This window comes from Macaca fascicularis, chromosome 2 (assembly GCF_037993035.2).
Source record: "Macaca fascicularis isolate 582-1 chromosome 2, T2T-MFA8v1.1".
Taxonomy (NCBI): domain Eukaryota; kingdom Metazoa; phylum Chordata; class Mammalia; order Primates; family Cercopithecidae; genus Macaca; species Macaca fascicularis.
In genome coordinates this window covers 147604231-147887115 of record NC_088376.1, presented here as the reverse complement: position 1 = coordinate 147887115, position 282885 = coordinate 147604231, and the positions used below count along the sequence as shown (strand labels likewise).

At 42.5% G+C, this 282885-nt stretch overlaps 4 protein-coding genes, 2 long non-coding RNA genes and 1 pseudogene across 63 annotated transcripts; 2 read left to right on the top strand and 5 right to left on the bottom strand.

The window, feature by feature from the left end:
- The first annotated feature begins 64930 nt into the window (after positions 1-64930).
- Positions 64931-120656, top strand: LHFPL4 (LHFPL tetraspan subfamily member 4). Of its 4 annotated transcripts, none has more exons than XM_045385850.3 (5): positions 64931-65068; positions 65991-66479; positions 113140-113376; positions 115177-115269; positions 116734-120656. In XM_045385850.3, the coding sequence occupies exons 2-5, from the start codon at positions 66074-66076 to the stop codon at positions 116832-116834; spliced, it is 837 nt and encodes a 278-aa protein (XP_045241785.1). In that variant the 5' UTR covers positions 64931-65068; positions 65991-66073; the 3' UTR covers positions 116835-120656. The 4 variants fall into 4 exon arrangements, with proteins under 4 accessions (XP_045241785.1, XP_065394988.1, XP_005547774.1 ...); XM_065538916.2 differs by having other exon boundaries at positions 65909-66479; XM_005547717.5 differs by lacking the exon at positions 115177-115269.
- LOC102143352 (small ribosomal subunit protein uS13-like) lies at positions 78428-78978 on the bottom strand (annotated as a pseudogene).
- A 21897-nt stretch (positions 120657-142553) lies between the features above and the next one.
- On the bottom strand, positions 142554-225860 carry SETD5 (SET domain containing 5). 50 transcript variants are annotated; one of them, XM_074032788.1, is made up of 29 exons: positions 225518-225860; positions 196645-196704; positions 191846-192032; positions 190801-191025; positions 187315-187507; positions 186936-187041; positions 186705-186841; positions 186401-186609; positions 186256-186296; positions 186004-186062; positions 184990-185168; positions 184016-184054; positions 180259-180501; positions 179193-179341; positions 178690-178807; positions 177541-177650; positions 175702-175954; positions 175266-175349; positions 174006-174263; positions 172983-173303; positions 172363-172605; positions 166852-166981; positions 156404-156666; positions 152535-152591; positions 150192-150662; positions 147278-147579; positions 146140-146273; positions 145565-145653; positions 142554-145222 (listed from the first exon to the last, which is right to left on the bottom strand). In XM_074032788.1, exons 10-29 carry the CDS (start codon positions 186056-186058, stop codon positions 144614-144616), a joined length of 4107 nt encoding a protein of 1368 aa, XP_073888889.1. In that variant the 5' UTR covers positions 186059-186062; positions 186256-186296; positions 186401-186609; positions 186705-186841; positions 186936-187041; positions 187315-187507; positions 190801-191025; positions 191846-192032; positions 196645-196704; positions 225518-225860; the 3' UTR covers positions 142554-144613. The 50 variants fall into 50 exon arrangements, 43 of the variants coding, with proteins under 43 accessions (XP_073888889.1, XP_073888882.1, XP_073888890.1 ...); XM_074032781.1 differs by lacking the exons at positions 186256-186296; positions 187315-187507 and adding an exon at positions 200175-200330; XM_074032789.1 differs by lacking the exon at positions 186705-186841 and having other exon boundaries at positions 186401-186552; positions 196632-196704.
- LOC135969372 (uncharacterized) lies at positions 160683-163197 on the bottom strand. Its single transcript, XR_010584578.2, has 2 exons — positions 162510-163197; positions 160683-162208 (listed from the first exon to the last, which is right to left on the bottom strand). It is a non-coding gene; the product is annotated as an uncharacterized lncRNA (long non-coding RNA).
- Positions 225861-237957: 12097 nt separating the features above from the next.
- Positions 237958-261576, bottom strand: THUMPD3 (THUMP domain 3 tRNA guanosine methyltransferase). Of its 6 annotated transcripts, none has more exons than XM_065538915.1 (11): positions 261050-261576; positions 260901-260951; positions 259303-259607; positions 257657-257734; positions 252995-253471; positions 249908-250038; positions 246671-246740; positions 243899-244014; positions 241260-241370; positions 240176-240299; positions 237958-239985 (listed from the first exon to the last, which is right to left on the bottom strand). In XM_065538915.1, exons 3-11 carry the CDS (start codon positions 259552-259554, stop codon positions 239833-239835), a joined length of 1512 nt encoding a protein of 503 aa, XP_065394987.1. In that variant the 5' UTR covers positions 259555-259607; positions 260901-260951; positions 261050-261576; the 3' UTR covers positions 237958-239832. The 6 variants fall into 6 exon arrangements, with proteins under 6 accessions (XP_065394987.1, XP_005547770.1, XP_005547773.1 ...); XM_005547713.4 differs by having other exon boundaries at positions 261491-261576; XM_005547716.4 differs by lacking the exon at positions 260901-260951.
- Positions 244879-261632, top strand: LOC141409706 (uncharacterized). Its single transcript, XR_012431387.1, has 4 exons — positions 244879-245080; positions 247660-247794; positions 251200-251292; positions 261314-261632. It is a non-coding gene; the product is annotated as an uncharacterized lncRNA (long non-coding RNA).
- A 12969-nt stretch (positions 261633-274601) lies between these two features.
- On the bottom strand, positions 274602-276973 carry LOC141409705 (phosphoglycerate mutase 1-like). Its single transcript, XM_074032811.1, has one exon. It carries the CDS (start codon positions 275561-275563, stop codon positions 275135-275137), a length of 429 nt encoding a protein of 142 aa, XP_073888912.1. The 5' UTR covers positions 275564-276973; the 3' UTR covers positions 274602-275134.
- Positions 276974-282885: the final 5912 nt, after the last annotated feature.

Here is a 282885-nt window from a genome sequence, read left to right as displayed (position 1 = left end):
GCGGGTGCCTGTAGTCCCAGCTACTCGGGAGGCTGAGGCAGGAGAATGGCGTGAACCCAGGAGGCGGAGCTTGCAGTGAGCTGAGATCTGGCCACTGCACTCCAGCCTGGGCGACAGAGCAAGACTCCGTCTCAAAAAAAAAAAAAAAAAAAAAAAAAAATTGTTTTATTGGGTCTGGGCTCAGTGACTCACGCCTGTGATCCCAGCACTTCGGGAGGCCAAGGCGGGCGGCTCACGAGGTCAGGAGATGGAGACCTTCCTGGCTAACACGGTGAAACCCGGTCTCTACTGAAAAAATACAAAAAAAATTAGCCGGGCATGGTGGCGTGCACCGGTAGTCCCAGCTACTCAGGAGGCTGAGGCAGGAGAATGGTGTGAACCCAGGAGGCGGAGCTTGCAGTGAGCGGAGATCGTGCTGGGCAACAGAGCGAGACTCCATCTCAAAAAAAAAAAAAAAAAAAAAGTTTTACTGGCCAGGTGCGATGGCTCACGCCTGTAATCCCAACACTTTGGGATGCTGAGGTGGGTGGATCACGAGGTCAGGAGATTGAGACCATCCTGGCTAACATGGTGAAACCCCATCCCTACTGAAAATACAAAAAATAAGCCCGGCGTGGTGGCGGGCGCCTGTAGTCTCAGCTACTCAGGAGGCTGAGGCAGGAGAATGGCGTGAACCCAGGAGGCGGAGCTTGCAGTGAGCCGAGATGGTGCCACTGCACTCCAGCCTGGGCAACAGAGCAAGACTCCATCTCAAAAAACAAAAAGTTTTATCTGGGATTCCTATGGAACAGAGTTCCATCAAAACCAATTTTGAAAACCTATGTGAAAAATAACTGTTCTTGCTGCAGTTTATGCAAATAATCAGGCCAAGTTCAGTAAGACTAAAGTTTATTTTGCAAACAAATCAGTTCTATCATTTGTTTTTAATAAAAATGGGAACTGGAGAGTGAAACATTATGCTTCAAAAGAAAAATTATAGTGCACCTGTTGTTAGTTGTTCTTGAGTTTTTTTTCTGAAGTTTAGACTAAATCCTGAATTATTTGTGGCCTGCATGTCCCCAGTCTAATGCTTTCAAATCTTTACTTCTTTTTTTTTTTTTGAGACAGAGTCTCGCTCTGTTGCCCGGGCTGGAGTGCAGTGGCCGGATCTCAGCTCACTGCAAGCTCCGCCTCCTGGGTTTAGGCCATTCCCCTGCCTTAGCCTCCCAAGTAGCTGGGACTATAGGCGCCCGCCACCTCGCACAGCTAGTTTTTTGTATTTTTTAGTAGAGACAGGGTTTCACCGTGTTAGCCAGGATGGTCTCGATCTCATGACCTCCTGATCTGCCTGTCTCGGCCTCCCAAAGTGCTGGGATTACATGCTTGAGCCACCGTGCCTGGCCCAAATCTTTACTTTTAAATCTGGGAATTGCACTCCTTACCCTAGTACTCATTATTTACCATTATAGTACATTGTTCCCTTAAATATGGTACTAAAGGTATAGATGACAGTACTAACCCCTTTGCCATGCAAGCCTTGGAACCCCAGCCAGGCCTGCATGAGTACATTCAGTTACAAAGTGGTTCCACTCCTCTCACCTTGGGGTCAACACCTACCCCACTATGCCCTGACCAACAGGAAGAAGTTAGAGCAAGCTTCATCCTTTTTCCATCTTCATTAGCCAACACCTTAAGATTAACGTGTTATAAAACCCAAAGGGATGGATCGAAACCACCATTGCAAAATTGTAATTGAGATAAGTGAAAGAGATCTGACCTTCAACCAACTCCATCTTGCTTCTAACCACCAAGCTGTCCTTGTTCACTCCTGGGTGTAGGCCAGACTACCTTTGGGAGGAACTTAGTTTATAGTTTAGTTTTCATACAAAGACGATAAAACAGCCCTTTCCAAAAACAAACTCCCTTCCTGTCTGGGGACTAGACTGCCTTTGCAGGACTAACAAATTAGCCGCAAGATCGCAAGATCAGAAATTACGGTTTAGGAGTTATGTGACTGAAGGCTGCAAGATTCTAAACCTCCCCAGATTGCTCCTGGGGATGACATCACTATTGTAAAAACTAGGATCAGTGCTTAAGATATTTTGCAGACCCTGCACACAGTGGCTTAGCTGGCACCACCCAGATCAATAAACTGGCTCATCTGATCTTGTGGCCCCCACCCAGGAACTTACTCAGAACAAGAAGACAGCTTCGACTCCCTATGATTTCATCTCTGACCTGATCAATCAGCACTCCCGGCTCACTGGCTTCCCCCCACCCACCAAGCTGTCCTTAAAAACTCTGATCCCTGAATGCTCGGGGAGACTGATTTGAGTGATACTAAAGTTCTGGTCTTCCACATAGCCAGTTCTGTGTGAATTACTCTTTATTGCAATTTCCCTGTCTTGATAAATGGGCTCTGTCTAGGCAGTGGGCAAGGCGAGCCCATTGGATGGGTACATGGTGGTGAAATATATATATGGTAAATATCTCCTCTCATTCTGGCTTGTCTTTTCACTCTCCTAATGTGCCCTTTGAGAAACACAGTACTTAGTTTTAATGTAGTTCAATTTATCCATTATTTTTTCTTTTATTTTGGTTTTGTTTTTTCTTTTTGTCTTTTTACCTGTAATGACATTTTTCTTTTACAGTCAGTACTTTATGTGTCAAGATTAAGAAATCTTTGCCAACCCCAAGGTTTTCTATTTTCCTAAACTTTTCTCTTTTTTTTTTTTTTTGAGACGGAGTCTCGCTCTGTCGCCCAGGCTGGAGTGCAGTGGCCGGATCTCAGCTCACTGCAAGCTCCGCCTCCCGGGTTCACGCCATTCTCCTGCCTCAGCCTCCCGAGTAGCTGGGACTACAGGCGCCCACAACCGCGCCCGGCTAATTTTTTTTTTTTTTTTGTATTTTTAGTAGAGACGGGGTTTCACCGTGGTCTCGATCCCCTGACCTTGTGATCCGCCCGCCTCGCCCTCCCAAAGTGCTGGGATTACAGGCGTGAGCCACCGCGCCCGGCCCCTAAACTTTTCTCTTAGAAAAAGTGAGTGTCATTTGATTTATATTTAGGTCTATGATGATCTATATGGAATTCTTTTCTTTCTTGTGTGTGTGTCTTTTGCTTTTTCCTTTTTGTGAATAATGATGTGGAACTGTTTTTCTCTTAGCCAAAGTTTATGTATTTATTTAGTTACTTATTTTGTAGAGACAGGGACCTATTATGTTGCTCATGCTGGTCTCAAACTCATGCTCAAGCAGTCCTCCCATCTTGGCTTCACAGCCCACAGTCAGCTTTGGTTTATGCTACACCAGTAATTGTCAAACTTGAATGTGCAGGAATCACCTGTAAGAATCTTATTAAAATATATATTTTGATTTAGAAAGTCTAGGGTAGGACCTGAACTGCATTTTGTGTGTGTGTGTGTTTTTGAGACAGGGTCCCTCTGTGTCACCGAGGCTGGAGCGCAGTAGCACGATCACAGCTCCACTGTAGCCATGACTTTCTGGGCTCAAGTGATCCTCCCACCTCAGCCACCCAAGTAGCTGGGACTACAAGCACATGCCACCATGACCGGCTAACTTTTTGTGTTTTTTTGTAGAGATAGGGTCTCCCTATGTTGCCCAGGCTGGTCTCCAACTCCTGGACTCAAGCAATCTGCCCGCCCTGGGTTCCCAGAATGCTGGGATTATAGGCATGAGCCACGGTGCCGGCCTGAGCTTCATTTCTTATAAATTCACAGATGATGTCATGGCTCCTGGTTCACAGATCACATTTTGAGTAGCATAGGGTTGGAAACAGCTGTTAAAAATCACAGCATTTGTTGGGCATGGTGAGTCACGCTTGTAATCCCAGCATTTTGGGAGGCCAAGGCGAGCAGATCACCTGAGGTCGGGAGTTCAAGACTAGCCTGACAAACATGGAGAAACCCCGTCTCTACTAAAAATGCAAAATTAACTGGGCGTGGTGGCACATGCCTAAAGTCCCAGCCACTCAGGAGGCTGAGGCAGGAGAATCGCTTGAACCCAGGAGGTGGAGGTTGCGGTGAGCCAACATCCTGCCATTGGACTCCAGCCTGGGCAGCAAGAGCAAGTCTCCATCTCAAAAAAACCAACCAACCAAACAAAAAAAAACAGCATTTGGCCTAGCATGGTGGCTCACGCCTGTGATCTTAGCAGTTTGGGAGGCTGAGGTGGGTGGATCACTTGAGGTCAGGAGTTTGAGACGAGCCTGGCCAACAGTACGAAACCCCGCCTGTACTAAAAATACAAAACCTAACCGGGTTTGGTGGTTCACGCCTGTAATCCCAGCTACTCAGGAGGCTGAGGCAGGAGACTTGCCTGAACCTGGGAGGTGGAGGTTGCAGTGAATTGAGATTGCGCTGCTGCACTCCAGTGTGGGTGACAGAGTGAGACTCCCTCTAAAAAACAAAAAACAAAAAAACACTGCATTGAGTTTTTATTCCTTCTCAGCAGGTTCTGCTATAAGTAAATGGTTCTTATTTTGCAATGTATCAAGATCTTCATTCTCAAAGAAATCAGTAAATAAAATTTCTACTAAAAGCCCCTGTTCGATGATGCAGATGAAATGAAACCTCTTTCAACTCAGGACCTCCCCTCTCCATTGTCTTTTACCTAGGATTGTGTCAGAGTTCCAGGGTGCTCACATGCTTGTGTAGTGCACTCCCATATTGCATCAGGATTGGCCTGTGTAACTAATAGAATACAGGGGACTTGACCATGTTGTGAATGTTTTGGGCGAGGATAATGAAAATGTTATAAAATTGTGGCAATGGCTGCACAGCTCTGTGAATATACTAAAAACTTTTTTTTTTTTTTTTTTGAGACGGAGTCTTGCTCTGTCGCCGGGCTGGAGTGCAGTGGCCGGACCTCAGTTCACTGCAAGCTCCGCCTCCCGGGTTCCCGCCATTCTCCTGCCTCAGCCTCCCGAGTAGCTGGGACCACAGGCGCCCGCCACCTCGCCCGGCTAGTTTTTTGTATTTTTAGTAGAGACGGGGTTTCACCGTATTAGCCAGGATGGTCTCGATCTCCTGACCTCGTGATCCGCCCGTCTCGGCCTCCCAAAGTGCTGGGATTACAGGCTTGAGCCACCGTGCCCGGCCAAAACTTTTGAATTATGCACTTTAGATAGGTGAATTATAGCATGTGAGTATATACAAAATATATACATTATAGCACATTATTTGAATTTAATAAAGATGTTATTAAAAAACAAATTCATTTACGGTGTTAAAAATGAGAATAGGGGCTGGGCATGGTGGCTGAATCCTGTAATCCCAGCACTTTGGGAGGGCGAGCCTGGTGGACCATCTAAGGTCAGGAGTTTGAGACCAGGCTGCCCAACACGGTGAAACACCGTCTCTGCTAAAAATACAAAAATTAACCCGGGTGTGGTGGCAGGCACCTGTAATCTCAGCTACTCAGGAGGCCCAGATATGAGAATCGCTGGCACCCAGGAGGCGGAGGTTGCAGTGAGCTGAGATCCCGCCACGCCACTGTACTCCAGCCTGTGTAGTACGAGTGAGACTCTGACCCCCACCAAAAAAAAAAAAAAAAAAAATCAAAATAGGGATTTTTACTGGAGTAAGGGGTTATTGGTTCAGAAAGGATAGAAGAGAAACTTTGGGGTGCTGGAAATGTTTTATAACTTGATTTTGGTGGCAATTACATAGTTATATAACTATGAGAAAATAATCAGATGTACACTTAAGATTTGTTCACTTTTAGGCCAGGCGCGGTGGCTCACGCCTGTAATCCCAGCACTTTGGGAGGCCGAGGCGGGGGGATCATGAGGTCAGGAGATCGAGACCATCCTGGCTAACATGGTCAAACCCCGTCTCTACTAAAAATGCAAAAAATTAGCCGGGTGTGGCAGCGGGCACCTGTGGTCCCAGATACTTGGGAGGCTGAGGCAGGAGAATGGTGCAAACCTAGGAGACGGAGCTTGCAGTGAGCCGAGATTGCGCCACTGCACTCCAGCCTGGGCAACTGAGCAAGACTCCGTCTCAAAAAAAAAAAAAAAAGATTTGTTCACTTTTATGTAGGAATACTATGCCTCAATATATATATTTTTTTGAGACAGGGTTTCACTCCTGTCTCCCAGGCTGGAGTGCAATGATGCTATCTCGGCTTACTGTAACTTCTGTCTTCCAGGATCAAGCGATTCTCTTGCCTCAGCCTCCCAAGTAGCTGGGATGAAAGGTGCACACCACAGTGCCCGGCTAATTTTTTTTTTTTTTTTTCTTCATGAAGACAGGTTTTTGTCATGTTGTCATGGCTGGTCTCAAACTTCTAGGCTCAAGTGATCTGCCCACCTTGGCCTCCCAAAGTGTTTAGATTACAGCCTGGGTGATAGAGTGAGACTCTATCTCAAAAAAAAAAAAAAAAAAAAAAGAAGACAAAAATGTTTTCTGGCCAAAACAAACCTGAGAGAATTAGTTGCCAGCAGTCTTGAACCATAAGAAATATTTACAGGAGTTGTCCGGGCTAAAGGACACTGATAGGAAGCATGGAACTACAGAAAGGAATGAAGAGTGTAAGAATGGGTAAGTAATGTGGAGGAAAAGCAACAAATATTAGACTGGGCGTGGTGGCTCACACCTGTAATCCCAGCACTTTGGGAGGCTGAGGCGGGCAGATCACTTGAGGCGAGGAGTTCGAGACCAGCCTGGCCAACATGGTGAAACCCTGTATCCACTAAAAATACAACAATTAGCTGGGCGTGGTGGTGCGCACCTGTAATCCCAGCTACTGGGGAGGCTGAGGCCAGACAATTGCTCGAACCCAGGAGGCAGAGGTTGCAGTGAGCCAAGACTGGGCCACTGCACTCCAGCCTGGGTGGCAGAGTGAGACGCCATCTCAAAAAAAAAAAGTGTATATATATATAAAAAAAAGCTGGGCTCGCGGTGGCTCATGCCTGTATTCCCCAGCACTTTGGGAGGTTAAGGTGGGAAAATTGCTTGAGTCCAGGAGTTTGAGACCAGCCTGGGCAGCAAAATGAGACTCCATCTCTACAGAAAATTTAAAAATTAGCTGGGTGTGGTGGTGCATGCCTGTGGTCCAAGCTATTCCAGAGGCTGAGGCAGGAGTGAGGCAGGAGGCAGGACTCCACTCCAAAGGTGGGGCTCGGACACTGGACCAATTTGAGGACAGTTAAAACAGGGACAGGATGGAAGCGGCTTTCCAACAGACATGCCCACCAGTGTGCCATGTCAGTTTACTATTGCTGTGGCAACACCTGGACGTTACTGCCCCTTTCCATAGCAATGACCTGATTACCCAAAAGTTACTACCCCTTCCCAAGAAATTTCTGCATAAACCTCCCCTTAATTTCTATGTAATTGAAAATGGTATGAATGTGACCACAGAACTCCCCTGAGCTTCTACTCTCAGTACACTGCCTATGGGGTGTTTGCCCTGCTCCGCAGGAGCAGTCATGGAGCTACAACGCTGCCCAAGTTGCAACACTGCTGCTTCAATAAAGCTGTTTTTTTCTACCCTAGCACTGGCTCGCCCCAGAGAAGCCAAGAGCCCTGTGGGCTAAGCCCCACTTTAGGACTTGCTTTTCCTGCATCAGCAGGATTGCTTGAGCCCAGGAGTTTGAGACCAGCCTAGGCAACAGAGTGAGATCTTCCATCTCTACAAAAAAACTTTTTGTTAATTGGCTGGGATTACTTGGCAAAATAAAACCACAATGAGATAACACTTCACAATTACTAGAATGGTTAAAATAAAAAAGGCAATACTAAATGTTGCCAAGGAAGTACAGCTGGAACCCTCATACACTGCTGAAGGATGTTAACAATACCTTTGGAGAACTGTTTCTAAAATTAATTGAACATCTACCCTGTGACTCAGCAATTTTGCTCCTAGATATTTATACAAGAGAAATGAAGGCTGGGCGCGGTGGCTCACACCTGTAATCCCAGCACTTTAGGAGGCCGAGGCAGGTGGATCACCTGAGGTCACGAGTTCCAGACCAGCCTGGCCAACATGGTGAAAACCCAACTCTTAAAAATACAAAAATTAGCCAGACATGGTGGTGCGCACCTGTAATCTCAGCTACTCAGGAGGCTGAGGCAGGAGAATCGCTTGAACCTGGGAGGTTGCAGTGAGCCAAGATTGCACCACTGCACTTTTGCCTGGGCAATAGAGCAAGACTCTGTCTCAAAACAACAACAACAAAAAAGGCCAGGTGCAGTGGCTCACATCTGTAATCCCAGCACTTTGGGAGGCTGAGACGGGCAGATCACGAGGTCAGGAGATCGAGACCATCCTGGCTAACACGGTGAAACCTCGTCTCTACTAAAAATACAAAAAAACTAGCCAGGTGTAGTGGCGGGCGCCTGTGGTCCCAGCTACTCGGGAGGCTGAGGCAGGAGAATGACTGGAACCCGGGGGGCGGAGCTTGCAGTGAGCCGAGATCGCCACTGCGTTTACTCCAGCCTGGGCGACAGAGCGAGACTCCATCTCAAAAAAAAAAAAAAGAGAGAAAGTATATGTCCACATCCACACAATGACTTATACAAAAATGTTTATGGCAACTTTATTTAAAAAGCCCCAAATGGGAAAAGAAAAAGAAAAAGAAAAAAGAAAATAAAATTCAAAACAAGCCCCAAATGGGAAATAACCCAAATGTTCATCAAAAGGAGAATGGGTAAACAAACAAACCATGGTATATGCATACAATGTAATATCATCTAACAATCAAAAAGAATGAGCTATTGATACACTCATCCACATTTTAAAAAGAACCCATTGTGTTAATGAAAGAAGGAGGCCTAATGGATACTTACTGTGTGGCTCCATTTATATGAAACTCAAGGACAGACAAAACTGTTCTATGGTGATGGAAATCAGAAAGTGGAGATAGAAGAGGGAAATTAACCCAGAAAATAAATGATACACTGTTTATATGAGCACATTCTAAATATATACACTGAGAAGTTGAAAATAAAAGTTTAAGAAAAGATACACCATGTAGATACTAACCAAAAGGAAGCCAATGTGGTTATATTAACACAAGCAGCATTGCAAGAGATAAAAGAGGGATGTTTCCTTTAGGAGTGGTGGCTCAAGCCTGTAATCCCAGTACTTTAGGAGGCCGAAGTGGGCAGACCACTTGAGCTCAGGAGTTTGAGACCAGTCAAATGCAGACCTTTTCCAGGCATTTTGCTTCCCAAAATAAAATTGTAGTTCTATTCCTGAAAAGTAGATATTGTAGGAGAATGGTTGTTGTGCAGGCAATTATCATTCACTGTCAGAAAGTTCAGAATGCAAAGAAATAGACACCAGATACTGTAGGCTTCCTGACACAATGCAATAGAAGGCATAGTACCACCTATTAAATAGTCTTTAAAAAATTAAATCACAACTTAATTAAGACTTCAGATATTTCTTTCATACCACGGAAATATCGGGATAGAGGGACAAGTTAAATGACACCAACAGGAAACAGCCAGCCAAATCCTCTAGAGAGTAGGACATTTTACCAGACAACTGATCTCATTTCTTCAACAAGTCAATGACAGGATAAAAAAAGAGGAGGCAGGGCTGGGTGTGGTGGTTCATGCCTATAATCCCAGCACTTTGGGATGTCAAGGCAGGCAGATCACTTGAGGTCAGGAGATCAAGACCAGCCTGGCCAACACGGCAAAACCCTTTCTCTACTGATAATACAAAAATTAGCTGGGCAGAGTGGAGGCTGAGAGAGAAGAATTGCTTGAAGCCAGGAGGTGGAGGCTGTAGTGAGCTGAGATTGTGCCACTGCACTCTGGCCTGAGTGACAGAGTGAGACTATGTCTCAAAAAAAGAAAAAAAAAAAGGAGAAGGCTACACTTTAAATTGAAAGACATTTAAAATATGCTTCAATGGTAGAACAACCTAATATAATAAGACCTATTTAAATCCTGATTTGAACAAACTAACTATAGAAATATACTTTACAATATCTCAGGGACATTAGAATATGGACTAGGTTTTAGGAACGACATTAAGGAATTTAATTTTGCTTGACTGCTAAATAATAGTTATTTATCAAATGTTCTTATTTTAAAGATGCAGCCTTAGGTTTTGTGAGGAGGAGTGAAAAGATACACTGTTTGGGATTTATTTTAAAATACTGTAGCCAAGAAAAAGTGGGGGAGAGGCACAGGGAGTGTTAGATGAAACAAGTATAGTGAAATATTGATGGTTGTTTAAGCTGGATGACAGATATTGTTTTCCTAATAAGTTTAAAGAAAAAGAATAAGAGGAGGGTTTGTAACTAAACGTTCTTGTTTTGTTTTTTAGAAACAAGATCTCACTATGTTGCCCAGGCTATTCTTGAACTCCTGGGCTCAAGTGATACTCCTGCCTTAGCTTACTGAGTATTGGGACTACAGGCATGTGCCACCATGCCCAGCTAATTTAAAAAAAAGACTTTTTTTTTTTTTTTTTTGTGGAAACAGGGTCTCACTATGTTATTCAGACTGATCTCAAACTCCTGGCCTCAAGTGATCCTCCTGCCTCAGCCTCCCAAAATGCTGGGATTACAGGCATGAGCCACTGTGCCCAGCCAGTATACAGTCTTTATCTTCTACTCAGGATCACCATTATGTAATAATCAGATGTCACCCCTACTGGAGTCTCAGCTGTCGATTGGTGAGGTCTGCTCTGTGAGTCATCTTACAGACTGAGCTGAGCCTGACACTGTCGCATCTTTTCAGGAGATGTATTCATTTGTGAGGGCTGCCATAACAAAGTCTCACAAACTGAGAGTCTCAGAACAACAGAAATTTATTTGTCTCAAAATTCTGGAGTCTCAAAATTCAAAATCAAGGTGTTAGCAGGGCCATGCTCCCTCTGAAACTGTAGGGAGAGGATCCTTTCTTGCCCCTCCCTGGCTTCAGGTGATTTGCTGGCAATCTTGGATATTCCTTAGCTTGTGAGTGCTTTGCTCCAATCCCTTCTTCACATTATGGCTGTCTTCCTTCTATGTGTGTCTGCCCCATATCCAAATTTCCATTTCTTTTTTTCTGTTTTGCTTCTGGCACCATGCATTCTGAATTCAGTCGAATTCAGACTGCATTCATAAGGACCTACATAATAATCTCATTTTAACTTGATTATCTCTGTAAAGACCCTATTACCAAAAAAGGTCACACTGCAGGTTCGGACTCTTTAAGGTATCTTTTTTTGGGAAGTTGGGGGAGGACACTATTCAACTGAGAAAAGAAAAACAGCTCAGGCCAGTTTGAGCTATGTGAGGTTTGCAACATTTATCAGGCCCAGAGAGACCTGAATATTGTACTTCAGCCAGGCTCCTCCCCTCCTCCCTTCCTCTCACTAATGCCCGGGGGCAATTGTTTAAAGGCATTTTGTTCTTGAGCAGCTGCCTCACGCATTATCTTCATGTTCCTGAGATTCGAGATACAAAGAACAAGGAATAGCTAAAGGATAATTTATGTTGGCTGGCCCCTGTGGCTCACACCTCTAATCTCAGCACTTTGGAGGCTGAGGCAGGAGGATTGCTTGAGGCCAAGAGTTTGAGACCAGACCAGGCAACATGGTGAAACCATGTCTCTACAAAAAATACAAAAAATTAACTGGGTGTGGTGGAACGCACCTGTAGTCCTAGCTACTGAGAAGACTGAGATGGGAGGACTGCTTGAGCCCAGGAAATCAAGGCTGCAGTGAGCCATGATTGCATCACTGCACTCCGACCTTGACAACAGAGCAAGACCCTACCTTAAAAAAAAAAAAGTTTGTCATTTTAATGTAAATTATTGGTAAACAACTTAGGAACTGCCCCTCTTCTTTTCCTTTAGATGCCTACTTGTAGGCCCAGCATGGTGGCTGACGCCTGTAACCCCAGCACTTTGGGAGGCCAAGGTGGGCGGATCACTTGAGGTCAGGAGTTTGAGACCAGCCTGGCCAACATGGTGAAACCCCATCTCTACCTGAAAATACAAAAATTAGCTAGGCGTGATGGCAGTTTCTGTAATCCCAGGTACTAGTTGGGATTACAGGAGGCTGAGGCAGGAGAATCACTTGAACCTGGGAGGCGAAGATTGCAGTGAGCCGAGATGGCACCACTGCACTCCAGCCTAGGCAACAGAGTTGAGACTCCATCTCAAAACTCAAAAAAAAAAACAAAAAAAAAAAACAGAAAAAAAAAGTGCCTACTTGTAACAGCTGCTAATCAGAGTGAATGTTCAGGGCAGCGTGAATCTATGCTTCCAGGTTGCAGCCCTCAAACTGGACCTAAATAACCTTTCTACTTATACTGATTTTTCTTTTTTTCCTTTAGGTTGACAGCACAAAGGTTTATCCTCATTGCACTCTGTGGACTGCATCAGATCCCTGCTTTTCCCATTTGACATGTTCACTTTCTCTTATATCCCAAGAGGACTGACAAGGATGGCGTTTAGTTCTCACTTTCCTTTCTCCTTTGGGGCACTGAGCTGTAAGCTCCTTCTATTCTCTGAATGAAATATTATGAAGATGCAACCAAACAAATTTTTCTTTTTTTTGAGACAGAGTCTTGCTCTGTTGCCCAGGCTGGAGAGCAGTGGCATGATCTTGGCTTACTGCAACCTCCACCTCCTGGGTTCATGCAATTCTCATACTGAAGCCTCCAAAGTAGCTAGGACTACAGGCACATACCACCATGTCCGGATAATTTTTTGTATTTTTTGGTAGAGATGGTGTTTCACCATGCTGCCCAGGCTGGTCTCAAACTCCTGGCCTCAAGCGATCTGCCCCCCTTGGCCTCCCAAACTACTGGGATTACAGGCATAAGCCACTGTGCCCAGCCACAAACAAAAATTCTAATAACACAGAGAAAAAAGGAGACAGAAGGGTACATCATTCTTTTGCACCTGCCCTTTATAACTTAGGTTATTTAATGGGGATGGAACACCTTGAGCCAGCAGTGCTGTGCTCTTCTGGTGGCAGCTTGTGGAGTCTGTCTGCCCCCACGATAAGGAAGCAAATGGCCAAGGAGTCCCCTCTCCTGCTCTGCAAGTTGTTTAAGACTCCCCTGGCTCCACATGCCTTGGTCACATGTATCAGCCAAAGTCCCTGTAGGAAGTGGACAACATGTTTAAATTTGGATGAATGGGCTGGGTGCAGTGGCTCATGTCTATAATTCCAGCACTTTGAGAGGCCGAGGTGGGTGGATTACGAGGTCAAGAGATCGATACCGTCCTGGCTAACGTGGTAAAACCCCATCTCTATCAAAAATACAAAAATTAGCTGGGGGTGGTGGCGCATGCCTATAGTCCCAGCTACTCTCGAGGCTGAGGCAGGAGAATCACTTGAACCTGGAAGGCAGAGGTTGCAGTGAGCCGAGATTGCACCACTGCACTCCAGTCTAGTGACAGAGGGAGACTCTGTCTCAAAATAATCATAGTAATAATAATTTGAATGAATGGAAGAAAACCTGATAAAGGTACTAGCTACAAAGGTGTGAGTCAGGTGTAGGGAAAACAGAAGTGTGGTGCCTGTGACTAGTGATGGCAGCAGTTGATGCAGCATTTTTTTGGTGCTGCTTTGCCAGCCAGAGATCTCCACAGCCAGCGACAACCCTACCTGGGTGGGAGGCACACTGCCCACTCAGCTTTGCAGCTTGCACTTGGCTTGCACCCCAGCCTGGATCCCGCACTCACTGTGGGATCCATGCTTAGCCTGCAGCTGGGCTAGGCATCCCATGACCTGCTTCTGCCTTGGGCATCAGTGTTTGGACAAAGGGAACACAGTGGCACCCAAAAGCTTTGGTGATGCCAGCAACTGCAGAACCCCAAAGAGGCGGTTACAGCAGGTTACAGCTCTGGCTTGGGGAAACCCCAAGGTCTGGCTCCCCAGAAGGGTCATGGCTCTTCTCTCCTTCCTACCACCTGCAGCCCAGCACATAAGAGTGGGGACAGACCATGTCTGAGCCCATTTGTGTTACAGCTCGGTCAGTCCCACTGACCCACTCTGGCCTGCAACTCCTGGGTTGACCCAGCACTGCTTCTGCTTCCCATTATGTGAGGTGGCCCCCTGGCATCAGCAGAGGGCAGAGAGCTACAGTGTTATGGCCCTTTCTGTACTTACATTTGATGGGTCCCGGGTTCTTGTCCTGCACCCAAGAAGAATGAGGTTATGCTGACAACTGGAGGGTGAGTAAGATGGAGAAGAATTTTATTGAGCAATGACACAGCTTTCAGCAGAGAGGGGACCCAAAGTGGGCAGCCCCTACCCAAAAGTGGGTAGTCCCCCACCCAAACGCAAGTAGTCCTAAAGTGTGGCTGAGTCTGGGGTTTTTATGGGCTCAGAATTGGGGGATGTGTGCTGATTGGTTTGTGAGTATGCAAAAAAGGCTAAAAAAAGGCACCACTCAAAGATGGGCATGACAGTGTAAAAAACCAATTAGGGAAGAGTAAGTATATATAAAATGGGTGAAGGGTGGGGATCAATGAAGGGAAAGTGCACCAAATGGTTCTCAATCCAGTTCATGGATTTATCAGAGACTTGTAAGTTGGTTTTCAGGCTTTAAACTCTCTTTGGCTTGAAGGCTGGGTTTCACCAGGGACTTGCCCCTATCTCCCTAAGAATTTGTCACTCTCCTGCCACTATCACTGTTACCATCCCCATAGCTAAGGGCATGCAGTGAACAGTTATGTGAGCCATATAGAGAGGCAGCCTTGATGGGTCAAGACCCAGCCAGCTCAAGGTGACCTGGGGAGGAAACTGGGGAGATAGATACCCCCACCTTAATCTCATTCCTCCCTCCACTCCCCTCTCAGTTCTTCCCTTTGACTGAACAGCACTGGAAGGCAGAGGGCATGGAAGTCTTTAATCAGGCCCATGGAGGTCAGTGTCCAAGAACTGCAGAGAGTAGCAGGGGAGGTGGAGAGTGGATTTTCAGGGGAAGATAGAAGACATTAGGCCCATTTTCTCTCTCCTGGAAAACTGCAGTCCCCTCCCCTGTGCTCTTTCAACTCCAAAGCTGACTCCCTCTTCCCAAACCATCTTTTACTCAGGCACCAGAGTGATCTTTCTGAAAAACAGATCAGATCAAATCACAGTCTCTTTAAAAACAGCATTCCACCACCTGTTTTTGGATGAAGACTCCTTAGCCTATTATAAGGCTCTTTCCCACACGGGCCCTGCTAACCTTTGGAAAGGCATGTGCTTCCTAGAGGCAGGCGCTGGGCCCAGCAGCAAGGGGTGGATAAAGATCATCCCAAACTAGTCATGGTGGTTCGATTCCCTCAATTATGACTCAGGTATGGGCAGATAACACACTCCTGGCCAACGAAACACAAGGGGAAGTCTGCTGGGGGCTTCTGAGAAAGGTTTCCTTGTTGGTAGAAAAAGATGCTATTTCTTCTTCATTTGGAAGTTATCATGCATGGAATTGAAGGAGGTATCTTACAACCATGAGGACAGCTAAGACATGTGGTGGTGGACAGAGCAAAGACATGAAGAGAATCTGGGTCCTTAATGGTATCTCAGAGTTGCTGACTTAACCAATCTGGACACCATCTACCTCTCCTCATCTTATGAGATCTACTAAACTGTCTTTACTGTTTAATCTAGTTCAGTTGAAAATATCCTAATTTAATCAATATGTCAGGCACTGTCAATTTTTGTGCCTTTGGATAGACTGGTGTCCTTTGACTAGAATGCCTTTATTGCGCTTAATGCATGAACTATGCATCCAACAGAATCCCCCTCCATTGTCATCTTTCCTGTAGAACCCTCTTTTCTGCCTTTGGGGGTTGAGTTACTGCCTCCTTTGTAACTCCTATGTGTGCCTATGACATAGAAATTGGATTTGTCTAGTTTTCTTTTTTTCCCTTGTTCCTCCTTCCAGGGAGTAACCAAGTCATTGCATTCTGAAGGCTTGGGTTTATCTTGTCCCAAGGACAATCAACTGGCTTAAAAAAAGTTTTTATGAAGGAACTTTTTGAACGTCATATTTTTTTTTTTTTTTTTTTGAGATGGAGTCTCGCCCTGTCACCCAGGCTGGAGTGCAGTGGCCGGATCTCCGCTCACTGCAAGCTCCGCCTCCCGGGTCCACGCCATTCTCCTGCCTCAGCCTCCCGAGTAGCTGGGAGTACAGGCGCCCGCCACCTCGCCCGGCTAGTTTTTTTTTTTTTTTTTTTTTTTTGTATTTTTTAGTAGAGACGGGGTTTCACCAGGTTAGCCAGGATGGTCTCGATCTCCTGACCTCGTGATCCGCCCGTCTCGGCCTCCCAAAGTGCTGGGATTACAGGCTTGAGCCACCGCGCCCGGCCGAACGTCATATTTAAAAGTAAAGAGAATAAAAAAATGTGCCTGGAATTGGTTCCTTCGGGTGGGTTCTTGGTCTCCCTGACTTCAGCAATGAAGTCGCGGATCCTCACGGTGAGTGTTACAGTTCTTAAAGATGGTATGTCTGCAGTTTTTTTCTTTCAGATGTTCAAATGTGTCCAGAGTTTCTTCCTCCCAGTGAGTTCATGGTCTCCCTGACTTCAGGAGTGAAGCCGCAGACCTTCACGATGAGTGTTACAGCTCTTAAAGTTGGTGCATCCGGAGTTGTTCGTTCCTCCTGGTGGGTTTTTGGTCTCGCTGGCTTCAGGAGTAAAGCTGCAGACCTTTGTGGTGAGTGTTACAGCTCATAAAGGTAGCGCAGACCCAAAGCAAGCAGTAGCAAGATTTATTGTGAACAGCAAAACATCAAGGCCTCGGAACAGCAAAACAACATAGCCTCCACAGGGTGTAAGGGGATCTGAGCAGGTTGCCTGCTGGCTCCGGTGGCCAGCTTTTATTCCCTTATTTGGCCCCGCCCATGTCCTGCTTATTGGTCCACTTTACAGAGCGTTGATTGGTCCATTTTACAGAGTGCCGATTGGTCCGTTTTTACAGAGTGCTGACTGGTGTGTTTACAAACCTTTAGCTACACACAGAGCGCTCATTAGTGTGTTTACAATCCTTTAGCTAGACAGAAAAGTTTTCCAAGTCCTCACCCCACCCAGAAGCCCAGCCGGTTTCACCTCTCAAGATGACTCATATGGATCCATCACTCATCCTTAATAATAATCAATATTTTGTCAGTCTTATTTCCTTTATCCCCACACTTAAAAAAAAAAAAAAAAAACTAAGGCGCGGTGGCTCAAGCCTGTAATCCCAGCACTTTGGGAGGCCGAGACGGGTGGATCACGAGGTCAGGAGATCGAGACCATCCTGGCTAACATGGTGAAACCCCATCTCTACTAAAAAATACAAAAAACTAGCCGGGCGAGATGGCGGGCGCCTGTAGTCCCAGCTACTTGGGAGGCTGAGGCAGGAGAATGGCGTAAACCTGGGAGGCAGAGCTTGCAGTGAGCTGAGATCCGGCCACTGCACTCCAGCCTGGGCGACAGAGGGAGACTCCGTCTCAAAAAAAAAAAAAAAAAAAAAAAAAAAACTAGAGTATTTTAAGGCATGTCTTTGGCATCATATAATTTCACCCATTAATATTTCAGAATACATTTTTAAATAGTAAGTTGAAGTTAAAAACAAACCTTGATGATTGGAGCTTTTGCTTTTTAAAGCTTAATGTAATGGTTTATTAACTTATTTAACAAACATTTACAAGCTCCCACTGGGCGCCAGGCCCTTTCTTGGCTCTGCTGGTGTTGTGACAAACAAGGAAGAGAAAACCCCCATTTTCACGGAGCTAGACAAGGAAACACACTATGAACAAGATAATTTAAGAGAGTGATCAACAAAATGAGGAAATAAGACAGGGTCATGTGTCCATGACTGGGACAGGGAGGATATTTGTCTTTCTGTACCTGGCTTATTTCACTTAGCATAATGTCCTCCGGTTACTTGCTGCTTCTGTGCCAAAAAGTACCTGCCTCCAAGGGCCGTGGGAAGGAAGAAACGGTTAAACAGATCTGGAGCACTGGTTACAGACCCGGGCACCTAGTTAGAGCACAACACATGTGGGAAGGAAAAAGCAAAACCTTTCTGAGGAGGCAACTTTTGAGCTGAAACCTGAACGAGGAGAAGGAATAGCTCCTTGAAGATCTGCACAGAGCCTTGGAATGTTGAAAAAGCAGGAGAAAAGGCCCTGAGGCAGAGCTGAAGAGACCAGAATGAGAAGAACCAAGCCATGGTTTTTGTTTTTTTTTTTTTTTCCTTTTTTCCACATGTTCTAACAAGTCACAGTTTTTTGTTTTTTGTTTTGTTTTGTTTTTGAGGAAGGGTCTCATTCAGTTGCCTAAGCTGGAGTACAGTGGCACGATCTCGGCTCAATGCAACCTCTGCCTTCCAGGCTCAAGCGATTCTCCTGCCTTAGTCTCCTGGGTAGCTGGGATTACAGGCACACGCCACCACACCCAGCTAATTTTTTGTAGTTTTAGTAGAGATGGGGTTTCACTATGTTGGCCAGGCTGGTCTTGAACTCCTGGTCTCAAGTGATCTGCTGGCCTCAGTCTCCCAAAGTGCTGGGATTGCAAGAATGAGCCACCACGCCCGGCCCTAGCCACAGTTTTATATGACTGAACGTCAACACAGTCTTAAAGGTGACTGAAGTTAATTATTGTGAATTGTCTGTCTCAGTGTTTTGTTCAGAGTTGTGATTTTCAAATATTAAAATGATACATAATTTATAAATAATTGAGTATTCTATTAAATTTATTTTCTTGCTATCCTGTCAGAAACATTATTATGTTAAGTCAAGTTATTCACCTAATTTGTGTCCTATTGACAGTAATGATTACAAAGTCAAAAATTACTTTTAAATTACATAAAATGTGAATCTATTTTCATTAAGTGTAATTAAAGTAAATGTGAAATATTACAATTTAAAAGCTGTTTATTTGTTTTCCCAAAAGTTATTTCTCTTCTAAAATATGCAAAATTGTCTGGGCTACAAAAATAACTTAAAATATGCAAAATTATTAAAATTAAAAGGCAAGTAGAATTATAATAAATGAATGTTAAATTTCAAAATTAAAGTTTTTAAAAATCTGAATTTATTTTTTGAAAGTTTAGTTAAATATGATTAGTGCTTTTTCTTTTTTCTTTTGAGACAGGGTCTTGCTCTGTCACCCAGGCTGGAGTGCGGTGGTACGAACACAGCTCACTGCAGCCTCAAACTCCTGGGCTCAAGAGATCCTCCTGCCTCAGCCTCCCAAGTAGCTGAGACCACAGGTGCATGCCACCACATTCAGATGATTTTTAAATTTTTTGTAGAGATAGGGTCTCTCTGTGTTGCCCAGGCTGGTCTCAAACTCCTGGTCTCAAGCAATCCTCCTGCCTTGGCCTCTCAAGGAGCTGGGATTACAGGCATGAGTTACTGCACCTGGCTTTCCTTTATCTTTTTTTAGAGAAGGGAATCTCACTATATTGCTCAGGCTGGAGTGCAGTGGCTATTCATAGGCATAATCATAGCACACTGTTGCCTCTAATTCCTGGCTTCAGGGGATCCTCTTGCCTCAGCCTCCTGTGAGTAGCTGGGACTATAGGCACGCACCACTGTACCCAGCTAAATATTTTTAGAAACCTAAAACCATTTGCAGTTCTGCTTGCAATGCCAGTGCCCATCTAGCTGCCAATGTAAATAACTGGTATCACGTTTCACTCACATTATATCTAGACAAACTGGTATGCAAAGTTAAGAGTAATAACATTCTCAATATTGCAAAATATTCCTCAGTTACCATGTGTAATGCTTGTGAATATAGAACTAATTTGTGAGTACTTCTAGAACCACAAATTGGAATATAGAGAGTAGTGAGAATTGTACATCTGACACAATGGGGGACAATGCTTCATTGTGCAAGAGTCTACTGGAAGAACAGAAAACCAAATACCACATGTTCTCACTTATAAGTGGGAGCTAACATTGAGCACACATGGTCACAAAGAAGAGAACAATAGGTTGGGTGTGGTGGCTCACACCTGTAATCCCAGCACTCTGGGAGACGGAGGCGGGTGGATCACCTGAGGTCAGGAGTTCAGGACCAGCCTGGCCAACATGGTGAAAACCCTGTCTCTACTAAAAATTCAAAAAAATTAGCCAGATGTGGTGGCCTGCGCCTGTAGTCCCAGCTATTCTCAGGAGGCTGAGGCGGGAGAATTGCTGAAAGCCGGGATGTGGAGGTTGCACTCCAGCCTGGGTGACAGAGTGAGACTCTGTCTCAAAAAAAAAAAAAAGAAAAGAAAAGAAAAGAAAAAAGAAAAGAAAAAATAAGAGAACAATAGATATTGGGGCCTATTTAAGGGTGGAGGGTGGGAGGAGGGTGGGGATTGAAAAATTACCTATAGATATTATCATGCTGATTACCTGGGTGACAAAATTACCTGTGACATGCAGTTTACTTGTGTAACAAATGTGCACCTGTACCCCTTGAATCTAAAAATAAAAGTTGGAAAGAAAAAAATCTATTGCAGGTATTCTTTCTGAAGGGATGGATTTGGTAAATTTTTAATTCATATGTCTTTTCTCTTATCCAAGTGATTCCACCACTCAAATCCTCCCCATACCCTAAAACAGTGTCTGTCTTGAATGTAAGCAGTGGCACAACCAACTGAAAGGCATTTGAATGCAGTCATCTTTTCTTTTTCTTTTTTTCTTTTCTTTTTTTTTGTTGTTTTTTAGAGACAGGGTCTCACTCTGTGGCCCAGTCTGGAGTGCAGTGGCACAATCATGGCTTGCTGGAGCATCAACCTCCTGGACTCAAGCAAGCCCCCCGTCTTGGCCCCCCTCGTAGCTGGGACTCCATGCGTGCACCAGCACACTTGGCTAGTTTTTGTATTTTCATAGAGATGGGGTTTTGCCATGTTGCCCAGGCTGGTCTCAAACTCCTGGGCTCAAGTCATCTGCCTGCCTCGGCCTCCCAAAGTACCGGGATTACAGGTGTGAGCCACCATGCCCAACCTTGTCTTTAGAAATGTAGATAAGCATTTCCCTGGGGCCTGAATAGGATTGGTCCTGAGAGTGGATATTTAGGGTTATAGGTTGAATGGTGCCAGTGCTGAGCACCAGATCACAAATGACAGAAGTGGCTTTACATAAATTTCACATATGCGTTTGTGAGATATGGAGCCCTCTAGAGCAGGAGCCAAGAGCAAGGGTCCCTCTCTCCTTGTTCTAAGGAGATACTGCCATCTAGGAGTACCAGGCAAAGGCTGGAAGGAAGGAAGGCAGCCCAGAGTCTAGTGTAGGGAGCAGTGACTAGTCCACAACCTCAGATCTGGGGTACAGGAGGGCCATATGTAGCAGAAGTCGCTGCTCCCGGGAAACCCTCAAAGACCAGCAGGCGCCACTGAGACATGTTTTCCTCATGAGTTCTAATTCTACCATTGGGAGATTTCAACACACTAAACACACACATTTCAACATGATTTGGGAGCAACTGAATGCTGGCGTTGTCAATGGTTTGTTAATCAGTCGACTAGTTAAGCAAGCACATATGCAGTGCCACTATGAGCCTGGCATAGTGCTCATAATGCACTATGTGCACTATGCTGGGCCTGGAAGGGAGCATTGCACAAGGTTAGGGAGTTCCTTGTTCACAGTCTTGCAGGCAAGGCAGACAACAAATTCAGTGGGTAGACTTCCCAGGAAGAGCAGTTTGAGTCATATAGGAATGGATGGTTCTTCTGAAATCTCATCCACAGCAAATGTGGAATAGGAGGCTGAGTCCCCAGTGGATATCTCTCTCAGGACAGCTTCCTGAATCAGGGAGGGAATTAGCTCTCCAGCCAGACTGATTTATGTTCTCAAGTTAATATTGCTAAATGGCATCCCCAGAGACAGTCTGCCGGAATTTCATTTGTATTGCTAATCAAGGGACTGTCTGGTGTACTACTTAATAACAAGCTCCACTCTGATAATTTCTGATCTCAAGATGGATGTTTTAGGCCCAGTTGATGCCCAGAAAATTACTTTCCTGATCCTCAAGTCTGATCCTTACAAATAACTGGGATGAGGAGAATGGAGGCAGAATGGCTCAAAGAAAAGAGCAGGGACTTTAGAGTCAGGCAGACCTGGAAGTGCTGGGCTTCTAGGCTGTGTGACCTTGAGCAAGCCATTTCTATTCTCTGAGCTTCAGTTTCCTCATCTGTAAAATGGGGACATTGGTATCTGTATCAGGTCATTCTTGCATTGCTATAAATACCTGAGACTGGGTAATCTATAAAGAAAAGAGGTTTACTTGACTCACAGTTCTGCAGGCTTTATAGGAAGCAAGGTGCTGGTACCTGCTTAGCTTTTAGGGAAGCCTTAGGAAGTTTACAGTCATGGAGAAGGCAAAGGGGGAGCAGGCATGTCACATAGTAAAAGCAGGAGAGAGAGAGAGAGAGTGAGTGAGTGTTGGTGGGAGGGGGGTGGCGGTGGGTGCCACACATTTTTAAATGACCAGATCTTTATCTGGTCACTATCATGAAGATAGCATCAACCCATGACACATGTGCCTCCATGATCCAAACACCTCCCACCAGGCCCCCACCTCTAGGATTGAGGATTACAATTCAACATGAGATTTGGGTAGGGACAAATATCCAAACTAAATCAGCATCTATTTCACTGGGTCTAAAGGCAACAATGCATTGTAAAGACCCAACATGAGGCAGGCAAAAACAAATGTTTCGGCCCAGTGCAGTGGTTCGTGCTTGTAATCCCAGCACTTTGAGAGGCCGAGGCAGGCAGATCATCTGAGGTTAGGAGTTTGAGACCAGCCTGGCCATTATGGTGAAACCCTATTTCTACTAAAAACACAAAAATTAGCCGGGCGTAGTGGCAGGTGCCTGTAATTCCAGCTAGTCAGGAGGCTGAGGCAGGAGAATCGCTTGAACCCAGGAGGCGGAGGTTGCAGTGAGCTGAGATCATGCCACTGCACTCCAGCCTGGCGACAGAGCTAGACTCTGTCTAAAAAAAAAACAAAAAAGAAAAGAAAGTCTAACATCATTCATGATAAAAACCTGTCAGTAGATTAGGAACAGAAGGGAATATCCTCAACCTGATAATTGACATCAACAAAATACCTACATCTAACATCATATTTAATGGTAAGAGACAGTGCTTTTCCACTGAGAAAGAGAACAAGGTAAGGATATCTGTTCTTGTCACTCCTATTCAACATTGTAATGGAACATTACAATAAGATTATAAAAAAGCATACAGATTGAAAAGGAAGAAATAAAACTGTACTCACAGACTACATAATCGTCTATACAGAAAATCTCAAAGCATCTGCAAAAATGTCCTGCTATAAGTAATAAGCAACTTAGCAAGATCACAAGATATGTGGTCAATATAAACATCAATATTAGTTCTGTACACTAACAATGAAAATTGGGGTAGGGAGTGATGGCTCACGCCTATAATCCCAGCACTTTGGGAGGCCAAGACTTTGGGATCACGAGGTCAGGAGATGGAGACCATCCTGGCTAACACGGTGAAACCCCGTCTCTACTAAAAATTAACTTAGCCAGGCGTGGTGGTGGGCGCCTGTAATCCCAGCTACTAGGGAGGCAGAGGCAGGAGAATGGTGTGAACCCAGGAGGCAGAGCTTGCAGTGAGCCGAGATGGCGCCACTGCACTCCAGCCTGGACGACAGAGCGAGACTCTGTCTCAAAAAAAAAAAAAAAAAAGGAAAATTGGAACTTGAAATGTTAAAAGCCAGCTGGGTGTGGTGGCTCATGCCTGTAGTCCTAGCACTTTGGGAGGCTGAGGCGGGTGGATCACAATGTTGGGAGTTCAAGACCAGCCTGGCCAACATGGTGAAACCTCATCTCTACTAAACATACAAAAAAATTAGCTGGATATGGTGGCATGAGCCTATAGTCCCAGCTACTCGGGAGGCTGAGGCAGGAGAATCACTTGAACCTGGGAGGTGGAGGTCACAGTGAGCAGAGGTCTTAGTGAGCCGAGATCACACCACTGCACTCCAGCCTGGGCAACAGAGCAATACTCTGTCTCGAAAAAAAAAAAAAAAAAAAAAAGAAGAAGAAGAAATGTAAAAACCATTGTGGCCAGGCACAGTGGCTCACACCTGTAATTCCAGCACTTTGGGAGGCTGAGACAGGTGGATCATGAGGTCAGGAGTTTGAGACCATCCTGGCTAACACGGTGAAACCCCATCTCTACTAAAAATACAAAAAATTAGCCAGGCATGGTGGCAGGTGCTGGTAGTCCCAGCTATTCAGGAGGCTGAGGCAGGAGAATGGCATGAACCCCGGAGGTGGAGCTTGCAGTGAGCCAAGATGGTGCCACTGCACTGTAATCTGGGCAACAGAGTGAGACTGTCTCAAAACAAAAACAAAAACAAAAACATTGTAATGTGAAGTACCATTGAAATGTAAAGTACCATTGCCAGTTGCAGTGGCTTATGCCTGTAATCCTGGCACTTTGGGAGACTGAGGTGGGTGGACTGCTTGACCTAGGAGTTCAAGACCAGCCTGGGCAACATGGGAAAACTCAGTCTCTACAGAAAAAAATACAAAAAATATCTGGGTATGATGGTGCATGCCTGTAGTCCTAGCTACTTGGAGGCTTAGCTGAGAGGACCACTTGAGCCCTGGGAGGTTGAGACTGCAGTGAGCTGTGGTGGTGCTGTTGCTGGGGTTTTCCTTAGTTCAGCTAAAGATGGGGTCCTTGTCACATGGCCATGAAAATCTAGACTTGCAGACAACTTGAAGAATGAGAAAAATGGGATTTATTGGGCCAAATGGGAAACAGGGACTCTCAGCAGAGTAAAAGTACTGTTAGTACATGCTTCCTGCCTCACAGATTGAATTGCAGGTTCCACCCAGGAAGAGGAGGGGCCAGGCTCCTCCCCACTGCAAACAGCGGGAACTTCTGTGGCTCCGTCCCAATGTGCACTCCTCCCAGTGCGCAGGCTGGTTGAAGTTTCTCTGGGGACCCTTTCCCATCTGGCTGTCTCAGTGCCATTGCACTCCAGCCTGGGTGACAGAATGAAATTTTGTTTAAAAAAAAAAAAAAGTATCCTTTATGATAACACCAAAAGACATGAAATAGGTATAAATCTAACAAAATGTGTGCAACATATTTACACAGAAAACTACAAAACCCTGATGAAAGAAATCAAAGGAGACTAAAACAAATGACAAGATATACCATGTTCATGGATAAGAAGACTCAATATTATTAAGGTGTCAGTTTTCCTTAAATTGATCTGTACATTCAGTGCAATCCATTTTAAAGTTCTAGCAATATCTCGGTAGAAATCCACAAGCTGTTTGGGAGGCCGAGACAGGCGGATCACGAGGTCAGGAGATCGAGACTATCCTGGCTAATACGGTGAAGCCCCGTCTCTACTAAAAAATACAAAAAAACTAGCCGGGCGAGGTGGCAGGCGCCTGTAGTCCCAGCTACTCGGGAGGCTGAGGCAGGAGAATGGCGTAAACCCGGGAGGCGGAGCTTGCAGTGAGCTGAGATCCGGCCACTGCACTCCAGCCTGGGTGACAGAGTGAGACTCCGTCTCAAAAAAAAAAAAAAAAAAAAAAAAAAAGAAATCCACAAGCTGATTCTAAGAATTACGTGGAAAAGAAAAGGAACTAGAATGGTCAAAACAATTTTGAAAAAGAAGAACAAGTCTACGTGCTGTGGCTCATGCCTGTAATCTGAGCACTTTGGGAGCCAAGATGCATCACTTGTGGCCAGGAGTTCAAGATCAGCCTGGGTAACATAGAGACACCCTATCTTCACAAAAATATTTTTCAAATTAGCTGGGGGCTGGGTGTGGTGGCTCATGCCTATAATCCCAGCACTTTGGGAGGCCAAGGCAGGCGGATCACAAGGTCGGGAGATCGAGACCATCCTGGTCAACACAGAGAAACTCTGTCTCTACTAAAAATACAAAAAATTACACGGACGTGGTGGTATGCACCTGTAGTCCCAGCTACTCAGGAGGCTGAGGCAGGAGAATCGCTTGAACCTGGGAGGTGGGGGTTGCAGTGAGCAAGAAAAAAAAAATTAACTGGGTGTGGTAGTGCACACCTGTGGCCCTAGCTACTAGAGAGGCTGAGGTGAGAGAATTGCTTGAGCCCAAGAGTTAGTGAGCTAAAAACAAACAAACAACAACAAAAACAAACAAACAAAAAAAGTTGGAGGACTCATAGTACCTGATTTCAAGTCTTACTACAAAGATAGATAATCAGAGTAAAGTAATATTAGCAAAAGGATGGACACATACATCAATGGAACAAAACAGAGTCCAGAGAATGATCCACACATAAATACCAATTAATTTTTTTTTCTTTTGAGACAGAGTCTTGCTCTGTTGCCCAGGCTGGAGTGCAGTGGTGCGATCTCAGCTCACTGCAACCTCTGCCTCCTGGGTTCAAGTGATTCTCCTGCCTCAGCCTCCCGAGTAGCTGGGATTACAGGTGTGCACCATCACACCTGGCTCATTTTTTGTATTTTTAATAGAGACGGGGTTTCACCATGTTGGTCAGGCTGGTCTGGAACTCCTGACCTCAGTTGATCCACCTGCCTCGACCTCCCAAAGTACTGGGATTACAGGCATGAGCCACCATGCCTGCCCACCAATTTATTTTTGAAAACATTTTTATTGAGATATAATTCACATATTATAAAAATTCATCCATTTAAAGTGTACTTTAATAATAAATGCTTTTATTATGTTCACAGAGTTGTACAACCATTATCAAAATGTAAGTTTAGAACATTTCAATTCCTCAAAAAGAAACCTCATATTCATTAGCAGTCTACTCCTTATTCTCCTATTCCTTCAACCCTAGGAAATCACTAATCTACTTTCTATATATATTTGCCCAATCTTGACATTTCGTATGAATGGAAATATGCAATATGTGGTCTTTTGTGCCTGGCTTCTTCTGCTTAGCATAATGTTTTCAAGGTTTATCCACTCTGTAGCATGTATCAATATGTAATTCCTTTTTATTATGAAATAATATTTCATTGTATGGCTATACTACATTTTAGGCATCTAGTCAGCAGTTGAGGTGTTAGGGCTCAGGATACCCCACCTCAAAATATGACTGTAGGAGACCAGAATATGCTGCCCCAAAATATACTTCCTTGGCATATTTCAAGCTGGTTATTCTGAGAAGCTGCAGACAGGAGCAGCTCTAAAATACTGTCCTTTTGTACAAGAAATTTGCATCTATAAAGGAAACCTATACTAGTAAAAGTGTCTGTATCAGGAAGAGGGCTGCTCAGAGACAATTTTTATTACCTGAGAGCAGGAAATGCTATCGCGAAACATGACGTTTTGGGATGCTGATTACTTTGAACCGAGGGTACTTGTGGAACAGCAGATTCAGGCAGAGCCTTTCTCTGAATTCCCCCTTATTTGCCTAAAGACAGATCCTCCAAAAGGAACTCAAAAGTCAGGAAGATTAACTCCCTATCAGGAGGAGAGACTAGAGCTCTGTCTTCTCTCTGTCCCACCCAGATTATCACCTGTTCTTCTGAGGGCCCATTCATTTTCCCAAAATTCATTTACTACTCCCTAAATTGCCTACATTCTCTTTCACCTCTCCTCTAGGAAGAGGGTATATTAGCTTCTAGATCACCCTTGGTTATCGAGTATTCACTTTTCTTTCATGGAATGCCCTTTTGCATGTAATACATTTGTATACCTTTTCTTTTATTAACCTGTTGTATGTCAACTTAATTTGTAGCCCAGCCAAAGAACAGAGCAGGGTAAAGGGAAGCCATTTTCCCGTCTTGTAACCACCCAATGGGTTCACCTTGCCTGCTGCTTAGACAGAGCTGATTTATCAAGACAAGGCAATTGCAATAGAGGAAGAGTAATTCACATAGGGCTGGCTGTACGGGAGACTGGAGTTTTATATTACTCAAATCAGTCTCCCTGAAAATTTGGAGATCAGAGTTTTAACATCTTTTTAAATTTTTTAATTGTTTCTTTTTTTTTCCTTTTTTTTTTTTTTTTTTTTTTTTGAGACAAGGTCTTGTTTTATCGTCCATGCTGGAGTGCAGTGGCACAGTCTTGGCTCACTGTAACCTCTGCCTTCTGGGCTTAAACCATCCTCCCACCCTATCACCCTGAGTAGCTGGAACTATGGGCATGCACCACCAGCTAATTTTTGTATTTTTGGTAGAGACAGGGTTTCTCCTTGTTGCCCAGGCTGGTTTCAAACTTGTGAGCTCAAGCGATCTACCCGCCTCAGCCTCCTGAAGTGCTAGGATTACAGGCGTGAGCCACTGCACCCAGCCAGGATCAGAGTTTTTAAGAATAATTTTGTGAATTGGGGGGCAGTAAGCTGGGAGTTCTGATTGGCTAGGTCAGAGATGAAATCATAGGGAGTCAAAACTGTTCTCTTGTGCAGAGTCTGTTCCTGGGTGGGGGCCACAAGACCACATGAGCCAGTTTATCAATCTGGGTGGTGCCAGCTGATCCATCAGTGCAGGGTCTGCACAATCTCTCAAGCACTGATCTTAGGTTTTACAATAGTGATGTCATCCCCAGGAGCCATTTGGGGAGGGTCAGAATCTTGCAGCCTCCAGCCGCATGACTCCTAAACCATAATTTCTAATCTTATGGCTAATTTGTTAATCAGCTGGAAGCATCGGCAAACTAACATCTTAAAATCTGAATTTGTCAGGTGCCCAACTTCTGTCCCTTTTAAGGGCTCACAACTCTAAGGGGGTCCTCGTGAGAGGGTCGTGATCAATTGAGCAAGCCGGGGGTATGTGACAGGGGCTGCAAGCACCTGTGGTCAGAGTGAAACAGAACAGAAAAGGAGGTTTCACAATGTTCTTCCATACAATGTCTGGAATCTATAGATAACATCAGTTGCTAGGTCAGGGTGGAATTTTAACTACCAGGCTTAGGTCAGGCAGGCCCAGGCCTGGTGTTGGGTCTGGTTCCTTCGTTTTGGGCCTGGTTCCCAGGCACTGGGCTACCTGCCTTTAGTTTCGCTTTTCTTTCCTTTTCTGAGTATAAAACAATAAAAAACAATATGAGAGGGTCTGTCTCTCTTCTGTCAATGTGGTAACATTATGTTTAACATTTTTAGAAACTTCCAAACTTCCAAATTTTCCAAATTGTTTTTCTTTCTTTTTTTTTCTTTTCTTTTCTTTCTTTCTTTCTTTTTTTTTTTTTTTTTTTTTTTTTGACACAGCATCACATTCTGTCACCCAGGCTAGAGTACAGTGGTGTGATCTTGACTCACTGCAACCTCCACCCCCTCAAGCTGAAGCAATCCTTCTACCTCAACCTCTCAAGTAGCTGGGACTACAGGCATGTGCCACCATGGATGGATAATTTTTTGTATTTTTTGTAGAGAAGGAGTTTTGCCATGTTGCCCAGGTTGTATTTTTTAGAGAAGGAGTTTTGCCATGTTGTCCAGGCTGGTCTCGAACTCCTGGACTCAAGGAATCTGCTTGCCTCAGCCTTCCAAAGTGCTGGGATTACAGGTGTAAGACATCATGCCTAGCCCAAAATGTTTTTCAGGGCAGCATCTTCATTTCACATTCTCACCAGCAATACACGAAGGTTCTGATTTCTCCACATCCTTACTAAGAGTTGGTATTTTCTGTCTTTTTAATGTTATCCACTAGTAATTGTGAAGAGGTATTTCAATGTGATTTTTAACAAAGATGCAAAGACTGTTTCATGGAAAATGGATCATTTTTCAACAAACAGTGCCAGAATAATCAGATAACTATACACATTAGTTGACCCTTGATCTTAACCTTTCATCACAAACAAAAGTTAACTCAAAATAGATAATAGATTTACATGTAAAGGATAAACCTATAAAACTTCGGGAATAAAACATAAAGAAAAAGCTTTGTCATCCAGGTCAAGCAAAAAATTATTGGCTATTATATAAAAAATATAACAAAAGAAAAAATGGACTGGGTGCAGTGGCTCACAACTGTAATCCCAACACTTTAGGTGACTGAGGCAGGCAGATTGCTTGAGCTGAGGAGTTTGACACCAGCCTGGCAAAACCTTGTCTCTAAAAAAAATACAAAAAATACAAAAAATTAACTGGGCATGGTGGCACACACCAGTCCCAGCTACTTGGGAAGCTGAAGTGGGAGAATCACCTGAGCCCAGGAAGTCAAAGCTGCAGGGAGCTATGATTGAGCCACTGCACTCTAGCCTGGGTGACAGAGTGAGATCCTATCTCAAAAAAAAAAAAAAAAAAAAAGAGAGAAAGAAAGAAAAAATGATAAATTGGACTTTATCAAAATTAAGAACTTTCACTCTTCAAAATAGAGTGAAAAGGGCTGGATGCAGTGACTCATACCTGTAATCCCAGCACTTTGGGAGGCTGAGGTGGGCAGATCATGAGGTCAGGAGATCGAGACCATCCTGGCGAACACAGTGAAACTCCGTCTCTACTAAAGATACAAAACACTCGCCGGGCGTGGTGCAGGCACCTGTAGTCCCAGCTACTCAGGAGGCTGAGGCAGGAGAATGGCGTGAACTTGGGAGGCGGAGCTTGCAGTGAGCCGAGATTGCACCTCTGCACTCCAGCCTGAGTGAAAGAGCGAGATTCTGTCTCAAAAAAAAAAAAAAAAAAATTAGAGTGAAAAGATGAGCCACAAATTTGGACAAAATATTTTCAAAACACATATGAGGCAAAGGGAAAACTTCCCCTTTGCTTTCTGAATGTTCACTGAAATCAGCTGACAAAAGACAGATTAATAGGAGAAAAGGTATACAACTTTATTAACGTGCATGGGGTGTTAGCAGTGGCAAATCCATATGAGTCAACAGCAACTTGATTCTTGCCTCCCAGAAGGAAAAAATTCATCTGAGGGACATAGGCAGAGTAAGATATCAAGGCAAGTTTTAGAACAGGAGTAAAAGTTTATTAAAAAGTTTTAGAGCAGTAACGAAAGGAAGTAAAGTACAAGAGGGCCAAACAGGCAACAATCTAAGTGCCCTGTTGACCTTTGACTGAGGGTTTTTTTTTTTAGATGGAGTGTTGCTCTGTCACCCAGGCTGGAGTACAGTGGCGCCATCTTGGTTCACTGCAACCTCCACCTCCCAGGTTCAAGCAGTTCTCCTGTCTCAGCCTCCCTAGTAGCTAGGATTACAGGCACCCACCATACCTGGTTAATTTTTGTATTTTTAGTAGAGATGGGATTTCGTTATGTTGGCCAGTCTGGTCTCGAACTCCTGAGCTCAGGTAATCTGCCTGCCTTGGCTGACTTAGCGTTTTAAACGTTGGTGCTTCCAGGGTTTTGCATCTCTCCTCGCTTGATTTTTCAAGTGAGGAGAGGTGGGCTGTCTGCTTGCACAGTGGGCACAGAGGGGTGGGCTTGGCCGGGCGCGGTGGCTCAAGCCTGTAATCCCAGCACTTTGGGAGGCTGAGGCGGGTGGATCACGAGGTCAGGAGATCGAGACCATCCTGGCTAACATGGTGAAACCCTGTCTCTACTAAAAATACAAAAAACTAGCCGGGCGCGGTGGCGGGCGCCTGTAGTCCCAGCTACTCGGAGGCTGAGGCGGGAGAATGGCGTGAACCCGGGAGGCGGAGCTTGCAGTGAGCCGAGATCGCGCCGCTGCACTCCAGCCTGGGTGACAGAGTGAGACTCCGTCTCAAAAAAAAAAAAAAAAAAAAAAAAAAAAGAGGGGTGGGCTTTCTGCTTGCACAGTGGCCTGCTAGCACTTGGGAGGGGCCACATGTGCAGTGTGCTTACTGAAGTTGTGCACATGCTCATTTGAGGCATTTCTCCCTTACCAGTTGAGTGTTCCTAGAGGAAGATCATATGCCAGTTAAACTTCGCCATTTTTCCTCTTAGTGCATATGCTTGAGCCCACTTTCTCAACTCCTGGAATCTTAATGGGAAACTGCTGATTACAAGCTTCAGGTGTTTTCCTTCTTTCTTTTTTTCTTCTTTCCTTCCTTCCTTCCTTCCTTCCTTCCTTCCTTCCTTCCTTCCTTCCTTCCTTCCTTCCTTCCTTCCTTCCTTCCTTCCTTTCCTTCCTTCCTTTCCTTCCTTTCCTTCCTTTCCTTCCTTTCCTTCCTTTCCTTCCTTTCCTTCCTTCCTCTCTTTCACAGAGTTGCGCTCTTGATGCCCAGGCTGGAGTGCAATGGTGCAGTCTTGGCTCACTGCACCCTCTGCCTCCTGGGTTCAAGCGATTCTCCTGCCTCAGCCTTCCAAGTAGCCGGGATTACAGGTATGCACACAGTGCCCAGCTAATTTTGTATTTTTGTAGAGATGGGGTTTCACCATGTTGGTCAGGCTGGTCTCAAACTCCTGACCTCAGGTGATCTGCCTGCCTCAGCCTCTCAAAGTGCTGGGATTACAGGCATGAGCCACTGTGCCTGGCCCCAGGTGTTTTTTATCTATTGGGAGACTGCCTTTCCTTGGCACTGGTTGCAACCAATTATTATTTTAGAGAGAGAGTTTAACAATCACCTGACCATCACCTGATGGTCACTTGACATGCCTGTAATCCCTGCACTTCAGGAGTCCGTGATGGGAGGATTGCTTAAGGACAGGAGTTTGAGACCAGCCTGGTCAACATAGCAAGACCCCATCTTTAAAAAAAAGGATTGGAAAATAAAATTAAATTAAATTAAATTAAAAAAAATAAAAAGAAATACATCTCATGATCATGGATTGGGAGAATCAGTATCATGAAAATGATCATATGGCCCAAAGCAACCTATATGTTCAATGCAATTCCTGTCAAAATACCAACATCACTTTTCACAAAATTGGAAAAAAAAATCCTAAATTTTATATGGAACTGAAAAAGAGCCCAAATAACCAAAGCAATCCTAAGCAAAAAAAAAAAAAAAAAAAGATCTGGAGGCATCACATTACCCGACTTCAACTTATACTACAAGGCTATAGCAACCAAAACAGCATGATATTGATATAAAAGTAGATACATAGAACAATAGAACAGAACAGGAACCCAGAAATAAAGCCAAATACTTATAACCAACTGATCTTTGACAAAGCATACAAAAACATAAATTGGGGAAAGGATACATTGCTTAATAAATGGTGCTGAAAAATCTAGATAGATACCTGTAGAAGAATGAAACTAGATCCCTAGCTCTCATTATGTACAAAAATCAAGTCGAGATGGATTAAAGACTTAAATCTAAAATGTGAAACCAGAAAAGTTCTAAAAGAAAATGTAGGAAAAATTCTTCTGGACTTTGGCCTAGGCAAAGAACTTATAAATAAGACCCTGAAAGCAAATGCAACAAAAACAAATGTAAATAAATGGGGGCCGGGCACAGTGGCTCATGCCTGTAATCCCAGCACTTTGAGAGGCCAAGGCAGACTGATCAGTTGAGGACAGGAGTTCAAGACCAACCTGGCAAACATGGTGAAACCCTGTCTTTACTAAAAATACAAAAATTAGCTGGGCATGGTGGCACGTACCTGTAGTCCCAGCTACTTGGGAGACTGAGCCAGTATAATCGCTTGAACCCAGGAGGTGGAGGTTACAGTGAGCTGAGATTGCACCATTGCACTCAAACCTGGGCAATAGAGTAAGTGAGACTCCATCTCAAATAAATCAATAAATATATAAACAAATGGGACCTAATTAAACCAGAAACTTCTGCACAGCAAAAGAAATAATCATTAGAGTAAACAGACAACCCATAGAATGGGAGAAAATATTTTCAAACTATACATCCAGCAAAGGACTAATATCCAGAATCTATAAGGAACTCAAGCAAATCAGCAAGAAAAGGACAAATAATCCCATCAAATGTAGTAAATGACTTGAATAAACATTTCTCTAAAGAAAATATACAAATGGCCAACAAATATGAAAAAATGCTCAACACCACTAATCATCAGGGAAATGTAAATTAAAACCATCATGAGATACCACTTTACCCCAGCCAGAATGGCCATTACTAAAAAGTCAGAAGACAATAGATATTGGCATGGATGTGGTGAAAAGGAAACATTTATACACTATTGGTGGGAATGTAAATTAGTACAACCTCTGTGGAAAATAGTATGGAGACTTCCCAGTAATTCTCTCTCTCTTTTTTTTTTTTTTTTTTTTTTGAGACAGAGTCTTGCTCTGTCTCCCAGGCTGGAGGGCAGTGGCATGATCTCAGCTAACTGCAACCTCTGCCTCCCGGGTTCAAGCAATTCTCCTGCCTCAGCCTCCCAAGTAGCTGGGACTACACGTGCCCACCCCCATGCCCAGCTGATTTTTGTATTTTTTTAGTAGAGATGGGATTGCACCATATTGGCCAGGCGGGTCTCAAACTCCTGACCTCAAGTGATCTGCCTGCCTCAGCCTCCCAAAGTGCACAAGCCACCGCACCTGTGGTGCTTAATTCTCCAGAATTAAAAGTAGGTTTGCCATTCAATCTAGCAATCCCAATACTAGGTATCTCCCAAAGGAAAAAAAGTCATTATGTCAAAAAGACACCTGCACATTGGCCAGGCATTGTGGCTCATGCCTGTAATCCCAGCACTTTGGGAGGCCAAAGCAGGTGAATGACATGAGGCCAGGAGTTCAAGACCAGCCTGGCCAACATGGTGAAACCCTGTCTCTACTAAAAATGCAAAAATTAGCCAGGTGTGGTGGCACATGCCTGTAATCCCAGCTACTAGAGAGGCTGAGGCAGGAGAATTACTTGAACCTCGAGAGACGGAGGTTGCAATGAGCCAAGATCGCACCACAGCCTGGGTGACACAGTGAGACTCTGTCTCAAAAAAATAATAAAAATAAAAAGGAAATAATTTATTTTGCAGAAACCTGGATGGAGCTGGAGCCTATTATTCTAAGTGAATTAACTGAAGAATGGAAAACCAAATACCGTATGTTCTCACTTATAAGTGAGAGCTAAACTATGGGTACACAAAAGCATCCAGAGTGGTATAATGGACACTGCATACTCAAAAGGGGGAAGCTGAGAGGGGGATGTGTGATTAAAAATTTGGGTACAATGTACATTACTTAGGTGGCAGGTGTGCTAAAATCTCAGACTTCATCACTATATAATTCATTGATGTAACCAAAAACCACTTGTACTCCTAAAGCTATTGAAATTTTTTAAAAGTCATGTTCTCTCACAGTACAAAGTAATCCCTGGTACCCCCTGAGAAAAGAAAAATAGCTCAGAGTACTTTGAGCTATGTGAGGTATGCAAAATTTATTAGTCCCAGAGAGACATGAGTATGGGACTTCAGCCATGCCCTCTGCACCCATGTAATTATTTACAGTCATTTTGTTCCTGACTAGATGTCTTACCTATTATCATGTTCCTGGAATTTTTAGTACAATGAACAATGTATAGTAAATCAATAGCTTCAGTTATTTTTATGTAAATCCTTTTTTTTTTTTTTTTTTTTTTTTTGGAGACAGAGTCTTGCTCTGTCTCCCAGACTGGAGTGCAGTGGTAGGATCTCAGCTCACTGCAACCTCCGCCTCCTGGGTGCCAGCAATTCTGCCTCAGCCTCCCAAGTAGCTAGGATTACAGGCACATGCCACCATGCCCAGCTAATTTTTTGTATTTTTAGTAGAGATGGGTTTCACCATGTTGGCCAGGCTGATCTTGAACTCCTGACCTCAAGTGATCCACCCGCATTGGCCTCCCAAAGTGCTGGGATTACAGGTGTGAGCCACCTGTCCTGGCCTTCATGTAAATTCCTGATAAATGACTTAGGAAATGCCTCTCCTTTTTCCCTTTAACATCCACTTGTAGGCTGGGCGTGGTGGCTCAAGCCTGTAATCCCAGCCCTTTGGGAGGCCGAGAAGGGCGGATCACGAGGTCAGGAGATCGAGACCATCTTGGCTAACACGGTGAAACCCTATCTCTACTAAAAAAATACAAAAAACTAGCCGGGCGAGGTGGCGGGCGCCTGTAGTCCCAGCTACTCGGGAGGCTGAGGCAGGAGAATGGCCTGAACCTGGGAGGCGGAGCTTGCAGTGAGCTGAGATCCGGCCACTGCACTCCAGCCTGGGCGACAGAGCAAGACTCTGTCTCAAAAAAAAAAAAAAAAAAAAAAAATCCACTTGTAACTGCTGCTGATTGGAGCATAGATTCAGGGTACTTGGAGTTGCAATCCTCAAACTTGCTCCAAATAAACTCTGTACTTATATTAATATTGTATCTGTTTTTTTTTTTTTTTTTTCTGTAGGTCAACACCCAGAAAGCCAAATAAATGAGAGTGAAACCATCCCTATAAACCTTATAAAATTAGCCAGGGAAGAAAGGAGAGGGAGAAAGGAAAATAAGCCAAGCTTGTAGCACACTCAGCATTAATCATTAGGTCACTTTGCTCTCTGACCTGCTTCCTGATAGTTGTGTAGTTGAGCTAGAATCATGTCAACCCTAATAGTTCCTCTCAAGTGTTCTACAGATAACAACTTGAACATTATGAAACATTAAGTTTTACCTTTGAGACATTCCTTAAGATCATGCTTATTGATGAAACTACTGACTCAGCTGGTCTGAAAGACCCTACCAACTCAAGCTGATCTGAAGGACCCCATGGATGCCAGCTGGTCTAAAAGACCCCACAAGGACCTCACTTATGAAAGAATGCAGTTTCCACATCCTGGTGATTTCCTCTCCCTTGCCCCGATCAACCAACAACCCCAATTTTCCAACCCTTCACCTTCCATGATCCCCTTAAAAGCCCCAGCCCAGAACTCCTTGGGGAGATGGATTTGAGGTCTCCTCTTTTTTTTTTTTTGAGACAGAGTCTTGCTCTGTCGCCCAGGCTGGAGTGCGGTGGCCGGATCTCGGCTCACTGCAAGCTCCGCCTCCCGGGTTTACGCCATTCTCCTGTGAGGTCTCCTCTTACATCCTCACTTGGTGTGCTGTGATTATGAAACTTTCTCTGCTGCAAATCATGCTGTCTCACAGTAATTGGTATGTTATTGCACAGTGGGGATACAAACATGTTGGTCCTATAACAAATTTTGGCAATCCAGCCAGGAGCCCCTTGTGGGCCTGCACCTTGGTGACCCCTCATTATTGGCATGGAACCAGAGACAAGCCCAAGTGGCTGTTCAGTTTCACTGAACTAAGGGCTGTCTCCGGTGCCTTGCAAGTTCAAAGGGCAGTGTCAACCTGTGGTGCACAAATTTCTTGCAGCAAATAAACGGTTTTTGGTTTTGAAAGATGTCTTTGGTAACTTTTCTCTGTGCAGCTGGCACACTTCTCCCGTCTCCTGATTTGCTGTCCTCCTTGGAGGTCTTGTGACCGCTTAGGAAGTCATGTTGAACCTCCCTAGTAATAGGAAAGGCCTTGTTTGAGGGGATTTCTCCTAAATTGGAAATTGAATAAAAGGCATGGCCAGGGAAAAATACTCTTGATTTCTAAAATTTGAACTTTTATTTTGGAAGGCCTCCTTGTTTGTCTTCGTCCTGTTATATATGTTTATGTTTGTGGAAGGGATCCCCTGAAGGAATTACTAGTGGAAGCTCAGCAGCCCTAACTCAGGAAACTCTCTTTGTTTGTCTGGCTAGTCACAATCAGTGAACCCTAAAGGAACTGCTAATGAAATCTCAGCAGGCCTAACTCAGTGTGACTGGCCACTTCTCCACCTTTCCCAGAGATCGTCTGCTGCAGTCCTGGTTGAAAATTATTCCTCTCCACCTTGAGTAAATCAAAGGCACCAAGGGCCAACAGGGGCAAGTTTGAGCTTTTCCAGGTCAAACTTGGGCATGGAGCAGAGCGATTAGTGTCTGTATTTTGGTGTATGTGCATCATCTCAGCTGGAGTTGGAAATGTTAATTTGGTTTCCTCAAGCACCCCGGTGGGCTGTATCCTGTAAAATTAAGATGCTTTGTCTATGATTCCATGAGACAAAAAAGAATAATTTTCGTTTATACTTCTGCCTGGCCCCAACACTTGCTGGATTCAGGAAAATAGTGACCACCAAATGACTCCCTTAATTATAATACTCTCCTACAGCTAGAGTTGTTCTGAAACAGGAAGTGAAATGAGATGAGATCCCTTATGTGTAATGTTGTATGCAGCTTTGGCAAAACACACCAATGCAAAAGAAATGCAAAATCATGGTTCAACAAGGGAAAAGGCCTGTTTTGACTGACCCCCAACAAAAAGATGTTGATGTTTTGGTGGTTCGACTAAGTGAGCCTATGGCTCCCCTACTGGAGTTCTCACCCTGAGAAGTAAGGAGTCAGGGGCAACAGGAATGGTCTCTCCTTCTCATACCTGACAGGGAACTCAATTCGTTATGGTGCCATTTGGCTCTGGGAGGGCAATTGCTCTTATGCCAACTACCCAGAGGAAGTGTTAATGCTGCCACAGGCCAACCTATGGGATTTGCTGGGTCCACTCCCCATTTTCCATCTCTGACTTGTTTTACTGGAAGAATAAGCCCACCTATTAGGAAGATCCAAAGTGGATGGAAAATCTGTTCTCCTCTATGTTAGCCACCTACAACCCCATCTGGGCAGATGTTCAAAATTTGCTCAGTACTGTATGAATTTCAGAGGAGTGGAGAATGATTTTAAATAAAGGCAAGGAGAAAGCTGATCAAATGCATGCAGACTCTTCTGGCAACCCATAAGAGCAGTGCCCCAAGTTGCAGTGCCCACCATTGACCCAGGATGAAATGTAAACACTAGAGATAGACATAAGCTTGAACACTACCAGGACTGCACTTTGACTGGTCTCTGCAGGGGAGTGTCCAAGCAAAGAAGCCTCAATAAGGTCTAGGAAGTTAGACAGAAACCTAATGAGATCCCCTCAGAGTTCTTAGAATGGATTTTCTAGGCCTTCAGACAGTACATGAACAATAATTCAGAAGCCTCACACAATTTAATGCCTTTGTCTCAATTTGTAGAGACTTTCTTTCTTTCTCTCTTTCTCTCTTTCTTTCTTTCTTTCTCTTTCTTTCTTTCTTTTCTTTCTTTTCTTTCTTTGTTTCTTTCCTTCCTTCCTCCTTCCTTCCTTCCTTCCTTCTCTCTTTCTTTTTTTTTTTTATACAGAGTCTCGCTCTGTCACCCAGGCTGAAGACATTCCTAAAGGCCCATCTACCTTTTGCAGCTTTTTCCAAATATTTGGAGCACTTTTACTAGTAAACATCATGTTTACTATTTTGAATGGGAAGACCTGGATACCAAAGTCCAACTACAGTACTGTTGGATAGTGCTCCCTCAAGGTTTCAAATACTCTCCAGCTATCTTTAGGGAAATACTTGCCAAAGACCACCAGGACCTCCAACTAAAAGGCAAGACTTTGTTATAATATGTCAGTGGCGGCCGGGCGCGGTGGCTCAAGCCTGTAATCCCAGCACTTTGGGAGGCCGAGACGGGTGGATCACGAGGTCAGGAGATCGAGACCATCCTGGCTAACACCGTGAAACCCCGTCTCTACTAAAAAAAATACAAAAAAACTAGCCCGGTGAGGTGGCGGGCGCCTGTAGTCCCAGCTACTCCGGAGGCTGAGGCAGGAGAATGGCATAAACCCGGGAGGCGGAGCTTGCAGTGAGCTGAGATCCGGCCACTGTACTCCAGCCTGGGCTACAGAGCAAGACTCCGTCTCAAAAAAAAAAAAAAAAAAAAAAAAAAAAAAATATATATATATATATATATATATATATATATATATATGTCAGTGGCATATTAGTAACCAGTACCACTATGACAGACTCTGACTGGAACGCTATACTGACTTCAAATTTCCTGGCAGAATAGGGATACAGTGTATCCAGGAAAGAGGCATAGATTTCACAGCCCTCAGTCAAATAAATATGCTCCTGAACCAGAGGGAAGCTCTTGCCAGGGTGTCCAGACCCACCACACAGCAGAAGCTGCAAGGGTTTTTGGGTTTGGCCGGGTTTTGCTGCGTTTGGATTCCTAATTTTGGACTTACAGCCAAACTTCTGTATAAAGCTTTAAAATGAATAGACATCAAGCCCCTAAAATGGATGGGGGATTGTCAAAAAGCCTTTCTGACCATTAAAGAAAGATTATTAACAGCTCCAACCTTGGGACTCCCAGATATAAGAAAGCTATTCAGTTTGTTACTGCATGGGAGACAAGGGATGGCTCAAGAAGTGCTAACCCAGCACCTGGCAAACATGAGACCTGCAGCCTACTTTTTAAAACAGCCAGACATTGTCACAAGGGGTTGGCCCTTTTGCCTCCAAGCAGTTGCTGCCACCTGCAGCCTTCTCCAGGAGGCAGAAAAGTTCACTTTGGGACAACCTACCACAGTGCACACCCCTCACTGTGTGCTCTCTCTATTAGAACAGAAAGAGGGGTACTGATTGACCTCTGGAAGGTTGGGTAGACATCAGGACATCCTCCCAGATTATGCAAATGTAGCTTTGAGAGCAGTCTCCACTCTAAAACCTGCCACCTTGCTTCCTCAAAGCACAGCTGACCCTGTACACGAATGCTTACAAGTTATTGAACAAGTTTACTCTAGCTGACCAGGCTTGGCTAATACCCCCATGGCAGATCCAGACTTAAAAGTGTTCACTGAGGGGAGCAGCTTTATAGATCAAGGACAATGGAAGGCTGGGCCTGCCGTGGTAACACTCCGACAGATTCTGGAAGCAGAGGCACTCCCTTCTGGTACATTGGCACAAAAGGCAGAACTCATAGCCCTATCTGGGGCATTCCAACTAGGTAAAGACTCCTGGATGACCATTTATACAGATTCCAGATTTTCCTTTTCTTTTGTTCACACCTACAGGGCCATCTGGAGAGAAAGGGGGGCTCTTAACCTCTGGTAATGAACAAATTAAATATTCTAGAGAAATCCTAGCCTTACTATTAATAACATTGGTCTTAGAGCCCAAAGAAATAGTTATAATACATTGCCCTGGACACCAGTGGACAGATAACTTGGAGGCAAAAGGTAATTTTTTTTTTCTGAGACAGAATCTCACTCTCTTGTCCAGGCTGGAGTGCAGTGGCGCAGTCATAGCTCACTGCATCCTCAACTTCCTGGCCCCAAGTGATCCTCCTCTCTCAGCCTCCTGAGTAGCTGGGACCACAGGCATGTGCCACCATGCCCAACTAATTAAAATTTTTTTGTAGAGATAAGGTCTTGTTGTGTTGCCCAGGCTGGTCTCAAACTCCTGAGCTCAAGCGTTCCTCCCATCTTGGCCTCCCACAGTGCTGCGATTATAGACATGAGCCACCACACTTGGTAAAAGGTAATATTTGAGCAGACCAGGCTGCTAGGGAAAAGGCATTAAAAAAAGACCCCAAAAGTTCGGCTAATGCCATTAGTATCTGAAACAGACCTCATCATAGAACCCTTAAAATAGTCAGAAGATTTAAAAATAACACTTAATTGGGGTTTTGACCTCAATCAAAAAACCCAGGACAGATGAATCTGTAATAAATAAGAAAAAAAATCCTGGCACTTAAACATCTTATGATAGATGTTATCAAACATGTACATGACACCACACACTATGGCAAAGATGTCACTCTCCAGTGAATCCAAAATTACATCTTTGGGCCTTAAAGAGGACTATCCAAAAGGTAATAGATTGCTACTTGGTGATAACGAACACTTTTTTTTTTTTTAGATGGAGTCTTGCTCTGTCACCTGTGCCGGAGTGCAATGGCGCAATCTCTGCTCACTGCAACCTCTGCCTCTGGGGTTCAAGCGATTCTCATGCCTCAGCCTCCTGAGTAGCTGGATTACAGGCATGTGCCACCAGGCCTGGCTAATTTTTTGTATTTTTAGTAGAGATGGGGTTTCACCATGTTGGCCAGGCTGGTCTCAAACTCTTGACCTCGTGATCTGCTCGTCTTGGCCTCCCAAAGTGCTGGGATTACAGGCTTGAGCCACCGCACCCGGCCCACAAATTTTTTAAAAAAAGAAAAATGTAATAGAAAAATGCCTTCTCTGCACCAAAAACGATCCTAAGACTGGTCCTTCACCCTGCACTATTAGGGGTTCAAGCAAGAGGTGAAGGGCCAATGGAAGACTAGCAAACTGACTTCATCATGATGCTGAGGGCAGCAAGACATTTTAAATATTTGCTTGTTTTCATAAGTACTTTTTCAGGATGGGTTGTAGCATATTACGGCAAGACCAAATGGGCATCTAAAGTTGTTAAGGCTCTGTTAAAGGAAATCATCCTTCGGTTCAGATTGCCTGTCTGCGTTCAGAGTGACAATGGTGCAGCCAAGTTACAGAGGATGTGTCCCAGGCCCTTGACATAACCTGGAATCTCCATATGGCCTGTAGAACACAGTCTATTGGAAAAAACTGAAAAGATAAATACTATAAAAGGAACCATACTTGGCCCAGCAGGGTGGCTCACACCTGTAATCCCAGCACTTTGGGAGACCGAGGCAGGTGGATCACGAGGTCAGGAGTTCGAGACCAACCTGACAAACATGGTGAAACTCTGTCTCTACTAAAAATACAAAAACTAGCCAGGCATGGTGCACACCTGTAATCCCAGATACTCAGAAGGTTGAGGCAGGAGAATTGCTTGAACCCAGTAGGCGGAGGTTACAGTGAGCTGAGATCGTGCCATTGCACTCCAGCTTGGGCGACAGAGCGAGACTCCGTCTCAAAACAAAACAAAACAAAACAAAACAAAAACAACAACAAAAAACCATACTATAAAAAGAACATTAGCTAAAATTTGTCAGGAAACTAACCTGACGTGGGATAAAGCTTTGCCTATTGCCTTATGCACAGTAAAAGTAGCCTGTAGAAGTGGGCTTAAGTCAAGGACTTTTGAAATCTTATATAGGAGATCAATTCTCTGCCTGCCTTTTAAACTAAAAGATCCCCATTATATTCATATAAAAAAAAGAAAAAGGCTGGGCATGGTGGCTCATGCCTGTAATCCCAGCACTTTGGGAGGCCGAGGTGGGTGGATCACAAGGTCAGGAGATTGAGACCATCCTGGCTAACATGGTGAAACTCTGTCTCTACTAAAAGTACAGAAAATTAGCCAGGCGTGGTGGTGGGCGCCTGTAGTCCCAGCTACTCGGGAGGCTGAGGCAGGAGAATGGTGTGAACCCGGGAGGTGGAGCTTGCAGTGAGCCGAGATCACGCCACTGCACTCCAGCCTGGGCGACAGAGTGAGACTCCATTTCAAAAAAAAAAATTAGATATTCTATTTATTTATTTATCTGAGACAGGGTCTCACTCTGTCACCCAGGCTGGAGTGCAGTGGCACGATCATGGCTCACTGTAGCCTTGACCTCCCAGGCTCAAGTGATCCTTCCACTTCAGTCACCCTAGTAGCTGGGACTACAGGCGTGTGCCAGCACTCCCAGCCAACTTTTTGTATTTTCTGTAGAGATAGGGGGTCATCCTATGCTGCTCAGGCTGGTCCTGAACTCTTGGACTCAAGCAATCTACCCACCTTGTCCTCCCAAAGTGCTGGCATTACAGGAGTCAGCCACCATGCCTGGCCAAGAATTAGATATTATTAAATATGTACAATCTTTAGATCTGGCTTTAACTACTATTCATGAGTTTACTTCCAGCAGGTTGTGGTTTCCAACAGACATTCCTTTACATTGCATTTGACTTGGAGATTGTTCCAAACCCAAAAGAATCAGCATCCAAACCCAAAATAATCAGCATCCTAATGACCAGCTGAAACCCCAATGGAAGGGGCCATATAAAGTACCCTTCTTCTATGACCCTTCTTCTATTAGACTTTCAGGAACAAGGTCTTGGTTTCTCCATAGTCATGTAAAACCAGCCCTACCAGACTCTTAGCCTAGCAAAAAACATCAGGAAGCCATTTCAACTCCAGAGCCTGTCTTGATCCCGCCTGAATGGATGAGTGAGTCTTTTAGCAACCTTAAATACCTCTTTAAGAAAAAACTAGATAAGTAACCTGTTTTAACAGAATTAAATAAAAATTCGTGTCCTTTTGACCATAATTCATTATTGCTGTTGCTTTATGTAAAAAGGTGGGATATCCTCCTACTGTTTTCTTTTCTTTTCTTTTCTTTTGAGACAGAGTCTTGCTCTGTCACCCAGGCTGGAATGCAGTGGTGTGATCTCTACTCACTGCAAACTCTGCCTGCCGGGTTCAATAGATTCTCATGCCTCAGCCTCTTGAGTAGCTGGGATTACAGGCATGGGCTACGACATCCGGCTAAGTTTTGTATTTTTAGTAGAGATGGAGTTTCTCCATGTTGGCCAGGCTGGTCTCGAATTCCTGACCTCAGGTGTTCTACCTGCCTCAGCCTCCTAAAGTGCTGGGATTACAGGGATGAGCCACAGTGCCCGGTCCCTCCTACTCTTTTCTACCTTATTAAATGCTTAATTCATGTTAAGGAGGAGGAAGAATTACTTGAGTCCATGGGGTTCATAGTTGCTTTGGTCACTGCTATTGCTGGAATTATATGTATTTTCTTTTTTCTTTCTTTTTTCTTTTTTTGGAGACAGAGTCTTGTTCTGTCGCCAGGCTGGAGTGCAGTGGCATGATCTTGGCTCACTGCAACCTCTGCCTCCCGAGTTCAAGCGATTCTCCTGCTTCAGCCTCCCAACTAGCTGGGATTACAGGTGCTCGCCACCACACCAAGCTACATTTTGTATTTTTAGTAGAGATGGGGTTTTGCCATATTGGTCAGGCTGGTCCCGAACTCCTGACCTCAGGTGATCCACCCACCTTGGCCTCCCAAAGTGCTGGGATTACAGGCATGAGCCACTGTGCCTGGCCAGAATTACATGTATTTTCAAAATCCGGTGCCACATTAAAGTAGCTCCTTGTGACCCTTTTATTTAGACAGCCCTGAATTTGCAAAATGCCCTCCCTTACTTTTTAAACTCCAATCATCCTTTTGTTCCTATTTTCGTTATTGCAATTTTTAGGATGACACAATACTGTAGTTAAACTGTCTCGGGGTGTTGCTAATGGAGGAAACCTATCAGATTGTTGGACCCCAAGACCGGTCAAGGTAAACATTTTTCATTAGTGATACCTGTCACTGACTTTTCAGATGTCCCAAATGCTACTACATATCTGGACCAACCACTGTCCATGTTCACCTTCTGGGTCCAGTTGATTGTACACCAGGAAATTCCTACCCCTTTTTACAACTTGTCTCAGCCTATCATAATTAAAAAATCATTTTACAGCACAGGTCCTCCCAGGTCCATGACTTACTGAGTAGATAAATGTAGCCAATACATGAGAAATAAAGTTAAAAACCTGTCTCTGCTAGGCCAGCAAAATCTATAGCTGGGTATTACATAAATGGATTCTGGGGAGCTTGTAAAAAAAAAAGACCCATGGCTCAATTCCATCTAGTCAATGGTCCCCATAAATAAGTCCATCAATGAATGCATCCTTGGGGGGGTCACTTATGTGCACCCAGGGTATATATTTGTTTGTGGCATAGGATTAGACCCTCCACTGTTGGGATGGGCCCACAGATATCTTGATAGCTTACATATCAAAGGCTCCTATTTGCTAGGACATTTGGTGACTCCCTTTTCAATCCATCCTACCTATGAAAGATTCTGTCCTTTATCCCATAAGTTAAAGAGAGGCTGGGTGTGGTCACTAACACCTGTAATCCCAGCACTTTGGGAGGCTGAGGAAGAAAGATCACTTGAACCCAGGGGGTTGAGACCAGCCTGGGCAACATAGGAAGACCCCATCTCTAAAAAAAATTTAAAAATTAGCTGGGCATGGTGCCATGAACCTGTAGCCCCAGCTACTTGGGAGGCTGAGATGGAAGGATTGCTTGGCCCCAGGAAGTCGAAGTTGCAGTGAGCTATGATCATGCCACTGCTCTCCAGCCTGGGCAATGGAGTGAGACTCTGGCTCAAAAAAACAAAAAACAAAACAAAACAAAAAATTTGCTGGGTAGATATCAGGGCTCCTGATGGCAGTCTTTTGGGTGTCATCATTTCTAATTATGGAGTCTATGCTAACAGGGATATGATTAAAAACTTATCTGCTACCATACAGACCATTACAAAAGAGACCACTAAAAACCTTAAAACACAACACAAATCTCAAAGTTCCCTTGCTCAGGTAGTTCTTGATAGTTGGGCTGTGCTTTATTTCCTTTTGGCTAAACAGGGAGGGGTCTGTGCTTACAGCTACTTGTTGCAGCTATATGGATACTTTTGGTGAAACAGAGACTTGAATAGAAAAGATCATCCAACAAGCTATCTGGCTACAACGTGCTCCTACTACAGACGCTACGTCTGACTGGTTCTCTGAGCTTTTCACATGGACACTTCAAGGTTTTCAGTCTATTTTATAAGGACTTTTGAAATTTGGGCTTGCATTTCTGACAATAAGACTTATAATTTATCTTATGTCTGGTGTGCCATTACATGTTATGCCAAGATGGTAGACAGGTGCACTAATGTGTACACGCTGCTCCCTTGAAATTCCTGACCTGGAACTTGTAAATACTTAGGGGTTACTGTCAGGCAGTTTCATTCCTCTAATTCTGACTCTTACCCCAGCTACACCTTTTGCCAACAGGAAGAAGCTGGAGTGATCTTTGACTGATATCGCCATATTAGCTGTCACCTCAGGATTCAGAGTTGATCAAGCCCAGGAGGACTGAAACTGTCCCTATAAGCTTTATAAAATTAATCGGGGAAGAAGAGCGGGGAGGGAAATGAAACTAAACCAGGCTCACAGCACTCTCAGCATTAATCGTGAGGTCAGCTTGCTCTCTGACCTGCTTCCTCATAGGTGTTTGGTGCCTATTGTCCCAGCATCACATAGACCCTAGATTATGGTTCCCCCTAACTCTTCTATAGATAACAACTTGAACATCATGAAACATTAAGTTTTCCCTTTGAGATATTCCTTCAGGTCCTGCATGCTGATGAAACTACTGACTCAGCTGGTCTGAAGGACCCCACTAATGCCAGCACATCTGAAGGACCCTATGAGGAGCTGACTCACCAAAGAATTCAGTTTCCACATCCTCATGATTTCATCCTCCTTGTTCTGACCAATCAATGATTCCAATTTTCTAGCCCCTCATCCTCCACAATCTCCTTAAAAATTTCAGCCCAGACCACCTTGGGGAGATGGATTTGAGGATTTCTTTCTATCTCCTTGTTCAATGCCTTATGATCATTAAACTCTTTCTCTGCTGCGGACCCTGCTGTCTCTATGTAATTGGTCTGTTACTGCGCAGTGGGCTTAGGAACCTGTTGCCTATAATAAGGGTACTCAATGCAAAAGACAGCAGAGCTTTAGACCTGGGAGGAATCTGCCCATGACTCTTGGGGCTCCGTGAGGAAACAGGGCACCCGAAAAGAGGTCAGTGACACCTTGATTGTATTCCTCAAGGGGTCTTAGAGTTGCTAGAAGTCGCCTCTAGATATCTTTCTGTGGAATCTAAGGTGGTAAAAAGGAAGGTGGAGTAGAAGTGAATAGGAATGGAAGAATAAGTCTTAAAGGATCCAGTTTGGAGATATGTTTAGCTTTCCAAAAGGCCGATGAAATTTTACAATTTTCTCAGCAAAAATCATGCCAAGAAGAAAGGAAGCAAACAGAGAGAAAAAACCTGTAATTAAAAAGAGGTTTCAGTCAACTGGAAAAAAGTCCCACAAACAAGATCCACAGGAGAAAAAGCAGAAAGGTCTTTCCCCACACAAAATTGTGGGCTGAATATCAGCTTTTTTTTTTTTTTGAGATGGAATCTTGCTCCATCACCCAGGCTGGAGTTCAGCGGCACCATGTCGGCTCACTGAAACCTCTGCCTCCCGGGTTCAAGCAATTCTCTGCCTCAGCCTTTCAAGAAACTGGGATTACAGGTGCCTGCCACCATGCCTGGGTAATTTTTTTTTGTATTTTTAGTAGAGAAGGGGTTTCACCATCTTGGCCAGGCTGGTCTTGAACTCCTGACCTCATGATCCACCCACCTCATCCTCCCAAAGTGCTGGGATTACAGGTGTGAGCCACCATGCCCGGCCAAGAATATCAGCTTTTAATTCAGCTGACTTCTGACTGTAGAGCTCTTTAAAAACCCTTTCAAATCTCATATTATCAGATTTCAGCCAGGACAAACAGTCAATATTCCTGGCTTCTGAACTTTTTTCTCAATCCAAAGGTATTTTCCATATGACTCACCAAAACCAATAAGCTTTAACCAAGGTTATGACTTAATCAAGGACACATAAGGCATCTCCTAAGAGGTGCAAAGCAGTCCTCACAAATTCCAGAATCACCTCAAAAAACAGCTCAAGGAAAAGAAAGTTTCACTACCTGCAAATGGGGTACCACCATATTTTTATTTTTTATTTTTCTTTATTATTATTTTTTTTTATTTTGAGACAGAGTCTCGCTCTGTTGCCCAGGCTGGAGTGCAGTGCAGTCTCGGCTCACTGCAGGCTCCACCTCCTGGGTTCAGGCCATTCTCCTGCCTCAGCCTCCCGAGTAGCTGGGACTACAGGGGCCCGCCACCATGCCAGGCTAATTTTTTGTATTTTTAGTAGAGACGGGGTTTCACTGTGTTAGCCAGATGGTCTCAATCTCCTGACCTTGTGATCCATCTGCCTCAGCCTCCCAAAGTGCTGGGATTACAGGCGTGAGCCACCGGGTATCACCCATATTTTTATCCAGCCATATTTCCAAGGGTCTCAGCTTCTCATCTGACCACGTACACATAAGGACCCAAAAGCCCCATGTGCGGACAGAGAGAAGAAGACGGGAAATCCAAAGCCGTCTATGGAAAGGAAAAGTATCAATAACAAATGAATATCCCCCAAAGTCAAAAGTCACACACATATCAAACCAATTTTTTAATAAATGTTGCTTCTCCTGAGTTAAATAACTTACATTTCCAAAGAATTGTTTTCCTAACCAGGAACTGATTACAGATTGCAGTGGTGAAAGCGTAGAATCCTAATCACTAGACTACAGGATGAAGCACTAAAAAAAAAAAAAAAAAAAGTCCTGTAGGGGAATCCAAAAGAGTTATTTGAGCATTTAAAAGATTTTAACTTTAATTTTGTCAAGAGAATTTCTAAGGCTAGCTATGACACTATTATGTCTTTTTTTTTTAAATAGACCTTTCCATAAGTAAAAATTGGGCAATTGTTTAGAATGAGAGACCCTAAAATCCTTTTCAAATATAAGAGCCTTTTTAAGTTAAATGACGTATCTTTTAGATACTGACAATTAAAACTTCCAATACTACACTTGGTCCAATAGCAGCTTGATCCAATAAGCCTCTTCATGGAAAGCCCAGGAGATAACTTTCCAGGTTTAGAATAAGTTTTTACCATTAAGCAAGAGATGTTCCCGGAGAGGGGAGAGAAGCAGCATTCTCCATGACCCCCAAGAAATTTACTCCCGGGAATAGGCTAAGATACCAGAACACTGTTGTTGCCACTGACAGTTAAGAATGGCATTTGAGGCCAGGAGCGGTGGCTCACGCCTGTAATCCCTTCCCACTTTAGGAGACCGAGGCAGGTGTATCATTTGAGGTCAGGAGTTCAAGACCAACCTGGACAACATGGTGAAACCCCATCTCTACTAAAAATACAAAAATTAGCTGGGCGTGGTGGCACATGCCTGGAATCCCAGCTACTTGGGAGGCTGAGGCACAAGAATTGCGTAAAGGCCGGGCGCGGTGGCTCAAGCCTGTAATCCCAGCACTTTGGGAGGCCGAGAAGGGCGGATCACGAGGTCAGGAGATCGAGACCATCCTGGCTAACACGGTGAAACCCCGTCTCTACTAAAAAAAATACAAAAAACTAGCCGGGCGAGGTGGCGGGTGCCTGTAGAACCAGCTACTCGGGAGGCTGAGGCAGGAGAATGGCATGAACCCGGGAGGCGGAGCTTGCAGTGAGCTGAGATCGGGCCACTGCACTCCAGCCTGGGCGACAGAGCCAGACTCTGTCTCAAAAAAAAAAAAAAAAAAAAAAGAATTGCGTGAACCCAGGAGGCAGAGGCTGCAGGGAGCCGAGGTCATGCTGCTGCACTCCAGCCTGGGTAACAGAGCAAGATTCTGTCTCAAAAAAAAAAAAAAAAAAAAAAAAGAAAAGAAAAAAGAATTTCTTACCCTTCTGCTGGCTTGTTAGGTCCTAGGTTCCCTTGACTATGACTCCCAGAAGAGCAGAGTGGCTTTGGTAACCTGCTCACAGCGCCAAAACTGGGATTCTCCTTAACTCCCTGCACGTTAATAAATGTGTATGTCTTTCCTCCTATTAATCTGTCTTTTGTCAGCTGATCTTCAATGAACCTTCGGAGAATGAAGAGTTTGCCCTTTGCTCCTATGCACATATCTGATAAAGGATGTGTGTCTCTAATATACAAAGAACTCTTAAAACTTCACAATAAGATAACCAAGAAACCAATATGAAATGGGCAAAAAATTTGAACAGACACTTCACCAACGAAGCAAACAAACACATGAAAAGAGGCTCAGCATCATTAGTCATCAGGGAAATGCAAATTAAAACCTCAGGGAGAGACCCATTCAAATGACTCTAGTTTATTTTATTTTTTTTTAAAGACAATACTGAGTCCCAGTGAGGATGTGGAGCAACGGGAACGCTTACGCATTGCTGGTGGGAATGCAAAATGGCACAGCCGCTCTGGAAAACTATTTGGCAGTTTCTCCTGAAGTTAAATATATGCTTACCACAGGACTCAGCAATCTCACGCCTAGGTATTTACCCCAGAGAAATGACAACTTACGTTTTTACAAAAACCTATAGGGGAAGGTTTACAGTAGCTTTATTTATACTTGTCAAAAGCTGGAAACAACCCAAATACCCCCAAGTGTCCCTCAGATGGTGAATGGACAAGAAAACTGTGGTTCATCCATACAATGAATTACTAATCAGCAATTAAAAAAGACCAACTACTGACACCAACAACATGGTAGAATTACAAACATGTTATGCCAAGTGAAAGAAGCCAGATTCACTAGGGTACATGTTTTATGATTCTATTTATGTGTCATTGTTGAAAAGACAAAACCCACGGGGATAGAAAAGAAGCAAATAGTTGCCCAGGCCTTTAGGTAGGCTGAGTAGCCAACATCAAAGGGACAGCAGGAAATTTGGGAGATGATGGATCTCTTCTCTATCTTAATTTTGGTAGTGGTTAATACTGGTGGTAATACTGAGCCATTTGGTGCCGGTTTAGCTTGTCAATACTGAAAAGGGTGAATTTTTCTGTGCATAAATTATACCTCAATAAACCTGATTTTAAAAAGTTACACTTTGGGGGGCTTTAAATAGAAGATGGAACTAAAAACGCGTAGGTAACAATAGCAATGAAAATAGAAGAGTACGATTCTAAGTTAAAATATTCTAAGATCCATTTCTGTGTAGGAGGCGTATAGAGACCTTGATTTACTTTAAGGGTAAAGTAAATAAGGGTAAGGGTAAAGGCCAGGCACAGTGGCTCACACTGTAATCCCAATGCTTTGGGAGGCTGAGGTGGGAGGATCTCTTGAGGAATTTAAGATTAGCCTGGGCAACAAAGGCAAGACTTGTCTCTATAAAGAATTTTTTAAAAAGTAAAATAAGTAAAATGTAAGGCTAACTAATAAGGTGTAGAAATAAAATACAGATATCTCTTGCTTAACATCAGTAATCTGTGTTAGAAATCAAAAGTTTTGTGTGAAAACATACAATGGGCAGAAGCCTAGTTCCCATTATTTTAAATTAGCTGGGTGTGGTGGCAGCACCTGTGGTCCCAGCTACTTGCGAGGCCAAGGCACGAGAATTGCTTGAACCTGGGAGGCGGAGGTTGCAGTGAGCCGAGATTGCACCACCGCACTCCAGCCTGGGTAACAGAGTGAGATTCCATCCAAAAAAAAAAAAAGGTAGATTCCAGAAATAAACCCTCACAGATATGGTCAGTTGATTTTTGACAAGAAAACCAAGGCCATTCAATAAGGAAATGACAGTCTTTTCATTCATGGTGCTGGGAAACCTGGATATCCATTTGGAAAAGAATGAAGTTGGACACTTACTTTATACTATGTACAAAAATTAACTTATATGGATCTCAGATTTAAGTGTAAGAGCTAAACGTATAAAACTCTTACAAGAAAAGATAAGGGGAAAAGCATTATAACAACTGGATTTGGCAATGATTTCTTGGATACAACACCAAAAGCACAGACAACAAAAGAAAAAGCAGATAAATTATACTTCATTGAAAATTAAAAATATTTGTGTATCAAAGGACACTATTGAGAGAGTGAAGGGAAAAGAATGAGAATAGACATTTCTTAGACTTTTTTTTTTGAAATGGAGTCTCCTTCTGTCACCCAGGCTGGGTACAACCTCAGCTCACCGCAACCTCTGTCTCCCAGGTTCTCCCGCCTCAGCCTCCCAATTAGCTGGGATTACAGGCACCTGTCACCATGCCTGGCTAATTTTTGTATTTTTAGTAGAGATAGGGTTTCACCATGTTGGCCATGCTGGCCTCAAACTCCTGACCTCAAGTGATCCACCCACCTTGGCCTCCCAAAATGTTGGGATTACGGGCGTGAGCCACCAAGTCTGGCTGACAACAGACATTTCTCCAAAGAAGGCATACAAATGGTCAAAAAACACATGAAAAGATGTACATCTCTAGTCATTAGGAAAATCAAAACCACAATGAAATACCACTTCATACCAAATTGATGCTTATTATAAAAACAAACAAGTAAAAAACTGAAAAATAACAAGTGTTGACAAAGACACAGAGAAACTTGTACATTGCTGGTAGGAATGTAAAATGCTGCAGACACTGTGGAAAATAATTTTGCAGTTCTGCAAAAAGTTAAACATAAAATTACCATATAATCCAGCATTTAATTTCTAGGTATATACCTAAAATAATTGAAACCAGGAACTCAAACAAATATTTGTACACCAGTGTTCATATTAGTGTTATTCACAATAGCTAAAAGGTGGAAACAACACAGATGTCCATCAATGGATGAGGATATGCAAAATGTGGTATATACATACAATAGAATATCATCCCGCCTTAACAAGAATGAAATTCTAATACTTGCTACAATGGATGAACCCTGAAGAAATTACGCTAAGTGAATAAACCAGATACAAAAGGACAAATACTCTATGATTCCACTTACATGAGGTGCTTGGAATAGGCAAATTAATAAAGAGAAAGTAGAATAGAAGTTATCTGGGGCTTAGGGAGAGGGAAATAGGAAGTTATTTTTTAATGAGTACACAGTCTCTGCTTAGGATAAAAACATTTTGGAAATGAAAAGTGGTGATGGTCACAAAACATTGTGAATGTACTTAATGCCAATGAATTGTTATTTAATAATGGTTAAAAGGGTAAATTTTATGTTATGTATCTTTTACCATACACACGCAAATCAAAATAAAAAATCATTGTTTCCCAATCCCAAATGAATAATACAGCTCTTCGTGAACAATTGCTTTATATGCAATAACATGATATTGAGGTGACTCTCTTAGTATCAACAATGACTGAGGTTCATACCCTCTTTGTTGACTTGGGAGAATGCTTTTTAAAAAATTTTTTTGTAGACAGACAGTCTCCCTCTGTCACTCAGGCTGGAGTGCAGTGGCTCAATCATAGCTCATTGCAATCTTGAACTCCTGGACTCAAGTGACTCTCCTGCCTTGGCCTCCCAAAATGCTGGGATTACAGGTATGAGTCACGTTGCCTGGCCAGGGAACCCTTTTCAAAGAATACTTGATTCTGATATTCTACCAATAGTAGTTGGAATGTACCTTAAGATATTTTGGCATGAGTGGTGGCTCACGCCTGTAATCCCAGCACTTTGGGAGGCCGAGGCGGGCAGATCATGAGGTCAGGAGATTGAGACCATCTTGGCTAACACGGTGAAACCCCGTCTCTACTAAAAATACAAAAAAAAAATTAGCCAGGTGTGGTGGCGGGCGCCTGTAGTCCCAGCTACTCAGGAGGCTGAGGCAGGAGAATGGCGTGAACCAGACAGGCGGAGCTTGCAGTGAGCCATGATCGTGCCACTGCACCCCAGCCCAGGCGACAGAGCAAGACTCCATCTCAAAAAAAAAAAAAAAAAAGATATTTCATGCACTGAATTTTGTTTTGTTTAAAATGTTTTACTGAGTTTTTTGGGGACAAAATTATAAAATTTTGTCACACAAATATTGGTCAAAAAACGTTAAGTTGAAAGATAGGCAGTTTGTGTAAAGCTCTAGTCTTGAAAACCAGGAGAAAAAAGCTAAATGGGGAAAGTCTCACAAGGTATAAATTATAGATTCCCAAACAAGCAGATGGAAAACCAAGAATAAAGAAAATTTGAACAATGAAATGAAGGCTGAATAGGTGGGGGAAATGCATAGAAAAAAACATAGTAAATGTAAAACACAAAATTAGATGGTAGAAACAAATTTGAATTGATCAATAATCACAATAAATGTAAACAGATTAATTTCACCTATTATAAGACAGAGACTTTTATATTGGATTTCTCTATTTCATTTTTACAAAAGGCATGTCAAAAACATATGACACGAAAAGGTTAAAGGTAAAGGAATATACACCAGAAAAATACTAGCCAAAAGAATCCTATTTTGAAGCTAACAACCTAGTCTAAATATATGTAGCAAAACTTGACAGACTCACTGGAGAAACTGGAAAATCAGCAATCACAATGGGAGATTTCTTTCCCCAACATTTTAAAATGAAAGATTTCAAACATATCAGAAGTTGAAATAATTTTATAGTGTAAAAGAAAAAGTGAAAAAAATAAAAAGAAAAAATAAGTTAAATAAGAAAGAATCTTACAGTGTACAGCCATATACTCATTGCCTAAATTCTACCAATAACATTTTGCCATGTCTTTATCACATATCTCTTCATCTCTCCATCTTTCTATCTATTTATTAGTTTATTTTATTTTTCATGCATTTCAAAGTAAATTGAAGAATCAGAACTCTTCTCCTTTAGGCTTCACTAACAAAGTTGAATATCTGATTGCAATTTTTTCTTTTGAAATGAATTTTGTAGAAAGTGAAATGCACAAATATTATATACATACTTGCTAAGGTTTGACAAATGTATATACCCACACAACCTAAATCCTTGTTAAGATATAGGACATTACCGGCCGGGTGCGGTGGCTCAAGCCTGTAATCCCAGCACTTTGGGAGGCCGAGATGGGCAGATCACGAGGTCAGGAGTTCGAGATCATCCTGGCTAACATGGTGAAACCCCGTCTCTACTAAAAAATACAACAAACTAGCTGGGCAAGGTGGCGGGCGCCTGTAGTCCCGGCTACTCGGGAGGCTGAGGCAGGAGAATGGCGTAAAAACCCGGGAGGCAGAGCTTGCAGTGAGCTGAGATCCGGCCACTGCACTCCAGCCTGGGCGACACAGCGAGACTCCGTCTCAAAAAAAAAAAAAAAAAAAAAAAAAGATATAGGACATTACCATAACCCCATAAAATTCCTTCATATCAATTTTCTATTGTCCAGTCAATCATAATGGGAGATCTTAATATATCTTTCTTAGAAATTGATGGATCAAACAGACAAATAAATTAGTAATGATCTACAAAATGTGAACAACAAATTAACAGGCTTGAGCTAATAGACATGTAAAAAACTTTCTTCCATTAACAGAGAATGCACATTATTTTGTTTTATTTTACTTTTATGTATTTATTTATATATTTATTTATTTAGATAGGGTCTCACTCTGTCACCTGGGTTAGAGTGTAATTGGCTCGATCGCAGCTCATTACAGCCTCGAACTTCTGGGCTCAAGTATCCTCATGTCTCAGCCTCCCAAGTAGCTGGGACTGCAGGTGGGAGCCACTGTGCCCAAATCATTTTTTTTTTCTTTGGTAGAGATGAGGTCTTGCTATGTTGCTCAGGCTGGTCTCAAACTCCTGGCCTCAAGTGATGCTCCAGCCTTGGCCTCCCAAAATGTTAAGATTATAGATGTGAGCCACTGGGCCTGGCTCACATTATTTTGCAGCACACAAATAACATTTATGAGGATAGACCATATACTAGGCCTCAAAGGGATACTCACAAATTCTGAAATATTAATATCACACAGCCCACATTCTCTGACCACGATGCTGGCAAAGCCCTATTGCCATGGCTTGGGAAGATGTTGCCTGAGCACGCAGAGAACCATGGACAGGAAAGCAGGATCCATGGGAAGGGAATAATTTCACAACCCTGTCACATGAGCAGCTGGATCCTTCAGGAACCTATTCCTGCTGATGTCAGTTTTCATCGGGTCTGTGTCACCTGCACCCCAAGAGTCCTAAATGAGGCAGATGCTTACAAGTAAAGACATGGTACAGTTGTGCAGGCATCTCGCTAGTGTATGACTAATTCCTGACATTTTCCTTTTTCTTAAAGTATAAAACACTTAACTCGGCATGGTGGTGTGCACCTATGGTCCCAGCTACTCAGGAGGCTGATGTGAGAGGATCACTTGAGCCAAGGAGGCAGAGACTGCAGTGAGCCAAGATTGCACCACTGCACTCCAGCCTGGGCAACAGAACGAGACCTTGTCTCAAAAGGAAAGAAAGAAAAAATAAAGCACCCTGTCTTTACAAAAAATTTTTTTAATTAAAAAAGGTATAAAGCACATTATTTTATTTAATCATCCATAAAATAGTATTTTTTGCAATAGACTCTTTGCAGATGAAGCAATTGAGATTCAGAAAGTAAGTTTAGGTGATTCATTCAAGATCTCAGCTCCAGTTGGCCCATTCAAATGGTTCTCAAAATCTCGGAGTGACCCTCTGACATTCTAACTATGCTCCATCTGTTCCCTTGTTCTTCTATTATACAGTGTGCTCCTCAAAGGCATGGAATAGGTCTTATTCATCTTTGTGTCCCCAGTGCCTGGCAAAGGGCCTGTTATAGCACTGACATTTGTTGACATAGGCATAAAATTGTGCCTACCTGTATTAGTTTGCTAGGGCTGCCATAACTACAGACCATGTGGCTTTACACAGCAGAACTAATTTTCTTTTCTTTTTTCTTTTCTTTTTTTGAGATGGAGTCTGGCTCTGTCACCCAGGCTGGAGTGCAGTGGTGAGATCTCGGTTCACTGCAAGCTCTGCCTCCTGGGTTCATGCCATTCTCCTGCCTCAGCCTCCCGAGTAGCTGGGACTACAGGCACCTGCCACCACGCCTGGCTAATTTTTGTATTTTTAGTAGAGGCAGGGTTTCACCGTGTTGGCCAGGCTGGTCTCGAACTCCTGATCTCAAGTGATCTGCCTGCCTCAGCCTCCCAAAGTGCTGGAATTACAGGCATAAGCCACTGCACCTGGCCAGAAATTAATTTTCTCACCGTTACGGAGGCTAGAAGTTCAAGTGTTGGCAAATTGTGTTTCTTCTGAGGCTTCTCTCCTTGGCTTGTGATTGAAGGAATAAATGACTCGCTCCCTAAGTCAAAGAGCAAGAGATAATGTGTGGGATTGAGAGAGGAAAGAGCAAAATACAGCACTAGCTAGGACTGCCAGGAACATGACCCAGAAAACTAATTCAAACCATTATTTGAAATGGCGATTTCAAATTAAAAAGAGAGATCTAAGCAAATCATTGAAAGCCAGGTATAATTTTGGAAAGCCAGATACAGTTTTGATCATAGTATCTCAAACAGCATTAAGAATCTCTCCATCAGCTGGGCACAGTGGCTTGCACCTATAGTTCCAACTGTTCAGGAGGCTGAGGTGGGAGGATTGCTTGAGCCCGGGAGTCCAAGACCAGCCTGGGCAACACAGCAATACCCCTTCTCAAAAATTAAAAAAAAATCTTCCATCTGTCAATCCACCTTCTGAGAATATGTTGACCTTATTTTCTCAGGCTCTGCCACGGAATTGTGGACATGACCATCTGCAACCTAAAGTCAGCATCTTTACAATTTATGATTCAAGGAATGAAAAACTGAGCCCATCTCTCTCTCTCTCTCTCTGTCTCTGTCTCTCTCTCTCTGTCTGTTCTCTCTCTCTGTCTTTCCCCTTCCCCCAGGGAAGATGCTGATTGATTAGGATGGGCTCAGTTGTCCATCCTGAGGCCAAAGCATTAAAGCCAGGTGGGCAGGGCAGTATGATTAGCTGAACTGGAACACACATCTACTGCTATGACCCCAAGAGGGCAGGAGGGGCTATTATCAGAAATAAAGGAGAGAGTACTGGATAGAAGAAATCCAGCCAGGTGTGGTGACTCATGCCTGTAATCCCAACTCTTTGGGAAGCTGAGGCAGGAAGCCTCTTAGCGAGGCCCAGTCTCTATTTAAAATAATAATAACAATAGACAAATCCTACAGGTTTTCCGTTTCAGCATATACTGATGGCTTCATACACACATTTAATTTAAAGACTAATAACCTTAAGATATGACTATCCTGTTTATCTTCACAAGCACAAATTTATCTATTTTATATATTAATGCTTTGTAGACTTCATAAAGAACCTATAAAGAGCAAATTCTATAGGTAAATATGAATTGTTTAGAATTTTCCATCTCTCCCACATTTTCAGAGGAATAATGATTTTTTAAAGGCAGAATGGTTGAATGTTTTCACATCTGCAAACAGACTTTCTTGTTTCTTTCTTTAGTCTCTCTCAGTTTTCTTCAACTTTAGTACCTATGAAGTACGGGATGGGATAATATACATGAAACCTTAGTTATTGTATTTTATGGGCAATTAAGGAATTTTTCAAGGATAATTTATACCGTACACCTCCCCAACTATATTTGTCTTTAGGACCTAACCTCACACAGAAGATAAAATCCTCTGTGCTAATGTTAACTAGACCATCTACTGTGTGGCCAGATCCTTATGTATTTTACCATGTGAGGTTAAGCAGTTGTAGGTTCAATTTTGTAAGTAAGAAAAATGAGGTTCAGATAATTTACGTAAACTCATACAAGAGGAATGATAGACAATGAAGGGTCAGAAAGGTGAGGGGTTGGGAGGAGGAGGATGATGAGAAATTACTTAATGGGTACAATGTACATTATTTGGGTAAGGAGTACCCTAAAAATTCTGACTTTACCACAACACAATCTATGCATGAAACAAAATTGCACTTGTACTCCATACATTTAATTTTTTTTTTTTTTTGAGGCAGAGTCTCGCTGCCTTGCCCAGGCTGGACTACAGTGGTGTGATCTCAGCTTACCACAACCTCTGCCTCCCAGGTTCAAGCGATTCTTGTGCCTCAGCCTCCCGAGTAGCTAGGACTACAGGTGCACACCACCATGCCTGGGTAATTTTTTTTTTGAATTTTTTAGTACAGACGGAATTTCACCATGTCAGTCAGGCTGGTCTTGAACTCGTGACCTCAATTGATCCACCTACCTTGGCAACCCAAAGTTCTGGGATTACAGGTGTGAGCTACCATACCTGGCCTGTACTCCATAAATTTATACTTTTAGTTTTTTAAAAAACAACAACAACAACAACAAGTCAAACTCACACAAACTCTTAGGTATCAGGGTTAGAATACAAATATCTATTTATTTGACTTTACAACTCTGATTCCTATCCTTGGGGGCTCAGGAACTTTGGAAAGTTTGATGTAAGGGATGCATGCATGAGGTGTAGTTGAAAACACACATACAGGTTTCATTCCTGGAACTCCCACTTTCTAGCTGTACAATATTAATGGCAAATAGCTTTTGAATGTTTTCCAAGTGCTCAGCACTTTGTGTGCACAATATCTCATTCAATCTTCTTGAAAACTTTTGGAATAAGACACTACTATTGTTATTCCCACTTTAAAGATGAGGAAACTGACACAGTTGATAAGGTACAGAAATGACGCTTGAACTCAGATGGTCTGATGCCAGTGCTTGTGTTTGTAACCAAACGATATGGATATAAAAAGGAAACGAGCAGTTGTAAAGAACTGAATCATAGGCCGGGCGGGCATGGTGGTTCACGCCTGTAATCCCAACACTTTGGGAGGCTGAGGCAAGTGGATCACTTGGGGCCAGGAATTCGAGACCAGCTTGGCCAACACGGTGAAAACCCCATCTCCACTACAAATACAAAAATTAGTGGTGGTAGCATGCACCTGTAGTCCCAGCTACTTGGGAGGCTGAGGCAGGAGAAATGCTTGAACCTGGGAGGCAGAGGTTGCAGTGAGCCAAGATCGCGCCATTGCACTCCAGCCTGGGTGACAGAGCAAGACACTGTTTAAAAAAAAAAAAAAAAAAAAAAATTAAATCCACTCTTGAAAATGGTTTATTTGACACTTCAATTAAGAATGTGGGTTTTGGAGCAGATTGCTTGGGGACAAACCCCAGCTCTTCTACTTGCTAGAGGTGTGAATTTGGGTAAATCAAAGAACCTCACTGTCCTCATCTGTAAAATGGGCATACAGTAGTACCTACCTGCATTAGTTTGCTAGGGCTGCCATAACAAAATATTACAGACTGTGTGGTTTGAACAACATGAATTAATTTTCTCACAGTTTTGGAGGCTAGAAGTCTAAACGTTGGTAAATGTTTCTTCTGAGGCTTCTTTCCTTGGCTTATAAATGACTGCCTTCTTGCCATGTCCTTGCACAGTTATCCCTTGGTCTCTGTGTTGTCTGTGTCTTAATCTCTTTTTATAAAGATTCCAGGCATTTTGGATTAGGGCCACCAGTATGTCCTCTTCTTATCTTCATTATCTCTTTAAAGGCCCTGTCTCAAAATACAGTCACAATCTAAGGTACTAGGCAATTGGACTTTAACATATGAATTTTGTAGGGGATACAATTCAGCCATAACACTACCTCATAGAGTTATTGTGAAGATTAAATGAGACGATACATGTAAGGCAATGAACAGGGGACCTAGAATGCAGTAAGAGCTACCAGCAAGTTGCAAATCATTCCTCAGCAGGATATTGGCTGGAAGTACCCAGGGCTTCTCTTCTCATCCAAATGCAATCCGGCATCATACTTGCTTAAGATTTACAGTCCCCATTTGAATCACACAAGTCTTCCATTCTGGTCTGGCCCCTCCCTGGGGTCGATAAGATGTTCTTCTCGTAGAGAGCTCTCAGATTTTCTTTCTGTAACTGCTCCAAGTTTAGTCTTTAAAATGAGAACACGTCCTGTCCCAACTCCTTACGGCTCAGCAAGTGCATTTCTAATACTACTGCTATTTAAACTCTTTGGACAAGTCACTTATTATTAAACTTTAATGATAATCACTTACATTTATAGCCTCTTTCAGTTTACAAAGCTCTTTTCCTATCCATTACCTCCTTTAATCCTTACAACATCTGTGGGAAGGAATTACGTTCTTCTCTATTTGACAGATGAAGAAAACAAGGCTCTGAAGAGTAGCATTGTCATCCCAGGTTACACAATTAACATGTGGCAGAGATGGGCTTCAAATTCTGGTCTTTTACTTTCAATCTATCAGGAGTAGCTCACCCATCCAGGCATTTTTCTTTTTTTTTTCTTTCCTTCTTTCCTTCTTCTTTCCTTCTTTCCTTCTTTCTTTCTCTCTCTCTCTTTCTCTCTTTCTTTCTTTCTCAGAGTTTCACTGTTTTTGCCCAGGCTGGAGTGCAATGGTGCAATCTCGGCTCACCGAAACCTCCACCCCCAGGTTCAACCAATTCTCCTGCCTCAGCCTCCTGAGTACCTGGGAATACAGGCACATGCCACCACGCCCAGCTGATTTTTGTATTTTTAGTAGAGATGGGGTTTTGCCGTGTTGGCCAGGCTGGTCTTGAACTCCTGACCTCAGGTGATCCACCCGCCTCGGCTTCCCAAAGTGCTAGGATTACAGGTGTGAGCCACCATGCTTGGCCCAGGTACTTTTCTATAAAAGTAGTACACTGGATAAATAATGCCCCTGCTCTCTCTCTTTTGGAGGAATGTAGGTAAGTTGTTGAGGTTAGTTATTTTGATTGGAAGTGATTAAAAACTAACTCAAACTGGCTTAAGCAAAACTTGTATTGGGTAACTTTAAAAAAAAATTTTGGAAGTATATTTTCAGACACAGATGGATCCAGATGCTCAAACTATGTCACCAGAATGTATGTTCTTTCTTTCTTTCTCCCTTCCTTCCTTCCTTCCTTCCTTCCTTCCTTCCTTCCTTCCTTCCTTCCTTCCTTCCTTTATTTCTCTCTGTCTCTCTCTCTCTCTCTGTCTTTCTCTCTCTTTCTCCCTTTCTCTCTTTCTTTCTCTTTTTGTGAGAAGTCTCCTCACTCTGTTGCCCAGGCTGGAGTGCAGAGGCGGGATCTCGGCTCATTGCAACCTCTGCCTCCTGGGTTGAAGTGATTCTCCAGCCTCAGCCTCCCGAGTAGCTGGGATTACAGGTGCCTGCTACCATGCCCGGCTAATTTTTGTATTTTTAGTAGAGGTGGGGTTATGCCATGTTGTCCAGGCTGGTCTCAAACTCCTGACCTCAAGTGATCTGCCCGCCTCGGCCTCTCGAAATGCTGGGATTACAGGTGTGAGCCACTGTGCCTGGCCTCCCTCTCCATTTCATAGCTTCCATTTGTGTCGTAGCTTCCCTTTGTGTCGATCTTATTCTTAGACAAGCTCTCTGCTGAAGCTCTGTCTCCACTAGCTTCAGCTCACAATTCCCTCAGCTCAACACACTCAACAGAAAGAGAACACTTCTTTTCTATAAACTGCAACGCATGAGCTGGATATCATTCTCAACTCTTTGACCTGGGTTATGGGCCCACTTATGAACCACTCACTGTGTCCAGGACAATGGAGTATTCTCATTGTCCAGGCCTGATCATTTGACCCCTCTGGAGTGGAGTATGGGGTGTGTGTGTGTGTGTGTGTGTGTGTGTGTGTGTGTGGTGGTGTGTGTGTGTGAGAGAGAGAAAGAGAGAGAGAAAAAGAGAGAGAGAGAGAGACCCACTAAGGGATCAAGTGAGGAGAAAGAAGATTCTTCAAATAAAAAGCACTGTTGTCAGGAGTGAGTGGGTGGTAGGCGGATCTCTACAGGGTGTCTTTGCTCTGCAGAGCAACCACAGAGGAACTGGGGGTCCATCTTAGCAAGAACTCTCACTTCTTGCCTTGAGGAAGAGTGATAAGTGGACTTTTATGATTTTTTCCCAGGACTGCTTAACCTGGCTCAGTAGGCTAGACAATAAGGCAATAATTCAAGCAAAGTAAGGAGTAGAGTAATGAATAACCTGGTATGTTCCGGACAGGACCCAAACCAGGAGCAGCCCCAGAGGGGACTCTGAGATGCTCTTTGATGGTGGCCACCTCCCTGCTCCCTGCCCCCAGCACCTTCCATCTCCCTGTGAAGCTGTGAGCTCTGGCAGGGACCATGTCTGTTTTACTGACCACCTTCTCCCCAGTGCTTAGCCTGAGGGTAACTGTGCCTGGCACATCACAGGGGCCTCACACATTTATTGGATGATTGAATAAATTAATGAACCAGGTTGATCAGTCTGACTGGCAGGATCTACCTACCTCTCTGGATAAGTCAACCCCCTTCTTTGACCTCTGTTCCCCATCTGTAAAGTGGGAGAAGATATAGAAAGAAACGCTCTCCACAGACCCTGCAGCTCATGATTCCAGGATCGCAGGGTTCTCAGGAAACAGCCAGGATGCCTCTCAAGAAGCCAAATGGAAGGGGAAGTCAAATTTATTGGGCACTTCATGTTCAGGTGCTTAATGAGACTAATTCACATGGTTCCCAGGTCTCCAAATTGTGGGATTTTATGGATCCATAACTTTAATAAAATTTGGGATTGAAATAGGCTACCTATTTTTTATTTTGGCAAATAAAGACATTTTAAAAACCTCCCATTAACTATCACCACTATTTCTTAAAAGAAGAGGGTTTTTTTTTTTTTTTTACACTAAGCAAGTAGGAAATACACAATCTCAAAATAAAAGAGCAGTCCCACTTCCCCACTGGAAAAAAGACAATTGGCAATCTTACATGATTTTTTTTTTTTTTTTTGGCAGATAAAAATGCATTTCTTGTCTCTGTAGCCCAGGCTGGAGTACAGTGGCACAATCATAGCCCACAGCAGCCTTGAACTCCTGGCCTCAAATGGTTCCCCCACCTTACCCTCCCTGGGATGTAAGGGAGGGTATGTAGCTGGGATGACAGGCACAAGACACTGTGCCCAGCTCCAGATATACATTTTGAGATTGACCCATGTATGGGGTCCAGTATTTGAGACCTACTAGCATGGATTACTTTTTGCCACCCCACCCCACTTACATACCTGTGAAGTGAGACTTAATCCACCCACTTTACAGATGAGGAAACAGATTTAGGGAGACTGGTATTGCAAGGTCACAGAGACAGTTTTAGACTCAGTTTGTCTGGGTTCAAACCCACATCATCTTGATAAATCCTAAGCCAAGGCTCTTTTCCAACAGGGAAAGAAATGACCCACACGGGCTCCCTTGAGGTGCCCCTGGGGTGTTCTGTGACCTAACCCTGTGCCTGGTCTTTGATGCTTTTTCCTTAACACATCTTTATGGTGTGCCTACTTCACACCAGGCACTGGGCTGGGGGCAGGGGAGAGTGTAGGGAGGGAAACCAAAAATGTCCCAGCCCCTTTCTCTCCTGTCCCCTAGTACTCACTCTGGGTCCCGTTCCCCAGGCCTCCCTCCTTGCCCTAGCAGCCAACGAATCCCCATCGCAGGCGTGGGCTGCTACCAGTTTAGGGGCTTCCCTCTCCCAGGGGTGTTGGCAGTTTCCTAGGAGACTCTGGGAACCTTCAACGCCTCCAAGACCTAAAGGACTGAAAGCGTAATGGTGCAACTTCAGGCACTGTGATAGGTTCTAGGGGAGGTAATTGGGAGTAAGAGATCCAGTTCAAATCCTATCAAATAATACCCCCTCCAGCCCCTCCCCCCACTCCCATAGGCTTTGTGGGGCCTCACAGCCCCTCAGCTCAAGCTGGAAGAAGGGAGTCCCCTACACCAGGGGGCCCTACTGTGGAGGGGTGCTTGCTGCCCCGGCTGGGGGACCCCAGGGATCGTGGCCACCCTTCCCCCCAACTGCCAGAACCAGGAGCACCCTTTCCTGGTTCCGCCCCGCCCCGTCCCGCACGCCCGCGCGGGAGCGCGCCTCCGCCGGGCCGCGCCGGTGCACGAGAGCGCGCGCCTCGGCGCGGGAGCGCGCCCCGGGGAGAACCCGAGCAAGATGGAGGCCGCGCAGAGGCCGCCGCCTGGGCCGAGGCAGCCGCTGCTGGGAGCGCCGAGCCGCGGCGCCTAGGCCGTGCCAGTCCCGGATCCGCTACCCTCGACCGTGCCCAGGTTGGTCTCCCCGCACCCTTTCCCTGCGGCCGCAGCCTCGCGCGCGTCCGGCCTGGGCGCGGGGCAGCCGCCCCCCCAACCCCGGCCCTACTCGGGCCCGGCCGCTCCCCAGCCCCCCGGGGACAGCCCCTGCCCACCGCCTGCTCCTCGCGGGCCCCGCTGCCCACCAGCCCCGGTCTTTCGGTCCTTTGGCCTGGAAACCCCCTCTCCCCAAACCTGGCCCGCCAATCCTAGGCTCCCTCCAGCCTACCTCCAGCCCTGGCTTCTGAGGACAGCCCCCCCTCCTCGCCCAGTGTCCAGCAGTCCCAGCCCCCGACCCCCCTCTAGTTGTATCCTAATTCTGCCACTTTGCCCTCTTAGACCCTCATACCAGCCCCCATTCCCCGTCCCAGCCCCCATATCACCTTCCCAACCACCCAGTCCCAGCCTCTTAAATTGCTTCTTCCCCCATCCTAGAAGCGCCCACCACCGCCTCATAGTCCCTTCCTAGACACCCAATACCAGACCTCCTTCTACCCCTTAATACCAGTCCCCAAATTCCCTTCCGAGCTCCCTAAATTCAGCCCCTCTGCTAGTCCTCCAATACCAGTCTCCAGCCTCCATTCCACCTCCCCCTGTCCCCTCCTACTCTCCTAATACCAGCTCCCAAACCCCCTCCTCAACTCCCCCATGGCCACTTTCAAGCACCTTCCCCTACCCCTTCCAGGTCTCATATCCCCATCCCAGGCTCCCCCCAACTTTCTCATGGCCCCTTCCTAGGCCCCCAATAGGAGACCTTTGCCAGTCCCCCTAGACACCGCCTCAACACTCTCATGACCCCTTCCTCTCTCCCCTTATCAGCTCCCAGACGCCCCCAGCTCTGCCCCAGGCCCCGCCCTCGCGGGTTCCTTGACTCAGGGCCGCTTCTCGCGTGCGTCCCCAGCTCCCGCCCGACAGCCCGGCGCTCCGTCCCGGGCCGGCGGCCCCCGCCAGGCGCCGCCGCCGCCGGCCCCGCCTCCGGGCACCATGCTGCCCTCGCAGGAGGCCTCCAAGCTCTACCACGAGCACTACATGCGGAACTCGCGGGCCATCGGCGTGCTGTGGGCCATCTTCACCATCTGCTTCGCCATCATCAACGTGGTGGTCTTCATCCAGCCCTACTGGGTGGGCGACAGCGTGAGCACCCCCAAGCCTGGCTACTTCGGCCTCTTCCACTACTGCGTGGGCAGCGGGCTGGCGGGCCGCGAGCTCACCTGCCGGGGCTCCTTCACCGACTTCAGCACCATCCCGTCCAGCGCCTTCAAGGCGGCCGCCTTCTTCGTGCTGCTCTCCATGGTGCTGATCCTCGGCTGCATCACCTGCTTTGCGCTTTTCTTCTTCTGCAACACAGCTACGGTCTACAAGATCTGCGCCTGGATGCAGCTCTTGGCAGGTAGGGGAGGGGGTGGGCGGAACCCCCAGAACAAGCGCCGGGGACGGGTCTCCTTCCTGCCAGGTCCCCTTCCTGAAGGAGTCAGGTAGATTTTGCTTCTCTGTGTTAAGACACTCACCTCCTTGGCTGACGGACCCTCAGTGGGTACTGGGGAGGGGGTGCGCTGGATAAAGACACCTTAGGGCAGGGGACAGAGCCTTGGGACTAGATAGGTGGGTCTGTGTGCTTGGATATGGGTAGACTGCATTTATTGCTGGGCTAGCATTAAGTTAGTGTCTCCAAGGGTCTCTGTTGGCTGTCTTGGGGGAAATATTTATCTGAATGAGGGGTTACTGTAGGTTTGATCGATTTCTATTATGTTGAAAAAAAGCATAAAAGGTGAATCAAGAGATCTGGCTTGGACTTTTAACTTGCTGACACTATCAACTTGGGTGTTTCACTTTACTTCTCTGAGGCTCAGTTTCCTCATCTGTAAAACAGTGGAGAAGGTGCCAAAAGGACAAATGAAAGAGTGTTTTGTAACCTTTAAAATGCTGTGATAAGGGCGAGAGGCTGTCTATTGTGCTTATCCAATGTTTTGAGATGTGAGTGGTCAAAAGCATTGGGTGACATGGGTCTCTGGAGGGCAGGTCTCCATCCCCACCTCCCGCCCCTGCACCATGCAGGAAAGTTCTGGTGCCATGCCCAATGGGAGTGAGTCCCTGGGACCCTCCAAAATGTTTGACCAAGGCAGTCATCTTACCCTAAGAACCAGAGAAGGGCCTTTTGGGAATGAGAAATGCTGAGACAATTTTTCAGGACCCATTAGAGTCCCCCACTTCCACCCACCTTTCGATCAGAGATAGATTTTGAAGACTCAGCAACTTAGGCTTTTGCCTAATTGCTGGCAGGGAAGAGAGTTGGGCTGAGGAAAGTGGGGCCAGGGGATGGGAGGGGTGGGGGAGGAGAGCTGGTGAAGGGAAAAGTTTGGAGTCTTCCAGGGATGAGAAAGAGAAGGGGGAAATGTGATTGTCATGCTTCAGAGATGGTTTTTTAAAATAAGCACCTCAGGACATTCAACAAGTGACTGCCATTCCAAAAGAGACCCCCTGGAGGAGGCATTATATCACTTTCTGATGATTCCATTGCTCAGAGCATTGCAGGGAATTAACTTTGGAACATGGAGTGTAATCACTTGAATATCATCATTGAGGAGAGACCTCTATCTTTTAAATGAGGACTGTAACTTTTGGAAATGGCTGGAAGTCACTCCAGGTCAAGTATAGAGAATACAATGGGTCATCAAATTGATAATTGTCACTTGAAATGACAGCCACGGTGTGAGGACAAAGTCATGAGGCTGGTCTGTTTCCACAAGAGGACTTTTACAAATGCAGGGAGGAATTACTGCCTCATTGGAAGAATTGCCCAAACTCCTAAAAGGACTACTTTGAAGAAGGCAGATGTGGACATCCTAATGGGCTTGTTTCAAATTCATCTCACTCAACTCAATTTAGATGTGGATCTTTGAAGAGGATGAGAAAGGTGAACTATAGGATGTGAGGGGTATGGCTCCATACTTCTCTGTGGTACCCATGGAGGTGATATTATGTATTTCCGTTCTATTTCTCCTGCAAAGGCAAGCTGGAACCCTCAATTCATCAACCTTAATCTGGAGTCTGCAGATGAGTTGCTGACCTCTTGGCATTCAAATTCTCTGTAATCTGTGTGGGTTTAATCTTGGGGATTTGATGAATTGTCCAATAACCCCCATATAATAATAGAATTTCAGGCACCTTAGAGATCAGCTCCTTCAAATCCCACCTTCCCCTCCCCCTGTTTTAGAGAGAGGAAACTGAGTATAGAGATGAGAAGGGCTTACTTGAGATCACATAGCTGGTAAGGGAGGAAGCTAGTTCTACAGCCAGGGGTTCTTGACTTCTGGCCCAGGGCACTTTTCCTTGCATTACTGCCCTACCCATGTGGGCTGAGGGGGCAGTTGGCAGAGTTGGGCAGTTTATTCCACTTTGTTCAGAGATTTCTGAGTTCTTTGGGTGAGTGACTGATTCACTTTGCTTAATAAAGTGACACCAGGCCAGAGGCCAGAGCACTGGACTACAAGTCTTGGGGGTGGGGGTTCTTGGCTGACTTGGGTCTGTGACTCACCATGCATTGTTAAGTAAGCCTTTTAGTTTAAATCTCAATTTCCCATTTGTACAATAGGGGACTGGGAGCAGGTAGATAAGGTGATTTAAAGTATCTCTTGGCCAGGCATGGTGGCTCACACCTATAATCCCAGCACTTTGGGAGGTTGAGGTGGGAAGACTGCTTGAGGCTAGGAGTTGGAGACTAGCCTGGCCAACATAGCGAGACCCTGTCTCTGCAAAAAATAACATAAAATAAATAAAAAATTAAGTATCTCTTTCAGCCCTGTGGGGATCCTGGGACAACTCTTTCATCAAGATCATTCCATTCAGAAAGTGATAAATCAGTCATCCTCAGAGGAACTGTGGAGAATCAAAGGGCTCTGTTTGTGTCACATAAGAATTAAAGTGCTTATCATATGATTTTGTACCTGTTAACTTTTTTTTTTTTTTTTTTTTTTTTTTTTTTAATTTTGAGACGGAGTTTCACTCTTGTTGCCCAGGCTGGAGTGCAATGGCACCATCTCGGCTCACTGCAACCTCCACCTCCCGGGTTCAAGTGATTCTCCTAACTCAGCCTCCCGAGTAGCTGGAATTACAGGCACCTGCCACAATGCCTGGCTAATTTTTTGTATTTTTAGTAGAGATAGGGTTTCACCATGTTGGCCAGGCTGGTCTCAAACTCCTGATCTCAGGTGATTCACCCGCCTTGGCCTCCCAAAGTGCTGGGATTACAGGTGTGAGCCACCGCACCTGGCCTGTTCCTGTTAACTTTTATTCAAGTATTTTGGGGTCCTCTGAGTGCAGAGCATGGGGGCATTGGGAAAATACAAAAAGATATGTATTCTTTTGTTTGTTCTTCACCTGCTCTGAAACCATCCCTATGCTTAGTCCTGTAATACTGATATGCGTAAGATGTCATCCCTGTCTCCAAGGATCTTAGGTCTATAAAATGCAATTCCTGCTCTCAGGGAGCATACTGTCTGGTTAAGTCACTATATTAGTCAGCAGTCTTTCAGTGGCGAACGACAGAAACCCAACTCGAGCTGGCTTAAATAAATTAGAAAAAAATAAACAAGCTAGAGTTTATCGGCTCACTTAATTTGAAAGTCAGGAGTATTTGGCTTTGGGCATGGACAGATCCAGATGCTCACATCATGCCATGAAGAATCTGTCTCTCTCCATTTCTTGGTTCCTCTGTGCTCACTCATTTTAAATCCATTTCTGTCTTCAAGGTGACAAATAAGGCTACTAGTAGATCTAATTTACATTGTTTCAGCTTAGCGGTGCCTGTGGAAAAAGAATAATTCGAGCAAACGTTCCAGGGCTGAGCCAGATTGGCCCCGCTTGGTCAAGTGTCCACCTCTTAATTAATCATGGTGACTTTGTCTAAGGCCTGAGCGCATACTTATCCTCGGAACCGCACATGGACTGATAGTGGAGAAAGATCAGTTCCCTCAAAGATAAATCAAGTGTGAGCACCGGAAGAGGGGTAGCATGGGCAAGACAAGTGCCAACAGAAGTTTTCCTCTGGGCAGTCTGAGCACTAATATGTGCGGGCTGGAAATGCTGTGGAAACCCAGAGCAGCAGAGGGGGCTGCCAGCTTAGTTGGGAAGTGAGGCTTGAGCTGGGTGGGGTGTTACCAGGTGGGAGGTATGAGCGAGCATCCTGAATGGAGAGGAAGATCGTGGGCAAAGACATAGCAGTGAGAAAGACACATCTAGGGCCGGGCGCGGTGGCTCAAGCCTGTAATCCCAGCACTTTGGGAGGCCGAGACGGGCGGATCACGAGGTCAGGAGATCGAGACCATCCTGGCTAACACAGTGAAACCCCGTCTCTACTAAAAATACAAAAACTTAGCCGGGCGAGGTGGTGGGCGCCTGTAGTCCCAGCTACTCGGGAGGCTGAGGCAGGAGAATGGCGTGAACCTGGGAGGCGGAGCTTGCAGTGAGCTGAGATCCGGCCACTGCACTCCAGCCTGGGTGACAGAGCGAGACTCCGTCTCAAAAAAAAAAAAAAAAGAGAAAGACACATCTGGCTTGAGTGTGGCATCCACATAGGGGAGCAGCATGAGGAGAGGCGAGGAAGGAATTATGGGGGCCACAGTATGCTGGGTCAAAGAATTTCAACTTTAATCAGCAGCAGTTGGATGCTACTATGACTTATTATTATTAAAGAAAAATAGCTAACATTTTACATGCATTATATAATTTGATCCTCACAACAATCTTGTGGAGTAGGTACCATTATTCATATTTTATAGGTGAGAAAGCTGAGCCTCAAAGAGGAAAAAGGCATTTGTCCAAGGTCATACAGTTGGTAAGTGGTGGAGCCTGAATTGTAACTTCATATGTCTGACTCTAAAACCTGAGATCAGCCAGGCTTGGTGGCTCATGTCTGTAATCCCAGAATTTTGAGAGGCTGAGGCAGGCAGATCACTTGAGCCCAGGAGTTCAAGACAAGCCTGGGCAACATGGTGAAACCCTGTCTCTACAAAAAATACAAAAATTAGCCAGGCGTGATGGCATGTGCCTGTAGTCCCAGCTACTCAGGAGGCTGAGGCGGGAGGATTGCTTGAGCCTGGGAGGTGGAGGTTGCAGTGAGCCATGATCATACCACTGCACTCCAGCCTGCACAACAGAGTGAGACCCTGTCTCAAAAAAACGAAACAAAACAAAACAAAGAACAAAAATTCCTGAGATCTTGGTTAAAGGAGGATTAATGGTGGGGATAGTGACATGTTTTTGCCAGAAGAGTCAACTGCTAACTAAGTACAGAGGCAGGATATCTCTGCTACTTTTTTACCTGGTTGTTCCCATTTACTAAGAATATCCAATGTGCCAGCTTCTATGCTAGACATTTTCACACTCATTGTCGTTTAATCCTCATCTGTTAAAATAACTTGCTCCAAGGTCACACATTTAATAAAAGGTGGAACTAAAACTCAACACAAGTCTAATACAGATCTAGAACCTGTTTGTATCACTGAACTGGAACCTAAGAAGTGAATACACAAATCACAGAACTATAAGCTCCATAGACTAAATGTTACCTGTGGGCCCGGTATAGTTATCCAGGGAACACTCTCAACTGGGTTAGAGATTCAAGCTGAAGTATGGTTAAGGGTCGGGGTGCCAGGATAAGTATGTGCTAGTCGCATAAGATCACAGGATTATGGCCAGGCACAGTGGCTCTGGCTTATAATCCCAGCATTTTCAAAGGCTGAGGCAGAAGGGTTGCTTGAGGCTAGGAGTTCGAGACCAGCCTGGGCAACATAGTGAGACCCCATCTCTACAAATAATTTAAAAATTAGCCAGATGTGGTGGCACTCACCTGTGGTCCCAGCTACTCAGGAGGCTGAGGTGGGAGGATTGCTTGAGCTCGAGAGGTTGAGGCTGCAGTGAGCCATGATCACGCCACGGCACTCTAGCCTGGGCAACAGAGCCAGACTGTGTCTCAAAAATAAAACAAAACGAACAAAGAATAAAGGACTTAGAATCCCTGCTCTGCCCCTTTCCAACTGTGGGCCTTGGAGAAATGGGTTTGCCTCTCTGAATCTCAGTTTCTTCATCTGTAAAAACAGAGATTATCATTGCACTTGCTTTGGAAATGAAGGGGGTAAAAATGCTGAGTGTGGTCCTGGTGTATGAGAAGCATTCGATAAATAGTCGCTGTTACTCTTGTGACATAGTCTGAGGGAAGAGCAGTTTATGAGGGATCCTTGATACTTAGCGTTTGGACTTGCCAGGATGACCAAAGGGCTTAAGAAGGCATAAACTGTCAGCTGGAAAGAGTCTTATCAACCCACTTCCCCAGCTCTCTCATTTTAAAGATGTAAGGACTGGGTCTGAGTCTCAGAGAGAAGGGACAAGTTCGTGGTGACACAGTGAGACTTGTACCCAGACCTCTCCTCATTCCATGGAAGGGAGGTGATTCTGACCACATTCATTCAATACTAAGTGCTCTGGTGCCTGGACCACAACAGAGAATAAAATGTGTAGAATGGAATGGAAGCTGGTGGACCCTGGAGGTGGGAGGTGGCAGGAAGTGGGGTTTGGGGGACCTACAAGTGAGTACCTTTCAGCCTTCCAGATGTGTGTTCTTTTTTTTCTTTTTCTTTTCTTTTTTTTTTTTTTTGAGACCGAGTCTCCCTCTGTCACCCAGGCTGGAGTGCAGTGGTGCGATCTCAGCTCACTGCAATCTCTGTCTCCCAGGTTCAAGTGATTCTCCTGCCTCAGCCTACTGAGTAGCTGGGATTACAGGCACATGCCACCACACCTGGCTAATTTTTTATATTTTCAGTAGAGACGGGTTTTCACCACGTTGGCCACAACATGTTAGGTCTCAAACTCCTGACATCAAGTGATCCACTGGCCTCGGCCTCCCAAAGTGCTGGGATTACAGGCATGAGCCACTGCACCTGGCCCAGATGTGTGTTCTTAATTATCAGGGTCTCCGGACTAGGAACCTCAACCAGGAACTCCGATCACTGTGGCATCGAATATTCATCTACATTTCTTTCAATTTCTTTCTTTCTTTTCTTTTATTTGAAACTGTGCCTGGCTCTGTCACCCAGGCTGGGATGCAGTAGTGCAATCATGGCTCACTGTAACCTTGGGCTCCTGGGCTTAAGCAATCCTCCCACCTCAGCCCCCTCAGTAGCTAGAACTACAGGCACACACCACCATGCCTTGTTAATTATTTTATTTTATTATTTTTGAGACAGAGTCTCGCTCTGTTGTCCAGGCTGGAGTGCAGTGGCATGATCTTGGCTCACTGCAACCTCCACCTCCTGGGTTCAAGCAATTTTTAGCTAATTTTTATATTTTTTAGTAGAGATGGGGTTTCACCATGTTGGCCAGGCTGGTCTTGAACTCCTGTGATCTTGAACTCCAGAGCACTCAAGTGATCTGCTCGCCTCAGCCTTTATTCTATTTTTTTTTTTTTTTAGATGGAGTCTCGCTCTGTCACCCAGGCTGGAGTGCAGTGGCCGGATCTCAGCTCACTGCAAGCTCCGCCTCCCGGATTTACTCCATTCTCTTGCCTCAGCCTCCCGAATAGCTGGGACTACAGGCGCCCTTCACCTCGCCTGGCTAGTTTTTTGTATTTTTTAGTAGAGACAGGGTTTCACCGTGTTAGCCAGGATGGTCTCGATCTCCTGACCTTGTGATACTCCCATCTCGGCCTCCCAAAGTGCTGGGATTACAGGCTTGAGCCACCGCGCCCGGCCTATTCTATTTTTTGTAGAGACAGGGTCTCACTATGTTTCCCAGACTATTCAATTCTTGGTCTCAAGTGATCCTCCCACCTCAGCCTCCCAAAGTGCTGGAATTACAGCCTGAGCCACCACTCCCAGCACATTGCCCTGGGCCTTGTTTCAGATTTGATTTGGGATTTTATTCTTCCACTGTCTTTGTTGTATGTGCATGATACTGATAAACACATTGAGAGAATTTCTTTCCTCTTTCCCTCCTCCTCTCCCTCTTTCCTCTGTTCCTCTCTCATTTCTTTCTTCCTCCCCCAACCCTCCCTTCCTTCCTTCCTCTCTCTTTTTTTTTTTTTTTTGAGACAGAGTCTTGCTCTGTCTCCCAGGCTGGAGTGCAGTGGCCCGATCTCGGCTCACTACAACCTCCACCTCCCAGGTTCAAGTGATTCTCCTGCCTCAGCCTCCCGAGTAGCTGGGACTACAGGCATCCGTCACCACTCCCGGCTAATTTTTGTATTTTTAGTAGAGACGGGGTTTCACCATATTGGCCAGGCTGATCTCGAACTCCTGACTTTGTGATCTGCCCGCTTCGGCCTCCCAAAGTGCTGGGATTACAGGCTTGAGCCACCGTGCCCGACCTCTCTCTCTCTTTTTAGTACTTTTGAGTTGCTGTTTTACCTTCTTTCCTCTCTTCTGTTCTCCTTTCCTTTCCTCCCTTTACTTTTGCCTCACTTCCCTCTCCCCGCCCCTCTTCTTTTCTTTCTCACATCAACCTTTACTGACGGTGTTGTGTGTGTGTCAGACACTGTGCTAGCCTCTAGAAATCCTGAGTAAGAATCCTTGCTCCCAGGGAGCTCATAGTCTGATGGGAGAGGCAGGAACAAAAACAGATCGTCACAATATGGTACAATACATGAAACGGGAGATTCATGCACAGGATATTCTGAGGGCAGGGAGGGGACTTCGAACACAGTTAAAGAGAGCCAGGGAAGTCTTCCCAAAAGGGTAACATTTGAACTGAGTCTTAAAGGATGAGTAGGAAAGAGGAACAGGATGATCAAAGGCATGGAGGTGGGAATAGCTGCTGTGTCTGGGGACTCTAAGCAACTAGGCCAGGAAAGGTAAGAGTTGAGACTGGGGAAGTGGGCCAGAGCTGGACTGTAGAGACCTTCTAAGTCATGGTAATGAGTTTAAACTTTATTTGGGTGTGGTTTTTTTTTTTTTTTTTTTTTTGCTTGTTTTGAGACACAGTCTCACTCTATGGCCCGGTCTGGAGTGCAGTGGTGTGATCTCGTCTCACTGCAACCTCTACCTCCCGGGTTCAACCTCTATCTCCTGCTTCAGCCTCCCAAGTAGCTGGGACTATAGATGCCCACCACCATGCCTAGCTAATTTTTGTATTTTTAGTAGAGACAGGGTTTCACCGTGTTGGCCAGGCTGGTCTTGAACTCCTGACCTTGGGTAATCCACCTACCTCGGTCTCCCAAAGTACTGGGATCACAGGCATGAGCCACCATGCCTGAACCTAGACTTTTATTTGTAGACAGCAGTTCATTGTTGAAGGGTTTTAAAAAAAATTTTATTTTAATTATTTCCAGACTTTTGACTTTTTGGAAAAGTAATACAAGTACACAAGACAAAATCTGGAAAGTAAAAAGGGTACACAGGCAGACATAAATCTCCTTTCCATCCTCACTCCCACTTGTTTCTCTCAGAGACAACCCCCATTACCAGTTTCTTGAGTACCCTTTCCAAGAAATTTCTTAAATATACAAGCAAATGCAAATAGTGTTTTTACATAATTAGTGTATTATTTATCTATAGCTGTATAACAAATTACCCCAAGCTGGGCACACGGGCGCTCATCTGTAATCCTGGCACTTTGGGAGGCTAAGGTGGGCTGATCACTTGAGACCAGGAGTTTGAGACCAGCCTGGGCAACATGGTGAAACTCCATCTCTACAAAAACTAGCTAGGCATGGTGGCACACGCCTGTGATCCCAGCTACTCAGTAGGCTGAGATGGGAGCATCATCTGAGCCCAGAAAGGTCAAGGCTGAATTGAGCTGTGATTGTGCCACTGCACTCCAGCCTGGGTGATAGAGTGAGATATTCCCTAAAACAAAAAACAAAAAAACCCAAAAACAAAAACAAACAAATCACCTCAAAATGTAGTCGCCTGAATCAACAAGCATTTATGATCTTTGTTTCTATAAAGTCACAGTACTTTGGGAGCAGCTTAGATGGGCAGGTAGCTGTGACTCAGGGTCTCTGATGATGTTGCAACCAAGACCTCAGCTGGGGCTACAGTTATCCTAAGGATAACTGGGTTAGAGGACCCACTTTTAAGTTCACTCATGTGGGTGCTGGCAGGAGACCTGAGAATGAGTGCTCCGAGAGAGAAAAAGGAAGAAGCCACACTGCCCACCCCCTTTTTGTGGTATCAATTGTATTGAGATATAATTCGTATGTCATATAATTCACCCATATCAAGTGAACTGTTACATGGTTTTTAGTACATTCACGGAGTTATGCAACCATGACCACAACCAGTTTTAGGATATTTTTCATTACCTCAAGAAGAAACCTTATATACTTTAGCTATCACCCCTTAACCCCTGACCCCCCATTCTCCTCAGCCCTAAGCAACCAGTAATTTACTTTCTGTCTCTATGTATTAGCCTATTCTAGACACTTCATATAAATGGGGTCATATAACATGTGACTTTTTTTTTTTTTTTTTTGAGATAGGGCCTTGCTCTGTTACCCAGGCTAGAGTATAGTGTTGCACTCATAGCTCACTGCAGCCTCAATCTCTTGGGCTCAAGCAATCCTTCCACCTCAGCCTCTCAAGTAACTGGGACTACTGGCACGTGTCACCATGCCCGGCTAATTTTTTAAATTTTTAGTAGAAACAAGGTCTCTCTGTGTTGCCCAGGCTGGTCTTGAACTCTTGAACTCAAGCAATTCTTCTGCCTCGATCTCCCAAAGCCACCACACCGGGGTACTATATAGTCTTTTGTGACTGACCTTTTTCACTTAGTATAGCACTTTCAAGGTTCATTCATGTTAGAGCACATATCAATATTTTATTTCTTTTTATGGCTGAATAATATCCCCTTGAATGGACATACTATGTTTTGTTTATCCGTTCATCAGCTGATGGACATTTGGGTTGTTCCACCTTTTGGCTATTATGAAGAATGCTATAAACATTTGTATACAAGTTTTTTTTTTTTTTTCTTTTTGAGACAGAGTATCGCTCTGTTGCCCAGGCTGAAGTGCAGTGGTGCGATCTTAGCTCACTGCAACCTGTACCACCTGAGTTCAAGTGATTCTTGTGCCTTAGCCTCCCAAGTAGCTGGGATTACAGGCACACGCCACCACGCTTGGCTAATTTTTGCAGTTTTAGTAGAGATGGGGTTTCACCATGTTGGCCAGGCTGGTCTCGATCTCTCAACCTCAGGTGATCCTCCCACCTTGGCCTCCCAAAGTGCTGGAATTACCGGCATGAGCCACCATGCCTGGCCTTGTGTATAAGTTTCTAGGTAGATACATGCCTTCATTTCTCTTGGGTACATACCTAGAAGTAGAATTGCCTGGACAAATGGGAACTCTGTATTTAAAATTTTGAGAAACTGACAGATTTTCCCAAAGTGGCTTGCCAAATCCAAGATCACAAAGATTTACCCCTATGTTTTCTTCTAAAGGTTTTGTAGTTTTGGCTCGTACATTTAGGTCTTTGATCTACCTTTTTTTTTTTTCTTTGAGGCGAAGTTTTGCTCTGTCACCCAGGTTGGAGTGCAGTGGTGCAATCTCAACTCACTGCAACCTCTGCCCTCCAGGTTCAAGCGATTCTCTTGCCTCAGCCTCCCTATTAGCTGGGATTACAGGCACATGCCACCACACCTGGCTAATTTCTGTATTATTAGTAGAGACAGGTTTTCACCATGTTGGCTAGGCTGGTCTCAAACTCCTGACCTCAGGTGATCCACCTGCCTTGGCCTCCCAAATTGCTGGGATTACAGGCGTGAGCCACACTGCCTGGCCTTTGATCCACTTTGAGTTAATTTTTGTATATGGTGTGAGATACGGGGTCCAACATCATTCTTTTGCATGTGGCTATTCAGTTTCCTAGCACCAAGATTGTTCTTTTTCTGTTGAATTGTTCTGGTATCCTTGTCAAATGTTAATTGACCATAGATACATAGATTGCTTTCTAGACTCTCAATTCTATTCAATTGATCTGTATATCTATATATCTATCCTTATGCCAGAACAGACTGTCTTTTAAAAAATTTTATTTTACCAGGCACAGTCTTGATTACTGTCACTTTCTAGTCAGTTTGAAATCAGAAAGTGTGAGTCCTCCAACTTCGTTCTTCATTTTCAAGGTTATTCTGGTTATCACACTGCCTTTTATGTCCTGATAGCAGACATCACACACCATCACTTCTGCCACACTCTATTACAAGAAATAAGTTCCTAAATCCAGCCCACATTCTAGAGGAGGAGAATTAGGATCCTTCTCTTGAAGGGAGGAATGTCAAAGAATTTGTGGACATATTTTCAAGCCACTGCTAATGGTAATATACTAAACACTTGGTTCTGTGGCTTGCTTTTTTTTTTTTTTGTATATAAACTATTTATTAACAGACAAGGCCTACAGACTTATTTCTTCTTGGACACACCACGGTGCGGCCACGGCGGCCAGTGGTCTTGGTGTGCTGGCCTCGGACACGAAGGCCCCAGAAGTGGCGCAGCCCTCTATGGGCCCGAATCTTCTTCAGTCGCTCCGGGTCTTCACGGAGCTTGTTGTCCAGACCATTGGCTAGGACCTGGCTATATTTTCCATCCTTTACATCCTTCTGTCTGTTCAAGAACCAGTCTGGGATCTTGTACTGGCGTGGATTCTGCATAATGGTGATCACACATTCCACCTCATCCTCAGTGAGTTCTCCCGCCCTCTTGGTGAGGTCAATGTCTGCTTTCCTCAACACCACATGAGCATATCTTCGGCCCACACCCTTAATGGCAGTGATGGCAAAGGCTATTTTCCGCCGCCCATCGATGTTGGTGTCGAGTACTCGCAAAATATGCTGAACTTTTCAGGGATCACTAGAGACATGGCGGCAGTACAAGCGGCCGCGTGTAGGCCTCCTGTGGAAGCGTGGCTTGCTTTTTTACTCAACAATACATCTTGGAGATAGTTCTATATCAGTGTATAAAGAGCCACCTTTTTCTTAACAACTGCATAATAAACTTTTCTATAGATGCATCATAATTTAATTAATATTTATTTACAATATTTTGCTATAATGCTTCAGTGAATAATGTTATATGTAAATTATAATATCTAATACATATGTAAGTATAAGGATAAAGCCCTAGAAGGGGAATTGCTGGATTAAGTGGTATATACATTTACAATTTCACAGACCTATCAACAGTGTCCTTCACAGAGGTTGCACAAAGTCACACTCCCATAAGCAATGTATGATCGTACCTGTTTCTCCATGTCTTTGCCAACTGAGTGTGTTATCAAATATTTCATTTTTTCCACCCTGATAGAAAACACTCTCTTATTGTTGTAATTTGCCTTTCTGTTATTATCAATGAGATTGAATACCTCTTTTATATATGTAATTGTTATATATATGTATATTTTTTTAACTGTCATTTCTTAAATTTTGAAAATCAATGTAATGGCATTTTTCCACTTTGATTTGTAAGAGCTCTTTATATACTAAGAAAGGTAGCCTTCTGTGTGTGAGATGAGTTACAAATATTGCTTCTCAGTTTATCTTTTGACTTTGTCTATGGATTTTTCCCCCATGGGGAAATTGTTTTCTTTTTACTATAAGCAAATCATCAATTCCCTCTTTTATGGTTGCTGGGTTTAGTGTTATACCTAGAAAGGCTCTGAAGTGTTTCAAGTCTGAGGGGAACATGATTGGATCTGGTTGCTGGTGAAGAGGATGGATTGGAGGTATCAGGAGGATAAGGGTTGAACTATTCTTTTTTTATTTTTTTCGAGACGAAGTCTCACTCTATTGCCCAGGCTAGAGTGCAGTGGCGCAATCTCGGCTCCCTGCAACCTCCACCTCCTGGGTTCAAACAATTCTTCTGCTTTAGCCTCCCAAGTAGCTGGGACTACAGGTGCCCACCACCACACCCAGCTAATTTTCATATTTTTTAGTTGAGATGGGGTTTTGCCATGTTGGCCAGGCTGGTCTGGAATTCCTGACCTCAAGTGATCCACCCGCCTCAGCCTCCTAAAGTGCTAGATTACAGGTGTGAGCCACCACGCCCGGCCCCAGAGGAGTTTAATGCATTATGAGTGCCCTGGATCAGTAATCTGTACCTGGCACATAGGTGCTTAATTAATGTCTGTTGAATGAATGAATGAATGATGATACCTGATTTAAGTCTCAGCTCTGCCACCCATTCCTTTGGAGGCAGCACAGTTTAGTGGTCAGAAAACCTGAATTTGGGCTGGGTGTGGTGGCTCACATCTATAATCCCAGCACTTTAAGAGGCCGAGGTGGGCAGGTCACCTGAGGTCAGGAGTTCGAGACCAGCCTGGCCAACATGGTGAAATCCTATGTCTACTAAAAATACAAAAATTAGTTGGGCATGGTGGCATATGCCTGTAATCCCAGCTACTCAGGAGGCTGAGGCAGGAGAATCGCTTGAACTGGGAAGGAGGAGGTTGCAGTGAGCCAAGATTGTGCCATTGCACTCCAGCCTGAGTGACAGAGCAAGACTCCATTAAAAAAAAAAAAAAAGAAAGAAAGAAAACCTGAATTTAAATTCTGACTGTGGTGTTACCAACTAAGTGTTCTCAGGAATATTACCTGATTTCTGAGTCTCAGTTTACTCACCTGTAAAATGGGGACAATAATAATAACTGCCTCATGGCGCTGTTGAAGGATTGATTGTGAATTTGTGTGCACACCACGGCAGAAACAAAACATTTATTAATTTTAGCGATTATTATTTGTTGTTGTGTGACCAGAATCAAATCACTTTGGCTTCAACTTTCCAATATTCCATGGCCTGTGCTAGAACAAGGGAGAAAGGGTTGAAAAGTGGGAACAGTTGGGAGAGGAGCCTGGAGAAGTAGTTAGAGCTGGCTTATGGAGGGCCTTGACCGTGGCTTTGGAGTTCAGGTCTTATTCCTAGATGATGAACAATCACTTTCAGGCATGGGAATGACCAGGGTCAGATGTGGGTTTAAAAGGATGACTTGGGAGGCTGCTATGGAGAATGGACCAGTTGGAGGCTCGATGGAAGCAGGGAGCCCGGGAAGAAGGCGGTCCAGGTGAGAGATGCCAAGGATGGTGGAGGGAGAGGAGGAGAAAGATTGGAGACCTATTTAGAAGACCAATGGGTGTGTTGGGTTCGAGGACAAGGCAGTTCTTACGATGACTCCAAGTTTCTTACTGATAATTGGGTCTGTGGAGTGACATTCACAAAGGACATAGGATGAAGAACAGACCTGGGGTGGAGGAAGAGAAGGTCTGTTTGGGAAACACTGATTTTGAGGTTCTTATGGGATATGCAAGAGGAAAGGTCCAATGAGTGTTACTGCGGTCTGGGGATGAGGAGAAGGTCTCAGCTGTGGATGGAGATTTGAGGCATCATCGTATGAATCTGAGCATAGACGAAATTGCCCAAGGAGAATGTATGGAGGGAGAAGAGACAGCCTAGGGAACAGCAACCTTAAGGAGCAGGTGGAGGAGGAGGAGTGAGAAAAACCAACTGCGAGACAGGAGTCAGAGCAGGAGGAGGCAAATTAGCAACTGAGGGCCTGAGGAAGATAGGCTCGAGGAAGGCCACATGTCTGCAGGAGAAGGTGGACTTGGAAGGGATGGGGAGAGCAGCGGGAGGGTTTTCACCAAATCCTAGAGGTGTATGTGGCAGAGCCAGCCTAGGACAATAGGGTAACCCCGAGGAGGGACAGATGCCAAGGTTATTAACAGGCTGTGGACTCCGTGCAGGCCGGGCCTAGGGTGGCAGATGAGAGTAAATGCTGTTACCAAATAATTACCGCACAAAGTGATGGGGGTTCCATCTCTCCACAAGTCATCTGTGATGCCAGATGCCAGTATTTGTGTTCCCAACAGTGCCCCCCTCCAAAACTGTGAGCCCCTCAAGGTCTGGAACCATGAGTTGAGACTGAATGACTTAGAGGAAGAGTGTCCCAGGGAGAAGGGGTGAATTTGACACGTTTTCAGGGACAGAAAGGATGGCAGTGCAGCCAGAGTGCAAGCGAGAGGCTGAATGGCACCAGAGGAAATGGAGGGAGGCTGGGGCCTGGAAGCCACTGTCAGCTGTTGTCAGGAATTTACCCTGAATGCCATGGAGAGAGAGAGTTAAGTAGGGGAGCTAGTTTCTTTCTTCTCTTTGAGACAGGGTCTTGCTCTGTTGCCCAGGCTGCAGTACAGTGGCACGATCATAGCTCACTGTAACCTCAAATTCCTGGGCTCAAGTGATCCTCGCATCTCAGCCTTCTGAGTAGCTGGGATTACAGGCTCACACTACCACACCTGGCTAACTTTTTTTTTTTTTTTGAGGCGGAGTCTGGCTCTGCCGCCCAGGTTGGAATGCAGGGGCATGATCTCGGTTCACTGCAAGCTCCGCCTCCCAGGTTCACGCCATTCTCCTGCCTCAGCCTCCTGCTAAATTTTATTTTACAGATGGGGTCTCATTATGTTGCCCAGGCTGATCTCAAATTCCTGGCCTCAAGCAATCCTCTCATTTCACTCTTCCAAAGTGCTGGGATTACAGGCATGAGCCACTGTGCTTGGCCATGATACCATTTGTTTTTGAATGTTCATTCTGGATGCTGAATGGGGAACAGGTGACGGTGGGGCAAGGGTAGAAGCAGAGAAACTAGTGTGAAGGTGACTGTGGTGATCAGGGAGGAAGGTCATGGATCTTGGAGCCAGGTGGTAGCTGGCAGTGGAAATGGAGAGAAGGGGTCTGGTGCTGGACGTTTTTTGGAGGTTGAGCCAGTCAGCCTTGCAAATGGATTGGGTGTGGGAGGTGAGGGAAAGGGAGGATCTAGGATACCTCCCAGGCTGGCCTCAGCATCTAGGTTGTTGGATGGGACAGGAGTCACCTCATAGGAGCTGATAGGGGCATTAAGATTGGTCCTGGATGGCTCAGATTTTAAAAGGAGAAGCTCGGTCTCCCTTGTAAGATAAGCCCCTGGCCCTGGATGGGCAGGAACAGAGCCGGGTGCTCAGACCTGGTAGGGAGGGCCTGTGGACAGGCATCTCCAACCCACCTCCTGAACTTCCTTCTCCTAGGGGATCTCCCTGTGAGACAATTGTTACCACGGCCCCCTTGTGTCCTGGGGAAGCCATTCCCTTTGAAAGCTGTGGCCCCCCTGGCCAGACCTGGTGGCTCACGCCTGTAATCCCAGCACTTTGGGTGAGGTGGGCGGATCACCTGAAGTCAGGAGTTCAAGACCAGCCTGGGCAACATGGTGAAACACCCTCTCTAAAAAAATACAAAAATTAGCTGAGTGTGGTGGCGTGTGGCTGTAGTCCCAGCTACTCAGGAAGCTGAGGCAGGAGAATCGCTTGAACCTGGTAGGCAGAGGTTGCAGTGAGCCAAGATCACGCCACTGCACTCTAGCCTGGGCGATAAGAGTGAGACTCTATCTCAAAAAAATAGTAATAATAAAAATAAAAATAAATGAAAGCAAGCAAGCAAGCAAGTTGTGGCCCTAGTGTGGACAGAAATCATTCACTGGACTCCCCTCAGTTCCAAAACCAGCCAGGTCCTTCTGGAAAAACCTTCCTAAATTGAAGGAGAGACTGTCAGAGGACACAAGCAGCTGGCTGTGTATTCTGTGCTACACTGATTCTTTGTATATCTCACCTTTTCTAAGAGTTTTATTGCTTTTAAAAAATTATCATTGTTCTTTGTGGAAAAATTGGAGAATATATTTTGAGCAGAATTACACCCATAGTCTTACTCTCTCAGCAATAGTCATTCTTAACTGCATGGTCTATGCTCGTAACAGTATAGAGTGCTGGTTAGAAGCAGGCTGTCTGGGTCCAAATCCTGCAACTTACCAGTTGTGTGACCCTGGATAACTTGGATAACCTCAAACCTCTTGCACCTCAGTGTCCTCATCTGTAAAAAGAAGATAATAACAGTATCTATGCCATAGAGTTGTAGGGATTAAATGAACTAGCATGTGTAAAGTACTTATAGTGCCTGGCATGGTAAATTCTATATAATTATTTGCTGTCAGTGTGTGAACATTTTTCCCAAAAAGAAATTACGTTATGTGTTATTTTAAAAAGTCTTTTGAGACCTAACACATCATGAGTATTTCTTATATATGATTAAACCTTCCTCAATATACTTTTAGTAGCTGAGTAACACTCCGTGATATGAAAGAGCTGTATTCCCGTATCGATATAGTAGGGGTTTTTGTCTTTCCTCCCTTCCTTCATTATTTCTCCTCCCCTTGCTCTTATACCCTTCCTCCTCCTCTTTTTCTTTTTCCCCTCCCTCTTCCTCTTTTATAAACAGCAATGTGATGAACATCCTCATAGTTAAATCTTAGAGGACATCTGTGAACATTTTCTTATGATAAATTCCTGGAAATTGCCAAGCTCAGTCAAAAGGGGTTTAAAGGTTTCATTTTTCTGTTTTTGAGATTAATCCATGATTTCTATAAGTTACATTTGACCTCTGCATTGCCTGTCTTTGCTGCTTTAATGATTTCATTCCAAGTGAACGAAAATCTCTGGCAATAGTCATTTACTAGCAGTCAACCCCCACCCACTTTATGGTTTCTGTCAGTAATTTATTTACCTGGCTTCAAATTCAAAAGGTGCAACAGGTTGTCAGAGAAACATCTCCTCCAGCTACCCAATGCCCCTCTTTAGAAGGAGCCAGGGTTGTCAGTGTCTTATAAATACGTCTGAAAATATTTTATGTACCTGCAAGAAAATACACCCCCACATACATATGATTTCCCACCTCTATTGCAATGGGAACGTTGTGCAGTATTTGTTACTGTGAGCCTTGCCTTTCACTCAGCAGGGTATCCGGACATCATTCCACATCAGCACATAAGGAGCTTCCTCATTCTCTTTAATGACTGATTATATTATTGAATGCTACTACAAAGGGGCACTATACCTAATCAGTTACCTATTGGTGGGCATTTAAGTTATTTCAATGTTTATTTCTTACACATCATGGTTTGCATCCTTTTTTTTTTTTTTTTTTTTTTAAGAAAAGTCTTGCTCTGTCACCCAGGCTGGAGTGCAATGGGACAATTTCAGCTCACTGTAACCTCTGCATCTCAGGTTCAAACGATTCTCCTGCCTCTCAAGTAGCTGAGACTACTGCATGGTGGCATGCACCGCCATGCCCAGCTAATTTTTTGGTATTTTTTGTAGAGACAGGGTTTGCCATGTTGCCCAGGTTGGTCTCAAACCCCTGGGCTCAAGCGATCCATCTGCCTCAGCCTCCCAGAGTGCTGGAATTACAGGTGTGAGCCTCTGTGCCTGACCCTATGCAACCTTTTTTTTTTTTTTTTTAAAGTCATACATCTACAGCCCAAAGAAAATCACAAAGTGAACATGACTATGAAAAAAGCACCCAGGTCATAAACCTCATTCCTCCTTCCAGTCACTCCTCCAAAGGTAATCCTGACCTTTTTTTTTTTTTTTTTTTTTTTTTTGAGACGGAGTCTCGCTCTGTTGCCCAGGCTGGAGTGCAGTGGCGTGATCTCAGCTCGCTATAAGCTCCGCCTCCCGGGTTCATGCCATTCTCCTGCCTCAGCCTCCTGAGTAGCTGGGACTACAGGCGTCCACCACCATATCCAGCTAATTTTTTGTATTTTTAGTAGAGACGGGGTTTCACCGTGTTAGCCAGGATGGTCTGAATGACCTGGTGATCTGCCCACCTTGGCCTCCCAAAGTGCTGGGATTACAGGCGTGAGCCACTGCACCTGGCCTGACTTTTAATCCTATAGACTGGTTTTGCCTGTTTTTGAAATGTATATAAACAGAATCACACTTTTGCTTCACATTATGATTGTAAAATTCATCCAGGTTGTTGCAGGTAGCCACAGTTTGTCTATCTTCACTGCTGTATACTATTTCATTGGATTAAACTGCACAATTTATTTATCCATTACATTGTTAATAGACATTCGTGTTTTTTCCAATTTGGGACTGTGAGTAAAGCTCCTACGAACCTTCTAGCACATACGTTTTGGTGAACTCATCTACACAGTTCAGCTGGGGACAGCCTGAAAAGAGGGGTCTGGGTCTAGGGGATGGTTCAGTGGGTTCAGCCCCAGCTGATGCTACGGCAAGCAGCTTTTGGAGACTGTAATACCTGGGGTGCTGGAATATCTTCCAGTGCCTGCCCCCTTTGAACTTGTAGACTTTTTCGTTCTCTTGCTGAGGAGGGTCCTAGCACACAGGGGACACGTGGCGTGGGGTGGGCGAGCGAAGGCTCCTTTGGTAGCTTCTGCAGCTCCGCACTGTCCTCCGGTGCCCCTGCAGCAGCAGAATCTTCTGCCCCCACTGAGGCCTGTTTCTTCTCTCTTGCTGAGTTTCCATCTGCAGGGCCTGGGGGACAGGGACCCAGGTGAAAAAGCGGGAGGTGGCAGATCAGAGAGGCCACATCAGGGGAGAAGGGACTGGGGCCTCCAGAGAGTCTGTTCAAAGACAGAAGACCCTGAGCACACCCAGCCTGATCCCCTGTAACAGGTGGCAGTTGTGTTGAGTCATGCACAGTGGGGCAACCGAACACAAAAAAGGCCTCCCTCTAGGAGTGCCCAGCTCAGCAGGGGCCTCTTGAGGATGGTGTAACAGTGTTTTAACGAAACTATTAAAAAGCTAAGCATAGGCCAGGCACGGTGCCTCATGCATGTAACCCCAGCACTTTGGGAGGCCAAGGAGGGAGGCTTGAGGCCAAGAGTTTGAGACAAGCCCAGAAAGAGAGTGAGACTCCATTTCTACAAAAAATTTAAAAATTAGCTGGGTGTGGTGGCTTGTGCCTCTAGTCCCAGCTACTGGGGAGGCTGAGGCAGGAGGATCACTTGAGCCCAGTTGTTTGAGGCTGCAGTGAGCTATGATCACACCACTGTACTCCAGCCTGGGTGAGAGATCAGGACCTTGTCTCTGAAGTATAATAATAATAACAATAACTCAAGGCTGGGCATGACGGCTCATGCCTGTAATCCCAGCACTTTGTGAGGCCGAGGCGGGCGGATCACCTGAGGTCAGGAGTTCAAGACCAGCCTGGCCAACATGGTGAAACCTCGTCTCTACTAAAAATACTTTTAAAATTAGCTGGGCATAGTGGTGCACGCCTGTAATGCCAGCTACTCAGGAGGCTGAGGCACAAGAATTGCTTGAACCTAGGAGGCAGAGGTTGCAGTGAGCCGAGATTGCGCCACTGCACTCCAGCCTGGGTGACAGAGTGAGACTCCATCTCAAAACAACAACTAAAAAAACAATAGCTCAGCGTAAAATGCATTATGAAAAGGTTTTACACAAAGGTACATTGGTAGTACAAGCTTTAATGAAAACAAGCACCTGGGTGTAAAGTATATGTTCTCTTATTCTTTACCCCTTCTTAGACTCATCCTAGTTTTTTTTTTTTTTTTTTTTTGAGACAGAGTCTCACTCTGTCGCCCAGGCTGGAGTGCAGTGGCTGGATCTCAGCTCACTGCAAGCTTCGCCTCCCGGGTTTACGCCATTCTCCTGCCTCAGCCTCCCGAGTAGCTGGGACTACAGGCGCCCGCCACCTCACCCGGCTAGTTTTTTTTTGTATTTTTTAGTAGAGACGGGGTTTCACCGTGTTAGCCAGGATGGTCTCGATCTCCTGACCTCGTGATCTGCCCGTCTCGGCCTCCCAAAGTGCTGGGATTACAGGCTTGAGCCACCGCGCCCGGCCTGACTCATCCTAGTTTTATTCCCTAAACTCAAGTAATCTTCTTCCTTTGAACTCTAGTTTTTTGGTTTTTTTGGTTTTTTTTTTTGTCTTTCTTTTCTCTTCTCTTCTCTTCTTTTCTTTTTTCTTTTCTTTTCTTTTTTCTTTTCTTTCTTTCTTTTCTTTCTCGCTCTGTTATCCAGGCTGGAGTGCAGTGGCCCATCTTGGCTCACTGCAACCTCCCCTTCCCAGGTTCAAACAATTCTCCCGCCTCAGCCTCCCAAGTAGCTGTGATTACAGGTGCACATCACCATGCCTGCCTAATGTTTGTATTTTTAGTAGAGACGGGGTTTCACCATGTTGGCCAGGCTGGTCTCGAATTGTTATTTCAGATGATCCACCTGCCTCGGTCTCCCAAAATCCTGGGATTACAGGCATGAGCCGCCATGCCCAGCAGAGTTTCTTAGTTCTTAAAAGCTCTCCTTCCCCGCCTCCTTCCCTGTCTCCCCCATGCCACTTTTCAGAGGTAACCGTCATTAAGCTGCTTCTGTATTCTTCCAGAAATGCTTAGAGATACGCAAGCTTATATGCAGGCATAGCTCGTTTTATTGTGCTTTGCTTTATTACGCTTTACAGATACTGCATTTTTAATAAATTGAAGGTTTGTGGCAACCCTGAGTCGATTAAGTCTGTCGGTGCCCACTTCGTGGCTCTGTGTCACATTTTTGGAATTTTCACACTATCTCAAACTTTTCTATTATGATTATACCTTTTATGGTGATCTGTGATTAGTGATCTTTGATGTTACTATTGTAATTGTTTTGGGGCACCATGAACTGCACCCATATAACACAGCAAACTTCATAAATAAATGTATGTATTTTGATTGCTCCACCTGCTGGCTATTCCCCTGTCTCTCTCCCTCCTTTGGCTTCCCTATTCCCTGAGACACAGCAGTTTTGAAATTAGGCCAATTAGTAACCCTGCAATGGCCTCTAAGTGTTCAAGTGAAAGGAAGAATCATACATCTCTCACGTTAAGTCAAAAGATTAAAATGTGGGCTGGGCACGGTGGCTCACGCCTGTTATCCCAGCACTTTGCAGGAGGCTGAGGCAGGAGGATTTCTTGAGATCAGAAGTTCAAGACCATCCTGGGCAAATAGTAAGACTGTCTCTAAAAAATAAGTAAATAAATAAATATTAAAAAAACAAAAGCTGTTAATGATGAAGTAGTGAGGAAGGCATGTCAAAACTGAGATAAGCCAAAAGTGAGGGCTCTTGTGCCAGTTGGCCAAGTTGTGAATGCAAAGGAAAAGTTCTTGAATGAAATAAAGTGCTACTCCAGTGAACACATGAATGATGAGAAAGAAAACAGCGCTATTTCAGATACAGAGAAAGCCTTAGTAGTCTGGAGAGAAGATCAAACAAGTCATAGCATTCCTTTAAGCCAAAGCCTAATCCAGAGCAAGGCCCTAACTCTGTTCCATTCTGTGAAGATTGAGAGAGGTGAAGAAGCTGCAGAAGAAATGTTGGAAGCTAGCAGAGGTTGGTTCATGTGGTTTAATAAAATGAGCCATTTCCATAGCATAAAAGTGCAAGGTGAAGCAGCAGGTGCTGATGTAGAAGCTACAGCAAGTCACTAGAAGATCTGGCTAAGATCACTGATGAAGATGGCTAGACTAAACAACAGATTTTCAGTGTAGATGAAACAGTCTTCTGTTGGAAGAAGATGCCATCTAGGTCTTTCATAGCTAGAGAGGAGAAGTCAGTGCCTGGCTTTAAAGCTTCAAAGGACAGGCTGACTCTCATGTTAGGGACCCATGCAGCTGGTGACTTTAAGTTGAAGCCAGTGCTCGTTTACCATTTGAAAATTCTAGGGCCCTTAAGAATTATGCTAAATCTATTCTGCCTGTGTTCTATAAATGGAACAACAAAGCCTGAATGATAGCACATGTGTTTACAGCATGGTTTACTAACTATTTTAAGTCCACTGTTGAGACCTATTGCTCAGGATAGAAAAAAAATATTCCTTTCAAAATATTAGTGCTCATTTACAATGCACCTGGTCACACAAGTGCTCTCAGGAAGACGTACAAGGAGATTAATGCTGTTTTCATGCCTGCTAACACAATATCCATTCTGTAGTCCATGGGTCAAGGAGTAATTTTGACTTTCAAGTCTTATTATTTAAGAAATACATTTTGAAAGGCGATAGCTGCCATAGATAAGTAGTTCCTCTGTTGGATCTGGGCAAAGCAAATTGAAAGCCTTCTGGAAAGAATTTACCACTCTAGATGTGCCATTAAGAACATTGGTGATTCATGGCCGGGCGCGGTGGCTCACATCTGTAATCCAAGCACTTTGGGAGGCCAAGGTGGGCGGATCACAAGATCACGAGTTCAAGACCAGCCTGGCCAACATGGTGAAACCCCGTCTCTACTAAAAATACAAAAATTAACTGGGTGTAGTGGTGCGCACCTGTAGTCCCAGCTACTCGGGAGACTGAGGCAGAAGAATCGCTTGAACCTGGGAGGTGGAGGTTGCAGTGAGCTGAGATTGTGCCACTGCACTCCAGCCTGGGTGAGAGAGTGAGACTCCATCTAAAAAAAAAAAAAAATTGGTGATTTTCCTGAACCCGGGAGGTGGAGGTTGCAGTGAGCCAAGATCATGCCACTGCACTCCAGCCTGGGCCACAGAGTGCAACTCCATTTCAAAAAAAAAAAAAAAAAGTAAAAAGGTTGAGGGGCCGGGTGCAGTGGCTCATGCCTGTAGTCCCAGCACTTTGGGAGGTCAAGGTGGGCAGATCACCTGAGGTCAGGAGTTCAAGACCAGCCTGGCTAACATGGTGAAACCCCATCTCTACCAAAAATACAAAAATTAGCCAGTGTGGTGGCACACACCTGTAATCCCAGCTACTCGGGAGGTGGAGGCAGGAGAATTGTTTGAACCCGGGAGACGGAGGTTGCAGTGAGCTGAGATTGTGCCACTGCAGTGCAGCCTGGGCAACAGAGCAAGACTCCATCTCAAAAAATATATAATAATAATAATAATAATAAATGGAACATTGGTGCTTCATGAGAGGAGGTCAAAATATCAACACGAACAGGAGTTTGAAAGAGGTTAATTCCAACCCTTATGGATGACTTTGAGGGGCTTAAGACTTCAGTGGAGGAAGTAACTGAAGATGTGGTGAAAATAGCAAGAGAACTAGCATTAGAAGTGGAGCCTGCTGATGGGTCTGAATTGCTGCAATCTCATCATCAGACTTGAATGGATGAGGAGTTGCTTCTTATGGATGAGCAGAGAGTGGTTTCTTGAGATGGAATCTACTCCTGGTGAAGATGCTGTGAGCACTGTTGAAATGCCCACAAAAGATTTAAAATATTACATAAACTTAGTTGATAAAGCAGGAGTAGGGTTTAAGAGGATTGATTCCATTGTTGAAAGAAGTTCTGTAGATAAAATGCTATCAAACAGTATCATATGCTACTGAGTAAAGTTTTGTGAAAGAGTCAATCGATGTGGCAAACTTCATTGTTATCTTATTTTCAGAAATTGCTACAGCTATTCAAACCTTCATTACAACTTGCTGAAGGCTGGCTCAGATGATAATTTAGCAATAAAGTATTTTAAAAATAAGGTATATACATTGGGTTTTTAAAAGACATATGTTATTGCACACTATTAGAGTATAGTGTAAACATGACTTTATATGCACTGGGAAACCAGATAATTTGTGTGACTTGCTTTATTGCAATATTTGCTTTATTATGGTGGTCTGGAACCAAACTTGCAATATCCCCAGGGTATGCCCATGCATGTGGTGTGTGTGTGTGTGTGTTATTTGAAAAATTAATTTTTACAATTATTGGTTTTCTGGGTTTTTAAAAAAATTATTCCATCACACTAGTCTACCGTATATGGGTTTTGTTTCTGAGACAGCATCTGGCTCTGTTGCCCAGGCTAGAGTGCAGTGGCATGATATTGGCTCACTGCAACTTCTGCCTTCTGACCTCAAGCAATCCTCCCACTTCAGCCTCCCGAGTAGCTGAGACTACAGGCGCTTGGACCATGCCTGACTAATTTTTTGTAGAGATGGGGTTTCACCATGTTGCCCAGGCTGATCTTGACTCCTGGGCTCAAGCAGTCGTCCCACCTCACCACTCCCAATAACTGAGACTACAGGCATGCACCATGACGCTCACTAACTTTTTGTATTATTTTTTTAGTAGAGACAGAGTTTTGCCATGTTGCCCAGGCTAGTCTCAAACTCCTGAGCTCAAGTGATCCACCTGCTTTGGTCTCCCAAAGTGTTAGGATTACAGGCATGAGCCACGATGCCTGGTCAAAATTATGTTTTTAAATTTCACAAGTAGCATATGAATATACACACTCTGCAAAAAGCTGAAATATTACAAAAAGACTAAAGTCCCCATCCGAGCCCCACCCAGAGGCCACCACTCTTATAAACTTCATTTCTATCTTCCCTGATCTTTTTCTGCACATTTACATACATATCCATAAGGAAGCTATATCATGTCATCTTCCGTGTGCCCCTGCTTACTTCTTTCTCCCTTCCCTTCCCTTTCCTTCTGTCTCCTTCCCTCCCTCCTTCTCTTCCTTCCTTCCTTTCAGTGAAATACGTGTACATGAAATTTACCATTTTAACCTTTTTTTTCTTTTTTTCTTAAAACAACAAAAATTTATTCTTGTTCTGAGGCTAGAAGTCCAATATCAAGGTGTAGGCAGGGCCTGACGTCCCCTGCAGACTCTGGGAGGGAAACTTCCCTGATCTCGTCTCCCTTCTGTTGGCTGTCAGCTCCCCTTGGCATTGCTGACTTAAAGCAACATCACTCCAATCTCTGGTCTTCACGTGTGTGTGTGTGTTTGTGTGTGTGTGTGGGGGGGGTGTGTTTCTCTTCTCTTCCTATAAGGACACCAGTGATTGGACTTAGAGCCCACCCTAATGACCTTATTTTGTCTTACATCTTAATTATATCTACAGGCACCCTGTTTCCAAATGAGAGCACATTCACAGGTACCAGGGATTAGGACTTGAACATATCTTTTTGGGGGAATGCAATTAGACTCATTATATTCACCATCATTTTAAGAGATGCTTGAAGGAGGGAGATGATATGAGGGATGTTAGACCACAGCCAACTATAATTGTGAGCAAAATAAAGACAGTTATTCAAACTATTGTCAGATTCTTCTGGGGACATTCTTTTTTTCCCCATTTTCTTATTGTGGTAAAGTACACATGACATAACATTTATCATTTTTACTGTCTTTTGGTGCACAATTCTGTAGCATCAAGTACATTCACATTATTGCTCAGTCATTACCACCATCCATCTCCAGAACTCTTTTAATCTTGCAAAACTGAAACTTTGTGCCCATTAAACACTAGCTCCACATTCCTCCCTCCCCCAAGCCCTGGCAACCACCATTTCACCTTCTGTCTCTATGAATTTGGTTACTCTAGGTAGCTCATATAAATGGAATCATACAGTATTTGTCCTTTCATGACTGGCTTATTTATATACCTTGCGAAGTGTCTTCAGGATTCCTCCATGTTGTATCATGTGTCAGAATTTCCTCCCTTTTTAAGGTTCAATATATTTCATTGTATGTACATACCATCCCCTACTTTTTATTTTATTTTTTTTTTAAATTTTTTAAATTTTTTTTTTTTTTTGAGATGGAGTCTCGCTCTGTCACCCAGGCTGGAGTGAGTGGCCGGATCTCAGCTCACTGCAAGCTCCGCCTCCCGGGTTTACGCCATTCTCCTGCCTCAGCCTCCCGAGTGGCTGGGACTACAGACGCCCGCCACCTCACCTGGCTAGTTTTTTTGTATTTTTTAGTAGAGACGGGGTTTCACCGTGTTAGCCAGGATGGTCTTGATCTCCTGACCTCGTGATCTGCCCGTTTCGGCCTCCCAAAGTGCTGGGATTACAGGCTTGAGCCACCGCGCCTGGCCCATCCCCTACTTTTTAAAAACTAGAAGGATCATGCCTATGTATGGTGTTTCTACCTGCTCAATATGTCAGAGAAGAGAAGTAGTTAACAGCATGGACTCAGGCCCCAGGAAGCCTAGGTCAGACTTATCATTTAACCTTTCTGTGCCTGTTTCATAACATATAAAAATGAGGTAACAATGAATTAATACACATAAAGCAGTTAAAACAGTGTCTGGCACATTTTCCATTTTTTCAAACGTGGAAACACATTTGATTTTTTTTTTAAATTATGATTGCTTTTTTTTCAGATGATGATGTGTCAAAGAAATTTTGCTCTTTCAATCCTTAAAGTGCTACCCATTCTTTCTCATTGTTGCAATGCATTTCATAGTATGCATATCCAATTTTATAAAAAACATAGATGAGTGGACTTCTGGTTTCTGGTCAGGGATGTAAGAAGCTTGGAAGTTGCTACTCTATCCTAACAGCAAGTAAAAAGCCAAACAAACTGAAAAATCAACACTCTTGCTAGATCCATGAGAGACATAAGGTCACAGGGCAAACTGCTGCCCCCAAAATTGGAGAGACAGACAGGTGGGTGCAGAGAACCACAACTTCCAGGAGCAGAAGGAACCCATGAGCAGAAACTTTTACGGGAACCAATGCCCAGGCAAGGGAAAACTGAATTGTAATTGACAAATTGCTAGAGGCTCAGTGTGGACAAGTGTGAGACATTAAAAACTCCCAGGGGACCCAGTCATTGGGGGGCTCCCACATTTTGTAAGTTTTACTTCCTGAAGCTCTACCAAGTTCTCACAGTGAATATTGGAGGAAAATCCCCTATGGTTCTGGGAAGAGGAGGGAAAAGGGAACAATTCTGATGTATGCCAGGCTTGTCCTCAGGAGAAACTAGGTAACCAGAGCCTAACCTACTAGGATTATCAGAGAGAGGCTAACTGATCTGGGGGGAAGGAAACTCCATCTGCCTCTAGCCAGGCTGTCCCCACTAAGGAGGGCAAGAAAAAGCAGCACCAACTGAGAAGCATTTGTGAAATTAACAGTCGAAGGCAAAGGCTCACTAAAAGACGGAGACCTCTTTGTAGGACTATAGAATGCTTCCCCTCTCCCCACATCTTACCACCACATCACTAAAAGCCTACTTATAGCAGTTTCTTTTACTCAGTACATTATTTCCAGCTATCAAGAAAAAAATTACAAGGGATACTAAAAGGCAAAAACACAGTTTGAAGAGACAGAGCAAATATGTGAACCTGGCTCAATTATGGCAGGCATGTTGGAATTATCAGACCAGGGATTTACACATATAACTAGAATTAATATACAAGGGCTCTAACAAATAAATTAGCATGCAAGAACAGATGGGCAGTGTAAGCAGAGAGATGGAAATACTAAGAGAGGACCAAAAATAAATGCTAGAGATCAAAAACACTGTAACAGAAAGGAAGAATGCTTTTGACGGTCTTTTAGTAGACTGGACATGGCTGAGGAAAGAATCTCTGAATTCAAAGATATGTCAATAGAAACCTCTAAAAACAAAAAGCAAAGAGAAAAAGACTAAAACAAACTAACAAACAAACTTGAATATCCAAGAACTATATGATGGCTACAAAAGTTGTAACATTTACATATTTAGAACAACAGAGAAAAAAGAAAGGAACAGAAGAAATATCTGAATAATAACTGAAAATTTCCCCAAATTATTGTTAGACACCAAACCATACATCCAGGAAGCTCAGAGAACACCATGCAGATATGCAAAAAAAAAAAAAAAAAAAGAAAAAGAAAAAGAAAACAAACAAAAAACCCTACACCTAGACATATACTCAAACTAGAGAAAATCAAAATAATGAAAAAATTCTGAAACAAGCCAGAAGGAAAACAAGAAACATACCAACTAAAAACAACAAAAAACAAACATCTTACCTATAGAAAAGCAAAGGTAAGAATTACATCTGACTCAAAAACTGTACAAGCAAGAAGAGAGTGGAGTGGAATATTTAAAGTGTTGAGAGGGGGAAAAAACACTAGCCTAGAATTGTGTACTCTCTGAAATTATCTTTCAAAAGTGAAGGAGATATAAAGACTTTTTCAGACAAACAACAGTTGAGGGAATTTGTTACCAGTAGACTTGCTTTGCAAGAAGTGTTCAAAGAAGTTCTTTAGAGAAAAAATGGGAAACAGTATAGATCAGAAGCTCAGATGTATGTAAGTAAGGGAAGAGTATTGAAGAAGGAATAAGTTAAGGTAAAATAAAACCTTTCTCACTTTGGGAGGCTGAGGTGGGCAGATTACCTGAGGTCAGGAGTTCGAGACCAGCCTGGCCAACATGTTGAAAGCCCGTCTACACTAAAAATACAAAAATTAGCTGGGTGTGGTGGCACACGCCTGTAATCCCAGCTACTAGGGAAGCTGAGGCAGGAGAATTGCTTGAGCCAGGGAGGCAGAGGTTGCAGTGAGCCGACATCACGCCACTGCACTCTGGCCTGGCCCACAGAGTGAGACTCTGTCTCAAAAAAAAATAAATAAATAAATATAAAAACTTTTCATTTTCATTTTCTTTTTTATTTTTTTTCAAGACGGGTCTTGCTCTGTCGCCCAGGCTAGAGTGCAGTCCCACAATCTTGGCTCACTGCAACCTCCGCCTCCTGGGTTCAAGAGATTCTCCTCCTGCCTTAGCCCCCCGAGTAGCTGGGACTATAGGCACCTGCCACCATGCCAGGCTAATTTTTTGTATTTTTAGTAGAGGTGGTGTTTCACCATGTTAGCCAGGATGGTCTTGATCTCCTGACCTTGTGATCCGCCCGCCTCGGCCTCCCAAAGTGAGCCACTGTGCTCGGCCCTCTTTCTTTCTTTTTTTTCTTTTTTTATTTTTGAGACGAAGTCTTGCTCTGTCGCCCAAGCTAGAGTCCAGTGGCACGATCTCTGCTCACTGTAACCTCCGCCTCTCCGGTTCAAGCAATTCTCCTGCCTCAGCCTCCCAAGTAGCTGGGACTACTGCCATGCACCACCATGCCCAGCTAATTTTTGTATTTTTAGTAGAGACTCCTGACCTTGTGATCCACCTGCCTTGGCCTCCCAAGGTGCTGGGATTACAGGCATGAGCCACCATGCCCGGCTCTTTTTCTTTTCTTTTTTTTTTTTTGAGACAGTCTTGCTTTGTCGCCCAGGGTGGAGTGCAGTGGCGGGATCTTGGCTCACTGCAAGCTCTGCCTCCTGGGTTCACGCCATTCTCCTGCCTCAGACTCCCGAGTAGCTGGGACTACAGGTGCCCACTACCACACCGGCTAATTTTTTGTATTTTTAGTAGAGACGGGGTTTCACTGTGTTGGCCAGGATGGTCTCAATCTCCTGACCTCATGATCCGCCCGCCTCGGCCTCCCACAATGCTGGGATTACAGGCGTGAGCCACCACGCCTGGCCTTTTTCTTTTTTCTTTTTTTTTTTGAGACAGAGTTCCTCTCTTGTTGCCCAGGTTGGAGTGCAATGGCACTATCTCAGCTCACTGCAGTCTCCACCTCCTGGGTTCAAACTATTGTCCTGCCTCAGTCTCCCGAGCAGCTGGGATTACAGGCACCTGTAAAAATCACCATACCTGGTTGATTTTTGTGTTTTTTGATAGAAACAAGGTTTCATCATGTTGGCCAGGCTGGTCTTGGTGATCTGCCCACCTTGGCCTCCCAAAGTGCTGGGATTACAGGCATGAGCCACCACGCCCAGTCAAAAACTTTCGTTTTTGTTATGCATAATTGATCTAACAGATAACAGTTTAATTAGAGCAACAATGTTTTCACTTATACACACACACACACACACACACATGCTTATTTATGCTTAAAGTGAGTGAATGATAATAGTCATACATAGGATTATTCTCTTATTATAAGGTACGTGTTGGTCGGGTGTGGTGGCTCAAGCCACTGTCTGTAATCCCAGCACTTTGCGGGGCCGAGGCGAGCAGATCACAAGGTCAAGAGATTGAGACCATCCTGGCCAACATGGTGAAACCCTGTCTCTACTAAAATAATAATAATAATAATAATAATAATAAGGTACTTGTACTGCCTGTGAAGTGGTATAGTGTATTTGAAAATTGACTTACATTAGTTGGAAATGTATATTGCAAACTTTAGGACAATTACTTAAAAAAAATTTTAAGTGGCCGGGCGCGGTGGCTCACGCCTGTAATCCCAGCACTTTGGGAGGCCGAGGCGGGCGGATCACAAGGTCAGGAGATCGAGACCACGGTGAAACCCCATCTCTACTAAAAATACAGAAAATTAGCCGGGCGCGGTTGTGGGCGCCTGTAGTCCCAGCTACTCGGGAGGCTGAGGCAGGAGAATGGTGAACCCGGGAGGCGGAGCTTGCAGTGAGCCGAGATCACGCCACTGCACTCCAGCCTGGGCGACAGAGCAAGGCTCCGACTCAAAAAAAAAAAAAAAAAAAAAAAAAAATTTTAAGTATAACTGATGTTCTAAGAAAAGAGAGAAAAATGGAATCATTTAAAATGTTCAATTGAAACCACAAAAGACAGGAAAATAGTAGAAAATAAAAAAGAGATAGGGCAACAAATAGAAAATAGTAACAAATACGGTAGATGTTAATCCACCTATATCAATAATCATTTTGAATATAATGGTCTAAATGCACCAATTAAGACAGAGATTATCAGGATGGATTTTTTAAAAGACTCAGTTATATGTTGTCTCTTAAGAAACCCATTTAAATATAAAGATACATATTGATTAAAAGTAAATAAATGGAGAAAGATATACCATATTAATACTAATTAAAAAAAAAAGTGGAGGCTGGGCGCGGTGGCTCATGCCTGTAATCCCAGCACTTTGGGAGACCAAGGCGGGTCCTGAGCACACGAGGTCAGGACATCGAGACCATCCTGGCTAACACGGTGAAACCCTGTCTCTACTCAAAAAATACAAAAAAATTAGCTAGGCATGGTGGCGGGTGCCTGTGGTCCCACCTACTTGGGAGGTTGAGGCCGGAGAATGGCGTGAACCTGGGAGGCGGAGCTTGCAGTGAGCCGAGATCATGCCACTGCACTTTAGCCTGGGTGACAGAGCGAGACTCCGTCTTAAAAAAAAAAAAAAAAAAAGAAGTGGAAAAAAAATTAGCCAAGCATGGTGGTGTACACCTGTAGTCCCAGCTACTCAGGAGGCTGAAGTGGGAGGATCACTTGACCCCAGGAAGTCAAGGCTGCAGTGAGCTATGATCATGCCACTGCACTCCAGCCTGGGCAACAGAGCAAGACTGTCAAAAAAAAAAAAAAAGAAGAAGAAGAAGAGGAGGAGGAGGAGGAGGAGGAGGAAGAGGAAGAGGAAGAGGAAGAGGAAAGTGAGAATGACTATATTAATTTAAGACAAAGCAAACTTAATGGCAAAGAAAGTTATCAAGGGTAAAGAGAGTCACTACCAAATGATAAGACACAATGATCCTTAACATGCATGTGCCTAACAACAGAGCACCAAAATACTTGAGGCAAACTGATAGAAATGCAAAGAGAAATAGATGCATCCACTCTTGTAGTTGGGGACTTCAAGACCTCTTTATCAGAAATGGAAAAATCCAGGCAGAAAAATCAGTAAGGACATAGATGAACTTAACAACACCATTAATTAAATGCATATAATGGATATCTGTAAACTACTTCATTTGACAACAGAAGGATACACATTCTTCTCGAGTTCACATGGGACATTCACCAAGACAGATCACATTCTGGACCAAAAAACACACCTTAACAAATGTAAGAACCAGAAATTTTACAATATCTGCTTTCAGAACACATTGGAGTTAAAATATAAATCAATAACAGAAAGATAGCTGGAAAATACCAGAATAATTGGAGATTAAACAACACACTTCTCAATAACACATGGATCAAATAAGAAGTCTCAAGATAGAGGCCGGGCATGGTGGTGCACCCCTGTAATTTCAGCACTTTGAGAGGCCGAGGCAGGCGGATCAGGAGTTCAAGACAAGTCTGGCAAACATGGTGAAACCCCGCCTCTACTAAAAATACGAATATTAGCTGGGTGTGGTGGCACATTCCTGTAATCCCAGCTACTCGGGAGGCTGAGACAGGAGAATTGCTTGAACTTGGGAAGCAGAGGTTGTAGCGAACCAAGATTGCACCACTGCACTCCAGCCTGGGTGATAGAGCAAGACTTCATCTCAAAACAAACAAACAAACCAAAAACAAAACAACAACAACAACAACAACAACAAAAACTCAAGATAAAGTTTAAAATATTTTATTTATTTATTTATTTATTTATTTATTTATTTAAATTAGTGACGGAGTCACACTATGTTGCCCAGGCTTGTGTCAAACTCAAGTGATCTTTCTGCCTCAGCCTCTCAAAGTGCAGGGGTTACAAGTGTGAGCCAGCTTATACTTAGGCTGAGGCAGAAGGATTCCTTGAGCTGAGGAATTGAGGCTAACCCGGGCACCATAGGGAGACCTCATCTTTAAAAAAAAAAATTAGCCAGGCATGGTGGCCCATGCCTGTGGTCCCAACTGCTCAGAAGGATGAGGTGGAAGGATTGCTTGAGCCCAGGAGTCTGAAGCTGCAGTAAGCCATAATTGTGCCACTGCACTACAACCTGCTGATGAAGCAAGATTCTATCTCAAGAAAAGAGAGGAAGAACTAGAGAGAAAGAAGAGAAACAAAAGTTAGAGCATCAGTTGAATTGAAAACAAGAAATCAATAAAGAAAATCAACAAAACCAAAAGTTACTTTTTTGAAAAGATCAACAAAAGCAATAGTCCTCTACCCAGGTTAACTATGAGAGAGAGAGAGAGAAACTCAAATTTGTAATATCAGAAATGAACAAAGAGGCCAGGTACGGTGGCTCATGCCTGTAATTCCAGTACTTTGGGAGGCTGAGGCGAGTGGATCACCTAAGGTCAGGAGTTGGAGATCAGCCTGGCCAATATGGTGAAACCTCATCTCTACTAAAAATATAAAAATTAGGTTGGGCACAGTGGCTCACGCCTGTAATCCCAGCACTTTGGGAGGCTGAGGCGGGTGGATTGCCTGAGGTCAGGAGTTCAAGACCAGCCTGTGCAACATGGAGAAGCCCCATCTCCACTAAAAATACAAAAATTTAGATGGGCAAGGTGGCATGCACCTGTGATCCCAACTACTCAGGAGGCTAAGGCACAATAATTGCTTGAACCCAAGAGGCAGGGGTTGTAGTGAGCTGACATTGTGCCACTGAACTCCAGCTTGGGCAACAGAGAAAGAGACTCTGTCTATAAATAAATAAACAAACAAACAAAAATTAACCAATGTGGTGGCGCATGCCTGTAATCCCAGCTACTTGGGAGGCTGAGATACAAGAATCACTTGAACCCAAGAGGTGGAGGTTGCAGTGAGCCATTGCACTCCTGCCTAGGTGACAGAGTGAGACTCTGTTTCAAAGAAAAAAAAAAAGGGAAATGAACAAAGAAACATCACACAGATCTTGTGGGCATAAAAAGGATAATAAAGAAATGTTTTTTTTTTTTTTTTTTTTTTTTTTTTTTTTTTTTTTTTGAGACGGAGTCTCGCTCTGTCACCCAGGCTGGAGTGCAGTGGCGCTATCTCGGCTCACTGCAAGCTCCGCCTCCCGGGTTTACGCCATTCTCCTGCCTCAGCCTCCCGAGTAGCTGGGACTACAGGCGCCCGCCACCTCGCCCGGCTAATTTTTTTGTATTTTTAGTAGAGACGGGGTTTCATTGTGTTAGCCAGGATGGTCTCGATCTCCTGACCTCGTGATCCGCCCGTCTCGGCCTCCCAAAGTGCTGGGATTACAGGCTTGAGCCACTGCGCCCGGCCAGAAATGTTTTTTTAAACAACTCTATGAACACAAATTTGATAACGTAGATGAAATGGACCAACTCCTAGAAAGACAATCTTCTAAAACTCACACAAGAAGAAATAGGCAATATAAATAAACCTATATCTATTGAAGAAATTGAATTAGTAATCAATAACCTTCCAAAAGAGAAAGCACCAGGCCCTAATGGGTTCACTGGTGAATTCTACCAAACATTAAAGGAAGAAATTACAAGAATTCTCTACATTCTCTTTCAGAAAATAGGTACAGAGAGAAAACTTCCTAACTCATTTTATGAGGCCAGCATTACACTAATACTATAACCAGAGAAAGACATTACAAGGAAAAAAACCTGTAGACCAATATCTCTCATGAACATAAATACAAAATCATCAACAAAATATTAGCAAGTCAAATCAATAATCTATAAAAAGAATGGTACACCTAGACCAATTGGTATTTATTCCAAGTATGCCAACCTGGTTTAGCATTAAAAAACAATTAATGTAATCCATCACATAAACAGGCTAAGGAAGCAAAATCACATGATTTTATCAGTAGTCACAGAAAAAAAGCATTTGTTGAAATTTAACACCTATTCACAATAAAAACTCTCAATGAACTAGGAATGGGGGAAACTTTCTCCAGTTGACAAAAAAACCTACAACAGACATTATATTTAATGGTAAGAAACTAGATGTTTTCCCACTAAGATCAGCAGGAAGGCAAGGGTGTCCCCTCACCACTGCTTTTTGAAATCATGCTGGAAGTCCTTAACGCAATAAGACAAGAAAAGGAAATAAAAGGAATACAGATTGGGAAGGAAGACGTAAAACTATCTTTGTTTGTAGATGATATAATCATCTATGTAGAAAATCCCAGAGAATCAACCAAAAGAAAAAAACAGAACAAAACAAAACAAAAACCCAACCTCTTATAGCAAGATTGCAGAATACAAGGTCAATATAGAAAAGTTAATCATATTCCTGTGTACCAGAAACGAACAAGTGGATTTTTTTTTTCTTTTTTGAGACAGAGTCTAGCTCTGTCGCCCAGTCTGGAGTTCAGTGGCTCAGTCATAGCTTACTGTGGCCTGGGCTCAACCAATCTTCCCACCTTAGCCTCCTGAGTAGCTGGGAACATGCCACCACACCTGGCTAAATTGTTTCATTTTTTGTACAGTCAGGGTCTCTCTCTGTTTCTCAGACTGGACAAAGTGGATATGAAATGAAAAACACAATATCATTCTAATTACCACCCCAAAAATGAAATCTTTAGGTATAAATCTAATAAAATATGTACAAGATTTATATGAGAAAAATTACCAAACTCTAATGAAAGAAATAGAAGAAGAGCTAAAATAAAGGGAAATACATACCATGTTCATGGGTAGGAAGACTCATTATTTTCAAGATGTTTGTTTTTCCCAACATGATTTTAGATTCAATGCAATCTCAATCACAATCCTGGCAAGTTATCCTGTCCATATTAGCAAACTGATTTTAAAGTTTGTATGGAGAGGCAAAAGACCCAGAATAGCCATACAATATTCAAGGAGAACAAAATCAGAGGACTGATATTACCCCCACTTCAAGACTTACTATAAAGCTACAGTAATTAAGACAGTATGTGGCTGGGTGCAATGGCTCACGCCTGTAATCCCAGCACTTTGAGAGGCCGAGGTGGGTGGATCGCCTGAGGTCAGGAGTTCGAGACCAGCCTAGCCAACATGGTGAAACCTCTTCTCTACTAAAATTACAAAAATTAGCCAGGCTTGGTGGTGTGTGCCTGTAGTCTCAACTGCTCAGGAGACTGAGGCAGGAGAATTGCTTGAACCTGGGAGGCAGGGGTTGCAGTGAGCCTAGATCGCGCCACTGTACTCTAGTCTGGGCACCACTGTACTCTAGCTTGGGCAACAGAGCGAAACTCCACCATCTCAAGGGGAAAAAAAAAAAAGTGTGGTACTGGTGAAAGAACGGACAAATTGATTGATAGGACAGAATGGAGAGCCCAGAAACAGACCCACGTAAATATAGTTAGTTGATCTTTGACAAAGGTTCAAAGGCAACACAATGGAGAAGAGATAGTCTCTTCAACAAATGGTGCTGGAACAACTGAATATCTACATGCAAAATGATAATAATAATAATAATATGGACATAGACATTACATTCTTCAAAATGTTTCACAGACATAAATGTGAAATCTATGAAACTCATAGAAAATAATATAGGGGGAAAAAAGCTAGATTACCTTGGGTTTGGCAATGACTTTTTAGATACAACCCTGAAGGCCCAATTCATGAAAGAAAATGTTGGTAAGCTGGACTTCATTAAAGTTAAAAAGTTCTGTTGTCAGAGACACAGTCTAGAGAATGAAAAGACAAGTCACATACTGGGAGAAAATCTTTGCAAAAGACATGTCGGCCGGGTGCCGTGGCTCACGCCTATAGTCCTTGCACTTTGGGAGGATGAGGTGGGTGGATCACTTGAGGCCAGGAGTTTGAAACTAGCCTGGCCAACATGGCAAAACCCTATCTTTACTAAAAATACAAAACTTAGCCAGGCGTGGTGGCATGTGCCTGTAGTCCCAGTTACATGGGAGGCTGAGGCAGAGAACTGCTTGAACCCAGGAGGTAGAGGTTGCAGTGAGCCGAGATCTCCCCACTGCACTCCAGCCTGGGTGACAGAGGGAGACTCCCTCTAAAAAAAAAAAAAAAAAAAAGACGTATCTGATAAAGGACTGTTATCTAAAATATACAAAGAACTCTTGAGGCTGGGTGCGGTGACTCATGCCTGTAATCCCAGCACTTTGGGAGGCCAAAGCGGTCAGATCACCTGTGGTCAAGTTTGAGACCAGCCTGGCCAACATGGTGAGACCCCATCTCTACTAAAAATACAGAAATTAGCCAGGTGTGGTGGAGCATGTCTGTAGTCCCAGTTACTTGGGAGGCTTAGGCAGGAGAATTGCTTGAACCCGGAAGGCAGAGGTTGCAGTTAGCTGAGGTCATACCCATGAACTCCAGCCTGGGCAACAGAGCAAGACTCCATCTCAAAAAAATTAAAAAAGAACTCTTAAAACTCAAAAATGAGAAAAGAAACAACCTGATTAAAAATTGGGCAAAAGACCTTAACAGACACCCCAAGGAAGATATACAGATGGCATGTTAGCATATGAAAGGATGTTCCACATCATATGCATCTGGGAAATACAATTTCAAACAACAATGAGATAATACTACATACTTATTAGAATGGCCAACATCCATAACACTGACACCAAATGCTGGTAGGATGTGGAGCAACAGAAACTCTCATTCCTTGCTGGTGGGAATGCAAAATGGTATAGTCATTTGGAAGGCAGGTTGGCAGTTTCTTCTAAAAATAAACTTACTCTTACCATATGACCCAGCAATCATACACCTTGGTATTTACCCAAAGGCGTAAAAAACTCATGTCTACACAAAAACCTCCACATAGATATGTACATTAGCTTTATTCATAATTGCCAAAATTTGGAAGCAACCAAGATATTCTTCAGTAGGTGAATGTATAAATAAACTATGGTACATCCAGAATATAGAATATTATTGAGCACTAAAAAGAAATGAACTATGAAGCCATGAGGAGATACGGAGGAACCTTAAATGCATATTACTAAGTGAAAGAGTCCCAGTCTGAAAAGCCTACATACTGTATGATTACAATTACATGACATTCTGGAAAAAGGCAAAAGTATGGAGGTAGTGAAACAATCAGTGTGGTTGTCCAGGGTTGGGAGGAGGAAGGGATGAATAGGCAGAGCACAGAGGATTTTTTAGGGCAGTGAAAATACCCTGTATGATATACTATAATGGTACGTAAATGTCATTACACATTTGTCAAAACCCATAGAACGTACAACACCAGGAGTAATCTTTAATGTGAACTATGATCTTTGGGTAATAATGTGTCAATGTTGGCTCATCTGTTGTAACAAATATGCCACCCTGGTGGGGGATGTCGATAGTGAGGAAGGCTGTGCATGTGTAGGGTCAGGGACTGGATGGGAAATCTTTGAATATTCTACTCAATTTTGCTGTGAACCTAAAAATACTCTTAAAAAAAGGCTATTTAAAAATTGATGGGATTATACTATATACAGTATTCTGTACCTTGACTGCCTTTATTTTTTAATCTTTTGTGGAGACAAGAGTCTTGCTATGCTGGTCTTGAACTTCTGGGCTCAAGTGCTCCTTCCACCTCAGCCTCCCAAAGTACTGGGATTACAGGCATGAGCCACCACTACTGACCTTCTTTTTATTTATTAATATATCTTAGAAGATTTTCCATGACAACATATACAATTGTACCCCATTCAATCAAAGGGATTAATACTATGCCATGGCATAGATACCACCATAAGTTATATAGCCAGATGCCTCTTAGTAGACATGTTTTTGGTCCCTTGTTATAGATGGTGGTGCGGTGAACACCCTTGTGTTCATCCTTTGTATACAATCAAGGGTATAGCCATAGGATAAAGTTGAGTCAAGGGGTAAGTACATTTACAAGAGTGCACGTGTCACCCTCACACCCCAAAACCAATGGAGATGTCCTCCCATTACAGTCGATGATGGTGACCACTCAGTCTACCTTGTGGCCTTGAGAAGCAGGTATCACCAAGAGGTGACGGGACTTGCCCAATGGCACACAGTTAAATGATTTTTCCCAATAAATACACTTGATACAAAATTCAAAAAGAACACAACATTATGCCAGTTAGGACTAAGTTTGACTGCATGTGAAATGAAAAACCAAAATAATTGCAATTTAATAACCCAAGGCTGAGTGCAGTGATTCACATCTGTAATCCTGGCATTTTGGGAGTCCAAGGTGGAAGGATCATTTGAAGCTGGGAGTTCGAGACCAGCCTGGGCAACATAGCAAGACCCTGTCTCTACCAAAAAGATTTTTAATTAGTTGGGCATGGTGGGAAATGCCTGTGGTCCCAGCTACTTGTGGGGCTGAGGTGGGAGGATCACCTGAGCTCAGGAGTTCAAGGGTGCAGTGAGCCATGATCCCACCACTGCACTCCAGCCTTGGTGACAGAGCAAGACCCTGTCCCTAAAATAAAATAAAATAAAATAAAATAAAATAAAATAAAATAAAAAATACCCAAGGTTATATCTTACATAAAACAAATGCCCTCGAGTGAGGCATTCCAGAGCTGGTATGGTAGCCCCTGAAGTCATTAGCAACTTTCTGCTTTCTGCTCACCACTCCTGGGGTATGGCCCCTATCTTTATTGTCAGAATGCCTGCTAGATTCCTGATCATCACATCTGCATTCCAGGCAGCTGAATGGAGAGATGGATCAAGAAAAATGGGACAAAGAGTATCCGATAGCATCCTCATAAATCTGTTTATATAAAGTTGTTTCCTTAATGCCACAAAACACATCTACATGTATTTTACTTAGTTATATGGTCACATTTAGCTGAAAAGGAGGTTGGAAATTGCAGTGTTTGTTCTCCACAGTCAAGGTCTTAGCTGAAAATTGAGGGTTCTAAATACTAAGGAAGAAGGGATGAATAGAAATTGTAGCAAGCTATTTGTTTCTGTCATGGTTAAATTGCAAAAAAAATAAACTTACCTCCTTCCCGAGGCAGCCATTGTTAACATTTTTTGAATATCTAGAAAAAGCCCTTTGTTCAGGACTTTTTTCCCATTCTGCCAAGAGTCACCACGACCTGCTCACACTCCACCCTTACCAAAGTGCCGCGCCACTTCTCACCTCTCATTTGATTTCACAGAAGCTCTGAAATGGGTTGGGCAAATGCCATGATCCTCATTCCATAGGGGAAGAAACTGAGGCCCAGAGGGGGAAACTGACTGCCTAAAATCGCCAAGTAAAGGATGGAGCCGAGCCTCCTGTGGAGGCAGGACAAAGCGGGTGTGTTTCCCAAACACAGGACACATGCAAGATGCACCGGGCAGTCAGTGGCAAGCACATGGTTCCATTTCCAATTTCTTCCATAACTTTAAGGAGAAAGTTTCAGTTTGGAGCTAATGTGTCTTTAACTCCTCTCACACTTACTAATAGGTCTTTTAAACAAAGAGAAATCAGCCCTCAGGCTCAGAGCGCTCAGCAGGCAAAAGTATCTAGCTAGATTCTAAGAACATTGTTTTGATTTCATTACACCTATATTTACAGTGTTTTTCTATTTATGGCAAATGATCCTGGTTTCCTTTTCTTTGAAAGTAATTTAAATTTACTTTTTAAGTAAATGTATCTAAGTTAAAAAGTGAGTTTATTCAAAGAAAAACATGCAGTAAGGAACTATCTGTGCTTGAATACAGATTCCCCCATTCACCAGCTATGTGACACTTGGTGTCACTTACCAGCTATGTGACACTTGGAGAAGACAGTTGGTGCCTCTGAGCCTCAGTTTCCTCATACGTATAATGAGGGTGGTATTTTTTCCTACCTCATGTTTTTTTTTTTTTTTTTTGAGACAGAGTCTTGCTCTGTCGCCCAGGCTGGAGTGCAGTGGTGCGATCTCGGCTCACTGCAAGCTCCACCTCCCGGGTTCACAGCATTCTCCTTCCTCAGCCTCCCGAGTACCTGGGACTACAGGCGTCCACCACCATGCCTGGCTAATTTTTTTGTATTTTTAGTAGAGATGGGGTTTCACTGTGTTAGCCAGGATGGTCTCGATCTCCTGACCTCGTGATCCGCCCACCTTGGCCTCCCAAAGTGCTGGAATTACAGGCATGAGCCACCACGCCTGGCCGAATTTTTAAAATTAATAATAGGATTAAATGAGATAATGAATGTCAGGAGCTTAGCACCCTGGCACGTAGTTAAGCACTCAACACTTTATTTATTTATTTATTTATTTATTTATTTATTTATTTATTTATTTTTGAGAGGGAGTCTTGCTCTGTCACCCAGGCTGGAGTGCAGTGGTGCAATCTTGGCTCACTGCAACCTCCGCCTCCTGGATTCAAGCAATTCTCCTGTCTCAGCCTCCTGAGTAGCTGGGATTACAGGCATGCGCCACCACATCCAGCTAATTTTTGTATTTTTGGTAGAGATGGGGTTTCACCATGTTGACCAGGCTGGTCTCGAACTCCTGACCTCAGGTGATCTACCTGCCTTGGCCTCCCAGAGTGCTGGGATTACAGGCATGAGCCATCACGCCCGGTCACTCAACACTATTTTTAACAATATTATTACAATATTACAAATATTAATATTGTTCATCTTAATTTTGTCATAACACCTCCTGGCTGCTCAGAGCAGAGAAAGTCAGTAGGACTGTGGGGTAGCTGGATAGAGATACCCCATCCTAGAGCCTCTGCCCCTACACCAGTGGTTTTGAGTCAGGGATAATCCCCTACACTGGGGACTTTTTTTTTTTAAGACCGTGTCTCACTCTGTTACCTAGGCTGTAGTGCAGTGGTGCAATCTTGGCTCACTGCAGCCTTGATCTTCCGGCTCCCACCTCAGCCTCCTGAGGAGTTGGGACTACAAGTGCATGCCACCATGCCCAGCTAATTTTTGTATTTTTTTGTAGATAAAGATTTTCACCATGTTGCCCCAAAGTGCTGGACTACAGGCATGAGCCACCCATGCCCAACTGACATATTTTAATCAGTATGACTGGGGTTGGTGGTACCCCTGGCATCTGGTGGGTAGAGGCCAGGGACGAAGCTAAGCATCCCACAATGCGTTGGTTGGCCCCTACCGTGAAGAATCATCTAGCTTGAATGTCAAAAGTATTGAGGCTGAGAAACCTTGTGCCATCCTACACCTGTGTATGTGCCTAGCAGCAGCTGGCTCTTCAGCCAGCTCATTATTCCAAAAGAGACTTAAGCTTGGAATCCAAAAGCCTCGGTCTCAGTTTCCTCATCCAGCAAATGGGAAGGCTGAACCCTGCCTTATCTGCAGTCATTCTATCTCCTGATGATTGGCCTTCTTGGGCACTTTCCTGGTCTAGGCTATCTCTACTGGTCCCTTTCTATCTTTCCCCCAGGTGCAAGGAAACCCATCTAATTGGCTTTTCATTTGTTTGACTTCTGATATTCGCATTCCCAGAGTGGCCTCTGGGGCCCCACAGTCACCATCTGAAACCCTGCAGTGTGAGTGCCCCAGCCATCTCTGAGTACCCCTGTTATTGTGGGTGGCAGCTGCTAGTCTTTTTCCTTTGAAGCACACCTTGACATGTGTAACTTTTCTTTTTGTGTGTTGACTTGTTGGCTGTATTCCTCCCCACATGCCTCCACCCTGAAGACAGACACCAAGCCTGCTGTCCCCGGCACACTGCACAGTGCTTGGCACATAGTGGGCATGCAGGAATGTGTTTGTGGGATCTATGAGGCGAGAGGCAAAAAGAGAGGATAAGGTGAGGGGATAGATATAGAGAACGGAGAAAAGGGAGAAAAGAAATAGAGAGGAGGAGGGAGTTCAATGAATGTTAAATGCTGAGAGATCTAAATAAAGGGGAAAGCGGGCGGGGCGGGGGTCCAGACTGAGACTTGAGCTCAAAGTAGACAAGCCAGAGAGAGAGAGAGAGGAATGCGAAGAAAGATGAAAAGGGCGGAGAAGAGAAAGGAATGGAGACACAGAACGAAAGAGAGAGACAGGCAGAAAGAAGGTGCAGGCGCAAAGCAAAAGGAAGAAAACCTCCCCGAGGCCTCAGTGCTCAGGTTGCGGAGGGGAGGAAGACCGCCCGCAGGAGCCTGCGCGGCGCGGCTGGAAGCGCCAGGATGCAGACGCGGTTTCCATGGAGACGAGGATGCTCCCGGCGGGAGCCACCGACTGCTGCGGGACCCGCGCCTCTGGCACCTTGGGAGTGGACGGTCAGAGAGGAGGCGAAGGGACGGTGTGGGTTTGCCACCTCTTCTGACTCTTTCCCACTCCTGCCTCTTGCTGGAGATTTAGAGCCCGGGAATAGGGAGGCAGGAGCGCACCAGCCTGGGAAAGGGCCCTGGGGACTCCGAGGGCGGGGGAAGGACTGGGGCTGAGACCACTCCTCGCCCTGCCCCATTCCCTTCCTTGGTGTTTGACCCTCCTTTCCTTTCAGATAGGGTCCCGGAGGGTCTGGCAAAGTGCAGCGCTATGTGGAGAGATGATGGCCAGGCCTTCTCCACAGGCCCCTCTTCCTCCTCCTGCCCTGTTAATGCTGGAGCACCAGGGCTCAGTCCTAAGCCTTCTGTTCGGTTTCCACCATGTCCAGTCCTCGGGATTTAAGTACCTACAAGTGCCCACAGTTCCCAAATTTGCATGTCCAGCCCTGGCTTTCTCCTGAACTCTGGCCTGTTCAAAGTTGCTAGTTGGTTAACTCATCCAACTTGTTCCCATCACAGGGCTTTGCTTTTGCCATTCCCCTTGGCTGGAACTCTTTTCCCAGCCCTTAGGTGATGAGTTCCACTGGACTGGATAATTGATTTGGAGGAGGAGCACTGGTGTGGGGAGGAGCCCTGCTGCAGTGCCTGTTCGACCACAGTATTGTGGGGGGAGCCTGCATCTGGAAGAGGAGCACGTGTTGGGGAGAGGGGGAGGATTGGCTGGAATCTGGCAGTGCCACGATGGGGACGAGGGCCCACTCCGTTGGAAGCCAGAAGAGGCTGGAGCCTGGGAGCATTCCCTCCACAGTCGATGTGGGAGGGAGCTGGCACAGCCAAGGGCCCCTTCCCACCCTGGGGACTATATGGGCCAGGTGGACAGTGGGCAGAGCTGACCATTACCCCCACTTTGCATCGCTGTCATCTAAAACCCAGGCTAAGCATTCCGTGGGCCTGGTGCAGGCTCAGGGTCCCCACGGTTCCAAACAGAGCTCTATGGAACCTTTGGGTCTCAGACACAGTAACCCAAATGCTGGCAGGACTGGCAGTACGAGGGCCACAAAGCTGGTGGAGGGGAAGACCCCATCTTCACAGTGGCCTGCTGAATCTGGGGGTTCTGACTGCCCTGTGACGCAGCAGCTGCCACTCTCCAAGCCAGTCAGTGTTACCAGAGGAACTCAATGTGCTCATTAGCTCAGGCGTGGGTCTCATCCACTAGGCTAAGTGCTGGCCAAGGGCCCACCTGGGCTGGGACTGGGACAGGTGGGTTGCTAAATCCAAAGCAGGTGGATGCTAGCTAGGGAACCATTGCCAAGGCCCTTCTGAGCCTGCCCCTTCTCTTCCTCTTTGCCTTTGTCCCCCTCACCTGAAACCAACTCTCCACATTACTTTCTTATTTGTGTAATTATTACTTTGGGCGTCATAGCTGGTTTTGATAACAGCCAAGATTTACCCAGAACTTACTGTGCCAGATACTTTACATTTTGCTGCCTTTCATAATCTTTACAACCATTTGAGGATGCCATCATTATTCCCATTGTACATATGAGGAAACTGAGGCTTAAAGGTGAAGGAACTTGCTCAGTGTGGCACATCTAGAAAATAGATGAGCCAGGATTTGAGACCCAGCCTTCTTAATCGCTTTGCTATTACGTACCTCTCCCCACAGTACGTTGCAAGCTCCATGAAGCTAAAATCCAAGTCTCCCTACCCCCTAGGCCTGGTCTAGTGCCTGGCATATGGCAGGCCCTGGATAAATGCTACCTGAGTGCCTGGCACTGTGCTAAGTGTCTTACACGCATTACTTCATTTAATCCTCCTAATCACCCTGTGAGGTAAGTACAGTGGTATTGACTGACACAGGCCTGTTCTAGGTTCAGTGGCATCCCCCAAGGTCATACAGCCAAGCTAGGGGAAGAACTAGGCTAAGTCCTATCATTGGCACTTCATAGTCTGTGCTCTTAGCAAAGTGCTCAACTGCGTGAATGAAAGTGTATTCCAGCATCGTGAATAAAAGGAAAACGGTGCCCAATAAACATTTGATGAGTGAAGGACAAGAATTTTAAAAATAACAATGAGGGCAGGCATGGTGGCTCACTCCTATAACCCCAACACGCTGGGAGGCTGAGGTGGCAGATCACTTGAGGTCAGGAGTTCGAGACCAGACTGGCCAACATGGTGAAACCTCATCTCTACTAAAAATATAAAAATGAGCCGGGCATGGTGGGAGGCACCTGTAGTCTCAGCTACTTAGGAGGCTGAGGCAGAATTGCTTGAGCTGGGAGGTGGAGGTTACAGTAAGCAGAGATCGCGCCATTGCACTCTAGCCTGGGCAACAGAGCGAGACTCTGCCTCAAAAAATAAATAAATAAATAAATAAATAAATAAATATATAATAATGAGGATGGGAGAGATGGGAGAGGGAGTTGGTCCCGATGCTAGGGGAAGTTGAAGGAGGTGGCTGTGGGTGGTTATGTTCTCATATTCCCAGAAGGCTTCCTGGAGTTGATCTGATGGGGAAGGGAGAGGGCATTGCAGGTTCCAGAAAGTTTCTGCTACCCGTCCTAGACCTCTTTCTCTCTCTCTCTTTTCCCTGCCCCTGCCCTCTCTCCCTCTCTGGAAGTGGGTAACAAGCATGTGGTTGGATTGACTTGCCCGCAATAGGGTGGGGCCCGGACTGCAGACACTAGGGAGTAATGATCTTTTCTCTTCCTTCCTGACCGTGGTGGTGGGCCCGGTGCTCTGCCCCTCAGCTCTGTGCCTCGTCCTGGGCTGCATGATCTTTCCTGATGGCTGGGACGCCGAAACCATCCGGGACATGTGCGGGGCCAAGACAGGGAAGTACTCCCTGGGGGACTGTTCAGTGCGCTGGGCATACATCCTGGCCATCATCGGCATCCTCAACGCCCTCATCCTCTCCTTCCTCGCCTTTGTGCTGGGCAACCGGCAAACAGACCTGCTGCAGGAGGAGCTCAAGCCAGAGAACAAAGGCGAGTGTGCTGTGGGCTGGGGGGCAGTGGCAGGAGCCAGGCCTGCTCCTGGGAGGCAGGATAATTTCAAATAAAAGGAGTAAAAGGGTTGCATGAATTGGAAACCCTGGCTGGGCGTGGTGGCTCACACGTGTAATCCCAGCACTTCGGGAAGCCAAGGCAGGTAGATCGCTTGAGCCCAGGAGTTCAAGAGCAGCCTGGCCAACATGGTGAAATCCCCTCCCTAAAAAAATACAAAACACTAGCTGGGTGTGGTGGCGAGCACCTGTGGTCCCAGCTACTCAGGAGGCTGAGATGGGAGGATGACCTGAGCCTGAGAAGGTTGAGGCTGCAGTGAGCTGTGATTGTGCCACTGCACTCCAGCCTGGATGACAGAGAGAGAGGCTATCTCGGAAAAAAAAAAAGAAAGAAAAGAAAGAAATAAAAGAAAAAAAGAAACCCGACTGACAGTACAACCACCTTTAAAATGATTTGATGTTCTCCCTCAGATCTGATCATTTGCCTATGACCCAGCAAACCCACCTCGGGTACAAACCCATGAGAAGCATGCAAAGGCGCTGGTGGCTGCAGCTTCACTGTAGCAAACAACTATATACAGTCGAATGGCCATGGACAGGAGGCCGGATAAATACATGTGGCATGCTCACATCACAGAGCAGCTCACAGCTGTGAAAATGTCACACTTCAGTTATATGTACCACAGTGGACGTATCTCAGCAATATAATATTGAGAGAGGGGAAATAAAAACAAGTTCCAGAAGATGACAGAGTGATATATTTATTGAGCTCGAAACTAAGCAAAACTAAGCAATGTATTGTTTAAACACACATGTACTTGTGGCAGTATTTTTTTTTTTTTTTTTGAGACGAAGTCTCACTCTGTCACCCAGGCTGGAGTGCAGTGGCACGATCTCAGCTCACTGCAAGCTCTGCCTCCCAGGTTCACGCCATTCTCCTGCCTCAGCCTCCCGAGTAGCTGGGACTACAGGCGCCCACCACCATGCCCGGCTAATTTTCTGTATTTTTAGTAGAGATGGGGTTTCATTGTGTTAGCCAGGGTGGTCTCCATCTTCTGACCTCATGATCTGCCCACTTCAGCCTCGCAAAATGCTGGGATTACAGGAGTGAGCCACCGCGCCCGGCTGTGGCAGTATTTTTCTTAAAAAAGCAAAGAAATAATAAATATGAAAGGTAGGATGACGGTCATCTGTGGTTATGATGGAAGGGGAGGAAGTGAAGTATATGAGATGGAGCATGGAGGTATATGCAAATTACTGGTAGAGTTAGAGTCCTTTTTTTTTCTTTTTTTTTTGTCTTGAGACAGAGTCTTGGGCTCGCTACAACCTCCAGCTCCCGGGTTCAAGTGATCCTCGTGCCTCAGCCTCTTGCTCTTGAGTACCTGGGATTACAGGCACCTGCCACCATACCTGGCTAACTGTTGTATTTTTAGTAGAGATGGGGTTTCACCATGTTGGCCAGGCTGGTCTCGAACTCCTGGCCTCAAGTGATCTGCCTGCCTCAGCCTCCCAAAGTGTTGAGATTATAGGCATGAGCCACCACACCTGGCTGAGTTATAGTTATTGAATGGTGAGCTCATCAGTGCTTACTATTGTATTTTTTTTAAGAGATTGGGGGAGGGGGGTCTCACTCTGTTGCTCAGGCTGGAGTGCAGTGGTGTAATCATAGTTCACTGCAGCCTCAAACTCCTGGGCTTAAGCAATTCTCCTGCCTCAGCCTCCTGAGTGGCTGGGACTACAGGCATGCGCCATCACGCCTGACTAATTTTTGTATTTTTTGTAGAGACGAGGTTTCCCCATGTTGCCCAGGCTGGTCTTGAACTCCTGGCTTCAAGCAATCCTTCCGCCTTGGCCTCCCAAAGTGCTGAGATTACAGGTGTGAGCCACCTTACCTGGCACATTGTATGCTTTATAATTAGTGTATTGCATATAAACTTTCATATACATCAAGTGGCATTAAAATACAATAAAGAAAAAAGGCCACGTTTAGAGAATTCCAGAGCTCCAGTAACTTGCCCAAAGTCACTTAAGTGGTGAAGGCAGAATCTGAACCCAAGTCCAAGTGCAAAGCCCAAGCTTCTCCCCCTTGTCACGCTGTCTGTCTCAACCTGCTGAGGCCAGAGATTTCCTGCATGGCTTTGGGAGCTCTCATGGGAAGCTGACCTGCTAACCTGTATTCAGAGGCAGGTTCTAAATAACTGACGCGGTCCCTCAGACCCCGGGATTTCTGTGGTCTTGGTGTGAAGTCAAGGCCTGCCCTCTGGCGGCAGCTTCTAGAAGTGCAAGACTAAGACTGAGATCTGGCCTTTATCAAGAAGGGGTGTGAGGATGTGACTGACGTGAAGTGGGCCCCCTCAGTGTCCCTCTCCTCCCTTCCCAAAGCCCCTTAACAACTTAGTGTTAAAAATCGATGTAAAGGAGCCCCACTTTTCCTCCCTTCAGTGTCCAGGGAACCTCCATCCCTCACTGGGAGTTCAAGATGAGTGAGCCTCCCACTTCAGTTTTAACCCAAAGACCTCCGAGCCAAGAGCCATGGCGCGCACCTGTGGTCCCAGCTACAGGCCGAGGCAGGAGGATCGCTTGAGCCCACAAGTTCAAGCCCAGCCTGGGCGATGTAACAAAACCCAGTTGCTATTAAAAGGAAATATATATTTTTTTTTAAAAAGAAGACCTCTGGAACCAAAGAAAAAATAAATAAATAAATAGCTTCCATTTCCAGCATATTCTATGACCAAACACTGCCAAGTCCTTGGCTGTCATTATTTGTCTCTTTTTGACCCTTCGGAATTACCCTGTGAGGTAGGCTATGATCCTCATTTTGCAGATGAGAAAATCGGGGCTCAGAGACATTAAATGGCTTGCTCATGGCCATCCTGCTGGTCAGGTGAGGCTGGGATTTCAGCCCTTGTACAGTTGGCCCCTCTGATATTTTTTAGTTTGTTTGTTTATTTGTTTTTGAGATGGAGTTTCACACTTTTTGCCCAAGCTGGAGTGCAGTGGTGCAATTTTGGCTCACTGCAATCTCTGCCTCCTGGGTTCAAGCGATTCTCCTGCCTCAGCCTCCCTAGTAGCTGGAATTACAGGCATGCACCACTATGCCCGGCTAATTTTTTCTATTTTTGGTAGAGACAGGGTTTTGCCGTGTTGATCAGGCTGGTCTTGAACTCCTGACCTCAAGTGATCCACCCGCCTCAGCCTCCCAAAGTGCTGGGATTACAGGCGTGAACCACTGCGCCCGGCCCCTCTGCTCACTTTTGCCCTAGGGAATGTGTAAGGAAAGCCCGAATGCCCAGGCAGCCTCTGATTTCTCTAATTCTCTCTCCCTCTCTCTCTCTCTTAGATTTTGTGGGCTCTACAGTAAGCTCCGTGTTGCGGCCCGGGGGTGATGTCTCTGGATGGGGAGTCCTTCCCTGCCCCGTGGCTCACTCACAGGGACCCTGAAAGGCCAGGATCACAGTCCAGGAATTGGCCTGACCTCAGCTTGTCCTGCCTCCTGCCCTCTCGTCACTCCATTCAAGCTCTGAGGGAAGACCCTGATCTCAGACTCACTTCTCACTGACTACCCTGCGAGCTCCAGGCTTTGAGGAGAGGAAAGCCTGGATGTGGCCTGGGGGAGAGGAGAGGCCCTCCAGACCTTCGGAGGGTCTAATTCTTGCTCCTCCCTAAATTTGACCTAAGGGAGCCTGCATCCACCCAGGCCCTTGGGCTTCTCCTCTCCTCTCTAGACTGGCCTGGAGGTCCCTGCAGATCCCCAGGGAGAGCAGAGCTATAGTTCCAGCTCCCCAGGCCCCCTCAGTCTGGAGGGCTGCCGCCTGGCTGTATCCACACCTCTTCTGGTCCCTGCCTCCTCAAGAAATTTATTCTAGATACTGCCCCAGGGTGGGCTGGACTCTTTCCTACTTTTTTTTTTTTTTTTTGGCTGATGTTGGTTCCACCACATCTGCCACAAAGCTCCAGGTGCCACCAGTCTCCCCTGGGACCTCCTCTGCCCCATTCCAGCCTGCTTCCAGCTCACGAAGAGGGAGAGCTGCACCGAGGGACCACACAGGGCCTTGCTGTCAGCTGCAGACCGGTTCCCTGATCAGCCCAGAGTCAGAAAAGACCTTCAGGCTCTGGAGGCAGCTGGAGGGGGCAAGTGGCCTCGGCAGTTGGAACTTAGAAGCTGCTCAGCCCGGGCTGGCCTGGCCTCCTCTTCCTTTCTGCTGGAACATCTCACCGACGACTGAGCCCTTGACCTTGGCCTGTTTTGCCCAGGCCTCCTCTCTGCTGGGATGTCTCACCAATGACTGGACCCTTGACCCTGGCCTGTTTTGTACAGCACAGACTTCTTGGCCCTGTTGTCAGGGTTGGGGGGTATGGAGGGAACCCCAGAGGTGGGGAGTTGGGGGATGCATTACCCCTTCTGCCCCTTCTCATGCCCTCCACACCCCAGGCATCTACCAAGGGCAGAGACTGTCTTGTCTCTTTGATACTTTTCTGCATAACTTGAACTTGCAGGTCATCTCTGAACAGGGTACCCCTGTCCCCTCTCCTAGGCCTTGTTATCCTGTCCCAGCCTCTTTGTCCTCCTGGCCCACCTCTCGCCTTGCGATATGCCCAGGGTCTGCACCTGTGGGCAGTGCTTGGAGCCGAGGCATGAGTGTATGTGTATGAGTGAAATGTGTGTGCGTGTGTGCGCGTGTGAGAGTGTGTGTGTGTTAGGGGGGCAGGTGAGAAGTTTCTCCCCCCTCCTCCCACTGTGGGAGCGACTCCCTTCCCCTTGGCAGGGAGCAGGTGAGGGAGACTCCTGGTATGTTTTGAACACCCCTCATTCCCCTATGGGTCTGGCAGCAGAGCCATCTCGCCCGGGGAGCCTCCCTGCCCTGGGGCCTGGACAGCTCCCCTCAGCACTAGTTGCTGGTGCAGACCAGCTTCGTCCAGCGCCCCCTCCTCGTGGCCTGGACCCACAGGGAAGGGGCAGTGCCCTGCAGGATGCTGGGGTAAGCTGCCTTGGACCTTGGAGGAGGGGAGAAGGTCACTTGAGCGCCATGTGTTTGCCAACTTTGTGTTCATTTCCACAAGACTTGGACCTGAGAGGGTTTCCAAGAAAGACCCTAGAAGTCCCCTGCCTCCCCACTCTGGACCCAGCTGGAATCAGATGCTGGGGCCTGGGGGGTTCCTGCCACGTGTAACTTACCAAGTCCCAACCCCACTCCTCCACTTACTCCTCCTGGGCAAACGCCTCCCCGCAGTGCTCTGGTCCCAGCGCTGGGCTTCCCTTCCCCCGCAGAGCCTTCCTGGGCAGTCCAGTCGGCCTGGGGTAGGGGTGCTGCGGGACAGAGGGTCCGGGTTAAATGCGGGAGGGTGTGGGAGCCCCGTGGGAGGGAGTGGGGGTAGGAGGGAGTTCCTCAAATATGCAAACCAAAGCCCGGCATTGGAGGGGAAGAGCAGAGCTAGGAGAGAGTGAGGGGAGGGGCCGAGCAAGCGACTGGGAATGGGGGAAGACACTGGGGTGCGGAGAGGAGGGGTGCAGAGACAGGGAGATGAGAGACGATTGGAGAAGGAGCGAGGGGGACGGAGAGGCACAGAGAGAGAGAGCTCGAGGAGAAGAGATCGAGAGAGACAGGGGCAGAGGCAGAGAGATGAGAGACCAGCTGAGGCTGCGGGAGAGCTTGGGGTCGGGGAGGGGAAATGGACGGAAAGGCGGAAAAAGGACTCAGGAGAGGGGAAGAGGTAAATGGAGATGTGGGTTAGGGGGCAAGAATGGGATGCAGAGGAGGGAGAGGAGGATGAAGGAGTCAGGATGTGGGGCAGTGAGGAGGGTGTTTCTGTCTGGGCACTGGGTGAGGGGAGAGCTTATTCCCTCAAGGATGCCTGCTACCAGGTGTCCTTGCTACACCTTGTTCCCCAAGGACACCCAGCAAACCTGTGCCCTGGTGAGGGGGTTAGAACTGACCCCTCAGAGGCTGGAGGCCCGGGGCACAGGCAGCCAAGGCCACATCCTTTTGGGGAGGCGTGGAGTGAGGGAAGCCACTTCAGAGGGCAGAGGGGGTCTAGCTGACTTAGGAGGGGGTCAGCGCTGGATGGAGAAGAGGGAGGCCAGTTCCCTGGTGGGGTAGCCTGGCAACATTCCCATGCCACCGCACCTGGCCAGCTGCCATCTTGGCAGAGCCAGGGGGAGATGCACCAGGGAGTCTGGGGTCAGGAAGGCAGAGTTGTGTGGGCTGAAGTCTGCGGGAACCCCAGGGTGACACAGGCAAGGGGTAGAAGTCAGAGTGGGGACCAAACCATAGACCGGGGCCCTGGGTTCTGCAGAGGTGTGGATGGGGTGGGTGGCAGGTGCTCCAGTGGGGGGTCCCAGGTGAGGCCCTGATGGCTCTCCTGGGGCAATAAAGACATCATGGGAAGGGGGCTTTGTGGTTTGCCTCTGCTATCGTCAGGCAATCTGGCTTTAGCCTTCAGGAGGAGATAAGCAGAAGAGATCAGTGCCTGTTTCTGACCCCAGGAGGGCCTTTTTGGGCTCCAACCTAGAGCCTTCTGGCTTCAGCTCCCAAGAGAAGTACCCCCACTAACTGTGACCGGATCAGGGGTCTACCACTGCCCGATTTTCTCTGCCTGATCTGGGGACTCAGGAGAGGCCATGGCAGCCACAGCCTAGGGGTGGTTCAGTCCCTGGCCCACAGCGCTGGTCAGTTGAGTCCTTCTGGGAACTGGGGCTATGAAAATTTTCGGCTTTGAGGACAGGTACCCATGGAGGAAAACTTTCCTGAGGGGGTGAGGACCAAAGAATCAAGATCCTTTTCAAGGCCTGCGATAGCCAAGATGATGAGAACTTTTAGATAAGGCTGTGGGGAGAGTCCCTGGCCTTTTGAGCGTCCTGCTTGGGCATGCAGGGAATAACCCTTCTCCAGCTTCCAGTGTGAACTGAGAAAGGGAAATCCTGCCTTTGGAGAAGCTGGGATCTTCCCAGCACCAGAAACTTCTGCAGGCCCCTGCCTGGCTCACGGCTAACCTTTGGGTGGGACTGGAGTTTCCTGAACAGGGAACAAGGGAGCCTTCCGCAGAGCTCTGACAGGCAGGCCTCCGAGGGCCTGTGCTGTGTGCTGTTAGGATAGCTTGGTGTTGTCTACACCCCATTAGTAAGTTCTGTCTGAGTGTGTCCTCGCTGTTCATTGTCTAATTTGGTAACATTTATTTTGGTCCTGACCCCTTCTGCTGCTGCTGGGTTTGAGCTTCAGTGCAGGTGGAATGACATTCAAATAAAGAAACACTTTCTATCACCCATGCTGGCTGCCACTTCTCTGAGTCACTGGGATCAAGAGGGGTAAGATTCCTACCCCATGGATCAGGTTTGGCTGGTATTAACAGGGCCCTACTACTGTGGCTTAACAAGATAGTTTATTTTACCAACACATTAAAAAAAAAAAAAAAAAGCCTGGAGGTGGGTAGATCATGGCTGATATGGCTTTCAGTGTTATCCAGAACTTAGGCTCCTATCTTTCTGCACTGCCATTTTCTTTTTTTTTTTTTTTGAGACGGAGTCTTGCCCTGTCACCCAGGCTGGAGTGCAGTGGAGCGATCTCAGCTCACTGCAAGCTCCGCCTCCCCGGTTCATGCCATTCTCCTGCCTCAGCCTCCCCTGAGTAGCTGTGACTACAGGCACCTGCCACCAAGCCCGGCTAAGTTTTTGTATTTTTAGTAGAGAAGGGGTTTCACCATGTTAGCCAAGATGGTCTCTCGATTTCCTGACCTTGTGATCCGCCCGCCTCGGCCTCCCGAAGTGCGGGGATTATAGGCGTGAGCCACCGCGCCCGGCCTGCACTGCCATTTTCAATCCTGGCTACATCCTCAAGAACACCTCATGGCCCAACGTGGCTGCTGGAGCTCCAGTCACCTGGTCCACATTTCATTTGAAGACTTCTGGAAATTCCATAGGACTGTGTCACATGGGCCACATTAACTGTAAAGGAGGCTGAAAACATGTGGTCTGTTATCTCGGCACATTGCCAGCCCAAATAAAACAGGGGTTCTTGGCTAGGCAAGGTGGCTCATGCCTGTAATCCCAGCATTTTCGGAGGCTGAGGTGGGTGGATCACCTGAGGTCAGGAGTTTGAGACCAGCCTGGTCAACATGGCGAAATCCCGTCTCTACTAAAAATACAAAAATTAGCCAGGCATGGTGGTGCGTGCCTGTAATCCCAGATACTCGGGAGGCTGAGGTAGAATTGTTTGAATCCTGGAGGCGGAGGTTGCAGTGAGGTGGGATGGTGCCATTGCACTCCAGCCTGGGCAACAGAGCAAGACTCCATCTCAAAAAAAAAAAAAAGAAAAAAATAGGGTTCTGTTACAAAGGAGAAAGGAGTGAATAGAGGGAGTGATACAGTCATCTCTGCACACTTCTGACAGCACAGGTTTGACTTGTCCAAGTCCACACAGGCAGAAAAGAGTGGAGCCTCGTTTGCTCTAGCCAGAGTGCTCAGTCCAGTCACTTTGCCTCTCTCTAAAGCCCCCCTGAATAGAGAGAACAATAGTGACTCCCCGCAAGGGAAGCTGTAAGCAACACACCAGGGAATGTGTGTACATCGCTCTGCAGAGTGTCTGGCATGCTGTGATGTGCCCAGTACCAGGTAGCTACATTGAAGACTTGGAAATGGAGTCCTCTTTCAACAGATTTTAAGCACTTAGTGTATGCTAAGCACTTAAGCTAGAAAAACATGAGCAAAACAGAGATGCTGTCTTAAGCATAATTCTGGCTGGGGAGATGAACATGTGAAAATAACACATGACTTGTTATGTGCAGGGTATTGTGGGTGTCCTAGGCAGGGACACCTTAAATGGCTTTTGGTGACGTGGGCAGTGTAGGAGTAGGTCTTGCTGTAGTGCGAGAAGTTAGGCAGGAGGGGTCAGGAAGGTCATTCAAAGAGAAGGCAGCTTGAGGAAAAAGACTGAGGTAGGCAGCAGAACTGTATGGAGGACCGAAAGCAACTTAGTTTGAAGCGTGAAGTATGAGGCAGGGAGGAGTCAGAGATTAGTCTAGAGAGACAGGCCAGGGCCAGACCATGAGAAAGCTTGGGGGCCATGGACAGGAGTTTGGACTTAAGAGCAATGGGGAACCACTGAAGGATTGAAAGCAGAAGGAAAAATGACTCAATTTGCATTTTAGAAAGAGCACTCTGGTGGTAGCATTAGGGGGCTGGATTAGGGGTAGACTGTTAGCCAATTTTTGCATTGTTATAAAGCCATACCTGAGACTGCATAATTTATTTTATTTATTTATTTATTTTGAGATGGAGTCTCCCTCTGTCACCCAGGCTGCAGTGCAGTGGCGCAATCTTGGCTCACTGCAACCTCTGCCTCCCTGGTTCAAAGGATTCTCCTGCCTCAGCCTCCTGAGTAGCTGAGATTACAGGCGTGCACCACCACACCCAGCTAATTTTTGTATTTTTTTGTTGTTGTTGTTTTGAGACAGAGTCCCGCTCTGTCGCCCAGGCTGGAGTGCAGTGGCGCGATCTCGGCTCACTACAAGCTCCGCCTCCCAGGTTCACGCCATTCTGCCTCAGCCTCCCGAGTAGCTGGGACTACAGGTGCCCGCCACCTTGCCCGGCTACTTTTTTGTATTTTTTAGTAGAGACGGGGTTTCACCGTGTTAGCCAGGATGGTCTCGATCTCCTGACCTCGTGATCCGCCCGTCTCGGCCTCCCAAAGTGCTGGGATTACAGGCTTGAGCCACCGCGCCCGGCCTAATTTTTGTATTTTTAGTAGAGACGGGATTTCACCATGTTGGCCAGGCTGGTCTCAAACTCCTGGTCTCAAGTGATCCACCTGCCTCAGCCTCCCAAAGTGCTGGGATTACAGGCATGAACCACTGCACCCGGCCTGCATAATTTATTTTTATTTTTTTGAGACAGGGTCTTGCTCTGCCACCCAGGCTGGAGTGCAGTGGTGAGATCACAGTTCACTGTAGCCTCAACTCCCAGGCTCAAGCAATCCTCCCACTTCATCCTCCCAGGTAGCTGGGACCATAGGCACCACCATGCCTGGCTATCTTTTTTTTTTTTTTTTTTTTAGATGGAGTCTCACTCTGTTGCCAGGCTGGAGTGCAGTGGGTGGCATGATCTCGGCTCACTGCAACCTTTGTCTCCCGGGTTCAAGCAATTCTCCTACCTCAGTCTCCCAAGTAGCTGGGACTACAGGCTGCGCCACCACGTCCAGCTAATTTTTGTATTTTTAGTAGATATGGGGTTTTGCCATGTTGGCCAAAATGGTCTCCATCCCTTGACCTAGTGATCCACCCGCCTTGACCTCCCAAAGTGCTGGGATTATAGGCGTGAGCCACCACTCCTGGCCTTATTATTATTTTTTATAGAAACGGGGTCTCGCTATGTTACCCAGGCTGGTCTCAAACTCCTGGGCTCAAGCGATCCTCCGGGCTCAAGTTATCCTCCTGTCTCAAGCCTCCCAAAGTGCTGGGATTGCAGGCATGAGCCGCTGCACCTGGCCAAATTGGGCAATTTATAAAGAAAAGAGACTTATTTTGGCTCATGACCCTGCAAGCTGTACAGGAAGCATGTTGCTGGCATTTGCTTGTAGTGAGTCCTCAGGAAGCTTACGATCATGGTGCAAGGTTAAGGTAAGCCAGCATGTCACACGGCAAGGGCAGGAGCAAGACAGAGAGAAGAGGGCAGTCCCAGGCTCTTAAACAGCCCGATCTCATGTGTGTGAATTAACTGTGCAAGAACTCACTCATCACCAAGGGGATGACGCTAAACCATTCATGAGGGATCCACCCCCATGATCCAATCACCTCCCACAGGCCCCACCTCCAACACTGGGGATGACATTTCAACATAAGGTTCGGCGGGGACAAACAGCCAAACCATATCAGAGACCACTTCAGTGAAAGAGAAATCAGAAGCCTGGCCTGAAACAAGGAGGTCACAGTGGGTCTAAGAGAAGTAAGAAGTTCCATCTTCAGAAAGTAAAAGGGAACCGACTGACTGTGGGAATAACGTACAGGCTGGCAAAAAGAGGGTTAAAGTTTTTGCTTGGGGACTAGAAAGATCTGCCAGTATGGCAGGGGAGCAAGATGATCAGTTCAGTCTGAGATGTGCTAAGTTTAAGATGCAGGCTGGGCGCGGTGGCTCACGCCTGTAATCCCAGCACTTTGGGAGGTGGAGGTGGGCGGATCACAAGGTCAGGAGATCGAGACCATACTGGCTAACACGGTGAAACCCCGTCTCTACTAAAAATACAAAAAAAAATTAGCCGGGTGTGGTGGCGGGCGCCTGTAGTCCCAGCTACTCAGGAGGCTGAGGCAGGAGAATGACATGAACCCGGGAGGCGGAGCTTGCAGTGAGCGGAGATCGCGCCACTGCACTCAAGCCTGGGCGACAGAGCGAGATTTCGTCTCAAAAAAAAAAAAAAAAAAAAAAAAAAAGATGCATGTGAGATGCCTTAGTGGAGTTGTCCAGCAGTCAGCTGACATATGGATTTGGAAGCTCAAGAGAAAAATCTGGGTCAGAAGCATCAGTATCCAGGTAGTGGTGGAAATTGGAAGCATAGAGGAGCCTGCCTGCTCTGGGTGACTGTGTGGTGTGGAGTGAGCACGGAGCTCTGGAATGCTGGAGAGCACTGCAAGATAAAGCACTGTCAGAGGAACAGATGTCCGCAAAGGAGAGGACAATAGAAGAGTCAGGGTCAAGAGGAGAATCATGAGTGTGGCTTTATAGAAACCAAGGATGTAGAGTTCAAGGGGAAAGTCAACTGGTCAGGTAGAGCAGAGAGGCCCTGTATAAGAGACTGAAAAAGGTGTCCACAGGATTTGGGAACAAGGAGGCCAACCCTGAAACTTGATAAGAGCACATTCAGGAGTGCAGGGAGAGCCAAACTGAGGTCTGTTCAGGGAGGGAGTGGGAGGTGACGGGTTGAAGATTACTATTTGGAGACGTGTGGATAAGAAGGGGAAATGAGTGATTGGAATTCATTCAGGCAGGAACAATTACACTCCATGAACCAGCAGTGGGCAAGGAGCAGCGTTACCTGGAGTGGGTGTGGAATCTCTCTTTGATTACGGGGCATTCCCAATGCTCACTGGTCATGGCAAGTAAGAGGATAATGATAAAGAAGAGAGGATGACTAAAGGAACAGGGTCCCCAGAGAGGTGAATGCAAGGCAGCTCAGGGTATAGAGGTTGGTCTTCAAGATAAAAGAGATATCCTATTCAGAAACACTGGAGAAGAGGTGAGGGAATGAAAAGACGTAGGTCTCTTTAGGGGTAGAGGGCAGGGCAAAGTTCAATGCATTCTTACCCGATAGCACCCATCTTCTCAGTGAAGCAGGAAACAAGGTTGCTTACTGAAAGAGAAAAGGGGGTTCGGCCAGGCGCAGTGGCTCATGCCTGTAATCTCAGCACTCAGGGAGGCTGAAGCGGGCCGATCACTTGAGGTCAGGAGTTTGAGACCAGCCTGGCCAACATGGTGAAACTCTACAAAAAATACAAAAATTAGCCGGGCCTGGTGGCGTGTGCCTGTAATCCCAGCTACTTGGGAGGCCGAGGGAGAAGAATCGCTTGAGCCCGGGAGGCAGAGGCTGCAGTGAGCCAAGATCACACCACTGTGCTCCAGCCTGGGTGACAGAACAAGACTCCATCTCAAAAAACAAACAAACAAACAAACAAAAAACAACAAAAAAAACCCAAGAGGGATTTCGAGAAGAGTAGTGAAAGCTCAGAACTGCTGCTAAAGGAGCTAAGGCTATATAAAAGGAATGACAGACGATTATGAATCTGTCGTGGCACCAGAAGACAGCAGGGTGCACACAGAGAAGGTAGACTGTAGAAAATAGGTGGAAGGTGAGTTGAGTGTCCTGAGTGTTTGAGATCCACCATGAAATCTAGGCTGCGTGTTGAACATGGGGAGCCCTGGATGGAGTCAATAAGTGGAGAATGTATCAGGACAAAGGGACCGAAGTTTCTGTGAAAGAGCTGGGAGAACAGGAGATTGTGGGTAGAGAGCTGAGTGTTTGACTTGAATATTCCAAGGAGATCTTGAAGAAGACTTTGAGATGACAGGAACCCTGGTTAGGATGTCCACCCAAATAGTGGGGAAAATGTCAGAAATTAGGGTAGGGGGCAGACTAGTCAAAGTTATCTAAGAATCAGAGAGGGGTTGGAAGATTAAAAGATAACAGCAATGAAGAGGTATAGGCTGGACGCGGTGGCTCACGCCTGTAATCCCAGCACTTTGGGAGGCTGAGGTGGGTGGATAACTTGGGGTCAGGAGTTCGAGGCCAGCCTGGCCAAATGGGGCAACCACATCTCTACTAAAAATATAAAAATTAGATGGGCGTGGTGGCATATGCCTGTAATCCTAGCTACTCAGGAGGCTGAGGCAGGAGAATTGCTAGAACCCAGGAGGCAGAAGTTGTGACACTGTGCCATTGTACTCCAGCCTGGGCAACAGAGCGAGACTCCATCTCAAAAAAAAAAAAAAAAAAAAAAAAAGATATAATCACTGATGCTGGGAGCATTGGTAGGGGAGTTTTTAATCTGAGGGACAAGATGTATGTGTCTGGACAAATGTAGGGAGAACCTCTGTGCAACAAGATATAAAAGATCCAGCAGCCTTCACTTCAGTGGGTTGCATGGTAGGCGGTGTCCTAAGGGAAGGCCACAATTCAGCAAGGGCCAAGAGATTTGATGGAGGGAAGTAGTGTTTTCTACCAAGGAAACACGAAGGTGTCCCGAATACACAGCAGAGAGCTTGGGAGAGAAACATGGACAGGGAGAAGAGAACTGCTTTGTAGGAGTAGAGTGTCGGGAGGTCAGAGGACACAGAACATGCTCTTGTTGAAAGGGATGGGGGACAGAGGGTGAGGTTGCTGGAGTTTACCAGACGCACTTCCAAACAGAGCCCTAGTTTGAAACTCCCTTCCAGTCCACTTAGGCAGAGCAAAAGGCTGGCGGGGGGTGCCCACACAGATCCATCCAGCGGCACTGGAAAGCTCCGTGAGGTGCCAAAACGGGTGTGTGGGAGTGGGTTGGAGGCTTCTTCAAACTCATGTACTCACCCCACAAAACATTTATTGAATACCTACCCTGGTCAGGTACTGTTAGGCTCTAGGCATATAGAAATAAATCAGACATGAGCTTAACAAATTACCTCTTAGTAGCAGAGCTGTTCGCCAGTTTATATTGGCCAGATAAGATTCTATTTGTTTTCTTAAACATAACACACACAGAGAATAAAACAAATGTACAGCTTAATTATAGCATACCCTTCTAACTGCTACCAAGGAGATGGGACCCTGCCAGCCACTCCAGAGCTCTTCACGTCTCCTATAAACTCCATCTCCTCCCTCCCTCCTAAGAGTAACCATGATCTTTTAACTGTAGTAATTCCCCAACTTTTATTTATATTTTTTCACCCAAGTGAGCATCTCTAAACAATATAGTTTAACTTTCTTTTTTTTCTTTTTTTTTTTTTTTTGAGGCAGAGCCTTGCTCTTTCTCCTAGGGTGGAGTGCAGTGGCATGATCTCAGCTCACTGCAACCTCCACCTCCCAGGTTCAAGTGATTCTCCTGCCTCAGCCTCCTAAGTAGCTGGGATTACAGGGATGCACTACCACACCCAGCTATTTTTTTTCTTTTAGTAGAGTTGGGTTTTTACCATGTTAGCCAGGGTGGTCTCTTAACTCCTGACCTCAAGTGATCCGTCCCCCTCAGCCTCCCAAAGTGCTGGATTACAGACGTGAGCCACCGCGCCTGGCTAGGTATTTTTTTTTAGAGGTGAGGTCTTGCTATGTTGCCCAGGCAGGCTGACCTCAAACTTTTGGCCTCAGCCTCCCAAGAAGCTGGGACTACAGGTGCATGCCACTGCACTGGGCTGCCACTTTTTTTCTTAATGGCTTTCCCCACTTCATCTCTTTTTCTTCTTTGCAATTTACTGCTGAAGAAACCAGACCATTTGTTATGTAGTGTTCCACTGTTGTAATTTTGCTGGCTTCATTCTTGTGGGGTAGTTCAGTAAGTTCTTCTATTCTCTGTATTTTCAGCAAATTGATAATTGGATCTAGATACTTGACCAGATTCAGGAGCGTATGTTCTCACATTTTAATAACTTTTTTTTTTTTTTGGTCAAGAGACACTTAACATCGAGTTGTTTTTGTTTTTGTGTTGCTAGTTGCTGTTAATCCTCAATGCTTACATCTTTAATTCTTTAGGAGTCGCAAAATAGTGATGTTCCAATTCTATCATTCTTTATTTATTTGTGGAAATACTTCTATAAACAGAAACTTACCATCATTTGCTATGTAGTTACTCAGTAGTACAACTCAGTGGTACAATTCTCTTTAAGTTGCAACACAATTCTCTTTAAAGCTAACCCTAATTATCTTTGATAGTATTCTTTTTTTTTTTTTGAGACGGAGTCTCGCTCTGTCGCCCAGGCTGGAGTACAGTGGCCGGATCTCAGCTCACTGCAAGCTCCGCCTCCCAGGTTCACGCCATTCTCCTGCCTCAGCCTCCCGAGTAGCTGGGACTACAGGCGCCCGCCACCTCGCCCGGCTAATTTTTTTGTATTTTTTAGTAGAGACGGGGTTTCACTGTGCTAGCCAGGATGGTCTTGATCTCCTGACCTCGTGATCTGCCCGTCTCGGCCTCCTAAAGTGCTGGGATTACAGGCGTGAGCCACCGCGCCCAGCCCTTTGATAGTATTCTTGATGACTGGTATGACAAGATGTTCCAGGCTAATCTTATACATTTCTTCCCCCAAACCTGGAGTCAGCCATTTCTCTAAGAAGCCCTGTCTTTCCAGTTGGCAGGGCAAAGATACACACATGATAGATGATACATAGATAGATAGATAGATACATACATACATAAATACATAGAGAGACAGATGATAGATAGAGACAGAGAGAGATAGACAGACAGACATATGGGATCTCTTTGTACCTATGGTAAAATGCCTCATGAGTTAATATTAATACTTAGGGTTTTGGCTAAATCTCTTCACTCTTCAAATTTAACAGCTATACCTCCTTTTCCCCAGCACTGGGAAATATTGGTTCTGAAGGACACTGTATTCATTTATTTTATTACACGTTAAAGCACTCAGATAGACTACTGCCAGAATGACTATTTAAAACATTCTTTCCTGCTTATTTATTTATTTAAAGTTGTACTCTATCTACATTGTGCAGGTCACATAAACCATTTTATACTATATACTCTCATATCTCTCATTCAGTCCATTCTGCATGTAAGTATATACAAATAATACTATCAGGTTTTTTGTTGTTTGAAGCTCAGTTTCGTTTTTCTTTTCTTTTCTTTTTTTTTTTTGAGTCAGAGTCTCACTCTGTCGCCCAGGCTGGAGTGCAGTGGCCGGATCTCAGCTCACTGCAAGCTCCGCCTCCCGGGTTTACGCCATTCTCCTGCCTCAGCCTCCCGAGTAGCTGGGACTACAGGCGGCCGCCACCTCGCTCGGCTAGTTTTTTGTATTTTTTTTAGTAGAGACGGGGTTTCACCGTGTTAGCCAGGCTGGTCTCGATCTCCTGACCTCGTGATCCGCCCGTCTCGGCCTCCCAAAGTGCTGGGATTACAGGCTTGAGCCACCGCGCCCGGCCTCAGTTTCGTTTTTCTTCCTTTTTTTTTTTTTTTTTTTGAGACGGAGTCTTTTTGCTCTGTCGCCCAGGCTGGAGTGTAGTGGCGTGATCTCGGCTCACGGCAACCTCCGTCTCCCAGGTTCAAGCAATTCTCTGCCTCAGCCTCCTGAGTAGCTGGAATTACAGGTGCCTGCCTCCATGCTAATTTTTTAATTTTGAGTAGAGATGGGGTTTCACCATCTTGGCCAGGCTGGTCTTGAACTCCTGACCTCGTGATCCACCTGCCTCGGCCTCCCAAAGTGCTGGGATTACAGGCGTGAGCCACCGTGCCCGGCCTTGAAACTCAGTTTCCAATAGATGCCTAAAGAAGAATTAATGAAAATAAAATTCCCAAAGTTTTTGCATGATGATGATGAGTTTGTGGCTACTACCCTGGAAAGTAAGTTCAGTTGGTACAAAATTCTTGGCTTGTCTCTTTCCTTATCTTGAATTATCCCATTAGCTTTTGCCTTTTTTTTTTCTCTTTGAGACAGAATCTCACTCTGTTGCCCACGCTGGAGTGCAGTGGCGTGAACTCAGCTCACTGCAACCTCTGCCCTCCAGGTTCAAGCGATTATCCTGCCTCAGCCTCCTGAGTAGTTGCGATTACAGGTGCTTGCCACTGTGCCTGGCTAATTTTTTGTATTTTTAGTAGAGACAGGGTTTCACCATCTTGGCCAGGCTGGTCTTGAACTCCTGGCCTCGTGATCCACCCACCTCGTCCTCCCAAAGTGCTGGGATTACAGGCATGAGCCACTGCGCCTGGCCTCTTTTGCTATTTAAGTGTTGCTGTCAAAAAGTCTGATATAGTCTAATTTTATTTCCCTTATAAGTAAATATGCGCACGTGTGCACGCACGCACACACACACACACGTCATGTACTGCATGCTTCTCTCCACGATGGACCACATAGTGGTCCCATAAGATTAGATGCAGTATTTTTACTGTACCTCTTCCATGTTTTGATATGTTTAGAAACACAAATACTTATATTGTGTTACAATTGCCTACAGTATTCAGTACAGTAACATGCTGTACAGGTTTGTAGCCTGGGAGCAATAGGCTATGCCATACAGCCTAGGTGTGTAGTAGGCTACACCATCAAGATTTGTGTAAGTGCACTCTATGATGTTCATATAACAATGAAATCACCTAGAGATGTATTTTCCAGAATGTATTCCTATTGACATGATTTGTGTGTGTAAGTATGTGTGTCTGTATTTGCCTACGATTTTTTGTTTTTAAAATCTAACAACTTTAATATCTCATTATTTATCATTCTGGATTGAATTTACTAGGTATGCAATATGGTTTTTCAATTTGTAGTTTAAAATATTTCAGGAAACTTTCCTTAAATTATAGCTTTTATTTTTACTTTGAGACAGGGTCTTGCTCTGTTGCCCAGGCTGCAGTGGTACGAACTTGGCTCACTGCAACCTCCACCTCCTGGGTTCAATAGATTCTCCCACTTCAGCCTCCCGAGTGACTGGGACTACAGGTGCACACCACTACACCTAGCTAATTTTTGTATTTTTTGGTAGAGATGGGGTTCAACCATGTTGGCTAGGCTGGTCTTGAACTCCTGATCTCAAGTGATCCATATCTGCCTTGGCCTTCCAAAGTGCTGGGATTACAGGTATGAGCCACTGCACCTGGCCAAATTATAGCTTTTGATATTTGTTCTGTTACCTTACTTTTACTTTTTTGGGAACTCCTATTATACATATGGTGCCTCTTCTTTGCCTGTCTTCTGTGTTTGTCCCTTTTTTTTAGACTTTATTTTCCTTCTTTTTAAAACATTAAATTAAAAATTTAAAAAATAGAGACAGGGTCTCATGTTGCCTAGGCTGGTCTTGAACTCTTGGTCTCAAGTGATCCTCCCGCCTTGGCCTTTCAAAGTTTTGAGATTACAGGTGTGAACCACTGCACCTGGCCTTAAATAGACTTTAGTTTTCAGAAGTTTTTTTTTTTTTTTTTTTTTTGAGACGAAGTCTCGTTCTGTCACCCAGGCTGGAGTGCAATGGTGCCATCTTGGTTCACTGCAACCTCCGCCTCTTGGGTTCAAGTGATTCTCCTGCCTCAGCCTCCCAAGTAGCTGCGATTACAGGCATGCACCACCACACACTGATAATTTTGTATTTTTAGTAGAGGCAGGGTTTCACTATGTTGGTCAGGCTGGTCTTGAACCTAAGGTCAGGAGACCTCAGGTGATCTACCCGCCTCGGCCTCCCAAAGTGCTGGGACTACAGGTGTGAGCCACGGCTCCCGTCCAAGAACAGTTTTAAGTTAACAGCAAAATTTAGTGGAAAGTACAGAGTTCCAATATCTCTCTTTCCTCCCACACACCCACAGCCTCCCCGCTATCAACATTCCCCACCAGAGTGGTACATTTTTACAACTGATGAACCTGCATTAGCACATCATTATCACTCAAAGTCCATAATTTACATTAGGGTTCACTCTTGGTGTACATTCTATGTTTTGACAAATGTATAATGGCATGTTTAGCCACCATTATAGTACCATACCGAATAGTTTCACTGCCCTAAAATGCATTGGTGCTCTACCTGTTCATCCTTCCCTCTCCCCTAACATCAGGCAAACACTGATCTTTTTGCTGCATCCTTATTTTTGCCTTTTCCATAATACCATATAGTTGAAATCATATGGTATGTAGCCTTTTCAGATTGGCTTCTTTCACATAGTATATGCATGTTAGGTTCCTCCATGTTTTTTTTCACGGCTTGATAGCTCATTTCTCCACCCCACTCCAGCTTTGAGGTACAGTTGACAACAAAAAATGGTATATCATCAAGGTGTACAGTATGATGTTTTGATATATATATATACACACACACATTGTGAAACGATTACAGTTGTGAAATGATTACACTTAAGTTTACATATTCGTCACCTAACACTGTTACCTTCTTCTTTTCTGGTGAGAATGCTTTTTATTTTTTAATTTTTTGAGACAGGCTCTTGCTCTGTTGTACAGGCTGGAGTGCAGTGGCATGATCACAGCTCACTGCAGCCTCACCTCTCTGGCTCAAGAAATCCTCCCGCCTCAATCCCCCAAGTAGCTGGGACTACAGGCACATGCCACCATGCCCAGCTAATTGTTTCGTATTTTTTGTAGAGGGGATTTTGCCATGTTGCCCATGCTGGTCTTGAACTCCTGAGCTCAAGTGATCTGCCCACTTTGGCCTCCCAGAATGCTGGGATTACAGGTGTGAGTCATCATGGTCAGCCGAGAACACTTAAGATCTATTCTCTTAGCAAATTTCAAGTATACAACATATTTTATTAACTACAATTACCATACTGCACATCGGTTCTCCAGAATGCACCCATAATCGTAAGCTTGTGCCATTTGACCAACATATCCCTGTTTATCCCCATTCCTTGACCCATGGTAATCACTCTTCCACGCTGTTTCTATGAGTCTGACTTTTTTAGGTTCCACATATAAGTGAGATGCAGTATGTCTTTCGCTGTCTGGCTTGTTTCACTTAGCATAATGTCCTTCAGGTTCATCCATGTTGTTGTTGCAAATGGCACGATTTCCTCTTTAAAGGCCAAATAATATTTTACTGTTGTGCATCTCTCTCTCTCTCTATATATATGCAGTGGAATATAGTAATATTGTACTGTGTGTGGGCACATCTATATCTGTATATAGATAGATATGCACACACATATCTAACAGGTATGAGGTGATATCTCATTGTGGTTTTTGGCTTGCATTCCCTGATAATTAGTGATAGTGATGGTGAGCACCTTTACATTTTTGTATATATAATGCATCTCCAACATTTTCTTTATCCATTCATCCATTGAGGGCCAGTCAGGTTGTTTTCATATCTTGACTACTGTGAATAATACTGCAATGAAAATGGTAGATGGCTCATTGAGATAGTGAGATAGCCTATAGTTGGGATTTTTTTTTTCTTTTTTTGAGACGGTGTCATGCACTGTTGCCCAGGCTGGAATGCAGTGGCGCTGTCTCGGCTCACTGCAAGCTCTGCCTCTCGGGTTCACGCCATTCTCCTGCCTCCATCTCCCGAGTAGCTGGGACTACAGGCGCCCGCCACCACACCCGGCTATTTTTCTGTATTTTTAGTAGAGACAGGGTTTCACCGCGTTAGCCAGGATGGTCTCGATCTCCTGACCTCGTGATCCGCCCGCCTCCGCCTCCCAAAGTGCTGGGATTACAGGCGTGAGCCACCTCGCCCGGCTGGGATTTGTTTTTTATCCATTTAGTTGCTCTGTCCTCTGATTGGAGAATTCAGTCCATTTAAATTCAAGGTGATTATTGATAGGCAAGGACTTACTATTGTCATTTTGTTGAGTGTTTTCTGTTTTTGTAAATTTTTTGTTCCTTTCTTCCCCTTTTGCTGTTTTCCTTTGTGATGTGATGATTTTTTTACAGTGGAATGGTTTGATTCCTTACCCTTTGTGTATCTAGTATAGACTTCTGCCCTGTGGTTACCATGAGGCTTACATAAAACATCTTATAACAGTCATCTATTTTAAGCTAATAACTTCACTTCCATACAAAAACTGTATACTTTTACTTTCTCCCATTTATATCTTTGAAGTAATGACATATATTTTTATACTGTATATCTGTTAACAGATCATTGTAGTATAAATATTTGTCTTTTAACCTTCATACTAGAGTTTATATTAAGTGATTTATACACCATTATAGTATAAGATAGCCCATTTATTTTTAACACTGAATAATATTCATTGGACGTATCACTGTTTACTTAGCCATTCACCTACTGAAGGACATCTCGGTTGCTTCCAAGTTTGTGCAATTATGAATAAAGCTGCAATAAATGTTCACATGCAGGTTTTTATGTGGACCTGTTTTCAATTCTGGGGAAATACCCAAGAGTGCAACAGCCAAATTGTACGTTTACTTTTTAAAGAAACTGCTAAAGTGTATTCCAAAGTGACTGTACCATGTTGCATTCCCACCAACAACAAATGAAGAGTACCTGTCACACATCCTTGTCAGCATTTGGTTTTGTTAGTGTTTTAGATTTGACCATTCTAGTAGGTGTATGGTGGTATCTCATTGTAGTACTAATCTGCAATTACTAAATGATTTATGATGTTGGGAATCTTATGATTACTTGTCATCTATATATGAGGTGTCTGTTTAGATATTTTGCCCATTTTAAAATTGGGTTTTTATTTTTCTTTTGTTGAGTTTTCAGAGTTCTTTGTATTGAACAGTCCTTTATCAGATATGTTTTTTGCAAATATTTTCTCCTACTCTGTGGCTTGTCTTCTCAATCTCTTGACAGTGTCTTTTGCTGAGCAGATGTTTTAACTTTAACGAAGCCCAGCTTACCAATTGCTTTTTTCATGGATCCTTTTGGTGCTGTACCTAAAGTCAGTCAAATCCAAGGTTATCTGGATTTTCTCCAATGTTCATTATTTTAGGAATTTAAGAGTTATACATGTAGGTCTACGTTCTATTTTAATTTTTATGAAGGATGTAAGATCTGTGTATAGATTCATATACATATATACACATATATAATATATACACACACACATATATAGCACGTGGATGTTCCAGCACCATCTATTGCAGACTCTATTGTTTTGCTTTTGCTTCTTTGCCAAAGATCAGATGATTCTATTTGTGTGGGTTTACTTCTGGACTGTTTATTGTGTTCCAGTAATCTATTTGCCTTACCTTTTGCTAATATCACACTGTCTTGATTACTGCAGCTTTACAGTAAGTGCTGAGGTAGTGTTAGTTTAAAACTTTAAAATCAGCCAGGCACGGTGGGCTCATGCCTGTAATTCCAGCACTTTGGGAGGCTGAGTCGGGCAGATCACTTGAGGTCGAGTTTGAGACCAGCCTAGTCAACGTGGTGAGACCGCCCCTACTAAAAATACAAAAATTAGCTGGGCATAGGGGTGCACACCTGTAATCCCAGCTACTCAGAAGGCTGAGGCAGGAGAATCACTTGAACCTGGGAGGTAGAGGTTGCAGTGAGCTAAGATCATGCCACTGCACTCCAGCCTATGCAACAGAACAAGACCCTGCCTTAAAAAACAAAACAGACAAACCCCCTTTAGAATCAGCTTGTTGATATCTACAAAATAACTAGCTGGTATTTTGGTTGGGATTGCATTGAATTTATAGATCAGGTTTAGAAGAACTGATATCTTCACAATATTAGTCTTCCTATTCATGAACATCTCTCAATTTATTCAGTTCTTTGATTGTTTTCATTATAGTTTTTGTCATGCAGGTCTTATATGTATCTTGTTGGAATTACACCTAAGTATTTCATTTTTGGGTACTAATTTATTTTATTTATTTATTTATTTATTTATTTATTTATTTTTTTTGAGACGGAGTCTGGCTCTGTCGCCCAGGCTGGAGTGCAGTGGCCGGATCTCAGCTCACTGCAAGCTCTGCCTCCCGGGCTTACGCCATTCTCCTGCCTCAGCCTCCGGAGTAGCTGGGACTACAGGCGCCCGCCACCTCGCCCGGCTAGTTTTTCATATTTTTTAGTAGAGACGGGGTTTCACCGTGTTAGCCAGGATGGTCTCGATCTCCTGACCTCGTGATCTGCCCGTCTCGGCCTCCCAAAGTGCTAGGATTACAGGCTTGAGCCACCGCACCCGGCCTTATTTATTTATTTTTGAGATGGAGTCTTGCTCTGTTGCCCAGGCTGGAGTGTACTGGTGTGATCTCAGCTCACTGCAATCTCTGCCTCCTGGGTTCAAGCAATTCTCCTGCCTCGGCCTCCCGAGTAGCTAGGATTACAGGCGCCCTCCACCATGCCCGGCTAATTTTTGTATTTTTAGTACAGAGTTTCACCATGTTGGCCAGGCTGGTCTTGAACTTCTGACCTCAGGTATCTGCCCGCCTCAGCCTCTCAAAGTGCTGGGACTACAGGCATAAGCCACCACGCCCGGCCTTTGGGCACTAATTTAAATGGTATTGTGTTTATTTTTTAGTATCAGAATCTTACTCTGTCATCCAGGCTGGAATGCAGTGGTATGATCATGGCTTACTGCAGCCTTGAACTCCTGGGCTCAAATTATCCTCCCGCCTCAGCCTTCCAAGTAGCTGGGACTACAGGTGTGCACTCCCATGCCTGGCTTTGTTTTAAATTTCAGATTCCATTTTTCATTGCAAATATACAGAAATGTGATTAACTTCTGCACAACAATCTTGTATCCTATAGTCTTACTATAATTGCTTAATTAGTTCCAGAGGTCTTGGAGGGCTATTTAGGGTTCTTCTGGATTTTCTACATCAACAATCACGTCATCTGTGAATATGAAGTTTTATTTCTTCCTTCTCAATATATAGCCCTTTTAGTTCCTTTTCTTGTCCTGTTGCACTGGTTAGGACTTCCAGTACAATATGAAAAAGGAGTGGTAAGAGGGGACATCCTTGTCTTGTTCCTGACCTTATCAAGAAAGCATCTAGGTTTTTGTAAATGTTCTCATTAAATTGAGTAAGTTCCGCTCTACTTCTGGTTTCCTGAGATATTTGTCACTTTTTAAAATTAAGAAATTTTTTTTTTTTTTTTGAGATGGGTCTACAACCTCTACCCCCCAGGTTCAAACGATGTTCATGCCCCAGCCTCCCGAAAAGGTGCGATTACAGGCGTGCACCACCATGCCTGGCTGATACCATGCTGGGCTAATTTTTGTATTTTTAGTAGAGATGGGGTTTCACCATGTTGGCCAAGCTGGTCTCAAACTACTGACCTCAAATAATCCAACCACCTTGGCCTCCCAAAGTGCTGGGATTATGGGTGTGAGCCACCATGCCCTGCCATTTTTTACTTTTTAATGTTTTACTGCATGTCTTTGGCATACTTTTATTGTCTCTATAGATGTTATTCTGCTCATTTTTACCTGTAGGTTTTTAAGATTTGCGTTTTTTTTTAAATCAATTTTTATATGGAATTAGTGATTCCGCACTTTTAAAAAGCAGGCATGACTTATGATAGTTTTTCATTTCATGGCTGTATTCTCATTTTTGGTGTGTATGTGAAATATTGAAATATGGACTGTGTGAACCATAGCTATTTAAATTCAACAATTCAACACAATATGGTTGCAACTTTATGAACAATTGTTTCTCTCAGGAGTTAAAAGAACAAGTTATTTAATATCCTTGTATTATTTCTGTAAGGATAGTACATTCTGAATTTTATGGGATAATCATAATTTTATTTTTCAAAATACTTCATTTAATCTAATGAATTTAATCGCTCTACACCCCCTCCCATCGTTTTGCATGTCCTGTTCAGTTTGGATTCTAACAAGGAATTTTGGTGTGGGGCATTGTCCTGTAAGGGCTTTGAATTAAGTTTCTTAGGTCCAGACCCTTCCAGTCCTTTCAGGCCTAATCAAGCATCCTTTGTACTCACTGGAAATGCCACCTAGTTTCAGCTGCTGTTCTCAAATTGGCTTGGTGAGCTTTCAAGTGAGTACTTTTTTTTTAGATGGAGTCTCGCTGTCACCCAGGCTGGAGTGCGGTGGCTCGATCTCAGCTCAGTGCAAGCTCCACCTCCCGAGTTCACGCCATTCTCCTGCCTTAGCCTCCTGAGTAGCTGGGACTACAGGCACCCGCCACCACGCCCGGCTAATTTTTTGTATTTTTAGTAGAGATGGGGTTTCACCATGTTAGCCAGGATGGTCTCAATCTCCTGACCTTGTGATCTGCCTGCCTCGGCCTCCCAAAGCGCTGGGATTACAGGCGTGAGTCACCGCTCCCGGCATCAAGTGAGTACTTGTTATTTTGAAGTTCTGAGATTCATCAGAAGTGCCATTGCTTCCACTACAACAGATAGTGATACCATGCCGGTCTTGTGGCTATTAGTGGTTTCTCTCTACCCGTTTTTTGTTTGGGGGTTTCTGGGGATACCTAGTTTTGCTGTCAAGTTGTCCAAGGTTTCCAGGTTTCCTATCATGACTGCTTTGTGGTGCTTTAATGGGTAATTTCAGAAATAGTAAAAACTATAATTTCAGAATCCCTGCCAGTTAATTTTTTAAATGCAGGAGCAGGTAAAAGTTACAAGAGCACCATCTCCTTCAATGAGTATGCTTTTCTCCAAACTGTTTCCATCATTTATCTTTAGACCTGACCATTTTAAGAACCCTAGGCAGGCCGGGTGTGGCGGCTCATGTCTGTAATCCCAGCACTTCAGGAGGCTGAGGCAGGAGGATCGTTAAGCCTAGGAGGTTGAGACCAGCCTGGGCAATATGGCAAGAGCCTGTCTTTACAAAAAAATAATTAGCTGGGCGTGGTGGTGCAGGAGAATTGCTTGAGCCCAGGAGGGTTAAGGTTGCACTGAGCTACGATTATGCCACTGCGTTCCGGCCTGTCTCTTAAAAGAAAAAAAGAACGAACCCTCAGTAAACTCCTTTCTGTCTCTGAGATTCACAGCAGAATATGGAGGTTGTCATCAGTGCAGTTTAAAAGCCAAAGGGCCTGCTTCATTTGGACAACTGCATTTTTTTTTTCCCTTCAGGGTAACCTCTGCTAAACAGAGAACCCTACACTGTCAAACTGATGCCTGGGGGGCAAAAGGGCCAGACTGCTGTTTTTAAGATAGTAAAGGGTATCATATACTTTTTCAGTTAGGTAAGTGGTTTCTGGTCGTAGTGTCACAGTATCTCTAGCTGTTTCTATTTGTTTTCTGGGTTAACTGCAAAATTTCCAAAACTGTTGGTTTGGGTCTGCCACTTAAAAGAGAGAAATCTTGGGTAAGTTGTATCTTCTGAACTTATACCTACCTTACACATTGTTACATGTAAATGAGGTAGCTGATGACTTAAGAGTCCAGGAAAATGTAAAGTGACATAGAAGGTGCCACTGTTGCACTGGCTTACTTCTTTAATTAATATTGTCTAGTTTCTATTTACAGCAAGCTTGTCCAACTCACAGGTTACGGGCTGCACGTGGCCCAGGATGGCTCTGAATTCGGCCTCACACAATCATAAACTTCCTTAAAATATATATATATTTTTTCTTCTCATTAGCTATTGTTAGTGTATTTTATGTGTTGAATAATTCTTCCAGTGTGGCCTCGGGAAGCCAAAAAGATTGGACACCTCTGATTTACACCATATCAAAAGCAAAGTACCTAGCAATACAGTAGGTACTTGAAAAGAATAGCAAATAGGTTAACTCTCAATGGGCAGTTGACTGTCTTACCTTGATATTCTCAGCACCTCAGATATAGCCTAGCACACAATAGGTGTTCGGCCAATGGTCATGGAACAGAATCTTCCAATTATGGCAGAAATCAGTTAGTTTTATTCATTATCAGAAGCCCTGTGGTGTAGCTGAAACACTGTACTAGGTCTCAATTTCTCATCTTTAACTTCTGGCATTTGGCTTGCTTTCTTCACACAATTATGAGTCGAAGTAAGACACTGTATATGGAAACACTTTCTAAAGACCATGAACACTATTCTCGTCCTACCCCAGGCGGAATTAGGTTGTGGTTAGTGGTAGGTCGCCTAGGTACTCCTAGGTCATTTTGGAGGGCTCTTCTAAGAAAATAAACAGTTTTGTTATGTTTCCACTTAATTCCTTTTTTTTTTTGAGATGGAGTCTCACTGTCGCCCAGGCTGGAGTGTAGTGGTGCAACCTCTGCCTCCTGGGTTCAAGCGATCTCCTGCCCCAGCCTCCCAAGGAGCTGGGATTGCAGGCATGCGCTACCACGCCTGGCTAATTTTTGTATTTTTAGTAGAGATCGGGTTTCACCATGTTAGTCAGGCTGGTCTCGAACTCCTGACCTCGTGATCCGCCTGCCTTGGCCTCCCAAAGTGCTGGGATTACAGGTGTGAGCCACTGCACCCAGTCTTCCAATTATTTTCTAACCTCCTTCAACTAATAAATAGCATCTTCATCTTTGAATTCCTTACGTGCTTCGCAAAACGCAGTCTACCTTAGTTACTCAGTAAACATTTGTCAAACAAATGTTAGAACACAATACTGCCAATTCAATCCATTGGCAAGTTCTGCTGTGTACTTGCAAAACATATCCTGATTCCAATCACTTTTTGTCCCCATCATTACCGTCTTAATAGAAGCCATCATCGTATTGTTGCTTGCCTGAACAACCGCTCTACCTTCCAAACCGGTTTCTCAGCTCCTATTCATCTCTTTACCAACAGGATCAAAACAATCAGAGTAATTTTTAAAAATCAACCAAATATAAATTAGACAATGTCACTTTTCTCCTTAAAATACTGCAATGACTCCTCCACTGTACTTACTGAATGCAGTTTATTTAAATTATACCTACAAGGTTCTACATTAGAGACCAGCAAACTACAGCCCGCAAACCAAGTCCAACTTGCCACTTGTTTCCTGTAAATAAAGTTTTATTGGAACATAGTCACATATTGTCTATGCCTACTTTTGCACTCCAATGGAACAGCTGAATAGTTGTTTTTTTTTTTTTTTTTTTTTGAGACAGTCTTGCTCCATCACCCAGGCTGGAGTGCTGTGGTGTGACCTTGGTTCACTGTAACCTCCACCTCCCAGGTTCAAACAATTTTCCTGCTTCAGCCTCCTGAGTAGCTGGGATTACAGATGGCACCACCACGCCTGGTTAATTTTTGTATTTTTAGTAGAGACAAGGTTTTGCCATGTTGGCCAGGCTGGTCTCAAACTTCTGACCTCCAGTGATCTGCCCGCCTCGGCCTCCCAGTTGGGATTACAGGCATGATTTGCACCCAGCCAAAGGGCTGAATAGTTATGACAGACACCATATATGGCTTGCAAAGTCTAAATATTTACTATCCGGTCCTTTATAGAGTGAGTTTGCCGACCACTGCTCTACATGATATGACCCCTATCTCCCTCTTACAGAATATTCTATCCTCTTGCCCGGCCCCACCCATTTACTACATCTTAACCAAGCTTTTTCTACCACAGAGTCTGCAATGTTCAAGAACAAACTTCACTCACATCGTCCCAGGACTGCCTCCTTGTCACTGAAGTCTCAGTTTAAATGTCAACTCCTCAAAGACTTTTCTTGACCAACCAATCTAGAGTGGCTCCTTCATATCTGCTATGAAACAATTAACTGTTAACATGGCAATGACTATTTAAAATTATATACTAGTTTAGGTCTCTCCTCCATTAGAATGTAAACTCCATGAAAGAAGAGACTTTACTTTGCCCACCCTCAACCAGCATTCTAATCACCATAAGCCCAGCACCAAAAACAATGTCTGGCATTGTTTTTGAATGAAAAAGAAAAAGACCAATGAATAGTTGCTCCAAGATGAGGAACACCACTCAAGTTCAAGGCAGTTTTTAATGCTCACTTGCCCTGTTGCAGGGTCTGCCTTCACACTGTCCTGACTGCAATCATAAAAAGCGAAGGAAGGTCAGACAGTATTCCTGGCCCCATTATGATGGGGAAAACAACTCCACCAACAGCACATTCTCCTCAGATAAAAATGGCATTAACTAGGTAAGGCAGGGCCACAAAATTGGACAAAGAAGTTCTCAACTTTTTGATTATTATGGTTAAGAATTTTATTATCAAAATTATTACATCTCTTGTGAAAGTTCAAATGTTACAGCAAGGTGTAAACACTCCACTTGAGAAAGAAGTGATACTTCTTCCCTTCCAAGAGTTCCCCCCACCCCCCCGCCCCTACCCCCCCAAGAGGTCTGGTCTTGACAGCACCCTGCCCACACAGAGTGGCTGGGGTCTCTGCACGTGCCAGGCAGGGTGAGGGCCGCCTGCCCGCTGGCCTCTCCCCTCGGTTAATAGCCAAGGGGAGAATGCAAACCCCAGCCCAAATGGAGAGACATTTACATACGTTTTATATAATATACAAAGAAACCAGCATCCCAGGCAACATGATTTCCACTCCCAATGCTCTCCCAGACTGATGGGTTTGTGGGGGAAACAACAAAAAGAAAAGTACTCTGCTGAGGTCTCAGCATTAAAAACAAAACAAAACAAAAAAAAAATCTCCCCTCATTTGAGCAAACACCTGATTTCGATTTTGAAAAGTGAAATTTTGTAACAGTCACACACAAAGAGAGAAGACTGTGCATATGATAGTTGTAGGACAGGGTAGAAAAGAAGGGGATGCAAGAGGCTGGGGGAGAAAAGGAAAACAAATTAGAGGGAAGGAAGGAGGGAAACTCACAGTATTATCTTGTCCAAAAGAAAAGAAGGTCCACTGCAGCACCAGGGATTACACCTGTCATATATTCACTACCCCTACCATGGTTATAACTGAATACAAAATTAGATAAATAAAAACACGCCAGATATTACAGTAAACAAGTGAAAGAAATAAGCTGGCAACCATATGGAATTTAAAAAGATTGTGTACCCCACCTGGGCTGGCTCCAGGGCTCCTCCAGGGGTGTACAACAGGCACAATGCACTGATGGGGAGAAGCCGGTCTGCTCTCATCTCTCATCCAGAACAGTGTTAGGGGTGTGGGTGGCTTGGTAACTCTTTCACTGGGCCCACTCTCACATAAGCATCCCCCAAAGAAATGTGGGGCAGGCCCACACACAATCACAGTCCTGTCGGTGCCACTCCACAAACCTATCTTCCCACTCTTACCCTGCAGTCACAAGTGCATGCTCCCCAATCATGGAGGCGGTCCTGCTCGTGGGATCATCAACTCCTGATTAATTGGGAGTAGAAAAAATAAAATTCGAAGCATTCCCAAACCACTCGGTATCCTTCCTAATCAAATTTATTGCCAAAAGCTGGTAAGTAGCAATGCAACTGGCCTATATCCTGTCTCATTCCTCTTTTCCTTGTCTACTTACTTCATGGGTTACTGAGCTGTGAAATAGCTTGGGAAGGGGGAGTAGGATAGCAACAGTTGGAGGCTCAATCTACTCAGATAATCTGCTCCCGAATAATCAAGAGCTGACCATGAGCGTTTCTTCAAAGAGCCAGGCACCCTCCAGTCGGTGCAGGTTCCAAGCTTTACTATCCTTGCCTATTTCTTGGTGATCTTAAGACAAAGATAGGCAGTATTCTTGGTGGACACACATTGGCCAGATACCTGCTTTTGGAATGGTTGTCTTAGGATGAACATTCATATACCTACCTTTTTTCTTAAGTGCATAAAACCCTAACAGTACTCAGATGGCTTGGGGCTTTTGAGATTGGCTCTTTTCACCTTTTTTCCTTTGAAAACTTTTTTTTTTTTTTTTTTTTTTTTAAATTTAAAAAGATGTCCTCACTGCACAAGTGACTACAGGCTACAGGCAAGGATGGGAGACGGAGGCTTCAACACAACTCATTGCACTTAGAACCGTTACTAACTGAAACACCATTTGCTTGTCAACAATGTACCCTTGACAGCAGGGAGAAACTTCTTTATAGTCTCTGCTTCAGACAAGATTTACATCTTTCTCCAAGGCCAGAGGCCAATTGTGACCACAAGTCTTGTTTCTTGTCCACCAGACCCAATCCTCTGGCACCTTGTACCCCCCCTTCCCCAGCAATATGCTCGGCCTAGGTTCAAGAGGCAGCTGGAAGGAAGCAGCTATGGGCTCATTCAGTTCTGTTTGCCCAAATCCAGAAGCCCTAGGAAAGTCCTGTCTGAGTCTTGACTCCTGACCCTTGCAGTGGCTGGAGTCGGTACTGGTGCACACCCCCACTCCCACGGTGTGGGTAGTGCTGTGAATTGGAAACCGCAGATACCCTGGAGGCCTGGTAGACAGCTGACTGCCCAGCACTGGGCAGACTGATAGTCCGTAAGTCTGATGGCAATGATGACCTAGAGTTCTGAGGAAAGGAGGTGGAACTCAGAGTTCCTGTGCTGGACTGAGAAACCGAGTCTGAGGTTGGCGAGTCTGAGGGTCCCTGCAGGGTAGGGCTAGCAGCACTAGAAGGGCAGCTCCTCCTTGGAAGATTGCTGCCAGTGCTGTTTCCAGAATGTGGCTGGCTGCTAAAATACCCTGGTGTCCCCGTAAATGGGGCCAACGAGTCTGTGGACACAGGGTGGGCGGGGCTGGAATAGGACGTGGAAGAGAGGGATGATTCTGAAGAACCGTGAGAGGGGGGGTTTCCAGGTCTCAGTGCAGTAGTTCGATAACTGTATCCTGGAGATTGTGTAGGATGTCCTCTGAAGGGGGAGGAACTCTGCTGAAGGAGGCTTTGTGATTCTGTCCGAGGACTATCACACTGCAGGAGCTAGCAAAGTTGGGAGGAAAAGAATAAGGAGGTGAACAAGTCCCTTAAATGGCTGACTTTTAATATAAATGGTAAACATTTATAATACCCTATGTTTTTTTTTTCTTCATCTTTTAACCATGTATTCTTTTTAGGAAACCAAAGGCAGTAAAATGTCTGTCTTTGATCACCTTATTCATTTTCTGGCATAATTTATTACCTAAGGGCAAGCAGATGATGACTTATTTCCAAAGTTGCTGAAACTATATGCAAAGACAGCATCTCAATGGCAAAGGATGGCCAGGACAATTTGGAACCCAGAACACACTCCTGTATCTAGATATCAACAATTTCTCATCTCACCTGGTAGCTGTATCTGGAAGGGCTGTAAACAGTTGCTCCTTTAGAGAGTGCTGAGCTCAATGTCTCTGGACCTTCTCCATCTGCAGGGTCTGGAAGGTAACACATAAAAAAAAATCAACTTGGCTTCTTAGAATAAGTAAGAAACAGCCATTGTTCATTCAAATCACCAATGCCATCACCAACCCATGCTGCTCTCTTTGTGACAAACTGGGTGAGTGCAGCATGCCAGAAGGGCAAAAGGAGTGGTTAATTATGGGCTATGTTCTAAATGCCTGATCTGATTCCCGTCTCCTTCTTTCTCTTCATCCTTCATCGAAGTAGATTTCCAGGACTTTGGAGAGATGAGAGTTACAGAAAGGTATTCCTTGGGGAAAAAAGAGCAGACAGAGAGCAAGCAACGCTAGATCTTACAAATGTTGTAGCCAAAATGAGCACAAGTGGGCTAGAACCTAGCATACGGCAGAGCCCAACTGCTTCAGAAACTGACTCACCTCAACTCAGAACTCGGCATGAACTGTACAGGACTTGGCTCATGTGTCCCTGAATGTGGTGGCAGTAGAAGGCCATGGGCTCACCTGAGTCTTTCTCTGTGATGTTACTCTCCCACGTGGGAGAGGGCTCTCCCTTTTGGGCCACCCTCACACTGCTTCGGAGGACCTTGGGGATACTTCCTCCTTCTCGGAGTCGTTCTACTGATGTGGGAACCATCCTGTAAAGGCAACAGGGTGCAAGTTCAAGCCACAGGACTTAACCAAAACAAATGAAGCCCTAACCAAGGTGCACAGTGTATTTTCTTAAAACATCCTCTTAACACTTTCTTCAGAACCAATTTAAAACAAGGTATTTCCTCTGCCTCCAACTATGTCAGGCACAAAAGAGAAACATCATCATCATCATCATCAACAACCACTTTTAACCACCACCACCACCACTTTTAACAACAACCACCACCACCACAACAACCACTTTTAACAACAACAACAACAACAATCACTTTTAAAGAAAAAGAAATCAAGGAAAAAGTGGATTAAAGATGTCAACTTCCCCCAACCCCTATTTAAAAATGTTAAAATTTCTCCTTTGGGAAATCATATGCCTGATACATAGTAGTGGTTTAATAAAGGTTTCATAGATTAATGAACATTAAACATATGAGCCAGGACTCTTCTTTCTCAGACTTATTTTTTCAGTTCAAGATCCCTGAACTCCTGTGCTTCATTCTCTATTTCACACATTTGATCCTCAGTATTTGCCACCAGTATTATTCATTTTTAAATTTGCGGTCTCCCCTAAACCAGACAAGTCCTTTCAGAATGTCTTTTTGCTCTGTATATGCTAACTGTGTGGAAGAGAGACATTTGTTGTTAATTCATGTGGAACTTGGCTGGATTCTTGACTCCCCTTTCATGTGAAATGAGAAATAGAAGAGGCAGTGTTAGTGCCCACCAAATAAAAGAGCTCATCTGCATCCATAACTACATGTCATCCAAAGCGCTGCTCCACAGGCATGTTGGTAACTCTTAATTCTGCAAAGCTGGGGGGTTGCAGCTGACACTATTAAATCAGCTGAACAGGACAGATGGTACTGTTGGCTGGCTGTCTCAGATGTTCCCATCAAGTGTTCCCATAGATTTTAGGTAAAACTGGGAATGATCCTAGATATATACTCCCCCCATTCCCAATTTAACTATAAAACATCAGATATAAACTTACCACCTACTGCTGATATTCTCTTGAGGTCTGCAGTGAGATGAAGAAGTGCCTCTGGAATCTGATGGGCTTACCGCCTCCAAATGGGACATAGAGGAATGAGATGGGGAGAATTTTTTGTGAGGGGAAGATGGGGTTCGGGCTGAGGATCCCTGCACACCATGGGCACCAGTGTCAGAAACGGAGTTACTGCTGCCTTGCCCAGCTCCTGCAGACTTGCTTTTGCTCTGGGCAGAGTCACCTCCCCCACCAGCAGAATTTTCCTTAGCTTCTTGTTTCCGTTTTCGGTACTCCAGCAGGGATACCTAGAAAGGAAAAAACAAACAAACAAACAAAAAACGGTACTCTAGCTGGATATCATTAGTGGATCACTAGCAACAGGGAAAGAAGGAAAGATGGTACCGTAGTAAACCACTAGCCAAGCCATGCCAACAAAGCAGATACCAACCCTGACAACTTTTTTTGGGGGGTGTGAAAGAGATCTGAGCACAGCTACATAATTAAGACAGCTGGAAATTGGTAAGAGGAAGATAATAAACTAGGAGGTAAGTTTCTAAAGAATGTTTGCCAATTAGACCACCATACTTTTTTCTGTCTTCAGAAAAACTTGTGAGGTTACCGTTACACAGTAACAGAAGTGTGCTATCATAGTTATTTGCAACAATGGGAGTACCCAGAGAAGGGAGAATTGGAAGCTTGTATAGTTTAAAAAGCCTCCCAGGTGACTCTGATGGCTCTTCTGCACTCCTTGGAAGCCCCTAGAATTAGCTGTTTGAGAGCATGAGAGAGAGACAGAAGCAGGGAGAAGAGAAGAAGGAGATGGAGGACAGGGAGGGAGAGAAAGAGAGAGAGAGAAGGAAAAAAAAAAAAAAAAAAAAAAAAGAAAAAACCAATGCTCCAGAGTACTTAAATATGCTCAATTTTTCTTTTTTTTTTTTGTTTTTTTGTTGAGACAGAGTCTCGCTTTGTCGCCCAGACTGGAGTGCAGTGGCCGGATCTCAGCTCATTGCAAGCTCCGCCTCCCGGGTGCACGCCATTCTCCTGCCTCAGCCTCCCGAGTAGCTGGGACTACAGACGCCCGCCACCTCGCCCGGCTAGTTTTTTGTATTTTTTAGTAGAGACGGGGTTTCACCGTGTTAGCCAGGATGGTCTCGATCTCCTGACCTTGTGATCCGTCCGTCTCGGCCTCCCAAAGTGCTGGAATTACAGGCTTGAGCCACCGCGCCCGGCCAATATGCTCAATTTTTCAAGAAATAAATAGGAATTTATTATTGTTTCTGTTAGACATAGACGTAATTAATGTAAAAAGAGAGGAAATTATTATTTCCAGTTTATACTTTTAGCAAGCTAGCTCTAGAAAACAACTTGGTAACTTCTCCCCAACTTCCCCTTCATCTCCCTAACACTTGCTCATTCTTTTCTGACAGCAGACCCCCCACCCCACCCTGCTGACCATAATCCCTGCCCTGCCTAGTACACCTCCTCTTTGTTGTTCTGGCACACTACTTACACAGGCCGTAGAACTTTCTACCGTGTCTTGATTGCTCCCTGACTAAACTCTAAGTTCTAGGAGGGCTTTTTATCTTAAACATCCAGCACAGAATTTGAATATGCTTAAATTTATGCTTAAATGTGCCCAATAAATTTCAGAAGTGTTTCTGAAATAACATATTATGATTTCTATGACTTTTGCACATAGTAAATATTATAAAACCAGAAATCTAAAGATTGTTTTCATCTTTGTTTCTGGTAGTCAATGCTGTTCATGCAACAATCTTTGAAATCAATTACTATCCTAATCCAAATTATGTGCCAATGTTTCCTCCTCCTTCTATCCCCTTAGGGTTCTCATTTTTCTGTGCAAACGTAACAAATATAGACAGTTTTGCATATGCATTTTCTATACATAATTTTGGAAAGAAGTTAATAAATTCTGGTAATGAATATTATCATCACGAAAATATAAAAAACCACTAAGTTTCATTTCAATGAGGATACTACAGATGTTTGGCCATTACGTGGTACTGTCCCCTACATAGGACATTCAGCATCCCTGGCCCTGCTCAATAAATGCAAGTCACTGGGACAATTCAAAACACTCCAACACATTCCCAAACACCCCTAGTTGAGAACCATTTATACAAAAGCACATTTTTGGCTTTGTAACTTCTAGATCAGGCATTACTTAGAAGTGGAGTCCCCACCCATTAGCAAGCTCTCTATGGCCTGGCCCAGCCCAGCACTCTCTGCACTTTCCTCCTGGCTCTCCCAGCCTTCCACCTGATACAACAACATCCAACTGTTTGCACCACACTGCATGCCTGCTGCCCGCCCAATGGAGTGCCACGTAATTACCCGTTCTACTCCCTCTACTGTAACATGCCTCACCCTCATTTGTTGGTTGGCTGACTCCTACTTACTGTTTGAGATTCAGCTATATCAGTAACCTGCCACCTCTCTCTCTAGCCTTATCTCTCAAACTGGGTAGTATCCTGGTCCTTCCATTTACTAGCTGTGTGACCATGGGAAAGTTACTCAACTTGCCTTAGTTTCCTCGTGTGCAAAATGGAAAATGCCTATCTTATAGGCTTACTGTGAGGATAAAACACATTTAAAGAGCTTAACACAGTGCCTAGAACTTGGGACACACTAAATAATAGGTAAAATTTCTTTTTCACTGTTCTAACCTCTCAACTGTCTAGCAAGTGTATGGCACATACAGGCATTTACATTTGCTGAATATTTACAACACTCACCAAGTTGTATTAAAACAGCCTGTCTTTCACTGGATATGGCAGAGACTATGTCTCACTTGTTTGAGAGTAGTGCAGAACACATAGCAGAAACTTACGAATATCTACTGAATTACTTGGTTAACATTCTTGAAAAGTTCACCGATATAACATGAAACACTTACTTTTTTCCTCTGTGGTGGGTTCTGGGGGGCAGATGGGACTCCTTCACAGGCCCTTTCCCCACCAGGTGACAAGGATCCACGAGAGAGGTCTTTCATTAAGCCATGTTCATATCTGCTGGAAAATCCTTCTGCAGGCGAACAATATCCCCCATCCAAATGTAAAGGCTTCCTATCCCCCACTAGAGGAGAACCTCGATACAGTCCATCTGCTCGAGGCATAGCGTTCAAAGGGGAGTAGGCATACATCAAGTTGAACTCTGTCCGAAATGCCTGGTCTGAGTTTCTCACGAGGGTCTGATGTCCATCTCCACTTCTGCTTGGGAAACCAGTCTCAGAAGTGGGTCCGATGGAGGGATGAGGAGCCAGGTCAGAATGACCAGAGTTGAGTAGGGAAGGTCTATCAGCACAGCTGTTAGTGTTGGAGTCAAGGTATCCTACTTTTGCCAAATCCAGGTCTTTTCGGTGACAAAGCTGAAAGAATAAAAATCAACGGAGACATGGGGTAGGGGAGAAAGGAAAAAGTCAAAGGGCAGAAAGGAGGGGAGAGGGACACAGGTGAACAGGGAAAGATAAGAGGGATGGAAGTAGAGCAGATAAAGCCATTATATTCTGTAATAGTCCCACGTAGCAACAGTGTATATAGGCCAGAGTACTAAAGAATCCCGGCCTTTCCCAAATTGCTTTCAAGTCTTTCTGGATGGGAAATACTGGGAAAGTTAGGTAATTGGCTAAATGTGACTATTTTGCCTGCTTAGCCTTTCATCAGGTTGCTGAGTCACCTTGTACTACACTAAGGGACAAGTGGTATAATAAGGAATTTACCTTAGCCCCATGCACACTACAAAGGTGAGACTGGTGTCTTAAGATAACTGGCTTCTGGGGTTATCAATTTCTAAATTAATATTAATGCAAGGTGGGGGGGAGGGAAAAAGGTGGAGGAAGAAGAAAGTAGACGGAAAGGCAAGTATTTAAGTTACTGGTTCAGTAAAGGAGGATGGCATTAAAGACATCAACCAACCAGTTCTTCACTCACTTTCACTGTTAAAGAAGGTGTGTTTCTCATACAACTTTCTGGCCACTCAGTTCTTCTTTCTTTATCCTCTAATGTATGTCAACATACCACAAGACCACTAATGCTCATCACTGCAGATTCTGAAATGCTGAAATGTACCAAAAATAAACCCCACCTACTATTTGGTTATCATAACCTCCAAACTTCCAACGCTAGGTCAACTACAGCTAACCACCTACAAAGAATGGTACCAGAAAACCAGATACCATACCATATCAGTCTTCAAATTATGCTATCTTAGAACCTTTTAACAACTGAGGAGAGAGAGCTTTACTTTCCTAACAAGCTAGAGTCAAAACACCAAGAAAATCTCTAATATACTAGTGGAATACAACCTTTTTCAGTTTCACATTAACCTATCAACTACTACTGATTCAGAACTTACTAGACTGTCACTGAATTATGCCCTAATTTTTTATTGGAAGGGGGTGGGGTTAAAGTTCAGTTGAATATTTCTGAGAGACTCTAACTTTCAAGAGAAAAAAGGTCCCATGTATTAACAGATTCAGAGTTCATTGTTATTACATCTGAAAGCTTATAATAGAAACTCTAGCACTAAAATCTGAGTTTGACATATCCACAGCAGAAGGGTTTGTGAGAAAACCACTCTACTGATATCCTAAGAGATAACACTTGTATAGCAACCATATCCTAACCATTGCAGAATGGTGGCCTATGACACAAAGCCAGGGACTCACTTGGTTTCCTTGTGCACCCAGTAAGGAGCTACAGAGAAAATGTAGGAAAGCTGAAAGACAGAATGACTTTCCCTTCCTGAAGAAGCTGCTCAATCTATCAACCAAAGGCCAAAACATCTGGTTTACAGAGCTGTTAGATTAACCCTAGAACAAAGCATAAGTCAGCACCCAACTCAAAAAACAGCTCTTACCAACTTTTGACTCAATTTTCCTTATTTATTAGCCTTTCTTTAACAAGGCTCCTACCACATATCAGCATCTTGACTTCTAGATTCTATTCTTTAATAGAACTCCAGCCACCCCCTCCCCCAAACAACAAAAACCAACCCCACCAAACATACACACACCACACACTCACACATACCCCTACTTCATTTTCCTCCATCTACATTGACAGGCCTGTGTAGTCACAGTCACACAGGAAGGCTCCTTTAACTTACTGTGACTGAGTGGCCGCCCTCCAGCCCATCACCCCACTCACTCAGATCCCCAGCCCTCCCCACACACTCAGGAACACATTCATGAACACTCACTCTCAGCCTCCAAGTGTGATTGAGATGGTGTGATAACTACCTCGGGTGACAGGGACTCGGGCCTATGCGCAGGGGAACTCTCAGGGGAGGATATGTTCTAGAGGAGGGAAAAGCATCTTGTTATTATTCATCTACTCGAAGTCAAGAAGCAAAACAAAACAAACAAAAAATAAAAGCAAGCATAGATGTTAGCCACAACTTTTTTGGGGGGCGGAGAAGTTGAATAAGAATGCATAGGGGAAATATTTAACTGCAGAACTCATCTCGATGGACAGAATGACTTGTTAAAATGCTTCCTGGTATCTTTGAAAGCATTTAAGGATAAATTGGTTATAATGTTTCATGCTGTAAGTAAACATCTCAAGCACATATAAGGAAAGAGTTAGACTGGTGAAATTTTAGTGTTATACGTCTTTGTATTTTAGATGAGAGTTTAGCAACCTATAGTATTTGTTACTGAGGGGCATCCTACCCCTTATTCTTCCTTAGATGGACCTTGTTCCTTCACCCAATGCCTCTTCTGCTTGTCACATTTCTTTATTCTCTTATATGCCTCAGGTCCTCCCACTGCTATCCAGGGGGAGACGTTAGTGTTCTGGGGGCTGACCTGGTTAGGGAGATTGCCAGTTCTTCTCGAATGAGTTACAGGAAATGTGACTGATGGAATCTCTAGCTCACAGGCTAGAGGTGGTTCTAAGCATAATCTAATTAGACCTGAGCCACCCCTATTAATGTTATTTTGTAAAATCCATTGTACTTTTGGCAACAGAGCAGAAAAAGCATGTATGTGTATACTTAAGTCCCTGCCTCCTATAGAGGGTAGGATTTCACCTTGGGACTTTCAGGTGAGGCAGCACTCCCATAACAAACAGAGACTGAGCAGTGAGTGCTTAATGGAAAGATGTAAATGGAAACACGTGAAGAGAGTGATGGTGGTAGTGTGATAGTAATTCAGGGGTGCTAGGGCTGAGGTAAGGAGAGGGTGCCTAATGTAGACTCTGAATAACTGTGGCAGGCATATGCTGAGGTAGGGGAAATGAGGCTGTTTCAGCAAAGCAGGGTTTTGGCTGTGAATTTTACTTGGCATGGAGAGTGAGTGGGTGGTATACATCTATGTGTGAAATGGTGAGTGGAATATGGCTCTTAGGGCAAGAAAAGGAGGGGAGGCTTATTCTGTTAGAAAGGAGAGGCTAACTAAGCTTGCCCTCCCAATGTTGCTTCCACTGTTTTTTCTAGATGCTTTCCCCTCCTGAAAATCTTGTTGTTCTCTTCTACTGTTTATCTTCTTACCTTCTTCCCTTAGCACTTAAGGCTTCTCACCATTTTCCTGAATGCTTTTTTCCTTTTCAAAAATATCCGTCCCCAAACTAATATGCTAAAGTGTTTTTTATTTATTTATTTATTTTTATTATGAGACAGAGTCTCCTTCTGTTGGCCAGGCTGGAATGCAATGGCGCAATCTTGGCTCACTGCAACCTCTCAGGCTCAAGCAATTCCTGTGCCTTAGCCCCTCGAGTAGCTGGGATTATAGGTGTGTGCCACTGTACCTGGCCTAAGCTGGTCTTTTAATTAATTATTTTTAGAGATGGGATCTCACTGCTGCCCAGGTTGGCATGTAGTGGCACAATAACAGCTCACTACAGCCTTAAACTCTTGGTCTTAAGTGATCTTCCTGCTTCAGCCTCCCAAGTAGCTGGGACTATAGGTGTGTGCCACCACACCTGGCTAAGTTTTGTATTTTATTTTTGGAGAAATGTGGTCTCACTATGTTATCCAGGCTGGTCTCAAACTCCTGGCCTCAAGCAATCCTCCTGCCTCAGCCTCCCAAAGCACTGAGATTACAGCTGTGAGCCACCATGCCCAGCCTAAGCTGGTCTTTACATGCGAAACCTTTTTGATATTTCACAATGTGTCACAGCCTTTGATACAAAAAAGCCTCTCCACCTCTCTGTACTAGAACACAGCAAAGAGTATGGCTATTAAAATGGTGATTAGAATGGTTCAGGGTGGTGAAATCTGTTCTATTATTGATGAGAAAGGTAAATTTTCCTTAAATTGCAAGTGAAACCATGCCTTGGACCTTTTACTATTTAGTATTTTCCTTCCCTCCTGGTATTCTAACATTAAGGTTGGACTGTATTATTAAAATGACCAGCAATTAAAAAAAAAGAAAACCAAAACCACTTTATATTTGCAGTGTTTAATAGTTATCCCAAATGCTACAAGGGATAAGGAACACACTGAGTGCTGAACCTGCTTGTTTTGGAAAGTGACTTACCTTCCAATTTTCTCTTTTTTTTTTTTAATGAGACGGAGCCTTGCTCTGTTGCCCAGGCTGGAGTGCAATGGCACGATCTCGGCTCACTGCAACCTCCACTTCCCGGGTTCACGCCATTCTCCTGCCTCAGCCTCCCAAGTAGCTTGCCACCACACCTGGCTAATTTTTCGTATTATTAGTAGAGATGGGGTTTCACTGTGTTAGCCAGGATGGTCTTGATCTCCTGACCTTGTGATCTGCCCGCCTCAGCCTCCCAAAGTGCTGGGATTACAGGCATGAGCCACCATGCCCGGCCTCCTTCTAATTTTCATAATCCCACATTTATAATAAAGTCTGTATTGATAAAGTATGAAACTCTATTCCTATAATCTTAGGCCCTCCCGGGAGAATTCCTCTCATGATGCCTTACTGTAAAGCTCTAGGTGCCAACTGCAAAGTCAACTGCAAGTAGACAAAGTTAGAAAGGCTTGAATCAGCTGCTGTATTATCTGGCTGAAAGAATTCCATAAAGAATCCGGTAAAGAGTAATTTCCCTAGATAACTCATATGTAACCAGGAGGTTTTTTCCCTCACCCAGAAAGAGGTCTGCTCCAAAAGTAGAGATCTAGGGTAAGACATAATATAGTTCTACTTTCAATGTTGCTAGCTACCTCTTAGTTACTCATATAAAAATCCAAGTATTCTGAATCCTCATACTTGGAAAAGCTGAATAGGAAACGTAAGATTGGTTAGGACGTTCACCTTTCTCAAAAAACACATCTGGAGAAGTGCAAGCAAGGGGGCAGAGCAGCAGAGTGTGTTTAGTGGTCAGAACAAATTTTTCTGAGAAGGAAGGAAGAGACAGTGTCCATTTTAATTACAAATCAAAGTAACATGCAATAGATGAAGTGTTTTAAAAAAGTATACATGGATTCTATTGAAACCTGCTGTCATCCGAACCTGAACACTAAAGTGATTCAAAATCACTTTTTGAAACAGCTGAGGCAGACATTTCTAACTTAATCCCACAGTGAAGGTAATAAATTTGTCTCATGAATACATGTTGCTAGTCTCCTGTCTACTTCTCATTCCTAAGACATTATAACAAAGAGGGAAAGTAACCTGGAGTGGAAAAAACCTGCATTCGCCATAAGCCATACCCCAATGTTTTCTAAATCTCTGTTCACTAAGGCCACAATGAAAATACCAAACAACCTGGGAAAGACACTTCACTTATTTAAAGGCCTAGAAACGAAGACACAATCAATCAATATCATCTGTGCTCTCAGGCTGGTGTTACTAACAGATACTACAGGCAGCTAGAGGCCTATTTTGACCAAAGTTTACAGTAAAGATAACAATGGAGATCTAGCATGCTTACTACCTAAATATATGGAGACTGATGGACTGCATGCAAAAGATACACGAATGGGATCTGTGGTAGCACTATGCCTATTTTGGGAAGTATAGGGGCTGCCAAGATGAGAGGTGACCAGGTAATAGGCCACAATGACCCTGAGGTTTCCCATTCTCTTACTGAGATGGGGAAGGAAGATAGTAAAGAAATATTTGGAATGGTATTATATTTGAAATGAGAAGGTACAAATGGTGATTTTCATATCCAGCACTCCCGGCAACCAAACCCAAATCACCTCAAACTGCAGAGGAGTGTTGCAGCGACTAGCAGTAGTAAGAGATGTGACTGGTGAAAACATGAGGCTGTATCCATTTCGACACTCCTCTTCTCCTGGGTGAGATGAGCCAGGCGTGGCCAGCTGGGGGCTCTTTGAGCCTGAATTGGGAGGGGGTGGTGTGACTGGAGACAGAGGCCGAAGTAACTTGGTGACATTCTGCTCCATCAGATAGCGAGACTTCCATTTCTTTAATGGGCTCAACAAGTCTGTGAAACACAAAGCTTGGATGAGAGTTTGAAATCACAGATTAATTTAAGGCTCTACAGTAAAGCCATTAATCTGTAATCTACAATGGCTCTTAACTGTCTTCTGCCTCATCCCATTAAGTTATCTCCTCCAATCAAGCCAAAATCCCAAAGAAACTCTTTAATTACCACACTTAAAATAATTCTGAAAACATTCTATCTCCCAAACTCCAGGTAAATCGAATGTGACTGATCTCTAATTTAATTTCTACCAGTGCAAAATATAAAATTCTTTCATTTATTCATTTATGTATGTATTTATGAGACGGAGTCTTGCTCTGTTGCTAAGGCTGCAGTGCAATGGCGTTATCTTGGCTCATTGCAACCTCCATCTCCCGGGTTCAAGCAATTCACTGCCTCAGCCTCCTGAGTAGCTGGGATTACAGGCACGCACCACCACACCCGGCTAATTTTTGTATTTTTAGTAGAGATGGGGTTTCACCATGTTTGCCAGGCTGGTCTTGAACTCCTGACTTCAGGTGATCTGCCCGCCTTGGACTCCCCAAGTGTTAGGATTACAGGCCTGAGCCACTGCTAAATTTCTTTCTTTTACATTGAGTTTCTGAAAAGTCTTTGTTACTGTGTTAAAGTTACCCTCTACTACACTGCTATATCACCAACTAAAGGTACTGGGATGCTAAATCCAAATTCCTTTCACCATCTCTCATATATTGTGTCCCTTTTCAGAAGCTCTTTCTAAAATGTTCTTATATGATTTCCTGATCCATGTCTAGCCCCTTTTCTACCTAAAAAGCGTGAAATGATTTCTACAGAAACTTCTCTCAACCATTAAAAAATTAGGTTTATATTCGTTTTTTTTTTTGACTAGAATAATCCTATTTTCTATATTTCTTAGATCCACTTAAAAAGCAAGTTACCACACTTAAATATTTTAGTAACCATTTAGGCCAAAGCACCTTTCTCACTTGATTCTCGGAATAAAAACACAGTTTTATTCATTTATAGTTAAAAAGATATGTATTTATTTAATACCTACAGATTACTGAACTAGGTATGGAGGGAAAAATGGTCATCATACAGTCTATTTTCAAGAGGCTTAAAATTTGTAAGAAATAGAAAGAAGGCCAGGTGTGGTGACTCACGCCTATAATCCCAGCATTTTGGGAGGCTGAGGCAGGCAGATCACTTGAAACCAGGAGTTTGAGACCAGCCTGGCCAATATAGCAAAACCCTGTTTCTACTAAATACACAAAAAAGATTAGGCAGATGTGGTGGTGGACGCCTGTAGCCCCAGTTACTCAGGAGGTGGAGGCACAAGAATCACCTGAACCCAGGAGGCAGAGGTTGCAGTGAGTTGAGACTGCACCACTGTACTCTAGCCTGGGTGACAGAGCGAGGAGACTGTCTCAAAAAGACAAAACAAAACAAAAAAACCAAAAGCAAAAAACAAAAAGAGAACATATTAGTAAGATCAAGAAAGGTGATCATATTGCTATGCATTAGTTTAAAAAAAAAAAGCTGTATTCTAAATGATTATTATATACTACAGACTATGCCATGTGCTTTATTGTGAAATATCTAATTTTAACAACTCCTTAACAAGCACTATTATTAACATCCCCATATTAAAGGTGAGAAACTTGATGTGTGGAGAGAGACAAAACAGGTATTCTTGCTCCCATCTATCTACATTCTTAATTTTTGTATTTTTAGTAGAGACGGGATTTTGCCATGTTGGCCAGGCTGGTCTGGAATTCCTGACCTCAAGTGATACACCCACCTGAGCCTCCCAAAGTGTTGGGATTACAGGCATGAGCTACCACGCCTGGCCCCATCTTTCTATATTCTTAATCAATAAAGTATATCCCCAAGGCTTGGTGGATGGAAGGAGTGACATTTATTCCAGGCCTTCAAGGAAAATTTTTGGGTCAGGAAGATTATCTGGAAGCAATGGTCAGTATGAGACTAGTAACTGGGAAATCATCTGGAGTTAATACAGTAGTTAGCAAAGAGTTATGAGGCACTAAACCAGGGTAGGAGATGTTTAGATGAAGAGGGAAGAATAAATGCAAAAAATTATTGAAGATGCATATTTTTCCTTTCTGGTATCTCAGAATTTTTAATATTCCTAGACTGGAAGTATATTCACATTTTCCTTTTGTTCCAGACACTAAATTTTCTTTCCTTCTTTTAAAAAGTGCCTAGGTATAAAACAGAAACAAACATGTAATTCATGGCTTATATTCGGAATAACTTTTACATATTTAATATTTCAAGGGTCTTAAACAACGGAATCTTTCAGAAGATCTCTGTACTGCTAGGTCCAACCCTATAACTACTAAAGTCAATTATGTTAAGTGATGAAGTTAGTTGTAGAAAAAAGTTAGAAGATATAGGTGAAATCTGCCATGTGCAAATCAACGTACATGGCATTCATTCAACATATATTTACTGAGTACTTATTATGATACTGTATTCAACAAGAGACCTGATGTCTGCCCTTAAGAAGTTTACAGGCCAAAGAAGGCCAAATAATTTGCCCACTTTTTCTCTTTTTCCTGCATACATAGTTTTCAAATTTTATATGGTCAAATCTATCCATCTTTTATTTATTTTTTAACCTTTACTCAAAAAATTACCAAGGTTATATAAACACATACACAACCTGAAAATCATATCCACAAATAAACGCATGCTAATATCCTGGTAAATTTTTATCCAGACACTGCTTCACTGACTCTTGCCTTACCTACACTACTCAATAACTATTTTCACTCAGAAATACATGGTCAACTTTTTTTTTATGATAATGAATAGAAATCTACAGTTCAGGTTTAATGGCTGCACAACATTAGTATTATCAAAATTTAACCAATTCAAGTATTTTTCATTTTTTGCTATAAGAACAAATGGCTACATGTAGGATTATTAAATCAAAAAAATATCTACACATGTGCAGTAACTTTATTTTTAGTCCTGTGAGAACTGCTGGCTCCTGTTCTTTAGCCTGCATTCTACTGGGGTGTTGGGGTCTTTTTCTTCATCTGTAAGGGCTCTTTAAATAGTAAGAATGTTGACCCCTTGTCAATAAAATTACAAATGTATTTTCCCAGTTTACTGATTGCTTTTCAATTTTATTTACAAGTCTCTGCTATATGTTTTGTTTCTATTTAGTCAAATGGACCACTTTATTTTCTGCTTCTGATATCACATCTTTGCTAACCTACCCTGACATTGTAAAAATGCCAGCCTATTTTCCTTTTATCTCCATGTTTAATTTTTAATTTAGATCTTAATTAAAAAAGAACATATTTTATTTCACACTGACAAACTGCCATTAAAAAAAAAAGGAAAAAAGAACATACTTAAGTATGCGGTAGCAATTAATCTGTTCTCTTCCTATAGCAAATAGCTAGCACCTTCTTCCAAAATCTTCTGTAATTGTAGAATAACTATAATTTTCCCATTAATTTGAAATATCATATTTATCTTATTAGATTCTTACATATGCTGGGTTTATCTTCAACACCAGCATACTTTTTATTAAAATTGTTTGGGCAATTCCAGTTATTCTATTCTAGTTCTCCAAAATGTTTTAGCTATTTTAGCAATGAACTAACTATAGAAGTCATTCAATGACCATGCTCATACTATTTTTAAAAGGTTAGGATTCTGATTGGTGTTACATGAAATTCAGGAGTAATCTGAGAAGCATTCTTACTCAGGAACATGGCACAATCTTTGTTATTCACATATTGATTTATGTCCCTCTTCATCTAGATGTACCACATGTCTAATTAAGTTTACTCTTCAGCGTTCTTTAGTTTTTTTTTTCACTACTATGAAAAAAACATATCTCCCCCTTTGTTATCTAAATGTTATTAACATTTAAAAAGTTTACATACTTATTTTTTATCCAGTTACTATATTAATCTCTACCAGTTTTTCAATTAATTCTCTAGGTAGATAATAGTATTTCTACATGATAACACATTAGTACTCTTTACCAGTACTTACATCTCTCATGTTGATTTTCTTTTTTTTGCAGGGGGAGGGAGGTATAATTACTTTGGCTAACAATTACAGACTATATTAAATAGTAATGGTAATAGTGGGATCATTTGATAGCCTATTTTGATGTTTAGTTTTCATGATGCATGACAACTGGCAACTTTTTCAGCTACATGTTAAAAAATCGTAAGTATGTTATTTTATCATTAAATTGGTAACAGTCACTGTGTTATGACTTCTCCTCCCCCATTTGACCTGCTAACAAATGAATGTCATTAAATTTTCAAATATTATCTTATCCTTACATTCCTAGAAGGACCTTAGTTATCATATATTATTCTTTTAATATTCTTACAAATTCAAGGTGCTAGTTAAGATCACAAATCTAATTCAAAAGTGGTACTATGCTGTTTTGGAGGGCAGAGGGAGTTAATTTGATAAAATGAATCAAAAATAAAAATTTCAATAAAGACTATATGATACTCCATTACAAGTATGTGCACAAGCAGATAAAATTACAAATTCTACCATTCCTGGGGTTGGAATTCAGATTATTTTTAACCTATAGTTTTTGCAATTGTTAATAACTAAGAATTAGTTATTCTAACAACCAATTCATTCAACTTTTGAAGCTGTTGAACAAATCTGACTACAAAGTTTTGTCTCACCCACCAGGTTTACCTGACCTCTCGCCAACTAAGTACCACTTCAAGCATCTGACAATTTTTTGCAGGGCAGGTGTTTCCACAACCAGCAGGATGCAGAAAATATTTTCCAAGAGTTTGTCGAATCCTGAAGCATGGATTTTTATGCTACAGGAATAAACAAACTTATTTCTCATTGGCAAAAATGTGTTGATTGCAGTGGTTCCTATTTTGATTAATAAAGATGTGCCTGAGCCTAGTTAAAGTGATTTAAAATTAATAGTCCAAAACCGCAATTACTTTTGCACCAACCTTATATATAAATTTTGGTTTCTGTGTCTATTTCTGTAGGAAACATAGCAAGCAGAACAAAGGAATGACTACTAGGTTAAGGATTATGAATATTTTTAATGTACACGATAAATCTTATCAAATTGCTAGCAGGGCTCTCCTGTCAGTTTTACTGCAAATCCTTTCCCCAATGTATTAATCCTCTATTAATTCAGAGGCAGGACAGACACAAAAACATGGTTAATACAGATTGAATTATTTATTATTTTTAGAGATAGATGTCTTGCTGTCATTCAGGCTGGAATGCAGTGGCATTATCACACCTCACTGCAGCCTCAAATTCCTGGGCTCAAGCCACCCTCCTACCTCAGCCTCTCTAAGGCTACAGGCAACACACCATCATGCCTGGCTAATTTTTATTTTTTGTAGAGATGTGGGTCTCTCTCTGTTGCCCAGGCTGGTCTCAAATTCCTGGTTTCAAGTGAACCTTGTGTCTAGGCATCCCAAAGAGCTGGAAATTGCAGGTGAGAGTCACCATGCCAGGCCCAAGTTTGAATTAAAAAATATACATATATATTTGAACGTGCCTAGAACTTTCTTTGGCAAAGGACCTTTTTTTTTTTTTTTTTTTTGAGACGGAGTCTCGCCCAGGCTGGAGTGCAGTGGCATGTGATCTCGGCTCACTGCAAGCTCCGCCTCCCGGGTTCACGCCATTCTCCCGCCTCAGCCTCCCAAGTAGCTGAGACTACAGGCGCCCGCCACCACGCCCGGCTAGTTTTTTGTATTTTTAGTAGAGACGGGGTTTCACCATGTTAGCCAGGATAGTCTCGATCTCCTGACCTCGTGATCCACCCGCCTCGGCCTCCCAAAGTGCTGGGATTACAGGCTTGAGCCACCGCGCCCGGCCAGGACCTTGTTTTTTTAAAGACAGGGTCCTGCTGTGTGGCCCAGGCCTAACCTGACTCCTGGGCTTGAGTGATCCTCCTACCTCAGTCTCCAAAGTAGTTGAGAGTCACAGGCATGTGCCACTGACAGTCCAGCTAGAATCTAATTCTTTTTCAATCTCCTAAGTAAAAATTCCACGACAATTTACCAACTTTTACATTTATATTTAGGCCTGTTCTGACTATTTTGTTCCATATATACATCCATTCTTGCATCAATATTATACTAAATTTAACTATTAGCTTCATACTAGAAGCTAGTCTTACACCTCAAGAGAAAGTACTTCATTATTATTTTTTCAATTTTTTCTTATTTTTTAAAAGGTAGACTTCAGAATCATTTAATCAAACTCCAAAAACAAGGCCGTTTCATGGGAACTAAGAGAGAGAGAGAGAAAGAAATATATATATACACAAATAGATAATCTTTCCATAATGAACATGAAATTTATCAAACGTTCACATATGTTTCATGAAAAAAAAGAAAAAGTAAAAAAGAAATTTCAATTTCCTCAGACTTTAAAAATATTTCTCAGTAACAATTTACTCCATATATCCAAATAAGGTTATTCCTAGGCAGTTTCTTAGTTTTGTTAAATTTGGTAACAAAAAAATTGGTATTCATTTACTTTCTTAGTATGTAAATGATTTTAAAAAATATATTTATACTTTTTATATATTTACTCTTCTATCCAGTAATATTAATAAACTCATTATTATAAAAAAAATTTTTTTTTTTTTTTGAGACAGAGTCTTGCTCTGTCACCCAAGCGGAAGTGCAGTGGCATGATCTCGGCTCACTGCAAGCTCCACCTCCTGGGTTCACACTATTCTCCTGCCTCAGCCTCTCGAGTAGCTGGGACTACAGGTACCCGCCACCACACAGAGCTAATTTTTTGTATTTTTAGTAGAGACGGGTTTCACCGTGTTAGCCAGGATGGTCTTGATCTCCTGACCTCGTGATCCACCCGTCTCAGCCTCCCAAAGTGCTGGGATTACAGGTGTGAGCCACCACGCCTGGCCTAAACTCTTACTATTAATTCTAAGTTTTTCAGATGATTATTTAGGCTCTTCTAGGAATACACCCACATCATTTACAAATAACGAACATCATGCCCCTGCCCCACTTTGATAATAACTTTTATTTCTATAAAGTTTCAGCTTTTAGGAACTTAGAATCTTTAATGTATGTATGTATGTATGTATGTATGTATGTATGTATGTATTTATTTATTTTTGAGACGGAGTCTCACTCTACTGCCAGGCTGGAGTGCAGTGGCATGATCTTGGCTCACTGCAACTTCTGCCTCCCAGGTTCAAGCGATACTCCTGCCTCAGTCTCCTGAGTAGCTGGGACTGCAGGTGCACGCCACCACGCCCAGCTAATTTTTTTGTATTTTTAGTAGATACGAGGTTTCACCATGTTGGCCAGGATGGTCTCAATCTTTTGACCTCGTGATCTGCCTGCCTCAGCCTCCCAAAGTGCTGGGATTACAGGCGTGAGCCTCCATGCCCGGCCAGAATCTTTAATGTATTTATTAATACACAAATACTCTACGAGAGAGTATTCTGTTTAGAATAATAATTACTCTTACGGGCCTGATACTAAACTGAGAACTTTATATACATTATTCATTCTAATGTTAGTCCTATAAAGCAGGTATCGCTATTCCCATTTTACAGATGAGGCTCAGAGACTTTTTTTTTTTTTTTTTCTAAAGACAGAATCTCCCTCTGTCGCCCAGGCTGGAGTGCAGTGGCGCAATCTCGTCTCACTGCAACCTCTGCCTCCTGGGTTCAAGCAATTCTCCTGCCTCAGCCTCCCGAATAGCTGGGATTACAGGTGCGTGACCAGGCCCAGCTAATTTTTGTATTTTTAGTAGAAACAGAGTTTTACCACGTTGGCCAGGCTGGTCTCGAACTCCTGACCTCAGATGATCTGCCTGCCTTGGCCTCCCAAAGTGCTAGGATTACAGATGTAAGCCACCACGCCTGGCCTCAGAGACTTTTAGTAACATGATATAGTTAGTAAAGGGGACAGCTGGTTTTCAAATAAAGGTCTGTTTGATTCTCTCTATTATAGAAATCCTTTCTCCTTTCTTAATATCTCTTTGGTATTCTTGAAAAAAAAAAACAAAAACAAAAACAAAAACAAAAGAGCCAACAAATAAAAATAATTCCTCAGAATTTATGCTAATTTTGTAGCAATATAACTTGCGCATTTGACAGCTGCTTGATTTTTAAAATCAAATATTTTCCTATGTTGCTCTTTAAGGGCAAGGTGTGTCCTGTGAATGTTTCTCACTGTTAGACTAGGGCAGAAGCTCAACAACAACAAAAAAGGCTGGTGACTAGGAATCCTCATTTCCTTCTATCCAGGACATGTAATAACAAAGACACTTTTCCTATAATCCTTTGCTAGTCAGGATGTGAACTGCTATACAATCTCCTGTTCCCGACCTTAACTATACACATGCATTAACATACACACCATAAAGATACACAAACATGATAGTCTATTTCAGCTAAGTTATACTCTTACTACACCTTAAAAGCTGTTAAAAAAGAAATAATATAAATGGAAATCTGGTACCAAGATTTCTTTATAGTATCTTATTTGACTAAATCTCCCTAATCTTTGGTGAATACCAGAAGAAAATATTTTAAATAAACAGTATAATTTATCCTTCAGATAAATGGAATTTTATTATCCTGATACACAGGTGGTAACTTATGAGGTATAATCTAATCTAGAGACAGAAGAATAAACCAAATCCATAATTTAAAAAACGGCAATTCACAGCCGGGCGTGGTGGCTCATGCCTGTAATCCCAGCACTTTGGGAAGCCGAGGTGGGCGGATCACCTGACGTCAGGAGTTCAAGACTAGCCTGGCCAACATGGTGAAACCCGTCCCTACTCAAAATACAAAAATTTGCCGGGTGAGCAGGCGGGTGCCTATAATCCCAGTTACTTGGGAGGCTGAGGCAGGGAGAATTGCTTGATTCTCCATCTCAAAAAAAAAAAAAAAAAAAAAAGGCAATTCACATTTTCCGAAATAAAATCTAAAAAGAAGTAAAATCCAAATGAAATAAGAACTTTAATAAAAGTTCTGATTTTAGTTGCAATATCTGCTATTAAAAAATTATCTAATTAAATTCAAGTTCATTACATTTATTCAGCATGTTGGTAAACAGGAACAATGAGGTGGTTTTTTTATGAAAATCTGAAATATTCTGTTTGTTGCAACCTGAAAGGTTGCTTTAGCATCTAATTTACTTTGGTATTTTGACTGTCTAATATTTAAAAAACTGATTTAGAGACAAAGTTATGAAAATCACAAAGAACTTTTCAATTAAGCTGATAGTTGCAGGAGAAACTGTGGTAAAAAGATTGTCACAAAATACATTAAGATATCACAAGTGCTTTCAATTAGATCCTTTGCAAGTCACTGTGAAAACCAATGGACCAGATGATTTTTCATTGACATCTAGTTTAAAAATGCACAAGGACTTTAGATTTAAAGCTGTCTGAAATTTTTTTTGTTTTTGAGACGGAGTTTTGTTCTGGTCGCCTAGGGTGGAGTGCAGTGGCATGATCTCGGCTCACTGTAACCTCCACCTCCTGGGTTCAAGCAATTCTCCACTGCCTCAGCCTCCCGAGTAGCTTTAGGGAGGGATTACAGGCACCTGCCACCACACCCAGCTAATTTTTGTATTTTTGGTAGAGACGGGGTTTCACCATGTTGGCCAGGTTGGTCTCAAACTCCTGACCTCAGGGGAGCCTCCCATCTTGGCCTCCCAAAGTGCTGGGATTACAGGTGCGAGCCACAGCGCCCAGCTGTTCTTTTAAAAATTGTATGCTAATTATATAAGCCCCTTTGAAAACAATCAATTGATAATAATTTCTCACTTATTTCATTCATCCCCTGCTCCCTCAACCATGTCCCACCCAACTTAATCACTTAGAATTTTAATTCTTTCCTGAACATTAGTGTTCCACCACTTTCTTGCCCTTTCCCCATCTTATAAATATGAATATAAATTTCCTAAACTTACTACTTTAAATGTATCTAACCTTTTTTATAACCATTTCTGCTGTTATCTGTACACTGTCTAGTCCTTCTTTGTCGTCCTGGGAAAACTGATCCCTGACTTGAGATCTCTCTCTTCCTCTGTAAAGACAGATGTAAAGTAACTATTTAGAAAACATGCCATTTCTTTTTGTTATCAGAAGTACTCATACTGAAATTTTTTATGCAGACCTGAAACAATCATTGGTCATATATTCAGAAAGGTTTTATATACGTACCTGCGTTGTCTTTGCAGATACTGGAAGAGCTACTATTCTCATTACTTTGGTATAGGTGCTGAGTTCTAGTCTCTTGGGGTACAGATGATGTTTGAGTCATTCCTTCTTCTAAGGCTTGTTTTATCCAGCGCTATAATTGGAAAAGAACCAGAGAATTATCAATAATTATTTAAAACCATTTAGTAAACCTGTTTTAAATGTACATCAACTGGTGAGTGATACAATTCAACACACTAATTCAGTTACACAGTCAAGCATTTTATTGTCTTGTGTCTCAGCATATTGGAACATTGTCCTATCAATTCCTTTTAACTGACAGAATTGAGGAAAACTGGATTACATATAATGAGATCCCATCAAAAGACAAAAACCAATAAAAAATGATTACATCTTTTCATACTGTTTGGGATGGTGTAAAACGGCAAGACTTGGGAAGATATCTTAACATTTATTTAGGAGAGACTCTGATCGTATAGAATAAAACTAACACATAAAATAAGTGCCTAGAAGGAAGATAAAGATCTCTTAAAAGTTGTCTGCCCTGTGCTGGAGACAAGTGAAGAGGTAATAAAAAAGATTCATAGGAAGACTTTGGATGAGGATTAACAGCTCTTCACTACAGGTACCAAAAGGTTTATCTCAAATGAAATAATCTATGGGATCCCCTCTCCAACAAGTAGTTTGGTTAAATTATGCATGAGTAATGCAAATCACAAAATGAACTTCTGTAGACATAAAAAAAGGGAAAAAGTCAAAAAGAAGACCTATCAGTCACAAGTTTTTGGTAGTAAAGATTAGAATAATAAATTGACGAGAAATAAATTTAGACGAGATAGTAAGCCTGCAAAGATTAGGATAGTAAGATTATGCATCCTGTGGAAGACAGAAAATTTCTTACCTGTAATTGTGTTCTCTTAAGATATACAGTTGTAGGTTGCTCACCACTCTGTGGCTCTCCTGCCCTGACATAAGACAGATCGAATTTTGATAAACATCAATTTCTGAGTAAGACCCTCCCCCAACAGGAAGAGCAAAGGTGAATTATTATAATTTATACCTTTAGAGAACATGTATTACAGGTAAGTAAATATTCTCTTCACCAAAGAGAGCAATTCTTATAGATTTTCCCTCTTAGAAACCTAGGAAATAATCCATAAAAATTTTACCAAAAAAAAAAAAAAAAAAACAAAAAAAAAACAAACTTACACCATACAAATGTCATTGTGGCTGGCCAAATGAAAGCAAAACTAATACTGTAAACATTTGGAAGGAAGAGTGAACAAGTGTATAAAAAAGAGCTCTCAATGGTAATTTGAATTCATCACATAAACATTTTAGGATACAACCAGGTCTCTGAAAAGCAAACACAAAAACAAAATCAAAAACCCCCAAGAACGAACTCTCTTAGATACAGAATATTGATGTAAAGATGAACTGTCAGAACCAAACATATAAGCCTTAAAGCTTAGAAGAGAACTTAGAAGTCATCTTGTCCAAAGCACTCATTTTATAAATGGAAAAATTAGGCTCAGGAGTGAAAAATCTTTTGTTATAGCCACCTTTAAGTTTTTCTTTTCAAAGCAGAAAACAGACTCATTTGGGGTCAGTGAGCTTTCCTATATGACTAATTTTTTAATATTTCAGGGTCTAGTAGATGTACTCATAAAAGAATTTACATTCTGGATCTGATGACTACAAAAAGGGAACATAAAACCAGGAGTATTCTAGAAGAAAGATGCTACCATGGTTAGCTATGAGGTGAAACACAGCAAATACGATCAAACCTACTTCTTCAGGTTCTGTTGTATAATTTTACAATATTTCAGGACTCATATAAAAAAGGAACATGGACATTTGTTTGTATCTAACAAGATACAATTAACCTCATGGATAATAAGTTAATTTTAAATGCAGCTACTCAGCAAGTTGTTAAAATCAAAAGAACATTTCTCCCTTCTCTGAAACTCTGTATTAAAGTATATTGCAAAAGAGTTTTCTGGAAGGCTCAAAGACGGATAAATGTTTTAAAAGTCTCATTATTATGGGGAAAGAACAAGGAAGTAATACAGGTTTTGGAGTCTAAAAGCCCTGGCTTGACACTTGGCTGTAAGGCTGGGCTCAGTGACTCATATCTGTAATCCCAGCAGAATGGGAGGCCAAGGTGGGCAGACTCCTTGAGCTCAAGAGTTTGAGATCAGCCTAGGCAACATAGCAAAACCCTGTCGCTCCAAAAAATATGAATATTAGCCAGGCATATGGGTGTGCCTGTGGTCCCAGCTACACGGGAGGCTGAGGTAGGAGGACCACTTGAGCCCAGGAGGTCAAGGCTGCAGTGAGTCTGTGATGATGCTACTGCACTCCAGCCTGGACAACAGTGAGACCCTGTGAGCCCTCACTACCCCCAACCAAAAGAAATTTGGCTCTTGTCACTAGCTGCCTCACTTTGGGCAAGTTACCAAACATTTCTGAGACAAAGCTTCTGGATATATAAATTTAGGAAAATGATTCCAATTTCATGAATAGTAAGTGAGACAATATACGTGAAGAAAGCTTATAGTACAGGACTGAACACTCAGCAGGTTTTCAACGAGTCCTGGTTCAACTAAATTTCAATGTTATGTTTGGAGATTTACAGATAATGCTCCAGTGTATAAAATGAAATATTAATATGAATGTAAAGCAGTGTTTCATTATCAGTCAGAATGGTTTTTCTAAGAAGTCTGGAGACCAAATGCCCTATACACATTGTGTTTAGAAGAGGAGTTTAGAGAGAACAAGGTAAAACACTACCGAAAGCCTTGTTGGCCACTTATAAATGTTTTTAAAATAACAGCTGAGGATCTAAAAAATGATATACTATAAAATGCTTTTTAAAAACTATGATTCAATTTAGAAACTCCAGGGATATCATAAAATGGTCTGTCAAATACTTGAATTCCTCCTCTTTTCAGAAGTAGCAAAATAATAATGATAAAAATAAAAATAAACAGTATAAGAATCTGAGTACAACTATACAGATACAACTTTAATTTGTCCTACACTGGTAAGTTTTTAACTTACGAGGCCAGGCCCTCACCTCTTTAGTGAGATATGAAACAGTGAGCCTATGACCCTATTAGAAATATACATTGTTCTAAATAATCCCATAGAGGGCTGTTTTTCTCACCTATCTGATTAACTTATATTCTGAGGGATTTTCTGAATTTTATTATAATTTTGTTGAATAATGAAAATGTTCTTAGGTTCTGCATTAGATAAGACCTCTTTAACCAATCTAAGAACTCTTCTTCACTGCCATAAAGCCAAGTTCAATTCTAGCTAAGACATTCAATTTCATTGTATTTTGCCTCATAAAAAGCTGTATTTTAAAAAATAGACTCTTTATATGTGAACAGCACACAATAAAGCAATGATTTAAACTTAAACAGTTTTTAAAGACCCTATTTAAATAGTCTTGTTATGATAATTTTTTAATTTTTTTTTTGAGACAGAGTCTGGCTCTGTCGCCCAGGCTGGAGTGCGGTGGCCGGATCTCAGCTCACTGCAAGCTCCGCCTCCCGGGTTTACGCCATTCTCCTGCCTCAGCCTCCCGAGTAGCTGGGACTACAGGCGCCGCCACCTCGCCCGGCTAGTTTTTTGTATTTTTTAGTAGAGACGGGGTTTCACCGTGTTAGCCAGGATGGCCTCGATCTCCTGACCTCGTGATCCGCCCGCCTCAGCCTCCCAAAGTGCTGGGATTACAGGCTTGAGCCACCGCGCCCGGCAATAGTCTTGTTATGAAAATCCTGTGTACGCAGCCTAAACTCTTCCTAAAGAACCTTATCTAACCATGACACATAGATAAAAGTGCTTGAGTAGAGCCTGTATAAATGAGATTAAGGATAGTCAGATACATTTGGAGAATATAACACAGAGTTGTGTTAAATGGAATTTCTATCTGTTGTCTGTAGAATTTTAAGGATGTGCTATAGATAGAAGTATAAAAGCAGAACCAGGTTAAAAAAGCTTAAAGAAATGCATTTTCTACCAGATTTGAAGTTACGGTCCTAGACACATGTTTTTGGTTTTTATAAGTCTCTGCTAGTTGGAAAAGATGGAAACAGAAAGACTGCAACCCAGCATTAGAATTATCAAGAAGGAATTTCAATTCAAGAGCCTAGTTCATATTATTTGCAGCTCAGATTTCATTACTAATCTGTACTAAATAATCACCTACACTCCTAAAAGGACTAAAATAGGAGATTGTATGACCTGGCTTGGTAAGACGCTTCAACAGTTCTTTAGGAATTCTTCTACTAGGGTTTCCCCGAACAAACCAATGAGTGATTCCAATACTTAGGTAAGATGTGCAGTTAGGAAAAGACTTTCTGCAATGTGCTGCTCATTCAGCAGTAGCGTCCTTCCTTTTTGCAGATTCCTATTGCCCTCCTCCCCTCCATATCCCACACCACTTTGGCTCATCTTTCATGCCCCTCTCCCCCCGAGAAATAATTTCTGTTCTTTGGGGAAAGAGAAAAGCTTTAAGTTTGGAGGAGTCAGGGAAGACCTGCCTGGAGTTGGAGACTTCATCACATCAAATAATCTATATGCAGCATCCTCATGTACGTGATGCCAGTGGAGGAGGGCAATGGCAGACACTGAGGAAGGCAGCCTGAATCCAGATCTGAGGATAAGAGAAAAGGGTGTTCCAGGGAACAGACTCTACCTCAAAGGAAGACCAAATGAAAGGGTGTCCTACACTTCTAGAAACATGGAAAACAACATCATAGATCTGAGGGAGTGATCTATTCCTAAGAGACACCTTTGGAAAATATGCAGGGCTTCTGGGGATTAAGAAAGAGCATTCCAAAACAACACCAAACGCTACTGCCACTAGATCCAAAAACAGTAAGTAACTAGAAAGAGGAGAAAGAGGCAGAAACAGAGAGGGAGAGACAGTCTTTTAGGGTAGATTCCATATTCTCTGGGAATAAACAGTCCGACTTGTCATTTGATCAAGGAACAGGAATTATGCCAATTACAATAGGATTTTTCCTCTAATTTCCTTCAAGTGATGATAGTGGATAATAGTGGTTCAATTGATTCAAAACACAATTTAATTACTTTTCATTTATGCAACAGTGTTCTAGAGGACCCAGGGCCTAATCTTACAATCATCATAAATGGACATGTTAACCCATACTACAAGAGCACACACAAAATATATCCATCCCTACCCAGTCATCCACTGCTGTGTGCTCTCCCTCAGGAACCTCAAAGGTTCTCAGAAGAGACATCAGTGACCAGTCACAAATCTGAGCACCAAAAATGCAGTATATTCATTCCACCATAGTCTCACAGACTCTTGAAGAATCAGTATTTATGGCTGAACAACTAATTCATTATAAACTCACATGGGCAGAGTGGCTATTACAGAACATGTTATTTATGTCATGATGACAGGAATCTTAGGCTTAAAAAAAAAAAGCACACACACACAAACACAACACACACACAAAAACACAGACATACCTTCTTACAGGAGCTGAATGTGCCATCAGGCAGAAGGGGCCTTCGACGTCTCTCAGGGATAAAGGGTGAGCCAAAGCGAATGTAGTGTTTGGGGGTGGTGCAAATTAATGGGGAATGGATAAGACCTGGTAACATGTTTAGGGTCGTTGCCAGTACAGTTGGATCCGTCGTGATACGTAAAGGGCACTCAACAGGGCACTCTTGCTTCTCTGCTTTGTCATTCAACCATTCTGTAACTAGATACTAACGTAAAAAAGAGATCATTAATTTATAAATCAACAGGTAGCAGTGTAGTTCATAAAGACAAATGTCATCTAGAAACTAGGACAGAGGGAGATGCAGCAGCTACAGTATGAATTGGGCAACCAGAACACAAGGATATCTTCCTTCACCCTCTCCACGTCCACTAAGAGAGGAATAATTTCACCTATCAATGATTTAAGCTGACTAAAAATAAGGAAACAGGTAGCAGGATGGCTCCAGCCTTTTGTGTCAAAGCATTTTAGAACTTTCAATCTAATAATATTGAGATTAGTTTCTTCTGGGGATTATAGGTCCTCTCATTTCACTAAGACAGCCCTTGCCAGACTGGACTTATAAAAGATGTATTTGTGACTCACCTTTTTGGTTTTGGGGTATTTAGATGCAGCACGGTTGACATGGGATCCAGTAATTGACACCACAGTTGGGTCAGACCCTGTTAATGGCCTGTTTTCTCCTGAACTGTCTATACTTCCAGCTTCAGTAGGAGTTACTAAACTGTTACTTCCTCCCTCTTCTAAGGCAGCTTGTGACAATTCTGCCTGCTGTGCATTGGCCTGTTTCTGACGCTTTAGTCTTTGGGCTGAACTGGTCCTGTACCGAGAAATTCGACTCTTCGGCCGGGGCCTAGAAGGCTTTGCTGGAGGTGGCCTGGGGACTGGTTTTTCTGCAGCAATATCCTGTAGCAATAGCAGGGTCAGATGTTTACCAAAAATGTTTTATCAGCAAACAGTCTAGTTTCCTATTCACGTTAAGCATTCAGAATGTCTACTGATGAAAACTATAAGGATTAGAAACACTAATTTAAAATGTAATTCTTGGCCAGGCGCTGTGGCTCACGCCTGTAATCCCAGCACTTTGGGAGGCTAAGACGGGTGGATCACAAGGTCAGGAGATCAAGACCATCCTGGCTAACACGGTGAAACTCCGTGTCTACTAAAAATACAAAAAAATTAGCTGAGCGTACTGGTGAGCGCCTGTAGTCCCAGCTACTCGGGAGGCTGAGGCAGGAGAATGGTGTCAACCCAGGAGGCGGAGCTTGCAGTGAGCCGAGATCGCACCACTGCACTCCAGCCTGGGTGACAGTGCGAGACTCCATCTCAAAAAAAAAAAAAAAAAAAAAAAAGAAAGTAATTCTTAAATGCAAAAATGTATACACTTAAATGAGCTAAAGAGGCTAGGGACAAACGTTTGGGTTATTTCTATTTCTAATAAGCATTTATAAAATAGGCCAATGAAATGGTTCCAGTTACACAGTTAATGGCCTTATTTATTGTGATAGAGCGAAGATGAAAAAACTGATTTTAAAAATTCCAAAAATTCGGTAATTGACATTAGCAAAGGTAAGGATGTCTAAGCTCTGAAGTCTTTTCAACTCTTACCCCTGCTTGGGAAGACCTCCGGGTATTCACACCAACACTCTGTGGGGTGCTTGGGATGGTAACATTTGAAGCAGAGTTGCTAACTTCAGATTCAGGGGCTTCAGTTTTTGTTTCTTCACCAACAGGAGTCTCTGAAGTGGTTGTATTAATCTCTACATCAGAGTTGCTCTGTTCCAAAGGCTGATCTCGCCGCTTCTTTCTTTTCTCTAAGTTTTCAAAAGCATGCATGATGGCTTCTACTTTTCTATCTTCCCTGGTCTAGAAAGAAATAGTATTGGTGTAGAAGAAAGCTTCAAATGAGGACGAGGGGACAGCCTTTATAAAAGTATTTTTAATGGAAATTTATAGAAATTCATTCAACTACCGGTAAGATGACACATGTAACTTGGAAAACACAAGAAAAAACTAAAAATAAAATATTTCATTTTAAATGTGGGGAATAGTTGTAAATAAAGGCAAAGTCAAACATAAACTTTTCAAAAAGGGTCAATTATTTTGAAACTTTTTACTACGAAAACAGGATGGGTGCGGTGGCTCATGTCTATAATCCCAGTACTTTGGGATGGGTGTGGTGGCTCATGTCTATAATCCCGAGGTGGGAAGATCACGAGGTCAGGAGATTGAGACCGTCTTGGCCAACATGGTGAAACTCCATCTCCACTACAATACAAAAAATTAGCCAGGTACGGTGGCACATGCCTGCAATCCCAGCTACTTGGGAGGCTGAGGCAAGGGAACCGCTTGAACCTGGGAGGCAGGGGTTGCGGTGAGCTGAGATTGCGCCACTGCACTCCAGCCTGGCGAAAAAGCAAGACTCGGTCTTAAAAAACAAAACAAAACAAAACACTCATCAAATCAGGGTCATAAACACACAGGATTGGTTTCAGCATAAAAGCAGAAAATTTTAGTTCATATGACTAAAAGGGTTTAAAAAAAATTCAAAACTCACACAAACCTAGAAAACTCCTAATTCAGAGCAAACCAACTATAATACATTTTGATTCTGACTAGCCAATTTTTCGGAAACCAGACTGTTATAAAAAAAACTTCTTAAAACCATCACTAGATAATAATCACTAGAAAACTACTGTGTGTATAAAGAAAAATAAATCAAAGAATTATAATAAAATCTTTATTATGAAAAAGCCCAAATTATAACCTCCAGGTCAAATCAATGAGATGATACAAAGTTAAGAGAACAGAAGAACATGATGGAGGTAGCAGGAATAAGAAGGAGCAAAGGAATGTCACAGTACTCACCCTCCTGCTATGAGCTAGGTTCTCCTGGTCATCTATAACCTCTTCTTTCTCTTCTTCTGGTTTTTCTTCTGGATTGTCTACTTCCTTTAAGATAGAGGCAATATTCAGCTGTACTCAAGCTCTGAGAAAAAATCAATCTGTTTTATTCTGGTAGCTTAAAACTCTCTATAACAATCTCTAATGCTTTCAAGTGTTAACTCATGTGAGGCCACATAGTAAACATAAATGATAAACCCTATTCTCTGGTACAAAACCAGCAAAGGATGTTTTTGACTTTGTAAAACAGAAAGAAATGAATGAACACAATACACCCACATTGATATAAAGGGCATTAAGTGTTACTATAGCTCCCCTACTTAAACCATGTGGCAACTCAGGTTCCTCTTCCTTCAGAGGACTGATGACATAGCATCATCATTTGACCAGGGGCGATTACCTCATGATCACTGGATACAGTTACTTTTTCTGGAACTTCTTGTGATTGCTGGTCATTATTCTCCTCTGGAGCCTCATTCTGCTGCTCCATCTCTAGCTCTTTCCGTCGTGCTTTTCTACGTCTAGTCTCTGCTCCAATGGTGGGCAGGCTTGGAGGAGGTGGTGGGAGTGGCAGTTCTGTAGCATTAGGATTCCTTTTTTGTATAGGACAATTCCGGTTTCCCTTGTGACAGGCACAGTCCACTTTATAATTACTGCTCCAAAGAAACAACCAAAATGCCTGTTTCAGTACCCTTGAAATTCAGTTACATTATCCATTTACCCTCTCAAAATATCAGCACAGTAATTTCCTCTGATACGATCTCTGAATAAGTTAAACAGAGAAATCAGAGAGTCCTATACTTTTGTTTTTCTTTTTATCGAAGATGGAGTCTCACTTTGTCATCCAGGCTGGAGTGCAGTGGTGCATCACAGCTCACTGTAACCTCTGCTTCCTGGGCTCCAGTGATCCTATTACCTCAGCCTCCTGAGTAGCTGGAACTACATGCCCAGCTAATTTTTTTTATTTTCGGCAGAGATGGGGTTTTGCCTTTTTGTCGAGGCTGGTCTCGAACTCCTGGGCTCAAGTGATCCTCGAGCCTTAGCCTCCCAAAGTGCTGGGATTATAGGTATGAGTCACCGCGCCTGACGTAACACTTTCAATATTCTGTCTTTCTCTCTGTAACCCCAATTCTACTCCATGGTCAGTGGGAAAAAAAAGAAAACCCTCCCTAAATCCAATCCCCCCAGTGGTTTATTAGCTATTTAGTAGGCAATGAATCAAGGATAAAGGCTGATGTGGCCATACTCATCTTGTGCCCACCATTACATGTCCTCACTTTTACCTACTAATTCCCTACTTCTTAAAACCTTTTCTTTTCATTTTCCTTGATGAATTAAGCAGAACATCTTTTTTCTTATACCTGGGCCAAACATCACGTTACCACATAACCTCTATTTTGCCCCAAATGACCAAGGAACAAAAAGCATATACTTCATAAAATCCACCACATATTCATGTATGAATTGCCATTTATGGTTTTCTGCACTGTCATATACAGCTAGATAACATGGTTTCTGTGGATAGGGTGGATCTTTAAATCCCACTCCTAGCTTTATAAGGGTATAATTGACAAATTTAAAGTAGAGATAACACATTAAATTCTATTTTTTTTTTTAAATGGAGTCTCCCTCTGTTGCCAGGTTGGAGTGCAGTGGCGCGATCTTGGCTCACTACAGCCTCTGTCTCCCAGGTTCAAGTGATTCTCCTGCCTCAGCCTCTCGAGTGGCTGGGACTACAGGCACGTGCCACCACGCCTGGCTAATTTTTGTATTTTTAGTAGAGACAAGGTTTCATTGTTGGCCAGGAAGGTCTTGATCTCCTGACCTCGTGATCCGCCCACCTCAGCCTTCCGAAGTGCTGGGATTACAGGCATGAGCCGCTGTGCCTGGCCTAAATTCCCATTTTACATGGTCCCTGACATAAGTACTCAGTGCATAACAACAGGATGCTATTATAATTTCCAGGAGTGTCTCATACATATATATCCATTTTGCTATTCTTGCTAAAAAGGCGTAAGTGAAAATACTTTTGTCAGGAAACTTGTGAGCAGTATCATGTAAGGTATCCATATCTCTAAAAAAAAAAATCTTGTCTTTTCCAATTTCTAGGCAGAAAACTCATTAGTCATGGAAAGATTAAGTAAACAAAGGAAAAGGCAAGAAACAAAGCAGACTAGAGTGAACAGCTTAATATATAAGACAAGGACATTCATGTTAGGAAAGGTTTTTGAGATCTTACCAGTTACTATACTCATAATCAAATGCTATGGTGACCTCAGCATCCTTGGTGATGGCAGACACAGCATAGATGCACAGGTGAATCATCCCATCTGCAATCATGTGTCGCACCTGTGTGAAAAGGCATCTGGTTGGATTTTTCACAAAGACCATGAACTTTCCGTAACAGAAAAAAACCATACTTTCCATTTTAGAGTTATGGTAATCTTTATTTAACTCAATCTTTTTATCTGAAACTATTATACTGTACTGGCTTGAAAATTTATGATACTTCTTGAAATACGTGGAGAAACCTTGAGATGTTAGAAATCAGGGTAAAAATCTCTACTTTCACATCTTTTTTTTTTTTTTTTGGAGATGAAGTCTTGCTCTGTTGCTCAGGCTGGAGTGGAGAGGCGCGATCTTGGCTCACCGCAACCTCTGCCTCCCGGGTTCAAGCAATTCTCCTGTGTCAGCGTCTTGAGTAGCTGGGAATACAGGCACATGCCACCATGCCCAGTTGATTTTTGTATTTTTTTTTTTTAGTAGAGACGGGGTTTCACCATGTTGGCCAGGCTGGTCTCGAACTCCTGACCTTGTGATCTGCCCGCCTCAGCCTTCCAAAGTGCTGGGATTACAGGCATGAGCCACCGCGCCCAGCCGCTTTCACATCTTATAGCTGTTTCTAGCTCCACCAGAGAATTAAAATTCCTTAGCCAGTAAGTAAAGCTCTGTGGATTTTCTTGCTTTATTTGATGTGGCTGCTCTGAGTAATGAATTCTAGAAATGCCTAGATCCTCTCATAGAACACTACTTACTAAAATCTAAAGAAGCTACAACCAAATAACTTAGTTAGGCCTGATGACATCTACTTACACCGTATGGCAATTTCTTTAATACAACTACACTTGATTTTCTTATTCAGTCTAGCTTTCTCCTTAGCAAATGCTAACTTGCTCTTTTCTATTTCTGCCTTCTCTAAAGAAAATTCTTCCCTTGCTCCCATTTTCTCAGTATAAAAGCACCATTACTTTTGTTTTTCACCTCTCACAATGAAATATCACGACTATTATCTACAGACCTTTATCTGAGTGAAGTTTTCACACTGTTTCTTCAGTAAGCTTGTCATTTGATGGTTCCAGTCAAAGGGAAGTTGCTACAGATATCTTACCTCTGCATTTGGTGTACATGATCTTCTGATGAACCGAGCATCATTACCGAAAGTACGGGCATCCACACACATCTCTACACCATTGAATTTTGAGTAGAAGAGCACAAAGGGGTATGGTCTAGGGATATAATTAAAATTCCTGTAATTCTCAACACAAAAAAGAAGGCCACCCCATGACTCCAAATATGAAGCATATGCTGAGAGAAGCAGCAGCAGTCTTTTACAATGCCTAAACTTGGAAAACATCACATGCTTGTCTGCTTTTGATTAAAGAACAAGCACAAAGCAAGGAATGCTTGGCTTGGAAAGGAGTTGTCACCACTTTATACATTAAACAATTTGTAGATTTACTTGTACTTCTCTACAAATAGCAGACAGGCGTGAGCTTATCTGAGTTGTGATTTTTTTTCTCCCAAGAGCATCCTATCAAACAGAATGATTTTTACAACACCGGTCAACCAGGTCCACCTTAGCCCTCACTGCTCAATGAATGATGTTCTTACTTTTTGAAGAAATGCCCATTGACCTCAAATTGCTGTCGTAACATGACTTTCCCACGATACTCTATTATAAGAGTGTCCAAAGCCAAATCTCTTGCAGCCCTCAGGATCTTCCGGTGCTTTTGAACACGAGTGACTCTTCCCAGCTGTAACTGAATAAAACCAGAGCAGTAACATTAAACAACAGCAAGAACACCTTACCAGACACTCAAATTATTTCATAATTAAGGAAAACATGCTAACATTTTCAGGTTTTATCTGTATATGTTATTTAGATCAATGATGAGAAATTTTAAAATGTGACAAAAGCTCAATTTTTCTAAGAGACATGCTACATCTAGTGAAACTGCCTCCCCAGAAAAGGCAACATAAAAAACCCAAAAAACAAACAAAAACAAAACAAAACAAAAAACACAAAAAACCATGATTAAAATTTCAGTGACTCTATCTCTAATAAAGTTGAGAAAGAACATGCTTAACTTTCTATAAATCTTAGATAATTCCTACCTAGGTTATACAAAATTTCCCATACTAAGTCATCTTTTTTTTTTTTTTTTTTAAAGAGACAGGGTCTCACTCTGTCACCCAGGCTGGAGTGCAGTGGTGCAGCAATCATAACTTACTATAACCTCAAATTCATTCAAGTGATCCTTCCACCTCAGCCTCCCCAGTAGCTGGGACTTACAGGTGTGTACCATCACAATGGCTAACTTTTAAATTTTTTTGTAAAGAGAGGGTCTCACTATGTTGTACAGGCTGGTCTTGAACTGCTGGCCTCAAGCAATCCTCCCACCTTGGCTTCTTGCCAAAATGTTGTATTCTAGGAGTGAGCCACTGCACACAGCCTCAATTCATCTATTTTTTATTAATAAAGGTAGTTTAAAAATATGTATCCAGATAGTTTCCAGTTAATATAACCTACTTTTGGTTACGTATGATCAACACCTGTCTAATCTGTTATTCTATGGCCTTGTACATTTGGAAGGAACAGTAATTCCAATCCATTACCCTCTTTCTGGGTTCTTAAAATTTCAGATACTTAGAGAGTCTTCAACCCTTTGGTGCTTACCTGCATTTGGGAACCAATAACTGTGTTATTACAGGCCAATTCAGTCTTATTAATAGTGTCTAAAATAGTAGGTTTGCCCACAAATTCCTTGCTAGAATGTAGGTGTTGTTCAAGGGCGTTCTGTACATCTGCACTGTACTGATTAGTGAAAGCTTCTTCATACTGGTCAGTCCATAGTCTTATCCGATTTTCCCAGCCCTCAGTTGTATTCTCATCTAAATTCTGTGCTTCAGAGGGAGAATTCTGTAGAAAACAAATTCAGGGAGGTTAGTAAAGTCCATGCATAAATAGGGGGTTGGGAATGGGGCTGGGACAAGTTGGGGTTCCAGAGAAAACCTATCACTTGGCAACTGATGTGGCATAAAAGAGTAATGGACTGGGAGTCAGAGGATCTGGTTTCTATCATGCTTTTGTTACCAATGAGAGGTGAGACCTTGAACGACTTCTTTAAACGGGGAAGCTCAGTTTCTCCATTTATAAAGTAAGAAATTAATTGGGATCATAGTTTTACCCCATCACTGTGATTTTATGACCATTTTAAAGTCATAAAAATCAATTTTCTTACCAAAAGACTGACATCAAGTTCATAAGAAAATCTTCATAAAAATGAACAGTAGAGACCTCACATTTACCACTGCTTAAATTTTTCATACTCACTCTGTGTTGGTGTTAGCCCAAACTGGTTTTCTGACTGTTCTCCAGGAGAATGAATGTTTTTGTGTCACTATTTTCATAATTCATGTTCTTTCTAAACCTACGTGACCTTAATCAGTCAATCTCATCAATCCAATCATAATCTTACTGCCCGTATAAAAAGTTATTATTTGAGTATATCTTTCTAACACCCTATTTTCAACATTTTAAATTACCACATTCTAAATAATCTGAAGAGGTGAAGTGAGGGTGGAGGAGTAGGTAGGGAGAATACAGAAAATGTCTAAGAGGTACTTTGCTATACTCCTCTAGGAAAACCATTGCCCTCTATGGTGACAGTATTGAGAAAAGATTACAACTCAGGAACAGCTTCCTAGGCAGACAGTGCCTGAGCTACAAAGACAAAGCTTAAGCCCAATACATGCTCTCCTCCATGGTGTTCAAGACTTAAGTGCCATCAGAAAACAAAACAAACACTGACAGTAATGATATCATGCTAGTGATTAGAAGGAAAAGACACTGTAGTACCAAAGCTACTTGAAAATCCATGTCCACATTAAACTTGCAAACAGGTACAACAAAATTAAATATACTTTCCATGAATGGCACAGAAAACACGGATGCTTATCATCACACTTTCTTTTGCCACTTTTGCATCACTGTTGCTGACTGATTATTGTCTACTATCCTTTCTGCAAGGAACAGGAGTATGGAAGAAAAAAAAAATCAACACTATTGTTTCCACATTTCTTACTAGAGTCCAAAAGACTGAAAAATAAACAGAGGGATCTAAAGAAACACCTAAGGCCAACATACTGACAATCAGAGTATCACCTGCTTGACATCAGTAGCAGTTATGCAAAAGAATAGTGCAAAACCTTAGGCTTAACGGAGCTTACAGACTGGGGGATTGGCAGTGTTCAAACAATATTCCCAGCTTTAAGTAGCAATCATTAAACTTATGACTTGGTAAGTGTACTGTATTCTGGAAGCCTCTGTCACAGTATTTGCCACTGTTTACTAATCTCACTGTGTGTTTACTCTGCTGTCCCATCCTTCAAGGCATTAGAGACTCTACCTCAGCTGGGTTTAGAGCAGTGGTTCTCAATTGAGGGAAATTTTGCACCCAGGTGACATTTGGTAATATCTGAAGACATTTTTGATAATCTCAACTGAGTGTATGAGTGTTACTGGCATCTAGTGGGTAGACACCAGGGATTCTGTTCACATCTTGAAAGCACAGAACAGTCCCTTCCACAACACAGATTTGGTCCAAACTGTCAGCAGTGTCAAGACTGAGAAACCCTGATTTACAATTAAGTCTTCAGTAGGGAAGCTGCTCTTGACACTGGGATTAAAAATCCAAATGATATTTTTTTTCTAATTCTTACGGCTCCCACCTGGATCACTGGAGGAGTTTTAAACTAGTAATTCTGAGCATAAAATTTATAACTCAACTTAGAATTAAAAGACTCAAAATGACTAGTAATTTTTTTTTTTTCTGTCTAAATTTTAACACACCTATGAGGCTGTCAACCTCTCAAAACTGAAAGCAAAGTATGGGGTTTATGTGCAGTTTTCTGGTAGAGCCAGTCTATAGCTTTCAAAAGGTTTTGAGCTTCTGGAGATGAGTTATGATACTTGCTTGATGAGAGAAAAGCATTTAGTAGCCAGGATTAGGGCTATTATCCGCCTCCAAAGTCTATTTAAAAGGCCCCTCTCTAAGCAAATGAGACAAAAATAAAGGGGCAGCTAAAGCAAACTTGGCCACTTGCAGGAGACAGATCCAGCAAAGAAATGATTAATTTGTCTTCCAAGACACATCCCAGGCCTCTGATGCCAGGCCTCTGATGGTCTCCCAACACTTTCACAGGTATGTGCAAGTCTGTTTATAGATATTAAGTGAGGTCTTCGAACTTTAGGTAAAGTGCTACCTGTAATCTTTGCTAACACCAGTCACATTGGTGCCGCACATAAAGCAATCCTAAAAAAGCTTATCCTTACTGAATTTTTTTTTTTGAGATGGAGTCTTGCTCTGTTGCCCAGGCTGGAGTGGCGTGATCTCGGCTCACTACAACCGCCGCCTCCTGGGTTCAAGTGATTCTCCTGCCTCAGCCTCCCAAGTAGCTGGGACTACAGGTGCCTGCCACCATGCCTGGCTAATTTTGGTATTTTTAGTAGAGATGGGGTTTCACCATGTTGGCTAAGCTGGTCTTGAATTCCCGACCTCAGGTGATCAACTTGCCTTGGTCTTCCAAAGTGCTAGGATTACAGGTATGAGCCACTGAGCCTGGCCTTACAAAATATTTTAATGTTTATGCCCTATAACTCTCAATAGGAAAGAGCCTGCTTTTGTATCATTTAAGAATATAAATACTTATAAACTCGAATTTAATTCTAATTAAATGCTTTGAAGCCCTCAGTAATAATTTGGGAGGTATGTTTTCCTCCTATATATATATACACATAGGTAAAGGAGGATACCAGACAGCATAATCAAATCTCCTTTTGGCAAACTGTTTTTAATCAACCAGCACCTAACAGTTCTTTTAAACCATTCCACATAATTGCTCTATTCTCCAAGTTCTTTACAAAGTCATACCTCATAAACTCTTTTATTTGATATCTTAAGAAACATGCTAGCATTATCTAAGTCTTTTCCACCAAACAGATATGCTATGAGAAAAGAGTAATTCTTATCAGTAATACAAGCTTTCTGCAATTAAAGCCCACACAGTGCTAGGGTAGATGCACAAGAGATCCTATATCATTACCAGAAAACTCCACTCCTAAGGTTGAGTTCAATCACAGTGACAGAACATACCAGCCTCATGTTGTTTGGAAAAATGTCACTTACTCCCTACAAAAGCAATGCATGAAAAACCAATCAATGAAGGCTGATTACAGAAAGGGAAAATATTTCAGAAAATGGCCAAGAAAATCTACTTTGGAGAAAAGCTCTATGAAAACTGAATGGCAACAACTACAAACTAATGAAAAGCAGACTCCAAGATTCCCAGACCATCAATGTCAAGAAAGAAGCTGACCAAAATGCAAGATCACAGTGAAGTAAAACACAGCATCAGCGAAGATTACCCCTTACCTTCATCCGCAAGGACTTCCGGGATCCCTCTCGAAATGCCTATCCCAAGGAGGAAAACAAGTAGAACAAACAAAACTTGGTACCAAGAATGACAGTTATACCTATCTGAGACTAAAACTAAGGCACAAACTAGTGTTCTATTCTGTCCCCGTTTCTCTAGGTAAAAAATACAATGGAATTCCCCAAACTATTATCAAGAATAGGGGTAGCTCAAGGCCAATGAACTCTGAGACTAATTTTAATACTTTCTACTGTGAAGCTAGGTAATTAACAGGGAAGAGCATGGGTCTCTTAAATCCTATATGCACTTCAGATACTAAGAGAAAAAGTAAATAAAAAAACTTTAAAGTTGCAGATTTACCAGTTTTGCAACTAAGAAGGAAACAAAGACCAATCCCCTTAACAAGGGGTGAACAAGTCACCTAGAAGCAACAAAGTTGCTGTGATGGGGAAGAAAGAACACAAACCAGAAGAAGTTTCTCCCGGAGACTTTTTAGCTGAGAATACAGGAAAGTGACCATGACACTGAGGAAGCCTAGAGCATTCAAGAGATGTTTCCTGATTTTTATTTTTTTTGAAACAAGGAAAAACAATCAACCCAAAGACATGAGGCATGTAACCAGGACAAGAATTTCAGACTGTACTTTGGGGTTGAAAGGTGGGGAGATACTGTACGGATAGTGGAAGCCTAGACTTGAGGCTGCAACACATATGGGCTTGTGCCAGGTAGGGCTGGAATTTCATACCTGGGATGGGGGCTGGAGTAGAAGAAACTTTGAGCCAGTGGTGATGATATGGTGTGGCAGAAGAGAGGTTGGTCTACATGTATATAACACAGATTAGCTGATTTTTGCAAGTAGAACAAAAGTGGCCCTTCAAATACCTGGATCAAACTTCTTAAAAGAATTTTGGTGCATTCTTGCTCCAAAATTTGAGCTATTTCAGACACTTATATTTATTTTTACCCTACATACCTTGATTTTCTTCGTCTTTGGTGCTGCACGACCCTTTTCTGGACTCTTTTTCCGCTTCTTGGGTTTGGTTCTTCTAACAGTTAAGGTGATGCTTGTAGGTGTGTGCTGTGTTGCCGTATACAACACAGTGGAAGGAGAAAGCTCCTCATCCCAGCTTTCTGTTGCACTGCTATCCCCACCTGAAAAACGATGATTTATTAGTTCAGGTACTAATAGCCTCAAAAGTACATTAAAAGTAGCTTATTGTTTTAGGTGTGCACCACATGCAGTAAGTCATTACTTACATTATTAACTCTCATTATCTGTAAAGCAACATTAGGTACCCATCTTCCTTATGAAAACAAGATTCTATGTGATTGGCATTAAGCATATAAACCCTATTCCTCATGGTGTCTATTTCTCCCCTTGTATTCAGTCTCTAAGCTTCACTGACTCAATCTATAACAATTTGAGACTGGCTAATTTTTAAAAGAGGGATCCATGTTTTTGGTGTTCACAAGGAATACTTTGCTGCAGGGCTAAAATGTTCCCAATACATTTCGTTTACAATGAGAGAACTATACAGTGGTCTTGAGAGGACTTCTATCTCTTTCTGTGAAAAGAGCTGGCTGGGGGACCATAGGAACTTATAAGAGGGGTCTTTTTTTTTTTTTGAGATGGAGTTTTGCTCTTGTTGCTTAGGCTGGAGTGCAATGGTGCAATCTCGGCTCATGGCAACCTCTGCCTCCCGGGTTCAAGCGATTCTCCTGCCTCAGCCTCCCGAGTAGCTGGGATTACAGGCATGCGCCACCACATCTGGCTATTTTGGATTTTTAGTAGAGATGGGGTTTCTCCATGTTGGTCAGGCTGGTCTCAAACTCCCGACCTCAGGTGATCCACCCGCTTTGGCCTCCCAAAGTGCTGGGATTACAGGCGTGATCAATTGCACCGGGCCAAGAGGGGTTCTTAAAATGAACATTCAGATCACAGAATATTTATATGTCAAACTGTGGACCTAATCCATCTTCCGCTCACCTGATATGTTGTCCTGCTTCCGCCGATGAAGTCTAATAACCTTCCCCCTGCTCATTCCCCTAAAGAGGGAAAATAAACTTAAAGTAGTCCTTTCAACAGCATGCATCACATCATAGCACACATGGGCGAAGTGTCTCTGCATATGCTACCCCCTCCCTCCCACCTACCAAATGTTTCCAGGACATTAAATTTCATATCAAATTCAATAGCTTTAACATCAATCTCTCATTCCTTGTTGTCAGCAATTCTCACCTAGTGCAGAGAATTCGAGCCAAGGAGCACTAAGGAATCATCTACATTAACAAACACAAGAAAGAATACTTTGAGCTTTTCCCTACTTGTAAGAAACCCTAATCCCAGCAACCCAGACTTAAATTTAGATGGAACAGGATCTTACCTGCACTTGTCACAGTTGAGAAGGAAGCCATCCTGAGAAAGACCACAAGGACACCAGGTAGGTACAGTCTCTCCTTCAGAGTTCGGGCTGTCTCCACAGCGTTCCTCTACGGGCGACGGCAGGCCATTCAGGTCAGAACGAGGGATGATCGTCTGGACAGGGGGAGAAGCAGGAGGTGTCGGAGGAGGAGGGGCTCCGTAATTATGATCCTGAAAATAAGATTTTTTAAATCAACAGTGTCCAAACACTGGCCCCTCTCTCCCCTAAAGTATGGTACATATGGAAAGAAAGAAGAAAGTAGTACCCTTCGTTTTTTGGCTTCAACCAGGAAAGTGATAAAACAAAATGCCAAGGTCAACTGGGACATAAAAACAAGAACAATGATGCAGGGCTAGACGTCCGCTGGAGTCAGGGAAGTGCAAAAGGGGCAACTTCGTCATGCTGCATATAAACATTTCAAGAAAGTCACAATGTATAAGAATGGATTACACTCCAGGAAGATCACTGTTCTGGAGAGAAACAAATGCATACTCACAGCATAAGGCAGTCCTCGACACCCATGCCTCTGAGTGGTCCCATAATTATGAGTGGAATACACGCTCTTCTCATTAACTGCTGGACTAGCCTCCACAGATTCAGGGCTGCACAAAGGCGAAAAGCAATGCATGATAGCATAACACCTAATCTTCCCTTAAACTAACTTCATTTCCCATTCTAACCCCTCCTCTTTCCACAACCACTAGCCACTAGGATAAGAGAAAGAACTCAGTGAAACAATCTTATTAACATAACTAAGCCTATAAATAACAGTAGGAGTGTTATTAAATGTGGATTTGTGTGAAGCCAGTACAGGCAGATGTCTGAAGGCAGGCACCTGAGATACAAGGTGTCCCTAATGACAAACACAAACGTACCAGCTGAGCGGGGAGTTTCCCCTAGAGAAGCCACTCTGGGCTGGTTTAGACTCAGAACTATTCTTCTTAATTGGATCTCTTAATACTTCCATGAAACCTCACATGACATTTGCAGTGAGTGAGATGATGAAAGTGCCTTCTGCACTGCCCCAGGGACCAGGCCCTCTTCCATTCACTACCAAGACAGGATACCCTGAAGAAAGTACAGGTAAAAACAATGGCATCTTATATTTATCATACCTCTCATCTTGACGAACCCCCAACACCTTTCAAATATTAGAGTAATAATTTCTCATCCACCAATGACATGCAAGCATATTAAGGACAAAATTATTTATCAGCTGCATGATAATACCATAGAACTTCAAAATAAAAACTAAACTAGAAAGTTATGTTAGTCTAGTGACAAATAATAACAACAGTAATGGCCACCATTGTGAACTGCCCATTATTTGTTAGGTGCTTTATATATCTATTAATTCAATTTCAGCAACCACTAAACATGGTATATACCCCATTTTTACAGAGGGGGAAGATGTGGTGGTGAGATTACATGACTTCCCCAAGGTTACATATTGACACAGCTAAGATTTGAAACAAAGTCTGTCTGACTCCAAAGTCTATGCTCTTTCCGCTATAGAAATGAGGATGACATTTAGTCCTTTAAAGAAAATTATTTGAGACCTTTATTAACCAGGCTTAGTGAGAAGCTCGGTTTAGTATCTTTTTGTACCCTTTGTGAGTAGAAAATAAACTATTCAAGCACAATGTATTATTGTAGAATTATACATGTATTCAAACTTAGAAAATTAACATAAGCCTTTACAATAAAAAGGCTTTGATGGCAAATGATAAAATTCAGGTTTATGGGAAGCAAGAACTTCAACTTTGATTGTTACCTGGTTAGGTTTTAGGGAATACTGAAGGATAATTCAAAAATAAAAAGTTTGTACAGCTTTGCAGAATAGAATAGTAATTTGTAATTTATACTAATTAGAACACAGATTCACAAATTAGAAACTCCGATGATTGGTATAACACAAACTTAGAGATTAATGGGTCTTTCAGGGAGTCAAATAATGCATATTGTTTGCTTGAAATAACAGACATTTTTTCCTGCTTAGAGATATACAATATATAGTATGGCAGGAATAAGTGTGCAGTTCAATGTGGTGCAATGTCAATTGAGAAGTGAGGGATCAAAGAAAATTCTGAGATGTGTATCCAACTCACCCAGTTATATGCTCCAAAACTGTGAGAAGGGATCTTATTAATAACAGCAAAGGAAATTTCTAGGTGAAGAAGAACTTTAGACAGAGGAAAGTATTCTCTGTTAGTGAGGTGCATGCATTTTATTACTTAAAAGTGTCTGCAAGATGGGAACAGGGGGAGGGGTACATCAAGAATGCAGGTCAGTATTCTTGAGAAAAAGATGATCTGAACATGGCTCACTGAGAGGCAATCATCTCTGAGTATTAGGAAACAGGTGGGGTTTCCTAAATGAAACCAAAGGCAGACAAGAAATAATAAAATGAAGGTATAATTTAGTTTCTATGATGGACAGTTAAAAGAAAGTAATAAATTTATACAACATTGTTAATTTACTAGGTACATTATTAAACAAGTATTCCAAAAGCTGTATATATTTTATATAGATTTTGTACCACTGAACACATGGAGTGAAACATGATAGCTGTTTATTAGGAATGGATTTTTTTGGGGGGTGGGGACAGGAAAAAGGAAAGTTGCATGAAATCAAAGATGGCCATGGAGATGGAGCTATGCTGGTTGTATCTTACCCATCTCCAAACGGGTAAATATGAACATATGCACTTCATGTGCAAGTCTAGGGAATAAAAATAAAATGTATATTGTGGAGGTTAAAAGGCCATCGTATTGCACAATACTTTCTAGTTAAGCACAGCATTGAATATATTGCTGTGCATGCCAAATCTAAAATTTAAACTCTTCTGATGAAGAAACTCTGCAATTTCCATATTGGATTGATTAAATACATAGTTAGACATTGACAGGTAACTATAAGATTTCCTAAAACATTCCTTGATATATATACTAGTTTTTATATTTAAAAATATGAATTAAAAATTTGGAATGGAATTACATCTCTTTAGCAGGCAAACACTTTATGCAAATCTAATTACAGCCTTTCTTCTCCTATCACTGAATTGGACACATACACAGAAACCAGGCTCACAACAGATATACTCCATCAACTGTGTTCTAAGTACAACATGCAACCCAGTTGCTATCATGCCATTTCTTGGAAAATGCCTGAAATTCTGTAATGGCAGAATTGGAAGTTCAGAAAAATCTTTGCTTCACTTGTTACATCTACAAAATTTCCTACAAACACACACAAAAATAAATGCATAGTGCATACAGTTGCCATAGGATTTAAAATCCTATGAAGTCTAGGTCTAGTTAAGTATGCTGCACTTAATACCAGGTTTAATCTTAAAGTGCCCAGGACAGTGAAATAGGCATGATGAAACATTAATAAATATTAATAATTTAACAGAATGGTACGTAGCTAGTCATTGACATTCTTTCCCTTTGTAGAAATGCGTAACTATGTAGCCAGTTACGACTACAGTATCAGAAATCTGTCTGGAGATCATGAATGAAAATGTTTCAGGAAATCCTAGAATACGCTGGTGTTAACAGAGACAGTGCAGTCACATTTGTAGACCAGAAGTATTTTTATTTCTGAAATTACTCCTGGACTCCCTAGCAGTATTTGCGGGCAGTCATGTCTATACTTTGGGGAAAACACCAATTGTAAGATTAACTGCTCTGGGTCTTTTATCTACTAATTCCAAACTTACTGGTTTAACCTCTTTGTTGAAATTTCTCACAAATGTTAATGCTATCTATCTACATAGTTAGACAATCTACATAGTACCAGGTTAGTAGCCGACTTTATAAAAACCTATAAACACAATACAACTAGGCTACCTACTAATGCAGGAAGAGTTTTAAGTACTTTATTTGGGGAAAGAGTTGTAAAATGGTAAGTCTCAGTTACTGATATAACTAAATACCTTTTGCATGCAAAAAACCCCAAACCAAACCAAAATAAAAAAAACAAAAGAAGAAAAAAGCTCTAGAAGAAACAAAATCAACCCTTCCCCACTCCCAACCCTCCTTTCTCCTTTTTATATGGGAAAAAGCCCAAACGCTGCTTTCCGTTTTAGACCACCCCAGAATATTATATACTATTTCTCAGGGTAGCTTTAAGTCTTCCTTTTTAAGGAACTCAGTCAACAGGTAAGTTATATTAGGTGGCTTTATGAAGAAATATACACAATCTTTAATAATACTGTTTTAAGGAAGAAAACCACTATTAATCAGGGTTGCCATTCAACCCAGAAATCTGGTTCAGTTGCTTTGCTTTGCTGAAGGGGGACGCATCCCCGGGGACTGTGAAAATGGCAAGAGAAACAGGGGAATTAGAGCAACACCCACCTCACTCAAGAAGTGGCTGTGGGATCAAGAGTCTGAACTGGACCTGAACATATTCAAAACACCAGGATTTTTCCAGCCCAGACCCTAATCCCTGGTACTGCCTGGAATAGACTTGGCTTCTGGGGGTGTGCTGCCCCCTAGGCCCCTTGGGTCTCTTTCGCTGGACTTTCACATCCTGGTGTAGTGCCACTTCGTCTTGAAAGGTAGGGGGCTTCCACTTCCTTTCTGTAAGCAAGGAAGATTGGGTACAAGGGAGGTAAAAGGACAACAGGGGGAATCTGTGAGCAGGGGGAATCTTGGACAACTTAAAAGAGAAGGGATACAAAAGACTAAAAATTTAAAAACTGTGAATAATATATATAAAAGTTGTATAATGAAGGCCTACCTTCATTGTCATTTGGCATTTACATTCTTCAAGAATTGAGAGTATAATTTTAGGGATTGGGCCTTTGGACAAACTCTGAATTCCTAAAGCTGCTCTTAGCTGAAAAGAAAGTTTGGTACCACTGATTTTGAAGGTCCTCTTTCTAGGCAATGAATATTATAAAAATAAACAGATGACACTGCTCTCCATGTTTTCTACCCCAGATGTCAGAAGGTCTAGGCAACCTGCCCATACAGTTTCGACCCCTTTACTCTAGAACAATGGGAAGTACATAGGAAGAGGACTTCAAGGAAAATCAGTTGGAAAGAACACCTTATCTCCCTCCATCAGAATAATCATTAACTCTACAGAAGCAGGTAGTAATACCTACTTTATTCTAATTTTCCCCACCCATTAAAATAAATGAGAATGAATTCCTACTTTGCAACTTTGGTTCTATTAATTATTTGCCCAGAAATACCCCTCTGAAAACTCTTCCTTCCCCTTCTAATTCCTTTTTTCCTCCAGCTTCAATGGGGGTAAAGGGAAAGGTCTAATGTTAATTATAGTGGGACAGGATCTGGTTAAGAAAATACTACATATTATCTTATTAGCTATCCATAAGAAAGTTGTCTCCACACAGACTGGTAATTTACCTACGACCTAGAAAGTAGCACTTACTCTGATCCAGCAGCCATATCTGAGTAGGATGTATCTGGTGTGGTGACTCCCAGAGGGATTGCAATGCTCATGACGTCCAACACAGCAGAGATTGGAAATCACGGGGTCCAATTAATGGAGACTGACCACTCTGAGAGTGGGGGTGAGCTGCAGAGCGTCATCCAACATGTTATGGACATGAGGAATCCTACAATAGAAAAGGAAAATATCTAGTAAAATAAATACCTAGTTATCAGATGGTTCTTTTTTTTTTTTTTTTTTTTTTTTGAGACGGAGTCTTGCTCTGTCACCCAGGCTGGAGTGCAGTGGCCGGATCTCAGCTCACTGCAAGCTCCGCCTCCCGGGTTTACGCCGGTCTCCTGCCTCAGCCTCCCGAGTAGCTGGGACTACAGGCGCCCGCCACCGCGCCCGGCTAGTTTTTTTGTATTTTTTAGTAGAGACGGGGTTTCACCGTGTTAGCCGGGATCGTCTCTCGATCTCCTGGCCTCGTGATCCGCCCGTCTCGGCCTCCCAAAGTGCTGGGATTACAGGCTTGAGCCACCGCGCCCGGCCCAGATGGTTCTTTAAGTTTATCTTAAATGCTACTGAATATTTTTCTGCATTCTTGAACAAGGCTTTTAAGGGATAGCTATAAAATAAATACAGCCACAGTGTCCCATGATTTACTATGCATTTCATTAATGTTTCACAAAGTAGGGGGCAAAAAGTTATGCTTACTTTTTTCTTCCTTTTCAGTTGAAGGGAAAGGAAGAGTCTGCCCATCTCACTAACCAACGCTTTCTCCCCATTCTAAAACTGCCCAAACAAAATTTTCTGGCAGCCTAGGATCTAGCAAACAAGTTTTAAGATAAAGGATGGTTATTAGAAATATCCTAGTTTACCTAAACTCTTTAAAAATTCAAGATCTTCATTTTTTTCCCTAGGCCACAAATAAACGCAGTTTCACAAGCAGTCAATAATGTTATTTCTTCCAAATTAAAAGAGATCAATTGGTTGTTTATACTTGATTGGAAACAGCTGTTTCTTACTGCCTTCTTTTGTCACTGAACACTCTCTTCCTTCTTTTAAATCATCTTAACTATAATTTTGGGAGAAGATGCAATCATCTTAGCAACTTTATTTGTGGGGTAATAATATGCTGCTAGATATGAACAAAAATGTAAACCAGGAGGAGGCTGTGCATGCGTGGGTGCAGAGGGTGTATGGGAAATCTCTGTATCTCCTGATGAATTTTCCTGTGAACCTAAAACTGCTCTAAAAAAGTCAATTGTTTTTTAAAAACAACGAAAAAAATCCCGAAATCATGAAGAGTACAGTTTCATGATAAAGACTAAAGAACTGTGTATGAAAAAGCAATGAGGATAGCTTGACATGGTGACCATAAACCAGTGAAATTTGGGAACAGAAAGACTCAGAAATTACTGAAGTAGAAAAAAAGCAAAAATAGATTAAGAGATTTGGAGGTATGGTGCAGAGGGAAACAAGTGTTCTTTGTGTGACTTTACATTAGTAGTTTTACAGTAGTGTAAAAAAACATCAAAAAGATGAAACAAAAAAGCATTTTATGTAGGGGGAATAAAGTCAATGTGAATGTCAAAGACCCATGTTTAACAAGGACTGTTGCAAAAAAGACTACAAAGAGAATCATGACTGATGCACTGATTCATAATAAGTCATTAGAACCATTATTAATACTAAAAAAGCTAAAGGAATTTAAAGTACATGATACCGACTGAATCAACCTAGAGGGTTAATGTAAATTTTATTTTTATTTTTTGAGACAGTTTCACTTTTGTTGCCCAGACTGAAGTGTAATGGTGCAATCTTGGCTCATTGCAACCTCTGCCTCCCGGTTTCAAGAGATTTTCCTGCCTCACCTTCTCAAGTAGCTGAGACTACAGGTGCCCGCCACCATGTCTGGCTAATTTTTGTATGTTTAGTAGACACAAAGTTTCACTATGTTGGCCAGGCATTCTCGAACTCCTGACCTCGGGTGATCCACCCACATCTCAGCCTCCCAAAGTGCTAGGATTATAGGCGTGAGCCACCGTGCCTGGCCGGTTAATGTAAATTTTAAATGATAGATGGTCTGAGATGCTCCAATCTTACTTTGATATACAAAGATTAATGCAAATAAAAAAAAATTGTGGGCTGGGTGCAGTGGTTCACAACTGTAATCCCAACACTTTAGGAGGCCGAGGTGGATCACTTGAGCCCAGGAATTTGAGACCAGCCGAGGCAACATAGTGAGACTCCACCTCTACAAAAATAGCAAAAAAAAAAAAAAAAAAAAAATCAGCCAGTCATGGTGATGTGCGCCTGTGTTCCCAGCTACTTGGGAGCTGAGGTGGGAGGATCACTTGAGCACAGGAGGTAGAGGCTGCGGTGAGCCATAATCATGCACTGCACTCCAGCCTGGATGATGAAGTGAGACCTCTGGGTATGATAATACGCCTGTTCCTATACCCAAATGGAGGTGACATATAGCTGGGCTGGCGAATGACTGGGCCAGGCGAAGTGGCTCATTCCTGTCATTCCAGCACTTTGAGAGGCTGAGGCAGGTGGATTGCTTGAGCTTGGGAGTTGGAGACCAGCCTGGGAAACATGGTTAGATCCTGTCTCTACTAAAAATACAAAAATTACCTGGTGTGGGCCAGGTGCGGTGGCTCATACCTGTAATCCCAGCATTTTGGGAGGCTAAGGTGGGTGGATCACCTGAGGTCCGGAATTCGAGACCAGCCTGGCCAATGTGGTGATACCCCTTCGCTACTAAAAACACAAAAATTAGCTGTAGTGGTGCACACCAGCAATCCCAGTTACTGAGGAGGCTGGGGCAGGAGAATCGCTTGAACCCAGGAGGGGGAGGTTGCAGTGAGGTGAGATCACACCACTGCACTCCAGCTTGTGCGTCAGAGTGAGACCCCATCTCAAAAAAAAAAAAAAAAAAAAAAAAAAAATCTGGTGTGGTGGCATGCACTTGTAGCCCCAGCCACTCAGGAGGCTGAGGTGGGAGGATTGCTTGAGCCTGGAAGGTGGAGGCTGCAGTGAGCTGAGATCGTGCCAGTGCACTCAGCCTGAGCAACAAAGTGAGACCCTGTCGCCAAAAAAAAAAAAAAAAAAAAAAAAGAAAAAAGAAAAAGTTTTTTGCCTTTAGGCCAGTCTTACACATGTATGTTTCCTTTCCCTAACAGTATATCCAAACAGAGACCTTGGTAGTACATCTTCTAAGCCTTTGGGAAACTGAAGTAAAATCTGTAAATGATAAAACAAGAACACTCATCAAGTAAACCCAAAAGACACAGTTAAATACTGGGGGCTGTTGGTTACAACTCTTTCTATTAGTATCACTGTATAATTCAGATTTTTAAAAAAGCCCCAAAACTGTCTGACCAGATAATCATAAGAAAGTCTGATTATCACCACACCTCCCCTGATCAGTAAAGGGAATCTGAATTGTGTTATATTTTCAGTAAAAGACTTAAACCAAAAACCGTACTCAACATCATTAAAAACCCTTTGTTGTAGCCATTACTATTGTATACCCATTTAAAAAATGCACGGTTTAATGGTGAAACCCCATCTCTACTAAAAATACAAAAATTAGCTGGGCATGTTGGCACATGCCTATGATCCATCCCAGCTACTTGGGAGGCTGAGGCACAAGAATCGTTTGAACCTGGGAAGCAGAGATTGCAGTGAGCTGAGACGGGGCCACTGCACTCCAGCCTAAGCAAAAGTGAGACTCTGTCTCCAAAAAAAAAAAAAAAAAGGTACAGTTTCCAGATAAAAGACAAGTTATAAACCCAAGATGATAGTTGATATTTTTCCTAGAGCAATTTTTAAAAGATATACTAAAAGGAAAAGATGGAAAAGTTCCTTCAGATAACATCTTAATGAGTGAATAAATGATTGCTACACCAACACAGCTATTTTGGATAGCTGATAAATAACTTTAAGAAACATTAAGTCAGCCGGGCGCAGTGGCTCACACCCAACACTTTGGGAGGCTGAGGTGGGCGGATCACCTGAGGTGAGGAGTTTAAGACCAGCCTGGCTAACACAGTGAAACCCAGTCTCCACTAAAAATACAAAAAAATTAGCCGGGCATGATGGCAGGCGCCTGTAATCCCAGCTATTTGGGAGGCTGAGGCAGGAGAATCTCTTGAACCCGGGAACCAGAGGTTGCAGTGAGTCGAGACCGCACCATTGCACTTCAACATGGGCAACAATAATGAAACTCCGTCTCAAAAAAAAAAAAAAAAAAAAAAAAAAAAAATTAAGTCAGTAACTATAAATTTCTATTTCATAAAAAATATTCCTTTTTCCTCGTGTCTAGTTTAACATGACTGCTTCATTCTTCTGATGAAAGCAACTATAATAGGTTAGCTTGACCATCTCATTCTAACTAACGATTTAATAATAATAAGGCTTCTTAATTCAAATTCTGTTAATAACCCCAAATTTCTCAAATATTACCCTAAGAATAGTTCCTTCCCTAAGTAACTCTCTGTAAAATGTCACTATTAAAATGTTAACTGAGGAACATTTAACAGATCATCCAAATGCAGTATTTTCTTATTATAATTTGTTTTTTCCTACCAGAATATAAACTCTATGAGGAAAGGGATTTTTATCCACTGCTGTAGTTCCAATGGCCAAAACAGTAACTGACACATAAAGAAGTTCAAGAAATATTTGCCAAGTAAATTATAATCACCATTTACTACAACATGATTCCAGCAGTCATTAAAATGCAAAAAATAAAACAGAAATTAAAAGGATTTACTTGGGTCAGTCACCTTTATATAGACTTCTGAATATGAAGTCCCCCCAAATTATCTGCTAGTAGTTCTGAAGACCTAGAAAAAGTTGAGACACAAATTAGTATAGAAAGAAATAACATTGATCAACACACAGAATGGAATTCTACAGCTATATTAACAATTTTGTTTCTGTATACTATCTTGCTTACCATCCTACATCTATACTATCTTGTTTACCACCCTACGTCCATCCAGCACTGAATTTTTTGCCCTTTAATCTTTAATTTTTCCATAAAGCCAGAAACGAGAGGGTAGGGAAGGAAATTATTTGACATAAATGGTAAATACTTCTGTCACTGGCTAATTCTTCCCCTTCCTTCAAATTAGAATTCTCTCTCATTTTCCAAGGGACTCCTTTTTCTCTCTCCTAAGAGGTGACTCCCTTCTCCACTGAACAGTTCTCAAATTCAGAGATCTTTAACCCGATGTCCGATAGCTGTCCAGCCAGACAAGGGCCCATCATCACCCATTAAATTACAAGTCCATATTTATTACTCCTTTCTTTCCCTTCATTCCACATCATCTAGTTTCTTGTCCTACTATAAAAAATAATGATGGCCGGGCACGGTGGCTCAAGCCTGTAATCCCAGCACTTTGGGAGGCCGAGACGGGCGGATCACGAGGTCAGGAGATCGAGACCATCCTGGCTAACACGGTGAAACCCCGTCTCTACTAAAAAATACAAAAAAACTAGCCGGGCGCGGTGGCGGGCGCCTGTAGTCCCAACTACTCGGGAGGCTGAGGCAGGAGAATGGCGTGAACCCGGGAGGCGGAGCTTGCAGTGAGCTGAGATCCGGCCACTGCACTCCAGCCTGGGCGGCAGAGCGAGACTCCGTCTCAAAAAAAAAAAAAAAAAAAAAGATAAAAGGGAGTCATTTCTATGTGTGGTCAAATGGAAACATGCTTAAAAAAGGGGGCTTAATTTTCTACCTTCCAAAAAGAAAGGTAAAATAGGTGATCCAGGACTTTGGGGGGAAAATGATCAGTATCCTTTAAGTCTCTGGTGTTTTTTCCAAAAAGTCAAATTTAACACTGGCCAGAGTTATTAACAGCTTAAAGATTAACATATCATAAACATGAAAAGAGTTGTTCATAGGATTCCAGTTACCAAGCATTAGAACACATGCATTTTATTTACGTTGATATTTTATGATTTCTAATTTTAAAAAACTGGAAAATAAGCTATTTTTTAGAAACAATTTAAAATAGTATACTCAGAATTAGAGAAAGAAAAAGTATCAAAGTAACAGTAAAAGGAAGGAAGAAATAAAGTACATCAAGGGAGAAGCAATAGCAAGTAAGAAAGAAAAAAGGAAAGGAGGAAAAGACAGAAATAGATGTGAGTGTACAGTATGGGGAAAATGCATCACAATTTCAAATTCTTATTAACTATTTCCCCAACAATCCATCAGAAACCTCAGGAACACTAGGTAAGTTCTCGGATTCAGAAACAGAGACAGCCTGTACCTTCCAGTAGTACCGAGTACTCTCTTTAGGAGGTGCCATTTACATACAGTTTCTAGGGGAAAGGATGTTAGATAGAACATGCCAGAAATGTTTCTTAAGGACCCCATCTTTTTAATTGGGTTCAGAAATGGCCAACAGTCTCTATATCATCATTCTGACAGTCTCTTCTCTATATGACTTGCTGAAAGCACAAGACCTGTATGATCTCCCTGGTCACTCACAGAGAAGACAAACAAAAAGTGTTTTATGAACAATTCCAACAGAGATTTCAGAAGAAGAAATTGCATCAGACAGGTGAGGCGGAAGCAGCTGGGAGACAAGAGTCCAATAAACAACCAATCCAATGAAAGAAATTCAGAACAAGTCTGCTTCAGTAATCCTGTGAAGAGGACTGGCAGGAAGAGGAGTGCCGCTTCAGAAAGAGAACAGGCCTCATATGCTTCAGACAGTCTTTGTACTGAGGCTGTGGACCTTGGCCATTCTCCCAGAAATGATGCAATCCTGATGAACAAGATCTGCTGCCAGAGAAACAATTGTTAACAGCCTATGCAGACAGCAACTCAGCCAAGGAGCAATCTCTGATCAACTCACTCCATAAACCAACAGAACGCCAAATCTCTCTTCCTCAATTTCAGTGTCTGACAAAACATAAGTGAACACAGTATATATTCAGATACATAAGAACAAGCCATTTTCTCAAAGTGTCCTTTTTCTTTTAATTTCTTTGGCTGTACAATATCCATTATTACATTTTAGATAAAATACTGAACATTTTTTACTTTTATAAATACAATTATCCAAGCATATCAACATAATAACATAAATATGAAAATGTATACTTATTTTCCTCATTCTCATAAGAAAACCTTTTTGGGAGGTAGTGGCTTCCCTAAGCATAAAAATTGCTCTGAAATCTATCATCCAGCTATAATATTTCAAGTAAAGACAAATATACACATATTCTAATTCAGAGACAGAAAATATATTTCATAGATATTTTTGAAATTAGATAAAAATCAATGTTAAATATTGGCATCTATTAGAGAAAAGAGAAAATCTAATCTTGCTTATGCTGACATACAAGGTAGACTAAGCAGTATCATCTCACAATAATAGTACTTATAACAATCACTTTTTTGAAGGGCAAAAATATTACTTCAGATCTTACTAAAGGATCAGATTATTTTAATCTTATGAGCCACAATTTACTAATTTAGAAACTAACTTAAAAATCCTCAATTTAATAATCTTCTCTAGACTTCTCATCTCCTAGGCCTGGTTTCTTTTTCAGAAGTTTTGGTATCAGGTTTTTCACACAGTATTATAAAATTATAAAAAGTTGTTTTTTCTCACTAAATAAATAAAATATCCTGTATAAAGCAGTTCTCTAAACTTCAACTAGCCAAGTCATAACTAACCAAATTTCTTCCTTTTGAAAGCAATAACCCTTAAACTGGGATTCATGAAAAAACACAAATATCTAAGATATATCCTGAAATAAATCTATTCAGCCCAATCTACTACTTCTATATACTACTAAATAACAAAAATGAACAGATACACAGAATAGCTCTAAAGCACTAAAAATACTTTAATAGGTCAATAAATGAAAAAATTTAACTCGGGAAGAGAAAAACACTTTTTGGGACTATTTCAAAAGGGTTAAAGTAGCTAATAATTTTTTAAAAATCCAATTTCTGAACTTGACTATTCAAAATTTTATTACATATAGGCTGAATTTCTTCTTAAATACATTTATAGTTCTTTGATTTATCTTTTGAATGACTTTACAAAACAGTAAAAAGGGGAAATGGGGAAAGAATATTGGGTTTTCTGGTATGATGATTTTTACTCTCTACATAATTTTTAAATCACAGAACAGTCCAAAATACAATAAATATATGACTGCTTATCTACATGACCAACTTTTATGAGAATGAATGTGGCAACTGCATTATATACTTATCTTCATCTTCATCTCAAAGTCAAATATCTCAAGTAAAATCACTGTAGCTGTACCATGACAAACAGCCTTTTACCTTAGGAGAAGAAAAGTATGCTAGGAAAAAGCACTATTAGAGGCTGGGTGCAGTGGCTCACATCTGTAATCCTAGCACTTTGGGAGGCTGAGGCAGGAGGATCGCTTGAACCCAGGAGTTCAAGACCAGCCTGGGCAACATAGTGAGACCCATCTCCTAAAAAAAAAGAAAAAAAGAAAAGAAAAAAAGGCACTATAATAGGAGTTAGGAGACTTGAGTTCTAGTCTACAACATAATTAGTGACCTCAGAAAAATCACTTTACATAGATGATCCCTAAATTCCTCAAAGTAAAATCTTCATTGTGTGTCTTCCTGCTCCAGATTTCTATGAATCCTGGCACTGCTGCCAACTAGCTTAGGAAATTCACAGAATGTCTCACAGTCTCAGTTTTCTCATCTGTACCCAAAAAAAAAAAAAAAAAAAAAAAAACCCCAAAAAACCAAAAAACACAAGAACAACAAAAACAACAAAAAAAACCTGTTGTGCTGACCCATAGGCACACATGGACTAGCATTTGCAGCAACTAAGAGCTTAAATAACTTTCTGGTCCCTTTGAGTATACGTGAAGAAAGAGGAGCTGCTGCTAATAACCGGAATATGGCTAAACACTGTTTTTATTCTTCTCCAAAAGCATGTATTTCAAGTTTGCTACAGCAGATAATGTGGAAAGAAAAAATGTGAGAAACATGAAAAAAAAAAAGAGAGAGAAGTGTGAAGCATTAGAAGAAACAAATATGAGTTACTGGAAAACAAAGAGATGAACTCTAAAAGAGCACTCAGAGATAAAGTGAAAAGTTTATGTATTTGGAACAGTATACATTAGGCTTATAATCTGAAGCAAATTAATGCAAGCAAAGAATTTAGGGGTTAAGGACTGAAGGGAAAAAAGAAAAGAGAGAAACACTGATTGGGATAAGCACTGGAGACAGGAAACACCATGATTTAGTAATTTAAAGCAAAAATAAAAATTTCCTTTTCCCCCATCTCTTCTACAATACCAGTTTATTCCTTTGCCTAAATTTACACTCACTCTAGGAGCTACTGAGCTTGGCATAATAAACTGATGTCTATAAGAAATCTAAGTTTACTAGAATAAAAGGCCATTAAAAGACAACTTAAAAAAATCCTACTTTAGTCTATATTAAGAATTTCCTTCTCCATAAAAGAGTATTATAGAGACCAAGTCATACTTAGTAGTATGTGCAGCAGAAGAAGGGAGTGGCAGTAGGATAAGATTACATACCAAAAATGATATAATTACTATTATTATCTAAATATTATGATTGTAAATTAACACTGAAGAAAAAGAAATATTTTATTTACAACCCATTTAACAATGATAAAAAGGTATTTACTGTTAAACTAACCAACAATACAGACTCTTTGTAACCTTAACAAGAATCAGGAAGATTTTAGACTTCTAAGTACCAAATAAAAATGATGCCCTCAAATAATTTAGACTGACTAAACCTCTTTAAAGAGTTATACTCTCAATACTTTCTGAAGGTTCTGTTCTACTGTGTTCTTAGGCTCAGAACATGTGTGAGACCAACGTACCAAACTAGAGTAGGAAAAGAACTTCTCGTATCTCTACACGTGCCTCCTCTGTTAATTCAGATCTTCTTCATTTTCAAACCCCAAAACGGGAGCCACTTTTACTTACTATAGATGAGGTGGGTTGTGCACACTTATGAGCCATTAATATCTGTATTTTTACTTTCATTAATTTAGGCAAAATTTCTCCAATCGATGAAGAAACAGAAATGAAGAAACAGAGCTACAAAAAGATTAGCTTGTATGAAGTCTACTACACACCTACAGTAGTAGAGTTCAGAGGAAAGAAAATTAAGATTTTAATGTATAGCTTCTGTTTATTATAGTAATTACTACTTACCTTAGATAGCAACATCTGAGTTATAACTAATTGTTTTTTATTTTTATTTTTGAGACAGGGTCTGTCACCCAGGTTGGAGTGCTCTGGTGCAATCACAGCTCACTGCAGCCTCAACCTCCTGGGCTCAAGCGATCCTTTCACCTTAGCCTCCCAAGTAGCTGGGACCACAGACACATACTGCCATGCCCAGCCTTGTTTTTATTAAGTACCAATTGGTGCTATGTTAGACAATTAGGTCTAGACAAAATTCCTGGCTGTCTTGGGATTTACATTATGTAGATTTGCTACTTTTTCATTCATTCATTCAACAAACATGAAGTGACTACTATTAATATACATATATATATAAATATAAACTATGTTAAGTGCTATTTTAAGAGGTTTATTTTATCCAATGTAGAAAAGGGTAGGCAACTTGCAAACTGTTTAGGTTTGCCTATGTGCCAAGTATTGCATTTATACAACCATGAAGGGGGAAAAAATCCTGTAAGTGGGCTGGGCGCGGTGGCTCATGCCTACAATCCCAGCACTTTGGGAGGCCGAGGCGGGGGGATCACCTGAGGTCAGGAGTTTGAAACCAGCCTGACCAACATGGTGAAATCCTGTCTCTACTAAAAATACAAAACAAGCTGGGTGTGGTGGCGCATGCCTCTAATCCCAGCTACTAGGGAGGCTGAGGCAGGAGAATCGCTTAAACCCAGGAGGCGGAGGAGGTTGCAGCGAGCCGAGATCACACCATTGCACTCCAGCCTGGGCAATAACAACAAAACTCCGTCTCAAAAAACAAACAAACAAATCCAGAAAGTGTGTCTTTAACAATTAATGAGTCAAACTCTGAAGGAAAACACCACCCTTGCCTGAATGGAAGAAATCCCTAACCCATTCCATAGTTTACCAGTGAAGGAGTCTCTTACAGAAATAAATTCTTGGGGTTGGGCGTGGTGGCTCAAGCCTGTAATCCCAGCACTTTGGGAGGCCGAGACGGGTGGATCACGAGGTCAGGAGATCGAGACCATCCTGGCTAACACGGTGAAACCCCGTCTCTACTAAAAAATACAAAAAACTAGGCAGGCGAGGTGGCGGGCGCCTATAGTCCCAGCTACTCGGGAGGCTGAGGAAGGAGAATGGCGTAAACCCGGGAGGTGGAGCTTGCAGTGAGCTGAGATCCGGCCACTGCACTCCAGCCTGGGCACAGAGCGAGACTCTGTCTCAAAAAAAAAAAAAAAAAAAAAAGAAATAAATTCTTTTATAAATCCCTTTTAAATTAGCTTAGACAAAGCTTATCATTGACTGGTCTCAAGGAAAATACTATGAAAAATGAAGGCCAATGGGCAGCAAGAATCCTCAAAGTACAGAAAAAAACCTGACTACACATGTTCTGTGATCATCTGGCAAACCATGTAGCTAAGTATACAGCAGGAAAAGAACTTAAAGCTTGGCCCAGCCCAGCGGCTCATGCCTGTAATCCCAGCACTTTGGGAGGCCAAGGCAGGTGGATTACTTGAGGCCAGGAGTTCGAGACCAGTCTGGCCAACATGACAAAACAGTCACTACGGAAAAAAAAAAAAAAAACTAGCCAGGCATGGTGGTGCACACCTGTAATCCCAACTACTTATGAGGCTGAGGCACGAGAATTGCTTGACACTGGGAGGCGGAGACTGCAGTGAGCTGAGATCACGCCACTGCCCTCCAGCCTTGGTGACAGAGCGAGACTCTGTCTCAGAAAAATCAGTATCAACAACAACTTACAGTTTAATAGTTCTAATATGCACAATAGGGTTCCCCTCCCCCATGAATGACTGTATCAATACAAATAATGCCTGGAAAAATATGCAAATATTACTATTAAAAAGTAGAAGTTAAATTCTCATGTAAGTGATAACCCTACTGCTCTGTAAACTGCTTTTTAAAATTCAGCAGCTATGAATTTTAATTCAGCATTAGATATGTTTCTATGAGTATGTACAAAACCACTAATTCCTCTTAAGCAAGTATTCTAGTCTATGCATCGACTATAATTTAAACCAGTCCTCTGCAGGTGGATGTTTATGATTGTTGCTGCTTTTCCATAACATATGCAATGTTGTGTTGAACGATCATGTACTTATACCTTTCTTTATACACATGCACAAATATTTCCTTGGGACAAATTCCTAGAAATGAAACTGCCAGAATGGCATGGGCATATTTATTAGTGATGACAAACCACCCTCCATAAAGTTAAAACCATTTTACATTTCCACAAACATTTAGGTTCTTGATAAACATGGTAGAAGGCTAAATTTCCTTAAATAATTTCCTTAAAAGAATTTTTCTTTCTGTTTTTTTTTTTTTTTTTTTTTTTTTTGAGACGGTGTCTTACTCTAACGCCCAGCTGGAATGAAATGGTATGACCATGGCTCACTGCAGCCTCAATCTCTCAGGCTCAAGGGATCCTCCCAGGTCAACTTCCTGAGTAGTTGAGACTACAGGTGCATACCACCACTCCCGGCTAATTTTTAAATTTTTTTGTAGTGACTGGGGTCTCACTATGTTGCCAGCGATGATCTCAAACTTCTGGGCTCTAAGCAGTCCTCCTGCCTGGGTCTCCCAAAGTGCTGGGATTACAGGCGTGAGTACCATGCCCAGTCTTAAAATAACTTCAATTCTCACTTTCCTCATACAGTCTTTTCCATAGAAGATTCTCTACATTCTAAAAGAAAACCCTAGGGCTGGGCACGGTTGCTCACGCCTGTAGTCCCATCACTTTGGGGGGCTGAGGCGGATGGCTCATTCGAGGTCAGGAGTTTGAGACCAGCCTGGTCTACATGGTGAAATCCCGTCTCTATTAAAAACACAAAAATCAGCCAGGCGTGGTGGTGGTCACCTGTAATCCCAGCTACTTGGGAGGCTGAGGCAGGAGAACCGCTTGAAGCCGGGAGGTGGAGGTTGCAGTGAGCCAAGATTACGCCACAGAACTCCAGAAACCCTAAAATGAAAGTTATCTGCAAATTCCCAATGTTTATCTATGTGATTCACTTTTTTTTTTTTTTGAGACGGAGTTTCGCTCTTGTTGCTCAGGTTGATGTGCGATGGCGTGATCTTGGCTCACTGCAACCTCCGCCTCCCGGGTTCAAGGAATTCTCCTGTCTCAGCCTCCTGAGTAGCTGGGATTACAGGTGTCCACTACCACACCCAGCTAATTATTGTATTTTTAGTAGACACGGGGTTTCACCATGCTGGCCAGGGTGGTCTCGAACTCCTGAGCTCAGGCGATCTGCCTGCTTCAGCCTACGAGATTCTCTTTTAAGACTACTACTGATTGGATGTCCTGTAAAATTCTTACACACTAAATATTAGATCTTGGTTGCATTTCTACAAATTTGGGCTGGGAGCTTCAAAATAAACCCTAGCTGAAGCAGTATTTCAGAACCAAAGTATTTTCTTATAGTTGTCCTTTGACATAATCTTTAATTCTTTTAATAGACTGCACTAAGCTCTAAATTTCTTTCCGTAATGAAAAAACTTATGCTAGCCATCTGTAATCTAGCTGGCATCTGTAGATGTCTGACTGCAAATGCAAGTAAGCTAGAAGATTTGAGTGCTTCGTTTCAAACAGATAATCAAAACTCTGTTCTAGCAGTTCTGCCTCAGAAGTATAAAATATGATGCTTCATTTTTAATCACCTTTGGAAAGAAACCTAGACATTATAAGAGACTTATCTTAGAACATGTGGGAAAAACTAAAGAAAATAATTAAAAAAAAAGAAAGACTTGGCCGGGCACGGTGGCTCACGCCTGTAATCCCAGCACTTTGGGAGGCCGAGGCGGGCGGATCAGGGGGTCAGGAGATCCAGACCATCCTGGCTAACACAGTGAAACCCCATCTCTACTAAAAATACAAAAAATTAGTCGGGCGTGGTGGGGGGCCCCTGTAGTCCCAGCTACTTGGGAGGCTGAGGCAGGAGAATGGCGTGAACCCAGGAGGCACAGCTTGCAGTGAGCGGAGATCATGCCACTGCACTCCAGCCTGGGCGACAGTGAGACTCCATCACAAAAAAAAAAAAAAAAAAAAAAAGACTTATCTATACTGATTTACTAAAAGACAGGAGACAAAATACAGACTTCATTTTCACTGTAGGAACAAAATCACTTGGTATACTCCATTTTGACACCCACATGGTCCAAATCCACGCCCTGGCCAAATAAAGGAAAAACCCCTTTTTCTTTTTTTGTTGTGCTGGCACTAGCAACTGACTGAGAGTCTGAGTGAAGAGCTATTCTCCTTTGAAACTTTTGCAGACTTTCAGAAATCCACATCAGTCGCCTCCCTATGATTTCAAGGTAGCATTATGTAATAGCAGTGAACCGGTCTCACTGCCTCTGGGGTGTGAACCCTCCAATCTACTCTACGTTCTTCCATGACGTTACCCCTTCTAGAACATAACTTTGGTTACTATCATTCCATTATTTGAAATCTACAAATAATGGTTTCCTTAATGCTTATTGGGCTAGTCCAAACTCCTTTGCCTGAATGGAACAAGAACTTTTTTGTTAATTAGCTACTAACCTGTTTTCTTCTTCTTCAAAACTTTGTTTACACTATTTATGCTTTTTTTATCTTTAAAAAAAAAAACACAAAACTTTAAGGTGAAAAACTTAAAATAAATATAAAACCAGAGAAAATCCCATAGTCCCTATCCAGCTTTAATCAACAATCAATTCACGGCCAATCTTAATTTATCTATAATCTCTCTTCCTCCCAGGATTAGTTTACAGCAAAATTCCAAAAATACCAGTTGTGTCTACGACATCTGGTGGGTGGAGCTATCCCTTGTTTATCCTTATAATGAGTATAAGGACACATAAGAGGGGCATGTTTATCATAATGATAGGTCATGGTGACAGGAAATCAAAGGTCATCATTCTTTAGCAAAAGTTCCAAAGAATAAAAAGCTTATGCAATTCAACAATTGCTAGATTTGCTGAGTAATGCTTAGGTTTTACAATTATACACTTACGGTTATTAAAAAAAGTCTTAATCATTGAAACATTTTAAGAAAAAAATCACTGTAAATTATTTTTATGATACAAGTTTGTTGATAAATTTCTTGCATTCTTGGGAATGCAAATTTCTCCTTAGAGCAGAGCTAACTGCTAGTATATACATAACCCACAGTTGTGACATAGCATTCCTGTATTTGCTATATGCCAATATCCAAAAATGAATGACACAGGAGAAACACCCCAAAGCAGGCAGACAGTGTGATATTCCATAAATCTGTGTACTAAAGATAAGGACTGATTATATCACAAAAGTGATGGCTCACATTTGAGGTAGATGACTAGCTGTTCTTATTTTTAGTGAGCAACCTCTTAGAGTACTTGGAGTCTTAGAGTGCTGACAGACTTAGGGCAAAAAGGCTCACCCACTCTGAGGCACACCTTCCAATGGAAAAACGACTCAATAATAACACTAAGTGTCACAAACCAAAAATATTTTGGGTGCATGTGGAAGATTCCTATTTGAACAACAAAAAAAATTACAAAGAAAGTAGCCAGGCGTGGTGATGCACACCTGCAGTCCCAGCTACTCAGGAGGCTGAAGTGGGAGGATGGCTTGAGCTTGGGAGATGGAGCTTGCAATGAGTTGAGACTGCACTGCTGCACTCCAGCCTAGGCAACAGAACCAGAGCCTGTCTAAAAAACAAAGAAACAAAAACTTTAACAGCAATGGGGTTAGGCAGGGTGGCTCACACCTGTATCCCAGTGCTTTGGGAGGCTGACTTAGGAGAATCACTTGAGGCCAGGAGTTTGAGGCCACCCTGGGCAACACAATAAGACAGCCAGGAGTGGTGGTGCATACCTGTAGTCCTACTTATTTAGGAGGCTGAGGTGGGAGGATCCCGATCCCTTGAGCCTAACTAAGAGTTGAGACTGCAGTGAGCTATGACTGTGCCACTGCACTCCAGTCTGGGTGACAAGATCCTGTCTCTAAAATTAAAAAAAAAAAAAAAAAAAGTAACAGCAATGGAAGACAATGACCAACTCAAACAAATACTAATATACGTCTAATAGGTTACTGAGCAAAATAAAATCTTTGAAATGGTGAGCACATTTGTCTTCCTAGAAGCCCATGAGGCCAATGTCTTTGGATCAGCTAGCTAGTGGCTTGTTATGAGATCCAGGACCTTCAATAGTTCCCGTCATCTAAAGCATTAAAAATATTTAACTTATAGATTACAAAAACTTTCTCTGGAAATCTTAATATGAAAAATGTTTTTAAAGCCTTGACACATATGCTCATCTTTGATCCAGTTTCAATAAACATTTCAACTGTATTTGGGCCAAAATGCTCATGTCATCAATTAACTTATAATAAATTAGTCCCAGGAAACTGATAAAATAGTACTTTTTAGTTAGGAATACAACTGGTATAAACTGCTTTAATTCTTATGCAAAATATAATTACAACCATATACCATATTCAAACTTTCCCATTTATGTTACTGTCTCTTTTAATAATGTCTGTTAGTTTTCCTGTCATATCAGTTTGACCCCAAACAAAGCCCAGAATTCTAGCACTAAACAGAGTGAAGCAAAACACAGACTATCTCGGATTTCCATAAATTTGCTATTTTCCTTTTCATTAAAACGTCTATTTATAAACTTATTTTTCCTCAGTAAAATACTTCTAAATCCTGAACATTATTGTTTTCGAATACTGTATTTCCTTTTCCAATACTCAGTAACCAATAATAAAAACATTAAAAAAAAAATCCATGCCCCAAATTTTTAACAAATCCATTGCAGACCACCATTAATAACCTAAAAGCAGTGGTTCTCAATCTTTTGGAGAAAAATGCTTGTTTTTTCTTCTAAGTTTAAAAATATTCCATCTGTTGATGAGGAAAATACAGTAAAAAAATATACTACGGAGAATTAGTAATTCTTCTGCACAATATCCTTCTATTTTATGTCCTTAAGGACCATTTAGCCAAGACAGGACTAAACGATGCATATCTTGGTAAATACATGGAATGATACTACTAGGGGGAAAAAGGGAAACCAAGATCCCTGCTCTAGAAAGGGCACCCCTTTCGCCTGTTGTGTCAAGCAGCAAACTGTCATTAAGCAGCCTTGTAGAAGCAATGATAGTCTCATACACATCCCTGAATTCTTAAAAACAACATGCACAGACCCGCCCCTGCCAAAAAACACACACGACCAACAGCTCTTCAATGAATTAAGAATTTCTTAAGAATCTACTGAGATTCAAGACGGCTTTTCACATTTTGAATTCCAACTCTTCCTACATCTGAATATGAAAGTAAAAAGGAAATCTAGTAGCAACCCATTTGTTCTTGTACCAATATTCAAAAACATCCTAGGCATAACCACTTTGTGATTGTTTTTCTAGAAAATTTCAAACTTAATACTTAGCTATTATTTGAGCACACATACTAATTCCTTAGAAAACTACAGAGATAAAATCTGACATAAAACTTCCAGGTCTCGGCCAGGCGCGGTGGCTCACGCCTGTAATTCCAGCACTTTGGGAGGCCACGGCGGGCAGATGACGAGGTCGAGTTTGAAATCATCCTGGACAAAATGGTGAAACCCCATCTCTACTAAAAATACAAAAATTAGCTGGGTGTGGTGACGGGCGCCTGTAGTCCTAGCTACTAGAGAGGCTGAGGCAGGAGAATCGCCTGAATGCAGGAGGCGGAGGTTGCAGTGAGAAGAGATCACGCCACTGCACTCCAGCCTGGGAGACAGAGCCAGACTCTGTCTCAAAAAACAAACAAATAAAAAAATGAAACTCCTAGGTCTCCGCTGTATATTCTTTCCTGAACTGCAGCCAGTCAGGGATAAAGGAAGTCCCAAACTGATTGAAAGGCAAGGTATTATGTTTGGAAGAGGCTAATTAACTTAAGAAAATACACACACACACACACACACACACACACACACACACACGCTAGAATTTACAATCACTCCAGCAAGGGATAACATCTGAAAAACATTCATCCTCTTCCTTTATCTGTGTTCCAGATCCAGAAGGCCCATGCAATTCTAGGCAAAGAATCCTAGAGAAAAAAGATCAAAACTACAGATGGGCAGCAATAAAGTCAGGGGGAGAGAGAAAGGCAGATTATATCAGTGGAAGGCTCCTTAAATAAGGTCTGATATTTATAAGATACCTTTCCAGAAATTCAACCATATCATAAAATGTTACCTATTGCATACTGAATACACTATTTCATTAATTAATCTATTTGCTTCCTCAATCTTCTGTTCAGGATTGCTCTCCAGAATCTGTATAGACTTCTTTATAATATTAAAATTTCCCTCTTAGTATAAACTCATTATATATCTACGTAGGCTACTCTATTTTTCTGTTGATTGGAAATAGCAGGTGATGATCAGGAGAGGAAATGGGCTCAGAGGGCAAGCAGTACCAACAGGGAAAGACTGAAACATCTGATTATGTTCACTAGTCTGCATTACCAGGACCCATATAGTCAAGTCTACGAATACTTTTATTTTAAAATTTAAAACTTTCTATTATGGGCTGGGCATGGTGGTTCATGTCTGTAATCCCAAAGCTTTGGGAAGCTGAGGCATGAGAATCTCTTGAGGCCAGGAGTTCAAGTCCAGCTGGGCAACATAACAAGATCCTGTTTCAAATAAAGTATGAAAGTAAAATGGTATAAAGAAGTCCATTTATTCTTTTATCCAGTATCAACAATGACCAACTAATAAGTTGTCTGTTTCATCTATTATCTCCTCTCTATCTAAAGCAAACCCCAGACAACATTTCATTTCATACACAAATATTCTGGCATGTATCTCCAAAAGATAAAGACTTGTTTAAAAAAAAAAAATGTGGGCTGGGCATGATGGCTTATGCCTGTAATCCCAGAGCTTTGGGAGGCTGAGGCGTGAGACCACTTGAGGCCAGGAGTTCAATCAAGACCAGCCTGGGCAACATAGTGAGACCCCCACCTGTATGAGCTATTTTTTAAAAAAATTAGCTGGGTGTGGTAGCACATACCTGTAGTCCTAGCTACATTGGAGGCTGAGGTGGGAGGACTGCTTGAGCCCAGTGGTTTAAGGTTAGAATGAACTATGATTGTGCCACTGCACTCTAGCCTGGGCGACAGAGTAGGACCCTATCTCTAAAAAAATAAAAATAAAAATAAAACCCCAAAAACGTGCATTGTAGTTTGATGCTTATTTTTTTTTGGTGGTGGGGGAAGAGGAAAGATAACTTTAGTGTACCATTTTGACCTTTCCTAAAATACTATCTTCTAATCTGAATTCCTTATAGCACTCTATAACCTCACTCCAACCCCAAAGTATTAAAAAACAAAAAACACAAACAACAACAGCAACAACAAAAAACCTGAACTAATGAACAATCTGGTGTTATGTATCTTACTTTGAGGGCACGTAAAGGCAAATGTATCTCAAAATTCTAGAGTTAAACAAAAAAACCACCTGTGACTCTGGTCAGCATACAAATACCCTAAAGCCACTTCAAATAATACAATTTCAGGATCCAGTGTTTGTAAAGGACCCTGGATTCTGAAAAGGAGACTTATTTCCTTAAAACTTTATTAAATTTTTAAATGTGGTTATATTTATATAGTAAGCACTGGTATACTTGTGAAGTCAGAGGCCTCAAATTTTAACTAGATACCAATTATTCCTTTGTTAACAGTTGGTTCTTTTCATATAACCAATGAAGTATTGAAAATCAGGTGTTATTTACAGCATATGAACACTACTAATTCTAAGTAAAGTTCAGACAGACTTTAGAGAACTGATCAAATACTTGTAACAATAACCACTTCCAAAACAAAGGCAGCATTTACTGGATGCTTATGTTGCACCAGCCACTGTTTCTTTAACTACTTTTCATGCATTAGCTCATATAAAGCTCGCATGTTTAGGAGAAAAGTATTATTCCTATTAGGCCAACGAATTAAACTCATCTTGGCCAAAGCCAAAGCAAGAAAAAACCACAGCTAGAATACTCATTCTTAATCACTGTTTCTTCACCTTTGGCATATCTTGATTTAGTATTTTTAAAGACTATATTAGTTATTAGAAAAGTGACGTATTGCTGAAATATGATAACTTTAAGATACTGTAATTAGGAAGGATAAAATAGATTTAATATTTAACAGGTGCAAGACTTTTAAAGTTTTAATATTTTATTTAAAACACATAAAATCAAATAACTTGGATTTTAAATGACAAAGTTAAAAAATATATGACATCCTTTCTAAATAACACACATTTCAGGTCTAAGGGCAAACCATTCAAGAAATGTTAACTGATGAGCTCTCTACTTCAAGTAACACCAGTGTCCCAAGTGTACCTGAAATTCCCAGACACAAATATGGTCTGGAACTTCAAGAGAGAGAATTTTGGCCAGGCACAGTGGCTCACGCCTGTAATCCCAGCAGTTTGGGAGGCTGAGGTGGGTGGATCACCTGAGGTCAGGAGTTTGAGACCAGCCTGACCAACAAGCAGAAACGCTTTCTCTACTAAAAATACAAAAATTAGCTGGGCATGGTGGCAGGCGCCTGTAGTCCCAGCTACTCAGGAGGCTGTGACAGGAGAATTGCTTCAACCCGGGACACCCAGGTTGCAGTGAGCTGAGATCATGCCACTGCACTCCAGGCTGGGACACACAGCGAGACTCCATCTCAAAAAACAAAAAGAGAATTTTTACTAGAGAAAGAAAGTCTCTTATCTCAAACTGTTTACATTAAGCCAAGAAATTCTGGTTCCCCCAAAAAAAAAAAAAAAAAAAAAAAAAGAACAGAAATTTCCACATTCCTCTTCTACAGTGTGAAAATACTAGTTACTGAAAAATCTAGAAGGAGATAGTTTTAGTAAATGAACTAACCCAAATGCTTCTTGTGCTCAAAGGGGAACTATCGACGAAATATCACTCTGAAAATTTATGATGACTCTGTTGAGTCTAACATATAGGGACAGAGAGAGAACCAGTTGGAAGGCGCTAGGATAGAAGCTCAATTTTTCTGATTATACCCAGCTTTGTAAATTTCACTTACTAACCATTTAACTATTTTACATAATTATAAAACAAAACTTAATCCCTGAAAAATCTGAAAGTAAAATGTAACAAATTAACCTCACTATGTATCAAACTGGTGGCATAACTATAGACAACTATTCTAAGTGGGATTTCAAAATACTGTAATCTGACTGTATACAGTCATGTGCCACACAATGACATTTCAGTCAAGGATGGACCACATATGATAATGATCCCATAAGACTGTAATGGAGCTGCCCTACACAGGTGTACCATTTTTTATCTCTTATATCGTATTTTTGCTTTATCTTTTCCATGTTTAGATACACAAATGCTTGCCACTGTGTTACAACTGCGTATAGTATCCAGTGGTCACATGCTGTACAGATTTGTAGTCTAAGAGCAATGAGCTATACCATGTAGCTTAGGTGTACCATCTAGGTTTATGTTAGTACATTCTAGATGTCCACACAATGATGAAATCACCTGACAACACATTTCTCAGAAAATATCCTCATCAAGTAAGGGATGACTACCACTATCTCTAAAGGGATATACCCTAAGGGCAAAAAGACATGAGAAAACAAAACAAAAAACCACTTTCCAGTAATCATATTGTTCTGTCACTCTAAAACTGTAGTGTGTGTTTTGTGGCACAAAATAAAGAGAAATTATATTGGTGTTAGTGAAAACTGAGATTTTGGGCATGGGGAAAGGGAGAAAGATTAGGTTTACATAAACATCATGTAGTACTGAGTTTGAAATGGAGATTTGCCAATACCAACAACTGATATTTTTAAAAAGAAATAAAACACTTTTAAACTTTGTCCATTGAAAAATCTAGAAACAAGGCCCAATCCAAGAGCAGTGAACACTCCTACCATCCATACTGTGGTTTCTAAGTACCATTTCTCATGAAAAGAACTAAGAGGTTTTTGCCGAAATGGCTGATTCCAGGTTTGGGGCAAAAAATGTACAAAATTATCCTAGAACATCTAGTAATAGTAGGAAGCAAAGAAACAAGTAAGGAAAGCATTAAGAATGAATCAAAAGAATTTAGTAGCCAACAAAGGTAGGACAACCTGAATGTCAAAAATAGCAACTGCCAGAGACTGTAACATATCAAACATATTTAAAACCATGAGTATGCAATAATAATACTTCATTTATGTGTTTAGATGTTGCTATGTTACCAACCCATTATTCTGAAAATTGATAAATAAGAGGGTAAAAAACCCAAGTGCTTATCTTACCTTCTGTATATAAACTATCTTAGTATAGCCAAATAAAAATGAGGGTGACTATTTCAGACAATAAATGAAGAAGTAATAAAATATCTATTATGAAGTAAATAATGAATATAGGTCGGTGATTCTCAAAAAGTGGTTTGAGAATGCCTGAAGTCCTCTAGATTCTGTCAGAGGGTTATATGAGGTCTTCCATTTTCCAATCAATCATCTGTACGAGGCCAGATTTTCTTCAGTCTTCAACCAAAACAACTTATCACAAGAAATTAAATGCAGGAGTTATGAGAAAGCAGCTGTCTTCTATTAAGTCAGATATTAAAGAGATTTGCAAAAATGTCAAACGACACTTAAAAAATTAGAAATGTAGTTATTTTTATAAAAAATCACATTACTTGTATTAGCAGGCTTTATTATTGTTATTTTAACAATAAATAACTTAAAATTTTTCTCAGTTTTAGTTTCTAATATGGTAAATCTTGACATAATTCACACAAACAAAAGCTCTTCCGGGTCTTCAATTTTTAAGACCACAGAGTTTGATCTAGGCAATGAATAACAGCAGCTGCTTAACATTACATAGACAAGCAGACATTATGTAACTCTTAATGGCAATACACAGTACTATTATAAAATATGCTTGCAATCTATCTAATCACTAATTTACATGAAATACAGGTGGGGGGAGGTTGTTTAATACAGGAATGTGTTAAATGATTATCCAACCTTCAAAATCCAGAGTAGGAACTCTATAAAATAATCAATTTCTTCAACAAGAATCCTACACGGAAAAAACAGAGAGAATCTATAAAGACTCAAACTTATCAATCAATTGCAATGTATGGATCTTATCCTGGTCAAATGGAAACTTTTAAACTAACAGTTTAATAAACTCCAAAGGGAGTCTATTTTTCTATTTTGTAGTATTTGGATTTTTTAATAATAAAAAATTAAAAAATTAATCAAACCCATACCTACCCCTTCCCTTATTACCAACTAATGGGAAAATAAAAAAGACATTCTAAAAACTGCTCATTTGGAAATGGGGGTTCAGAGAGGTCAACAGATATATATTGCAGCACAGGAGACTCCAGAATCAGAAGAGCTCTATCAAGAAAAGCTAGGTTGCTAAGTAGCGACTACAAGTCTCACAATCCTCTGTAATTATGGCGAGTATATAAATTATGGTCCAAATGGAGACATTTTTGAGAGTGAAAGGGGTGCTATTACTAATTATGCTAGGACAGCAAGTATAAACCAGGACTATCCCAAAGAAAGTAAAACATATGGTCACTATCTATAAAAGATTTATTTATTTATTTTGAGACACAGTTTCGCTCTTTTTGCCCAGGCTGGAGTGCAATGGTGCAATCTCAGCTCACTGCAATCTCTGCCACCTGGGTTCAAGAGATTCTCCTGCCTCAGCCTCCCGAGCAGCTGGGATTACAGGCATGCACCACCATACCTGGCTAATTTTCTATTTTTAGTAGAGATGGGGTTTTTCCTTGTTGGTCAGGCTGGTCTCGAACTCTGGACCTCAGGTGATCTGCCCGCCCTGGCTTCCCAAAGTGCTGGGATTACAGGCATGAGCCACCACACCCAGACAAAAGATTAATTTTAAAATTAATTTTCACAAGAGATATTTGACATAATCCTTTGGGGTAACTATCTGCCATAGAAACATATTCCTAGTATTGAAATGTTTTTTAAAAAATGAGGTGTGCTATAAAAAAAATTGTTTTTCATCTCCCTTGGCTGGCATGGTCATTTCATGAAGTGGGATATGTTTATTTCTCTTGCTGCTCAGTGTACTACTGCAAACTTCCAGCCATTCCTTTTCATACTACTGTTCATGATAAACTGTAAGAGGAAGGTTACACCTACCTAGAGCCTTCCTTCCCTAAAAACACAAGTCTTCCCCTGGGACTCCACACATGGCCTAGTAAGAGTGGTATGGCTACAGTAACTTCTTTATTTTTTATTTATTTGAGACACAGTCTTGCTCTGTCTCCCAGGCTGGAATGCAGTGGTGCAATCTTGGCCCACTGCAGCCTCCGCCTCCTAGGGTCAAGCAATTCTTATGCCTAAACCTCCCAAGTAGCTGGGATTACAAGCTCGCACCACCAGGCCCAGCTAATTTTTGTATTTTTAGTAGAGATGGCGTTTCACCATGTTAGTCAGGCTGGTCTCAAACACCTGACCTAAGATGATCTGCCTGCCTTGGCCTCACAAAGTGCTGGGATTACAAATGTGAGCCGCCAGACCTGGCTGGCTGGCTACAGGAACTTCTGAGATCTATATATGATGTTAGCATAATTTTCACATTTTTGGATTAACAGTAAATATCTGGCTTTAGTACACTTACATAATATGCCACCAATAAGGTGGCTACCTGATTTATATGTGAATATTTTATGCCACTTTGTTTTTAAAGGTTTTTAAATATTGGGTAAACTTTTTCAATAAAAGTAGCCCAAATATTAAAATGTGTAACAATTTGGTATGTAGACCCTATAATATTTAGCTCCATCCTAAAATGTGCATGGACATGTAAACCCACCCTTATTTTGTTCTATTACTAAGTTACGACATTAAAGTTCTATTTGCCACAAATAACACTAAATTTGTCTAGGAAAAAATAACATTTTAAAAAGGACTTCAAAATTTTAGACTTGCTCTTACATTTTCCTCAGATCTATTCTTTTTTAAGGCATTCTACTGAATATATTTCAGAATGTGGGCATAAAGGCATACTTCCATGGGCGTAGTAGTTTGTATCACAGAAACTGGGAAAATAAAAATTTATGCTTTCATACAACATTCTATTGCTACATTCAGCATGTAATCCATCATATTGCTTCAAAGGCCCTTCTCTTCGTTCTGTTTTAGGTTAAACTCTTTTGTCTTTAGAACTAAAAGTTTTTTTAAAAATATGCCCTTTAGATTCTACCCCAAATGTTAACATAATAAACACATTTCTTTTTAAAATAACTCTATCTGATTGGGGCTCTTCTCTGTCAATCTGGTTTCTCTTATAAAACAAGTCAACTCTCAACAGCCTACATCAATAAGGAAAAATGTAAAATAAACGCAGAAGTAGTCTGCCAACAGGTCCTTTCAGGTTCTTCCTTCTAAGTAAAACCTTCCTTGGATACCGAGAATACCCAAACAGTTGATTATTAACTGCAGATCATCCTCCTTCACAGAAGCTGTGAAAGTACAAATTGTATGTGTTGTGGCATGTACAGAGGTTGGTGGTAGGAAACAGAATTTTTGAAACATAAGCCAAAGAACGTTAACAGGACACAAAGATGGGGGAGAAAATCCAACAACAAAAACCCCTCTCATACAAAATGACAAACAAGAGGCACAAATGAAAGCAAGGAGATCCACCTGGGCATGTATTAAAATTAACATGTCAACAGTATTAAATATGCTAACATGATACTGGAAACCAGATTCAAACCAGATCATAGTATCTAAGAATGATGAAACAATCGTCTTACTATATTCAGCAATGCATATACCTTACTAGATTACTGAGTTTTATTTGAGTCTTCACATTTCAGGAGTGGGGAGGGGAAAATTTCACCATTGAAAGACAATAAAAATAAAAAATAAAATTTCCCCCTTTGTGGGGGTGGTATGGGATAAAAATGGCTTGAAGAACATAAATTATGCAGCTTGAAAAAAGAACTCTGAAACATGAAAAATTTATATTCAAAGAGCTAATTAATTTCACCCCCACTAAGGTAATAGGGTAAACATACATAGAGGTCTAATTTTTTAGCCTTATTTTAGTCATAAATCAGATTTACACAAATCAGTATTTTTCAATACAAACTGCAGATATTATCTACAGAAGACAGTCCACCTTTCTTCAAGCTAATAATACAGTGGCATCTGGTGGTAATAATGACTGTGTGAATGGCCAACGAAAATTAAGTATGCTTAAAACCTTTCTTTCCATAAGGCTGAGAATCTGAAATCGTTTATCAAGAAAGAAAGAAGATACAGAAGTTATAAAATCTCTATCACTAGAGACTTTTAAGAATGTGGCAAATTAGCTTTGTATTTAAGTACATATAAACAAGCCCACAACCTAAGCATAATAAAAAGCACATTAGCCCATCCAATTTTCCCCCTTTGTCCTAGTTTCTTTTTGCTGGGAAGAGGCGTTGTGAGATAATAATAGCAGGAAATAAGGTGGAGCAGCTGCACAGGCAAGATGAGGTACAGTGCTTGTGTTTCACCTCCATTCTAGCCCTCTGCTGGCTAAGTCTTAGTGAAAATGAGATTAGCTGTTTGGGGAGCCCTAACAGTTATCAAAACCTTTGGAATCAAAATGTGGTCCCTTACTCTTTCACTTTTGCCAGGAACTTCTTAGGTCCTCTAGCAAGATCCAGGTAATAGGAGCAATGAAGCTACACTGAAGAGATTTCTAATTATCTGGGAAGAGGGAGGGTGTAAAGGATGTTTAAAACTGTCTGGTATGGAGACTGGGGCTTGACTACATGGCTTCTATTTTAGTCTCACAAATTTATGGAAATAATCCATGTAAATAAATTATAAAGGGAAGAAATGACTACCCTCAATTTCTGTAGTAATATAAAATATAGCTCACTAGATTTTGTGTTAATGCTGTTGCTATCTTACTGATGAGAAACTTCTAACTAACTGTAATAATAATTAATTACTCAAAATTTCTTTTTTAGGTCAAAATACTATATAATTACTGCCAAGACCATGACACATAACAATATAATGTTAAGTAGTAACACATCCAGTTTTCTTTAACAGAGAGAAGTAACACAAAACTTGGTCAGGCTTGCTTAATATTATGTGTATTAAAAGCAGTTTTTTGGTTATTAACTGGTTAAAACATGTCTTTTGCTAATCCATAAATGGAAATTAGCATTCCAGTTCCCTTTATTGTTGTGTGCAGTATAGACAGAAGGGAAAACTTTAAGGCCAGTTTAGTAACATTGCAGTATAGGTGGTACCTCAACCCAAGCAACAGATGTGCTCTTGGAAAACTGTTCAAACCAAATATTTCTAAAAATTAAAGTCTCTTAAAATACATTAAGTATTTTGAAAAACGCTGTCATATATTTCTTCATAAAAGAGAAATTCTATCACAATGCAAATAATTGCCAGCTAATTTGCCTATAAATGAAATTCTTTATTTTTAAAAAAAGAACTGGCACAAAACATTTATTTTAAAAGTAACTAAAAATGTTGTTCAGAACACCGATCCTTTAACATTTTAATGAAAACTTCAACAGGGACCCAAATTTCAAAATATTTCATTATGATTTTGTTTTAAAGGACCAGATAACCGACAGATCTTTTCCAACTCTATGATTCATATTAAGTCTAATAAACTGGATGCAACCATCCCACTTGCATGGGAGCTGAGCATAAATGTATCAAAAGAGGTTGCCTAAACCAAAAGGTTGGGGGGGGGAGGGAGGGAGTAATCTCCAGGGAATATCAGGTTCTCCAAGAACTAAGGAAGAGGCTGAAATAAAAAGTAGCCTTTCTTCAGTTAGCATTTTACATGATGGCAACCCAACACATGAAAGCTGTAAGGTGCTCTCCATCTTAATGATATAAAATTGTAGACAACGACATGCAACTATTTCATAAAGGGAAACAAATTATTCTACATGTTCAGGTTCAATCCCAACCCAAACAAACACATTGTATTACAATGTGTTTTTATTCAGATAGATAAAAAAGATTTATTCTTTTCTATTTCTTAATGAGAATTCAGCTCTAGATCGGGTCTACTAGGGAGGTGACTGGTACTTAGGAGGGTGCAGAGGGTGGGATTTATTTTATTTTAATCTATATGGAGATTTATTTTTTTAAATTTTTCCTTGCTGAGAATGGATCCATACAAGATATTCTGAAACGTATCAAATTTGGGGTTAACAGTATGTGGCTGGCAAAAATTCAATGCTTGAGTGGGAACTAAAAATGATTTCTTTAATTGTATGCCAAACTGAATAATCTCCCAGGGAAAAGAACCTCCTCCTCCTGCCTTTCCTACCTCCTGCCCCTCCCCCACCAACATTGCCTCCCTGCTGTGCAAAGAGCCCTTTGTCCTGCCCCGCACTTATCTAGCTGTTTGGCCATATTGACAGGCCTACTGGAGGCATAATAAGGGAGTCAGTCTGACATAAGCAGCTGGCAATTTGAAACAAAAATCTTCCTTTTCTACTTAGACCAAATCCTGCTGCAGAGGTCTCTGGCTCCTCCCATGCTTTCATCTATTTCTCAAACAGAGCAGCAAGAAATTCAGCATTTTTCCCTCCATTAGGTAGCACAAATCAAAAACTTGATTCCCCAGACAGAAATCTATTCTGCATACATTCCTATAGCTATCGCTTTTTGTGATTCATAACATAGGCCAAAAGTGTACACGTAACTAACATGGCTAAGGCAATGCTTCTTATTACTTCAAATTGCCATGAAAGCTCTGGGAATCATTATACCACAAGGAATCCAGAAGAGCACAGAAGAGAAAGCAGCAGCCCAACCAAAGCAACAGACATGAGCATCAGGCAAAACTGGCCTGATATAAAAACTTAGTGTTTTAAAAATACTAAGATATTATTCCAAGAAGCAGAAAATTCCTTTCCCTGTCTTCATATCAAACATACTTAATGTGACCTTACATTAAGTAAGCTATTCCCTCAGGTATTCAGCAAACAAAATCAATATGATGGAATAACCGAGCGAAGCACGATGGGATTACAAATTCCTTGCTCAGTAGGGTACATAGAAAGCAGACTGAGCTTACCTTCATTGTTTGTTTATTATATCCTATAGTTCCCTTCACTAAGTGTTAAAGACTCTGAACGCATTTTGTCCTAGGGTAAGGGAATTCTCCAACGTAATGCTTTCTAAGAGCACCTCCCCTCAGAGTTACTGGGTATCTTATGCACTTCATAATTAAAGATACAATAAAACAGTTTTCCTAAGACTTAACAAAATGTATACAGGTAAGTGAAGGAAACTGTATTCTCTCCATCTTTCATGAACTTCTCAGAATCCCAACCACAAGAGAAATCAATCACTCTACCACATATTTTGGAATTTTTGGCAGTAAGGAATGGTACCAATCCCTGCCCATCATAGGTACATTACACTTATTTTCTAAAGAGTACCTTTGAAAAAACATTTTTAATTACAAATGACTACCAATTATATTACCAAATACACATTACACATTTTGCACAAAGTTTTATGCCTCAAACAAAACATACTATCTAGAAGTTCCAGTTTTCAAAACTTGAAATACAATTTTTATAAATAAAATTCACTGCTAGACCTAACTTCAAATTAAACTGATGAATCACCAGAGTTCAGCCAAAAATTATTTTTAAAATGTTATTTTATTCATGATCCAGTTTCCCTCTGATAAAATGTATTCAATAGTCATTGACTGCTGTTAACTACGGCCTAATTTTTCATAAGTTATTTCAATATGGAAAGGATAAAGCAAAAGTAATGATCTGCAAATTTGTACTTTGCACTTTATTATTTCCCCATTCAAAGGTAAAAATGAAATAGTCATTCTCCCCAGAAAAGCCAGAATAATTTCAGAAAGTCAGTACCTGGACAGAAAACAGTATCAAAAGATATAAAAAAGTTTTCAAGGGTATTACTTAAGTAAATCCTTCTATGAAAAGGCCCTGTATGATCCTCTAGAAAATGATTATATCAAGAGCACAAAAGGTTCCAAACAACAGGAAATTCGAGTGAAAAAGCAATTATTTTATATGGCAACTTAAGCCACATAGTAAAAAACTGCAGACATTTTTATCTTAAACCCTAAGTATGTCAAACAGCCAGTATACATGAAACAATATTTATCTGCTATTGCATCTTATCTATGTGATAGTAATAAGAATTGGAACCTCCTAAAACAGTATCCATTAAAGGTTCTGTTTCACTGGTCTGCTTTTATTACTGGGAAAACAACGTGAGCCACATTTGTGAATGACAAAACTCATTTCCATTCTTTTTGGTTCTCTGCCACAAATGCCAGAGTCATACTACAAATTATAGATGTTTATGAGATTTAAGTACATTTACACAAAAATGAACAAATCAAAATTCTGAGGAGAAAAAAGTATAGGATACATTAGTCTTGGGGGAGAAACACAGCACACATGCATATGTCCAGTATCGCATATAATTGGTGGTGGTGGTTCTCCTTCAAGCTTTTCCACGCTCAGATTGTTTTGCTTAATCAGAGATCATCCTAATGTTCAAGAGTTGTGGGGGAGGGGAGATCACCTAAGGGGCTCAGAGGCCATCTTCTCAGTATCCTGAACTAGACTTATTCGATTTCTGCATATTTCTTCTGGTGTGTCCTACATTTCAGATGGATTACGGCCAAAGACATATATTTGTGATGTCAGAAGGCTATATCCAACAAGTATATAATGAATCAATCTTATAAGTCAAACTCCAAAGAAAATATCTAATCCGGAGAAGTTTATTACTAATACACAAATTAAGAAGAAATATTTATTTAGAAACCACTCCAAAATGGCACCTTTTTTTAAGAGTTTAAGAGTCCAAGCTTAGCAAAATGTTTAGCAAATCATCTATAAGGTAAATACGGTTTAATAGAAAGGAGACACATAACAAAATAATAAGAATTGATTCTATGATTAAAGAGATGGAGGAAAACATGATATGTCAGTTGCAGGAAAAAAATTCCTGTTATTTTCTTCCCATTGTGGTTATCAGAAAGATCCTTAAAATTATTACTTGGGTTTTTTAACTGATTCAAAAATTAAAACTCTAATGGAACTTTTAGTCCTATCCAAGCACAAATATCTAGATAAAAAACAAATATCTGCCAAAAAACAAAAACCAAATCAAACAAAAAAAGAAAGTCTTTATGATCCACTTTCCAGATGCCAATACCCATAAATGGGTAGGAGGTTATGAATTGCTAATTCCCATCTCCCCACCAATAAAAAGCAAACCAGCTCAGCAGTGAAAATTCCCAGAAAAGCAAGGTTTCTTCTCAGTCCTGAAGCAGCCATCGCCTAAGTGCTGCTCCCTGCAGCCAGCAGCATTAATGGACGCTGCACTGCTGTCCTTCCCTGGAGACAGCAGCCAGCACTACTCAAGCTTCTCACGTAGCAACCAGAGCTCCAGAGCCAGCAGCTGCTGCTGCCTTGTATACTCACCCCTGTGATCCAACCCAAAGGAACAACCTTCTCTTTACCCCACCCCCACTCCTTACACACACTTTTTTTTTTTTTTTGAACCAGTGCTCCATGCCAGAAGGGCTGGAATTATGCTTTTAGAAAGAAACAATCCTAAGGTCACCCTTTTAAACCAAGGCCTTTTATTAGAAAAATCAACATTTACCAAATTCTAAATATCCATTTTAATTAAGCCAGCAGTTTAGAAGTGAAGATTAAGCTTTCGTCTTTTGCAAGCCAATTTCCCAAGCACTCTACAGTCTAATTTAAATTTGCAGCTAGAAACAGAGCCTTGTGTCATGTCCTACCAAAGGGCATAATTCATTTTTCTACACATAATGACAGTCTGAGTAAACCTTAAAGACTCTAATCCCATAACAGGCCAGAATTTTTGGCTACAGAAGAGAACTAATGATCCTGAGAAAACTGGAAGAAATCCAACAGAAAAAAAAAATGCCCTATGTCCTCCATGGAGTCCAGAAACCTCTGCTTATGTGAGTATTCTCTGCTTTAGTCCTAGCTCAGATCCCACACATCTAAAATTACCACTTACAACTTTCTGTGACCTAAAAACAATAATAAAAAAATTAACAACCAAAAAATAATTTCAAATAGGGAGTACACACTCTCCTGAAAAGCTCAGCACACTCCACTCAGCTGGATCCTCCCCAATCACAAGTATAGCTATGTAACATCTGCCCAACAAAGAAATGTAAATATGACCTTGGTCACAAATATGTCATCTAAAAACAACTTGTTTAGTCAAGTGATGAAGGGAATTAGCAGAGAACTTGGGGATTCGTTCAGTACCTATGTGCACGAAGGAAATTGGAGAAATGAACTTAAATATAGACAAAGCCCAGTGGAACCCAGAGGTCTGGGAAAGAAATGAGTTACTGGTGAATACATTGCACAAGTAACATGAGAAAGCAGAAAATGCAGGTCATACACGCACCCCTGAACCAGACCAGCAGAGCTGGCTGCAGCATCCGTATCCGAGAGAAAGACCACTGACGCCCAATAAGTGAGACATGCAAGGGCTCTATAGAATCAATTAGCATAGAAGGGGCTTTCCCAACAGTTAAACTTTCCCTCTCACGCGATTTACCTACTTGAACCAGGGCTCTTTCCTACCCTCCTCTTTACATTCCCGACTTACAAGCAGAGGAAAAGAGAATTCATAAAGGGTAAAATTTTCTGCCTTTGAAGATATTCTCACAAGATCGCTCTCCACGCCCAAGGCAAGTAAAACGACACAATCTGGCTCAACTCCAGGCTCGAACCCTACACATTCAATGAGGCTATCTCAGACACGCTGGGGCACACGCCACGGGGAGCCAGAGAACGTGTGGTGGGGGTGGCGAAGGTAATGCCTTTGGGAAGCAGCCATCTGAGGTGGGAAGCCAGCAAACGAGAGGGAAGGCGTCCAGGAAGATTACGGAGGGGAGATCGCGGCCCCCAGAGCGATCAGAGTTGTCTGTCACAAGGCCGCGAGAACGGGGGTAGGGAGTGGGGGATCGGGGAGAGAAAAAAAGTATGCCTGTGTATTTCGAGCGGAGGGCAGCGAGAGGCCTCTCCTCAAGAGAAAGGTAAACGTAGAGTAGGCAGTTCCCAGGAAAGGGGGTGAAGAGGCGTGGGGGGAGGGGAAGCGTCCTGACCCAGGAAAGACATGAAAAGGGGAGTTGGGTCGCCTAGGTTAGACGGGGCCTCTCTCCCTGGGAAAATGGGGTGCTGTAACGGTGTGTGCGAGGCGGCGAGGGGGATGAGAAGGGGCAGCATCCTCCTGCTAAGAGCTTGGGGAGGGCCAGGCCCACGACCCAAGGAGAGCGAGCGCGGGGAGACGGAGGAGGTGACCCTTCCCACCCCTGGGGCCCGATCGTGAGGTTCGGTCTCTTTTCTGTCGGACCCTTACCTTGTCCCAGGCGCTACCGGGGCCTGGGCCCGGGCTGCGGCGCACGGCACTCCCGGGAGGCGGCAGGACTCGAGTTAGGCCCAACGCGGCGCCACGGCGTTTCCTGGCCGGGAATGGCCCGTACCCGTGAGGTGGGGGTGGGGGGCAGAAAGGCGGAGCGAGCCAAAGGCGGGGAGGGGGGAGGGCCAGGGAAAGAGGGGGGCCGGCACTACAGTGTTGGCGGACTGGCGGGACTGGGGCTGCGTGAGTCTCTGAGCGCAGGCGGGCGGCGGCCGCCCCTCCCCCGGCAGCGGCGGCGGCGGCGGCAGCTCACTCAGCCCGCTGCCCGAGCGGAAACGCCACTGACCGCACGGGGATTCCCAGCGCCGGCGCCAGGGGCACCCGGGACACGCCCCCTCCCGCCGCGCCATTGGCCTCTCCGCCCACCGCCCCGCACCCATTGGCCCACTCGCCGCCAATCAGCGGAAGCCGCCCGGGCCGCCTAGAGAAGAGGCTGTGCTCTGGGGCTCCGGCTCCTCAGAGAGCCTCGGCTAGGTAGGGGAGCGGAACTCTGGTGGAAGGGGAGGTGCGGTGTACTGGGGGGGATGGGTGGCTGGGGTGACCGTCTGGTGGCTTGCGGGGGTTGCCTTTCCCGTGGGAAGTCGGGAACATAATGTTTGTTACCTCGGGAGGGAAAGGGGTGGTTGGATGCAGGCGGGAGGGAGGCCCGCCCTGCGGCAACCGGAGGGGGAGGGAGAAGGGAGCGGAAAATGCTCGAAACCGGACGGAGCCATTGCTCTCGCAGAGGGAGGAGCGCTTCCGGCTTGCCGCTTGTCGCTGATTGGCCATTTCTCCTCCCGCCGTGTGTGAAAACACAAATGGCGTATTCTGGTTGGAGTAAAGCGCCTGTCAGTTACAGAGTCGGGAGTGCGCAGCCGCCTGGTGACGCTCGCGATGCCCCCTGGGTGGGGCGGGTAGGTAGGTGGGGTGGGGTGATGCTGGGTGTGCGGGCGCGGCCGGCCTCCCGCGGCTTGAGGGGAGGGTCAGTGAAATTGGGCTCCGGCGCGGGCGTCCTTCCACCCTCCCCTTCCTTCGGGGGAGTCGGTTTACCCGCCGCCTGCTTGCTTTCGACACTTGATTGGCTGCCGATGCTGTGGGAGCGGGCCTTTGCTACTGGCTCGAGTCTCACATGAGCGAAACCACTGCGCGTGGCGCAGGGGTGGCGGGGAGGCGGGCGTTGGTACGGTCCTCCCCGAGGCCCAGCGCCGCAGTGTCTGGCCCCGCGCCCCTGCGCAACGTGGCAGGAAGCGCGCGCTGGAAACGGGGGCGGGCTGCCGGCCGAGACTTCTGGATTGCGACGGTGGCGGCTCCGCCCCGGGTTCCCACCGCCTGAAGGGCGAGACAAGCCAGACATGCTACAGGCACTCGTGGGGGTTGGGGAGGAGCAGGGGTCGGTCCGGCTGGTTTGTAGGTGGGAGGCGCATGTTCTCCAAAAACCGGCGCGAGCTGCAATCCTGAGGGAGCTGCGGTGGAGGAGGCGGAGAAAAGGCCGCACCCTTCTGGGCAGGGGGAGGGGAGTGCCGCAATACCTTTATGGGAGTTCTGTGCTGCCTCCCGTCTTGTAAGGACCGCCCTGGGCCTGGAAGAAGCCCTCCCTCCTCTCTCCGCCCGCGTGATCTCGTCATCGCCTCCATGTCGAGTCGCTTCTCGATTATGGGCGGGATTCTTTTCCCTAGGCTTAAGGGGCTAACTTGGTACCTGGGCGTTGCCCTGCAGGGGAGTGAGCAGGTGTAAGATTTGAGGGGCGAGTCCGATTAGTTATCTTCCCACGGACTTGAGTTGGTGTCGAGGTTATTGTAATGAGGGTGGGGTAGGGAAATAGAGCCTAGTCATTCACCTGGGGCTGATTTTATGCAACTAGAGTGCAGATTATCACTACTTATCATTTTTGGAGTATTTTTCTAGAGATAGACGTAGATTAAAGCATGATCACCTAAGTTTTATGCCATTTGAGACCCTTGCTGCACCCCCAAAGTGTAGCATCAGATTAAATCTTAATAGAAAAATTTTAGCCTTTGCTTGAGAAACCAGTGCTTCCCTCCCTCCACCTTCCCCCAGGCTCTCTCTCCCTTTGCATCCGTACCAGGCATCTTAGCAACTCTCACTCATACTTGATCCCATTTTCCATTTGTTGTACTTGCTCATCCAGTATTCAGACATAGCACTAGCTTTCTCCCTCTCTTGATCTTGGGTAGCCTGGTGACTCACGAAACCAGACAGATTGGTTCCACCACAAATTAAGGCTTGAGCTGGGGCCTTAATACTCACCCAGCAGTGCTTTTATTCCTCCCTAGTTCTCGTTCTTTAAGTGTTTACCTGGATTTTCATTTTATCCTTTTTCCTTAGCTGGGATTCTATCCCTGACCCTCTTCACAGTCCAGGTGATCTTGACTACTGCTTTACAGAGAATTGGACCTGAGGTTAGGCAACATCTCCCTTTCTCTTCCTCTAAATACCTTTCGAGGCATCCCTTTATTTCTGTTCTCAATAGTTAGTAACTGAGCTCAGATGCCTGTGTGACAGCTTCCAAATTGCTGTCTCTGTCTTTAGTGTTATATTCTGATCCATCTTACATCTTGTTAGAATGATTGTCCTAAAGGAAGATAGAACGTGAAAATGACAGATGAAACTCCATTACTGGCTTGTACTGTTTACAGCAAGTTGTCTAACCCGCGGGGTGCATGGGACCCAGGACAGCTTTGAATGCAGCCCAAGACAAATTTGTAAACTTTCTTAAAATGTTAGATTTGTTTGCGGGGTGTTTTTGTTTTGTTTTTTGGTGGTGGTGGTGTTTTTTTGTTTCTTTTTTTCTCACCAGCTATCCTGTATGTGTGGCCCAGGGAAGCCAAAAGATTGGACACCCCTGGTTTACAGGATGAATTCTGTCCTCTTAAATGTGATGCATAAGGTCCCCGGATAGACTTACCTCAATTTAACAGCTTTTTCATTTTTCACTATTTTCCACATATTACACGCACAAACATGACCTCTCTCCTGAAGTCACATGGAATGAATTGCAGTTACCCAAATCATAGACATTGTCATGTATCTTTGTGAAGTGGTTCTTTCTGGAATGCTACCCTTGCTGCTTTTAATCCTGCAGATTCAAATGTCATCTCCCCTTTGGTCATGCCTTCCATGGTCTGTTGTTCTATGAGCCAAACTCCCCTATTAAAAAAGGAGTTTTCTCCTGACTCCTGAGCATTTTGTACTGCGTGGCTCATAGTACTTCTCGGGTTGTTGTCATTGCTGATTTAAACTATCTTAACTATTCTGAGCTTTTTGAAGGAACAGTGTCTTGTGTCTTGTTCTCCTGAGTCTAGCGAACCCTAAGTAAGTGGACTGAAGTGACATGTAAATGTCTTTATGGTTTGACATTTTATTCATCTTGAGCATTGGAAAAGTGGCTGGCATGACTGAAGAACTGAATTTTATCTAATTTAAATTGCAACTGTGGACAATGTAGCTGTAGCCCCAGACTTATTCTGTGGATTACAGAATACATGGACATTGATTGTTTCTTTGTATTGAGCAATAAGGAAATAAAAGCTGAAACTCTCTGGCCTATTAAATTTTATTTAACTACTTGTTTTGTTTTATTTTTTTATATATTTAGCTGAAAGCTAAGTCCAACAAACCATTTTTAAAGATGTGCCTGCCTTGGACAACAGTGAAAGCAAGTGTTAATGAGTTTGGATTTCAAAAAAAAATGCATAATGAATTTTAGGGAGGTGAGATTCCATTAAACTGTTACAGGAGCTACATAGTTAAATATATCAGAACTTAAATGAAGAATAGGTCTGTATGATATAAATGCATCCAGCCTAAATTTCTGTCCTACAAGTTTTTACTTCTTGGAAACACTTGATTGGAGGAGCTCTAAGCATCATATCTTGAGTTACAGAAAACAATCACAAAGTAAGTTTTATCTGAGGAATTATAATACCAACATTTTAACACCAAATGCTTTTTATATGCTAATATAGTATCTTATACATTTTAATTATCTTTTTTTTTTTTTTTTTTTTTTTGAGATGGAGTCTTAGTGCCACCCAGTCTGGATTGCAGTGGTGTAATCATGGTTTACGCAGCCTTAACTTCCTGGGCTCAAGTGATCCTCCTGCCTCAGCCGCCTGAGTAGCTGGGACTACAGGCATATGCTTCCATGCCCAGCTAATTTTTTTGTGTTTTTTTGTAGAGATGGCGTTTTGCTGTGCTGTGCAGGTTAGAACTCCTGGGCTCAAGTGATCTTCCTGCCTAAGCTTCCCAAAGTCCTGGGATTACAGGCGTGAGCCACCGCCCTGGGCCATTAAATATACTTTTAAAAATACATTAAAAAAAAATACATTTTAAAGTTTCTCTTTAGAAAATAAGACCCTTAGGTCAGCGGTCTTCAAACCACCTGTGTGCTGAGAGTTCTCTTAATGCAGATTCTCAGACCACCCAAAAATTCTGAATTCTTTTGGGGAAGGTGGAACCCCATAGAACAGGCAGTATAATTCAGTATCTTTTCAAGTTGATTTGCTGACTCGGATATGCCTATTTACCTGCCAAAAATGATTACAATTTCAGAGAAACTCTTCTCAATTGTACAGTATGTGTCCCTCAATTTTTCCTCAAATGAACTGTTTTTTCCTCCTGAAAAACAACAATGGGAATTTTGAGAGGCAAGAGGAATAGTAATATTTTTGGAAACTTGCAGGTCAGGTTTTCCTTTTAAAAGGAATGTTGAAATACATTTTTTTGAACAAGAGAAGTTCACCTTATTTGTGTTTCTCCTGCTTAATTGCAATCCTTAAGGAAAGTGATTTGTTTTTCAGTGCCTAAGCACAGAGCTGGGAGCTCAATAAATGTTAGTTTTGTTGGTTTATGTGTGAAATTGATTCTTCAGTAATAGTTAAGCTCACAAAACATATAAACAAGGCTACTTTTTGGGAGAGACTTCAGGGTCACATTTAACCTGTGTCTCCTAATATTCTATTCATAGAGGAAACTGATGCCTCGTGGTCTCTGAAAACATCTATCCCACCATTCAGTTCTTTGGGTTTCCTGTATTAACCATGGCAGTTATCCTTTTCCTGTGCTTTACTTCCTTGGGCTTTTTGTTTAAATTAACCAGCTACCTATCTCCTTTTCAAGTAGTTACATACTACTACTTACCCTTGTAAGACAGATTTATTAAGTATATTACACACTTGTACTTGCATGAGAAAGCTGGTGAAAGTTTAGTGAGGGCTAGTGTGTGTGTGTTAGATTTGCAAAATTTAAACTAGATAGGTTACTTCCATATATTTTTTGTGAATAGAGGTTTGGCATAATTATATAATTCTGGTTTGCAACACTCTAGTTTGACTATTAGGTTAATTGTAGAGCCCCTTGTTAGGTCACAAATCCAGAAGTCTGGTACTGGACTTGCAGGTTGCTTTCTTAGTGGCATATTAGTTTATATTAGAGGACATACTTCTCAAGAAGACTTCTTATCCGTGACTCTCTCTTCTTGAGATTGGATAATATATTGGATTATTAGAGAAGTGTTAGTACTGAATCAAATAGTTTTATCTAGACTAGGGTTAATCCTGATGAATTGTTTCTGCTTCTGTTATGCAGTGTATCTTCTTGGTGACAAAGACTTTCTGCCTCTGATTTTTATCTTAGTCATGGTTACATTTAATAATCCTGCTTTCCAGCTTTTTTCCTAGAGATCAGTCATCAGTGACCTTTTGTTTGTCCTGATACTTTGTCACCTTTTGTTTTCTGGTTTTGGGGTTTTCTTTTTTTTCTTTTTTAAACGTATGTAAAATTGACTTTTCCTGCTGACAATAGTAACATAGTTTCAGATCATGTTTATAGAATGGTTATTTTATCACCTAACTAATCTCATCTCTGGTGTATGGATTCTGGTAAACTCAGTCAACAGTCTTCATAGCCTTTTCTATTTTTACTGACCTTGATTTAAAATCTAATCTCAGACCTTCAGGTACTGCTTACAAATAATGTAATAATGAGGTGGTACTAATAACAAATAATGGGGCCGGGGACGGTGGCTCACGCCTGTAATCCCAGCACTTTGGGAGGCCGAGGCGGGCGGATCACAAGGTCAGGAGATCGAGACCACGGTGAAACCCCTTCTCTACTAAAAATACAAAAAATTAGCCGGGCGCGGTGGCGGGCGCCTGTAGTCCCAGCTACTCAGGAGGCTGAGGCAGGAGAATGGCGTAAACCCAGGAGGCGGAGCTTGCAGTGAGCCGAGATCGCGCCACTGCACTCCAGCCTGGGCGACAGAGCGAGACTCCGTCTCAAAAAACAAACAAACAAACAAAAAACAAAAAAACAAAAAAACAAATAATGGTAACATACTCTAGTGCATACTATAGGCAAAAGCTAATGGAGACATCGGTAGGAGAAATGAACTAATAATAGTTACTGAATGCCTTTTGTGTACTGCAGATGTGGAAATAGCAAGAGAACTAGAATTGGAAGTACAGTGTTGAAGATGTGACTGAATTGCTGCAATCTCATGATCAAATTTGAATGGATAAGGAGTTGCTTCTTAGGGATGAGCAAAGAAAGTGGTTTTTTGAGATGGAATCTACTGGTGAAGTTGCTGTGAATATTGTCAAAATGACCATAAAGGATTTAGGTATTACAGAAACCTGGTTGATAAAGCAGTGCCAGGGTGTCAGAGAGTTGACTTCAATTTTGAAATAAGTTCTACTGGCTGGGTGTGGTTGCTCACGCTTGCAATCCCAGCTGTTTGGGAGGCCAAGGCTGGTAGATCACTTGAGGTCAGGAGTTCAAGACCAGCCTAGCCAACATGGTGAAACCCCATCTCTACCAAAATTAGCCAGGTGTGGTGGTGCACACCTGTAGTCCCAGCTACTTGGGAGGCTGAGGCAGGAGAATCTCTTGAACCAGGGAAGAGGAGGTTGCAGTGAGCCAAGATGGCACAACTGCACTCCAGCCTGGGCAACAAAGTGAGATTGTCTTTAAAAAAAAAAAAAGAGGGGGGCCGGGTGCAGTGGCTCACGCCTGTAATCCCAGCACTTTGGGAGGCCAAGGCGGGTGGATCATGAGGTCAGGAGATCGAGACTACCCTGGCTAACATGGTGAAACCCCGTCTCTACTGAAAATACAAAAAATTAGCCGGGCGTGGTGGCACATGCCTGTAATCCCAGCTACTCAGGAGGCTGAGGCAGGAGAAGGGTGTGAACCCGGGAGGTGGAGCTTGCAGTGAGCTGACTGCACTCCAGCCTGGGCGACAGAGCGAGACTCAGTCTCAAAAAAAAAAAAAAAAAGGAAAAGAAAAAAAAAGTTATACTGTGGGTAAAATGCTGTCATGTTATCAAACAGCGTCACATGCTACAGAGAAGTCTTGTGAAAGGAAGTCAGTGTGGCAGACTTCATTGTCTTTTAAGAAATTGCCACAGCTATCCCAATTTTCAACCACCACCACCACCCTGATGAGTCAGTAGCCATCATTAACATTGATGCAAGACCCTCCACCAGCAAAAAGATTGTTAGCATTTTTTTGGCAGTGACGTATATCAATTACACATAATGCTACTGTACACTTTTAATATAGACTATGGTATAGTGTAAGCATAACTATATGCACTGGGGAACCAACCAATTCATGAGATTCGCTTTATTGCAGTGCTCTGGAATTTAGCCTGCAGTGTTTCTGAGGTATACCTGTGTATTTAGTACGTTCCTTATATATACAACCCCATTTTACAGAGTAGGAAACTAAGGCTTAGAGTTTGAGCAATTTTCCCATAGATACACCAATAAATTGAGGGCTACAGAGACCACTTAATTGGTTCTCTTAACAGTAGTCTAGACACGAGGTAATGAGATTTGGCTTAGGAGTGACAATGGTAAGGAAGTTAAAGGATTCAGGAACCAAATATCAGTTATTGAGAAGAGAGAATGGTCTCAAAACATCACTTCTCAAGGAAGCCGTCTTGATACCCTCACCCCTACTACACTGTATCCTCCATCTGAATGTTTCAAGAACTCTTCTCACAATTGTAAATAATAATTGTATAATTTTGTTTTTTTCCTACTTTAGGTTGCTCCTTGCGGGCAGGACAGTTCTTATGGCTTTATCCGTTGCCTAAGCACAGAGAGGTCTGCGAGATCAAAACTATTGTCATGATAGCAAGATGCCTGCCTTTTTCATTTATTCTGACAGTGTACAGAGGCTGCATGATGTGTGATGACATCCTCATTGATGTTAATGAATGGTGCTGTACTTGAAATTTCTAAGGTGTTGTTAGGTTTAGGTATGTATACTTGTTTTTAGAAATTGTTTTTTTCCCCTTTTCCCATTTTTAGAAATCAACTCACTTTTTAGGTTATGCCTTCAGTAATCTTTGCAACCTCAATATTCTACAATTGTTATTTTAAAATACTGTAGTTTTCTTTGTGCCTAAGCATAAACATAAGTACATTTTGTTGTTTGTTTTGTTTGCAATAGTGGTTTAAATATTTTCCCAGAATATCCAAATTTAAAAATTTTACAACTTTAGAATAACTTTATTCTAAAATATTTATATTTTTCTCATTTAAGAAGGGATCGATGGCTTAAAAAGACTGCTTCTCATTTACTTATCGGCTATACCATCTGTATACTAATAAAAAACAAGATTGATTTGGAAGGACTGACTCAAACTAATGAAAATATGAAACCTGTCATTCTACTTTGGAGATACTTACCTTATCATGTCTGCAGTAGAATAATTTAGTTCTTTTGTCTTTTTTTGGAGATGAGGTCTTGCTGTGTTGCCCAGGCTGTTCACAGGTACCATCATAGTCTACAGCCTGAAACTTCTGGGTTCAAGCGATATTCCTGCCTCAGCCTCCTGAATAGCTGGAGCTATAGGCATGTACCACCAAGTCTGGGCTTTAAAAAATATTTTTTACATAATTTTTTTTGAGACAGGATCTTGCCATGTTGGGCTAGTCTTCAACTCCTAGCCCTGAGTGATCCTGCCTCCCAAAATGTCGAGTTGTTAAGCGTGAGCCGCCATACCCGGCCAAAAATTTTTTTAGAGATGGGAATGGAATGATTCTGAATAGTGTTGGTGCCACCTATGTTGTGGCATCATTTTGAAACTAATCATTCAGAGTGTTGTTTTTTTTTTTTTTGGTAAGGTATTATTTTTTAATGCAGGTATGCCACTACTATAAAAAAAAAAAAGTTTTAAAGCTAGAAATGAAAACACTACTTAAGTATCTGTTACTTTGTTATACTCTAGAAACATACACAATAGCTGAGAAACTTTAAAAATCTCACGTTGCTGAATGTCTCTGCTGGCTGAAGTGTAAGTAAAAGATCACAGTAGTGCCACTGTTGAGTGGTACAGCAACTTGTCATTAAAGATGTGTGTGCAGACATGAATTCTGAGTTAATATCTCATCTGTAGAAGTATACATTTGTCCCTTGCCTTGGGATTGGTTTCAGGACACCACTCCCCCACCCTTGCTGGCCATTCACCGAGGACACCAAAACCCAAGGATGTTGAAGTCCCTTATATAAAATGGCGCTGTATCTCCATACAACTTACACACATCCTCCCATATACTTTAAATCATTTCCAGATTTTAGATACTTTCATACAATGTGAATGCTATGTAAATAGTTGTTACATTGTGTATTTATATTTGTACTATTGTATTAAATATTCTCAAATATTTTCAAATATTTCAAGTTTGGTTGAATCTGCAAATGCAGAACCTGAGGATATGGAGGGCTGACTGTGCTTATACCTTATAAATGGATGTGTGCGTGAACGTGCCTGGACTTGTTACTTGGCTTGTATTTGCCAGGCATCAGCATCAACTAAAGATACTCTTACGTGAAAGCTTGGCAACAAACACATGTCCTGAAATAATGCAAGTGTAGAATAACTTTTTTAAATCTCACGGTTTATCCTAAACTATATGTTGACATTTGTAAAAGTGGTGATAAGACAACAGTAGGTAAAAGTAAAACTTCAGGCACCTTGGCACAAACTGAGGCAGTGGCATCAAACTATAAGTTATTCTTCACTGCCATGCATTTGTGGTGGGAACCCCCACAAAAGAAAACCAGTTTCACTCAAGAATGTCCTTGTGAAAGCAGTGACATTTTGTTAAATCTAAACCCTTGAGTACGTAACTTTTTGAAATGGTTGTTTCAAGAAAAAGCACTCACGCAAGCTGAATTACCTATTATTTCCTTGGAGCCTAACAACTGACAGCAGTTGTTTTCAATGATAAAATCCAAACACTGAGTCAAAATCAGAATTTTGGGAAAACTTGTGTCTAATATCAGGAACTTGTTGACAGCTTCCCAATACTTCATGAGACAGTGATACTGAATATGATTTTTTTTTTTTTGAGACAGTCTTGCTCTGTTACCCAGACTGGAACGCAGTGGCATGATCTTGGCTCACTGCAACCTCTGCCTCCTGGGTTCAAGCAATTCTGCCTCAGCCTCCTGCGTAACTGGGACTACAGGCGCGTACCACCATGCCCGGCTACTAATTTTTGTATTTTTAGTAGAGATGGAGTTTCACCATGTGGTCTTGAACTTCTGACCTCAGTTGATCCACCTTGGGTGTGTTCAAGACACACACCAGGGTGGTCTTGAACTTCTGACCTCAGTTGATCCACCTTGGCCTCCCAAAGTGCTGGAATTACAGGTTTAAGCCACCGTGCCCCGCCAATGACATTTTAGGTAGTGTACAGTAAAATGGGCCAATATTTGGGAGAGTTACGTAACTCAGTGAACTATATTTTCCTAATGAATAATACATGAGATTATAGAAAACTGCAAGTAACATTGTAACCAATTGAATGCAAAAGAAACAAAAATCTAGTTGTCTTCTATTTAAGTCAGACATTTAGGGAAACCGAATTGCCAAAATGTAAAACAATGCACCTATTTCAAAAAATATATACTAAAAATGTTTTAATGCATTTGTTGCTATAATATTTAAATATTTTACTAATATGGTAAAATACTAGTAAAGTGATTTGGGGCCCTCAATCTTTAAGAATGTGAAGGGATTTTCTGAGGCCACAAAGTTTAAGAAATGGCTACTCTAGCACAACACACAAAATAAATATTCACGTACCTGTTGAATGACTTCATCGAGTTACAGTGAATCCCGGTATTAAACCTGTATGGCTGGGATAATGGGCATGCTATGACAGGAAGCCAATTTCCTTAACTTCACCACTGTAACTCATTAACAAACATGTTAGCCTGAGACAAAAGTATTAAGGGGCGACAGGAAAGCCTTTCATAATGTGATACTTTTTTTCACATTATTCAACGTGTTTTAAAATTTGGTATACAGGTCTGTCTATGGTGTTTCTTCTGAACTTTTGCCAGAGTAGAATGGTTTGTGTTTTTCCTCATAGATTTACTCCTCACTAAACTTCATGACATCTAACATGAACTTGTAAAGGCTATGCTTGAAAGTAAGGGTATCTTTTTTCTATGCCTAGGTTATTATTATTATTATTTTTTAGACGGAGTCTCACTCTGTCGCCCAGGCTGGAGTGCAGTGGCTGGATCTCAGATCACTGAAAGTTCCGTCTCCCAGGTTTACGCCATTCTCCTGCCTCAGCCTCAGCCTCGTGGGTAGCTGTGACTACAGGCGCCCGCCACCTCACCTGGCTAGTTTTTTGTATTTTTTAGTAGAGACGGGGTTTCATCGTGTTAGCCAGGATGGTCTCAATCTCCTGACCTTGTGATCCACCCACCTCGGCCTCCCAAAGTGCTGGGATTACAGGCTTGAGCCCCCACGCCCGGCCTTCTATGCCTAGGTTATTAATGAATATGAAGCACTTACAAGCTTTAATGTGCTTGAGGTTCCAAAGACCTTTCCAAATCTTCCCATTTTCAGTCTTCAACTTAACATTTGGTCTTTGCATTGGAGACCTGAGTCCTATCTGACATTGGGCCTACTGGGCAGAATTTCCTAAACTGCCATTTTAAAAGAAATAAGGGTAACCAAATGTTCCCCTTAAAAGCACTCTGGTACACTCTAGTATTGGGAGATAACTATCTTCCCCTAATTAGATTTATAAAATCTTTCTCAATGTTTACATTTTTTCCCCTCAAATATATTGACTTTTTCATTCCCAATAACAATGTCTGGTCTGTAACTCAGTCATTCCATGTTCAGATTACAGATTCCTTTCCCCGTCTTTTCACATTCTTTTAGTCCAGGGAGACCCACTTTGAAGGTTAAAACCCAAGGTCACATAATGAATAGGTGGCAATGTCACATATAACTCAACTCTAGGCCTTATGAATCCTGCTAATAGCCCATTGCCTATTCTAGTCACCAGATTGAAAAACAATATACTAGGGAAGAAGATGGCAAACTATTGCCCACCACATATTTGCATCAGTCTTGTCAAATTTTTATTGTAGTATTTAATAGGATTAAAGCTATGATGAATCAAGTAAAAAATTACTTCCTTAAAAACTAAGCTAGTAGGCAAAAATATTCGTTTGTTCAACAAATACCCACTCTGGCAGATACAGTACCCCGCACTTAGTGGGGAAAAAAAAAGACATCGTGGTGAAAACAGACATGGTCCTTGAATTTCCTGGTTCTGTGGGTTGCTTAATTTGAGGTTTAAATGGTTTCTTCCATCAGGTGAAAAGTTTTGTGTTCGGCCCATAAATAAAGCAGCTGGGAATTCTCATAGTGGCAAAATGGCCAGTCTAGGATATAAAATCTTCAGAAACATCTTATTTCCCATTTATTATGAAGCGTGGGGTAGGAGATCAGAGAAACCAGATGAAGATTGCTGGCTGTGCTGCTAATGTGAACTCTTCTTTCGAAGGTATTGTGTCCTTTTATTCTCAATGGAGACATCAAAAAGTATTAAGAGGAGTACTATTATAATATTAATAGGATACTGAAAATCTATCCTGAATGCATGCAGCCAGAGGCTCCAAATAATACTATGATGAGTTCCACAAAAAACCTCAACTACTCTTTGTTCCAGGGAAGCACCATTTTCCACAAAACTCTCAAGAAGGACTTGTTGGAACTGGAAAAGCAATTAAATGTGAATAGTGATCCAGGAGAAAGTAACAAACTCACGTAACTCCCAAAAGTTTTCCAAAGATATCAGCTTTTTTCTCTTGGCCTTTTAAGAAACTAGCCAACAAATACTCTGACAGGCTTGTGTTTGGTTTTGAAAACACACCTTAGTGTACTGAAAGAAAAACAATTTCTTTTAATTTGGTTTGTTGGTCCCATACCCCATCTATCAATGTATGTGCTATTTACAAATAGAAATGTTATATACTAACAGTATTTTTGCAGTACCTTTTGATAATTCCTAGACCTCTATTTTCGTTCTATGTGTTAATCTGAGTAACAGATGGATATTTTAATATTTAAGGCAGATGGTAAACTCTCCTATAGGTCTTGTGAGATTTTGTCTTACAGGCTGAACACCATTCACAAAATGTAATGCTTCATTCCTTCAGATTGAGGTAAAGAACTTGAGCAACTGGATTAGCAAAGCTGCAAAGACAATGAAATGTGGCCTAAGATATAATTATGTTCTCTGCCTTTCCTTTGGGCCAGAGTAGCTTTGCACTTGACACAATGGAAAATAGGCTATAAAGCCTGAAAATAAAATGTTCTAAACTCCAATCTCAGAGCACTTTAGTAGGCTTTTCACTAGGCACCTTGAAAGTATTTTCAACAAAATACTTATTAAGCTACCACTTCACAAGAGCTTCAAGGAAAAGCTCCTTCTTATAAATTTTTTTTTTTTTTTTTTTTTTTTGAGACGGAGTTTCACTCTTGTTGCACAGGCTGGAGTGCAATGGTGTGATCTCGGCTCACCGCAACCTCCACCACCCGGGTTCAAGTGATTCTCTAGCCTCAGCCTCCTGAGTAGCTGGGATTACAGGCGCCCACCACCACACCCGACAAAATTTTTGTATTTCTAGAAGAGGCGTGGTTTCACCATGTTCGCCAGGCTGGCCTCTGGACCTCAGGTGATCTGCACACTTCAGTCTCCCAAACTGCTGGAATTACAGTCGTGAGCCACTGTGCCTGGTCTCATAAAACTTTTAAATTCCATCACGTTACATTCACACCTTTTGCTAACCAGGATGAAGAGCCTTAAACAGGTTTAAAGAGTGCAGACTGCACTTTTGTTAATACTATTTTTCTCTGCAAGTTCTTTATGCTAACATTTCCAGTGGTGGGAAGTACAAGTACTATTAGTCATCTTCATTCTTTGTATTACCAAAGAGTTCCTTTTTCTCCATCTTGTTCTGAAGGATAAACAAAAGCTTGAGGTGTACGTATCAGTACATAAACTGCAGCACGAAGACCACCAACGTTCACCCAGACCGTATCCACCTTTCGCCATACATGTCGCATTCCAGATAATGCCTGTGTACACACAAAAACCAGAGCAATTAGGTTGACAATCTACTTTTACACCAACCAGGATTCTTAGCTGCCTGATAAGAAACCTCAGGGAAAGAGAAAACAAATCTTATCCAAACAAACATCCCCAAATCTACTCAAAAAGATCCCAAAGTTGCCAGAGGCTGCGATTTTGAGCTAATGTGTATAGCACCTTGGTAAAGCATTTTGTGTCTTGAGTAAGTAGTACAGCTCGGCCCGTGGTAGGTGTGCAGACACGGCTCATCTCCCGTAGGCAAGCTGGATAAAGGTTCCAGTTTCTCTTCTTGGATCCCATCCTATAATAGAAGGACTAGTGAGTCAAATACTGTTGCAAAAGATACAAAATAGAAGGAGTATATGAAACAAAACAGTTTCATGCATCCTGAGGCATGAAAAACAGCTGTAGTTTTAGAAACCAGACCTTTGCCATTACATGTCAATGAAATAAGCTGAGTTAGTAAATTGCTTAGAATTCTGAATCAAAAAGAATTTTTTTGGACAACTATGTTATATAACTTGCCCTCTTAGTGAGTTTAATAAGCAGTCAAACTATATGAACCAAACAAGTGATTAGAAATCATTTAGGCTGGGTGTTTTGGTGGCTCATGCCTATAATCCCAGCAGTTCGGGAGGCTGAGGCGGGTGGATCACCTGAGGTCAGGAGTTTGAGACCAGCCTGGCCAACATGGTGAAATCCCATCTTAACTAAAAATACAAAAATTAGCTGGGCATGATGGCACGTGCCCGTAATCCAAGCTACTCAGGAGGGTGAGGCAGGAGAATTGCTTGAACCCGGGAGGCAGAGGTTGCTGTGAGCCGAGATCATGCCACTGCACTCCAGCCTGGGCAACAGAACGGGGCTCTGTCTCAAAAAAAGAAAAAAAAAAAAAAAAGAAAAATCATTTATGCTGAGAAACAGAATCAGAACCAAGTCTTCCACCACCTTTTTGTGTAAAATATATAATTCAAGAATGGGCTAAAAAGTGAATTATAGGTAATTTAAAAATGAACCTCCTATGATGGTCAGGATTCAAAATGTAGTTAATACATTCCTGAGAGTTCACAGAAGAAACATAATGGGTGAATCCATCATGTTGTTCAGTGAAAAACAGCTCTGCTAAGTCTGCTAAAATTCAAGATTTTTTTCCTGACAGAATAAACACAAGGAAAATAATGACATACTTAGAAGTCTTGCAGATAGTAGTATAACAAGTGAAAGTAAAATTCATTTAAAAAAAAAACCAACCAATTCTCACCTTTTTCCAAATGGCAAATCTGTTACAATAATATCCACAGAACCAGTTCTCAATGGCAGATTACAGATATCCCACTGAACAGCATCTATGGGCAAGCCCCAGGATGGTTTGCTGTGGGGACAAAGGAAAGGTGCTTCAACATATTGTAAAGCATAAAATCGTTACAACAATTTTTGTTTCTGAAAAGAGACTGCTACAGCAAAATATAAAATGCTAAGAATATCAGTGATAATATCAACCTATTCAAAATTTAAGAAGTGGCACAAAGGTAAAAAATAGAAGGTCAGGCTGGGCATGGTGCTCGTGCCTATAATCAGCACTTTCAGGGGCTGAGGTGGGAAGATCACTGGAGTGCAGGAATTTGAGACTAGCTGCGCAACACTGTGAGACCTTGTCTCTAAAAAAATTTTTTTTTTAAAGTTAGCAAGGCATGATGGCACACACCTATAGTCCCAGCTACTCAGGAGGCTGAGGTGGGAGGATCACTTGAGCCCAGGAGTTGAAAGATGAAGTGAGCTAGGATTGTGCCACTGTACTCCAGCCTGGGTGACAGAGCAAGACCCCGTCTCAGAAAAAAAGAAAACAAACTGAAAACATGATTGTAATGCAGAGAACTGCAAAAGACAACTTTAAAAACAATGCCGAAGCAGTAAATTACATAACCGATAATATAAAAATTAAGTTGCTGATAAAACATACACTGGAAAAATCAAGCACACTAAAGAAAAGATTATGGGGCGACGTATCTGAAGAATAAAGTTTGTAAAACTAGTAATAACAGGAGACCTAAAAGAAAAACAGATATGTAAAATTGGTAAATATATAGGTAATTGTTTTAAGATGAAAAACCAAAAGGAAATATATGTACCATGCTATATAAAACAAGACTAAGAAAAAAGTTAAGATAAAAAATATAGATGACAGAAGACAGAATGAATAATAATAAATACAAAGGATTTAAATCCTCCCCATTAAGGCAAAGTAACTGGTTTAAGAAACAAAATAATGCACAGGCTAAGAACTGAAGGTAAGTCAAAGGCTATCAGCAGAAATTAAGGATTTAATTGACATTTAATGAAGAATTTAAGAAAAAAATGCAATAAAGGCAATCACTACATAATTTTTTAAAGTACATATAAAATATGTATTACAACCACATACGAATAACTGCACAAAACAAAGCGTAAGGCAAAAAATATTAAAAACCAAAGTAAAATGAATAGAAAGTACTGTACAGGTTGAGGCCAGGCACGGTGGCTCACGCCTGTAATCCCAGCACTTTGGGAGGCCATGGCGGGCAGATCATGAGGTCAGGAGATCGAGACCATCATGGCTAACAGGATGAAACAGGGTGAAAACCCGTCTCTACTAAAAATACGAAAAAAAAATTAGCTGGGCATGGTAGTGGGCACCTGTAGTCCCAGCTACTCTGGAGCGCTGAGGCAGGAGAATGGCGTGAAGCCGGGAGGCGCAGCGCTCGGTCTCCAAAAAAAAAAAAAAAAGTACAGGTTGAATAGACAAAAAGTGTAGATACAAACAAGATAAAATATTCAGAAGCTAGAAAAGAAAGTTTGTTTAAATGTTTATCAGTTTTAATTAAAAAAAAAAAAGACTGGCCATATACTAGGCTCATAAAAAAAATAAACTGAATAAACATGAAAGAACCATTCAAAATTAATTCATCACAATAAAATAAATCAGTATTTAAGAAAATTGAAACCTTCCAACTAGCCTTAATATATGTAAAAGGATTGAATGTTGATCCATAGACCAGCAGCATCAGCATTGTCCCAGAGTTTCCTGGAAAATGCAGACTCTTAGATCCCATCCCAAACTACTGAATCAAAATCTGTGTTAACAGTACTCCCAGGTGATTCACATGTACATTAATGTTTGAAAAGCACTGTCCTAAAAAATTAGATCAGAGAGACAATGAAATATATAACCAATGACTTAGTAATAAAACAGAGGAGAGGCTATATAAACTGCAGTATTTCTGTACGATGGAATTTATGTAGTGACTTTAAAAGACTATGGTCCAGGTGTGGTGACTCGTGTCTCTAACCCCAGCATTTTGGAAAGCTGAAGCGGGAGGATCTCTTGAGGCCAGGAGTTCTACACCAGCCTGGACAAAACAGCAAGACCCCCATCTCTATGAAGAATTTTAAAAATTAGCTGGGTATGGTGGCACATGCCTGTATTCATAGCTACTAGGGAGGCCGAGGCAGGAGGACTGCTTGAGCCCAGTAGGTTGAGGCTACAGTGAGCCATGATCATGCCACTGCACTCCAGCCTGAGTGACAAAATGAGACCCTGTCCCCAAAGCAAAAAAGCCTATGTAAAAATACAGTGTTTAAAATTTTGTGAAATTAAAATGAATCTATATTCTTCCAGTATGTGGGGGAAAAGACATATGAATAAGACAGAAATGAAAAATTGCATATGGTGGGGAAATTATAGCTAAAATAATGTTTTAAAAATATAATTATTTTCAATAAACTTTAAAAATGTAAATGGAGTCTCAGTGTATTCATTTTCGTAACGATGTCACAATGCACTGGGAGTTTTAATTCATAAAGTCAATATAAAAAATGATTCTCTAACACTAAAAGATGCTAAGAAATCTTTTAAATTTTTACCCTTCTTTAATTTGGCTCTTGGTCAATAAAGATGCAATGTTATTTGCTGCTCTATTCACAGCCAGTGGATTATTATCACCAGCAATATGGAAACAGTCAGTCCATTCAGTAGCCCCCTAAAAGGTAAGAGTATATGTTAAAACAAAAGTAGCAAACTGCAAAATGTGATTATTTAAATTGTCAAGAAACAAAGAGAATCCAGTGCTTCTCTAGAATGGCAAAACATTGCATGTTGTCAACTGTGCTATTTCCCTGGCTGAAAATGCCCTCTTATTCTTTCTCTGCTTGCTGAACCACTACCCATCTCGTAAGACCCAGCTCAAAACTCATGCCCTTTCGACACCAACCTTAACTCTCCAAGCAGTCTTATGTGCCGCTCCCAAAAGCACTTTGTATGTAGGTACCTCTGCCACTGCACTTGTTCCACTGTTAATTATTTCTTCCCCTTTGCGCTTCCCAACTAACCTGGGAGCTGAGGTCAGGTCTAGTATTTTCTTCAGTTCCTCATCCAGCAGCGTCTGGCACACTAAATAAATTCTAAGTAAATGCGGTTTGAAAATATTAACCAAATTAAACTGATCAAACCTATACTCTTTTGTGGTTGTGGGAGTTTACATAATCTGATATATTTGAGAACTGCAAAATAAAATGCTATTTCCAGCTGGGCATGGTGGTTCACACCTGAAATCCCAGTACTTTGGGAAGCTGAAGCAGGAGGATTTCTTGAGCCCAGGAGTTTGAGACCAGCCTGGGAACATGGCGAAACCCCATCTCTACAAAAACACAAAAATCAGCTGGGCGTGGTGGTGTGCACCTGAGTCTCAGCTACTCGAGAGGCTGAGGTGGGAGGATGGCTTAAGCCAGGGAGGCAGAGGTTGCAGGGAGCTGAGATCACACCACTGCACTCCAGCCTAGTTGACAGAGCAAGACCCTAGGTCAAAAAAAAATAATAATAAAATGCAATTTCCTTTGTATGATAGGCTTTTGAATGGTAACCACCATATCACTGGAAGGATTTTGTAATTTTAAATGAAAAACCTGTCAGCAGAACATAAATACCAAGTTGTCACATATCATTTGTGGAATGAGGTGACATGTGACCTTAGGCCTGAACAATGTTCTATGCAGATTAACAGAAGGTTTCTGACATGAAAGCTGAGAAAAGTCTGCCTCTGCTTAGGGGTGAGTAGCAAACACCTTTGTGTTCCTTTGTGAACAGTAACATACTTCTCATCCATGAGTACAGTGCTTCATAAGTTTTTCTTTTGCCCAGACACTTGAGGGTGATGACATACTCCTGTCTACAATCCTACGATGACTTCAAACAAAAGGGAAGTTGAAGTATCCCAGAAGTTTGGGTGGGTGGGGATGTAGAGGGGACCTAGAGTTTGAGGAAGCCTCTCAGTGATTCTGATTCCCCAAAATATTTTTTTTCCTCCTAAACCTATTTGGATTTTCAGCATTGGAAAGAATTGGGTTTTACAGTGTAACACTTCTAAATTAAAAAAAAAAAAAGTATTCTAGATCAAGTATTTTATACTTTGGTGAATAAATCTTTATATATACCTTGTCAATTTCTTCATAATTTTATTCATTTTGATCACATATCAGCTTAGGTTTTTCTACACTGACATCTGCATGTCTACTCTTACATGGAAATGGCTCAAACTTCATGTTTTAATTTTTTTGGCCTTTATTTTCACCCGGAGCTCTGTTGTGTATTTCTTGACATGCAGTGACTTTACCTGCTATCTCATACACATATCATGATTTCACACTAGAAAACAACACTCTGCTTTGTTCCCAGAATCCTTCTTGGTCACAAGAAGGATTGGGTTTTTACTGTGCAGTCTCTTTAAGCCACAGTAATTTCTCTAGCTCTCACAGAACACAGTCATCATGTAGACTTCTACGATTTCACTCTTGGATTTTAACTCCCAGAACACAGATAACATTTTCTAATTACAGTTTGGATTATTTCTCCCCTGGTGGTCTTGCTTTGGACTTGCTCATCTGTCTAGTTTCTACCCAGTCATATAATCTGCGGTGTCTCCCTGCAGTTTATTCAAATTGGCTTTCAGTATACTATATGGAAGAACTACTATGTTTCATACAAACTTCAGTGACTTTACTGGGAGCTCCCTCTTCTAAATTGTTTAAGAACATATAGATGATACTGATTATTCAGGGGACTCTACTGTGAAATATTCTCCATTTAGAAAATGCCTTTCCATTTCTTGCTTTGCTTTATACAGTTGTTATAAGTCCTCTCAATATCACAGTAATTTTGAAAATTAGTTAAGAGCATTTGGTATTAAGCTTGTCAGACTTCCTAAAAAATCCAAGTAATATTCATAAGTTTCCCCTTTTTACAACTATACTTATTCCCTCTAGGAACTTAAGTGGATTACAAAGAAGAAAATTGCCTTCCTCAAGTTTATGCTTATGCCTTCAATTATCTTTTCCCATTCAAGTCTACCAGTTTGTCTGTTACACAAAGAGGACTCATCAGCAGTTTGTAATTCTCAGCTTCCTCTGTAATCCAGTGAATAGATGTCACTAACAATGTATCTAGTCTAGTGGCAAATGGCTCTTTGAAATAAGTAGTTACATTCTTTACAAAAAAGTTCCAACTTTTCTATTGTTAATTGTTTTAAAACTCTTGGGTCCACTGATCCAACCATGGAGATTTCATTATGTCTAATTTGCCCACTGGGTCTTGAATATTCTGGATGTATCACTCTTATCTAAAAGCTAAAGAAATATGATTACCTCTATTGGTATTGCCCCAGTTCCACACATCGGATCAACTATTATATCATAAGGTAGAGGATCACAGAGCCTAGAGAAAAGAAAACAGCCTATGTGAAGACTCACCCAAAAGCTGAGGCTTCTATACTGATGATTCCTGAAGCTGTAAGATTGAGGACCTATCACACTAGCCTGAAGGAACACCAATCTACACATTTTAAAAATCAACTTATGGCTGGGCATGGTGACTCACGCCTGTAATCCCAGCACTTTGGGAGGCTGAGATAGGCGGATCACTTGAGGTCAGGAATTCAAGACAAGCCTGGCCAACGTGGCGAAACCTGTCTCCACTAAAAATATAAAAAATTAGCTGGGCGTGGTGGCGGGTGCCTGTAATCCCAGCTAGTAGGGAGGCTGAGACTTGCTTGAACCCAGAAGGTAGGGATTGCAGTGAGCCAAGATCATGTAAGATCCAGCCTGGGTGACAGAGCAAGACTTCGTCTCAAAAAAAAAAAGATAATAAATAAATAAATACTAAATTTTTAATGATATGTTGACTGTATATTCTATTACTCGGGAAAAAAAATCATTACATATAACTAAATCCCATTTCACTTTCAGATGAAATTTGGTTTGCAGACATCTTAAAGTACACACATGTACACACAAAGACACACCACACACATGCATACTTTTAGACAACAGTGTTATTTTCAATAGAAACCTGTATTACATTAAAAAGACTCAAAAATGTCTCAACTCAAACATGCATCAATATAAGGATACTGGCAATGAGACATTCAGTATTCCTTTCCTTTTGAATTTAAAGATAATAATCTTGACATTAAAAAATTGCTCTGTGGGAGTAGGTAATAAAAAAAAGGAAAAAAATGCTTTACTTTGAGCACTTAGTATTTGCTGGGCAAGGACTTAAGCTCTTTCCATGCATTATCTCACGGAATCCTCAGTAATGACCCTGTTAGATAATTATCATTATTCTCATTTTAAAGGTAAGCTGATGCAAGGAAACATGAAGTTACCTGCCCAGGGACACAAAACCAGTAGGTAACAGATTCAAGATTAGAGGCATTACTGTTAATGGCTTAAGTGTTATCCTCTTTATGAAGCATCCCACCCTGAAACAGGTCAGTAGGTTTCTTCCCTTCTCTTGTTCTCATCTTTTCATGTGCTGGTGTGGGACTTATCACATATATGATAACTGTTTATCTCCCTCATAAGACAGATTCTTGGGGTTAATAGTGGGTTCTTATTGTAACATTGGTCCTGCTCTATGTCCTTGTTCCTACTCCTCAACACATGGCAACAGAATCCTTGGCAACCCTCTTAAGGGGGTAAGCACCCTGTACTCCAAGCCATTCCTGATGATCGGGGTGAATAACTGACCAAAACAATGTCAATCAGATTCTCTCTTCCAGGAATTTGGAACAAAGAGCTAAAAGCCCTACGCAAGGTGGGTTGGTCGTTTGGAATTGGAAATACATAAATTTAGATGAGAAAGCATGTAGATGAGAAGCGACAAGAGTCCACAGGCTCTAAGGGGAGATAAAAATGGCTGCCCACGTTTCTGGCGGTTTTCCAAGATGTGGTTCCTACCCTTCTTGAGAACCAACATTCAGTTTTTCTGTAGAATCCCCAAGATTTCTCTTTCTTTCCAAAAAACCCTCCCTGGCACAATCATCACTTTTTTTTATCCTAAACTTGTTTACTTAGGTTTTTAATATTTGCATGCAAAATAATACCCTCTGTCTATCCCTGGTTTCTACCATATGCCTGGCAGTAGATAATGCATATTTGTTAAATTAATGAAGACTAGAAAATTTTCCTTTATCAAATGGGCCCAATTTTCTATTATTGTCATTGAATTAATATGTTAGGAAGATAAAAGATTGGAACAAAAGGAATACAGTCAGGTGCTGCATAACAATTTTCCAATCAATGGTGGACCAAATATATGAATGCAGTAATTATAACACCATATTTTTACCCTACCCTTTGTATGTTTAGATACACAAATACTTACCACTACATTACAACTGACTACAATATTCAGTACAATAACATGCTGTACAGGTTTGTAGCCCAGAAGCAATAGGAGATACCACATAGCCCAGGTGTGTAGTAGGCTACACCATCTAGATTTGTATAAGTACACTCCATGAGGTTCACACAATGATGAAATTGCACGATGACACATTTTTCAGAATGCATCCCTGTTGTTAAGTGATGCATGACTGGACTTAAAACTACCAGGACATACCAGGCACTGTATATAATAGGTATTTTGCATATGCTTCAGCATGTAATCCTCACTAATAATCCTTTAAGTCTCATATCAAATTCATTTTGCCATCTGGAAAACAGAAGCTTAGAGAAAATAAACATTTTCAAGTGGTGAAAAGCAGCACCCAATAAAAGAGAGAAGGGCAAAGGAGAAGGAAAGATAGGTCTTGCACTCTGAAAAGTGAAAAATTCTAGGATGATTCCTGGGTTGCTGTGAGTATAAAGCTTAAAAATATAAGTAAAGGCTCTTTCTGTTCATTTACACTTTACACAAATACAAATATCTGCTTTCATCTTTTTCACTGCACAGAAATGAAACAGCAAAATTTGCTCTATCTCCCAACACACATATCCTTGCTAAACAGAAATGTGGTAACTGCATTCAAGAGGTAGGTGAAAACTATCACTCTCATTTTAAAATCAAGAAAACTGGGTGCGGTGGCTCACACCTGTAATCCCAGCACTTTGGGAGGCAGAGGCGGGTGGATCACCCGAGGTCAGGTATTTGAGACGAGCCTCGCCAACATGGTGAAATGTTGTCTCTATTAAAAAATACAAAAATTATCTGGGCGTGGTGGCAGGCGCCCATAATCCCAGCTACTTGGCTGAGACAGGAGAAATACTTGAAGCCGGGAGGCAGAGGTTATAGTGAGTCGAGATCTCACCACTGCACTCCAGCCTGGGCGACAGAGTGAGACTTTGTCTCAAAAAATGAAATAAAGAAAACTGAAAAGAAATAAAGAAAACTGAGCCACCTATTAAGCAGCATTTTCAGATCACAAGGAGTCAATATTGGATAGAAGGGAAAGAAATAGATCATTAGCTTTCCTTTCTATTCTTTATCCACTACATTCCAACACAGTACCTCAAACACACATACACACAAATCAGTATTTTGGAAGGGAACATTCAAACCAAGGTGCCACTTTAAGCTGGACGGCAAACTCATTTTCTTACCTGAGCATCCCATAGGCAAGAGTTGATCTAAGAGTTGTAGGTCCAAAATGTGTTATATTTCTTCGGTGGAGACTCTCTTCAGTCAATGCAATGCCCACAATGACTTCGTTATCATGGATGTTCAAAAGAACCTATAGTAAAGTGGAACAAGACAAAATAGTTTTAGGATTGTTCAAACTGCACTTTGTAGTAAGCCTTTTCTGACCTGGGCCGGTCCCCTACTCCTGGGAGGTCACCATATTGATGCCAAACTTAGTGCGAACACCTGATCAGCATAGCACACCACAGCCCAGAACTGTCTAAAAATTTAAGACATTTAAAAAATACATATTAAAAAACCTCTAAGCCTTCAAAATATGTTTGTGTTATAAAAATTGGGGTGACATCTGGTGGTTGTAGCCAATAAATATAGTGAATTAAAAGAAAATAATAGATGTTAAAATGAACGACAAAAAGTATATACTATATGACTTCATTTATATGAAGTACAAAAATTGGCAAAACTAATTTTTGGTGGTAGCAGATTAGTGATTGCCTTGAGTGGGTACTGACTGGCAAAGGGCAAGGGGAGCCCCTGAGGTACTGGAAATACTTTGTATCTTTATCTGGATGCTAGTTACACATCGTGTATATAAGTAAAAACTTACTGAAGTGTACACTTAAGATTTGTGTACTTAATGCAAAGTATATCTCAACAAAAAAGTTTTAAAAATTGGTAAAGTCTCAAATAAAAAGTCTTATTACACTGAGTGCGGTGGCACATGCCCGTAGCTCCAGCTACTCGGGAGGCTGAGGTGGGAGGATAGCTTGAGCCTGGGAGGTCAAGGCTTCAGTGAGCCATGATTGCACCACTGCACTCCAGTCTGGGTGATACAGCGAGACCCTGTCTCAAAAGTGAACTAAACTAAAATGTTACCCAATCTTTCACCAAAAGATTTCCTGGGCTTAACCACAGCAGAAGCACAGCTGACACTCATAGCACTTCCTAATGCGAAGCACTATTCTACACATTTACATACATGGCCTCATCTCATATTCACATCCCCTAAGCTAGGTATTATTCCCCTTATAAAAGAGGATATTGAGGCACAAAGACAGCTCCTCTGAAATTCCTTTTTTTTTTTGAGACAGGGTTTGTCTCTGTCGCCCAGGATGGAGTGCAGTGGCACAATCACAGATCACTGTGGCCTGGACTTCCTAGGCTCAGGCAATCCTCTTACTTCAGCCTCCCAAGTACCTGGGACTACAGGCATATGTCATCATACTCAGCTATTTTTTTTTTTTTTTTGTAGAGACAAGGTCTCCCTATGTCGCCTAGGCTGGTCTTGAACTCCGGGCCTCAAGCAATCCTCCAATCTCGATCTCCCAAAGTGCTGAGATTACAGGTATGTGTCACCACACCCAGCCTCCTCTGGGATTTAACCCAATGCGGCACGGCTCCAGAAACTGTCCTCTGAATCACCTTGCTAACTTTTAGACATCACTGTTCTAGTTAACCTATTCATTTTCTTTTTTAAAAAATTTCTTTTATTTTTAGTAGAGACAGGGTCTCCCTGTTTTGCCCAGGCTGGTCTCGAATTCTTAGGCTCAAGCGATCTGCCTGCCGCGGCCTCCCAAAGTACTGGAATTACAGGTGTGAGCCACCTATTCATTTTCATGGCAGTATATGAGGAAAAAAAGGAATGGGGAATTAGACTACTGATTTGACATGAACAAAAAAGTTAGAATCAGTGACTTGCCCCAGATTCAAGTACACCAAAAGCAACAGAAATTGGCTCTTTGGTAAATACATCAGCTGCTATAGACGTTTTAAGCTGTCAGAGTCTTAACGACTCTAGTTCCTATGGCTCACATGTCAATCACCTAGGTAAAAGAGGATTAAGACCAAGGAAAGTAAACATACTAAAATGAGGTACCTGGCTTTGGAAATCTAGCAGAATTTAAGAAAGAGGAGAGCTGACTCTACGACGAGTATTAGCAAAGATGTCCTGATTTGAGAAGGTCAGGGTTTGTTTAAAAAACGTACTTTTCTTTTTTTTTTTTTTTGGGAGATGGAGTCTTGCTTTGTCACCCAGGCTGGAGTGCAGTGTCATGATCTCGGCTCACTGCAACCTCCACCTCCCTGGTTCAAGTGATCCTCAGCCTCCCCAGTAGCTGGGATCACAGGAGCGTGCCATCACACCAGGCCAATTTTTGTATTTTTAGTAGAGACCAGGTTTCACCATGTTGGCCATGCTGGTCTCGAATTCCTGACCTCAAGTGATCCACCTGCCTCAGCCTCCCAAAGTGCTGGGATTACAGGCATGAGCCACTGCGCCCAGCCTTATTTTATTTTTTCAGTAGCAAAGCTCTGCAACCAAGACACACAAAAACAAAATAACTATTTTAATTCTGGTTGAATTTTATAATATGAAAGTCCACATAATACAGTAAAAGAGTACTCTATTAGAAATCAGGCCAGGTGTGGTGGCTCATGCCTGTAATCCTGGCACTTTAGGAGACCAAGACAGGCAGATCACTACAGGAGTTCGAGACCAGCCTAGCCAACATGGTGAAACCCCATGTCTACTAAAAAATACAAAAATTAACCAGGTGTGGTGGCATGTGCCTGTAGCCCCAGTTACTTGGGAGGCTGAGCACAAGAATCACTTGAACCAGGAAGGTAGAGGCTGCAGTAGGCTGAGATCATACCACTGCACTCCAGCCTGGGTGACAGAGCAAGACTCTGTCTCGAAAAAGAAAAAGAAAACAGACAACTCAACCTTGATAGCTTCCATCTGCGGAGCACTTAGTGTATGCAAGGTATTGCACCAAATATTTTAAATGTACCTTATTTAACCTTCAGGATAACTTTAAAGGTGTATACTATTATTGGCTCCATTTGAAACAGAGACTCAGAGACTATCTAGTCCAAAGTTACACAGTTGTGGCGTCAAAATTTGGATCTAAATCTGTCTCCAAAGACTATGCTCTTCTTAACCACACCCTACTATTTCAATTTAATTGTGCATAACACTGGGTTAGTCTGAAAATTCTACAAATCTGTGACAGCACTCTTCAATCACCACAGTCAGAGCCTATACCTACCTCCACATCAAAGTTGGTCATATCAGCCTTCCACTTAAAATAATCTTGAACAGCACCCCCAAAATCTCTTGCAGCCTCATTTGAGGTAAAGCAATGTTTCTCTCCTGCCCTGTTGCATGTGACTCTAAACTTTAGCACTTGAGGCTCAGTTTCTTCTTTTGAGCTTTCATCAGTCTCATCTTTGGAAGATGCCAAATCATCACCTACTAATGTTGACACCTCCTCTTTGATGGCTGGATTTTCATAATAATCTAAGATATGAGAATCTAAAGCATGGCTAGTGAACTCTTTTTTAACATTTCTCTGATTGATTTTGACTTCTTGTCCATTATTAATCTTCTCTTTACTTAAATTCTGATTTATCTTTTTGCGCTTTGCTTTTTTCTTTTTAAAACTGGCATTAATTTTCCACACTTTTAAGGGGTTTGACCATGGGAGTTTTCCAGCCAAGTCTTCAAAATCCTTTAGAACTTCTTCCTGTAAAGGACAGAGAAAGAAATTCGTTCATTTTCCACCACTATAATCAAACAAATAAATCTCTACTTTGCTTACAGACAGTTAGTATCCATGGGGAACATTGGTTCTAGGACCCCCAAAGACACCAAAACCCAAAGATGCTTAAAAGTCCCTCATATCAAATGGTATAGTGTCTGCATATGACCTACACACATCCTCTCAAGAGTACCTTAAATCATCTCTGTATTACCTATGATACCTGATACAATGTAAATGCTACGGAAATAGTTTTTATACTGTATTGTTTGGGAAATAATGATAAGAAGAAAAGTGTGGGCTGCATATGGTAGCTCACGCCTGTAATCCCAGCACTTTAGGAGGCTGAAGCAGGTGGATTACTTGAACTCAGGAGTTTGAGACCAGACTCGGCAACATGGCAAAACTCTGTCTCTACAAAAAAAATACAAAAATTAGCTGGGCATGGTGGCACGTGCCTGTAGTCCCAGCTACAAAGGAAGCTGAGATGGGAGGCCTGCTTGAGCCTGGGAGGTGAAGGCTCCAATGAGCTATGATCACGCCACTGCACTCCAGCTTAGACAACAGAGCAAGATCCTGTCTCAAAAAATAAACCTTTTACAAAAAAGAATGAACACTGACTACAATACTCTTAAGGAAAGAAAGCTTAACTCCAAATTTTATGCCCAAACTATCAGCCAAATATAAAGGTGAAAGACAAACATTTCTGAACTCATGCCATTCAACAGATACAAATTTTAACAAAAGGACAAATAGTGTGCTATAATCTATTTAATTATATCACTAAAATGAAAAAATGTAGGGATTGTGACTATAAAGCAGAAGGTAAATGTTACAAACTGGCATGTAAATGGGCATACTGATACCCTCATCTCTTATACCCAGAAGTCCGAGGATAGAAGTTAAAAGCTGATAAATAAAATGTAAGTATATTTAAAGGTTTAAGGGTGAACACTAAGAAAAATAACTGAAAAATAAAGGAAAAAAAGTATAAATATGCCAATTTCATCATTGCTCTTAGCAGGGATTCAAAAAATACTGCGTATATATGATAGATAAGGTAGATAATATCAAATTGTAGTTATAAAGGTAACAGCTAGAACACACACACACAAACCTTCCAAACTATTAGAAAACACAGGCACATGAAAAAAGTAAACAAGACATAATGTAGAGATTTTTCAAATTAAGAAAAAGCAAAAAGTATAAGCATGACAAAACTAAGACTACACAGTTGTCATTATCAATAAATATCAGTGGGATAAACACGAAGATGACACTCAGTTTGAGTATGTACAAGAATTTACATAGTGTATTTGTTGCACCACTGTAACAGCAAAAGAATGTGAAAAACCCTCATGCCCTGAAATGGGACTGGTTAAATTATAATACAGCCAAACAATGGAGTATACACAGCCAACTCCAGCAATGATACTGCCAGGATCTCCAGCATATAGGTTGAGCATTCCTAATCTCAAAGTCCAAAATCCAAAACCTAAAACTTTTTTGAAGTGCCAACATGATGCCACACAGGTAGCGGAGATAATGACACCTTTGCTTTCTGATGGTTCAGTGTACACAAACTTTGTTTCATGTATAAATTATTTTAAAAATCATATAAAATTACCCTCAAGCTATATGCATAACATATATATGAAACAAATGAATCTTGTGTTTATAAATAGGTTCCATCCTCAGAGTATTTCTTTTTTTTTTTCTTGAGACGGAGTCTTGCTCTGTCACTCAGGCTAGGGTGCAGTGGAGCGATCTCGGCTCACTGCAACCTCTGCCTCCCAGGTTCAAGCGATTCTCCTACCTCAGCCTCCTGAGTAGCTGGAATTACAGGAGCCCGCCACTGCTAATTTTTTGTATTTTTAGTAGAGACGGTGTTTCACCAACTTGGCCAGGCTGGTCTGAAACTCCTGACCTCGTGATCCACCTGCCTTGGCTTCCCAAAGTGCTGGGATTACAGGCGTGAGCCACTGCACCCAGACCAGAGTATTTCAAAAAACAAACAAACAAAAATCCAAAACATTTCTGGTCCCAAGTATTTCAGATAAGGGATACTCAACTCGTATATGGAAAAAAAAAGCATAGCACAGAAAAGTATGTACGCTATGCTTTCATTTGTGTAAATAAAATACATTTATTAGTAAAATATCTCCAGAAGAACACCCAACAAATTGGTGATAGTTGTTGCCTCCAGGGAGGGAGCTGCATAGCACGGGGATACAGGAACAAAGACTTACTTTTCACTCTATATCCTTTCAGTCTTTACAAGTTTGCTCCAAATACATGTATTAACTAGTTTAAAAAAATCTATATAAATCAGATTTGTTCACACTTTTAAAAAGGCAGACGGAGGCCGGGCGCAGTGGCTCACACCTGTAATCCTAGCACTTTGATAGGCCAAGACGGGTGGAACATGAGGTCAGGAATTCAAGACCAGCCTGGCCAAGATGCTGAAACCCCATCTCTACTAAAAAACCCCAAAAAATTAGCCCGGTGTGGTGGCAGGCACCCATAGTCCCAGCTACTCGGGAGGCTGAGGCAGGAGAATGGCGTGAACCCGGGAGGTGGAGGCTGCAGTGAGCCGAGATCACACCACTGCACTCCAGCCTGGGCGACAGAGCGAGACTCCGTCTCAAAAAAAAAAAAAAAAAAAAAAAAATTAGCCGGGTGTGGCAGCATACACCTGTAGTCCCAGATACTCAGGAGGCTGAGGCAGGAGAATCACTTGAACCTGGGTGGCAGAGGTTGCAGTGAGCCAAGATCATGCCACTGCACTCCAGCCTAGGCAACAGAGCAAGACTCCATCCCAAAAAAAAAAAAAAAAAAAAATGCGGGGATGGAGGTGGGGAATGGGGGTCAGGTGCAATGGCTCACACCTGTAATCCCAGCACTTTGGGAGGCTTAAGTGGAAGGATTACTGGAGCCCAGAAGTTTGAGACCAGCCTGGGCAACACAGTGAGACCCCATTTCAATACATTTTTTTTTTTGAGACTTAGAGTCTCGTTCTGTCACCCGGGCTAGAGTGCAGTGGCTCAGTCTCTGCTCACTACAAGCTCTGCCTCCCCAGGTTCACGCCATTCTCCTGCCTCAGCCTCCCGAGTAGCTGGGACTACAGGCGCCCGTCACCGCGCCCGGCTCATTTTTTGTATTTTTAGTAGAGACGGGGTTTCACCGTGTTAGCCAGGATGGTCTCGATCTCCTGACCTCGTGACCCGCCCACCTCGGCCTCTCAAAGTGCTGGGATTACAGGTGTGAGCCACCACGCCCGGCCCCACTCTCAATATTTTTTAAAAGATGGGGGTGGGGGCTAATAAATTCATGATTATCAACTGAATACTTAAAAATAACAGAACTCATTAGAATGATTTAAGCTTTTCTAAAAGTTAGATTTTTGTTAATAAAATTTTTATCTATTTTCAGTCTGACTTCTTTTAGGTCTGGTCTTGTTTTCTTCTAGGCTGTGGTTTCATACAACTTTGGTTTTTGAATAACGTTTTGGAAATCAACATGTTTGCCAATAAATAAAAGTTAGACAATTAGGCGGCATATCACAGTTGTTTTTAAAAAGATTACTTCTCAGATAGGTAAAACCGATAGAAAAATGTTTTTAAGCAGTGAACTCTAGAAACCTAACCAAAAAGCAGTGTGGAAAAAACCTAAAGCCTTGCTGCAATCTATTTTCAACCTTCAGCTTAGGCAGCAGCTGAATATTTAGGATTCAGATGCTAAATACATATTGGAGACAAAGCTGTTGTCCTAACAACTGAAGGAGTATTTAGATATCACTTTGGCTTTATTTCAAAAAATGAAGAAACAGAAGAAAGCAGAGCAAAAGCAGGATGGCGAGGAAGTGTTATCTGTAGAAGACACAAATTGTCACTTGTTCTTTGGTTCATGTTCTGGAAGCAATTCTATTTTGGAACTAAATATATGTAAAAGCAAAGCAAATCTAAGGTTTATATCTTTTATAAATAAAACAGTGTGTTTTCTTTCTTATAAACTTTAATGATTTTCAATACTAATTTTTAAAAAACATCTTTTGGGATAGACTGTCAGCAAAACTCTAGATTTATTGTAAAAGCCTCCCAGTATTCTCTATTACAAAGACTACAGTAATGCTCAATTTTCACAGACTGTGAAATGTTTGCGATAGCTCACCTTTATTTGTTTGAATTGGTAATCTTGAAATTCCTGAACCACCACAAATAAGTTGTCAACTGATCTAAGACAATGAACCTGGGTGAAAAAAAAGAAACACACTTCTGAGAAAGCTTTTGAACAGCACAAGCTATCAACAATTAAGTATTTAAAAAATCAGGAATGGTAGTTTTAAAGCAGCTACTAACTATATTTTATATTTTTAAAATGTTCCATCTCCCTAGTTTCTCATCTCTTTGGTTACCAATCAGCTTTCCCCTAGAGAAAGGGAAAAAGGGCACATGGAAAGAGAGAAGCATGAAGTGTTTTGTGGGAAACATGTCTTTCGTGGGAGAAGAGAAAGGTCAAGTCACTCAAGTGGGCTCTATCATATTTCCTCGATGGCTTTCTATGGTACACTGTATGCTGCAATGGTTAAAAGTAGCGGATTTGAGCTCCAGTTCTGTGATTACTAGCTGAGTGACCCTGAGGAAATTATTTATGTGTCCTAAGCCTAATGATTAATGAGGATAATAATAGTGTCTATCTTCACAACACTGCTGAGGGTATTGGCTAAAATACTGGATGGAAAACATCTGCTTACCAATTCATCCCACAGATATTTTTTGGGTACCTACTATATGCCAGACACTAAGAGCTTGGGATATATTGGTGGAAAAAAAACAGACAACAATCCTTGCCCTCTTGCTGCTTACGTGGTAATGAGATATATCTTAGCTTTATTATAGTGAGATTGCAGTTTTCTGACCTTCACTTTTTACCTTGAGTGAATTCTAATTACTTCTGAGCAAGAATTTTTGATGCAGGTTAAAAGGCAAATCTCTTTTATGTTTCATCACCAAAGGTTAAACATCTGCTAGATGCTGAAGTAAATAAAAACTGAGATACTTAAAGAATTTCTTAAGTTGAACAGTACTCTTTCTGGTGAATTCAATCCTCAAGAAATACTAGATCACCTCTAAAAATGTAGCAATCCTACTACAGGTTGAGCATCCCAAATCTAAAAATCTGAAACTTTTTGAGCCCCAACACAATGCTCAAAGGAAATGCTCAGTGCAGCATTTCGGATTTTCAGATTAGAAATGCTCAACTGGCAGGCTGGGCGCGGTGGCTCAAGCCTGTATTCCCAGCACTTTGGGAGGCCGAGGCGGTTGGACCATGAGGTCAGGAGTTCGAGACCAGCCTGGTCAGGATGGTGAAACCCCGTTTCTACTAAATATACAAAAATTAGCTGGATGTGCTGGCAGGCGCCTGTAGTCCCAGCTACTCGGGAGAATCGCTTGAACCTGGGAGGTGGAGGATGCAGTGAGCCGAGACCGCCCCACTGCACTCCAGCCTGGTGACAGAGCAAGACTCTGTCTCAAAAAAAAAAAAAAAAAATGCTAAAGTGGCAAGTATAATGCAAATATTCCAAAACTCCCCCCGCCCTCCTCCAAAAATCTGAAACACTTCTGGTCCTAAGGGATACTGAAACTACAGTCAAAATTACAAATCAGTACTCAATAGAAAATGCACTAACTTTAAAATCTCCTGATTTGGGGCAGAGCAATGAAAATCAGAAAGGATTCCAGAAGGGTCTGTAAAATGAAAAGTAACCATAAAACGATCAACTTAGAAAACTATTTTAAATATTGCTTCATTCAAACCTGTGCCAGACTTTCCACTGAAATGACAAAATATATCTTGCCACGGTCTCTGCTGATTTTGCATGATGACCCAAGTTTCTCTCTCACTTCATCTGCAGCTGTTTGCTCAAAGCCAGTAGGTACAGTGGCTCCAATAGTGACTAGAAGCTCAGATTCACTTCTGAGGTCACTTTCCGTCACTTGTACAGAGCTCTGGTTCTCATGAAGGTTCACATCTAGGAGTTGGTTAGTGGCTTCTTCAATGTCACACATGTTGGCTGTGCTTCCAAGATCCCTAACACTGTCTCTTTAAAAGCAGTACTGTCCTTTAAAAGAGAAAGAAATAAAGCCCAAATATTGTCATCTCATATTTCAGTTATAATTAAAAACATGGGCTCTGAAGGGCAGGAAGAAGAAGGCAACACACCTGATAAATAGTCACCAAAGTAAAAAGGGTTGAATAAACATGGGCACAGAGCGCAGGTTGTAAAACGTGATGTTATTATTAAACAAGCAATACAGATACATGGGAGAAAAAGAGGCCAGAAGTATTTCCATAGCATGCAACATTTGCTTTGGGGTAACCCATGTTGACAAAAGCCATTTCATAACTACAATAGAAACTGCAGATTACACTCAAATACATTTCTGCATCTAGATGTTAAGAACATGGTTAGTTAAGAATATAGGGCCTGGCTGGGTGTGGTGGCTCACACCTGTAATCCTAGCACTCTGGGAGGCCGAGGCGGGAGGATTGCCTGAGGTCAGGAGTTTCAGACCAGCCTGGCCAACATGGTAAAACCCTGTCTCTACTAAAAATACAAACATTAGCCAGGTGTGGTGGTGGGAGCCTGTAATCCCAGCTACTTGGGAGGCTGAGGGACGACAACTGCTTGAACCTGGGAGGTGGAGATTGCAGCGAGCCGAGATCATGCCACTGCACTCTGACCTGGGTGATAGAACAAGACTCTGTCTCAAAAAAATAAATAAAATAAATAATAATAAAAATATGTGGCTTTTGGAGTTTCAGATAGATACAGGTTTGAATTTTTGCCTCCACCATCATAGGTTGAATGGCAAATTAATTCTCCCAAGCCTCCAAATTTAATTAAGTAATTAGTAATACCTCTTTCCTAGAGTTGTTAGGAGACAAGCGAGAATTAACTAATACCTCTTTCCTAGAGTGGTTAGGAGACAAGTGAGAGTAGTAAACGACCAGGCCAATAAGTAAAACTTATTAATAGGCTCTCTTCTTCCCTCCTGTGAAGTAGACAGCACTTCATGCATTTTAAAATGATTAACTGGGCTGGGCACACTGGCTCGTGCCCGTAATCCCAGCACTTTGGGGAGCTAAGGCGAGTAGATGGGTTGAGGTCGAGACCAATCTGCGTAATATGGCAAAACCTCATCTCTACCAAAAATACAAAAAATAGCTGGGCGTGGTGGTGGGCACTTGTAGTCCCAGCTACTTGGAAGGCTGAGGTGGGAGGACTGCACTCCAGCCTGGGCGACACTGTGAGGCCCTGTCTCAAAAAAGAAAAGAAAAAATTAAAAATAAAAATGGTTAACGGAACACTTGCTATCTAATGATTACAAACATTCAAATGCCTACTACTTGCCAGACTCTGGGATCCACAGATGGGCATCAGGACAGAAATCTTGGAAGTAACCTGAAATAGTAAAACAAACTTCCTATGCATAAGCTTTTGTGTGTGCTTGGGGCGGGGGCCGGGGGAAGTATTAGAGAGGTGGAGGGTCCATAACTTACACCAGGTTTTCAAAGGGTTTGTGACCCAAAATAAGTGAGTACATAACACCTATACTGTCCTTGTGCTGTGCCAGCGATACAAGACAGCGTTTAATACAACGTCAGTTCCCGCCGTTAAGAAAGTGACAGTCACTGTGAATACAATCTCCATCTTCTAAAAAAGGCAGCTGAGGTCAGCTAAAGGGCGCGTTCCGCACAAGGTCAGAGAGCCAATGAGAGGCGCAGAATGGAAGAAAACTCACGTCTCCCAATTCCCACCCACAGGGCCCTGGGAATCCTAGGAAGCAGGTAAAGGCCTGGGAGACGGAGCAAGATGGGCTCCGCCACGAGACCGGGCTGAAGTCCGGCCCGGCGCCGGCCTCGGCTGCAAAAGGAAGGCCGCCCCTCTCTCCCCAAGCGGAAACACCAGAGGAGCCACACTCGGCCGTTCCCGTCAGTTACCGGCCGCCAGCGAAGACTCTTTCAGCTCCCGCACTCCATTGGCCTCTCGCGGTCAGCCCACGCCGCCGGAAGCCGCCCCCGGAAACGGAAGTCAGGCTGCGGGTCACGGTGGCTCCGCACTAGCGGCCGGTGCCCGCACAAGGTAGCGGGGGGGCGGGAAAGGAGCATGCGCTGGAAGCTCTGTGCTCTTGGTTTTGAGGATCGTCAGCAAGCCGAAAGCGGACTGTCAGGGGCCTAGTGCCCTATCATGGTATTTGCTAACGTTTAGAGAGTGCTTCCCCTTGCCGAGCACTGGGTAAGCGCTTTACATGCGTCATCTCATTTGGAACAAGTCTCTTTTGTTCCAGCACCTATGAAGTGGCAGTGGCTGATTTCTGTTTTAAAGCTGGAGAAACTGAGTCTCTCTAGCTTAAATATCTTTCCCAAAATGTCATGCCACCAGTTCCTGATTTCTGTATTGCCATCACTATTTTAGCACTGTTTACTTAATATTTTCCTTTAGTTAAAAAAAAAAAGCCGGGCGCGGTGGCTCACGCCTGTAATCCCAGCACTTTGGGAGGCCGAGGCGGGCGGATCACAAGGTCAGGAGATCGAGACCACGGTGAAACCCCGTCTCTACTAAAAATACAAAAAATTAGCCGGGTGCGGTGGCGGGCGCCTGTAGTCCCAGCTACTCAGGAGGCTGAGGCAGGAGAATGGCGTAAACCCAGGAGGCGGAGCTTGCAGTGAGCCGAGATCGCGCCACTGCACTCCAGCCTGGGCGACAGAGCGAGACTCCGTCTCAAAAAAAAAAAAAAAAAAAAAAAAAAAAAAAAAAAAAAAAAGAAATAGTGGGGCTCACTATGTTGCCTAAGCTGGTCTCGAACACCTGGGCTCAAGTGATTCTTCTATCTAGCCCTCCTGAAGTGCTGGTATTACAGGCATGAGCCACTGTGCCCAATCAGATGAACTTTATTTTTCATAAAGTGTTGAACCTGGCCGGGCACAGTGGCTCACGCCTGTAATCCCAGCACTTTGGGAGGCTGAGGCGGGTGGATCACTTGAGGTCAGGAGTTTGAGGCCAGCTCGGCCAACATGGTGAAACCCTGTCTCTACTAAAAATACAAAAATTAGCTGGATGTGGTGGTCTGCACTTGTAGTCCCAGCTACTTGGGAAGATGAAGCAGAATTGCTTGAACCCGGGAGGCGGAGGTTGCAGGGAGCCAAGATTCTGCCACTGCACTCCAGTCTGGGAGCAAGACATCATCTCAAAAAAAAAAAAAAAAAAAAAAAAAAGGGTTGAACCTGCATGGTAGCCATTTTGACAGACTGGGAAGCCTAGCTTCCAGCCAGAAGCCAAAAATAGAAAAACAGACACTTCCAGGGTTGGAAGAATAAGACAGGGATTTATGCTAATTACAGTGGCCAAATATACATGTTAAATATACTGTAGGAGGGGTCATGAATATTTATGAAAGGAGCAACTTGGGGATGTGCAGTTGAACTTCATGACTCTCTATGGATCCCATGTTTAAAAAATGGTGGCCTTAGCATTATCCAAGGGTGGCGTTTTCTACCCCTTGACTTCAAAAGGTGAAGCAGGGACATGAAAACCCTCACTGCACGTCCCGTGTAGACTGGCCAGAACCACTCCCTGGATAGTCGGTGGTCTCTTACCAGGAAGGAATGCTGGTCGGTTGTTCTGTTGAAACTGCAAATGGGAGGGTCAGCATCAAGCTGGTGGAGTGAGTCTTTCAAAAGGGCTGCTTTCTGTTTAACCTTTAGGAAAGAAAATCTAATGGCGATTATAGAGGGAGGGGTTATAAAGAGGTGTGTCCAACTTCCCATCCTGTCATGAGTAGTAACTCAGCTTCCAAGTTTTTTCTAGGGTCTTCTTGGCCAAGAGAGGGCCTGTTCAGTCAGTTAGGGGGCATAGAATTTTATTTTTCTCAGTTGATAAAAGTTAACTTACTGTAAAAAGAAACTTAACAACCCAACAACAAAAAGTAAACCGAATTTAAAAACAAAATAAAACCAAAGAGAACACAATTTATAAATGTGCAAAGGGGCTGGGAGTGGTGGCTCATGCCTGTAGTCCCAGCACTTTGGGAGACTGAGGTTAGTGGATCACTTGAGCTCAGGAGTTTGAGACTAGCCCTGGCAACATGGCAAAACTCTGTCGCTACAAAAAAATAGCAAAAATTAGCTGGGCATGGTGGCACTCACCTGTAATCCCAGCTACTCGGGAGGCTGAGACAGGAGAATAGCTTGAGCTGGTGAGGTTGAGGCTGTAATGAGTTATGGTCACACCACTGCACTCCAGCCCAGGTGACAGAATGAGACCTTGTCTCAAAAATAAAATAAAAAATATGTAAAGGGCTTGAATAGATATTTCTCCAAAGGTAGACAAATGGCCAATAAGCACATGAAAAGATGCTGAACATCAGTAGTCACTAGGGAATTGCAAATTAATCACAATGGGATACTCATCAAAATGCCTAAAAGTGAAAACCAAAAAATCAACAGTTCCAAGTTCAAATGAGTATGTGGGGCAATGAAACACTTATACATTGCTGATGAAAATGCAAAATGATATATCCCCTGGTATGGTTTAGCTCTGTGTCCCCACCCAAATTTCATCTTGAATTATACTCCCATAATTCCCACGTGTTGTGGGAGGGACCCAGTGGGAGATAATTGAATCACAGGGGTGGTTCCCCGCATACTGTTCTTGTGGTAGTGAATAAGTCTCACAAGATCTGATGGTTTGATAAGGGGTTTCCACTTTTGCTTCTCTCATTCTCTCTCTTGCCGTTGCCATATAAGAAGTGCCTTTCACCTTCCACCATGATTGTGAGGCCTTCCTAGCCACATGGAACTGTAAGTCCATTAAACCTCTTTTGTTTTGCAGATTGCCCAGTCTTGGGTATGTCTCTATCAGCAGTGTGAAAATGGACTAATACACATCCATTGGAAAACAATTTAGCCTTTCCTCAAAAAATTAAACATAGAACATATTACTCACTAATTCCACTACAGATAATTTCCAACTTAGGATGGTTTGACTTACACTTTTTTGACTTTACAATGGGCTTATGGGTTATAATGCATTTTTAACTTACAATATTTTCTATGTATGGTGAGTTTATTGGGATATAATCCCACTGTAAGTCAAGGAAAATCTGTAATAGCTTTATACCCGAGAAGATTGAAAACAGGTGTTCAAACAAAAACTTGTACACAAACTGGTCATGCTGGCTCATGCCTGTAATTCCAGCAATTTGGGAGGCAGAGGTGGGAAGATTGCTTGAGCCCAAGAGTTCGAGAACAGCCTGGACAACATAGGGAGACCTGTCTCTATAAAAAATTTAGAAAGTAGCTGGGTGTGGTGGCACTCACTTGTGGTACCAGGTACTCAAGAGGCTGACATGGGAGGATTGCTTGGGCCCAGGAGTTCGAGTCTGCAGTGAACTATGATTGCACCACTATACTCCAACCTGGGCGACAGAGTTCCCATCTCTAAACAACAAAAACAACAACTTGTACACAACTGTGCCTAGCAGCCTTATTGATTTAGCCAAAAAGTGGAAACAACCCAAATGTTCATCAGCTAGTGAGCAGATAAACAAGTGTGTTGTATCTATACAGTAGAATATTATTTGATCATAAAAAGGAATGGAATACTGTGATATTATGATACATTCGTTTTCATCCACAGTTCCTAGCTCATTTTTTGATGTGGTTGTCCATGCTTCAATCATGAGCAACCAATGAAGTCTTCATGAAAGGCCAGAAGGAGCACGAGGAATTTCATCCCAAAATATGGCTCCCTGGTATAATGAGGATTTTGAGTTCAAAACCCTTAGGGATCAAGTTGGAAGATACTTTTTCCCTATCTACATAAAGATAGGATGGACCCTGCAAGGAGAACAGTTGCTCCCCTCCTTGTCTCATTATCCATTATAGGAAAGAAGACCGAGAGTGTACCTGAATGGACCCTTTTATAAGATCATGACTGTCCCTGAGGATCATTTAAGTTCCAAAGAGAACTATTAACGAATTAATTTCTGTTCCCCATCCAATCATTCTCCCTAGTAACCATTTATTGCCCCTAAATAGAATTTATATCCCCCACCATAATCTGTTTTGCCAGGATCCAAGTCCATGTTATTTCTGTAACCTCAAGATGGTATGTAGGCTTCTGAACCCCATTGGGATATTGGGCAGTCACTCTGTGATTCTCCCTGTGTACATGGTTTAATAAATTTATATACCTCTTCTTTTATTAATCTGCCTTATTGTGAGTAGGTTTTTCAGTGAACCTTGGCCCTCTGATGGATGTCCTTTCCCCTTTCCCTTACCCTATGCATCTCTTCATCTGTATCCTTAGTAATATTCTTTGTAATAAACCAGAAAATGTAAGTGTTACACTAGGTTCTGTGAGCCGCTCCAGCAAATCAATTGAACCCAAAGAGGGGGTCATGGAAACCCCAACTTAAAGCCTGTTGTTCAGAAGTTCTGGAGACCCAAACTTGCAACTGGTATCTGAGGTGGGGGCAGTTAACCTATAGGGATCTGACATTATGTCTAGGTAGATAGTGTTGAAATTGGAGAACACACAGCTGGTGTCTGCTGCAGAATTGATTGCTTGCCTGCTGGCTGATGAGGAGAAATCCCCGCATATTTTGGGGTCCCAGAAGTCTTCTGTGTTGATGACTTTGTGTTGGTGTGAGAGCAGAGGAGAAGCATGGTTTGAGAGTTTTTCCAAAGTACAGATATATTCTACAATATGGATGGACTTTTGAAACCTTATGCTGATATGCCAGACACAAAAGACCATATGTTACACAGGCATATGTGATTTTATTCATATGAAATATTCAGAATAGGTAATATATAGAGACAGAAAGCAGGTTAATGGTTGCTTAGGGCTGGGGGAAATATGAGGATTGGCAAGTGATAGCTAAAGGGGATAGAGTTTCTTATGGAAGTCATGAGAATGTTCTGGAATTAGGTAGTAAAGATGGTCACACATTGTTATGAATATACTAAGAAACACTGAATTTTACAGTTTAAAATATTTCAAAGTTTGAGACCAGCCTGGCCAACGTGGTGAAAGCCCGTCTCTACTAAAAATACAAAAACTAGCTGGGTGTGGTGGCATGCACCTCTAATCCCAGCTACTCGAGTGCCTGAGGCGGGAGAATCGTTTGAACTTGGGAAGCAGAGGTTGCAGTGAGCCGGTATTGTGCCACTGCACTCCAGTCTGGGAGACAGAGTGAGACTCCATCTCAAAAAAAAAAAAAAAAAAAAAAAAAAATTTCAAATGGAGAATTTTGTGTTATGTGAAGTTTTACAAAGGGAAAAGGAAACTTTGGTCTTATGGGTAACTCATCATTTCCCTCTTAAACTTACTGGGAGACTTAAAAGAGATTAACACATTACCAGGCAAATAATTAAAATAAGCAGTATCCTTAAGAGTAAATACAATGAAAACAAAACAAAGTTATTAAATTCTGGTCAGACACTGTTCCTTGCACAGGCTCTAATGTAAGGCCCATTTTATACTCTTTTTTTTTTTTCTTTTACATACTCCCCAGAAGAGTAACATTCTCTATTCTTTAAGGATAAATTATCAAGCCAGGTATGGTGGTGTGTGCCTGTAATCCCAACTAATTGGGAGGCAGAAGTGGGAGGATCACTTGAGCCTAGGAGTTTAAGACCATCAGATACATGCTACAATATGGATGGACTTTTGAAATATTATGCTAAGACGCCAGACACGAAAGACCACATACATACCTACATGATTTTATTTACATGAAATATCCAGAATAGGCAAATATATAGAGACAGAAAGCATAGTGAAATCCCATTATCAATAAAAAAAATATGTATGTATATTTTGAGATGAAGTCTTACTCTGTTGCCCAGGCTGGAGTGCAGTGGTGCGATCTCAGCTCACTGCAGCCTCTGGCTCCCAGGCTCAAGTGACTCTCCCACCTCAGCCTCTGGCTCACACCACCATGCTTGGCTAATTTTTGTATTTTTAGTACAGATGGGGTTTTGCCATGTTGCCTAGGCTGGTCTTGAACTCCTGAGCTCAAGTGATCTGCCTGCCTTGGCCTTGTAAAGTACTGGGATTCCAGGCATGAGCCACTGCACCCACCTCCCAAAATAAAATAATATAAATAAATATAAATTACAGATGTTAGAGACAAACTAGCAATAATGAGATTTTCTTGACATAATGAGAGAGATTAAATCATGAAAAAGAAAATATTCTCTTGAGCTGATTCAGTGTTATTTAATGCCTATCTTTGTACTATCTAAAATCATGTCCCAGCCTGGGCACAGTGGCTCATGCCTGTAATCCCAGCACTTTAGGAGGCCGAGGCAGGTGGGTTGCTTGAGCTCAGGAGTTTGAGACCAACCTGGGCAACATGGCAAGACATCATCTCTACAAAAAATACAAAAATTAACTGGCCATGGTAGTGCATATCTGCAGTCCCAGCTACTTGGGTGGTTGAGGTGGGAGGATTGCTTGAGCCTGGGAAGTGGAGGTTGCAGTGAGCCAAGATCGTGCCATGGTATTCCAGCCTGGGTGACAGTGAGATTCTGTCTCAAAATAAATAAATAAATAAATAAATAAAATAAAAATAAATAAATAAATAAATAAATAATTTATGTCCCTTAAACAGGTCTCACAGTTCAGGAAATAATCGCTCTAGCACGTGTTGTTCACCAGTAGTATGTTACTGTGGTTTGAATGTGTCCCACCAAAGTTCATGTGTTTGAAACTTAATCCCCAATGGAACAGTGTTGAGAAGTGGGATCTTTAAGTGGTGATTAGGTCATGAGGGCTCTGCCTAGATGGATGAATTAATGCTGTTGTCATGGAAGTAGGTTAATTATTGCAGGAGTGGGATCCAGATAAAAGGATGAGTTTCGCTCCCTTCTCCCTCTCATGTGTGTTCTCTTTCCCTTCTGCTTTCTGCCATGGGGTGACATAACAAGAAGGCCGTCACCAGATGCCAGCACCTTGACATTGGACTTTCCAGCCTCCAGAAGTGGGAGAAATAAATGTCTTTATAAATTACCTGTATTCTAATGGAAGAAACAGATAATACAGAAAATATATACATCACATTTCTGTGGTAATAAGCATTATGGAGAAAAACTAAGCAAGGTGGTTGGTAGAGAGTGCTGGAGAGGTGAAGGAATATGCCTATTGTATGTCAGGTGGTCAGGTAAAGCCTGTTTGATAAGGTGACAAAGTAGACCCTGAATGAAACAACAGAGCAAGCTATTTAGGTAGCCAGGAGGGGAGCATTCCAGGCAGAAGGCCGCAGCATACTCAACAGGGCCTAGGAATAGCCAGGTGGCCAGTGAGGCTGCAGAGGAGTGAGCAGGATAGAGGTAGAAGAGAGATGGGATGAGTGCAACATACAAGTCAGTGTTTCACAAATTATCACCATGCCTTACCAAAACAAACAAACAAACAAACAAACAATCACACTGGCTGCTGCCTGGACAATGTTAGGGAGCAGGAATGGAAGCAGTTACTAGGCGATTTCATTGGTCCAAGTGAGAGATGACAGTAGTTCAAACTAGGATATTAGGGGTGGGTGTGGTGAGAACTGTCAAATTCTGGGGTTATTTTGAAGGATGTGCCATCATTGCTGATGCATTAGATTTGGGTTTGAAAAGAAAGGAGAGGAAGTTTGAGGGTCAGACCTAGCAGATTTGCTGATTTAGAAAAACCATGTCCTGCTGACAGATGCAGGCCAAGAACAAGGCTAAACTGTCACAAAGGAAGTACAAGTGGACACATGTGCTCTTTATGGTTCTGGTTTATTATGAAGAAAAATGGTATGTTAGTTTATATCAGAAAGAACTGGATGACTTCCTTGGAAAATACTGAGTAAAGTGGATCTTGCTAGAGAATGCCAGTTTGAGACAGGTAACATCACATGTGGAAATCGGAGCCTCTCATTTCTTTCTAACTGGAAGTAGTGATTATATTAAACTAAAGAGTAAACAAGCAAATGATTAAGTGTGATGATTCATATTAGATACAGTGACACAAATAAGGAACTCAGGTGGTTGTTCCCATGAACCTAGATATCTGTTTTACCTTAATATCTTCCTATCCTTGCCTATTCTTTTTTTTTTTGGAGACAGAGTCTATCTCTGTCACCCAGGTTGGGGTGCAGTGGCGCAATCTCGGCTCACTGCAACCTCTGCCTCCTGGGTTCACTCCATTCTCCTGCCTCAGCCTCCTGAGTAGCTGGGACTATAGGCACCCGCCACCACGCCCGACTAATTTTTGTATTTTTAGTAGAGACGGGGTTTCACTGTGTTAGCCAGGATGGTCTCAATCTTCTGACTTCGTGATCCGCCCACCTCGGCCTCCCAAAGTGCTGGGATTACAGGCATGAGCCACCGCTCCCGGCCTCTTTGCCTATTCTTTAGGTAAAAGTAAAACAAGGTCCTGGGTAGAAAGTCAGATAGTACAACCACTCTCCTGCAGAGAGAGGCAAGGACCATTAGCCACTTCTGCTTTTTGTTTCTATAGTGATTACCTTCATGGCTCCAAAAGACATGTTTGTAGTGCCATTTCTTGCTTTTTCAATTTTTGCTATTATCTGTGGACTCTACTATGGTACTTGAAATTCAGCCTATTAACATAACCACCGTCCTGTCTTCCCCTTCCTTCTCCTGCCATTATAGCTACAACCCAATGTAGTTTGTTCCTCTACATTGAATTTACCTTTATAAGTGTAAGGGATATGTTAGTATTAAACATCTTTTTGTTCTGTCAGCTATATACAGCATCTCTTGACCCCCCACACTGTGAGACGAGGGTTTCATTAGCACTCCTGGCCTTTACCTCTCTTCTCTTCCTTGTACTCCCCAATCTATTTTGTTAAAAGAAGATCCCACTTGGCCAGTTGGATTCCTGTGGGGATGTAATTGAAAGAAGGATGCCCCTACACCTGCTTTTCATTCAGTACGCTACTGAAATTCCATCTCCCTCAAGAAAACCTTTTGGGACCTCATTGGGAAATAAGAGATGTATCTATTAATATAATCTTAATGAAATAATAGCCTAGGAGTCCATGAACCTTTAACCCGGAGGACCTTTGTCCTGTCAGGTGTTAACAACTAAAGGGAAATACAATCAGCTTTGGCTGTGCCCTAAGCAAGCAGAGGCTTATTTACTTTTCCCGTGCCCTTTTAAGCCAAAGGCTATAAAACCGCTTTAGTAACGTAACCCCTGTGAGAACTTGCTGGAGGACTTAGTGCCATCAAGTAAATTTTCAAGAGAATGTATATGAAATTTATTCTTCTCCTTGAATTTCATATTGATAAGTAAGTTGATTTAAAAGCAGCTCATTCGTTTGGAAAGGAACTGTATCCTTGTAACTGAGATTACTGGAAGAAGGTCATGAGCTGGGGAATGCGGCACTCCTGCCACCTAGTGGTTACTCCTGCAGAAACACTGCTCTTGCAAAGCACGGAAAACACAAATTAAGTTAGTATAGGAGTCAAATACAGCGAATATCCTGAATCTGGAAAACTTTAATTCCCTCCTCCCTTTGTGAAATCAGAGGAAAGAGAAGAGCACTGACAAGGGAGAATGTTGTAGGTAAACATGGATAGCCACCAGGTCTCCTGCACAAAGGGGCAGCTGCAGGAAGCAGAAAGCACAACAAATGAGCAAAGAAAGGGACAGGATCCCTCAGCAGTGGCCACTGCAGCAGCAACACAGGGCCAATTTGGGAGGCAGAATCAGCAGCAAGATCACCAGGGATAATGATGATAAAGCCACATAGTCTCAGCATCAGCAACAGCCCTAGAGACTGTGGCCTTGGGACTGTAGTACTGCTTGATTTAGGGTAAACCAATCAGGACACTCAGGGAACAACAGAAATCAACATTTCCAGAGCACGTACTCAGTTGAGGCAGAGTTTTACGTGTATGTCACATAATAGTCTATGGGGCTAGATATTTTTATTAGCTGTGTTATACAGGTGATAAAATTGAGGCTAACTAACTGGACTAAAGTCACAGAGTTGATGAGACTTAGGGCCAAGATTCAAATGCACACCAAGGTGGCCTGACACCAGCTGCAGAGCTCTTAACTACAGACATGCATTGCTCAAAGAAGGGGATATGTTCTGAGAAATGTGCTATTAGGTGATTTTGTCATTGTGTGAACATCATAGGGTGTACTTAACACAAACCTAGACTGTATAGCCAACTACACACTGTTAACAAAAGACCATGAGGCCGGGTATGGTGGCTTATGCCTGTAATCCCAGCAGTTTGGGAGGCTGAGGTGGGTGGGTCACCTGAGGTCAGAAGTTTGAGACCAGCCTGGTCAACATGGTGAAACCCCATCTCTACTAAAAGTACACAAATTAGCCAGGTGTAGTGGTGCACGCCTGTAATCCCAGCAACTCAGGAGGCTGAGGCAGGAGAATCACTTGAAGCTGGGAGGTGGAGGCAGCAGTGAGCTGAGATTGTGCCACCGCACTTCAGCCTGGGCAACAGAGTGAGACTCTATCTCAAAATAAATAAATAAATAAAAAAGGCCATGACAACTGTGGAGAAAAAAGGGAGGGTTTTATTTTCTGTAAAAAACAATCTGCAGATTGGGGAAATGCAGCCCCAGGTGTAAAACAGTGGACTCCAAGCAGGGCGGAAAGTTAGAGATTATCAAGGCAAAAACTGCAAGGCAGGGGAGGATAATCAGGGGAGTCAGGAACAGAGTCTCAATTAGATGGCCTTAAAGTCCCAAATGTCAGTTGGCAGGAGGTGGTCTTTTGGTGGTCAACTGGGAAATTCCCAGCTGCCGTTGTTTCCAGGAACTCTTCTTTGACTTGGTTGCAGAAAAACAGGTTTTGCAACATTCTCTAAGGACATGAAGAGCTTGACTACTCCCTCACCCTTCCATGGCCCCTTGGGTCTGTTTTTATTTTTGAGCCACAGGGAGTCCATTCTGTCTGTTAACTGGGGTATAATTTGACAACACGTAGGCTGTTTGATATAGCCTATTGCTCCTAGGCTACAAACCTGACAGTATGTTACTGTAGTGGATACTGTAGGCAATTGTAACACAATGGTAAGTATATGTGTATCTAAACATAGAAAAGGTACAGGAAAAATAGAGTATTATAATCCTATGGGACCACTTTTGTATATGCGGTCCATGCATTCACTAAAACTTTGTTACGCAGCATGTGACTGTACTAGGCTCTTCTTCTTCCCTCAGGGAGGAGGGAATGTGGAGTTCAATCCCTTTTTAGCTCTACTGACCTTCATGTTGAGGGATGCTTGTGAATTGGAACTCTAAGGTGATTAAGCTTGATCCTAGATCTTCCACCAACTTGCAAAAGGATATTTAGCCTTTCAGGAACATTTTCCTTGACTGGAAAATAGGGATAAAATGGTAACTATCCCATAAATTGCTCGGAAGTTTCACTGAGATAAGGTAAAGTTTCTGGCACATGGCAAATGAAGTAGATTGCCTACAGAGGTTTTTCAACAATTCTTCTCATGGTTGCAAGTACCATTATTGCTTTCTACAAGAGGTGGAATCTAGGCGGGGTTTATGATTTGCTTTGACCTCCTAGAATGTGGCAGATGTGTCATTGGCTAATTCCAAGTCTAGGTTGCAAGAGCTTTCTTTTTTCCTCTCTTGGACTGCTCTTGCCTCTATGTAAAGAAGCCCAGCCTAGACTCTTGCATGTTGAAAGACCGCATGGAAAAAGAGGCATGAGGGAGCTAGCATCCCAGCAGAGCCCACCATCTGACTACAGTCACATGAGCAAGCCTGGGTGAGCCCAGAACTCACCTGCCAACCCCCAGGATGACAAGAAATAATAAATCATTGTGGTAAACTACTAAGTTTTGGGATAGTTTGTTATGTAGCAAATAGTAAGTTCTCAGTTAATGGTATCTATTAATATTACAGTTGGTGCTGGTGAGAAATTCTGCCAGCTAGCTGGCTCATAATTTCTTAGACCACAGATTTTTTTTTCCCTTTTACCAGAATAGCTGGAAGAAACAAGAGTTACATGTGCAAATGAATACTGCTTATTACAAATGTGTCCGATCTCTTTATTAAAACAGAAAGACTATTCAGAAAGTCTATTCAGAAAGACTTTGTTAGCACCTCAAATTACCATCTACATTTGAAATAATGTGGAAGCCTATTTCTTCAAAGGTATTTACAACTCAGACTTTTCACTAAATCCATTGTACTGGGACCTTCCTAGCCATTATGTTGAAGAGTTTGAGGCATGGACAGGGACTTATCCATTTCATCTAGCATCTCAAAGCCCTGAAGATGATACTTTAACCTTCTTCTCCTTTGCATTCCCCTCCCTAAATTCTCTTTTTCTGTCCATACATATCCTTTCCCTCTCTCCTTGCCTTTCCTATCTCTTTTCCTTGTTGTGATGATTAAATAAGACCTTCCCTACTGAAATGTAAGCTCCAAGAAGGAGATTTTCATCTGTTTTGTTCTCTACAAAATATTCTTTGCTTAGAAAAGTGCCTGGCACACACAGGATGTGCAATGAATATGTGTTGACTGAATTTAATTATGCACATAAAGCTCTTAGGACAGTGTCTGACATAGAGTAGATGGCACTCAATAAATATAACCTATGGCAACTGAGTGCTGTAATAAATGAAATTATTCACATTTATCTTTCTTTCTTTCATTTTTTCTTTTGCACATCACTCCTTTATTATACAGATCAGGAAAAAGGATTTAGTACTGTTATGCTCAAATGAACACTGGACCCATGTGTCAGGGCCAAGCAACTAGAACATGATTCAGAAATCAGTCAGAGAAAGATACACTTGGACAGGACCAAGAGGCATTTCACTGTCACGAAACACGGCTGGGGAGGGATTCCAATACACACAGTAGGAAGCACTTCTAACCCTCAGAGGTCAAGGAGCGTATCCCATATTGGTGTGAGAAATGGCTTATTTTCTGATGACCACATATAGGACTATTTCAGCTGCCACGAGAAATCCCAGAAGGGTTATTGTTTTGTATTATTTATATATACTATACCTTTTTAAAAAAATAAAAGTAAATGTAACACATAAACTAAATTCAGGATTGATCCCAACCTTCTAGAGCCAGCTTCTCTGGGGTCAGGGAAGAAACAGTTGTCACATCACCATGCAGGTTACATTCATCTTCCACTGGAATGACTGGAGCCCCCAGGCAGTGGCTTAACTACCTAAGAGCACAGGACTAGCTCCTGGGGGCAGACAGGCTGTCTTGCTTCATTGGTCATGGCTTAGCATGGTTCCTCCCCACAAGTCCTTAGTAAACAAAGCACTTGTAAAAACCCAGGTCACTACCTTTAGACTCTCTTGGAACAGAGGAGCTTTTTCCACAGCTTGGGCTGAGAACCCGTGCCCTAAAAGTGCTGTTCTGACTAGATTGTATGAAGGGAGTGGGTGCAGGAGACAAAATGGCTAAAATGAAAATGGGAGCCACTGGTCCCCATCTGCAATTACAGCTCAAGATGCCTACAGATGTGGTCAGTGTGACATGTGCAGGAGGGAGGGGCAGAGCGATGCGATGGGCAGGGAGGGTGCCCCTGGGGACAGTAGCCTGCCTGCTGGCCTTTACTTCTCGGCCTTGCCCTGGTCAGCCACAGCTTCCATGGCTTTACGCATGGTCTCTTCATTACCCAGGAACTGCAGGCGCTTGATGGGCTTCAAGTTCTTGTCCAATTCATAGACAATGGAAATACCAGTGGGCAGGTTCAGCTCCATGATAGCCTCTTCAGAGAGGCCCTCCAGATGCTTGACAATGCCCTGGAGGCTGTTGGCATGGGCTGCAATTGGTACCTGTTTCCCCTCCTTGATTTGGGGAACTATTTCTTCATTCCAAAAGCGCAGAGCCCTGGCAATAGTGTCCTTCAGACTTTCACAGGAGGGTAGCTGATCTTCAGTGAGGTCTGCAAACCTGTGATTCTTACTGATGTTGTAGAAAGGATGGTTGGGCTCCATCAGAGGTGGTGGGACATCATAGGAGTGCCTCCAGATCTTCATCTGGGCCTCACCATACTTTGCAGCAGTTCCTGCTTTATTGAGATCGGTCAGACACCCATAGTGCCGCTCATTGAGGCACCAATTCTCACTACTGGCAGCCACGTCTGATCAATGACATCTAGCACTGTCCAGAGGGTCTGGATCACTCTCTTCTGCACTGAGGTGAAGCAGATGTCAAACTCAGCCGGCTTCTCACAGCGCCTGCCTGTTGCACTTCACCTCCTCATGGCCCGCTGGGCTCAGGTCGGTGTTGTACCAGCCGCTGAAGTGGTTTTCCAGATTCCATACACTCTCGTGTGCTGGATCAGCACCAATTTGTAGGCAGCCTTGGCAGCAGGCTGGGGATGCGACACTGATGGGGGTTTGCGGATTCTGGAGGCACATTTGTCTTTTTAAATGTTTGATTACTTTTAGTCTTTCTCCCTTTTCTTTCCACTCTTCTTTTCACTCTTTGTCCCTTTCTTCTTTTATCTCTTCCTTAGTCATTGCATATTCTCTGCTACCCTTACTGTGGTGTGCAAGGGACCCTCATAGATGTCATTTCACCTACCAGAGAATGTACAGAGAAAAGGTTTTGGAGCTTTGTCTTGGATGAAATGTAACCATTTGTGATTCATAGCTGACTTAGTACTGCACATAAAATTCTACTGTTGCGGTGAACCCAATTTTGGTGCTACCGAATAATGAGGAGCTTAGATGATTGAAAATGGCAAGCTCATTAGGTTGTAGCCTAACAAATGCCTGGTGGTACATGTGTGTGAGTGTGTGGGTGTTTCTAGTGCCTGTTGGTGAGTAACCATGCTACTCTTGGCAGTAGAAATGTGAGCAAAATCAAGTAGTACTGATTTAGCCAATTTTCTCTTCTCTTCCTCCATAAGGGAATGGAAATGTACTACTCAGTAGATCAGTTCTTTCTCAGGCTGGTAACATTACAGAATCCCTGCTGAAATGCAAGCTGGGCTGGTGGAAATCAGATTTCCACATCCTTTTATAAGCTTTGTTTGTCAAGGTAAATCCCATACATTTTAAAAGCGTGACTTCCTAGGGCTGGATGGGAAAATAAGAAGCTTTGAACCTATCACCAGAATCAATTGTACAGATGTCTTCATTTCCTTGGATAGTAACTCTCATAGGAAGATCTGTCTCCTCTTTTCTGCTAGTCTTTCATGTTCTAATCAAGAGTATGAATCTGCAGGTCAGTGGCTGAGTAGCTTGGGCTGAGCACAGAATAGTGTTTTTGTAGTTCTCACCAGCCTTGTTTATGCTTAGATTAGGCTCATTGGTAGCTCAGACCTCTTAGTCCTGCTGATATTTAGCAGAGTCCTGCATATATTCTTCTGTAATGTAAGACTAATGTTTCAAAAACTGAGAGTTGGCCCTGTCTCTACAAATTAAAAAAATTATTACTTAAAAAATTATACATAGATGTATGCCTGCTCACCAGCCAGGCATGGTGGTGCATGCCTGTGGTCCCAGCAACTTTGGAGGCTAAATCTGAAAAATTGAGGCTGCAGTGAGCCGTGATCATGCCACTGCACTCCTGCCTGGGCAGCAGAGCAATACCCTGTCTCAAAAACAAAGAAACAAGAAAAGCAACAGAGTTGGGAGGAGAGTGAGTCTTTGAGCCTCCCTGTCATCTTTCCTCAAAATGCTTTTAGTTGGCTGGGCACAGTGGCTCATGCCTATAATCCCAGCACTTTGGGAGGCCAAGGCAGGCAGATCACCTGAGGTAAGGAGTTCGAGACTAGCCTGGCCGACATGGTGAAACCCTGCTTCTACTAAAAATACAAAAATTAGCCGGGTGTGGTGGCAGGCGCCTGTAATCCCAGCTACTTGGGAGGCTGAGGCAGGAGAATCGCTTGAACCCAGGAGGCGGAGGTTGCAGTAAACTGAGATTGCGCCACTACACTCCAGCCTAGGGTAGAAGAGCGAGACTTCGTCTCAAAAAAAAAAAGAAAAAAAGAAAAAAATTGCTTTTAGTTGCTCTATTCTTATTCCTCCCTTCAAGCATCTGATCATCTTATAGTCAGTAACTTACCAGCTCTCCTTATGAGTTAGCCAATGTAGGAAATCTAGGAAGCAAACCTAGGCTTGGGGTGGGGAGATTTGGAGGCATCTAGACCATCAGTTCTTGAACATGCTCATTTAATTGGGTCAAAAGACCCCCAAGATATACCTACCCGAAATTCACTTCTGGTGGGGGAATAATTTGGTGAAATAAAAAATGAAAGAGGAACAAAATAACAACCCAAAGTGGCAACATCATAGCATGTTTAATGAACAAAATGATTAAAAATAGAAAAACAAGCCCGGCATGCTGGCAAGTGCCTATAGTCCAAGTACTTGGGAGGCTGAGATGGAGGATCACTTGAGCCCAGTAGTTCAAGGGTGCAGTGAGCTATGATTTCACCACTGCACTCCAGCCTGGGTGACAGAGCAAGACCCAATCTCTAAAAAATATAAAAATTAAAAAAATTTAAAAATAGGAAAACATTACATTTTAACATACTAAAAAAAAAAAAAATGCTTGAATATCGTGGGAATTCCAGCAACCTGTGTTTTCACATGTGTAGCAAGAAATTTGCCTCGTTGCCAAACTTTCTGTGAAGAGCAAAATTTTCAATATTTGGCACTACTGCGCTTTTTTTGTGAATATAAAATTTTAATTACCATTAATAATGAACAAAGGAAGCTATTAAGGACTTAGTCATATGTAAAAACGAAAGTCCTTGGGCTGGCATTTGCTGTAAGAATTAAAGAACTTGGCCGGGCGCGGTGGCTCAAGCCTGTAATCCCAGCACTTTGGGAGGCCGAGACGGGCGGATCACGAGGTCAGGAGATCGAGACCATCCTGGCTAACACGGTGAAACCCCGTCTCTACTAAAAATACAAAAAAAACTAGCTGGGCGAGGTGGCGGGCGCCTGTAGTCCCAGCTACTCGGGAGGCTGAGGCAGGAGAATGGCGTAAAAACCCAGGAGGCGGAGCTTGCAGTGAGCTGAGATCTGGCCACTGCACTCCAGCCCGGGCAACACAGCGAGACTCCATCTCAAAAAAAAAAAAAAAAAAAAAAAAAAAAAAGAATTAAAGAACTTGGATTTTAAAATCTCTTCTTGGTTCATCCAGAAGACTAATGGGCCATACTGTGCTTGGAGGCACTATGGCCTAGATGGCTATGACAGTCTTGTTTCAGGGCCTTCTCTGCTCTTCTGTTCTCTCTCTCTCTCTCTTTTTTTTTTTTTTTGAGATGGAGTCTTGCTCTGTCACCCAGGCTGGAGTGCAGTGGCGCAATCTTGGCTTACTGCAACCTCCATTTCCTGTGTTCAGGATTCTCCTGCCTCAGCCTCCCAAGTAGCTGGGATTACAGGTGCCTGCCACCACACCCGGCTAATTTTTTTGTATTTTTAGTAGAGACAGGGTTTCACCTTGTTGGCCAGGCTGGTTTTAAACTCCTGGACTCAAGTGATCCACCTTCCTCGGCCTCCCAAAGTGCTAGGATTACAAGCATGAGCCACCGCACCTGGCCTCTTTTTTTTTTTTTTTTTGAGATGGGGTCTTGCTCTGTCACCCAGGCTGGAGTGCAGTGGCACGTTTATGACTCATTGTAGCCTTGACTTCCTGGTGGGCTCAAGCAATCCCATCACCTCAGCCTCCAGAGTAGCTGGGACTACTGCCCCTGGCTATTTATTTTTATTTTTGCAGGGACAGGTGTTTCCCTATTTTGTCCAGGCTTGTCTCGAACTCCTGGCCTCAAGCAATCTTCCTGCCTGCGCCTCCTGAATTGCTGGGATTACATGCATGAGCCATCATGCCTGGCCTGCTTTTCTGTTCTTGAACCTGCAACTGTTCTCCAAGTCTTTGAGTCACAATCTGGCTTGTAAATTAAAATGATCATTCTACTGGTAGAAGTATTGGATAAGACCTTTCTGGGAGAGTATTTGGCAACAGGTTTAGAGTCAAGTATGTATCCTCATTGGCTTGGCAATTTCAGTCCTAAATAAAAAATTATGAATGTGCACAAAGATGTATATACAATTTTTTCTTTTTGTTTTTGAGATGGAGTCTCGCTCTGTCACCAGGCTGGAGTGCAGTGGTACGATCTCAGCTCACTGCAACATCTGCCTCCCAGGTTCAAGCGATTCTCCTGCCTCAGCCTCCTGAGTAGCTGGGACTACAGGCACGTGCCACCACACCCGGCTAATCTTTGTATATTTAGTAGAGACAGGGTTTTTCACCATTTTGGCCAGGATGGTCTCGATCTCCTGACCTCGTGATCCACCCGCCTAGGCCTCCTAAAGTGCTGGGATTACAGGCATGAACTACCACACCTGGCCAATTTTTTTTTAATATTAGGAAATATAGAAAGGTAGTAGGGGATTGGTTAAACAAATGATGCTATTTCCATTGGATAAAATCTCCTGTTTTCTTTCTTTCTTTCTTTCCTTCCTTCCTTCTTTCTTTCTCTTTCTTTCTTTCTCTTTCTTTCTTTCTTTCTTTCTTTCTTTCTTTCTTTCTTTCTTTCTTTCTTTCTTTCTTTCTTTCTCTCTTTCTTTCTCTTTCTTTCTTTCTTTCTTTCTTTCTTTCTTTCTTTCTTTCTTTCTTTCTTTCTTTCTTTCTTTCTTTTTCCTTCCTTCCTTCCTTCTCTTTCTTTCTTTCTTTTCTTTCCCTCCCTCCCTCCTTTCTTTCTCTCTTTCTCTCTCTTTTCTCCCTTCCTTCCTTCCTTCCTTCTTTCTTTTCTTTTCTTTTCTTTCTTTCTTTCTTTTCTCCTTTGTTTTTGTTTTTGAGACAGAGTCTCACTCTGTTACCTAGGCTGGAGTGCAGTGATGTGATCTCAGTTCACTGCAACCTCCGCCTCCTGGGTTCAAGCGATTCTCCTGCCTCAGCCTCCTGAGTAACTGGGGAGTACAGGCACCTGCCATCACGCCTGACTAATTTTTGTATTGTTTTTATTTTTATTTTTATTTTTTTTGAGAAGGAGTCTCACTCTGTTGCCCAAGCTAGAGTCCAGTGGCATAATCTCAGCTCATTGCAACCTCTGCCTCCTGAGTTCAAGTGATTCCCCTGCCTCAGCCTCTTGAGTATCTGGAATTACAGGCACCCGCCACAACACCTGGCTAATATTTGTATTTTTAGTAGAGATGGGTTTTCACCATGTTGACCAGGCTGGTCTTGAACTCCTGACCTCAGGTGATCTGCCCGCCTCGGCCTCCCAAAGTTCTGGGATTATGAGGCGTGAGTCACCGTGCCCAGCCAATTTTCGTATTTTTAGTAGAGATCGGCTTTCACCATGTTGGCCAGGCTGGTCTCCAACTCCTGACCTCAGGTGATCTGCCTGTCTTGGCCTCCCAAAGTGCTGGGATTACAGGTGTGAGCCACCGTGCCAGGCTGTTTTCATTATACATGAGACTTACTGATACAGAAAAATTGTTCCCAAGGCTAATTTTTAATTGTAATTTTTAAAAGTAGGGCAGGTTGTATGTGGTGGTTCATGCCTGTAATCCCAGAACTTTAGGCAGATTAGAAGTTTGAGGCCAGCCTGGGCAATGGGACAAAATTTTTTGTCCCTACAAAAAATACAAAAAGGAGCTGGGCATGGTACTGTGTACCTGTAGTCTTAGCTCCTCAGGAGGCTGAGGTCAGAGGATGGCTTGAGACTGGGAGGTCAAGGCTGCAGTGAGCCATTATTATGTCTCCACACTCTAGCCTGGGTGGCAGAGAAAGAACCTGTCTCAAAAAATAAAAAAAAAGGTAGAGCATTTAAGGGTATGCATAGTATAATCTTTTGTATATAAAGATGTCTGCCTATTCATAGAAAATGGCTAGAAGTATATATAATACAATGCTACTAGTAATTGTCTTTTTGTACTATTAAGAATTTTTCTGAAATGTCTACAATAAACATGTATGACTTCTGTAAAAAAGAAAAAAGTATTTACAAATACTTGAAACAGGAAAGATTACTTTGGCAGCATTTATAAGAATGAATGAGAGAGACTGGATGAGAGATTGTTGTAGTGGTTCAGGAAAATGGCAATGTAAGTAAGAACCAAGGTCATGGTGTGGATGGAGAAGGAAAAGCTGACTGAAGACATATTCAGCAGTCCTATGAGAACTGTAAACACATACCACACCTTCAAGTCAGTAATAAAATTGGTCTTTCAAAAGAGCCAGCATGATTTTTCCATATCCTTAAAGTATCTTCAAATATGCGTTTGAAGAAACTCAGGGTTTTGGCTTTCTAGCTTGTTTAGCTACATTAATGGACATACAGTTGAGCAAAAAGGAGAATATGAGAAAAGGATCAGACTGTGGAAGAAGATAAAAAATTCAATTTTGCATGTGTGCAGTTTGAAGGGCTTATGGGAGATGTACTAAGAGCTGAGTAGAGGATGCCGGGGCACAAGGAGTCCACTGAGAAGACTGAAGAGGCGTAGTGTGCCCGAACAGCCCAGAATGGGCTAGTCTGGGTTGAAAGCCTGGCAAGAATGACCAGTTGGACAAGTTTGAGGTTGCTTTCATTTCAGCTTGCTGTGAAACCTGCAAGTAATCAGCACAACAGGCACAGGAAATGAGAATAATAAAAGCGAATGAGTACACTCTGGAGGTTCTTCTGCCTCATCATGGAGTCGTAACCAAAGTTCAAGGGTCAGTGCAGCCTTTCTCAAGTCTGATCTTCAATTCACTGTTTTTCAGGTGGGGAAAGCCCTCAAGAGTCTAAGTTAAGGCACTGAAGGCCACTTTATTCCTTGCTGTGCCATAGGCACATGTTCCTGTGTTTTCTTTTCTTACTGCCTCTTCACCGGCATCAGGGCCTCCTATGGTATATCAAGATGGTCAGAGAGACCAGAGGAAGAAGTCAAAGGAAGAGAGAATATCAGGGAAGAAATTGTCAACAATAGCAGCTGCCAGAGAAGTCAAGAAATATAAGTACTGAAAAGTTCCTGTGACATTTGGCAAGGTACAGGCTATTTGCAGCCATATGTGTAGAGTACCACCAAGCTCAGATTCCCATGAAAGTCATTTTCATTCTCATGAAATAAAATCAAAGTGATTTTTTGCTTTCCTTTTTTTTTTTTTGAGATGGAGTCTTGCTTTGTCTCTCAGGCTGGAGTACAATGGCGCAATCTCAGCTCACTGCAATCTCTGCCTCCCAGGTTCAAGCGATTCTTCTGCCTCAGCCTCCTGATTAGCTGGGACTATAGGCATGCGCCACCATGCCCAGGTAATTTTTGTATTTTTAGTAGAGATGGGATTTTGCCGTGTTGGCCAGACTGGTCTCCAACTCCTGACCTCAGGTGATTCACCCGCCTCGGCGTCTTGAAGT

Bases quoted from the DNA above. Each gene is read 5' to 3' on its own strand.
- SETD5 (XM_045384748.2), bottom strand. From the start codon at position 187,406: ATGGAAGTATTAAGAGATCCAATTAAGAAGAATAGTTCTGAGTCTAAA. The intron at 186,610-186,935 runs GTGAGTATGCAT...TCTTATTTTCAG, and splicing joins GTCGAGGACTGCCTTATGCT to GATCATAATTACGGAGCCCC. The intron at 184,055-184,989 runs GTATGTAGGGTA...TCCTTGGGATAG, and splicing joins CAAAGACGAAGAAAATCAAG to GCATTTCGAGAGGGATCCCG.
- LOC141409705 (XM_074032811.1), bottom strand. From the start codon at position 275,563: ATGAAGATCTGGAGGCACTCCTATGATGTCCCACCACCTCTGATGGAG.
- THUMPD3 (XM_065538915.1), bottom strand. From the start codon at position 259,554: ATGTGTGACATTGAAGAAGCCACTAACCAACTCCTAGATGTGAACCTT. The intron at 241,371-243,898 runs GTAAAAATTTAA...TTGTCCCCACAG, and splicing joins AAGAGCCAAATTAAAGAAGG to CAAACCATCCTGGGGCTTGC. The intron at 239,986-240,175 runs GTGCTATACACA...GTGTGTACACAG, and splicing joins ACACAAAATGCTTTACCAAG to GCATTATCTGGAATGCGACA.
- LHFPL4 (XM_045385850.3), top strand. From the start codon at position 66,074: ATGCTGCCCTCGCAGGAGGCCTCCAAGCTCTACCACGAGCACTACATG. The intron at 66,480-113,139 runs GTAGGGGAGGGG...TCTGCCCCTCAG, and splicing joins CTGGATGCAGCTCTTGGCAG to CTCTGTGCCTCGTCCTGGGC. The intron at 115,270-116,733 runs GTGTGAGCCACC...TCTCTCTCTTAG, and splicing joins CCAAAGTGCTGAGATTACAG to ATTTTGTGGGCTCTACAGTA.